Source organism: Elephas maximus, chromosome 3 (assembly GCF_024166365.1).
Source record: "Elephas maximus indicus isolate mEleMax1 chromosome 3, mEleMax1 primary haplotype, whole genome shotgun sequence".
NCBI lineage: Eukaryota > Metazoa > Chordata > Mammalia > Proboscidea > Elephantidae > Elephas > Elephas maximus.
This window is the reverse complement of record NC_064821.1, coordinates 4,179,062-4,467,419: the sequence shown is the minus strand read 5'-3', so window position 1 is coordinate 4,467,419 and position 288,358 is coordinate 4,179,062.

Here is a 288,358-nt window from a genome sequence, read left to right as displayed (position 1 = left end):
ATGTTCTTCTCCAGGGACTGGTCCCTCTAAATAACATGTCCAAAGTATGTTAAACAAAGTTTTGACACCCTCAACTTCTTTACCAGATCATCTACAGTGAAAACAAATTTTTTTTTTTTTTTTTTTTTTTACCGTATCAAAGACTCACCTTCTAGGTATGGCTCACATCTGTCTATCAACTCCACAGCACCATCCTACAGAATCAAAGCCTCTTTTCAAATATACAATCCCTGAAAGAAGAAGATGACCTTGTAATTAGCTAAGAACAGGCTCACTTGTGCTTACTTACTAATCTATAATGAACAATCCCACAAGTGAACTCGTTCACTACAGATGACCTGGTAAGCAAGGTAAGCATCTTGGTTACCTAGCCTACAGGATAACCCACCCCTCGTTAAAGCTCTTGGCCTCGTATTACAGCTCTTTTAGGAGGTTCCCCCCCTCCCCAGGATCCCAAGGTCCAAACTGCTGCAGTGCAGGCTCTTCTTGGTCCTAAGCTTCCCTCCTCCCCTCTTAAGCTTCTGTGAGGCTGTCCACTGATATAAGCAATCTCTGTCATTTTCAAGACATGGCCCTCCGAACAGTAAAGTCAATCACCCAATTTTGTCGGTGAGCTGCAAGTGGGTCCATCATGTTGGATGGTTTACTCGCCACCTTTCCAATTACTGAGCTGACCAAAACCCAAAAGGTAAGTAAAGTGCACTCATCCTACAGAAGGCTTCAGCCCAACCCATCCCTTCTGAGCAGAATTACAAACCCAGGGTCAGAAAGGCCATATATAAGAGGAAACCCACTGGGCTGCCCCAGTCATCAGTAGATGAGCGTTTGGGTGTTTGCAGTATTTGGCTGTCATGAGTAATGCTACTCTGAACAAGACAAGCCCACGTTTTGGCATGAAAGACTTCATGTATTTTATCGTGTTACTCCAATGTGTATCTAGGGAAATTGAGCATGAAATCAATATTTATATGAGCTTTAAACCCTTCCCCCCAAAATTGAAATCAGTTTAAAATAAGCTTACAAACTAAATTTATTAATGCATTCAACATTAGCTCATTGACACTGACCCTGTGGTCATTGTCCTGGGGACTACATGGACAAGACACAAACAGGCTCTGCCCTCTCCAGGCTGCATGGGGAGGGAGGGAGAGTGGGCAGCTGTGCCCACAGTGGCCCCAGTCACAGGGCATGTGAGCTCCCAACAAGAGCAGGCCTGAGCCAGAGACCTGATACCCCAGTCCAGTTCCTGGGCCACCAAGGACCCTCCACATGACACCTGCCCAAAGGAACGATTCTGCGGAAGCCGTGATTAATCCCAGAGCTCTTGTTCACAAAGCAGCTGACTCCACAGGGCCTGACCTCAGACCTAGCTGTCAGAGGGTCAGCCCACCTGCCGCCCTGCCAGCTACATGGACTGACAGGAGAGCCAGACAGGCTGTCTAGAACCCAGGCAGTCTCCCCAATGTGCACCGGTGAGGACAGGGCCCCCAGTGCTGTGTCAGGGAGACCCTAACGCTGTCAGGTCCCTGCACCCACCAGCCCTCACTCCTTGCTCCTATTTCCCTCCTGTCCCCTCAGGCCTCCAGCCTGCTATAGATGAATGCTGGGCTGCGATGTCTGCCCCTGCTCATTCTGTGCTTTCTGTGCCTCTTTTTTCTACTTTCTGAAGCCCAGTTCCTGGACCTCAGTCTTCCTTTTCTGTAGGATATGGTTGCCCCCCCGCCCTGCCCAACTCAGAAAATGGTGCAGGAAGATGAGACAGGGTTTACAGACCAGCTTCTGGGGCTCTGGGGCCATTCCTGACTGTCTGGGCTAGTGGCTGGGAGGGTGGTCAGCTCACCAAGGAGAAACAAAAGTGGTGATGATGTTTGTAGTTCGTCTTTATGGCACACACAGCACGCGCACCTAGATGAGTGTGTGCCTGCCCAGTGTGCGTGTGTGTGTGTGTGTACCAAGTCACTGATATTTTCTCTTCACTGTGGGGCTGAGGACACAGGCTCAGGGGCCTTGAGGAACGTGGCCCTGAATCTGTGCTTCTTCTTGATTCATTCCCTCTCCCGGTGTCCAGAGTACATCAGGGTGGGCTCCCACTGCCACCAAGGGATCCAGGACATGTTCTGGTTCTGGAATTCTGAGCTCACAGGCCCCAACGAGCGTGATGTCTCAGGCTCGGCAGTCCTGCCTTCTCGAGAGACGTGACTTCTGTCTTAGCATGAGCCCCCTCACCCCCTCATTACATTGCCCCAGACAAAAGCTCACCCTCTTGACCCTTCGGTGATGCTTCCTCTAAGCCTGGTGCCCACTCCAAGTCCATCTCGGAGAGGGCACAGGTGGGTGGGCAGTGGCCACTGTGGGGCAGTGGGGAAATGTGGTCTCCAGGGGTGCCAGGCATGTTGGCGAACACAGGGCCTCCCGCATCCTCGGGCACGTGTTCAGGGCCTGAGGACCTCAGGCCAGGGCTGGGGGTGTTCTGCAGGGGTTCATCCCCCACCATGGACCCCTGACTCCTCCCATGGCCCTCTGTCACCTCCAGACTCTAAGGTTACCTCCACCACCCTGTCCCTGTCCTGGCCTTGCAGAGCCCTAGCCTCAAGGGTCACCTGGGTGAGTGGTGGAGGGCAGGGACCAGGGGTCCCACCTACCTCCTCACTCACCACACCTGGCCATCTCCTGGTTGCTTCCACCTTTTACTCCACCCCTGAGCTTCTTTGGGTCCCAGCATCTCCTGCCAGGCTGACTCTTGACCAGGTCTTCAGATCCCTTTTTTCCACTTAAACCCCTGCTGAGAAGTTTCAGTTCCACCCCAGATATACTGAATCAGAATCTACCAATTAACAAGACCCCCAGGTGATTCTCATATAGAATAAATTTTGAGACCTAGTGCCCTACTACTGCTTTTCAGAATTGGTCCTTAACCAGCAGCATTAGGGTCTCCTGGGAACTTGTTAGCAATGCAAATTCTCAGCGGGGGTTCCAACCAGAACAAACCAGGCAGAAGCTCTGCTCCTAACCCCTCTAATGTCCTAATCACTTATATCTGGGGGTTCTTCTGCTGGTCCCCCTCCTCTCTTCCCACAAAGGGCTGTTTCCACCGTTTTACCTGCCGTGTACCCACACCTGGGCTGCTTCCTGACGCCTTGGACCTCCGCATTCTCCATACCTGGGCTACCTCCTGGGCCTTCCCATGTGTTCTTGGCCTCACCTGGGCCTTCTCCTGAGCCCTCCTACCTCATTCACAGAGCCTCTGCCTTCACCTGACCCATCTCACCTTCTCTCTCTAACACAGGTGGGGACCCTCATGACCCTGCCACACTCCTCAGCACCCACACCTGGGCTCTCCTGGCCACTACCTTCTCACTCCGCCCACCTCCTCATTCCTGAGCCCTGGGTATCCTCCAGGCCACTCCCATGTCCTCCCCATAAACCTGGGCTGAAACCTGGCCCCTCCCACATGCTCAGTTCCCCTTCTTGAGCAGCATCTGGACCCCTCAGACTTTCTCTCTTCACGTGCTTGGGCTTCTGACCCCACACACATCCTCACTGACCCAAACTGGGCTGCTCCCTAAGCCTTCCCACCCCTCATTACCCACACTTTTGTGATATCCTGGCCCCGCCCACAGGCTTACTCTTCTCTACTTTGCCTTCTCCTCACCCAGCCCAACTCCTTTCCTGACCCTCCTTCCTTCTCAGATCCTAACATTGGCCCCTGAATGCTCAAAATTGCCCAATTCTAGGCCTTCTCCAACACTCCCCACCATCTCACAGCCCGCACGGGAAAAACCTTCCCACGTCCTCACTTCCCAAATGCCATCGCCTTCTGATGCCTCCCACCTTCTCACTCCCAACACCTTGACCACCTCTTGACCCCTCCAACCTCTTCATTACCCACACCTGAGCTACTACTGCACCCTCCAGCCTCTTCACTTCCTGTACCTGGGCTGCCTCCTGACACCAACCATCTCCTCTATCCAATACCTGGAGTCCTCCTTGTCAGCATACCTGCTTCCTTGTCAACTCTGCCCTATCTTCTGCCCATCCTCTCATTCCCCACACTGGGCTTCCTCCTTACCCCTCCCTCTAACTCATTACCCTCACCTGGGCAAACACATGCACCCTCCCACCTCATTAGGCCCTGCACCTGTGCCTTTTGAGCCCGCCTTCCTACACACTACCCACACCTGAGCCTCCTCCTGGGCTCTCCCACTTACCTCACACATCCTCCTCACTTCCCAGGACTGAGTACCTCCTGACCCACCCACCTTATTACTCCAAGCTGGGTGTGTTTCTCCTCCATCTCACTCTTCACAACTGTGCGTCCACTTAACACCTGTGCCTCCCACCTCCTCATTTCTCACCCCTGAGGTTTATCATGGCGTTCTCCTATTTCCATACCTGGGCTGCCTCCTAGTCCTACCCACCTCCTCACTGGCCACACCTGGGCTGCCTCCTGGCCCCTCACACCTTCTCAGTCCTCACACCTGGCCTGCCTTCAGACCCCTCACACCTCCTCAGTCTCACACCTGGGATGCCTCCTGGCCCCTCATACGTCCCTGCTCCCCAAACCTGTGCTTCCTCCTAGCCCCTCACACCTCCTCTTTCCTCATACCTGTTCTGTCTCCTGGCCTTCCTGCCTCCTCACTCCCCACACCTGGGCTGCCTCATGGGCCTTCCCAATTCCTACCTGACCACACCTGTGACTTCTACTGACACTTTCTGCCTCCTTCCTCTGCAGACATTTGCTGCCTCCTCGATGCTTCCACCTCAGCAACCACACCTGGACTTGAACTCACCCTTCCCACCTCCTCACTCCCTACACCTATGCCTCCTACTGATCCACTTCCAACCTAAGTCCTGACACCACAGCTCCTTCCACATTGACACACCTGTGCACTCACTGACCCCTCACACCTCCTCATTACCACACCTGTGTCTTTTGTGGGCCATCCCTCCTCCTCCTACACCCTCCTCACCCACCATTACTTTACCACCTCCTGACCCCTCCCACCTCATTACCACACCTGCTGCTGATCTACTGGCCCCTCCCATCCTCTCACATCCCATACTGGGTCTGACCCCTTCCACCTCCTCACTCACCACACCAGTGCTGACCTGGACCCCTCCTGACTCCTTGGTAGCCACATCTGGGAGTTCTCCAGACCTCTTCCAGCTCCTCAGCCCCCACAGCTTGTCTGCCTCTTCATCCCTCCCACCTCTCACCCCCCACAACTGGACTGTGTCCTCACCGTTCCCACCTCCTCTTTTCCCACCCCAGAGGTTTCTCCTGTAGACGGGCACTCATACAAATGCCTGTCCACGAAAGGCCCACAGCAGCTCTACTTCTCCCATCAGTCCATAGTGGAACCAACCCATATGTCCATCAACAGAGGACTGGTGAAGAAAGCGTCGACCATCCACACAATGGAATACCACTGAGCCTTAGAAAGAATGAGAAACTGACATGTGCTGCAATGGGAACGGACCTGAAACACATGAAGCTAAGAAGCAAGGTACAAAAGGCCACGTGTTTCCATTTAGATAAAATTTTCAAGGCAGGGAAATCCATAGGCACTAAGAGCCAATCACTGATTGCCATGGGCACAGGGGAGGGCACAGGGAGGACTGCCTAACAGGTCCAGGGTTTCTGTTTGTGGTGATGACAGTGCTCTGAAGTAGGTACTGCTGATGGTTGAATAGGATTGTGGGGTACATAAAGCCACTATATCACACCCGCTAAAACTAGAAAAACAAAACTTTATTTCATGAGAAATCTACCAGTTCAAATAGTAAAAACTATAATGTATAATGTGAGCTGTAACACTACAACAAATAAACCACACAAACACCCACGCAGCTGAAGGTAAGAAAGGATCTCCTTGTGAAGCTGAAGCTCCCTGGCTGGGGCTGAGGAGCTGTTGTGGACTAGGTGTGGCGACTTGCTTGCACTCTGGTACCGGGGCCAGAGCAGTAGAAGGAGGACCCAGGGCTACAGTGAGCCCCAGTGTGGCTGCCGGAACAGGATCAATACGTGTAGGAGGTCCTACACTTGGTTCTGGGGGAGGCCCAGGATAAGGATTCCACTTTCCAGCAGACTCTTCCTCAGGAGCCTCAGCTAGAACTAGACATGGATGACCTAGAGCTGTATCAACGTCTGCTGTTTCTGAAGGAATAGAATCGACATCCACCGGTGGTCCGGGATTCAGTTCCGGAGGTGGCCCAGCAGAAGAATTGAGCTTTCCAATAGGCTCTTCATCTGGTGCATGGGACAGAGCTGTATGCGGAGGACCTGGGGCTACACGAGGCCCAGGTGGTGATGTAGCAGTAGGACCCACAACACCTGGTGGTCCGGGATCCAGGTCTACAGGTGGTTCAGGGTTAAAATCTGCTTTTGCAATAGGACCTTCGTCCAGGGCCTGGACCGGAGCTGGAGAAGGAGGATCTGTGGGTACACTGAGCTCCAATACTGATGCAGGCTTAATATCACAATCAGCTTGTGGTCCATGGCTGAGTTCAGGAGGTGGCCCAGGATAAGAATCCGAGTTTCCCACAGGCTCTTTGTCTGGAGCCTGGGCCACAGCTGGAGTCAGGGGACATGGGATGACATCTAGGTCTGCTGTTGCTGTCAGAATAGGACTGACATCACTTGGTGGTCTGGAAGCTTGTTCTGGAGGGGACCCAGGATAACAATGGAGCTTTCCAGCAGGCCCTTCATCTGGTGCCTGGGCCAGAGCTATAGATGGAGGACCTGGGGCTACACGGAGCCCAGGTGTGGCTGCGTGAACAGGCTCCATATCAGCGGGTGGCCCTGGCACCCGTTCTGGAGATGGCACGGGATAAGAGTCTGACATCCCAGCAGATTCTTCCTCTGGAGCCTGGGCCAGAGCTGAAGATGGAGAACTTGGGGCTTCATCGAAGTTTGCTCTTTCTGAAGGAATGGGATCGACATCGGCCGGTGTTCCGGGATCGAGTTCTGTAGGTGGACTAGAATAAGGATCGAGCTTTCTCATAGGCCCTTCCTCTGGTTCCTGGGACAGAGTTGTATATGGAGCACCTGGGACTACATGAGGACCCGGTGGTGATGAAGGAGTAGGACCCACAACACTTAGTGGTCGAGACTCAAGTTCCGGAGGAGGTTCTGGAATAGCATCTGGCTTTCCGGTAGGTTCTTCATCTGGTGCCTGGGCCAGAACCGGAGATGGAGGACATGGGGCTTCATCGAAGTTTGCTCTTTCTGAAGGAATGAGATGGACATCGGCCAGTGTTCTGGGATCGAGTTCTGTAGGTGGCCTAGAATAAGGATCGAGCTTTCTCATAGGCCCTTCCTCTGGTGCCTGGGACAGAGTTGTACATGGAGGATCTGGGGCTGCATGAGGACCCGGTGGTGATGAGGGAGTAGGCCCCACAACACCTAGTGGTCGAGAGTCAAGTTCCAGAGACGGTTCCGGATTAGTACCTGCCTTCCCCATAGGCTCTTCATCTGGTGCCTGGGCCAGAACTGGAGATTCAGGAGCTAGCACTGCATGGAGCCCTGGTACTGGTACAGAAGTAGGACCCACAACACTTGGTGTCCCAGGATCCGCTTCTGGAGGTGGTTCAGGAACAGAACCTGACGTTCCAATGGGCTCTTCATCTCGCATCTGGAACAGAGCTGGCGATGGAAGACCTGTACATACGCAGAGCTTTGGTATTCTTGCAGGTACAGTACCACCATCAGGCTGTGGTCCACGACCAAATTCTGGAGGTGGCTCAGGAGAAGCAGCCAACTTCTCAGCAGGCTCTTCATCTGGACCCAGGGCCAGAATCGGATCTGGAGGCCCTTGTTCTACTTTGAACCTCGGTGTTGGTGCACAATCAGGTGATCCTTGAGCCAATTTTCTAGATGGCCCAGGATAAGAAGATGGCTTTCCAACAAGCTCTTCACCTGGTGGCTGAGCCAGAGTTGGAGATGGCGGACCTGTGGCTACACTGAGCCCCGGTGTTGGTGCAGGAGCTGCTTCTGGAGTTGTCCCAGGAAGACGACTCAGCCGTCCAGAAGACTCTCCGTCTGGTGTGGGAGGTGGTGGTGGACGATCTGGTCTTCTGTGCACCTCCTGTGATGGTTCAGGAGTAGAATCTATCTCAGAAGATGGTTCTTGATTCTCTCCTAGAGGTGACCCAGGAAAACAACCCAGCCCTCCAACACGTTCTCTCTCTGCTGACAGATCTGGTGATGGAAGACCTGATGTTCTGTCGAGCTCCAGTGTTGGTGCTGGAGCAGAAGGTCGTCCTAGAGTAGATTCTGGATGAGGCCCTAGGTCCTGGGCTTCTTTTAGACCCAGTGCCGGCCCTGACGGGAGAGGTACAACAGGAGAAACATTCAACAACATGGCTGCCTTTCCTCCTGCCTTTCCCATGATAGAAAGCATCCCACAACCTTGAAGAGAAGACCAGGGTCCAGATTTCCACCCCAGAAACTCTTCCAAGACTGAGGTCCACCAGAGGAGGGTCTGAGACCACTCTGAACATAGGCCCAACCCTACCTCTGTGAGGCCACCCTGTGGGGCCAGCCCCATGTCCCCTCACAAGCTCACATGCAGGCATACCCAGCTTTCCTCACCCTCTGGCTCTGCATCACTGGGCTCCAGAGGATCCAGCTGGGCACAGAGAAGATGGGCATGGCGCTCCAGGTCTGAGCCCGGCATGTTCACCTGCACGTACTCCACCAGGAGCTTCAGGCAGGAGAAGTGTGGGGGCTGGTCAAAGTCTTCTGGGTATTCATCCATCCAGGTTTTCAGGATGAAAGAGATGGCGCTGGGGATGGATCGTGAAGAACAGGATCAGAGGCCTGGCCTTTCCCACTACACTGCCATCCCATGGCACCCATGTAAGAGTCTGGCTTCTTCTTTCTGTCCCTGTCCTTCCAAACCCCAGCCCCAGTCTGCACTGCTCCCTCTGGCTATACTGGTGGTGTCAGGCCTGGTCACTGAGCAGGGGGATAGCATAGAGCCTTGGTCACAGAGACATCCCTATGAATGGTGTGACCAACTCTCTCGCCTCTCGAAGCCTGAATTATGTCCTGTCCATTCCCTGGCTCCCTCCCCAATGGACAGTAAACCCCTGAGGGCAGGAAGCAGTGTGTCCCTGTGTTCTCCTCACAGCCTGGCACACTGTAGTGCTCCAGGAATCTCGGAGACTGAGGATACAGAGTCTGTCCCCTGTCCCAGCCTGCCCAGGTCCTGAGGCCCTCTCCTCCTGCACAGTGGACACCAGCCTTTTGCCTGGTCCTCTGCATGCACATGAGGGTCTCCTCGCCCACAGTCACTGTTCTCCCAGGGACAGGGATCCCACATGCACCTGAGCCCCGCTGACAGGCATACAGCATTGTGGGGCCGGTTTCTCCCCTACCTCCTGATCGGGCCCCAAACGGGGAGGGAACAACCAGAGCTGGAAGTGGATTATGGCAGGGGGAGGGGGAAGGGAGAGAGTCCCCCTAGGGCCCACACTGGGCCCCTTGCCTCCCCTCTGCTTTCCAGTGTGCCCAGGCTCCACCCCCAGCTCTGTGGGACTGATTTGCTCCTACACGTGGTGCCACTGAACTCATTTCTCCATAGGGATCAAGATGTGTGAGAATCAGGGCATTCCCAGCCCCAGTCTTGACACAGGTCTCTTAAAATCCCAGTCTTCCCTGGAGAACACAAGACCCTCTTTCTCCATGCGATGTCCACTTACTCTTTCTGCTGGTCCTGGGGTCCACCATCCCTGGCTGAATGGGGGCAATTGTATCCATACCTAGAGGAGGCACAAGGGTATCACATCTAATGCACTGTGAATACAACCTGCTTCCCATGTCTAGCGTTTCTGTCTGCCTCCTGACTAGGACAGAGGCCTAAGAGGGCACAGCCCCTCTTTGCTTTGTTCACTGAATGATGCTGAGTGTCTAGAACACTGTCTGCAAAAGTAGGGCTTCATAGATAATTGTTGAGTGAATGAACCTAAGCAGCACCTTCCCCAGTATCTGATTGTTCTGGGGCCCCTCTGTCAGACACCAGGGATTCTTGTTCAGGCTACACTAAAAAAAAACACCACTAGATGGAATCTCAATTCCCCCTTTTCAAATGGAAACAGGTTTGCTGAAGGGCCTGCACTCAGTAAGGGGTGAGGCAGACAGCTTCTTCTTAAAAGAGAAAAACAATAAATGTGAACATCCCAGCCCCTCCAGCAGCCTTTTCCCTAGAGCTGGGCTCCAGGGGTTGGTCTCTAGTGGCACACTGCTTAAAGAGCTTGGCTGCTAACCAAAAGCTGAACAGTTTGAATCCAGCTGCTCCTTGGAAACCCTATGGGGCAGGTCTACTCTGTTTTCTAATTTCGTAAGAGTCAGAATTGACTCCATGGCAATAAGTTTGGCTTTGGTGGGGCTCTGGGTACATAGTTGCCATGGCTTCTACCATGTGGTTCTGACAGTAAGGTCAAGCAGGCTGATCTTCTACCAGCCCACTTTTCAGAGGAGCACTCTGAGGCACAGAGACGTAAGTGACTTTCCCCAGACTCATAGCTGGTAGGGGTTGACTTCCCACGGGTCTGTGGAGGGAGGGGTGCTCACCCATGGAACAACAGATCCAGGACCTGCCGGGTGGTGGCGAAGGTTCTGTAATGTCCCAGAAAGAAGTTGATGTAGGACAAGTCACCCTCCATGAAGGCGGGCACCAGGTGCTCCCCCAGCTTCTCCAGCGAGCCAGCCTTGACGATTCTCACCACGCGGGTCTCATCCAGGTCCTGGTCCGACCCACAGGTACACTGGGGTGAGACAGATGAGGGGTATAATGTGAGAGGCACCCCATGAACCACCAGTTGGTTTGGAGTGCCACATCTCTGTGACTTGTGGCAGGAGGTGGGACACAAGTGTCCCCAACAGGAAACAGGAAGTAGGGATTATTACACATATTAGAAGCCTCAAGTAGTTTTCTTCATAACATTACCTCCCTCTAGTAAGAGTGGAGCCTTGGTGGCACATCAGCTCTTAAGAGCTTGGCTGCTAAGCAAAAGATCAGCAGTTTGACTCCACCAGCCACTCCTTGGAAACCCCAAGGGGTGCTTCTAGTATTTCGTATAGGGTCCCTATGAGTCAGCATGGACTCGATGGCAACAAGTTTGGTTGGGTCTGGTATCAAGAGCAGTATCCTTGTGAGTCCTCACTAAACACCCTGTTGTAGAGGTGAGAAAAAACAGCTTAGCGATGTCCAGTGTGTTCAAAGGCACAGGTAGGAGCCCAGAATCTTCTGACGCTAAGGCTCCGTGATGTTCCCCGTGTGCAGCATGAGGCCTGCTCTGCTCCTGACTCGGAGGGGAAGGTCTGGTACAAGCTCACTCCCTCCCCAGCTAGAGACAGTGCCCAGAGCAGACACACCCATGAGACCCCCACTGAATGCAAAGAAAGACAGGGGTTTTCCTTTCTGTACATTAAAGGGGGCTTTGAGGAGCTAAAGCTATGGTGGTCCCAGATCCAGCGAAAGGTGGATGCCTGGATATCTCTGGGGTGGGATTAAGGCCCCCACAGGACCGAGGATCTCAACAGACGCCTCAGGGAGGGCAAATGTGAATTAGCACGAAAGGGCTAAAAGCTGGCTCAGCTTCTCAGGGCCAACAGCCCCTCAAAGCCACCCCCCAGTTGCAGTGGCCAATGTGACAGCAGTTTGGCAAAAATGGAACAGGCTGGATGCAGGGACACAGGCAGGGTCATAGACTGCTGGACCACCTGACTGTCACAGCGTTTATGGGGAGTCTGCCTCTAGGGATCTCCAGTTGGAACGGGTACATCCTTGGCCCCAGCATGCCGCCCCTGGGAGTCTGTCCTGGGCAGGTCAGTGTATGAGGACACACGTGAGGTTCCTGGAGCCCTGCTGTGGGTCAGTGTATACCGACACACGTGAGGTTCCTGCAGCCCTGCTGTGGGTCAGTGTATAAAGAGACACGTGAGGTTCCTGCAGCCCTGCTGTGGGTCAGTGTATGATGACACACATGAGGTTCCTGCAGCCCTGCTAAAAGGGCAGCAGAGGGGATCAGTCCAGGGCCAGCAGCCATGAAAGTCTCAGTCACTGTGGGAACCAGCCTCCCTTCTGCAACATTCTGCAGCTGAGTCAGGACACAGCTGCTGACCTGGAGGGGTCATGGTGATGTGTTCCCTGAAATTGCAGGTTGCAGAAAAATGTGCATCACAGCCTAAGCCCCGTGCTTTTTGGTAAATGCAGCCTGCTAACCACGAGGATGTGTGAGACTGGGGGAAGTTGTGGAAGGACAGTCCAGGTGACTACTGCCGGGCCCTGGGGCTGACAGTGAAACCCTGAAACAGGAACAACATGCAAAAAGATGCCTGGCCTGATGTGCAGTGAAAACAGTAGAAAAGCCTCGCTTCTGACATTCCTACAAATAGGGAAAAAGTGACTGTACCTCGCCAGACAGAGAAGTCGGTGGCCGGAGGCGGAGGGATAAGGGAAGGAATTTGGTGGATTCATTTGGGAGGGAACCCTGGCCCTTGAGAGACAGCCCCAGGAGGGAGCTAGGGATCTGGAAGTAGTGTCTGGTCCCTGTGTCCTGTCTAGCCATCTCAGGCCACTGGGTGGGGACCCCGCCCCCAAACACACTCACCCAAAACCTGTGCCAGCCCTTCCTGCTCCCTTTCTTGAGGTAGATGGAGTAGACGAGGCCATCCTCCTTCTTCTCCTGGATCTCCTGTGGGGGCTTCTGCAGAGACAGTGCCCAGCAGTGGTCCAGCATGCATTCATGGCCTCTCCAAGCCTCCTCCTTCTCTCTCTGCTCCTTCAGGCCCTTCTAAGCCCTGGACCTTCAAAGAGCCCCTAGTTCCCTGTCCACACCACATACAGGAAGATCCAGCCGGAGGAAGGCCCAGGGAAGTGTGCCGACTCAGCCTGTGGAACCCCGACCAACCCTCCCCAAAGTCCTTCTGGGAACTATGACTCCTGTAGAGACATAGATCCCAGCGTCCAATGTGATCAGGCTGTTTGGGAGAGGGACATGAAGCAGGTCTCCACCTGTGCCACCCCCAGCCCCCCGTCTCCAAGGCACCCAACCTGATGGACTAGTCCCACCCACCACCCTATTCCCGGTCAGTGCAGGGCTCCCCAGGTGGGATCACAGTGGTGGCCTGGCCTGGATTGGCACCCTGGGCCACCCTGTGTTACCTTTGGCTTCTTTCTGGTAAATGGCCAGAGCCTTCGGGGATGGGGGATGAGACCATGTCTCAGCCTTCGTGAAAGGGTCGAACTCCTGGATTTCTCAAGGTTCGATACAAGGCAACATGAGCAACAATGAGAAAACATGTTCCTCATTCGAGTGTCTCCACTCAAGTGAGCTAGGGAGGGGCGGTCCCTAGAATGTGGGTGCCTGGTTACCAGGGTTCCAAATTCTGTGTAGTCCATCACCAAGGAAGTGAGGTCATATCCTGGGTCTCCTGACCAGGGCCCAAACTCAGATAAAAAAAAAAAAAAAAAAAGACCTTCCCAAAATTCCTTCTTGGATGCTGAATGCTCACCTCTCCCCATGCCATCTTCGTAACTGTACACAGTGACACCAACACAGCCCCCCACAGAACCTAGGGTAGGCCTGGGTGCACCCAGGACCCCAGCTGTGGGCAGATACAGCAGGATTCAGACACAGCTTGTCCCTCTTAACAAGTTTGTGACCCTGAACAAATCTTTGTGCTTCTCAGAACCTCCTCAGTCTCCCCATCCCACAATGGGGATCATTCTAGCATCTTCCTCCTAGGGAAGTCAGCAGGTGGAAATGAGATGACACCTATAAACCCGTGAGCTGGTGTCACGTGTAGCTAAGGCACAAACTCAGAGATGAGAGAATTCCAAGCAGGGCTGGGAAGCAGCATGGCGTACACCTCAAGACAGAGCTGGGTTCTGGTGGTGTGAGCCTGGGAAAGTCACTTCACCCCTTGGCCTGGTTTCCCTGTCTGTCCCAGCAGGGGTTGGAAATAAGCAAACATCAGATATTGCTACCCTGTGCATAAAAGCCTCCAATAACCTCCCTTATTTAGAATCTGACCTAGGATCTCATCATGGACTAGGAGGTAGGGAGACTGCATAATGGCCCCCAACAATCCCTGTTCCAGGTCTCAACATCTTGTGCCACCTTCCTCCCTAGTGTGGGCTAGACTCAGGGACTCACGTCTCAACAATATAGTTGTGGTTGTAAGGTGCCTTGGAGTCAACTTCAACTCATATTGACCCCATTAGGGGCAACGCCTCCTGGATCTCTCTTCTGCTTGCTGACTGTCTGCCATCTATCTCTTCTCTCTCTTTCTCACTCTCGGTCATAGCCCACTCTTTCCCCTGGAAAGCAGCTGTGATGTATGGACTGCCCTATAATGCCCCTGGGAAAATGACCCAAAGTGCCGTCATCAACAGAGAGGAACTGGGACCCCTGTCCTGCAGCTCACAAGAAAGACTCCTGTGCACAACACAGAGTGAGCAGGAAGCGGATCCTCCCCAGTCCAGCCTCAGCTGAGACCACAGCCCCAGCCTCCTGAGAGAATGTGGGGCAGAGTCACCAGCTAAGCCACGCTGCATACCTGGTCCACGAAACCCATTAGATCATCAGATGGTTTTTGTGAGCTGCCATGTTTTGTGGTGATGTTGTCACAGAGGAGGAGACAGCTCCTCCAGCCCACCAGGTCCTGGGACCTGGACCTGCCCTCTTCCTTCTTTCCTCTCCTCCCCAGCTCCCTCCAGCCACTATGGCAGCTTTCCAAACCCCTCTCTGGGCAAACTCAATCTGCCTCCCAGTCTCTGCACCAGCCGTGCCTTCTCCTTGGCACACTTTCCCGTGACTCCGGCAGGGCTGCCCCTCCTGTCATTTTGCTCACACATAAATGTCACCTCAGTGAGGCCTCCGGATCCCCACCCAGTGGCCCAGCCCTCTCTCTCTGGTTGTACCCTGCTTTATTTCCTCTATAGAATATGCTCTTTTCTCTCCATGTATCTGTCTTCATGCTCTTGTCCCTCTTCCCACCACTGTGCGCTAGCACTGCAGCCCCAGGCAAGAAACCTCACATCCCCCACCTGTGTTTAGGTGTCCTGGAGGCAGTAGCTCTCCTGGGCCCCAGGAGGCACCACTGGCAGGCCCTGGTGGCTGACATCAGCACTGTAGGCCCAAGCTGGTAACCTCATCACAGAACACCTTTGTTCAAGTGTCCTGAAGGCAGCAGCTCTCCTGTGTCCCAGGGGTGCAGGATCAAGACCTGCAGGTCCATGGGGAGTGTAGGGTAGCTCAGGAGACTCCCTACCCCCTCTTGGCCTCCACAGGCCCTGGGGTATCCAGCTCACTCAGGAGGCACCTTCCCCACATTCATGGCAAAGACCCCACTTCCTCAGGAGGACCCTGAAGTTCCACCAAGGACTGGACCTGGCCATATGGTCCATGGCTCTGCCCTGCCCTGCCCTGCCCTGCCCTGCCCTCCCCTGCCCTCCCCTGCCCTGCCCTGCCCCACTCCAGATTCCCAGTCCCCACACCCCAGTGCTCTTGCTGGGGGAATACTCAATTCCAGGAAGTAGAAAGCATTTTCCTACGACCTCAGAGCACAGTGGGTCCAGCAGACACTTCTCTGAGCCTTGGAATCCTGTGGCTCACCCACTCTAAGCACCCAAATGTGCAGAGAAGGAAACTGAGGCCTTCTGTCCTGTAGCCCCCACCACTCAGGAAGGAGCTCCTCCTAGGTAAGGTCCAGGGACCCAGAGCAGTGACTGCAGGACTAGGCCTTGTCCACTCTGTGTTGCCGTGGGGATGGGTGGCCCTGGCAGACCCCGGGGAACCGTGGCATCCCTCCCCTTCATCCGGCGACTTCCAAGCCCATCTTGTAGGCCGTGGGCATGTGGCTAGGAAACTGGTGGCCCCTGTCCCAAGACACACCTGTCTCCACCCTCTCTCTTCTTTCCAGGGGGTCACCTCCTCGATGTCCTCTTCTCTTCTGACCCCACCTGCATGGCCCCACCTGTAAAGTCAGTGTGTGCCGCTGTGTGCGTGTATACTCTCACGCCTATGTGCACAATGGGAGGGCGTACCCGGGGTTCCCCACATTTGGCAGGTCTCCTTCTCAAAGCCAACCCCATGAGAGGGGCTGAGTCCTGCCTAGGGGGACGGAACCTTCCTTATCCTGTGGACTCTGCCCACTTGTGTGCCCTGGGCCCTCCCTGCCTTTCTCTTGGACTCAGTTTCCCAATTGTGCACTGAGGGAGTGGACGGAGAAGTGCTTCAGTGATCACTCAGGGAGGACGCCGGCCAGGACTCCAAGCTCGGGTGGACGTGGGTGGCAGCTCGGGGTGAGCACAGCACGTAGCCTCCTTAGTGTGAGGGATGCATGTGGACACTGCCCGGGGCAGCCAGGCCGATGTGCAAGGTCCAGGGCTAATAGGGCCTGTGTGGCCTGTGACAGCATGTATAAGTGACCCTCCTCCCCTTCCTGCAGGCACGAGATGCTCTGTTCATTGGTTGGGGGCGGGGTGGGCTGCCACACAGTCCCACCCTCACCTCTACCACCTTTCTGTCCCTCCCTCCCCTCCGCCACATGGGAGCCTAGTGTCCTGGGATCACTGTACCCAGGAGTGTCACAGGACACTGGGCCAGGTGGATGTGGAGAGCATGCGGACTTGGGAGACACCGAGTATCCCCACCGACCAGGTCTGTTCTCTGGAGCAGCATCAGGAGCCCCGGCCCTGATATTACCCACCTCCTGCCTGGGCCTCACCTCTTAGTCCCCCTGAGCCCCTCCCTGGACCAGAAATAGGCACCGAAGTGCTCCTGGGGCCACGCTGTCATTGTCAAAGGCCGACTGGAGCAGCTCAATCTCAGGATTACCTCTAGTCCTGGGCCACAGGGAGGACAGGGTGCTGAGAGCTTGGGTGGGGTGCTGGGTGGGTCAGGGTCCAGGAGCTGGGTCTGGGCTCCTATGGGAGGATCCCCAGCACTCCCATATAGGGCCTGCCTGCTCTCAGAGCTGGGGGCAAACAGCTCCTCCTCCAGGAAGTTCTCCTGGATTCCACTCTCATCCCCACCTCCAATGAGGCAGGTCTCCCCTTCTCCGTGCATCAACCCTACCCAGGATTCGAAGAGGAAAGGTCCGTCCCTGGGATGGGGTCCTTTTTCCACCACACTCCCTCAAACAGCAGCAAAGCTGGGCACCTTCCTTCTCTTCTACAAGTTGATCATTCTCCCTGGAGGGCCGGCCCCATGTCCCTCAGAGAAGGTCCCCTGGGCCATAACAGCCCCCAGCCCTCTCATGCTGCACTACCACGGGGTCCCACCAGGGGGCAGCGCACAGACACACCTGGACTTAAACAGAGGTGGCTGGCTGGGTGTCAGGACAAAGGGACCCTGCTTCTTCACACGCTGCTGACATCTCTGAATTTAATAACTTCTATGGGATCGGGCACAAAATGACTGTCCTACAAATTGTAGGCAGCCTCCCAGGACCAGCTCCAGCTCCTCCTTCTACAGTGGCTTTCTCTGCTAAAGTCCTGTGTCACTGGTCCTTGGAGAAGAGTAACTTCACCTCTCATCCTGAGACAACTTCGTTTGTTTCTTTCTTTGTTTTAAATTACAAGGGTAGGAAACCTGCACCCGAGAATCTCTAAGGTTGCTTGCAGCTGTAAAATCCTGCATCTGTGGGATGAGGCACCTTTCAGACTGTCCTACCCTCATTTCTGCGGAACTAGCATAGAGGCTATAAGGAGCCCTGGTGGTGTAGTGGTTCAAGTGCTTGGCTGCTAACCAAAAGGTCAGAGGTTCAAACCCCCAGCCGCTCCGGGGCAGAAAGATGTGGAGGTCTGCTTCTTGGAAACCCTCTGGGGCACTTCTACTCCATCCTATACGGTCACGTTGAGTCAGAACTGACACAGCAGCAATGGGCTATGGGTACCACTGGCAACGGCTTCACTTCCAAAGGAAATGTTGAGCTTGTGGCCTCTCACTGCTTTTGGACGAGAACTCCCTCACCCTACGCTGTTCCCTGGTCCTTGGGTGGCACAATCTGCACTGACTTCTAACCAAAAGGTTGGCAGTTTGAACCCAACCAGTAGCACCTCAGAAGAAAGGGCTGGCGATCTCCTTCCGTCCAGATGGCAACCAAGAAAACCCCGTGGAGCACAGTTCTAATGTCCCCAAGTGTGAAGGAACGACCAGTATGGGGCTGTTGTTTGCTGTTCGCTGCTGCTGACTCAGCCCCCGGCTCATGATGACCCCATGCACACTGGAACGAAACGCTGCCTGATCCTGGGCCACTCCCATGGACAGTTTCAGATTGGTTTCTTTGATCCATAGGTTTTCATTGGACGATTTTCAGAAGTAGGTCGCCAGGCCTTTCTTCCTAGTCTGGCTTAGTCTGGAAGCTCTGCTGAAAGCTGTTCAGCATCACAGTAACGTGAGTCGTGGCTCCATGTGAGGTGGATTGGCTGAAAATTGAACCCGAGTCTCCTCATGGAAGACGAGAAGTCTACCACTGAACAGCCTCAACCCACAAGATGGGGTAGTTATAAGTATAAGAAAATGGAAATATGAAGCCTTAATTAAAATCAAAAAAATGCTCAAAGCTTCCCAGAGCCAAATGGTGCCCACTTTTTGCTTGAAATTCAGGAATCTCTGAGAAAGCAACCAAGATTACTGGTCACCATATGACCCAGAAATTCCACTCCTGGCTATAGACCCAGAGGACATGAAATCAGGGACTCAAACAGATACCTGTACATGAATGTTCATTGCAGTATTATTCACACGAGTCAAACGGTGGCAACAACCCAAGTGTCCACCAACAAATGAATGGATAGACAAAATATAGTCTATCCAGACAATGGAATATTACTTATCTATAAAGAGAAATGAATTCCTGATACATGCCACAATATGATGAACCTTGAAACATGCTAAGCAAAATAAGTCAGATTCAAAAGGATAAATACTATATCATCCCACTTATATGAAATATCTGAACTAGGCAAATGCATTGTTGTTGTCAACAGATGCCTTCGAGTTGATTCCAACTCATTCTGACCCCATGGGACACAGTAGACCTGCCCCACGTTTTCTAGGGTGTAATCTTTATGGGAGCATATCACCAGGTCGTTTCTCCAGCAGAACAGCTGGTGGGTTTGAAATGAAAACCTTTGGGTGAGCAGCCGAGCACAAACACTGTGCCGCCAGAGCTCCATAGGCAAACGCATAGAGATCAGAATGTGTGAGTGGTGGGCAGGGGCTGAGGGGAGGGAGAAATGAGGAGTGGTGTCTGAAGGGGCACTGGGTTCCATTTGCAGTGATAAAAAATTTCTGGAGATGGAGAGTGGTCATGGTCACAAAGCATAGTGAATATCAATGTCTCTGGATTGTACTAAAAATGTTAAATAAAGATAAGAACTCAAGAGGCAGGGCAAAGAGGGCAAGTTAGTCACAATGTTCCGCCGAACCCTCTTGCAAAAGAGATCCAGAAAAAACAAGCAAATCGATTATATATATGACAATCTACAAACCCTGAGCATCAAACGCAGATTAAGGAATCGGTTTGAGTGACGGGGGACAGTGAGATAGTGCAGAAGCAGTGACGAGCTGCCGAGTCCGCGCAGGGCCTCAGCTCCAATGCTTTGGCACCAAACTTGGGTGTGATGGTGGCGGGGCTGATTTTAGTTTCCTGAGACAGGGCAGCATCAGTGAAAGAAGGCAAAAAACGTGGCACACCCCTAACTCTTGGCGTGTCTACAACCGGGCTGGTCGCAGCGTTTAGGAAGTGGCTGCTTCAGTGAAAGAAGGCAAACAAAGTGCCGGTACCCTGACACCCTGGTGTGACAGCCACGGGACAGGCCATGGAGTTCAGGACTAAGCCAATTCAGCAAAAGAAGGCAAGCAAGGGACAAACCCTAACCCCCTGGGGCAACCTCTGTGGGGACCCAGCCAGAGCCCACAGGCTCCACATGCCTCTGGTATCTTACATAAAACAGTACTCTTGACACAACATAAGTGATTTTGTCTCATTTACCACTTGGATCTAATAGCTCTGTCTTTACAAAGTACTCTCTCTTGTCTACCTGATCCCTCCCCTATCTGCTCCAGCCAGCTTCATTAACAGTTGATTTCTCTGGACCAGAAATAGAACCTGCTGCACTCTCTCTGAGCCATTCTCCTGGACTGGGATCAGAAAGAAATGAACAAATGGTGGAAAAATACTTTCCCAACTCCCCTAATCTGGAAGTTCAGAGCAGGAGTGGCTCCAGTCCAGGCATGAGCGATTCACTGACTTTGGCTTTCACCCCTACATGGAAGGAGGTGACTATTATAATGCAAAGGCAAATCTGTTTGAGGTCTGACTGTAATTGTTTCATTTGTGTGGTCCAGAGGCAGGTTTTGAAGGTTTGATACCACTCTGCCTATTAAACAGGGCCCTCCCCTGCCCACAGTAGGGACCTGAGGGCTCGAGGCTCCATCCACACCACATAGTCACACACGAAAGTGGTCCGAGGTTAGTGGTGCCCACCAGTCTTTACAGGTATAAGCATTGGGTGCCTAAGGTACAGCTGCAGAGGCCACCCACCAGAGCGCTCTAGACAACAGAGACACTTCTTCCTCACTGACACTTGGGGGAAGGCTGTCAGCACCCTGCTCTCCTCAGAGTGTGACTTCGTGCCGCTACCAGAAACCAGTGCATACAACCATCACCACTACTCCTCTAAGATAGTAGGTGAGAGCCTAGAACACACCCTAGGTGACTGACAATCAGAACACCTGAGCTGTTTCCATTCAAGAATAGTGAATGGACTCCTAAGCTCATACACCTGGTAACACCTCTAACCATCTGGTAACAGGACATTAATGCTTCAAAGGCTCCAATAATCAAGTTAGTTCACTCTAGCAGCCTAAAACTCGAAACAAAACAAAGCAAAAAGCTAGGACACAGTGAGCAAACATAAAATAAATTATTATAATAACTTATAGATGGCTTGGGCACAGCAGTCGATATCAAATCACATAAAGAAGCAGACCATGACTGCTTCAATGAACTCCCAAAACAGAGAACCAAGGACTCTTCCAGATGGAGAAGTATTCCTGGAATTACCAGGTATAGAATACAGAAGACTAATACATAGACCCGTTCACGACATCAGGAACGAGATCAGGCCATACACAGAAAAAGCCAAGGAACACACAGATAAAGCAGTAGAGACAATTAAAGGTTATTCAAGAACATAATGAAAAATTTAGTAAGCTGCAAGAATCCAGAGAGAGAGAGCATTCAGAAATACAGAAGATTAACAATAAAATTACAGAATTAGACAAATCAATAAAAAGCCAGAGAAACAGAATAAAGGAAGTGGAATGCAGAATCAGGGAGATGGAGGATAGGACAATTGGCACCAATGTATTTAAAGAAAAATCAGGTAAAACAATTTTAAGAAATGAAGAAAACTTAGGAATCATGTGGGTCTCTACCAAAAACAATCACTTGAGAGTGATTGGAATACCAGAACAGGGAGAGATAACAGAAAATACAGAGAGAATTGTTGAAGCTTTGTTGCCAGAAAACTTCCCTGACATTGTGAAAGATGAAAGGATATCTATCCAAGATTCTCACTGAACCCCCTACAAGATAGATCCCAAAAGAAAGTCACCAAGACATATTCTCACCAAACTTACCAAAAACAAAGATAAAGAGAACATTTTAAGAGTATCCAGGGATAAACGAAAAGTCACCTACAAAGCAGAATCAATAAGAATCAGTTCGGACTACTCGGAAGGAACCATGCAGGCAAGAAGACAACGGGATGGCATATATAGAGCATTGAAGGAGAAAAACTGCAAGCCAAGGACCAGATATACAGCCAAACTGTCTCTCAAATATGAAGGTGAAATTGAGACATTTAGAGATTAACAGAAGCTTAGAGAATTTGCAAAAACCAAAACAAACCTACAAGAAATACTAAAGGGAATTCTCTGGTTAGAAAATCAATAATATCAGATATCAACACAATACTAGAACACAGAACAGAGAAACCAGATATCAACTAAGACTGGGAAATCAAAAACATAAAAGAAGATTTAAAAACATGCTCCAAAGAGGAAATCAGTGATGTCATTATGTAAAAGATGACAACAATCAATAAAGAGAGAATGAATAAAGCAGGCATAGATCCTCTGTATGGAGAGGAAATCAAGGCGAAATAGGGAGATTCAAGCTAGGTTTAAACTTAGAAAAACAGGTGTAAATATTAAGGTGACCACAAAAAAGACTCACAATCCCTCACTTCAAAATGAAAAACAACATAAACATAAAGATTCAGCAAAAACAAATTCAACTACAAGGAAAAAGAGGAATACACAATTTACAAAGAAAAACTCCTCAGCACGAAAAGTAAGTGGAAAAATGAAACTGTCAACAACACACACAAAAAGGCATCCAAATCACAGCACTAAACTCATACCTATCTAGAATCACGCTGAATATAAATGGACTCAATGCACCAATAAAGAGACAGATAGTTGCAGAATGGGTAAAAAAATGTGATCCAGGTGTATGCTGCCTATAAGAGACACACTTTAGACCTAGAGACAAGAACAAACAAAAACTCAAAGGATGGGAAAAATATATATATATCAAGGAAAAAACAATCAAGAAAGAGCAGGAGTGGCTATATTAATTTCTGACAAAATTGACTTTAAAGTTAAATCCACCACAAAAGATAAGGAAGGACACTACATAATGATTAAAGGGGCAATATACCAGGAGGTTATAACCATATTAAATATTTATGCACACCATGACAGGGCTGCAAGATACATAAATCAAACTCTAACAAAACTGAAAAGTGAGGTAGACAGCTCAGCAATCATAGGAGACTTCAACACACCACTTTCGGTGAAGGACAGGGCATCCAGAAAGAAACTCAATAAAGACACAAAAGATCTAAATGCCACAATCAACCAGCTTAACCTCATAGACATACACAGAACACTTTACCCAACAGCCAAGTATACTTTCTTTTCTAGTGCACATGGAACATTCTCTAGAATAGACCACATATTAGGTCATAAAGCAAGCCTTAACAGAAACCAAAACATTGTGATATTACAAAGCATCTTCTCTGACCATAAGGCCATAAAAGAAGAAATCAATAACAGAAAAAGCAGGGAAAAGAAACCAAACACTGGAAAACTGAACAATACACTACTCATAAAACACTGGCTTATACAAGACATTAAGGATGGAACAAACAAATTCATAGAATCCAATGACAATGAAAACACTTCCTATCAGAACCTTTGGGACAGAGTGAAAGCAGTGCTCGGAGGTCAATTTATATCAATACACTCACACATACAATAAGAAGGGGCCCAAATCAAAGAACTATCCCTGCAACTTGAACAAATACAAAGAGAGCAACAAAAGAAATCTTCAGGCGGAAGAAGAAAGCAAAGAATAAAAATTAGAGTAGAATTAAATGAAATAGAGAAAAGAAAAACAATTGAAAGATAACAGACCAAAAGCTCGTTCTTTGGTGAAAAAATTAACAGAATCGATGAACCATTGGCCAGGCTGACAAAAGAAAAGCAGGAGAGAAAGCAAATAAGCCAAATAAGAAAGCAGATGTGCAATATCACAACAGATCCAAATGAAAAGAGTCATATCAGACTACTATGAAAAATTGTACTCTAACAAATTTGAAAATCGAGAAGAAATGGATGAATTCCTAGAAACACACTACCTGCCTAAACTAACACAGACAGAGCCAGAACAACTAAACAGACCCATAACAAAAGAAGAGATTGAAAAGGTAGTCAAAAAACTCCCAACAAAAAAAGTCCTGACCCTGACGCCTTCACTGCAGAGTTCTACTAAACTTTCAAAGAACAGTTAACACCACGACTACTAAAGGTATTTCAGAGCATAGAAAAGGATGGAATACTCCCAAACTCATTCTATGAAGCCAGCATATCCCTGATACCAAAACCAGGTAAAGACATTAAGACAAAAGAAAATTACAGACCTATATCCCTCATGAACTTAGATGCAAAAATCCTCCACAAAATTCTAGCCAATAGACTTCAACAAGATATCAAAAAAACAATTCACCGTGACCAAGTGGGATTCGTACCAGGTATTCAGGGATGGTTCCATGTTAGAAAAACACTTAATGTAATCCATCAGACAAATAAAAGAGAAGAATCACAGGATTTTATCAATTGATGCAGAAAAGGCATTTGACGAAGTTCAACACCCATTCATGATAAAAACTCTCAGCAAAATAGGAATAGAAGAAAAATTCCTCAACATAATAGTGGGCATTTATACAAAGCCAACAGCCAACATCATCCTAAATGGAGACAGTCTGAAAGCATTCCACTTGAGAACAGGAACCAGACAAGGATGTCCTTTAGCACCACTCTTATTCAGCATTGTGCTGGAGGCCCTAGCCAGAGCAATTAGGTGAGATAAAGAAACAAAGGGCATCCAGATTGGTAAGGAAGAAGTAAAAGCATCTCTGTTTGCAGATGACATGATCTTATACACATAAAACCCTGAAGAACCCTCGAGGAAGCTACTGAAACTAATAGAGTATAAGGATACAAGGTAAACATACAAAAATCAGTTGGAACTACTGAAACTAATAGAAGAGTTTGGCAGAGTCTCAGGTTATAAAATAAACATACAAAAATCACTTGGATTCCTCTACATCAACAAAAAGAACACCGAAGAGGAAATAACCAAATCAATGCCATTCACAGTAGCCCCCAAGAAGATACTTAGGAATAAATCTTACCAAGGATGTAAAAGACGTATACAAAGAAAACTACAAAGCTCTACTACAAGAAATTCAAAAGGACATACTTAAGTGGAAAAACATACCCTGCTCATGGATAGGAAGACTTAACATAGTAAAAATGTCTATCCTACCAAAAGCCATCTATACATTTAACGCACTTCCGATCCAAATTCCAATGTCATATTTTAAGGGGATAGAGAAACAAATCACCAATTTCATATGGAAGGGAAAGAAGCCCTGGATAAGCAAAGCACTACTGAAAAAGAAGAAGAAAGTGGGAGGCCTCACTTTACCGGATTTCAGAACCTATTATACAGCCACAGTTGTCAAAACAGCCTGGTACTGGTACAACAACAGGCACATAGACCAATGGAACAGAATTGAGAACCCGGACATAGATCCATCCACGTACGAGCAGCTGATATTTGACAAAGGACCAGTGTCAATTAATTGGGGAAAAGAAAGCCTTTTTAACAAATGGTGCTGGCATAACTGGATATTCATTTGCAAAAAAATGAAACAGGACCCATACCTTACACCGTGCACAAAAACTAACTCCAAATGGATCAAAGACCTAAACATAAAGACTAAAATGATAAAGATCATGGAAGAAAAAATTGGGACAACCCTAGGAGCCCTAATACAAGGCATAAACAGAATACAAAACATTACCAAAAATGATGAAGAGAAACCCGATAACTGGGAGCTCCTAAAAATCAAACACCTATGCTCATCTAAAGACTTCACCAAAAGAGTAAAAAGACCACCTACAGATTGGGAAAGAATTTTCAGCTATGACATCTCCGACCAGCGCCTGATCTCTAAAATCTACATAATTCTGTCAAAACTCAACCACAAAAAGACAAACAACCCAATCAAAAAGTGGGCAAAGGATATGAACACACATTTCACTAAAGAAGATATTCAGGCAGCCAACAGATACATGAGAAAATGCTCCCGATCATTAGCCATTAGAGAAATGCAAATTAAAACTAAGATGAGATTCCATCTCACACCAACAAGGCTGGCTTTAATCCAAAAAACACAAAATAATAAATGTTGGAGAGGCTGCGGAGAGATTGGAACTCTCATACACTGCTGGTGGGAATGTAAAATGATACAACCACTTTGGAAATCCATCTGGCGTTATCTTAAACAGTTAGAAATAGAACTACCATACAACCCAGAAATCCCACTCCTGGGAATATACCCTAGAGATACAAGAGCCTTCATACAAACAGATATATGCACACCCATGTTTATTGCAGCTCTGTTTACAATAGCAAAAAGCTGGAAGCAACCAAGGTGTCCATCAACGGATGAATGGGTAAATAAATTGTGGTATATTCACACAATGGAATACTACGCATCGATAAAGAACAGTGACGAATCTCTGAAACATTTCATAACATGGAGGAACCTGGAAGGCATTATGCTGAGCGAAATTAGTCAGAGGCAAAAGGACAAATATTGTATAAGACCACTATTATAAGATCTTGAGTAATAGTAAACCTGAGAAGAACACATACTTTTGTGGTTACGAGGGGGGGAGGGAGGGGGGGTGGGAGAGGGGTTTTTATTGATTAATCAGTAGATAAGAAATGCTTTAGGTGAAGGGAAAGACAACACTCAGTACGTGGAAGGTCAGCTCAATTGGACTGGACCAAAAGCAAAGAAGTTTCCGGGATAAAATGAATGCTTCAAAGGTCAGCGGAGCAAGGGCGGGGGTCTGGGGAACATGGTTTGCGGGGACTTCTAAGTCAATTGGCAAAATAATTCTATTATGAAATCATTCTGCATCCCACTTTGAAATGTGGCGTCTGGGGTCTTAAATGCTAACAAGCGGCCATCTAAGATGCAGCAATTGGTCTCAACCCACCTGGAGCAAAGGAAAATGAAGAACACCAAGGTCACACGACAACTAAGAGCCCAAGAGACAGAAAGGGCCACATGAACCAGAGACCTACATCATCCTGAGACCAGAAGAACTAGTTGGTGCCCGGCCACAATCGATGACTGCCCTGACAGGGAGCACAGCAGAGGACCCCTGAGGGAGCAGGAGATCAGTGGGATACAGACCCCAAATTCTCATAAAAAGACCAAACTTAATGGTCTGACTGAGACTAGAGGAATCCTGGCGGCCATGCTCCCCAGACCTTCTGTCGGCACAGGACAGGAACCATCCCCGAAGACAACTCATCAGACATGAAAGGGACTGGTCAGCGGGTGGGAGAGAGACGCTGATGAAGAGTGAGCTAATTATATCAGGTGGACACTTGAGATTGTGTTGGCAACTCTTGTCTGGAGGGGGGATGGGAGGATAGAGAGAGAGAGAAGCCGGCAAAATTGTCACGAAAGGAGAGACTGAAAGGGCTGACTCAAGAAGGGGAGAGCAAGTGGGAGTAGGGAGTGAGATGTATGTAAACTTATATGTGGCAGACTGATCGGATTTGTAAACGTTCACTTGAAGCTTAATAAAAGTTAATAAAAAAAAATTAAATGAGATAACAGTGACTGTCACAAAATAATAATAGCTTACTTTGAGCTAGGTGCTGTTCTAAATGCTTTACTTGCAATAACTCATTTACAACCTCACAACAACCCTGTAATGTAAGTACTATTATTATCTCTATTTTAAGGATGAGGAAACTAAGACACAGAGGAGTAATTTACCTTAGACTTAGACAGCTATTAAATGGTGGAGCTGAGATCTGGGGTGGGAGTGGGAGGGAAGCAGCTTAGCTCTGGTTTTTAACTATTACTCTAAATTGCTCATAGTCTTATTAAGCATATAGTAGGTTCTTAATATTCAGTTGAAACTTATGAAATTGTCATTTTTGTAGGGCAAAAAACCAAACATATCAGCAATTTCATACAGCTCTACCCTGGTGGTGTAGTGGTTAAGAGTTTAGCTGCTAACAAAAAGGTCGGAAGTTTGAATCCACCAACTGCTCCTTGGAAACCCTGTGGGGCAGTTCTACTCTGTTCTGTAGGGTTGGTGTGAGTTGGAAATGACTTGATGGTAACGGGGTTTTTTTTTTAATAAATAGCAAATAAAAGCAAATACAGTTGAAAAAAAAAATCAGTTGGATACCTCTGTGCCAACAAAAAGGACATCAAGGAGGAAATCACCAATCAATACCATTTACAGTAGCCCTCAAAAATATAAAATACGTAGAAATAAACCTTAGCAGAGACATAAAAGACCTATATAAGGAAAACTACAAGAGACTACTGCAAGAAACTAAAAAAGAGACCTACACAAGTGGGAAAATGTACCTTGCTCATGGATACGAAGGCTTTACATTGTAAACACGTCTATTCTACCAATAGCGATGTATGGATACAATGCAATTCTGATCCAAATTCTAACGACGTTTTTTAATGAGATGGAGAAACAAATCACCAACTTCATATGGATAGGAATGAGGCCCCAGAGAAGTAAAGCATTACTGAAAAGAAGAACAAAGTGGGAGGCCTCACTCCACCTGATTTTAGATCCTATTATACCACCACAGTAGTCAAAACAGCCTGGTACTGGTACAACAACACATACATAGAACAATGGAACAGAATTGAGAATCCAGACATAAATCCATCCACATATGAGCAGCTGATATTTGACAAAGGCCCAAAATCACTACAATGGGGAAAAGACAGTCTTTTTAACAAATGGTGCTGCCATAACTGGATATCCATCTGCAAAAAAATGAAACAAGACCCATACCTCACACCATTCACAAAAAACAACTGAAAATGCATCCAAGACCTAAATATAAAATCTAAAGTGATAAAGATCATGAAAGAAAAAATAGGGACAATGCTAGGAGCCCTAATACAAGGCATAAACAGTATACGAAACATTACTAACAATGCGGAAGGAAAGTAGATAATTGGGAGACCCTAAAAATCAAACACCTATGCTCATCCAAGGACATCATCAAAGGGGTAAAAAGATTACATGGAGACTGGGAAAAGTTTTTAGCTATGACATTCCCGATCCACACCTGATCTCTAAAATCTACATGATAGTGCAAAAACTCAACTACAAAAAGACAAATAAACCAATTCTAAAATGGGCAAAAGATATGAACAGGCACTTCACTGAAGAAGACGTTCAGGTAGCTAACAGAAACATGAGGAAATCCTCATGATCATTAGACATTAGAGAAATGTAAATCAAAACTGCACTGAGATTCCATCTCACTCCAATAAGTCTGGCTTTAATCCAAAAAACAGAAACTAACAAATGTTGGAGGGGTTGTGGAGAGAATGGAAAACTTATACACTGCTGGTGGGAATGTCAAATGGTACAACCACTTTGGAAATCCATTTGGTGTTTCCTATAAAAACTAGAAATACAAGTACCATAAGATCCAGCAATCCCACTCCTTGGAATATATCCTAGAGAAATAAGAGCCTTCACACGAACAGATATACGCACAACCATGTTCATTGCAGCACTGTGTATAAGAGCAAAAAATAGCAGCAACCGAAGTGTCCATCAACAGATGAATGGATAAATGAATTATGGTATATTCACTCACTGGAATACTACACATCGATAAAGAACAGTGATGAATCTGTGAAACATTTCATAACATGGAGGTATCTGGAAGGCATTATGCTGAGTGAAATTAGTCAGTTGCAAGAGGACAAATATTGTATAAGACCACTGTTCTAAGAAGTTAAGAAATAGTTTAAACAGAGAAGAAAATATTCTTTGATGGTTACGACAGAGGAGGGAGGGAGACAGGGGTTTTCACTAATTAGATAAGTATTATTTTAGGTGAAGGGAAAGACAACACACAATATAGGAGAGGTCAGCACAACTGGACTGAACCAAAAGCAAAGAAGTTTCCTGAATAAAATGAATGCTTCCAAGGCCCGCGTAGGAGGGGTGGGGGTTTGGCGACCATGGTTTCAGGGGATATCTAAGTCAATTGGCATAATAAAATCTATAAAGAAAACATTCTGCATCCCACTTTACGGAGTGGTGTCTGGGGTCTTATATGCTAGGACACGGCCATCTAAGATGCATCAAAGTGGTCTCAGCCCACCTGGAGCGAATGAGAAAGAAGAACACCAAAGACACAAGGGTAATTATGAGCCCAAGAGACAGAAAGGGCCACATAAACCAGAGACTACATCAGCCTGTCCTGACGTCTGTGTCAGTTTGTCATACTGTGAAGGCTTGTGTGTTGCTGGAACCTAAGGTACCGATATTCAGATACCAGCAGGGTCCTCCTGACTAGGACAGAGGCCCAGGAGGGCACGGCTCCCTGTCTGCTTTGTTCACTGAATGATGCTGAGTGTCTAGAACAGTGTCTGCAACAGTAGGGCTTCATAGATAATTGTTGAGTGAATGAACCTCAGCAGCACCTTCCCCAATATCTGATTGTCCTTGGGCCCCTCTGTCAGCCACCAGGGATTCTTGTTCAGGCTACACCAAAAACAAAGCACCACTAGATGGAATCTCAATTCCCCCTTTTCAAATGGGAAACAGCTTTGCTGAAGGGCCTGCACTCAGTGAGGGGTGAGGCAGACAGCTTCTTCTTGAAGGAGAGGAAAACAATAAATGTGAACATCCCAGCCCCTCCAGCAGCCTTTTCCCTAGAGCTGGTCTCCTGGTGTTGGGCTGTAGTGGCACACTTATTAAACAGCACAGCTGGTAACCAAAAGCTCAACAGTTCAAATCCAGCTGCTCCTTGGAAACTCTATGGGGCGCATATACTTTGTTTTCTAAGGTCGGTATGAGTCAGAATTGACTCTATGGCAATAAGGTTGGCTTTGGTGGGGCTCTGGGTACATAGCTGCCATGGCTTGTCCCATGTGGTTCTGACAGTAAGATCAAGCAGGCTGATCCTCTACCAGCCCACTTTTCAGAGGAGCACTCTGAGGCACAGAGATGTGAGTGACTTTCCCGAGACTCATAGCTAATAGGGGTTGAGTTCCTATGGGGCTGGGGAGGGTGGGGTACTAACCTTTGGAAAAACAGATCCAGGACCTGCTGGGTGGTGGCGAAGGTTCTATAATTTCCCAGAAAGAAGTTGATATAGGACAAGTCAATCTCCATGAACGTGGGTACCAGATGCTCCCCCAGGTTCTCCAGCAAGCCAGCCTTGACGATTCTCACCATGAGGGTCTCAATCAGGTCCTGGTCTGACCAATAGGTACAGTAGGGTGAGACAGACGAGGAATATAATGTCAGAGGAACCCCGTGAACCACCAGTTGGTTTGGAGTTCCAGACCTCTGTGGCCTGTGGCAGGAGGTGGGACACGACTGTCCCCAACAGGAAACAGGAGGTAGGGATTATTACACATATTAGAAACCTCAAGTAATTTTCTTCATAACATTACCTCCCTCTAGTAAGAGTGTGGAGCCCTGGTGGCACATTGGCTCTTAATAGCTTGGCTGCTAACCAAAAGATTAGCACTTTGACTCCACGAGCCACTCCTTGGAAACCCCATGGGGCCGTTTTAGTATGTCCTATAGGGTCCGAATGAGTCAGCATGGACTTGATGGCAACAGGTTTGGTTTGGTTTGGTGTCAAGAGCAGTATGCTTGTGAGTCCTCACTAAACACCCTGTTGTAGAGGTGAGAAAACACAGCTTAGCCATGTCCAGTATCTGTTCAAAGTTACGGATAAGAGCCCAGAACCTTCCGATGCTAAGGCCCCATGATGTTCCCCATGTGCTGCATGAGGCCTGCTCTGCTCCTGACTCAGAGGGGAAGGTCTAGTGCAAGCTCACTCCCTCCCCAGCTAGAGACAGTGCCCAGACCAGGCACATCCATGAGACCCCCACTGAATGCAAAGCAAGACAGGGATTTTCCTTTCTGTACATTAAAGGGGGTTTTGAGGAGCTAAAGCTATGGTGGTCCCAGATCCAGCCAAAGTTGAATGCCTGGAGATCTCTGGGGTGGGATTAAGGCCCCCACAGGACCAAGGATCTGAACAGATGCCTCAGGGAGGGCAAATGAGAATGACCAGGAAAGGGCAGCAGAGGGCATCAGTCCAGGGCCACCAGCCGTGAGAGGCTCAGTCACTGTGGGGACCAGCCTCCCTTCTGGAACATTCTGCAACTGAGTCAGGACACAGCTCCTGACCTGGCATGGTGATATATTCCCTGAGGTTGCAGGTTGCACAAAAATGTGCATCACAGCCTGAGCCCCATGCTTTTGGGTAAAAGAAGCCTGCTAACCATGAGGATGTGTGAGGTTGGGAGAAGGTGTGGAAGGACAGTCCAGCTGACTACTGCCCGGCCCTAGGGCTGACAGTGAAACCCTGAAACAGGAACAACATGCAAAAAGATGCCTGGGCTGATGTGCAGTGAAAACAGTAGAAAAGCCTCGTTTCTGACATTCCTACACATAGGAAAAGAGTGACTGTACCTGGCCAGACAGTGCAGGGCAGTTGGGGGCAGGGTGGTTGGATAAGGGAAGGATTTTGGCAGATTCCTTTGGGAGGAAATGGTGGCCCATGAGAGAGACAGCCCTGGGAGGGAGCTAGGGATCTCGAAGTAGTGTCTGGTCCCTGTGTCCTCTCTGGCCTCTCGGGCCACTGGGTGGGGACCCCGCCCCCACACACACTCATCCAGAGCCTGCGACAGCCCTCCCTGCTCCCTTTCTTTAGGTAGACGGAGTAGACTAGGCCGTCCTCCTTCTCCTCCTGGATCTCCTGTGGGGGCTTCTGCAGAGACAGTGCCCAGGAGTGGTCCAGCATGCATTCATGGCCTCTCCAAGCCTCCTCCTTCTCTCTCTGCTCCTTCAGGCCCTTCTAAGCCCTGGACCTTCAAAGAGCCCCTAGTTCCCTGTCCACACCACATACAGGAAGGTCCAGCTGGAGGTTACACCTTGCAGCCCCAGCCACTTCCACTGACCAGGGCCGCTCCATGCTCTGGAGCTACTCTCCACCTCCCACCTTCCAGGGAGGAGAAGAGATTGCAGGGGGAGGAGGGAGCTCAGGGCAGGGGTACAGATAGGGACCTCTGAGTAGTACACCAGGATCTGGGAAGAGCTGAGCCAGCATAAGGTCAGCAATGGGCTGTCAGTGCCTGCAGGTAGGACCGTGCGGTGACTGCGCCACATTGGGTGAGCTGGAGCTCAAAGAAGGCCCTGGGCTTGTCCACTCTGTGTTTCCTTGAGGATGGGTGGCCCTGGCAGACCCCTGGGAACCTTGGGGTCCCTCTCCCTTTATCCGGCAACTGCCCCCGCCCATCTTGTGGACCTTGGGCATGTGGCTAGGAGACTGGAGGACCCTGTCCCAAGGCAGAGCTGCCTCCGCCCTCTCTCTTCTTTCCAGTGTGTCACTTACTTTGTGTCCTCTTCTGACCCTACCCAGATGGCCCCTCACATGAAGTCAGTGTGTGCCGTTGTGTGTGTGTGTGTATGCTCGCGCCTATGTGCACAATGGGAGGGCGTATGCAGAGTTCCCCACATCTTGGCAGCTCTCATTCTCAAAGCCAACCCCATGAGAGGGGCTGAGCCCTGCCTAGGGGGACGGAATCTTCTTCATCCTTTGGACTGTGCCCACTTGTGTGTCCTGGGCTATCCCTGGCTTTCTCTTGGACTCAGTTTCCCAATTGTGCACTGAGGGTTTGGATGGGGAAGTGCTTCAGTGCTCACTCAGAAAGGACGCTGGCAAGGAGCCCACATTGGGGTGGATGTGGGCGGCAGCTTGGGGTGAGCACAGCACGCAGCCTCCTTAGTGTGAGGGATGCAGGTGGACACTGCCCAGGGCAGCCAGGCTGATGTACAAGGCCCAGTGCTAATGGGGCCTCTGAGTCCAGGGATTCTTCTACCCAGGAGGGACCACAGGAAACTGGGCCAGGTGGACATGGAGAGCCTGTGGACTCGGGAGACCCCGAGTATCCCCACCACCCAGATCTGCTCTCTGGACCAGCATCAGGAGCCCTGCCCTGGATATTCCCCACCTCCTGCCTGGGCCTCACCTCTCAGTCCCCCTGAGCCTCTCCCTGGACCAGATCTAGGCCCCAAAGTGCTCCTGAGGCCACGCTGTCATTGTCACAGTCTGACTGGAGCCGCTGAAACTCAGGATCATGTCTAGTCCTGGGCCACAGGGAGGCAAGGGTGCTGAGAGCGAGAGTGGGGTGCTGGGTGAGTCAGGGTCCAGGAGCTGGGTCTGGGCTCCTGTGGGAGACACTCCCCCTACTCTCAGGCAGTCACTGCATGTCCTCAGAGCTGGGAGCAAACCGTCCCTCCTCAAGGAAGTTCTCCTGGATTCCACTCTCATCACCACCTCCAGTGAGGTCGTTCTCCCCCTCTCTGTGCATCAACCTTCCCCAGGAATCCAAGAGGACGGGTCTTTCCCTGGGAGGGGGTCCCTTTCCCTCCCCACTCACTTAAACAGCTCCAAAGCTGGGCTCCTTTCTTCCCTTCTGGAAGTTGATCATTCTCCCTGGGGGGCCCACACCATGTTCCTCAGAGAAGGTCCCCTGGGCCATCACAGCCCCCACTCCTCTCATGCTGCACTACCATGGGGCCCCACCATGGAACAGAGCATGTGTGCAAACCTGGACTTCAACAGAGGTGGGGGTCTGGGTGTCAGGACAGGGGGACCTGCTTCTTCACATGCTGCCGACACCTCCGAATTTAATTACATCCTGCGGGATTAGGCACAAAATGACTGTCCTCCTCCGAATCGGAGGCAGCCTCCCAGGACCAGCTCCAGCTCCTCCTTCCTCAGTGCCTCTCTTTGTTAAAGTCCTGAGTCACTGGTCCTTGGGGAAGACTAATTTCACCTCTCATCCTGAGACAAGTTTCTTCCGTTCTTTGTTTGTTTTAAACTACGAGGATAGGAAATCTGGACTCGAGAACCTCTGAGGTTGGTCCCGGACGTAAAATCCCGTATCCGGGTAATTAGGCACCTTTCAGACTGTCCTGCCCTGATTTCTGTGAAACTAGCATAGAGGCTATAAGGAGCCGTGGTGGTGCAGTGGTTAAAACTCTCGGCTGCTAACCAAAACGTCAGAAGTTCAAACCCACCAGCCGCTCTGCAGGAGAAAGATGTGGCAGTATACTTCTTGGAAACTGTCTGGGGCACTTCTACCCTGTGCTATACGGTCACGTTGACTCAGAATTGACACAGCAGCAATGGGCTGTGGGTAGCACTGGCAACGGCTTCAGTTGCAAAGGAAATGTTGAGCTTGTGGCCTCTCACTGCTTTTGGACGAGAACTCCCTCACCCTACACTGCCCCTGGTCCTTGGGTGGACAAACAATCTGCACTGACTGCTAACAAAGGTTTGCAGTTTGAACACATCCAGCAGCACCTCAGAGGAAGGCCTGGCGATGAACTTCCGTCCAGATGACAACCAAGAAAACCCCGTGGAGCACAGTTCTTCTCTGTACACATGCACTTGCCATGAGTCTGAATCGATTCCATGGCAACAGGTTTGGGTTTTTTGTTTTTATTTCTATAAACCAGTGCCCGAGCCTTGTGAAGTAACACCAAATATGGGGTTGTTGTTGTTTGCTGTTCGCTGCTGCTGACTCAGCCCCTGGCTCATGATGACCCCGTGCACACTGGAACGAAATGCTGCCTGATCCTGAGCCACTCCCATGAACAGTTCCAGATTGGATTGTTTAATCCTTAGGTTTTCATTGGCCGATTTTCAGAAGCAGGTCACCAGGCCTTTCTTCCTAGTCTGGCTTAGTCTGGAAGCTCTGCTGAAAGTTGTTCAGCATCACAGCAACATGAGTCGTGGCTCCATGTGAGGTGGATTGGCTGAAAATTGAACCCGAGTCTCCTCATGGAAGACGAGAAGTCTACCACTGAATAACCTCAACCCCCAAGATAGGGTAGTTATAAATATAAGAAAATGCAAATATAGAGCCTTAATTAAAAACAAAAAAATGCTCAAAGCTTCCCAGAGCCAAATGGTGCCTACTTTTTATCTTGAAATTCAGGAAACTCTGAGAAAGCAACCAAGATTGCTGGTCACCATATGACCCAGAAATTCCACTCCTGGCTATAGACCCAGAGGACATGAAATCAGGGACTCAAACAGATATCTGTACGTGAATGTTCACTACAATATTATTCACAAGAGTCGAACGGTGGCAACAACCTGCCTTTGGAAACCAACAAATGAATGGATAGACAAAATATAGTCTATCCAGACAATGGAATATTACTTATCTATAAAGAGAAATGAATTCCTGATACATGCCAGAATACGATGAACCTTGAAAACATGCTAAGTGAAATAAGTCAGATTCAAAAGGACAAATACTATATCATCCCACTTATATGGCATGTCTGAACGAGGGAAATGCATTGTTGTTGTCACTAGATGCCTTCAAGTTGATTCCAATTCATTCTGACCCCATGTGACACAGTAGACCTGCCCCCAGGTTTTCCAGGGAGTAATCTTATGGGAGCACATCCCCAGGCCATTTCTCCAGCAGAACAGCTGGTGGGTTTGAAGTGACAACCCTTCGGTGATCAGCCGAGCACTTAACCACTGTGCCACCAGGGCTCCTTAGGGAAATCCAAAGAGATCAGAATGTATGAGTAGTGGCCAGGGGCTGACGGGAGGGAGAAATGAGGAGTGGTGCCTGAAGGGGCACTGGGTTCCATTTGCGGTGATAAAAATTTTCTGGAGATGGAGAGTGGTCATGGTCACACAGCATAGTGAATGTCATTAATGTCTCTGGATTGTACTAAAAATGTTAACTAAAGATAAGAACTAAAGAGGCAGGGCCCAGGGGGCAAGCTAGTCACAATGTTCCGCTGAATTCTCTTGCAACAGAGACCCAGAAAAACAAGTGAACGAATTATATACATGACAATCTACAAACTCTGAGCATCAAACGCAGATTAAGGAATGGGTATGAGCAATGTTTACCATTGCAGAATGTAAAAGTAATAATAAGAACCAAAGCATATGATCTTAATATACTCCTTAGTTTAAAAAAAAAAAACTGGAGGTGACCTGAGCTTAGGGTTGGGGAAGTTAGAAAAGCAACCTCTGGCATTTGGATGTCCAGTCCATGGCTCTGAAAAGGGGGCCTTGGCTCGCTGGGTTGGGAAGCCCACTTTGGTTTTGCTCCCATTCAGACACCCCCTGGGGATTATCCAGCCTCCACAAAGTGCCCTGGGGCCTCAGAAAAGGCTTCTTGGTTCATTGGCAGACTGCTTTGGGTTGGCTATTTTCCTTCATTTTCCTCTGGGTGTTTTAAGTCATTTTAAGATTTGGACCATATGTTGATGGAATTGTCACAGGTTGAGTTAGCTAGCTCAGACTTTAAATGTTCACCATGTTTGGTGAAGTGTTTGCTGGGTGTATTTTTACAGCCAGACCTTGGGATGTACTATTTGGAAATGACCATGCTGAAGTTGGTCTGATTGGCTCCCGGCCTGGTATCCCAGAGCTCACCAGCCCCTGTGCACTTGGAGAGCGTGAGTGTGTCTCAGCCAGCGCTGCTTCCCTCCAAGTCCTAGCTCAATGCTGAGAGGTAGGAGGGACTGGATAGGCATCGGTGTAATTACCATGCAGTGGTTCCATGTTAGAAGAGTCCCTGCTGGTGCAAATGGTTAAACCAAGACTACTAACAGAAAGATTGGTGGCTCAAACCCACCCAGAGGCACCTCGGAAGACAGGCCTGGCGACCTGCTTCTGAAACATCACAGCCTTGAAAACCCTAAGGATCGCGGTTCTGCTCTGCACCTGGGGACCCCAGGACATGGAATTGACTTGATAGCAACTGGTAACTAGATCCACCTGAAAATCATTGCAGAAGAATCCTCAGCCTAATTAACCCTACTTCTACCTGCACTTTCCCAAGACACCGGTTATGGAGAGAAATCGTGAGCTCATGTTCTACTTATGGGGCAGAGTTCTAAGTCAATGCCAAAACCCAGTCTCACCATTGCGTTTTATCTTTGTCTTCTCCCCCAGTAAATGAACATGGTGACCACCTAAGCAGATAGTGTGGGAGAGAAGTGTCTCCACTCCAGAAACCCCACAGGAACTTGGCCCAGGGCACCACCCACAGGGTCCTACTTGCTGGAGTGACAGGTCTGTGAGACGTCAGGGGATCCATGGCCCAGGGAACGGTCAGCAGATGGGACATGTAAAGACCACACAGCTTTCTGTTGCCTGCTGACCGTGAAGAATTGCATGGACTGTACCTAAGCTGCTTTCTATACCATTGCCAAGTATGTGTTTTTCAACGTGGAAGTAGTATTTTCTTATCGACTCTTGCATTATTTCATTTTGCATGTAGCCAGTGATTATATAGAAGCACCATAGATAAACTGCTTATTTATGGAAAAAATCCATGCATGTAAAATGGTGAATAAAGTGTAGATTCTGCTCATTTTCTACAGAATACAGTCATCACCCATGCCATTGCAAGTTTCCATTGGTTTCCTATAAAGATCAGTGTCATGGCTCTGCATATATTTTATAGGAAGCTAGCTTCTATAAAGATATTTTCAGGGTTTTCTAGTGAAATGAGCAAAGTAAGCTTGTTTACAAAGGCCTTATGTCGTCTACATATATTGTCTTTAAAATATTTGCGATTTAGTTTATTGCCTATAAAAGAGAAATTCTATAATTTACTCAGTAAATACTACTGTAAACGATAGTTTTACTGAGAAAAATCAAATATTTTGTTCTCAATTGTGGTATCATATTGATTCCAACGGTTTCTGGTCTTTTTTTTTAAGTTTTTTTTTCGGGTATTTGGTGAAGGTTTATACATCAGTGTAGATTCCCGTTCAACAATTTCTACACAAATGTTCAGTGACGTTGGTTACATTCTTCACAATGCGGGATCATTCTCATTATTTCTGTTCTGGTTCTGTTTCCATTAACCTAGTTTCCCTGCCCCCTTATGTTCTTATCTTTTTGGCTCTTGTACTTCATCATTTCTTCCTTTCACTTTAGCTACTCTACATTCAAGAGAATTTTCAGAGTCTCTTCTAACATGCATTTTAGTCTTTTCAATGACCTCTTGCTTTCTTCATGGAAGATGTCCTTGACGTGATTCCACAGCTCTCTGGTCTTTGATCATTAGTGTTTGATGCATGAAATCTATTCCTGGGATGGTCTCTAACTTCAGGTGGGATATACTCAAGGTCCTATTTTGGCTCTCATGGATTTCTTCTACTTTTCTTCAGCTTCAACTTCAACTTGCATATAAGCAATTCGTGGTCTGTTCCGCAGTCTGTCCTTGGCCTTCTTCTGATTGATAATATTGAGCTTTTCTATTGTCTTTTTCCACTGATGTAGTTGATTTGATTCCTGCGTATTCCACCTGGTGAGGTCCATGTGTATAATCGCCGTTTATGTTGTTGAAAAGAGGTATTTGCAATGAAGAAGTCGTTGGCCTTTCAAAATTCTATCATGAGATCGACAGCACTGTTTCTGTGACCAAGGCCACATATTCCAATTAATGTTCCTTCCTTTTTGTTTCCATTTTTCACTTTCGAATCACCAGTAATTATCGATGCCTCTCGATTGCATGTCTGATCCATTTCAGATTGCAAAAGTTGGTCAAAACCTTCAATTTCTTCATCTTTGGCTTTAGTGGTTGGTGCGTAGATTTGAGTAACAGTCGTATTAACTGCTCTTCCTTGTAGCCGTATGGATATCGTTTTACCACTGACAGCGTGGTACTTCAGGGTGGATCTTGAAATGTTCTTTTTGAGGATGAATGCATCGTCACTTCTCTTCAATTTGTCATTCCTGGCGTAGTAGACCATATGATCGTCCCATTCAAAATGGCTAATACCAGTCCATCTCAGCTCACTAATGCCTAGGATATCTATGTTTATGCATTCCACTTCTTTTATTTTAACAATTTCCAATTTTCCTAGATTTGTACTTTGCACATTCCACATAGTGATGATTAACGGATGTCTGCAGCTTGAAGCTTGACTCCATCCATGTCATTTAGGTTAACTCTACTTTGAGGAGGCAGCTCTTACTCAGTGTTCTTTGGAGTGCCTTCCAACCTGAGGCACTATATCAACCAATGCTCCATTGCTATTCATAAGGTTATCACTGGCTGCTTTTTCAGAACTAAACTGTCAAGTCCTTCTTCCTAGTCTGTCTTAGTCTGGAAGCTCCACTGAAACCTGTCCACCATGAATGACCCTGCCGGCATATGAAGTGCTGGTGGCCCAGGTCCCTGTATCACAGCCACACACAATCCACCACAGTATGACAAACTGACAGAATCATGGGGGAGCCGCCTGGACTACAACCCAGCACTACTTCCCCTCTTGGCCTCGTATCGTGGTTGGCACCAGGAAGGCCTTGGAATTAAATCAACATCAGATATCACTACCCTCTGCATAAAAGCCTCCAATAACTTCCATTATATTTAGAAGCCAACCCAGGGCCTCATCGCAGACTAGGGGTGCACAGCCTGTACAATGGCCCCCAACAATCCTGCCTCCTGGCCTCCACACCCTGTGTGACCCCCTCACTGAGTGTGGACTGGCTCAGGAACCTGCTTCTAAAGAACCAGAGAGGACAATTAGCTCTCTGTTTCTTCCTCTCTTTCCTCCATCTCTCTGTCATGTCTCTCCCTCTGGGAATCAGCTGCCATGTATGACTTGTCCTATGAGGCCCACATGACAAAGACCCGAGTTAGGGCCGTGATCAACAGACAGAGAAGGGCTAGACTCCCAGTCCAACAGCTCACAAGGTCCTGCTCATAACAGAGAGTTAGCAGGGAGTGGATCCTCCCCAGTCCAGCCTCGCTTGAGACCACAGCCCCAGGCTCTTGAGAGAACTTGAGGCAGAGTCACCAGCTAAGCTGTGCCACCTTCCTGCCCCACAGAGACTGTGAGGTTATCAGTCCGTCCTGTTGTGAGTTGTCAGTTTTGGGGTGATGTTGTCACAGAGGAGGAGACAGCTCCTCCAGCCCACCAGGTCCTGAGACCTGGACCTGCCCCCGTCCTCTCTCCCTCCTCTCCTTCCCGGCTCCCTCCAGCCACACTGGTAGCTTTCCGACCTCTCTCTGGACAAACTCACACCTGCCTCCCAGTCTCTGCACCAGCTGTGCCTTCTCCCTCGGACACTGCACCCAGACTCGTGCAGGGCTGGCCCCACCTGTCATTTTGGCCACGAATAAATGTTACCTCCATGCGGCCTCTGGACCCCCACTCAGTGGCCCCAGCCCTCTCTCACTGGCTGCACCCTACTTTATTGTCTCTATGGAATATGCTCTTTTCTTTCCCATGTATTTGTCTTCAAGCCCTTGTCCCTCTCCCCTCTACTGTGAGATCCTGGGGCAAGGACCATGTGGGTCCGTTTCAGGTCCCACCCAGGACCTAACGCAGACCAGGCCCAGGGCAAGAGCTTGAGGCACCATTGCTGAATGAATAAATGAGAGGATCTGATTCACTTCCTGCCTCTGACCAGCTCTGATTGTGGGCATGGATGGTAATACTAGGAGGTGCACCTCCTAGACAGGGTGACACCCTGAATGACCTTGGGGTGACTGTCTCCTAGTCCAGCTGCTCCAGCCAAGCCCAGGGGCCACCACTGACAGGGTGTCTGCTGCCCTCTGGTGGCCAGCGCTAGCACTGCACCTGCAGGCAAGAAACCTCATATCCCACACCTGCATTAAGGTGTCCTCAAGTCAGCACCTCACCTGAGCCCCGAGATTGATGGATCAGGGCCTGCAGGTCCCCGGGCAGTGTGGGGGACCTCGGGAGACTCCCGTGCCCCCTCTTTGCCTCCACAGGGCCTAGGTGCCCAGCTCACTCACCAGGCATCCTCCCCACACTCGGCAAAGGCCTCACTTCTTCAGGGGGACCCCCAGACACCACCACCTACTGTTCCTGACCCTGGGCCTGGTCTCGTGATCCATAGCTCTGACTTGCCCTTCCCGACCCCAAGTTCCCAGTACCCGCACTCCAATGCTCTTCCTCTTGGAATATTCTATTCCTAGAAGGAGAAATCATTTTCCCAGGACCTCAGAGCACAGCAGGTCATTGACACAGAATCAAGGCCAGCGAGACTTCTCTGAGCCTTGGAACACTGAGGGTCACCCGCTCCAAACACCCCAATGGGCAGAGGAGGAAACTGAGGCTGGTTGGGGCAGGGCGAAAAGCTGTGTCTGGGTTCCTGTGGGGCGCCCTCCCCCGACTCCCATAGGCTCTTGCCTGCTCTCCGAGCTGGGGAGCAACAGCCCCTCCTCCAGGGAGTTGTCCTGGATTCCACTCCCATCCCCACATTCACTGAGGCAGGTCTCCCCTTCTCTGGGCATCAACTCTCCCTAGGATTCTAGGAGGAGGGGTCCTACCCAGGGGAGGTTCCGATTCCTCCCTACACCCTCGAACAGCACAAAAGCTGAGCACCTTCCTTCTCTTGTAGAATTTGATCACCCTCCTGGGGGGCTGGCCCCACGTTTCTCAGAAAATGTCCCCTGGGCCATGACTAGGCCCCACCCCTCCCATGCTGCACTACTGCAAGGTCCCACCGGGCTGCAGAGCACATGTGCACAACTGGACTTGAACAGAGGTCGGAATCTGGGTGCCAGGACAGGGGGATCTAGGACAGAGACTCAGAAAGCTTGTAGACCAACCCTCCCTGCCGTCCCAGGAAGGGACTGAGGCCTAAGGAAGGAAGGCCCTGAAGGCCACTCACGTGGTCCCTGACATTTACTCCTCACTAGACAAACATGTCCAAACAGTACACATGGTGTTCTCTCTCTCTCTGTTTCTCTGTGTCTCCCTGTCTCATTCTCTCTCTGTCCCTCTACTTCTCTCTTTCTCTCTCTCGTCTGACTAAACACAAATGCAAACACACACACACTTCTCCATCCATCGTCCACCTTCCAAGCCCAAACCACTGCATCATCCTTAACGTCTCCTTTTCCCTCGTCCCTAATGGTCACAGCAGTATCCATCTTGGCTTTGCCTCTACAGTGGATCCCAGACCAATCCCTTCTCCCCATCTCCACTCTTCACTTTCCACTCTTGTCCTGGTCACCTTCTAACGCCTGGACCACGGAGCACAGCAGTCTCTGGGCTGTTCCTCGTAATTGTTCTCTACAAAAACAAAAACAAAACCTATTGCTGTGGAGTTGATTCCGACGCATAGCGATCGTATAGGAAAGAGGAGAACTGCCCGAAAGAGTTTCCAAGGAACGCCTGGCTGGCTCGAACTGCTGACCTTTTAGTTAGCACCCGTAGCTCTTAACCACTACTAGGGCTCTGATGCTGGGCTCTGGACTATTCCACCTTTAACCCTGTGTAATCCATTCTTCAAACAGTAGTTGGAATCAGCTTTTTAAACTGAAATCATATCAAGACACGCTTCCATCTAAAACAGTCCAGCGGCTTCAGTTGTATCCTGACTACAGTCAGCAGAGAGAAGTTCCTCTCTAACCTACAGCTGGGTCTCTGAGCGTCCCAGGAAAGTCCCTCTGTTCTCTGGGTCTTGTTTTACCTTCTGTGAAGTGAAGGCTGTTGTGTGGGAGTGGGATGAGGTCAAGTATCTTCCACCCACTTCACCTGCTTTTCCTGGATGCACAGATCGAAGCCACATCCAAGAATCCGAGACTTCCTTTGTGGTGTCCTGCCTGTGAAGAAGGCAGTGAATACATATCTCTACAGGGTTCCCTCTGCAGCTTCACCCTGGAATCCTTTTTCTTTTTTAACTCTAGACCAAGGAGCCACTCCATCAGTGGTGATTAGTGTCCTGAAATCGTGTGTGTGTGTGTGTGTGTGTGTGCAAGAATCCTTGAATCCTTAAGAGAGGCTTCTAAAATCACATTTAAAGGTAGAAAAACTGTTAAAATCCTGGATGGAGAGAATGTGAACATGAACATATCTTTGAAAACAGAGATATTTGTGAACACGTTCTGGTCACTAATGGTGATGGTTCCGTCTCCTAGGCTAACATAACATCCAAGGTAAAACAACTTTTGCCAGAACGTGGATGATGAATAACAGTGGATACAAATCCATATTTCAAAAGTCTTCTGTTAGCAGGCTTCTCGTACATTTCAGCCAGGACTCCTCAGGGGTGTGCTCCTTTACTTTGTCACCTGTGGGCCAAAAGCCCAAGGAAGGACCAGGACCAGCCTAGCCCTGCCATTTTCTTTGTGTTCACTGGAGCCGGGATGGTCTGGAGTGTCTGCCCTGTGTGGTTTCCTGCAAGAATGTTTCACCCTTCTTTCTAGGTAAACTAGAGAGAGGGATCTGTCTGTCTGCAGAGCTAGGCCCCCAGGAACCACCCAGCAAGCAGTGCCCAGGGTGGACTCCACAGGCTTGGGGAGGAGTCCCTGCTGACCCTTTTGAGAGGAGGGACCCCCTTGCCCTCTGGGCTCCTCAGTAGCACCACACGTGACACGTGATCATCAAATATGACTGAGGGAGGAATCACATTGACACATTTTACAGATGTTCTAATAGTTTCTTCCTTCACCTCAGTGGACTGTCTTGGCGTCCAGGCACAGACCCCACTATGGAGACCCCTCATCCACCTCCAACCAGGGTTCGGCTGCTTTCCTTCCTCCTGCCCATGGGAAGCTCCTCTCCTAAGTTTGCCTCCCTCCCTGCCCGAGCCACACAGGGCCTCTCCTTGCCCTTCTCCTGGGAACTATCATCTACCTCCCTGAGTGGGAGATGGGGTGGACTGACTAGGAAAAGACGCACCCCTTTAGTCTGCAGAGGGCCTGAAGGAATGTGTGTTAATGGTCTTGTCCCTCTCACCCAAGGCCCCCTGTCTTGGTTGGATTACCAGGTTCCAAGCCAGCCAATTGACAGCCTCTTACTGTGGACACTATGGTCCACTCATTCTCCAGGTCTGACAAAGACCTCGAATAGCTTTTCCCCTTTCACATGGGACAGAAGAATGGGCTTTAAGGAAGAAGACCACATGAAGTCACCTGGGGCCTCATCATACCCATGTACCTGGTAGCAACACTCTCCTGGTTCTACCTAGGAGCGCTACATGCCCAAGTCCCAGAACCAGCTCCTCACCCATCAGCTGTCTGACCTTGGCACCTCACTGAAGCTCCCCATCTCAGACTCTTTATCTGCAAAATGGGAATGAAAACCTATACTGGGGTTGTCTGGACTGTTGTGCAGGGTTTTTCAGAAGCACCTGGTAAAGGGTTACTTGTCAAATTGAAGAGGGTCCCACATATTTATTCCCAGGATTGTTCGGGTAAAATGAGAGAGGTATTGTTAAGTGCCATCCAGTGGGTCCGACTCATACAGAACCCACATAGAGCAGAACAGAACTCTACTCAGTCCTCAGTGTCCTCACAATCCTTGTTATGCTTCAGCCCATTGTTGCAGCCACTGTGTCAATCCATCTCGATAAGAGTTTTCTTCTTTTTCGCTGACCCTCTATCAAGTATGACATCTTCCTCCAGGAACTAGTTCCTCTACACAACGAGTCCAAAGTGTGTTAGACAAAGTTTTGACACCCTGAACTTCTTTACCAGATCATCTACAGTGGAAAAAAAAAAAAAAATTTTTTTTTTTTTTTTTTTACCGTGTCAAAGACTCAGCTTCTAGGTATGGCTCACATCTGTCTCTCTATCAGCTCCACAGCATCGTCCTACAGAATCAAAGCCTCTTTTCAAATATACAATCCCTGAGAGAAGTAGATGACCTTGTAACGAGCTAAGAACAGGCTCACTTGTGCTTACTTACTAATCTATACTGAACAATCCCACAAGGGAACTCGTTCACTACAGATGACCTGGTAAGCAAGGTAAGCATCGTGCTTACCTTGTCTACGGGATAATCCACCCCTCGTTAGAGCTCTTGGCCTCATATTACACCTCTTTTAGGAGGTTCCTGCTGCAGGAATCCTGAGTCCAAACCACTGTACTGCAGGCTCTTCTTGGTCCTGAGCTTCCCTCCTCCCCTCCTAAGCTTCTGTGAGGTTGTCCACTGATATAAGCAATCTCTGTCATTTTCAAGACATGGCCCTCCGAGCAGTAAAGTCAATCACCCGATTTTGTCGGTGAGCTGCCACTGGGTCCATCATGTTCGGTGGTTTACTCACCACCTTTCCAATTACTGAGCTCACCAAATCCCAAAAGGTAAGTAAAGTGCACTCATCCTAGAGTAGGCTTTAGCCCAACCCATGCTTTCTGGGCAGAATTACAAACCCAGGGTCAGAAAGGCCATATATAAGGGGAAAAACACTGGGCTGCCCCAGTCATCAGTAGATGAGCGTTTGGGTGTTTGCACTATTTGGCTGTCATGAGTAATGCTGCTCTGAACAAGACAAGCCCACGTTTTGGCATAAAGATTTCACGTGTTTTATCGTGTTACTCCAATGTGTACCTAGGGACATTGAGCATGAACTCATTATTTGTATGAGCCTTAAGAACCTGCCCCCCAAAATTAAAATCAGTTTAAAATAAGCTTACAGACTAAATTTATTATCACATTCAACATGCACTCATTGACACTGACGCTGTGGCCAATGTCCTGGGGACGGCGTGGACAAGACACAAACAGGCTCTGCCCTCTCCAGGCTGCATGCGGAGGGAGGGAGGGTGGGCAGCTGTGCCCACAGTGGCCCCAGTCACAGGGCACGTGAGCTCTGAAAAGGGAAGGCCTGAGCCAGAGACCTGATACCCCAGTCCAGTTCCTGGGCCACCAAGGACCCTCCACATGACACCTGCCCAAAGGTACGATTCTGCAGGAGCCCTGATTCAATCCCAGAGCTCTTGTTCACAAAGCAGCTGACTCCAAAGCTCCTGACCTCAGACCTAGCTGTCAGAGGGTCAGCCCACCTGCCGCCCTGCCATCTACATGGACTGACAGGAGAGCCAGACAGGCTGTCTAGAACCCACACAGTCTCCCCAATGTGCACCGGTGAGGACAGGGCCCCCAGTGCTGTGTCAGGGAGACCCTCATGCCGTCGGGTCCCTCTACCCACCAGCCCTCATTCCTTGCTCCTATTTCCCTCCTGTCCCCTCAGGCCTACAGCCTGCTATAGATGAATGCTAGGCTGCGATGCCTGCCCTAGCTCATCCTCTGCCTCTTTTTTCTGCTTTCTAAAGCCCAGTTCCTGGACCTCATTCTTCCTTTTCTGTAGGATGTGGATGCCCCCCGACCTGCCCAACTCAGAAAATGGTGCAGGAAGATGAGACAGGGTTATAGACCAGCTTCTAGGGCCCTGGGGCCATTCCTGACTGTCTGGGCTAGTGGCTGGGAGGGTGGTCAGCTCACCAAGGAGAAACAAAAGTGGTGATGATGTTTGTAGATCGTCTTTATGGCACACACAGCACGCGCACCTAGATGAGTGTGTGCCTGCCCTGTGTGTGTGTGTGTCTGTGTGTGTCGTGTGTGTGTGTGTGTGTGTCTGTGTGTGTCTGTGTGTGTCTGTGTGTGTCTGTGTGTGTCTGTGTGTGTGTGTGTGTGTGTCTGTGTGTGTCTGTGTGTGTCTGAGTGTGTCTGAGTGTGTCTGTGTGTGTCTGTGTGTGTATACTGAGCCACTGATATTTTCTCTCCACAGTGGGGCTGAGGACACAGGAACGTGGTTCTGAATCTGTGCTCATTCTTGATTCATTCCCTCTCCCGGTGTCCAGAGTACATCAGGGCTGGCTCCCAGGGCCACCAAGGGATCCAGGACATGTTCTGGTTCTGGAATTCTGGGCCCACAGGCCCCAATGAGTGTGATGTCTCAGGCCCGGCAGTCCTGCCTTCTAGAGAGACGTGACTCCCGTCTTAGCGTGAGCCCCCTCCCCCCCGCATTACCTTGCCCCGGAGAAAACCTCGCCCTCTTGGCCCCTCGGTGATGCTCACTCTAAGCCTGGTGCCCACTCCAAGTCCATCTCGGAGAGGGCACACGTGGGAGGGCAGTGGCCTCTGAGGGGCAGTGGGGAAATGTGGTCTCCAGGGGTGCCAGGCAGGTTGGGGTACACATGGCTTCCCCCATCCTTGGGCACGTGTTCAGGGCCTGAGGACCTCAGGCCAGGGCTGGGGGCGTGCTGCAGGCGTTCATCCCCCACCTTGGCCCCCTGACTCCTCCCATGGCCCTCTGTCACCTCCAGCCCCTGAGGTCACCTCTTCTACCCTGTCCCTGTCCTGGCCTTGCAGAACCCTAGCCTCAAGGGTCACTTGGGTGAGTGGTGGAGGGCAGGGACCAGGGGTCCCACCCACCTCCTCACTCTCCACACCTGGCCATTTCCTGGCTGTTTCCAACTTTTACTCCACCCCTGGGCTTGCTTGGGTCCCAGCATCTCCTGCCACGCTGACTCTTCACCAGGTCTTCAGATCCCTTTATTCTGCTTAAACCCCTGCTGAGAAGTTTCAGTTCCACCCCAGATATACTGAATCAGAATCTACCATTTAACAAGACCCCAAGGTGATTCTCACAAAGAATAAATTTTGAGACCCACTGCTCTACCAGTGCTTCTCAGAATTGGTCCCTAACAAGCAGCATTAGGGTCACCTGGGAACTTGTTAGAAATGCAAATTCTCAGCAGGGGTTCTAACCAGAACAAACCAGGCAGAAGCCCTGCTCCTAACCCCTCTAATGTCCTAATCACCCATATCTGGGGGTTCTTCTGCTGGTCCCCCTCCTCACTTCCCACAAAGGGCTGTTTCCACCGTTTCACCTGCCTTGTACCCACACCTGGGCTGCCTCCTGATGCCTTGGGCCTCCTCATTCTCCATACCTGGGCTACCTCCTGGGCCTTCCCATGTGTTCTTGGCCTCACCTGGGCCTTCTCCTGAGCTCTCCTACCTCATTCACACTGAGGCTCTGCATTCACCTGACCCGTCTCACCTCCTCTCTCTAACACAGGTGGGGACCCTCGTGACCCTGCCACACTCCTCAGCACCCACACATGGGCTCTCCTGGCCACTACCTTCTCACCCCGCCCACCTCCTCATTCCAGAGCCCTGGGCATCCTCCAGGCCACTCCCATGTCCTCCCCATACCTGGGCTGAATCCTGGCCCCTCCCACATGCTCAGTTCCCCTTCTTGAGCAGTATCTTAACCCTTCAGACTTTCTCTCTTCACATACATGGGCTTCTGACTCCATCCACATCCTCATTTACCCAAACTGGGCTGCTCCTGAAGCCCTCCCACCCCTCATTACCCACACTTTTGTGATATCCTGGCCCCACCCACAGGCTTAGTCTTCACAACTGTGCCTTCTCCTCACCCAGCCCAACTCCTTACCTGACCCTCCTTCTTCTTCAGTTCCTAACATTGGCCATTCCATGGCCCCTCAAGGCTCACAATTGCCCAATTCTAGGTCTTCTCCAACACTGCCCACGATCTCACAGCCCACACAGGAAAAACCTTCCCACGTCTTCACTTCCCAAGTGCCATCGCCTTCTGATGCCTCCCACCTTCTCACTCCCAAAATCTTGGCCACCTGTTGACCCCTTCAACCTCTTCATTACCCACACCTGGGCTACTACTACACCCTCCAGCCTCTTTACTTCTTGTACCTGGGCTGCCTCCTGACACCAGCCATCTCCTCTATCCAACACCTGGGTGTCCTCCTTGTCACCATACCTGCTTCCTTGTCAACTCTGCCCAATCTTCTGCCCATCCTCTCATTCCCCACACTGGGCTTCCTCCTTATCCCTCCCTCTACCTCATTACCCTCACCTGGGCAAACACATGCACCCTCCCACCTCATTATGCCCCGCACCTGTGCCTCTTGAGCCCTCTTTCCTACACACTCCCCACACCTGAGCCTCCTCCTGGGCTCTCCCACTTACCTCACACACCCTCCTCACTTCCCAGGACTGAGTACCTCCTGACCCACCCACCTTATTACTCAAAGCTGGGTGTGTTTCTCGTCCACCTCACCCTTCACAACTGTGCGTCCGCCTAACACCTGTGCCTCCCACCTCCTCATTTCTCACCCCTGAGGTTTATCATGGTGTCTCCCTATTTCCATACCTGGGCTGCCTCCTAGTCCTACCCACCTCCTCACTGGCCACACCTGGGCTGCCTCCTGGTCCCTCACACCTCCTCACTCCATACACCTGGGCATCTCCGGGCCTCGCACACCTCCTCATTCCCCACACCTGTGCTTCCTCCTGGCACCTCACACCTTCTCAGTCCTCACACCTGGCCTGCCTTCAGACCCCTCACACCCCCTCAGTCTGACACCTGGGATGCCTCCTGGCCCCTCATACGTCCCTGCTCCCCAAACCTGTGCTTCCTCCTAGCCCCTCACACCTCCCCTTTCCTCACAGCTGTGCTGTCTCCTGGCCCTCACACCTCCTCAGTCCCCACACCTGGGCTACCTCATGGGCCTTCCCACTTCCTACCTGGCCACACCTGTGACTTCTACTGACACTTTCTGCCTCCTTCCTCTGCAGACATTTGCTGCCTCCTCAACGCTTCAAGCTCAGCAACCACACCTGGTCTTCAACTCACCCTTCCCACCTCCTCACTCCCTACACCTGTGCCTTCTACTGACCCACTTCCAACCTTAGTCCTGACACTCCAGCTTCTTCCACATTGACACGCCTGTGCACTCACTGACCCCTCACGCCCCATCATTACCACACTTGTGTCTTTTGTGGGCCATCCCTCCTCCTCCTATACCCTCCTCACCCACCATTACTTTACCACCTCCTGACCCCTCCCACCTCATTACCACACCTGCTGCTGATCTACTGGCCCCTCCCATTTTCTCACACCCCGTACTGGGTCTGACCCCTCCCACCTGCTGACTCACCACACCAGTGCTGATCTGGACCCCTCCTGACTCCTTGGTAGCCACATCTGGGAGTTCTCCAGACTTCTTCCAGCTCCTCAGCCCCCACGGCTTGTCTGCCTCTTCATCCCTCCCACCTCTCACCCCCCACAACCGGACTGTGTCCTCACCCTTCCCACCTCCTCTTTTTCCACCCCAGGGGTTTCTCCTGTAGACAGGCACTCACACAAATGTCTGTCCATGAAGGCCCATAGCAGCTCTACTGCTCCCATCAGTCCATAATGGACCCAACCCATATGTCCATCAACAGAGGACTGGTGAACAAAGCGTGGACCATCCACACAATGGAATACCACTGAGCCTTAGAGAGAATGAGAAACTGACACGTGCTACAATGGGAATGGACCTCAAAAACATGAAGCTAAGAAGCAAGGTACATAAGGTCACTTGTTTCCATTTAGATAAGAAATTCAGGGCAGGGAAGTCCATAGGCACTGAGAGCCAGTCACTGATTGTCATGGGCACAGGGGAGGGTACAGGGAGGACTGCCTAACAGGTCCAGGGTTTCTGTTTGTGGTGATGACAGTGCTCTGAAGTAGGTACTGCTGATGGTTGAATAGGATTGTGGGGTACATTAAGCCACTATATCACACCCGCTAAAACTAAAAAAACAAAACTTTATTTCATGAGAGATCTACCAGTTCAAATAGTAAAAACTATAATGTATAATGTGAGCTGTAACAGTACAACAAATAAACCACACAAACACCCACGCAGCTGAAGGAAAGAAAGGATCTCCTTGTGAAGCTGAAGCTCCCTGGCTGGGGCTGAGGAGCTGTTGTGGAGTAGGTGTGGCGACTTGCTCGAACTCTGGTACCGGGGCCAGAGCAGTAGAAGGAGGACACAGGGCTACGCTGAGCCCCAGTGTGGCTGCCGGAGCAGGATCAATACGTGCAGGAGGTCCTGCAGCTGGTTCTGGGGGAGGCCCAGGATAAAGATTCCACTTTCCAGCAGACTGTTCCTCAGGAGCCTCAGCTAGAACTAGACATGGATGACCTAGAGCTGTATCAACGTCTGCTGTTTCTGAAGGAACAGAATCGACATCCACCGGTGGTCCGGGATTCAGTTCCAGAGGTGGCCCAGCAGAAGAACTGAACTTTCCAATAGGCTCTTCATCTGGTGCCTGGGACAGAGCTGTATGCAGAGGACCTGGGGATACACGAGGACCAGGTGCTGATGTAGGAGTAGGACCCATAACACCTGGTCGTCCGGGATCCAGGTCTACATGTGGTTCAGGGTTAGAATGTGGTTTTCCAATAGGGTCTTCATCCAGGGTCTGGACCGGAGCTGGAGATGGAGGTTCTGTGGGTACACTGAGCTCCAATACTGCTGCAGGCTTAGTATCGAAATCAGCTTCTGGTCCAGGACCGAGTTTTGGAGGTGGCCCAGGATAAGAATCCGAATTTGCCTCAGGCTCCTTGTCTGGGTCCTGGGCCACAGCTGGAGTCAGAGGACAGGAGACCACATCTAGGTCTGCTGTTGCTGTCGGAATAGGACTGACATCACTTGGTGGTCTGGAAGCTTGTTCTCGAGGGGATGCAGGATAACAATCGAGCTTTCCAGCAGGCTCTTTATCTGATGCCTGGGCCAGAGGTGCGGATGGAGGACCTGGGGCTACACGGAGCCCAGGTGTGGCTGCGCGAACAGGCTCCACATCAGCGGGTGGCCCTGGCACCGGTTCTGGAGATGGCACGGGATAAGAGTCTGACATTCCAGTAGACTCTTCCTCTGGAGCCTGAGCCAGAGCTGAAGATGGAGGACATGGGGCTTCATCGAAGTTTGCTCTTTCTGAAGGAACGGGATTGACATCGGCCAGTGTCCTGGGATCGAGTTCTGTAGGTGGCCTAGAATAAGGATCGAAGTTTCTCATAGGCCCTTCCTCTGGCTCCTGGGACAGAGTTGTACATGGAGGACCCGGGACTACATGCAGACTCACTGGTGATGAAGGAGTAGGACTCACAACACCTAGTGGTCGAGACTCAAGTTCCGGAGGTGGTTCCGGATTAGCACCTGGCTTACCAGTAGGCTCTTCATCTGGTACCTGGGCCAGAACTGGAGTTGGAGGACCTGGCACTACATGGAGCCCTGGTGCTGGTAAAGAAGTAGTACCCACAACACTTGGTGTCCCAGGATCCGGTTCTGGAGTTGGTTCAGGAACAGAACCTGACTTTCAAATGGGCTCTTCATCTAGCATCTGGACCAGAGCTGGCGATGGAGGACCTGTAGATACGCTGAGCTCTGGTATTGTTGCAGGTGCAGTACCACTATCAGCCTGTGGTCCACAACCAAATTCTGGAGGTGGCTCAGGAGAAGAAGCCAACTTCCCAGCAGGCTCTTCATCTGGAGCCGGAGCCAGACTCGGATCTAGAAAACCTTGTTCTACTTTGAACCTCGGTGTTGGTGCACAATCAGGTGATCCTTGAGCCAATTTTCTAGATGGCCCAGGATAAGCACCCGACTTTCCAACAAGCTCTTCACCTAGTGGCTGGGCCAGAGTTGGAGATGGCGGACCTGTGGCTACACTGAGCCCCGGTGTTGGCGCAGGAGTAGGACCATCATCATTCAGTGGTCCGGGAGCCAGTTTTGGAGGTGGCCCAGGATCAGGATCCAGCCCTCCATCATGATCTCCATTCAGTGCCAGGGCGGGAACTGGTGATGGAAGAGATGGTGCTCTATGGCGCTCCGGTGTGGATGCAGGAGCAGGAGCAACATCTGCACAGGGTAAAGGAGCTGCTTCTGGAGGTGACCCAGGAAGACGATTCAGCCGTCCAGCAGGATCTCCGTCTGGTGTGGGAGGTGGTGGTGGAGGATCTGGTGTTCTATGCAGCTCCCGTGACGTTTCAGGAGTAGGATCTATCTCAGAAGATAGTTCTCGATTCTCTCCTAGAGGTGACCCAGGAAAACAACCCAGCCCTCCAACAGGTTCTCTGTCTGCTGACAGATCTGGTGATGGAGCACCTGATGTTCTGTCGAGCTCCAGTGTTGGTGTTGGAGAAGGAGGTCGTCCTAGCGTAGCTTCTGGATGTGGCCCTAGGTCCTGAGCTGCTTTTAGACCCAGTGCCGGCCCTGACGGGACAGGTACAAGAGGAGAAATATTCAACAACATGGCTGCCATTCCTCCTGCCTTTCCAATGATAGAAAACATCCCACAGCCTTGAAGAGAAGACCAGGGTCCAGATTTCCACCCCAGAAAGACTTCCCAGACTGAGGTCCACCAGAGGAGGGTCTGAGGCTAATCTGAGCACAAGCCCAACCCTGCCCCTGTGGGTCCTCCCTGTGGGACCAACCCCATGTCCCCTCACAAGCTCACATGCAGGCATACTCAGTTTTCCTCACCCTCTGGTTCTGCCTCACTGGGCTCCAGAGGATTCAGCTGGGCACAGAGAAGATGGGCATGGCGCTCCAGGTCTGAGCCCGGCATGTTCACCTGCACGTACTCCACCAGGAGCTTCAGGCAGGAGAAGTGTGGGGGCTGGTCAAAGTCTTCGGGGTATTCATCCATCCAGGTTTTCAGGATGAAAGAGATGGCGCTGGGGATGGATCGTGAAGAACAGGTCAGAGGCCTGGCCTTTCCCACTACACTGCCATCCCATGGCATCCATGTAAGGGGCTGGCTTCCTCTGTCTGTCCCTGTCCTTCCAAACCCCACCCCAAGCCTGCACCGTGCCCTCTGGCTATCCTGGCAGTGTCTGGCCTGGTCACTGAGCAGGGGAATAGTGCAGAGCCTTGGTCACAGAGACATCCCTATGAATGGTGTGACCAACTCTCTCTCCTCTGGAAGCCTGAATTATGTCCCTGTCTGTTCCCTGGCTCCCTCCCCAATGGACAGTAAATCCCTGAGGGCAGTAAGGGGTGTGTCTGCATGTTCATCTCACAGCCTGGCCCACACACAGGAATCTCTGAGCCTGAGGACACAGAGTCTGTCCCCTGTCCCAGCCTGCCTAGGCCCTGAGGCCCCTCCACGTGGAACGGGGGCACCAGCCTGCTGCCTGGTCCTCTGCATGCACATGAGGGTCTCCTCGCCCACGTTCACTGTTCTCCCAGGGACAGACAACCCACATGCAACTGAGCCCCCATGACAAGGTTACAGCGTTGGGCGGCTGGTTTTTCCCCCTCCGTCTGATCGGGCTCAAAATTGGGAGGGAACAACCAGAGCTGGAAGGGGATTATGGCAGGGGCAGGGAGAGGGTCTTCTCAAGGGCCACAGTGAGCCCCTTGCCTCATCTATGCTTCCCAGTGTGCCCGGGGTCCACCCCCAGCTCTGTCGGACTGCTTTGCTCCTACAGGCGATGCCCCTGAACTCATTCCTCCATAGGGATCAAGGTGTGTGGGTCCCAGGGCGTGCCCAGCCCCAGTCCTGACACAAGCCCCCTAAAATCCCCAGGCTTCCTTGGAGACACAAAACCCTCTTTCTCCACGCAATGTCCACTCACTCTTTCTGCTGGTCCTGGGGTCCGCCGGCCCCGGCTGAATGGGGGCAGTTGTATTCATACCTAGAGAAGGCACGAGGGCATCACATCTAATGCACGGTGGACACTATCTGCTTCTCATGTCTTTCTATGTCTTCCCCTGTCTGCCTCCTGACTGTGACGGAGGCCCAGGAGGGCCCGGCTCCCTGTCCGCTTTGTTCACTGAATGATGCTGAGTGTCTAGAACAGTGTCTGCAACAGTAGGGCCTTCATAGATAATTGTTGAGTGAATGAACTTTAGGAGCACCTTCCCCAATATCTGAGTATCCTGGGCCCCTCTGTCAGCCACCAGGGATTCTTGTTCTGGCTACACCAAGGACAAGGCACCACTAGATGGAATCTCAACTCCCCCTTTTCAAGTGGGGAACAGGTTTGCTGAAGGGCCTGCACTCAGTGACGGGTGAGGCAGACAGCTTCTTCTTGAAAGAGAAAAACAATAAATGTGAACGTCCCAGCCCCTCCAGCAGCCTTTTCCCTAGAGCTGGGCTCCAGGGGTTGGTCTCTAGTGGCACACTGTTTAAAAAGCTTGGCTGCTAACCAAAAGCACAACAGTTCGAATCCAGCTGCTCCTTGGAAACCCTATGGGGCAGATCTACTCTGTCTTCTAAGGTCGGTATGAGTCAGAATTGACTCCATGGCAAGAAGTTTGGCTTTGGTGGGGCTCTGGGTACATAGTTGTCATGGCTTGTCCCATGTGGTACTGACAGTAAGGTCAAGCAGGCTGATCCTCTACCAGCCCACTTTTCAGAGGAGCACTCTCAGGCATAGAGATGTGAGTGACTTTCCCCAGACTCATAGCTGGTAGGGGTTGACTTCCCACGCGTCTGTGGAGGGAGGGGTGCTCACCTTTGGAACAACAGATCCAGGACCTGCTGGGTGGTGGCAAAGGTTCTGTAATGTCCCAGAAAGAAGTTGATGTAGGACAAGTCACCATCCACGAAGGCGGGCACCAGGTGCTCCCCCAGCTTCTCCAGTGAGCCAGCCTTGACGATTCTCACCACGCCGGTCTCATCCAGGTCCTGGTCCGGCCCACAGGTACACTGGGGTGAGACAAAGGAGTGACATAATGTCAGAGGCACTCCGTGAACCACCAGTAGGTTTGGAGTCCCAGACCTCTGTGGCCTGTGGCAGGAGGTGGGACACGAGTGTCCCCAACAGGAAACAGGAGATAGGGATTATTACACATATTAGAAACCTCAAGTCATTTTCTTCATAACATTACCTCCCTCTAGTAAGAGTGGAGCCATGGTGGCACATTAGCTGTAGAGACCGTGGCTGCTAGCCAAAACATTAGCAGTTTGACTCCACCAGCCACTCCTTGGAAACCCCATGGGGCAGGTCTAGGATGTCCTATAGGGTCCCTATGAATCAGCATGGACTCGATGACAAGTTTGGTTGGGTTGGGTTGGATATCAAGATTAGTATCCTGTGAGTCCTCACAAATCACCCTGTTGTAGAGGTAAGAAAACACAGCTTAGCCACGTCCAGTGTCTGTTCAAAGTCACGGATAGGAGCCCAGAACCTTCTGACGCTAAGGCTCCGTGATGTTCCCCGTGTGCAGCATGAGGCCTGCTCTGCTCCTGACTCGGAGGGGAAGGTCTGGTGCAAGCTCACTCCCTCCCCAGCTAGAGACAGTGCCCAGGGCAGGCACATCCATGAGACCCCCACTGAATGCAAAGAAAGACAGGGATTTTCCTTTCTGTACATAAAAGGGGGTTTTGAGGAGCTAAAGCTTTGGTGGTCCTAGATCCAGCCAAAGATGAATGCCTGGATATCTCTGGGGTGGGATTAAGGCCCCCAACGACCAAGGATCTGAACAGACGCCTCCGGGGGGCAAATGCAAATGACCAGGAGAGAGCTAAGAGGTGGCTCAGCTTCTAAGGGCCAACAGCCCCTCAAAGCCACCCTGGGGTTCCAGTGGCCAATGTGACAATAGATTGGCAATAATGGAACAGGCTGGATGCAGGGACACAGGCATGGTCATAGACTGCTGGGCCACCTGACTGTCACAGTGGTTTTGGGGAGTCTGGCTCTAGGGATCTCAAGTTGGAATGGGCACATCCTTGGCCCCAGCATACCACCCCAGGAGTCTGTCCTGGGCGGCTCAGTGTATGAGGACACACGTGAGGTTCCTGAAGCCCCGCTGTGGGTAGTGTGTGAGGACACTCGTGAGGTTCCCGCAGCTCTGCTGTGGGTCAGTGTGAGGACACACGTGAGGTTCCCACAGCCCTGCGGTGGGGCAGTGTATGAGGACACACGTGAGGTTCCTGCAGCCGTGCTGAAAGGACAGAAGGAGGTATCAGTCAAGGACCAGCACCCATGAGAGGCTCAGTCACTGTGGGAATCGCCCTCCCTTCTGGAACGGTCTTCAGCCGAGTAAGCACACAGCTCCTGACCTGGAGGGGTCATGGTGATGTGTTCCCTGAGACTGCAGGTTGCAGAAAAATGTGCATCACAGCCTGAGCCCTGTGCTTTTCGGTAAAAGTAGCCTGGCCACCGTGAGGATGTGTGAGGTTGGGAGAAGGTGTGGAAGGACAGTCCAGCCAACTACTGCCCGGCCCTGGGGCTGAGAGTGAAACACGGAAACACGAACAACATGCAAAAAGATGCCTGGCCTGATGTGCAGTTGAAAACAGTAGAAAAGCCTCGTTTCTGACATTCCTGCAAATAGGGAAACAGTGGCTGTACCTGGCCAGACTGGGCAGGGCAGTTGGGGGAGGAGGTATAAAAGAAGGGTTTTGGCGGATTTCTTTGGGAGGGTGCCCTGGCCCTTGAGAGAGACAGCCCTGGGAGGGAGCTAGGGATCTTGAAGTAGTGTCTTGTCCCTGTGTCCTCTCTGGCCATCTCAGGGTCCTGGGTGGGGATGCTGCCCCTGCACACACTCACCCAGAGCCTGCGCCAGCCCTTCCAGGCCCCTTTCTTGAGGTAGACGGAGTAGACCAGGCCGTCCTCCTTCTCCTCCCGGGTCTCCTCTGGGGGCTTCTGCAGAGACAGTGCCCGGCAGCGGCCCAGGAGGCATTAAGGGCTGCTCCAAGCCTCCTCCTTCTCTCTCTGCTCCTTCAGACCCTTCTACCCCCTGGAGCTTCGAGGAACCCCTAGTTCCTCCACCACACCACATATAGGAAGGTCCAGCTAGAGGCTACACCATGCAGCCCCAGCCACGTCCACTGACCAGGGCCGCCCTGTGCTCTGCAGCTCCTCTCCACCTCCCACCTTCCAGGGAGGAGGAGAGATTTCAGGGGCAGGAGGGGGCTCAGGGCAGGGGTACAGATAGGGACCTCTGAGTAGTACACCAGGATCTGGGAAGAGCTGAGCCAGCACAAGGTCAGCAATGGGCAGTCAATGCCTACAGGTAGGACTGTGGGGTGACTGCCCCACACAGGGTGAGCTGGAGCTCAGAGAAGGCCCAGGTGAGTGTGCTGACTCAGCCTGTGGCCCCCTGACCATCCCTCCCTAAAGCCCTGGTGGGAACTATGACCCCTGGTAGACACATAGATCCCAACGTCCTATGTGATCAGGCTGTTTGGGACAGGGACATGAAGCAGGTCTCCACCTCAGCCACCCTCAGCCCCCCGTCTCCAAGGCACCCAGCCTGATGGACTATTCCCACCCACCACCCTATTCCCGGTCAGTATGGGGCTCCGCAGTGGGATCACAGTGGTGGCCTGGCCTGGATTGGCACCCTGGGCCACCCTGTGTTACCTTTGGCTTCTTTCTGGTAAATGGCCAGAGCCTTCGGGGATGGGGGATGAGACCATGTCTCAGCCTCCGTGAAAGGGTCGAACTCCTGGATTTCTCAAGGTTCGATACAAGGCAACAGGAGCGACAACAAGAAAACATGTTCCTCATACAAGTGTCTCCACTCAAGTGAGCTAGGGAGGGGCTGTCTCTAGAATGTGGGTCCCTGGTTACCAGGGTTTCAAGTTCTATGTAGTCCATCACCAAGGAAGTGAGGTCATATCCTGGGTCCCCTGACCTGGGCCCAACCTCACATAAGATCTCCCCAAAATTCCTTCCGGGATGCTGAATGCTCACCTCTCCCCATGCCATCTCCATAACTGTTCACAGAGACACCAACACAGCCCCCCACAGAACCTAGGGTAGGCCTGGGTGCAGCCAGGGCCCCAGCTGTGAGCAGACACAGCTCGTCCCTCTTAACAAGTTTGTGACCCTGCACAAATCTTTCTGCTTCTCAGAGCCTCCCCAGTCTCCCCATCACACAATGGGGATCATTCTAGCATCTTCTTCCTAGGGAAGTCAGCAGGTAGATGTGAGATACCACCTATAAACCCGTGAGCTGGTGTCACGTGTAGCTAATGAACAAACTCAGAGACGGGAGAATTCCAAGCAAGGGTGGGAAGCAGCATGGCGCACACCTCAAGACAGAGCTGGGTTCTGCTGGTGTGAGCCTGGGAAAGTCACTTCACCCCTTGGCCTGGTTTCCCTGTCTGCCCCAGCAGGGGTTGGAACTCAACAAACATCAGATATTGCTACCCTGTGCATAAAAGCCTCCAATAACCTCCCTTATTTAGAATCTGACCCAGGACCTCATCATGGACTAGGGGGTGGGGAGCCTGCATAATGGCCCCCAACAATCCCTCTTCCAGGTCTCAACATCTTGTGCGACCTTCCTCCCTAGTGTGGGCTGGACTCAGGGACTCACGTCTCAACAATATAGTTGTGGTTCTAAGGTGCCTTGGAGTCAATTTCAACTCATATTGACCCCATTAGGGACAACGCCTCTTGGATCTCTCTTCTGCTTGCTGACTGTCTGCCATCTATCTCTTCTCTCTCTTTCTCACTCTCGGTCATAGCCCACTCTTTCCCCTGGAAAGCAGCTGTGATATATGGACTGCCCTATGATGCCCATGGGAAAATGACCCAAAGTGCCCTCATCAACAGAGAGGAACTGGGACCCCAGTCCTGCAGCTCACAAGAAAGCCTTCTGCCCACAACACAGAGTGAGCAGGGAACGGATCCTCCCCAGTCCAGCCTCAGCTGAGACCACAGCCCCTGCCTCCTGAGAGAACGTGGGGCAGAGTGGCCAGCTAAGCCGCGCTGCATTCCTGGTCCACGGAACCTGTTAGATCATCAGATGGTTTTTGTGAGCTGCTATGTTTTGTGGTGATGTTGTCACAGAGGAGGAGACAGCTCCTCCAGCCCACCAGGTCCTGGGACCTGGACATGCCCTCTTCCTTCTTTCCTCTCCTCCCCAGCTCCCTCCAGCCACTATGACAGCTTTCCAACCCCCTCTCTGGGCAAACTCACATCTGCCTCCCAGTCTCTGCACCAGCTGTGCCTTCTCCTTGGCACACTTTCTCCTGACTCGGGCAGGGCTGACCCTCCTGTCATTTTGCTCACACATAAATATCACCTCAGTGAGGCCTCTGGACCCCCACCCAGTGGCCCAGCCCTCTCTCACTGGCTGTACCCTGCCTTATTTTCTCTATGGAATATGCTCTTTTCTCTCCATGTATCTGTCTTCATGCTCTTGTCCCTTTCCCCTCCACTGTGCGCTAGCACTGCAGCCCCAGGCAAAAAACCTCACATCCCCCACCTGTGTTCAGGTGTCCTGGAGGCAGTAGCTCTCCTGGGCCCCAGAAGGCACCACTGGCAGGAGAAGCTGTCACCCCGTGGTGGCCGACACCAGCACTGTATCCCCAAGCTGGTAACCTCATCACAAAACACCTTTGTTCAAGTGTCCTGGAGGCAGCAGCTCTCCTGGGTGCCAGGGGTGCAGGATCAGGACCTGCAGGTCCACAGGGAGTGTGGGGTAGCTCAGGAGACTCCCTACCCCCTCTTGGCCTCCACAGGCCCTGGGGTATCCAGCTCACTCAGGAGGCACCTTCCCCACATTCATGGCAAAGACCCCACTTCCTCAGGAGGACCCTGAGGTTCCACCAAGGACTGGACCTGGCCACATGGTCCATGGCTCTGCCCTGCCGTACCCTTCCCTGCCCGACTCCAGATTCCCAGTCCCCACACCCCAATGCTCTTGCAGGGGAAATTCTCAATTCCAGGAAGTAGAAAGCATTTTCCTAGGACCTCAGAGCACAGTGGGTCCAGCAGACACTTCTCTGAGCCTTGGAATCCTTGGGCTCACCCACTCTAAGCACCCAAATGTGCAGAGAAGGAAACTGAGGCCTTCTGTCCTGCAGCCCCCACCACTCAGGAAGGGGCTCATCCTAGGTAAGGTCCAGGGACCCAGAGCAGTGACTGCAGGAGCAGGCCTTGTCCACTCTGTGCTGCCGTGGAGATGGGTGGCCCTGGCAGACCCCGGGGAACCGGGGCATCCCTCCCCTTCATCCGGCGACTTCCAAGCCCATCTTGTAGGCCGTGGGCATGTGGCTAGGAAACTGGTGGCCCCTGTCCCAAGACACACCTGTCTCCACCCTCTCTCTTCTTTCCAGGGGGTCACCTCCTTGATGTCCTCTTCTCTTCTGACCCCACCTGCATGGCCCCACCTGTAAAGTCAGTGTGTGCCGCTGTGTGCGTGTATACTCTCGCGCCTATGTGCACAATAGGAGGGCATACTCGGGGTTTCCCACATTTGGCAGGTCTCCTTCTCAAAGCCAACCCCATGAGAGGGGCTGAGTCCTGCCTAGGGGGACGGAACCTTCCTCATCCTGTGGACTCTGCCTACTTGTGTGTCCTGGGCCGTCCCTGCCTTTCTCTTGGACTCAGTATCCCCATTGTGCACTGAGGGATTGGACGGGGACGTGCTTCAGTGCTCACTCAGGGAGGACGCCGGCCAGGACTGACGCTCAGGTGGACGTGGGTGGCAGCTCGGGGTGAGCACAGCACGCAGCCTCCTTAGTGTGAGAGATGCGGGTGGACACTGCCCAGGGCAGCCAGGCCGATGTGCAAGGCCCAGGGCTAATAGGGCCTGTGTGGCCTGTGGCAGCATGTATAAGTGACCCTCCTCCCCTTCCTGCAGGCACGAGATGCTGTGTTCATTGGTTGGGGGGGGTGGGCTGCCACACAGTCCCACCCTCACCTCTACCAGCTTTCTGTCCCCTCCCCCCTGCTCCCACCTCATGGGAGCCTAGTATCCTGGGATTAGTGTACCCAGGAGTGTCAGGACACTGGGCCAGGTGCATGTGGAGAGGGTGCGGACTTGGGAGACACCGAGTATCCCCACTGCCCATGTCTGCTCTCCAGAGCAGCATCAGGAGCCCCGCCCCTGATATTCCCCACCTCCTGCCTGGGCCTCACCTTTCAGTCCCCTTGAGCCCCTCCCTGGACCAGAAATAGGCACAGAAGTGCTCCTGGGGCCATGCTGTCATTGTCAAAGGCCGACTGGAGCAGCTCAATCTCAGGATTACCTCTAGTCCTGGGCCACAGGGAGGACAGGGTGCTGAGAGCCTGGGTGGGGTGCTGGGTGGGTCAGGGTCCAGGAGCTGGGTCTGGGCTCCTATGGGAAGACCCCCACCACTCCCATATAGGGCCTGCCTGCTCTCAGAGCTGGGGGCAAACAGCCCCTCCTCCAGGAAGCTCTTCTGGATTCCACTCTCTTCCCCACCTCTAGTGAGGCAGGTCTCTCCTTCTCCGTGCATCAACCCTCCCCAGGATTCTAAGAAGAAAGGTCCGTCCCTGGGATGGGGTCCTTTTCCCACCACACTCCCTCAAACAGCAGCAAAGCTGGGCACCTTCCTTCTCTTCTGCAAGTTGATCATTCTCCCTGGAGGGCCGGCCCCATGTCCCTCAGAGAAGGTCCCCTGGGCCATAACAGCCCCCACCCCTCTCATGCTGCACTACCACGGGGTCCCACGAGGGGGCAGCGCACATACACACCTGGACTTAAACAGAGGTGGCTGGCTGGGTTTCAGGACAAAGGGACCTGCCTCTTCACACACTGCCGACATCTCTGAATTTAATAACCTCCTATGGGATCTGGCACAAAGTGACTGTCCTACAAATCATAGGCAGCCTCCCAGGACCAGCTCCAGCTCCTCCTTCTACAGTGGCTTTGTCTGCTAAAGTCCTGTGTCACTGGTCCTTGGAGAAGAGTAACTTCACCTCTCATCCTGAGACAACTTCGTTTCTTTCTTTGTTTTAAATTACAAGGGTAGGAAACCGGGACCCAAGAATCTCTAAGGCTGCTTCCAGCTGTAAAATCCTGTATCTGTGGGATGAGGCACCTTTCAGACTGTCCTAACCTGATTTCTGCGGAACTAGCGTAGAGGCTATAAGGAGCCCTGGTGGTGTAGTGGTTCAAGTGCTCGGCTGCTAACCAAAAAGTCAGAGGTTTAAACCCCCAGCCACTCCAGGACAGAAAGATGTGGAGGTCTGCTTCTTGGAAACCCTCTGGGGCACTTCTACTCTGTCCTATACGGTCACGTTGAGTCAGAATTGACACAGCAGCAATGGGCTATGGGTAGCATCGGCAACGGCTTCACTTCCAAAGGAAATGTTGAGCTTGTAGCCTCTCACTGCTTTTGGACGAGAACTCCCTCACCCTACACTGCCCCTGATCCTTGGGTGGCACAAACAATCTGCACTGACTACTAACAAAGGTTTGCAGTTTGAACACATCCAGCAGCATCTCAGAGGAAGGCCTGGCGATCTACTTCCGTCCAGATGACAACCAAGAAAACCCCGTGGAGCACAGTTCTTCTCTGTACACATGCACTTGCCATGAGTCAGAATCGATTCCATGGCAACAGGTTTGGGTTTTTTGTTTTTATTTCTATACACCAGTGCCTGAGCCTTGTGAAGTAACACCCAATATGGGGTTGTTGTTGTTTGCTGTTCGCTGCTGCTGACTCAGCCCCTGGCTCATGATGACCCCATGCACACTGGAACGAAACGCTGCCTAATCCTGAGCCATTCCCATGAACAGTTTCAGATTGGATTCTTTGATCCATAGGTTTTCATTTGCTGATTTTCAGAAGCAGGTCGCCAGGCCTTTCTTCCTGGTCTGGCTTAGTCTGGAAGCTCTGCTGAAAGCTGTTCAGCATCACAGCAACATGAGTCATGGCTCCATGTGAGGTGGATTGGCTGAAAATTGAACCCAAGTCTCCTCATGGAAGACGAGAACTCTACCACTGAACAATCTCAACCCCCAAGATGGGGTAGTTATAAATATAAGAAAATGCAAATATAGAGCCTTAATTAAAAACAAAAAATGCTCAAAGCTTCCCAGAGCCAAATGGTGCCTAATTTTTGCTTGAAATTCAGGAATCTCTGAGAAAGCAACCAAGATTGCTGGTCACCAAATGACCCAGAAATTCCACTCCTGGCTATAGAACCAGAGAACATGAAATCAGGGACTCAAACAGATATCTGTACATGAATGTTCACTGCAGTATTATTCACAAGAGTCCAACGGTGGCAACAACCCACCGTTGGAAACGAACAAATGAATGGATAGACAAAATATAGTCTATCCAGACAATGGACTATTACTTATCTATAAAGAGATATGAATTCCTGATACATGCCACAATATGATGAACCCTTGAAAACATGCTAAGCGAAATAAGTCAGATTCAAAAAGACGAATACTATATCATCCCACTTATATGAAATGTCTGAACTAGGCAAATGCATTGTTGTAGTCACTAGATGCCTTCGAGTTGATTCCAACTCATTCTGACCCCATGTGACACAGTAGACCTGCCCCACGTTTTCTAGGGTGTAATCTTTATGGGAGCATATCACCAGATCATTTCTCCAGCAGGACAGCTGGTGGGTTTGAAATGAGAACCCTTCGGTGATCAGCCGAGCACTTAACCACTGTGCCACCAGAGCTCCACAGGCAAATGCATAGAGATCAGAATGTATGAGTGGTGGGCAGGGGCTGAGGGGAGGGAGAAATGAGGAGTGGTGCCTGAAGGGGCACTGGGTTCCATTTGCAGTGATAAAAAATTTCTGGAGACAGAGACTGGTCATGTTTGCACAGCATGGTGAATGTCATTAATGTCTCCGGATTGTACTAAAAATGTTAACTAAAGATAAGAAATAAAGAGGCAGGGCCAAGTGGGCAAGCTAGTCACAATGTTCCACCGAACCCTCTTGCAACAGAGACCCAGAAAAACAAGTGAACGAATTATATACATGACAATCTACAAACCCTGAACATCAAACGCAGATTAAGGAATAGGTATGAGCAACGGGGGACAGTGAGACAGTTCAGAAGCAGCGACGAGCTACCCAGCCAGCACAGGGCCTCAGCTCCAATTCTTTGGCACCAAACTTGGGTGTGATGGTGGCGGGGCTGATTTTAGTTTCCTGAGACAGGGCAGCATCAGTGAAAGAAGACAAGCAAAGTGGAATACCCCAGCTCTGTGGTATGTCTAAGGAGGGGCTGGTTGCAGTGTTTAGAAAGTGACTGCTTCAGTGAAAGAAGGGAAACAAAGTGCCGGTACCCTCACACCCTGGTGTGACAGCCACGGGACAGGCTGTGGAGTTCAGGACTAAGACAATTCAGCAAAAGAAGGCAAGCCCGGGACACAGCCCTAACCCCCTGGGGCAATCTCTGTGGGGACCCACCCAGACCACACAGGCTACATATACCTCTGGAATCGGAGATAAAACAGCACTCTCGACACAAGATAAGTGATTTTTGTCTAATTTACCATGTGGATCTAATAGCTCCGTCTTTTCAAAGTACTCTCTCTTGTCTATCTGATCCCTCCCCTATCTGCCCCAGCCAGCTTCTTTAACAGTTGATTTCCCTGGACCAGAAATAGAACCTGCTGCACTCTCTCTGAGCCATTCTCCTCTCCTGGGAGAAGAAAGAAATGAACAAATGGGGAAAAAATACTTTCCCAACTCCCCTAATCTAGAAGCTCAGAGCAGGAGTGGCTCCAGTACAGCCATGAGCAATCCACAGACTTTGGCTTTCACCCCTACATGGAAGCAGGTGGCTATTATAATGCAAAGGCAAATCTGTTTGAGGTCTGACTGTATTTGTTTCAGCTGTGAGGTGGAGAGGCAGGTTTTGAAGGTTTGATACCACTCTGCCTATTAAACAGGGCCCTCACCTGCCCACAGGAGGAACCTGAGGGTTCAAGGCTCCATCTACACTGCATAGTCAACCACGAAAGTGGTCCGAGGGTAGTGGTGCCCACCAGCTTTTACAGGTATAAGCATTGAGTGCCTAAGATACAGCTGCAGAGCCCACCCACCAGAGCACTCTAGAGAACAGAGACACCTCTTCCTCACTGACACTTGGGGGAAGGCTGGCAGTACCCTGCCTTCCTCACAGTGTGACTCCCTGCCACTACCACAAACCAGTGCATACAACCATCACCACTACTCCTCTAAGATAGTAGGTGAGAGCCTATAACACACCCTAGGTGACTGGCTATCAGAACACCTGAGCTGATTCCATTCAAGAATAGTGAATGGACTCCTAAGCTCATACACCTGGTAACACCTCTAACCATCTGGTAAGAGGACATTAGTGCTTCAAAGGCTCCAATAATCAAGTTAGTTCACTCTAGTAACCTAAAACTCAAAACAAAACAAAGCAAGAAGCTAGGACACAGTGAGCAAACATAAAATAAATTATTACAATAACTTATAGATGGTTTGGGGACAGCAGTCGATATCAAATCACATAAACAAGCAGACCATGACTGCTTCAATGAATTCCCAAAACAGAAACAAGGACTCTTCCGGATGAAGAAGCATTCCTGGAATTGCCAGGTGTTGAACACAGAAGACTAATATACAGAACCCTTCATGACATCAGGAACGAGATCAGGCCATACACAGAAAAAGCCAAGGAACACACAGATAAAGCAGTTGAGAAAATTAAAGGTTATTCAAGAACATAATGAAACATTTAGTAAGCTGCAAGAATCCATAGAGAGACAGCATTCAGAAATACAGAAGATTAACAATAAAATTACAGAATTAGACAACTCAATAAAAAGCCAGAGAAACAGAATAAAGGAAGTGGAATGCAGAATCGGGGAGATGGAGGATAAGACACTTGGCACCAATGTATTTGAAGAAAAATCAGATAAAAGAATCTTAAAAAATGAAGAAAACGTAAGAATCATGTGGGACTCTACCAAAAAGCATAACTTGGGAGTGATTGGAATACCAGAACAGGGAGGGATAACAGAAAATACAGGGAGAATTGTTTAAGCTTTGTTGCCAGAAAACTTCCCTGACATTGTGAAAGATGAAAGTGTATCTATCCAAGATGCTCACTGAACCCCCTAAAGGCAGAACCCAAAAGAAAGTCACCAAGACATATTCTCATCAATCTTGCCGAAAACAAAGATAAAGAGAACATTTTAAGAGCAGCCCAGGATAAACGAAAAGTCACCTACAAAGCAGAATCAATAAGAATCAGTTCGGACTACTCGGAAGGAACCATGCAGGCAAGAAGAGAATGGGATGGCATATATAGAGCATTGAAGGAGAAAAACTGCCAGCCAAGAACCAGATATACAGCCAAACTGTCTCTCAAATATGAAGGTGAAATAAGACATTTAGAGATAAACACAAGCTTAGAGAATTTGCAAAAACCAAACCTACAGGAAATACTAAAGGGAACTCTCTGGTTAGAAAACCAATAATATCAGATATCAACACAATACTAGAACACAGAATAGAGAAACCAGATATCAACTCAGATTGGGAAATCAAAAAAATAAAAGAAGATTTAAAAAAATGCTCCAAACAGGAAATCAGTGATGTCATTATGTAAAAGATGATGATAATCAATAAAGAGAGAATGAATAAAGTAGGCATAGATCCTCCATATGGAGAGGAAATCAAGGCGAAATAGGGAGATTCAAGCTAGGTTTAAACTTAGAAAAACAGGTGTAAATATTAAGGTGACCCAAAAAAAGACTAACAATCCCTCTCTTCAAAATGAAAAACAACATAAACATAACGACTCACCAAAAACAAATTCAAGTACAATGAAAAAAGGAACACACAATTTACAAAGAAAAATTCCTCAGCAGGAAAAGTAAGTGGAAAAATGAAACTGTCAACAACACACACAAAAAGGCATCCAAATCACACCACTAAACTCACACCTATCTAGAATCACGCTGAATATAAATGGACTCAATGCACCAATAAAGAGTCAGATAGTTGCAGAATGGGTAAAAAAATGTGATCCGGGTATATGCTGCCTACAAGAGACACACTTTAGACCTAGAGACAAGAACAAACGAAAACTCAAAGGATGAGAAAAATATGTATATATCAAGCAAACAACAATCAAAAAAGAGCAGGAGTGGCAATATTAATTTCTGACAAAATTAAAGTTAAATCCACCACAAAGGATAAGGAAGGACATTACATAATGATTAAAGGGGCAATATACCAGGAGGTTATAACCATATTAAATATTTATGCACGCAATGACACGGCTGCAATATACATAAAACAAACTCTAACAAAACTGAAAAGTGAGGTAGACAGCTCAACAATTAAAGGAGACTTCAACACACCACTTTCGGTGAAGGACAGGGCATCCAGAAAGAAGCTCAATAAAGACACGGAAGATCTAAATGCCACAATCAACCAGCTTGACCTCATAGACATATACAGAACACTTTACCCAACAGCCAAGTATACTTTCTTTTCTAGTGCACATGGAACATTCTCTAGAGTAGACCACATATTAGGTCATAAAGCAAGCCTTAACAGAAACCAAAACATCGTAATATTATAAAACATCTTCTCTGACCATAAGGCCATAAAAGAAGAAATCAATAACAGAAAAAGCAGGGAAAAGAAATCAAACACTGGAAAACTGAACAATACACTACTCAAAAAACACTGGGTTATAAAAGACATTAAGGATGGAACAAACAAATTCATAGAATCCAATGACCATGAAAACACTTCCCATCAGAACCTTTGAGACAGAGCGAAAGCAGTGCTCGGAGGTCAATTTATATCAATAACACACACATACAATAAGAAGGGGCCCAAATCAAAGAACTATCCCTGCAACTTGAACAAATACAAAGAGAGCAACAAAAGAAACCTTCAGGCACTGGAAGAAAGCAAAGAATAAATATTAGAGTAGAATTAAATGAAATAGAGAAAAGAAAAACAATTGAAAGATAACAGACCAAAAGCTCGTTCTTTGGTGAAGAAATTAACAGAATTTTTATGAACCATTGGACACAAAAAAGAAAAACAGGAGAGAAACCAACTAACCCAAATAAGAAAGGAGATGTGCAATATCACAACAGATCCAAATGAAAAGAATCATATCAGACTACTATGAAAAATTGTACTCTAACAAATTGGAAAATGGAGAAGAAATGGATAAATTCCTAGAAACACACTGCCTGCCTAAACTAACACAGACAGAGGCAGAACAAATAAACAGACCCATAACAAAAGAAGAGATTGAAAAGGTAGTCAAAAAACTCCCAACAAAAAAAGTCCTGGCCCTGACACCTTCACTGCAGAGTTCTTCCAAACTTTCAGAGAAGAGTTAACACCACTACTACTAAAGGTATTTCAGAGCATAGAAAAGGACGGAATACTCCCAAACTCATTCTGTGAAGCCAGCATATCCCTGACACCAAAACCTGGTAAAGACATCACGACAAAAGAAAATTACAGACCTATATCCCTCATGAGCTTAGATGCAAAAATCCTCCACAAAATTCTAGCCAATAGAATTCAACAAGATATCAAAAAAATAATTCACCGTGACCAAGTGGGATTCGAACCAGGTATGCAGGGATGATTCCATGTTAGAAAAACACTTAATGTAATCCATCAGACAAATAAAAGACAAGAATCACATGATTTTATCAATTGATGCAGAAAAGGCATTTGACGAAGTTCAACACCCATTCATGATAAAAACTCTCAGCAAAACAGGAATAGAAAACAAATTCCTCAACATAATAATGGGCATTTATACAAAGCCAAAAGCCAGCATCATCCTAAACGGAGAGAGTCTGAAAGCATTCCACTTGAGAACGGGAACCAGACAAGGATGCCCTTTATCACCACTCTTATTCAGCATTGTGCTGGAGGCCCTAGCCAGAGCAATTATGTTAGATAAAGAAACAAAGGGCATCCAGATTGGTAAGGAAGAAGTAAAAGCATCTCTGTTTGCAGATGACATGATCTTATACACAGAAAACCCTGAAGAATCCTCGAGGAAGCTACTGAAACTAATAGAAGAGTTCTGCGGAGTATAAGGATACAAGGTAAACATACAAAAATCAGCCGGATTCCTCTATGCCAACAAAAAGGACATTGAGGAGGAAATCACCAAATCGATGCCATTTATAATTACCCACAAAAAGATAAAATACGTAGAAATAAACCTTAGCAGAGACGTAAAAGACCTATACGAAGAAAACTACAAGAGACTACTGCAAGAAACTAAAAAAGAGACCTGCATAAAGTGGAAAAATACACCTTGCTCATGGATAGGAAGACTTTACATTGTAAACACGTCTATTCTACCAATAGCCATGTATGGATACAATGCGATTCTGATCCAAATTCTAACGACGTTTTTTAATGAGATGGAGAAACAAATCATCAGCTTCATATGGATGGGAATGAGGCCCCGGAGAAGTAAGGCATTACTGAAAAAGAAAAACAAAGTGGGAGGCCTCACTCTACCGGATTTTAGATCCTATTGTACCACCACAGTAGTCAAAACAGCCTGGTACTGGTACAACAACACATACATAGAACAATGGAACAGAACTGAGATTCCAGACATAAATCCATCCACATATGAGAAGCTGATATTTGACAAAGGCCCAAAATCACTACAATGGGGGAAAAGACAGTCTTTTTAACAAATGGTGCTGCCATAACTGGATATCCATCTGCAAAAAAATGAAACAAGACCCATATCTCACACCATTCACAAAAAACAACTGAAAATGCATCCAAGACCTAAATATAAAATCTAAAATGATAAAGATCACGAAAGAAAAAATAGGGACAATGCTAGGAGCCCTAATACATGGCATAAACAGTATACGAAACATTACTAACAATGCGGAAGGGAAAGTAGATAACTGGGAGACCCTAAAAATCAAACACCTATGCTCATCCAAAGACATCATCAAAGGGGTAAAAAGATTACATGCAGACTGGAAAAGTTTTTAGCTATGACATTCCCGATCCGCACCTGATCTCTAAAATCTACATGATAGCGCAAAAACTCAACTACACAAAGACAAATAACCCAATTTTAAAATGGGCAAAAGATATGAACAGACACTACACTGAAGAAGATGTTCAGGTAGCTAACAGAAACATGAGGAAATCCTCATGATCATTAGCCATTAGAGAAATGTAAATCAAAACTACAATGAGATTCCATCTCACTCCAACAAGGCTGGCTTTAATCCAAAAAACAGAAACTAATAAATGTTGCAGAGGTTGTGGAGGGACTGGAACACTTACACACTGCTGGTGGGAATGTCAAATGGTAAAACCACTTTGGAAAGCGATTTGGCGTTTCCTATAAAAACTAGAAATACAAGTACCATAAGATCCAGCAATCCCACTCCTTGGAATATATCCTGGAGAAATAAGAGCTTTCACACTAACAGATATATGCACAACCATGTTCATTGCAGCACTGTGTATAAGAGCAAAAAATAGAAGCAACCAAAGTATCCATCAACAGATGAATGGATAAATGCATTATGGTATATTCACACAGTGGAATACTACACATCGATAAAGAACAGTGATGAATCTGTGAAACATTTCATAACATGGAGGTATCTGGAAGACATTATGCTGAGTGAAATTAGTAAGTTGCAAAAGGACAAATATTGTATAAGACCACTATTATAAGAACTTAATAGTTTAAACAGAGAATAAAATATTCTTTGATGGTTACAAGAGAGGAAAGGGAGGGAGAGAGGGAGACAGGGGTTTTCACTAATTAGATAATTAGATAAGTATTATTTTAGGTGAAGGGAAAGATGACACACAATATAGGAGAGGTCAGCACAGCTGGACTGAACCAAAAGCAAAGAAGTCTCCTGAATGAAATGAACGCTTCCAAGGCCAGCATAAGAGGGGTGGGGGTTTGGCGACCATGGTTTCAGGGGTGATCTAAGTCAATTGGCATAATAAAATCTATAAAGAAAACATTCTGCATCCCACTTTACGGAGTGGTGTCTGGGGTCTTACATGCTAGCACGCGGCCATCTAAGATGCATCAAAGTGGTCTCAGCCCACCTGGAGCGAATGAGAAAGAAGAACACCAAAGACACAAGGGTAATTGTGAGCCCAAGAGACAGAAAGGGCCACATAAACCAGAGACTACATCAGCCTGCCCCTACGTATGTGTCAGTTTGTCATACTGTGGGGGCTTGTGTGTTGCTGGAAGCTAAGCTACAGATATTCAGATACCAGCAGGGTCACCCATGGAGGGCAGCTTTCAGCTGAGCTTCCAGACTAAGACAGACTAGGAAAAAGGATCTGGCAGTCTACTTCTGAAAAGCATGAGCCAGTGAAAACCTTATGAATAGCAGCGGAACATTGTCTGATATAGTGCTGGAAGATGAGCCCACCAGGTTGGAAGGCACTCAGAAGATGACTGGGGAAGAGCTGCCTCCTCAAAGTAGAGTCGACCTTAATGACGTGGATGGAGTAAAGCTTTCGGGACCTTCATTTGCTGATGTGGCACGACTCAAAACGTGAAGAAACAGCTGCAGACATCCATTAATAATCGGAAACTGGAATGTATGAATTATGAATCTAGGAAAATTGGAAATCATCAAAAATGAAAAGGGATGCATAAACATCGATATCCTAGCCTTAGTGAGCTGAAATGGACTGGTATTGGCCGTTTTGAATCGGACAATCATATAGTCTACTATGCTGGGAATGACAACTCGAAGAGGAATGGTGTTGCAGTCATCATCAAAAAGAACCTTTCAAGGTCTATCCTGAAGTACAACACTGTCAGTGATAGGATAATATCCATACGCCTACAAGGAAGACCAGTTAATTCAACTATTATTCAAATTTACGCTCCAACCAGTAGGGCCAAAGATGAAGAAATAGAAGATTTGTATCAGGTGCTGCAGTCTGAAATTGATTGAACATGCTATCAAGATGCATTGATAATTACTGACGATTGGAATGTGAAAGTTGGAAACAAAGAAGAAGGATCAGTAGTTGGAAACTATGGCCCTGGTAATAGAAACAATGCCAGAGATCAAATGATAGAATTTTGCAAGACCAACGACTTGTTTATTACAAATACCTTCTTTTAGCCACATAAACGGCAACTATACACATGGATCTTGCCAGATGGAACACACAGAAATCAAATTGACTACATCTCTGGAAAGAGAAGATGGAAAAGCTCAATATCATCAGTCAGAAGAAGGCCAGGGGCCAACTGTGGAACAGACCATCAGTTGCTCCTATGCGAGCTCAAGCTGAAACTGAAGACAATCAGAGCAAGTCCACGAGAGCCAAAATATGACCTCGAATATATCCCACATGAATTTAGAGACCATCTCAAGAATAGATTTGACGCATTGAACACTAGTGATCGAAGACCAGACGAGTTGTGGAATGACATCAAGGACATCAATCATGAAGAAAGCAAGAGGTCACTGAAAAGACAGGAAAGAAAGAAAAGACCATGGTGGATGTCAGAGGAGACTCTGAAACTTGCTCTTGAGCGTCGAGCAGCTAAAGCAAAAGGAAGAATTCATGAAGTAAGAGAACTGAACAGAAGATTTCAAAGGGCCTCTCGAGAAGACAAAGTGAAGTATTATAGTGACATGTGCAAAGAGCTGGAGACGGAAAACCAAAAGGGAAGAACACGCTCGGCGTTTCTCAAGCTGAAAGAACTGAAGAAAAAATTCAAGCCTCCAGTTGCAATAGTGAAGGATTCCGTGGGGAAAATGTTACACAATGCAGGAAGCATCAAAAGAAGATGGAAGGAATACACAGAGTCATTATACCAAAAAGAATTGGTCAATATTCAACCGTTTCAAGAGGTGGCATATGAGCAGGAACCGATGGTACTGAAGGAAGAAGTCCAAGCTGCTCTGAAGGCATTGGCGAAAAACAAGGCTCCAGGAATTGGTGGAATATCAATTGAGATGTTTCGCCAAACAGATGCAGCGCTGGAGGTGCTCACTCATCTATGCCAAGAAATATGGAAGACAGCTTCCTGGTCAACTGAGTGGAAGAGATCCATATTTATGCCTATTCTCAAGAAAGGTGATCCAACCAAATGTGGAAGTTATAGGACAATATCACTAATATCACACGCAAGCAAAATTTTGCTGAAGATCATTCAAAAACGGCTGCAACAGTACATCGACAGGGAACTGCCAGAAATTCAGGCCGGTTTCAGAAGAGAACGTGGAAGCAGGGATATCATTGCTGATGTCAGATGGATCCTGGCTGAAAGCAGCAAATACCAGAACGATGTTTACCTGTGTTTTATTGATTATGCAAAGGCATTTGACTGTGTGGATCATAACAAACTATGGATAACACTGCGAAGAATGGGAATTCCAGAACACTTCATTGTGCTCATGAGGAACCTTTACATGGATCAAGAGGCAGTTGTTCGGACAGAACAAGGGGATACTGATTGGTTTAAAGACAGGAAAGGTGTGCGTCAGGGTTGTATTCTTTCACCATACCTGTTTAACCTGTATGCTGAACAAATAATACAAGAAGCTGGAGTATAAGAAGAAGAAGAGGGCATCAGGATTGGAGGAGGACTCATTAACAACCTGCGTTCTGCAGATGACGCAACCTTGCTTGCTGAAAGTGAAGAGGAATTGAAGCACTTACTAATGAAGATCAAAGACCACAGCCTTCAGTATGGATTACACCTCAACATAAACAAAACAAAAATCCTCACAACTGGACCAATGAGCAACATCATGATCAACAGAGAAAAGGTTGAAGTTGTCAAGGATTTCATTTTACTTGGATCCGCAATCAACAGCCATGGAAGCAGCAATCAAGAAATCTAAAGACGTGTGGCATTGCATAAATCTGCTGCAAAGAACCTCTTTAAAGTTTTGAAGAGCAAAGATGTCATCCTGAAGATTAAGGTGCACCTGACCCAAGCCATGGTATTTTCAATCACATTATATGCGTGTGAAAGCTGGACAATGAATAAGGAAGACCGAAGAAGAGTTGACGCCTTTGAATTGTGACGTTGGCAAAGAATATTGAATATACCGTGGACTGCCAAAAGAATGAACAAATCTGTCTTAGAACAAGTACAACCAGAATGCTCCTTAGAAGCAAGGATGGCGAGACTCCATCTTACATACTTTGGACATGTTGTCAGGACGGATCAGTCCCTGGAGAAGGACATCATGCTTGGCAAAGTACAGGGTCAGTGGAAAAGAGGAAGACTCTCAACGAGGTGGATTCATACAGTGGCTGCAACAATGAGCTCAAGCATAACAATGATCATAAGGATGGCACAGGACCAGGCAGTGTTTCGTTCTGTTGTGCGTAGGGTCGCTATGAGTCAGAACTGACTCCACGGCACCTAAGAACAACAACAACACTTCAGCCTGAGACCAGAAGAACTAGATGGTGCCCAGCTATAACCAATGACTGCCCTGACTGGGAACACAAGAGAAAAGCCCTGAGGGAGCAGAGGAGCAGTGGGATGCGGACCCCAAATTCTCCTAAAAAGACCAGACTTAGTGGTGTGAGTGAGACTAGAAGGACTGCGGAGGTCATGGTCCCTAGACCTTCTGTCAGCCCAAGACAGGAACCATTCCCATAGCCAAGTGTTCAGACGGGGATGGCCTGGACGATGGGATGGAAGATGATACTGGTGAAGAATGAGCTTCTTGGATCAAGTAGACACATAAGACTATGTTGGCATCTCCCATCTGGAGGGGAGATGAGAGGGCAGAGGGGGCCAGAAGCTGACTGAATGAACTCGAAAATGGAGAGTGCAGGGAAGGAGTATGTTGTCTCATTCTGGGGAGAGCAATTAGAGGTATATAGCAAGGTGTATATAAATTTTCGTATGACAGGCTGACTTGATTTGTAAACTTTCACTTAAAGCACAATAAAAATGAATTAAAAAAAGAATAAAGACACTTGTGTTTACAATTGCAGAATGTAAAAATAATAAGAAGAAGAGAATATGATCTTAATATTCTGCTTAGTTTAAAAAAAAAAAAAAAGTGGAGGTGACCTGAGCTTAGAGTTGGAAGTTAGAAAAGCAACCTCTGGCATTAGGATGTCCAGTCCATGGCCCTGAAAAGGGGGCCTTGGCTCGCTGGATTGGGAAGCCCACCTAGGTCTGGCTCCCATTCGGACACCCCTGGGTGTTATTCAGCCTTGACAAAGTGCCCTGAGGCCTCAGGAAAGGCCTCTTGGTTCATTGGCAGACTGCTTTCGGTTTGCTATTTTCTTTGATTTTCCTCTGTGTGTTTTAAGTCAGTTTAACATTTGGACCGTATATTGATGGAATTGTCACAGGTTGAGTTAGCTGGCTCTGACTTTAAATTTTCACCATGTTAAGTGAACTATTTGCTGGGTGTATTTTTACAGTCAGACCCTGGGATGTATTATCTGGAAATGACCATGCTGAAGTTGGTCTGACTGGCTCCCGGCCTGGTATCCCAGAGCTCACCAGCCCCTGTGCACTTGGAGAGCGTGAGTGTGTCTCAGCCAGCACTGCTTCCCTCCGAGTCCTAGCCCAGTGCTGAGAGGTAGGAGGGACTGGATAGGCATTGGTGTAATTACCATGCAGTGCTTCCATGTTAGAAGAGTCCCTGCTGGTGCAAATGGTTAAACCAAGACTACTAACAGAAAGATTGCTGGCTCAAACCCACCCAGAGGCACCTCAGAAGACAGGCCTGGCGATCTGCTTCTGAAAGATCACAGCATTGAAAACCCTAAGGATCGCAGTTCTGCTCTGCACATGGGGACCCCATGACATGGAATTGACTTGATGGCAACCGGTAACTAGATCCACCTGAAAATCATTGTAGAAGAATCCTCAGCCTGATTAACCCTACTTCTACCTGCACTTTCCCAAGACACCGGTTATGGAGAGAAATCGTGAGCTCATGTTCTACTTATGGGGCAGAGTTCTAAGTCGATGCCAAAACCTAGTCTCACCATTGCGTTTTATCTTTGTCTTCTCCCCCAGTAAACGAACATGGTGACCACCTAAGCACACAGTGTGGGAGAGAAGTGTCTCCACTCCGGAATCCCCACAGGAACTTGGCCCAGCGCACCACCCACAGGGTCCTACTCCGCTTGAGTGATGAGTCTGTGAGACGTCAGGGGATCCATGGCCCAGGGAACGGTCAGCAGATGGGACATGTAAAGACCACACAGCTTGCTGTTACCTGCTGACCGTGAAGAACTGCATGGACTGTACCTAAGCTGCTTTCTATACCATTGCCAAGTACGTGTTTTTCAACGTGGAAGTAGGATTTTCTTATTGGCTCTTGCATTATTTCATTTTGCATGTAGCCAGTGATTATATATAAGCACCATAGGTAATCTGCTTATTTTTGGAAAAAATCTATCCATGCAAAATGGTGAATAAGGTGCAGATTCTGCTCATTTTCTACAGATTATAGTCATAACCCATGCCATTGCACGTTTACATTGGTTTCCTATAAAGGTCAGTGTCATAGCTCTGCATATACTTTATAGGAAGGTAGCTTCCTTAAAGATATTTTCAGTGTTTTCTAGTGAAATGAGCAAAGCAAGCTTGTTTACAAAGGCCTTATATCGTCTACATATTCTGTCTTTAAATTATTTGTGATTTAGTTTATTTCCTGTAAAAGAGAAATTCTATAATTTACTCCGTAGATACTACTGTAAACAATAGTTTTACTGAGAGAAATAAAATATTTTGTTCTCAATTGTGGTAGTATATTGATTCCAATGGTTCCTGGTCTTTTATTTTTTTCAGTTATTTTTTGGGGGGGTTTTCAGTGAAGGTTTATACATCAGTGTAGGTTCCCATTCAACAATTTCTACACAAATGTTCAGTGACATTGGTTACGTTCTTCTTAATGGGTGAACATTCTCATTTTTTCTGTTCTGGTTCTGTTTCCATTAATCTAGTTTCCCTGCCCCCTTATGTTCCTATCTTTTTGGCTCTTGTACTTCATCATTTTTTCCTTTCACTTTAGCTACTCCACGTTCAAGAGAATTTTCAGAGTCTCTTCTAACATGCATTTTAGTCTTTTCAATGACCTCTTGCTTTCTTCATGGAAGATGTCCTTGACGTGATTCCACAGCTCTCTGGTCTTTGATCATCAGTGCTTGATGCATCAGATCTATTCCTGGGATGGTCTCTAACTTCAGGTGGGATATACTCAAGGTCCTATTTTGGCTCTCGTGGATTCGCTCTACTTTTCTTCAGCTTCAACTTCAACTTGCATATAAGCAATTCGTGGTCTGTTCCGCAGTCTGTCCATGGCCTTGTTCTGACTGATAATATTGAGCTTTTCTATTGTCTCTTTCCACTGATGTAGTTGATTTGATTCCTGTGTATTCCACCTGGTGAGGTCCATGTGTATAATCGCCGTTTATGTTGTTGACAAAAGGTATTTGCAATGAAGAAGTCGTTGCCTTTCAAAATTCTGTTATGAGATCGACAGCATTGTTTCTGTGACTAAGGCCACATATTCCAATTATAGTTCCTTCTTTTTTTTTTTTCCCATTTTTCACTTTCGAATCACCAGTAATTATCGATGCCTCTCGATTGCATGTTTGATCCAGTTCAGAGTGCAGAAGTTGATCAAAACCTTCAATTTCTTCATCTTTGGCTTCAGTGGTTGGTGAGTAGATTTGAGTAACAGTCGTATTAACTGCTCTTCCTTGTAGCCATATGGATATCATTCTATCACTGACAGCGTGGTACTTCAGGGTGGATCTTGAAATGTTCTTTTTGAGGATGAATTCATCGCCATTCCTCTTCAGTCTGTCAATCCCGGTATAGCAGACCATATGATTGTCCCATTCAAAATGCCAACACCAGTCCATCTCAGCTCACTAATGCCTAGGATATCTATGTTTATGCATTCCATTTCTTTTTTTTTTTTTTACACTTTCCAGTTTTCCTAGATTTGTCCTTTGCACATTCCACATTGTGATTATTAACGGATGTCTGCAGCTTGAATATTGACTCCATCCATGTCATTTAGGTTAACTCTACTTTGAGGAGGCAGCTCTTACTCAGTGTTCTTTGGAGTGCCTTCCAACCTGAGGCACTATATCAGGCAATGTTCCATTCCTATTCATAAGGTTATCACTGGCTGATTTTTCAGAGCTAGACTGTCAAGTCCTTCTTCCAAGTCTGTCTTAGTCTGGAAGCGCCACTGAAACCTGTCCACCATGAATGACCCTGCCGGCATATGAAGTGCTGGTGGCACAGGTCCCCGTATCACAGCCACACACAATCCACCACAGTATGACAAACGGACAGACCCATGGGGGAGCCGCCTGGAGCACAGGGCTGGGCTGCGGTGCTGTCAGCTTGGGAAAGTCAGTTCCCCTCTTGGCCTCGTATCTTTGTTGGTGCCAGGAGGGCCTTGGAATTAAATCAACATCCGATATCACTACCCTCTGCATAAAACCCTCCAATAACTTCCATTATATTTAGAAGCCAACCCAGGACCTCATCTCAGACTAGGGGTGCACAGCCGACACAATGGCCCCTAACGATGCTGCCTCCTGGCCTCCACACCCTGTGTGACCCCCTCGCTGAGTGTGGACTGGGCTCAGGGACCCGCTTCTAAAGAACTGGAGAGGACAATTAGCTCTCTGTTTCTTGCTCTCTTTCCTCCATCTCTCAGTCATGTCTCTGCCCCTGGGAAGTAGCTGCGATGTATGACCTGTCCTATGAGGCCCACATGACAAAGACCCAAGTTAGGGCTGTGATCAACAGACAGAGAAGGACTAGGCCCCCAGTCCAACAGCTCACAAGGTCCTGCTCATAACACAGAGTTAGCAGGGAGCAGATCCTCCCCAGTCCAGCCTCACTTGAGACCACAGCCCCAGGCTCCTGAGAGAACTTGAGGCAGAGTCACCAGCTAAGCCATGCCACCTTCCTGCCCCACAGAGACTGTGAGGTTATCAGTGCGTCCTGTTATGAGTTGTCAGTTTTGGGGCGAAGTTGTCACAGAGGAGGAGACAGCTCCTCCAGCCCACCAGGTCCTGAGACCTGGACCTGCCCCCCTCCTCTCTCCCTCCTCTCCTTCCCAGCTCCCTCCAGCCACACTGGTAGCTTTCTGACCTCTCTCTGGACAAACTCACACCTGCCTCCCAGTCTCTGCACCAGCTGTGCCTCCTCCCTGGGACACTGTACCCAGACTCGTGCAGGGTTGGCCCCACCTGTCATTTTGGCCACGAATAAATGTCACCTCTCTGAGGCTTCTGGACCCCCACTCAGTGGCCCCAGCCCTCTCTCGCAGGCTGCACCCTGCTTTAGTTTCTCTATGGAATATGCTCTTTTCTTTCCCATGTATTTGTCTTCAAGCCCTTGTCCCTCTCCCCTCCACTGTGAGACCCTGGGGCGGGGACCACATGGGCCCTTTTCAGCTCCCACCCAGGACATAACGCAGACCAGGCCCAGGGCAAGAGCTTGAGACACCTTTGCTGAATGAATAAATGAGAGGATCTGATTCACCTCCTGCCTCTGACCAGCTCTGACTGTGGGCATGGATGGTAATATTAGGAGGTGCACCTCCTAGACAGGGTGACACCCTGAATGACCTTGAGGTGACTGTCCCCTAGTCCAGCTGCTACTGAAAAGTCCAGGGGCCACCATTGACAGGGGAGTCTTCTGCCCTCTGGTGGCCAGAGCTAGCACTGCAACTCCAGGAAAGAAACCTCATATCCCACACCTGCGTTCAGGTGTCCTCAAGTCAGCAGCTCTCCTGGGCCCCGAGATTGATGGATCAGGACCTGGAGGTCCGCGGGCAGTGTGAGGGACCTCAGGAGACTCCCATGCCCCCTCTTTGCCTCCACAGGTCCTGGTTGTCCAGCTCACTTACGAGGCATCCTCCCCACACTCAGCGAAGGCCTCACTTCTTCAGGGGGACCCCCAGACACCACCACCTACTGGTCCTGACCCTGGACCAGGCCTCATGATCCATGGCTCTGACTTGCCCTTCCAGACCCCAAGTACCCAGTCCCCACATTCCAATGCTTTTCCTGTTGGAATATTCTATTCCAAGAAGGAGAAATCATTTTCCTAGGACCTCAGAGCACAGTGTGTCATCAACACAGAACCAAGGTCAGCGATACTTCTCTGAGCCTTGGAACACTGGGGGTCACCCGCTCCAAACACCGCAATGGGCAGAGGAGGAAACTGAGGCTGGGTGGGGCAGGGCCAAGAGCTGGGTCTGGGCTCCTGTGGGCCGTACTCCCCCCACTCCCATAGGCTCTTGCCTCCTCTCCGAGCTGGGGGCCAAAAGCCCCTCCTCCAGGGAGTTGTCCTGGATTCCACTCCCATCCCCACCTCCAGTGAGTCAGGTCTCCCCTTCTCTGGGCATCAACTCTCCCCAGGATTCTAAGAGGAGGGTTCCTACCCAAGGGAGGTTCTGACTGCTCCCCGCCCCTCAAACAGCACAAAAGCTGTGCATCTTCCTTCTCTTGTAGAAGTTGATCACCCTCCTTGGGGGGCTGAGCCCACGATCCTCAGAGAAGGTCCCCTGGGCCATGACCAGCCCCCACCTCTCTCATGCTGCACTGCTGCAGGCTCCCACCAAGCTTCAGAACACATGTGTACAACTGGACTAGAAGAAAAGTCAGGATCTGGGTGCCAGGGCAGGGGGATCTGGGGCAGAGACTCAGGAAGCTTGTAGACCAACCCTCCCTGCCATCCCAGGGAGGGACTGAGGCCTCAGGAAGGAAGGCCCTGAAGGCCATTCACGTGGTCCCTGAGGTTTACTCCTCAGTAGACAAACATGTCCAAACAGTACACAGGGTGTTCTCTCTGTCTCTCTCTCTATGCCTCACTCTCTCTCTGTTTCTCTTTCTCCCCGTCTCATTCCCTCTCTGTCCCTCTGTCCCTCTGCTTCTCTCTCATCTGACTAAACACAAACGCAAACACACACACACTTCTCCATCCGTCGTCCACTTTCCAAGCCCAAACCACAGCATCATCCTTAACGTCTCCTTTTCCCTCGTCCCTAACGCTCACAGCACTACCCATCTTGGCTTTGCCTCTACAGTGGATCCCAGACCGATCCCTTCTCCCCATCTCCACTCTCCACTCTTCTCCTGGTCACCATCTACTGCCTGGACCACGTAGCACAGCAGCCTCTGGGCTGTTCCTCATAATGGTTCTCTACGTTAAAAAAAAAAAAAAAAAAAAACACCTCTTGGTGTAGACTCGATTTCGATTCATAGCGACCCTATAGGACAGAGGAGAACGGCCCCATACAGTTTCCAAGGAATGCCTAGTGGGATGGAGCTGCCGACCATTTGATTTGCACCTGTAGCTCTTAACCACTACTAGGGCTCTGTTGCTGGGCTCTGGACTATTCCACCTTTATCCCTCTGTAATCCATTCTTCAAACAGTGGCTAGAATCAGCTTTTTAAACTGAAATCAAATCTAGACACGCTTCCATCTAAAACAGTGCAGGGGCTTCAGTTGCCCTCTGACTACAGTCAGCAGAGAGAGGTTCCTCTCTAACCTACAGCTGGGTCTCTGTGTGTCCCAGGAAAGTCCTTCTGTTCTCTGGGTCTTGTTTTACCTTCTGTGAAATGAACCAGGCTGCAGGGCTGTTGTGTGGGGGTGGGATGAGGTCAAGTATCTTCCACCCACTTCACCTGCTTTTCCTGGATGCATAGCTCGAAGCCACATCCAAGAATCTGAGACTTGTGTTGCCCTGTCTTGCCTGTGAAGAAGGCGCTGAATACATTTCCTGCAAGGGGTTCCCTCTGCAGCTTCACCCTGGAATCCTTTTTCTTTTATAACTCCAGCCCAAGTAGCCACTCCATCAGTGATCACTTAGTGCCCTGAAAACATGTGTGTGTGCGTGTGTGTGTGTGTGTGTGTGTGTGTGCAAGAATCCTTGAATCCTTAAGAGAGGCTTCTAAAATTATATTTAAAGGTAGAAAAACTGTTCAAATCCTGGATGGAAAGAGTGTGAACATAAACACGTCTTTCAAAACATACAGATTTGTGAACACGTTCAGGTCACTAACGGTGAAAGTTCCGTCTCCTAGGATAACATCCAAGGTAAAACAACTCTTGCCACAACGTGGATGATGAATAATACTGGATACAAATCCATATTTCAAAAGCCTTCTGTTTAGCAGGCTTCTCATACATTTCAGCCAGGACTCCTCAGGGGTGTGCTCTTTCACTTTGTCACCTGTGGGCCAAAAGCCCAAGGAAGGACCAGGAGCAGCCTAGCCCTGCCATTTTCTTTGTGTTCATTGGAGCCGGGATGGTCTGGAGTGTCTGCCCTGTGTGGTTTCCTGCAAGAATGTCTCACCCTTCTTTCTAGGTAAACTAGAGAGAGGGATCTGTCTGTCTGCAGAGCTGGGCCCCCAGGAACCACCCAGCAAGCAGTGCCCAGGGCAGACTCCACAGGCTTGGGGAGGAGTCCCTGCTGACCCTTTTGAGAGGAGGGACCCCCTTGCCCTCTGGGCTCCTCAGTAGCACCACACGTGACACGTGATCATCAAATATGACCAAGGGAGGAATCACATTGACACATTTTACAGATGTTCTAATAGTTTCTTCCTTCACCTCAGTGGACTGTCTGGGCGTCCAGGCACAGACCCCACTATGGAGACCCCTCATCCACCTCCAACCAGGGTACGGCTGCTTTTCCTTCCTCCTGCCCATGGGAAGCTCCTCTCCTAAGTTTGCCTCCCTCCCTGCCCGAGCCACACAGGGCCTCTCCTTGCCCTTCTCCAGGGAACTATCATCTACCTCCCTGAGTGGGAGATGGGATGGACTGACTAGGAAAAGACACATCCCTTAGTCTGCAGAGGGCCTTAAGGTATGTGTGTTAATGGTCTTGTCCCTCTCATCCAAGGCCCCCTATCTTGGTTGGATTACCAGTTTCCAAGCCAGTCAGTCGACAACCTCTTACTGTGGACACTATGGTCCACTCATTCTCCAGGCCCCACAAAGACCTGGAATAGCTTTTCCCCTTTCACATGGGAGAGCAGAATGGGCTTTAAAGAAGAAGACCACATAAAGTCACCTGGGGCCTCATCATACCCATGTGCCTGGTAGCAACACTCTCCTGGTTCTACCTAGGAGCCCTACAAGCCCAAGTCCCAGAACCAGCTCCTCACGCATCAGCTGTCTGACCTGGGCACCTCACTGAAGCTCCCCATCTCAGCCTCTTTATCTGCAAAATGGGAATGAAAACCTATACTGGGGTTGTCTGGACTGTTGTGCAGGGTTTTTCAGAAGCACCTGGTAAAGGGTTACTTGTCAAATTGAAGAGGGTCCCACATTTTTATTCACAAGGCTGTTCAGGTAAAATGAGAGAGGTATTGTTAAATGGCATCCAGTGGGTCCGACTCATACAGAACCCACATAGAGCAGAACAGAACCCTACTCAGTCCCCAGTGTCCTCACAATCCTTGTTATGCTTCAGCCCATTGTTGCAGCCACTGTGACAATCCATCTCATTGAGAGTTTTCTTCTTTTTTGCTGACCCTCTATCAAGCATGATGTTCTTCTCCAGGGACTGGTCCCTCCAGGTAACATGTCCAAAGTATGTTAGACAAAGTTTTGACACCCTCAACTTCTTTACCAGATCATCTACAGTGAAAACAAATTTTTTTTTTTTTTTTTTTTTTTACCGTATCAAAGACTCAGCTTCTAGGTATGGCTCACATCTGTCTATCAACTCCACAGCACCGTCCTACAGAATCAAAGCCTCTTTTCAAATATACAATCCCTGAAAGAAGAAGATGACCTTGTAATTAGCTAAGAACAGGCTCACTTGTGCTTACTTACTAATCTATAATGAACAGTCCCACAAGGGAACTCGTTCACTACAGATGACCTGGTAAGCAAGGTAAGCATCTTGGTTACCTAGCCTACAGGATAATCCACCCCTCGTTAAAGCTCTTGGCCTCGTATTACAGCTCTTTTAGGAGGTTCCCCCCCTCCCCAGGATCCCAAGGTCCAAACTGCTGCAGTGCAGGCTCTTCTTGGTCCTAAGCTTCCCTCCTCCCCTCCTAAGCTTCTGTGAGGTTGTCCACTGATATAAGCAATCTCTGTCATTTTCAAGACATGGCCCTCCGAGCAGTAAAGTCAATCACCCAATTTTGTCAGGGAGCTGCAAGTGGGTCCATCATGTTGGATGGTTTACTCGCCACCTTTCCAATTACTGAGCTGACCAAAACCCAAAAGGTAAGTAAAGTGCACTCATCCTACAGAAGGCTTCAGCCCAACCCATCCCTTCTGGGCAGAATTACAAACCCAGGGTCAGAAAGGCCATATATAAGAGGAAACCCACTGGGCTGCCCCAGTCATTAGTAGATGAGCGTTTGGGTGTTTGCACTACTTGGCTGTCATGAGTAATGCTACTCTGAACAAGACAAGCCCACGTTTTGGCATGAAAGACGTCACGTATTTTATCGTGTTACTCCAATGTGTATCTAGGGAAATTGAGCATGAAATCAATATTTATGAGCCTTAAACCCCCCCCAAAATTAAAATCAGTTTAAAATAAGCTTACAGACTAAATTTATTAATGCATTCAACATATGCTCATTGACACTGACCCTGTGGTCATTGTCCTGGGGACTACATGGACAAGACACAAACAGGCTCTGCCCTCTCCAGGCTGCATGGGGAGGGAGGGAGAGTGGGCAGCTGTGCCCACAGTGGCCCCAGTCACAGGGCACCTGAGCTCCCAAAAAGGGCAGGCCTGAGCCAGAGACCTGATACCCCAGTCCAGTTCCTGGGCCACCAAGGACGCTCCAGATGACACCTGCCCAAAGGAACGATTCTGCGGAAGCCCTGATTAATCCCAGAGCTCTTGTTCACAAAGCAGCTGACTCCACAGGGCCTGACCTCACACCTAGCTGTCAGAGGGTCAGCCCACCTGCCGCCCTGCCATCTACATGGACTGACAGGAGAGCCAGACAGGCTGTCTAGAACCCAGGCAGTCTCCCGAATACGCACCAGTGAGGACAGGGCCCCCAGTGCTGTGTCAGGGAGACCCTAACGCTGTCAGGTCCCTGCACCCACCAGCCCTCACTCCTTGCTCCTATTTCCCTCCTGTCCCCTCAGGCCTCCAGCCTGCTATAGAAGAATGCTGGGCTTTGATCCCTGCCCCTGCTCATTCTGTGCTTTCTGTGCCTCTTTTTTCTACTTTCTGAAGCCCAGTTCCTGGACCTCAGTCTTCCTTTTCTGTAGGATATGGATGCCCCCCACCCTGCCCAACTCAGAAAATGGTGCAGGAAGATGAGACAGGGTTTACAGACCAGCTTCTGGGGCCCTGGGGCCATTCCTGACTGTCTGGGCTAGTGGCTGGGAGGGTGGTCAGCTCACCAAGGAGAAACAAAAGTGGTGATGATGTTTGTAGTTCGTCTTTATGGCACACACAGCGCGCGCACCTAGATGAGTGTGTGCCTGCCCAGTGTGCGTGTGTGTGTGTGTGTGTACCAAGTCACTGATATTTTCTCTTCACTGTGGGGCTGAGGACACAGGCTCAGGGGCCTTGAGGAACGTGGCCCTGAATCTGTGCTTGTTCTTGATTCATTCCCTCTCCCGGTGTCCAGAGTACATCAGGGCTGGCTCCCACTGCCACCAAGGGATCCAGGACATGTTCTGGTTCTGGAATTCTGAGCTCACAGGCCCCAAGGAGTGTGATGTCTCAGGCTCGGCAGTCCTGCCTTCTCGAGAGACGTGACTTCTGTCTTAGCATGAGCCCCCTCACCCCCTCATTACATTGCCCCAGAGAAAAGCTCACCCTCTTGACCCTTCGGTGATGCTTCCTCTAAGCCTGGTGCCCACTCCAAGTCCATCTCGGAGAGGGCACAGGTGGGTGGGCAGCGGCCACTGTGGGGCAGTCGGGAAATGTGGTCTCCAGGGTTGCCAGGCAGGTCGGCGAACAAAGGGCCTCCCGCATCCTCGGGCACGTGTTCAGGGCCTGAGGACCTCAGGCCAGGGCTGGGGGTGTGCTGCAGGGGTTCACCCCCCACCATGGCCCCCTGACTCCTCCCATGACCCTCTGTCACCTCCAGACTTTAAGGTCACCTCCTCCACCCTGTCCCTGTCCTGGCCTTGCAGAGCCCTAGCCTCAAGGGTCACCTGGGTGAGTGGTGGAGGGCAAGGACCAGGGGTCCCACCCACCTCCTCACTCTCCACACCTGGCCATCTCCTGGTTGCTTCCACCTTTTACTCCGCCCCTGAGCTTCCCTGGGTTCCCAGCATCTCTTGCCAGGCTGACTCTTGACCAGGTCTTCAAATCCCTTTTTTCCACTTAAACCCCTGCTGAGAAGTTTCAGTTCCACCCCAGATATACTGAATCAGAATCTACCAATTAACAAGACTCCCAGGTGATTCTCATATAGAAATTTTGAGACCCACTGCCCTACTACTGCTTTTCAGAATTGGTCCCTAACCAGCAGCATTAGGGTCACCTGGGAATTTGTTAGCAATGCAAATTCTCAGCGGGGGTTCCAAGCAGAACAAACCAGGCAGAAGCTCTGCTCCTAACCCCTCTAATGTCCTAATCACTTATATCTGGGGGTTCTTCTGCTGGTCCCCCTCCTCACTTCCCACAAAGGGCTGTTTCCACCATTTTACCTGCTGTGTACCCACACCTGGGCTGCCTCCTGACGCCTTGGACCTCCCCATTCTCCATACCTGGGCTACCTCCTGGGCCTTCCCATGTGTTCTTGGCCTCACCTGGGCCTTCTCCTGAGCCCTCCTACCTCATTCACAGAGCCTCTGCCTTCACCTGACCCGTCTCACCTCCTCTCTCTAACACAGGTGGGGACCCTCGTGACCCTGCCACACTCCTCAGCACCCACACCTGGGCTCTCCTGGCCACTACCTTCTCACCCCGCCCACCTCCTCATTCCTGAGCCCTGGGTATCCTCCAGGCCACTCCCATGTCCTCCCCATAAACCTGGGCTGAAACCTTGCCCCTCCCACATGCTCAGTTCCCCTTCTTGAGCAGCATCTGGACCCTTCAGACTTTCTCTCTTCACGTGCTTGGGCTTCTGACCCCACACACATCCTCACTGACCCAAACTGGGCTGCTCCCTAAGCCTTCCCACCCCTCATTACCCACACTTTTGTGATACCCTGGCCCCGCCCACAGGCTTACTCTTCTCTACTGTGCCTTCTCACCCAGCCCAACTCCTTTCCTGACCTTCCTTCTTCCTCAGTTCCTAACATTGGCCCCTGAATGCTCAAAATTGCCCAATTCTAGGCCTTCTCCAACACTCCCCACCATCTCACAGCCCGCACGGGAAAAACCTTCCCACGTCCTCACTTCCCAAGTGCCATCGCCTTCTGATGCCTCCCACCTTCTCACTCCCAACACCTTGGCCAACTCTTCACCCCTCCAACCTCTTCATTACCCACACCTGGGCTACTACTGCACCCTCCAGCCTCTTCACTTCCTGTACCTGGGCTGCCTCCTGACACCAACCATCTCCTCTATCCAATACCTGGAGTCCTCCTTCTCACCATACCTGCTTCCTTGTCAACTCTGCCCAATCTGCTGCCCATCCTCTCATTCCCCACACTGGGCTTCCTCCTTATCCCTCCCTCTAACTCATTACCCTCACCTGGGCAAACACATGCACCCTCCCACCTCATTAGGCCCTGCACCTGTGCCTTTTGAGCCCGCCTTCCTACACACTCCCCACACCTGAGCCTCCTCCTGGGCTCTCCCACTTACCTCACACATCCTCCTCACTTCCCAGGACTGAGTACCTCCTGACCCACCCACCTTTTTACTCCAAGCTGGGTGTGTTTCTCCTCCACCTCACTCTTCACAACTGTGCGTCCACTTAACACCTGTGCCTCCCACCTCCTCATTTCTCACCCCTGAGGTTTCTCATGGCGTCTCCCTATTTCCATACCTGGGCTGCCTCCTAGTCCTACCCACCTCCTCACTGGCCACACCTGGGCTGCCTCCTGGCACCTCACACCTTCTCAGTCCTCACACCTGGCCTGCCTTCAGACCCCTCACACCTCCTCAATCTCACACCTGGGATGTCTCCTGGCCCCTCATACGTCCCTGCTCCCCAAACCTGTGCTTCCTCCTAGCCCCTCACACCTCCTCTTTCCTCATACCTGTTCTGTCTCCTGGCCTTCCTGCCTCCTCACTCCCCACACCTGGGCTGCCTCATGGGCCTTCCCAATTCCTACCTGACCACACCTGTGACTTCTACTGACACTTTCTGCCTCCTTCCTCTGCAGACATTTGCTGCCTCCTCAATGCTTCCACCTCAGCAACCACACCTGGACTTGAACTCACCCTTCCCACCTCCTCACTCCCTACACCTATGCCTTCTACTGACCCACTTCCAACCTCAGTCCTGACACCACAGCTCCTTCCACATTGACACACCTGTGCACTCACTGACCCCTCACACCTCCTCATTACCACACCTGTGTCTTTGTGGGCCATCCCTCCTCCTCCTCCACCCTCCTCACCCACCATTACTTTACCACCTCCTGACCCCTCCCACCTCATTACCACACCTGCTGCTGATCTACTGGCCCCTCCCATCCTCTCACATCCCATACTGGGTCTGACCCCTTCCACCTCCTCACTCACCACACCAGTGCTGACCTGGACCCCTCCTGACTCCTTGGTAGCCACATCTGGGAGTTCTCCAGACCTCTTCTAGCTCCTCAGCCCCCACAGCTTGTCTGCCTCTTCATCCCTCCCACCTCTCACCCCCCACAACTGGACTGTGTCCTCACCCTTCCCACCTCCTCTTTTCCCACCCCAGAGGTTTCTCCTGTAGACGGGCACTCATACAAATGCCTGTCCACGAAGGCCCATAGCAGCTCTACTGCTCCCATCAGTCCATAGTGGAACCAACCCATATGTCCATCAACAGAGGACTGGTGAACAAAGTGTGGTCCATCCACACATTGGAATACCACTGAGCCTTAGAAAGAATGAGAAACTGACATGTGCTGCAATGGGAATGGACCTGAAACACATGAAGCTAAGAAGCAAGGTACAAAAGGCCACGTGTTTCCATTTAGATAAAAAATTCAAGGCAGGGAAATCCATAGGCACTGAGAGCCAATCACTGATTGCCATGGGCACAGGGGAGGGTACAGGGAGGACTGCCTAACAGGTCCAGGGTATCTGTTTGTGGTGATGACAGTGCTCTGAAGTAGGTACTGTTGATGGTTGAATAGGATTGTGGGGTACATAAAGCCACTATATCACACCCGCTAAAACTAGAAAGACAAAACTTTATTTCATGAGAAATCTACCAGTTCAAATAGTAAAAACTATAATGTATAATGTGAGCTGTAACAGTACAACAAATAAACCACACAAACACCCACGCAGCTGAAGGTAAGAAAGGATCTCCTTGTGAAGCTGAAGCTCCCTGGCTGGGGCTGAGGAGCTGTTGTGGAGTAGGTGTGGCAACTTGCTTGCACTCTGGTACTGGGGCCAGAGCAGTAGAAGGAGGACCCAGGGCTACAGTGAGCCCCAGTGTGGCTGCCGGAACAGGATCAATACGTGTAGGAGGTCCTACACTTGGTTCTGGGGGAGGCCCAGGATAAGGATTCCACTTTCCAGCAGACTCTTCCTCAGGAGCCTCAGCTAGAACTAGACATGGATGACCTAGAGCTGTATCAACGTCTGCTGTTTCTGAAGGAATAGAATCGACATCCACCGGTGGTCCAGGATTCAGTTCTGGAGGTGGCCCAGCAGAAGAATTCAGCTTTCCAATAGGCTCTTCCTCTGGTGCATGGGACAGAGCTGTATGCGGAGGACCTGGGGCTACACGAGGCCCAGGTGCTGATGTAGGAGTAGGACCCACAACACCTGGTGGTCCGGGATCCAGGTCTAAACGTGGTTCAGGGTTAAAATCTGCTTTTGCAATACGACCTTCGTCCAGGGCCTGGACCGGAGCTGGAGAAGGAGGATCTGTGGGTACACTGAGCTCCAATACTGCTGCAGGCTTAATATCGCAATCAGCTTTTGGTCCACGGCTGAGTTCAGGAGGTGGCCCAGGATAAGAATCCGAGTTTCCCACAGGCTCTTTGTCTGGAGCCTGGGCCACAGCTGGAGTCAAGGGACATGGGATGACATCTAGGTCTGCTGTTGCTGTCGGAATAGAACTGACATCACTTGGTGGTCTGGAAGCTTGTTCTGGAGGGGACTCAGGATAGCAATGGAGCTTTCCAGCAGGCCCTTCATCTGGTGCCTGGGCCAGAGCTGTAGATGGAGGACCTGGGGCTACACAGAGCCCAGGTGTGGCTGCGTGAACAGGCTCCATATCAGCGGGTGGCCCTGGCACACGTTCTGGAGATGGCACGGGATAAGAGTCTGACATCCCAGCAGATTCTTCCTCTGGAGCCTGAGCCAGAGCTGAAGATGGAGAACTTGGGGCTTCATCGAAGTTTGCTCTTTCTGAAGGAATGGGATCGACATCGGCTGGTGTCCCGGGATCGAGTTCTGTAGGTGGACTAGAATAAGGATCGAGCTTTGTCATAGGCCCTTCCTCTGGTTCCTGGGACAGAGTTGTATATGGAGCACCTGGGACTACATGAGGACCCGGTGGTGATGAAGGAGTAGGACCCACAACACTTAGTGGTCGAGACTCAAGTTCCAGAGGAGGTTCTGGAATAGCATCTGGCTTCCCGGTAGGTTCTTCATCTGGTGCCTGGGCCAGAACCGGAGATGGAGGACATGGGGCTTCATCGAGGTTTGCTCTTTCTGAAGGAATGGGATGGACATCGGCCAGTGTTCTGGGATCGAGTTCTGTAGGTGGCCTAGAATAAGGATCGAGCTTTCTCATAGGCCCTTCCTCTGGTGCCTGGGACAGAGTTGTACATGGAGGACCTGGGGCTGCATGAGGACCCGGTGGTGATGAGGGAGTAGGCCCCACAACACCTAGTGGTTGAGACTCAAGTTCCAGAGGCAGTTCTGGATTAGTACCTGCCTTCCCCATAGGCTCTTCATCTGGTGCCTGGGCCAGAACTGGAGATGGAGGAGCTAGCACTACATGGAGCCCTGGTGCTGGTACAGAAGGAGGACCCACAACACTTGGTGTCCCAGGATCCGCTTCTGGAGGTGGTTCAGGAACAGAACCTGACGTTCCAATGGGCTCTTCATCTAGCATCTGAAACAGAGCTGGCGATGGAAGACCTGTACATACGCAGAGCTTTGGTATTGTTGCAGGTGCAGTACCACCATCAGCCTGTGGTCCACGACCAAATTCTGGAGGTGGCTCAGGAGAAGCAGCCAACTTCCCAGCAGGCTCTCCATCTGGACCCAGAGCCAGAATCGGATCTGGAGGCCCTTGTTCTACTTTGAACCTCGGCGTTGGTGCACAATCAGGTGATCCTTGAGCCAATTTTCTAGATGGCCCAGGATAAGAAGATGGCTTTCCAACAAGCTCTTCACCTGGTGGCTGAGCCAGAGTTGGAGATGGCGGACCTGTGGCTACACTGAGCCCCGGTGTTGGTGCAGGAGCTGCTTCTGGAGTTGTCCCAGGAAGACGACTCAGCCGTCCACAAGACTCTCCGTCTGGTGTGGGAGGTGGTGGTGGACGATCTGGTCTTCTGTGCACCTCCTGTGATGGTTCAGGAGTAGAATCTATCTCAGAAGATGGTTCTCGATTCTCTCCTAGAGGTGACCCAGGAAAACAACCCAGCCCTCCAACACGTTCTCTCTCTGCTGACAGATCTGGTGATGGAAGACCTGATGTTCTGTCGAACTCCAGTGTTGGTGTTGGAGCAGAAGGTCGTCCTAGAGTAGATTCTGGATGAGGCCCTAGGTCCTGAGCTGCTTTTAGACCCAGTGCCGGCCCTGACGGGAGAGGTACAACAGGAGAAACATTCAACAACATGGCTCCCTTTCCTCCTGCCTTTCCCATGATAGAAAGCATCCCACAACCTTGAAGAGAAGACCAGGGTCCAGATTTCCACCCCAGAAACTCTTCCAAGACTGAGGTCCACCAGAGGAGGGTCTGAGATCACTCTGAACATAGGTCCAACCCTACCTCTGTGAGGCCACCCTGTGGGGCCAGCCCCATGTCCCCTCACAAGCTCACATGCAGGCATACCCAGCTTTCCTCACCCTCTGGCTCTGCATCACTGGGCTCCAGAGGATCCAGCTGGGCACAGAGAAGATGGGCATGGCGCTCCAGGTCTGAGCCCGGCATGTTCACCTGCACGTACTCCACCAGGAGCTTCAGGCAGGAGAAGTGTGGGGGCTGGTCAAAGTCTTCTGGGTATTCATCCATCCAGGTTTTCAGGATGAAAGAGATGGCGCTGGGGATGGATGGTGAAGAACAGGATCAGAGGCCTGGCCTTTCCCACTACACTGCCATCCCATGGCACCCATGTAAGAGTCTGGCTTCTTCTGTCTGTCCCTGTCCTTCCAAACCCCAGCCCCAGTCTGCACCACGCCCTCTGGCTATCCTGGCAGTGTCAGGCCTGGTCACTGAGCAGGGGGATAGCGTAGAGCCTTGGTCACAGAGACATCCCTATGAATGGTGTGACCAACTCTCTCACCTCTCGAAGCCTGAATTATCTCCCTGTCCTTTCCCTGGCTCCCTCCCCAATGGACAGTAACCCCTGAGGGCAGGAAGCAGTGTGTCCCTGTGTTCTCCTCACAGCCTGGCACACTGTAGTGCTCCAGGAATCTCAGAGACTGAGGATACAGAGTCTGTCCCCTGTCCCAGCCTCCCCAGATCCTGAGGCCCTCTCCTCCTGGACAGTGGACACCAGCCTTTTGCCTGGTCCTCTGTATGCACATGAGGGTCTCCTCGCCCACAGTCACTGTTCTCCCAGGGACAGGGATCCCACATGCATCTGAGCCCCTCTGACAGGCATACAGCATTGTGGGGCCGGTTTCTCCCCTACCTCCTGATCAGGCTCCAAACGGGGAGGGAACAACCAGAGCTGGAAGTAGATTATGGTGAGGGGGAGGGAGAAGGAAAAGGGTCTCCCTAGGGCCCACACTGGGCCCCTTGCCTCCCCTCTGCTTTCCAGTGTGCCCAGGCTCCACCCCCAGCTCTGTGGGACTGATTTGCTCCTACACGTGGTGCCACTGAACTCATTTCTCCATAGGGATCAAGATGTGTGAGAATCAGGGCATTCCCAGCCCCAGTCTTGACACAGGTCTCTTAAAATCCCAGTCTTCCCTGGAGACACAAGACCCTCTTTCTCCATGCAATGTCCACTTACTCTTTCTGCTGGTCCTGGGGTCCACCATCCCTGGCTGAATGGGGGCAATTGTATCCATACCTAGAGGAGGCACAAGGGTATCACATCTAATGCACTGTGAATACAACCTGCTTCCCATGTCTAGTGTTTCTGTCTGCCTCCTGACTAGGACAGAGGCCTAAGAGGGCACAGTCCCTCTCTGCTTTGTTCACTGAATGATGCTGAGTGTCTAGAACACTGTCTGCAAAAGTAGGGCTTCATAGATAATTGTTGAGTGAATGAACCTAAGCAGGACCTTAACCAGCATCTGATTGTCCTGGGGCCCCTCTGTCAGACACCAGGGATTCTTGTTCAGGCTACACCAAAAAGAAACACCACTAGATGGAATCTCAATTCCCCCTTTTCTAATGGAAACAGGTTTGCTGAAGGGCCTGCACTCAGTGAGGGGTGAGGCAGACAGCTTCTTCTTAAATGAGAAAAACAATAAATGTGAACATCCCAGCCCCTCCAGCAGCCTTTTCCCTAGAGCTGGGCTCCAGGGGTTGGTCTCTAGTGGCACACTGCTTAAAGAGCTTGGCTGCTAACCAAAAGCTCAACAGTTTGAATCCAGCTGCTCCTTGGAAACCCTAAGGGGCAGGTCTACTCTGTTTTCTAAGTTTGGTAAGAGTCAGAATTGACTCCATGGCAATAAGTTTGGCTTTGGTGGGGCTCTGGGTACATAGTTGCCATGGCTTCTACCATGTGGTTCTGACAGTAAGGTCAAGCAGGCTGATGTTCTACCAGCACACTTTTCAGAGGAGCACTCTGAGGCACAGAGACGTGAGTGACTTTCCCCAGACTCATAGCTGGTAGGGGTTGACTTCCCACGGGTCTGTGGAGGGAGGGGTGCTCACCCATGGAACAACAGATCCAGGACCTGCTGGGTGGTGGCGAAGGTTCTGTAATGTCCCAGAAAGAAGTTGATGTAGGACAAGTCACCCTCCATGAAGGCGGGCACCAGGTGCTCCCCCAGCTTCTCCAGCGAGCCAGCCTTGACGATTCTCACCACGCGGGTCTCAGTCAGGTCCTGGTCCGACCCACAGGTACACTGGGGTGAGACAGACGAGGGGTATAATGTGAGAGGCACCCCGTGAACCACCAGTTGGTTTGGAGTCCCACATCTCTGTGACTTCTGGCAGGAGGTGGGACACAAGTGTCCCCAACAGGAAAAAGGAAGTAGGGATTATTACACATATTAGAAGCCTCAAGTCATTTTCTTCATAACATTACCTCCCTCTAGTAAGAGTGGAGCCCTGGTGGCACATCAGCTCTTAAGAGCTTGGCTGCTAAGCAAAAGATCAGCAGTTTGACTCCACCAGCCACTCCTTGGAAACCCCATGGGGTGCTTCTAGTATTTCGTATAGGGTCCCTGTGAGTCAGCATGGACTCGATGGCAACAAGTTTGGTTGGGTCTGGTATCAAGAGCAGTATCCTTGTGAGTCCTCACTAAACACCCTGTTGTAGAGGTGAGAAAAAACAGCTTAGCGATGTCCAGTGTGTTCAAAGGCACAGGTAGGAGCCCAGAATCTTCTGACGCTAAGGCTCCGTGATGTTCCCCGTGTGCAGCATGAGGCCTGCTCTGCTCCTGACTCGGAGGGGAAGGTCTGGTACAAGCTCACTCCCTCCCCAGCTGGAGACAGTGCCCAGAGCAGACACACCCATGAGACCCCCACTGAATGCAAAGAAAGACAGGGATTTTCCTTTCTGTACATTAAAGGGGGCTTTGAGGAGCTAAAGCTATGGTGGTCCCAGATCCAGCGAAAGGTGGATGCCTGGATATCTCTGGGGTGGGATTAAGGCCCCCACAGGACCGAGGATCTCAACAGACGCCTCAGGGAGGGCAAATGTGAATGACCACGAAAGGGCTAAAAGCTGGCTCAGCTTCTCAGGGCCAACAGCCCCTCAAAGCCACCCCCCAGTTGCAGTGGCCAATGTGACAGCAGATTGGCAATAATGGAACAGGCTGGATGCAGGGACACAGGCAGGGTCATAGACTGCTGGGCCACCTGACTGTCACAGCGTTTATGGGGAGCCTGGCTCTAGGGATCTCCAGTTGGAACGGGTACATCCTTGGCCCCAGCATGCCGCCCCTGGGAGTCTGTCCTGGGCAGGTCAGTGTATGAGGACACAGGTGAGGTTCCTGCAGCCCTGCTGTGGGTCAGTGTATAAAGAGACATGTGAGGTTCCTGCAGCCCTGCTGTGGGTCAGCGTGTGAGGACACACGTGAGGTTCCTGCAGCCCTGCTGTGGGTCAGTGTATGATGACACACATGAGGTTCCTGCAGCCCTGCTGAAAGGACAGCAGAGGGGATCAGTCCAGGGCCAGCAGCCATGAAAGTCTCAGTCACTGTGGGAACCAGCCTCCCTTCTGCAACATTCTGCAGCTGAGTCAGGACACAGCTGCTGACCTGGAGGGGTCATGGTGATGCGTTCCCTGAAATTGCAGGTTGCAGAAAAATGTGCATCACAGCCTGAGCCCCGTGCTTTTCGGTAAATGCAGCCTGCTAACCACGAGGATGTGTGAGGCTGGGAGAAGTTGTGGAAGGACAGTCCAGGCGACTACTGCCAGGCCCTGGGGCTGAGAGTGAAACCCTGAAACAGGAACAACATGCAAAAAGATGCCTGGGCTCATGTGCAGTGAAAACAGTAGAAAAGCCTCGATTCTGACATTCCTACAAATAGGGAAAAAGTGACTATACTTCGCCAGACAGAGAAGTTGGTGGCCGGAGGCGGAGGGATAAGGGAAGGAATTTGGCGGATTCATTTGGGAGGGAACCCTGGCCCTTGAGAGACAGCCCCAGGAGAGAGCTAGGGATCTGGAAGTAGTGTCTGGTCCCTGTGTCCTCTCTGGCCATCTCAGGCCACTGGGTGGGGACCCCGCCCCCAAACACACTCACCCAAAACCTGCGCCAGCCCTTCCTGCTCCCTTTCTTGAGGTCGATGGAGTAGACGAGGCCACCCTCCTTCTCCTCCTGGATCTCCTGTGGGGGCTCCTGCAGAGACAGTGCCCAGCAGTGGTCCAGCATGCATTCATGGCCTCTCCAAGCCTCCTCCTTCTCTCTCTGTTCCTTCAGGCCCTTCTAAGCCCTGGACCTTCAAAGAGCCTCTAGTTCCCTGTCCACACCACATACAGGAAGATCCAGCCGGAGGAAGGCCCAGGGAAGTGTGCCGACTCAGCCTGTGGAACCCCGACCAACCCTCCCCAATGTCCTTCTGGGAACTATGACCCCTGTAGAGACATAGATCCAAGCGTCCAATGTGATCAGGCTGTTTGGGAGAGGGACATGAAGCAGGTCTCCACCTGTGCCACCCCCAGCCCCCCGTCTCTAAGGCACCCAACCTGATGGACAATTCCCACCCACCACCTTATTCCCGGTCAGTGCAGGGTTCCCCAGGTGGGATCACAGTGGTGTTCTGGCCTGGATTGGCACCCTGGGCCACCCTGTGTTACCTTTGGCTTCTTTCTGGTAAACGGCCAGAGCCTTCGGGGATGGGGGATGAGACCATGTCTCAGCCTTCGTGAAAGGGTCGAACTCCTGGATTTCTCAAGGTTCGATACAAGGCAACGCAAGCAACAACGAGAAAACATGTTCTTCATTCGAGTGTCTCCACTCAAGTGAGCTAGGGAGGGGCGGTCCCTAGAATGTGGGTGCCTGGTTACCAGGGTTCCAAATTCTGTGTAGTCCATCACCAAGGAAGTGAGGTCATATCCTGGATCTCCTGACCAGGGCCCAAACTCAGATATATAAAAAAAAAAAAGACCTTCCCAAAATTCCTTCTGGGATGCTGAATGCTCACCTCTCCCCATGCCATCTTCGTAACTGTACACAGTGACACCAACACAGCCCCCTACAGAACCTAGGGTAGGCCTGGTTGCACCCAGGACCCCAGCTGTGAGCAGATACAGCAGGGTTCAGACACAGCTTGTCCCTCTTAACAAGGTTGTGACCCTGAACAAATCTTTGTGCTTCTCAGAGCCTCCTCAGTCTCCCCATCCCACAATGGGGATCATTCTAGCATCTTCTTCCTAGGGAAGTCAGCAGGTGGAAATGAGATGACACCTATAAACCCGTGAGCTGGTATCACGTGTAGCTAAGGCACAAACTCTGAGATGGGAGAATTCCAAGCAGGGCTGGGAAGAAGCATGGCGTACACCTCAAGACAGAGCTGGGTTCTGGTGGTGTGAGCCTGGGAAAGGCACTTCGCCTCCTGGCCTGGTTTCCCTGTCTGCCCCGGCAGGGGTTGGAATTAAGCAAACATCACACATTGCTACCCTCTGCATAAAAGCCTCCAATAACTTCCATTATTTAGAATCTGACCCAGTGCCTCCTCACGGACTAGGGGGTGAGCAGCCAGCACAATGGCCCCCAACAATCCCTCTTCCAGGTCCCAACATCCTGTGCGACTCCCTTCCCTAGTGTAGGCTGGACTCAGGGACTCACTTCTTCAGAATGTAGTTGTGGCTGTAAGGTGTCTTGGTACAATTTCAACTCCTAGTGACCCCATTAGGGACAACGCCTCCTAGCTCTCTGCTGCTTGATGGCTTTCTGCCATCTCGCTCTCTCTTCTCTCTCTTTCTCACTCTCTGTCATAGCCCACTCTTTCCCCTGGAAAGCAGCTGTGAGGTAGGGATGGCCCTATGATGCCCATGGGACAATGACCCAAAGTGCCCTCATCAACAGAGAGGAACTGGGACCCCAGTCCTGCAGTTCACAGGAAAGACTCCTGCCCACAACACAGAGTGAGCAGGGAGCGGATCCTCCCCAGTCCAGCCTCAGCTAAGACCACAGCCCCAGCCTCCTGAGAGAACGTGGGGCAGAGTCGCCAGCTAAGCCGCGCTGTATTCCTAGTCCACAGAACCTGCTAGATTATCAGATGGTTTTTGTGAGCTGCTAAGATTTGGGGTGATGTTGTCACAGAGGAGGAGACACTCCTCCAGCCCACCAGGTCCTGGGACCTGGACCTGCCCTCCTCCTTCTTTCCTCTCCTCCCCAGCTCCCTCCAGCCACTATGGCAGCTTTCCAACCCCCTCTCTGGGCAAACTCACATCTGCCTCCCAGTCTCTACACCAGCTGTGCCTTCTCCTTGGCACACTTTCCCCTGACTCGTGCAGGGCTGCCCCTCCTGTCATTTTGCTCACACATAAATGTCACCTCAGTGAGGCCTCTGGACCCACATCCAGTGGCCCAGCCCTCTCTCACTGGTTGTACCCTGCTTTATTTTCTCTATGGAATATGCTCTTTTCTCTCCATGTATCTGTCTTCATGCTCTTGTCCCTCTCCCCTCCACCATGTGCTAGTGCTGCAGCCCCAGGAAAGAAACCTCAGATCCCCCACCTGTGTTCAGCTGTCCTGGAGGCAGTAGATCTCCTGGGCCCCAGGAAGCACCACTGGCTTGAGAGGCTGCCACCCCCTGGTGGCCGACAGTAGCACTGTATCCCTAGGCTTGTAACCTGATCACAAAACACTCACTTGTGTTCAGGTGTCCTGGAGGCAGCAGCTCTCCTGGGTCCCAGGGATGAAGGATCAGGACCTGCAGGTCCATGGGGAGTGTGGGGTATCTCAGGGGACTTCCTACCCCCTCTTTGCCTCCACAGGCCCTGGGCTGTCCAGCTCACTTACGAGGCATCCTGCCTACATTCATGCCAAAGGCCCCATTTCCTCAGAAGGACCCTGAGGTTCCACCAAGAAATGGACTTGGCCTCATGGTCCACGGCTCTTCCCTGCCCTGCCCTGAACTACCCTTCCCTCTCTTGCCCTTCCCTTCCCTCCCCTCCCCTGCCCTGCCTGACTCCAGATTCCCAGTCTCCACACGCCAGTGCTCTTCCTGGGGGAATATTCAATTCCAGGAAGTAGAAAGCATATTCTTAGGACCTCAGAGCACAGTGGGTCCAGCAGACACTTCTCTGAGCCTTGGAATCCTGGGGCTCACCCACTCTATGCACCCCAATGAACAGAGGAGGCAACTGAGGCCTTCTGTCCTCTAGCCCCCTCCCCTGTGGGAGAACTCATCCTAGGTCCAGGGACCCAGAACACACACTGCAGGACAAGGCCTTGTCCACTCTGTGTTGCCATGGAGATGGGTGGCCCTGGGAGACCCCTGGAAACCTTGGGGTCCCTCTCCCTTCATCCGGAAACTCCTCCTGCCCATGTTGTGAGTCGTGGGCATGTGGCTAGGAGAACAGAGGCCCCTGTCCCAAGGCGGACCTGCCTCCACCCTCTCTCTTCTTTCCACTGGGTCACTTACTTGGTGTCCTCTTCTCTTCTGACCCGACCTGCATGGCCCCTCACGTGAAGTCAGTGCGTGCCGCTGTGTGTGTGTGTTCGTGTATGCTCGAGCCTATATGTACAACGAGAGGGGGTACGCAGAGTTCCCCACATCTTGGCAGCTCTCATTCTCAAAGCCAACCACATGAGAGGGGCTGAGCCCTGGCCTAGGGGGACCGAGCCTTCCTCATCCCTTGGACTGTGCTCACTTTTGTGTCCTGGGCTATCCATGGCTTTCTCTTCGACTCAGTTTCCCAATTGTGCACTGAGGGTTTGGCCGGGGAATTGCTTCAGGGCTCACTCAGGGAAATGCTGGCCAGGACCCCACGCTGGAGTAGACGTGGATGGCAGCTTGGAGTGAGCACAGCACACAGCCTTCTTAGTGTGAGGGATGTGGGTGGACACTGCCCAGGGCAGCCAGGCCGATGTGCAAGGCCCAGTGCTAATGGGACCTGTGGATCCTGGGATCCCTCTACCCAAGAGGGGACACAGGACCCTGGGTCAGGTGGACATGGAGAGCCTGTGCACTTGGGAGACACTGAGTAACCCCACCACTCAGGTCTGCTCTCTGGACCAGCAGCAGGAGGCCCGCCACGGATATTCCCCACCTCCTGCCCGGGCCTCACCTCTCAGTCTCCCTGAGACTCTCCCTGGACCGGCACGATGCCCCAAAGTGCTCCTGGGGCCACGCTGTCATTGTCACAGTCTGACTGGAGCTGCTGAAACTCAGGATCACGTCTATTCCTGGGCCACAGGGAGGGAAGGGTTCTGAGAGCCAGAGTGGGGTGCTGGGTGAGCCAGCGTCCAGGAGCTGGGTTTGAGCTCCTGTGGGAGGCCCTCCCCCCACTCCCATGCAGGCCTTGCCTGTCCTCACAGCTGAGAACAAACAGTCCCTCCTCAAGGAAGTTCTCCTGGATTCCACTCTCATCACCACCTCCAGTGAGGCAGTTCTCCCCCTCTCTGTGCATCAACCTTCCCCAGGAATCCAAGAGGACGGGTCCTACCCTGGAACCGGGTACCTTTACCTCCCCACTCCCTCAAACAGTTCCAAAGCTGGGCTTCTTTCTTCCCTTCTGCAAGTTGATCATTCTCCCTGGGGGACCCACACCATGTTCCTCAGAGAAGGTCCCACTCCTCTCAGGCAGCACTAACATGAGGCCCCACCATGGAACAGAGCGTGTGTGCAAACCTGGACTTGAAAAGAGGTAGGGGTTTGGGTGTCAGGACAGGGGGACCTGCTTCTTCACATGCTGCCGACACCTCCGAATTTAATTACATCCTACGGGATTAGGCACAAAATGGCTGTCCTCCTCCGAATCAGAGGCAGCCTCCCAGGACTAGCTGCAGCTCCTCCTTCCTCAGTGCCTCTCTTTGTTAAAGTCCTGAGTCACTGGTCCTTGGGGAAGACAAATTTCACCTCTCATCCTGAGACAAGTTTCTTTCGTTCTTTGTTTGTTTTAAATTACAAGGATAGGAAATCTGGACCCGAGAACCTCTGAGGTTGCTCCCAGCTGTAAAATCCCGTATCTGGGTAATTAGGCACCTTTCAGACTGTCCTGCCCTGATTTCAGTGAAACTAGCATAGAGGCTATAAGGAGCCCTGGTGGTGCAGTGGTTAAAACTCTCAGCTGCTAACCAAAACGTCAGAAGTTCAAACCCACCAGCCCCTCCGCGGGATAAACATGTGGCAGTATACTTCTTGGAAACTCTCTGGGGCACTTCTACTCTGTCCTATACTGTCACGTTGAGTCAGAATTGACACAGCAGCAATGGGCTATGGGTAGCATCAGCAACGGCTTCATGTTCAAAGGAAATGTTGAGCTTGTGGCCTCTCACTGCTTTTGGATGAGAACTCCCTCACCCTACACTGCCCCTGATCCTTGGGTGGCACAAACAATCTGCACTGACTACTAACAAAGGTTTGCAGTTTGAACACATCCAGCAGCACCTCAGAGGAAGGCCTGGCGATCTACTTCCGTCCAGGTGACAACCAAGAAAATCCCGTGGAGCACAGTTCTTCTCTGTACATATGCAGTTGCCATGAGTTAGAATCGATTCCATGGCAACAGGTTTGGGTTTTTTGTTTTTATTTCTATACACCAGTGCCTGAGCCTTGTGAAGCAACACCCAATATGGGGTTGTTGTTGTTTGCTGTTCGCTGCTGCTGACTCAGCCCCTGGCTCATGATGACCCCATGCACACTGGAACGAAACGCTGCCTGATCCTGGGCCACTCCCATGAACAGTTTCAGATTGGATTCTTTGATCCATAGGTTTTCATTGGCCGATTTTCGGAAGTAGGTTGCCAGGCCTTTCTTCCTAGTCTAGCTTAGTCTGGAAGCTCTGCTGAAAGCTGTTCAGCATCACAGCAACGTGAGTCGTGGCTCCATGTGAGGTGGATTGGCTGAAAATTGAACCCGAGTCTCCTCATGGAAGACGAGAAGTCTACCACTGAACAACCACAACCCGCAAGATGGGGTAGTTATAAATACAATAAAATTCAAATATAGAGCCTTAATTAAAAACAAAAAAAAAAATGCTCAAAGCTTCCCAGAGCCAAATGGTGCCTACTTTTTGCTTGAAATTCAGGAATCTCTGAGAAAGCAACCAAGATTGCTGGTCACCATATGACCCAGAAATTCCACCCCTGGCTAAAGACCTAGAGAACATGAAATCAGGGACTCAAACAGATATCTGTACATGAATGTTCATTACAATATTATTCACAAGAGTCCAACGGTGGCAACAACCCACCGTTAGAAACCAACAAATGAACGGATAGACAAAATATAGTCTATCCAGACAATGGAATATTACTCATCTATAAAGAGAAATGAATTCCTGATACATGCCACAATATGATGAACCCTTGAAAACATGCTAAGCGAAATAAGTCAGACTCAAAAGGACAAATACTATAGCATTCCACTTATATGAAATGTCTGAACTAGGCAAATGCATTTTTGTAGCCACTAGATGCCTTCGAGTTGTTTCCAACTCATTCTGACCCCATGGGACACAGTAGACCTGCCCCACGTTCTCTAGGGTGTGATCTTTATGGCAGCATCTCGCCAGGTCATTTCTCCAGCAGAACAGCTGGTGGGTTTGAAATGAAAACCTTTGGGCAAGCAGCCAAGCACTTAAACACTGTGCCACCAGAGCTCCACAGGCAAATGCATAGAGATCAGAATGTATGAGTGGTGGGCAGGGGCTGAGGGAAGGGAGAAATGAGGAGTGGTGCCTGAAGGGGCACTGGGTTCCATTTGCGGTGATAAAAAATTTCTGGAGACAGAGACTGGTCATGTTCGCACAGCATAGTGAATGTCATTAATGTCTCTGGATTGTAATAAAAATGTTAACTAAAGATAAGGACTAAAGAGGCAGGGCCAAGTGGGCAAGCTAGTCACAATGTTCCGCCAAACCCTCTTGCAACAGAGACCCAGAAAAACAAGCGAATCGATTATACATATGACAATCTACAAACCCTGAACATCAAACACAGATTAAGGAATCGGAATGAGCGACGGGGGATAGTGAGACAGCGCAGAAGCAGTGATGAGCTGCCGAGTCCGCGCAGGGCCTCAGCTCACAATTCTTTGGCACCAAACTTGGGTGTGATGGTGGCGGGGCTGATTTTAGTTTCCTGACACAGGGCAGCATCAGTGAAAGAAGGCAAGCAAAGTGGCACACCCCTAACTCTATGGTATGTCTAAGGTGGAGCTGGTCACAGCATTTAGGAAGTGGCTGCTTCAATGAAAGAAGGCAAACAAAGTGCCGGAACCATGACACCCTGGTGTGACAGCCACAGGACAGGCTGTGGAGTTCAGGACTAAGCCAATTCAGCAAAAGAAGGCAAGCCCGGGACACAGCCCTAACTCCCTGGGGCAATCTCTGTGGGGAACCACCTAGACCACACAGGCTACACATACCTCTGGTATCGGAGATAAAACAGCACTCTCGACACAAGATAAGTGATTTTGTCTAATTTACCATGTGGATCTAATAGCTCCGTCTTTTCAAAGTACTCTCTCGTCTATCTGATCCCTCCCCTATCTGTCCCAGCCAGCTTCTTTAACAGTTGATTTCCCTGGACCTGAAATAGAACCTGCTGCACTCTCTCTGAGCCATTCTCCTGGCCTGGGAGAAGAAAGAAATGAACAAATAGGGGAATAACACTTTCCCAACTCCCCGAATCTGGAAGCTCAGAGCAGGAGTGGCTCCAGTCCAGGCATGAGCGATCCACTGACTTTGGCTTTCACCCCTACATGGAAGCAGATGGCTATTATAATGCAAAGGCAAATCTGTTTGAGGTCTGACTGTATTTGTTTCAGCTGTGTGGTGGAGAGGCAGGTTTTGTAGATTTGATACCACTCTGCCTATTAAACAGGGCCGTCACCTGCCCACAGGAGGAACCTGAGGGTTCGAGGCTCCATCCACACCACATACTCAACCATGAAATTGGTCCGAGGGTAGTGGTGCCCACCAGCCTTTACAGGTATAAGCATTGGGTGCCTAAGGTACAGCTGCAGAGCCCACCCACCAGAGCACTCTAGACAACAGAGACACTTCTTCCTCACTGACACTTGGGGGAAGGCTGTCAGCACCCTGCCTTCCTCAGAGTGTGACTCCCTGCCACTACCAGAAACCAGTGCATACAACCATCACCACTACTCCTCAAAGACAATAGGTGAGAGCCTATAACACACCCTAGGGGACTGAGAATCAGAACACCTGAGCTGTTTCTACTCAAGAATAGTGAATGGACTCCTAAGCTCATACACCTGGTAACACCTCTAACCATCTGGTAAGAGGACATCAATGCTTCAAAGGCTCCAATAATCAAGTTACTTCACTCTAGTAGCCTAAAACTCGAAACAAAACAAAGCAAGAAGCTAGGACACAGTGAGCAAACAAAAAATAAATTATTATAATAACTTATTGATGGCTTCGGCACAGCACTCGATATCAAATCACATAAAGAAGCAGACCATGACTGCTTCAATGAACTCCCAAAACAGAGAACCAAGGACTCTTCCAGATGGAGAAGTATTCCTGGAATTACCAGGTATAGAATACAGAAGACTAATACATAGAACCGTTCACGACATCAGGAACGAGATCAGGCCATACACAGAAAAAGCCAAGGAACACACAGATAAAGCAGTTGAGAAAATTCAAGGTTATTCAAGAACATAATGAAAAATTTAGTAAGCTGCAAGAAACCAGAGAGAGAGAGCATTCAGAAATACAGAAGATTAACAATAAAATTACAGAATCAGACAAATCAATAAAAAGCCAGAGAAACAGAATAAAGGAAGTGGAATGCAGAATCGGGGAGATGGAGGATAGGACAATTGGCACCAATGTATTTAAAGAAAAATCAGGTAAAACAACTTTAAGAAATGAAGAAAACTTAGGAATCATGTGGGTCTCTACCAAAAACAATAACTTGAGAGTGATTGGAATACCAGAACAGGGAGAGATAACAGAAAATACAGAGAGAATTGTTGAAGCTTTGTTGCCAGAAAACTTCCCTGACATTGTGAAAGATGAAAGGATATCTATCCAAGATTCTCATTGAACCCCCTACAAGATAGATCCCAAAAGAAAGTCACCAAGACGTATTCTCACCAAACTTGCCAAAAACAAAGATAAAGAGAACATTTTAAGAGTATCCAGGGATAAACGAAAAGTCACCTACAAAGCAGAATCAATAAGAATCAGTTCGGACTACTCGGAAGGAACCATGCAGGCAAGAAGACAACGGGATGGCATATATAGAGCATTGAAGGAGAAAAACTGCCAGCCGAGACCCGGATATACAGCCAAACTGTCTCTCAAATATGAAGGTGAAATTGAGACATTTAGAGATAAACACAAGCTTAGAGAATTTGCAAAAACCAAAACAAACCTACAAGAAATACTAAAGGGAATTCTCTGGTTAGAAAATCAATAATATCAGATATCAACACAATACTAGAACACAGAACAGAGAAACCAGATATCAACTCAGATTGGGAAATCAAAAACATAAAAGAAGATTTAAAAAAATGCTCCAAGGAGGAAATCAGTGATGTCATTATGTAAAAGATGACAAAAATCAATAGAGAATGAATAAAGCAGGCATAGATCCTCCGTATGGAGAGGAAATCAAGGCAAAACAGGGAGATTCAAGCTAGGTTTAAACTTAGAAAAACAGGTGTAAATATTAAGGTGACCACAAAAAAGACTAACAATCCCTCACTTCAAAATGAAAAACAACATAAACATAAAGATTCAGCAAAAACAAATTCAACTACAAGGAAAAAGAGGAATACACAATTTACAAAGAAAAACTCCTCAGCACGAAAAGTAAGTGGAAAAATGAAACTGTCAACAACACACACAAAAAGGCATCCAAATCACAGCACTAAACTCATACCTATCTAGAATCACGCTGAATATAAATGGACTCAATGCACCAATAAAGAGACAGATAGTTGCAGAATGGGTAAAAAAATGTGATCCAGGTGTATGCTGCCTACAAGAGACACACTTTAGACCTAGAGACGAGAACAAACAAAAACTCAAAGGATGGGAAAAATATATATATATCAAGCAAAAAACAATCAAGAAAGAGCAGGAGTGGCTATATTAATTTCTGACAAAATTGACTTTAAAGTTAAATCCACCACAAACGATAAGGAAGGACACTACATAATGATTAAAGGGGCAATATACCAGGAGGTTATAACCATGTTAAATATTTATGCACACAATGACAGGGCTGCAAGATACATAAATCAAACTCTAACAAAACTGAAAAGTGAGGTAGACAGCTCAGCAATCATAGGAGACTTCAACACACCACTTTCGGTGAAGGACAGGGCATCCAGAAAGAAACTCAATAAAGACACAAAAGATCTAAATGCCACAATCAACCAGCTTAACCTCATAGACATATACAGAACACTTTACCCAACAGCCAAGTATACTTTCTTTTCTAGTGCACATGGAACATTCTCTAGAATAGACCACATATTAGGTCATAAAGCAAGCCTTAAGAGAAACCAAAACATTGTGATATTACAAAGCATCTTCTCTGACCATAAGGCCATAAAAGAAGAAATCAATAACAGAAAAAGCAGGGAAAAGAAACCAAACACTGGAAAACTGAACAATACACTACTCATAAAACACTGGCTTATACAAGACATTAAGGATGGAACAAACAAATTCATAGAATCCAATGACAATGAAAACACTTCCTATCAGAACCTTTGGGACAGAGTGTAAGCAGTGCTTGGAGGTCAATTTATATCAATAAACACACACATACAATAAGAAGGGGCCCAAATCAAAGAACTATCCCTGCAACTTGAACAAATACAAAGAGAGCAACAAAAGAAACCTTCAGGCACAAGAAGAAAGCAATGAATAAAAATTAGAGTAGAATTAAATGAAATAGAGAAAACAAAAACAATTGAAAAATAACAGACCAAAAGCTCGTTCTTTGGTGAAAAAATTAACAGAATCGATGAACCATTGGCCAGGCTGACAAAAGAAAAACAGGAGAGAAAGCAAATAACCCAAATAAGAAAGGAGATGTGCAATATCACAACAGATCCAAATGAAAAGAATCATATCAGACTACTAGGAAAAATTGTACTCTAAGGAATTTGAAAATCGAGAAGAAATGGATGAATTCCTAGAAACACACTACCTGCCTAAACTAACACAGACAGAGCCAGAAGAAATAAACAGACCCATAACAAAAGAAGAGATTGAAAAGGTAGTCAAAAAACTCCCAACAAAAAAAGTCCTGGCCCTGACACCTTCACTGCACAGTTCTACTAAACTTTCAAAGAACAGTTAACACCACGACTACTAAACGTATTTCAGAGCATAGAAAAGGACGGAATACTCCCAAACTCATTCTATGAAGCCAGCATATCCCTGACACCAAAACCAGGTAAAGACATTAAGACAAAAGAAAATTACAGACCTATATCCCTCATGAACTTAGATGCAAAAATCCTCCACAAAATTCTAGCTAATAGACTTCAACAAGATATCAAAAAAATAATTCACCATAACCAAGTGGGATTCGTACCAGGTATGCAGGGATGGTTCCATGTTAGAAAAACACTTAATGTAATCCATCAGACAAATAAAAGACAAGAATCACATGATTTTATCAATTGATGCAGAAAAGGCATTTGACGAAGTTCAACACCCATTCATGATAAAAACTCTCAGCAAAATAGGAATAGAAGAAAAATTCCTCAACATAATAGTGGGCATTTATACAAAGCCAAAAGCCAGCATCATCCTAAATGGAGACAGTCTGAAAGCATTCCACTTGAGAACGGGAACCAGACAAGGATGCCCTTTATCACCACTCTTATTCAGCATTGTGCTGGAGGGCTTAGCCAGAGCAATTAGGTGAGATAAAGAAACAAAGGACATCCAGATTGGTAAGGAAGAAGTAAGAGCATTTCTGTTTGCAGATGACATGATCTTCTACACAGAAAACCCTGAAGAATCCTCGAGGAAGCTACTGAAACTAATAGCAGAGTTCTGCAGAGTATAAGGATACAAGGTAAACATACAAAAATCAGCTGGATACCTCTATGCCAACAAAAAGGACATCGAGGAGGAAATCACCAATCAATACCATTTACAGTAGCCCTCAAAAAGATAAAATACACAGAAATAAACCTTAGCAGAGACGTAAAAGACCTATACGAAGAAAACTACAAGAGACTACTGCAAGAAACTAAAAAAGAGTCCTACACAAGCGGGAAAATGTACCTTGCTCATGGATACGAAGGCTTTACATTGTAAACACGTCTATTCTACCAATAGCCATGTATGGATACAATGCAATTCTGATCCAAATTCTAACGACATTTTTTAATGAGATGGAGAAACAAATCACCAACTTCATATGGATGGCAATGACGCCCCAGAGAAGTAAAGCATTACTGAAAAAGAAGAACAAAGTGGGAGGCCTCACTCTACCTGATTTTAGATCTTATCATACCACCACAGTAGTCAAAACAGCCTGGTACTGGTACAACAACACATACATAGAACAATGGAACAGAGTTGAGAATCCAGACACAAATCCATCCACATATGAGCAGCTGATATTTGACAAAGGCCCAAAATCAGTACAATGGGGAAAAGACAGTCTTTTTAACAAATGGTGCTGCCATAACTGGATATCCATCTGCAAAAAAATGAAACAAGACCCATATCTCACACCATTCACAACAACCAACTGAAAATGCATCCAAGGCCTAAATATAAAACCTAAAGTGATAAAGATCATGAAAGAAAAAATAGGGACAATGCTAGGAGCCCTAATACAAGGCATAAACAGTATACGAAACATTACTAACAATGCGGAAGGGAAAGTAGATAACTGGGAGACCCTAAAAATCAAACACCTATGCTCATCCAAGGACATCATCAAAGGGGTAAAAAGATTACATGTAGACTGGGAAAAGTTCTTAGCTATGACATTCCTGATCCACACCTGATCTCTAAAATCTACATGATAGTGCAAAAACTCAACTACAAAAAGACAAATAACCCAATTAAGAAACAGGCAAAAGATATGAACAGACACTTCACTGAAGAAGACGTTCAGGTAGCTAACAGAAACATGAGGAAATCCTCAGGATCATTAGCCATTAGAGAAATGTAAATCAAAACTACAGTGAGATTCCATCTCACTCCAATAAGGCTGGCTTTAATCCAAAAAACAGAAACTAACAAATGTTGGAGAGGTTGTGGAGAGAATGGAAAACTTATACACTGCTGGTGGGAATGTCAAATGGTACAACCACTTTGGAAATCCATTTGGTGTTTCCTATAAAAACTAGAAATACAAGTACCATAAGATCCAGCAATCCCACTCCTTGGAATATATCCTAGAGAAATAAGAGCCTTCACACGAACAGATATACGCACAACCATGTTCATTGCAGCACTGTGTATAAGAGCAAAAAATAGAAGCTACCGAAGTGTCCATCAACAGATGAATGGATAAATGAATTGTGGTATATTCACTCACTGGAATACTACACATCGATAAAAAACAGTGATGAATCTGTGAAACATTTCAGAACATGGAGGTATCTGGAAGGCATTATGCTGGGTGAAATTAGTCAGTTGCAAAAGGACAAATATTCTATAAGACCACTATTATAAGAACTTAAGAAATAGTTTAAGCAGAGAAGAAAATATTCTTTGATGGTTACGACAGAGGAGGGAGGGAGACAGGGGTTTTCACTAATTAGATAATTAGATAAGTATTATTTTAGGTGAAGGGAAAGACAACACACAATATAGGAGAGGTCAGCACAGCTGAACTGAACCAAAAGCAAAGAAGTTTCCTGAATGAAATGAACGCTTCCAAGGCCCGCGTAGGAGGGGCGGGGATTTGGCGACCATGGTTTCAGGGGTTATCTAAGTCAATTGGCATAATAAAATCTATAAAGAAAACAGTTTGCATCCCACTTTACGGAGTGGTATCTGGGGTCTTATATGCTACGACACGGCCATCTAAGATGCATCGAAGTGGTCTCAGCCAACCTGGAGTGAATGAGAAAGAAGAACACCAAAGACACAAGAGTAATTATGAGCCCAAGAGACAGAAAGGGCCACATAAACCAGAGACTACATCAGCCTGTCCTGACGTCTGTGTCAGTTTGTCATTCTGTGGGGGCTTGTGTGTTGCTGGAAGCTAAGGTACCGATATTCAGATACGAGCAGGGTCCTCCTGACTAGGACGGAGGCCCAGGAGGGCACGGCTCCCTGTCTGCTTTGTTCACTGAATGATGCTGAGTGTCTAGAACAGTGTCTGCAACAGTAGGGCTTCATAGATAATTGTTGAGTGTATGAACCTCAGCAGCACCTTCCCCAATATCTGATTGTCCTGGGGCCCATCTGTCAGTCACCAGGGATTCTTGTTCAGGCTACACCAAGGACAAGGCACCACTAGATGGAATCTCAAATCCCCCTTTTCAAATGGGTAACAGGTTTGCTGAAGGGTCTGCACTCAGTGAGGGGTGAGGCAGACAGCTTCTTCTTGAAGGAGACGAAAACAATAAATGTGAACATCTCAGCCCCTCCAGCAGCCTTTTCCCTAGAGCTGCTCTCCTGGTGTTGGGCTATAGTGCCACACTTATTAAAGAGCGCAGCTGCTAACCAAAAGCTCAACAGTTCGAATCCAGCTGCTCCTTGCAAACTCTATGGGGCACATATACTCTGTTTTTTAAGGTCGGTATGAGTCAGAATTGACTCCATGGCAATAAGGTTGGTTTTGGTGGGGCTCTGGGTACATAGCTGCCATAGCTTCTCCCATGTGGTTCTGATAGTAAGATCAAGCAGGCTGATCCTCTACCAGCCCACTTTTCAGAGGAGCACTCTGAGGCACAGAGATGTGAGTGAGTTTCCCCAGACTCATAGCTAATAGGTGTTGAGTTCCTATGGGGCTGGGGAGGGTGGAGTACTAACCTTTGGAACAACAGGTCCAGGACCTGCTGGGTGGTGGCGAAGGTTCTACAATTTCCCAGAAAGAAGTTGATGTAGGACAAGTCACCCTCCATGAAGGCGGGTACCAGATGCTCCCCCAGCTTCTCCAGCAAGTCAGCCTTGACAATTCTGACCACGAGGGTCTCAGTCAGGTCCTGGTCCGACCCACAGGTACGCTAGGGTGAGACAGACGAGGAATATAATGTCAGAGGAACCCCGTGAACCACCAGTTGGTTTGGAGTTCCAGACCTCTGTGGCCTGTGGCAGGAGGTGGGACGCGAGTCTCCCCAACAGGAAACGGGAGGTAGGGATTATTACACATATTAGAAACCTCAAGTAATTTTCTTCATAACATTACCTCCTTCTAGTAAAAGTGGAGCCCTGGTGGCACATTGGCTCTTAATAGCTTGGCTGCTAACCAAGAGATTAGCACTTTGACTCCACCAGCCACTCCTTGGAAACCCCATGGGGCCATTTTAGTATGTCCTATAGGGTCCCTATGAGTCAGCATGGACTCGATGGCAACAAGTTTGGTTTGGTTTGGTGTCAAGAGCAGTATGCTTGTGAGTCCTCACTAAACACCCTGTTGTAGAGGTGAGAAAACACAGCTTAGCCATGTCCAGTATCTGTTCAAAGTTACGGATAAGAGCCCAGAACCTTCCGAAGCTAAGGCCCCATGATGTTCCCCATGTGCTGCATGGGGCCTGCTCTGCTCCTGACTCAGAGGGGAAGGTCTAGTGCAAGCTCACTCCCTCCCCAGCTAGAGACAGTGCCCAGACCAGGCACATCCATGAGAACCCCACTGAATGCAAAGCAAGACAGGGATTTTCCTTTCTGTACATTAAAGGGGTTTTGAGGAGCTAAAGCTATGGTGGTCTTAGATCCAGCCAAAGGTGAATGCCTGGATATCTCTGGGGTGGGATTAAGGCCCCCACAGGACCAAGGATCTGAACAGATGCCTCAGGGAGGGCAAATGAGAATGACCAGGAAAGGGCAGCAGAGGGCATCAGTCCAGGGCCACCAGCCGTGAGAGGCTCAGTCACTTTGGGGACCAGCCTCCCTTCTGGAACATTCTGCAACTGAGTCAGGACACAGCTCCTGACCTGGCATGGTGATATATTCCCTGAGGTTGCAGGTTGCAGAAAAATGTGCATCACAGCCTGAGCCCCATGCTTTTGGGTAAAAGAAGCCTGCTAACCATGAGGATGTGTGAGGCTGGGAGGTGTGGAAGGACAATCCAGCTGACTACTGCCCGGCCTTGGGGCTGAGAGTGAAACCCTGAAACAGGAAAAACATGCAAAAAGATGCCTGGGCTGATGTGCAGTGAAAACAGTAGAAAAGCCTTGTTTCTGACATTCCTACAAAGAGGAAAAGAGTGACTGTACCTGGCCAGACAGTGCAGGGCAGTTGATGGTCGGGCGGGTTGGATAAGGGGAGGATGTGGGCAGATTCCTTTGGGAGGGAAAGGTGGCCCTTGAGAGAGACAGCCCTGGGAGGGAGCTAGGGATCTCCAAGTAGTGTCTGGTCCCTGTATCCTCTCTGGCCATCTCAGGCCACTGGGTGGGGACCCCGCCCCCACACACACTCACCCAGAGCCTGCGCCAGCCCTTCCTGTTCCCTTTCTTTAGGTAGACTGAGTAGACTAGGCTGTCCTCCTTCTTCTCCTGGATCTCCTGTGGGGGCTTCTGCAGAGACAGTGCCCAGGAGTGGTCCAGTATGCATTCATGGCTGCTCCAAGCCTCCTCCTTCTCTCTCTGCTCCTTCAGGCCCTTCTAACCCTGGACCTTCAAAGAGCCCCTAGTTCCCTGTCCACACCACATACAGGAAGATCCAGCCAGAGGTTACACCATGCAGCCCCAGCCACTTCCACTGACCAGGGCCGCCCCTTGCTCTGCAGCTCATCTCTAACTCCCACCTTCCAGGGAGGAGGAGAGATTGCAGGGGGAGGAGGGGGCTCAGGGCAGGGGTACAGATAGGGACCTCTGAGTAGTACACCAGGATCTGGGAAGAGCTGAGCCAGCATAAGGTCAGCAATGGGCTGTCAGTGCCTGCAGGTAGGACCGTGCGGTGACTGCCCCACATTGGGTGAGCTGGAGCTCAAAGGCGGCCCTGGCCTTGTCCACTCTGTGTTTCCTTGAGGATGGGTGGCCCTGGCAGACCCCTGGGAAACTTGGGGTCCCTCTCCCTTTATCCGGCAACTGCCCCCGCCCATCTTGGGGGCCTTGGGCATGTGGCTAGGAGACTGGAGGACCCTGTCCCAAGGCAGAGCTGCCTCCACCCTCTCTCTTCTTTCCAGTGTGTCACTTACTTTGTGTCCTCTTCTCTTCTGACCCTACCCAGATGGCCCCTCACATGAAGTCAGTGTGTGCCGCTGTGTGTGTGTGTGTATGCATGCGCCTATGTGCACAATGTGAGGACGTACACAGAGTTCCCCACATCTTGGCAGCTCTCATTCTCAAAGTCAACCCCATGAGAGGGGCTGAGCCCTGCCTAGGGGGACGGAATCTTCCTCATCCTTTGGACTGTGCCCACTTGTGTGTACTAGGCTATCACTGGCTTTCTCTTCGACTCAGTTTCCCAATTGTGCACTGAGGGTTTGGATGGGGAAGTGCTTCAGTGCTCACTCAGGAAGGACGCTGGCCAGGACCCCACATAGGGGTGGATGTGGGTGGCAGCTTGGGGTGAGCACAGCACGCAGCCTCCTTAGTGTGAGGGATGCAGGTGGACACTGCCCAGGGCAGCCAGGCTGATGCGCAAGGCCCAGTGCTAATGGGGCCTCTGAGTCCTGGGATCCTTCTACCCAGGAGGGACCACAGGACACCGGGCCAGGTGGACATGGAGAGCCTGTGGACTCGGGAGACTCCGAGGATCCCCACCACCCAGATCTGCTCTCTGGACCAGCATCAGGAGCCCCGCCCCGGATATTCCCCACCTCCTGCCTGGGCCTCACCTCTCAGTCCCCCTGAGCCTCTCCCTGGACCAGATCTAGGCCCCAAAGTGCTCCTGGGGCCACGCTGTCATTGTCACAGTCTGACTGGTTGCTGCTGAAACTCAGGATCACGTCTCGTCCTGGGCCACAGGGATGGAAGGGTGCTGAGAGCCAGAGTGGGTGCTGGGTGAGTCAGGGTCCAGGAGCTGGGTCTGGGCTCCTGTGGGGGGCCCTCATCCCCACTCCCTTGTAGGCTCTGCCTATCCTCAGAGCTGGGGGCAAACAGTCCCTCCTCCAGGAAGGTCTCCTGGATTCCGGTCTCATCACCCCCTCCAGTGTGGCAGTTCTCCCCTTCTCTGCGCATCAACCTTCCCCAGGAATCCAAGAGTAAGAGTCCTTCCCTGGGAGGGGGTCCCTTTCCCTCCCCACTCCCTCAAACAGCACCAAAGCTGGGCTTCTTTCTTCCCTCCTGGAAGTTGATCATTCTTTCTGGGGAGCCCATACCATGTTCCTCAGAGATAGTCCCCTGGGCCATAACAGCCCCCACCCCTCTCATGCTGCACTACCATGGGATCACACCAGGGGGCAGAGCACATGTGGAAACCTGGACTTGAACAGAGGTGGGGGTCTGGGTACTAGGACAGGGGGACCTGCTTCTTCACACGCTGCCGACAGCTCTGAATTTAATAACATCCTATGGGATTGGACACAAAATCGCTGTCCTCCTCCAAATTGTAGGCAGCCTCCCAGGACCAGCTCCACCTCCTCCTTCTGCAGTGCCTCTCTTTGTTAAAGTCCTGAGTCACTGGTCCTTGGGGAAGACTAATTTCACCTCTCATCCTGAGACAAGTTTCTTTCTTTCTTTCTTTTAAATTACAAGGGTAGGAAATCTGGACCCAAGAATCTCTAAGGATGTTTCCAGCTGTAAAGACCCGTATCTGGGTAATTAGGCATCTTTCAGACTGTCCTGCCCTGATTTCTGTAGAATTAACATAGAGGCTCTGAGGAGCCCTGGTGGTGCAGTGGTTAAAGCTCTCAGCTGCTAACCAAAAGGTCAGAGGTTCAAACCCACCAGCCACTCCACGGGAGAAAGATGTGGCAGCCTGCTTCTTGGAAACCCACTGAGGCAGTTCTAATCTGTCCTATAGGGTCACGTTGAGTCAGAATTGACACAGCAGCAATGGGCTATGGGTAGCATAGGGAACGGCTTCACTTCCAAAGGAAATGTTGAGCTTGTGGCCTCTCACTGCTTTTCGACAAGAACTCCCTCACCCTACACTGCCCCTGGTCCTTGGGTGGCACAAACAATCTGCACTGACTACTAACAAAGGTTTGCAGTTTGAACACATCCAGCAGCATCTCAGAGGAAGGCCTGGCGATCTACTTCCGTGCAGATGACAACCAAGAAAACCCTGTGGAGCACAGTTCTTCTCTGTCCACATGCACTTGCCATGAGTCAGAATCGATTCCATGGCAACAGGTTTGGGTTTTTTGTTTTTATTTCTATACACCAGTGCCTGAGCCTTGTGAAGTAACACTCAGTATGGGGTTGTTGTTGTTTGCTGTTCGCTGCTGCTGAATCAGGCCCTGGCTCATGATGACCCCGTGCACACTGGAACGAAACGCTGCCTGATCCTGGGCCACTCCCATGAACAGTTTCAGATTGGATTCTTTGATCCATAGGTTTTCATTGGCCGATTTTCAGAAGTAGGTCGCCAGGCCTTTCTTCCTGGTCTGGCTTAGTCCGGAAGCTCTGCTGAAAGCTGTTCAGCATCACAGCAATGTGAGTCGTGGCTCCATGTGAGGTGGATTGGCTGAAAATTGAACCCGAGTCTCCTCATGGAAGACGAGAAGTCTACCACTGAACAACCTCAACCCCCAAGATGGGGTAGTTATAAATATAAGAAAATGAAAATATAGAGCCTTAATTAGAAACAAAAAAATGCTCAAAGCTTCCCAGAGCCAAATGGTGCCTACTTTTTATCTTGAAATTCAGGAAACTCTGAGAAAACAACCAAGATTGCTGGTCACCATATGACCCAGAAATTCCACCCCTGGCTATAGACCCAGAGGACATGAAATCAGGGACTCAAACAGATATCTGTACATGAATGTTCACTATAATATCATTCACAAGAGTCAAACGGTGGCAACAACCTGCCTTTGGAAACCGACAAATGAATGGATAGACAAAATATAGTCTATCCAGACAATGGAATATTACTTGTCTATGAAGAGAAATGAATTCCTGATACATGCCAGAATATGATGAACCTTGAAAACATGCTAAGCGAAATAAGTCAGATTCAAAAGGACAAATACTATATCATCCCACTTATACGGCATGCCTGAACGAGGCAAATGCATTGTTGTTGTCATTAGATGCCTTCAAGTTGATTCCAATTCATTCTGACCCCATGTGACACAGTAGACCTGCCCCAGGTTTTCCAGGGAGTAATCTTATGGGAGCACATCCCCAGGCCATTTCTCCAGCAGAACAGCTGGTGGGTTTGAAATGACAACCCTTCGGTGATCAGCCGAGCACTTAACCACTGTGCCACAAGGGCTCCTTAGGGAAATCCAAAGAGATCAGAATGTCTGAGTAGTGGCCAGGGGCTGAGGGGAGGGAGAAATGAGGAGTGGTGCCCGAAGGGGCACTGGGTTCCATTTGCGGTGATAAAAATTTTCTGGAGATGGAGAGTGGTCATGGTCACACAGCATAGTGAATGTCATTAATGTCGTTGGATTGTACTAAAAATGTTAACTAAAGATAAGAACTAAAGAGGCAGGGCCCAGGGGGCAAGCTAGTCACAATGTTCCGCCAAACCCTCTTGCAACAGAGACCCAGAAAAACAAGTGAACGAATTATATACATGACAATCTACAAACCCTGAGCATCAAACGCAGATTAAGGAATGGGTATGAGCAATGTTTACCATTGCAGAATGTAAAAGTAATAATAAGAACCAAAGCATATGATCTTAATATACTCCTTAGTTTAAAAAAAAAAAAGTGGAGGTGACCTGAGTTTAGGGTTGGGGAAGTTAGAAAAGCAACCTCTGGCATTTGGATGTCCAGTCCATGGCTCTGAACAGGGGGCCTTGGCTCGCTGGGTTGGGAAGCCCACCTTGGTTTGGCTCCCATTCAGACACCCCCTGGGGGTTATCCAGCCTCCACAAAGTGCCCTGGGGCCTCAGGAAAGGCTTCTTGGCTCATTGGCAGACTGCTTTGGGTTCGCTATTTTCCTTCATTTTCCTCTGTGTGTTTTAGGTCAGTTTAAGATTTGAACCATATATTGGTGGAATTGTCACAGGTTGAGTTAGCTGGTTCTGACTTTAAATGTTCACCATGTTAGGTGAAGTATTTGCTGGGTGTATTTTTACAGCCAGACCTTGGGATGTATTATTTGGAAATGACCATGCTGAAGTTGGTCTGATTGGCTCCCGGCCTGGTACCCCAGAGCTCACCAGCCCCCGTGCACTTGGAGAGCGTGAGTGTGTCTCAGCCAGCGCTGCTTCCCTCCGAGTCCTAGCCCAGTGCTGAGAGGTAGAAGGGACTCGATAGGCACTGGTGTAATTAACATGCAGTGGTTCCATGTTAGAAGAGTCCCTGCTGGTGCAAATGGTTAAACCAAGACTACTAACAGAAAGATTGGTGCCTCAAACCCACCCAGAGGCACCTCGGAAGACAGGGCTGGTGATCTGCTTGTGAAAGATCACAGCCTTGAAAACCCTAAGGATCACGGTTCTGCTCTGCACATGGGGACCCCAGGACATGGAATTGACTTGATGGCAACTGGTAAGTAGATCCACCTGAAAATCATTGCAGAAGAATCCTCAGCCTAATTAACCCTACTTCTACCTGCACTTTCCCAAGACACCGGTTATGGAGAGAAATCACGAGCTCATGTTCTACTTATGGGAGAGAGTCCTAAGTGGATGCCAAAACCTAGTCTCACCATTGTGTTTTTTCTTTGTCTTCTCCCCCAGTAAACGAACATGGTGACCACCTAAGCACATAGTGTGGGAGAGAAGTGTCTCCACTCCAGAAACCCCCCAGGAACTTGGCCCAGCGCACCACCCACAGGGTCCTACTCCGCTGGAGTGACGAGTCTGTGAGACACCAGGGGATCCATGGCCCAGGGACCAGTCAGCAGATGGGACATGTAAAGACCACACAGCTTGCTGTTGCCTGCTGACCGTGAAGAACTGCATGGACCGTACCTAAGCTGCTTTCTATACCATTGCCAAGTACGTGTTTTTCAACGTGGAAGTAGTATTTTCTCATTGACTCTTGCATTATTTCATTTTGCATGTAGCCAGTGATTACATATAAGCACCATAGAGAAACTGCTTATTTTTGGAAAAAATCCATGCGTGCAAAATGGTGAATAAAGTGTAGATTCTGTGCATTTTCTACAGAATACAGTCATCACCCATGCCATTGCAAGTTTCCATTGGTTTCATATAAAGATCAGTGTCATAGCTCTGCATATACTTTATACGAAGCTAGCTTCTATAAAGATATTTTCAGGGTTTTCTAGGGAAATGAGCAAAGCAAGCTTGTTTACAAAGGCCTTATGTCGTCTACATATACTGTCTTTAAAATATTTGTGATTTAGTTTATTGCCTGTAAAAGAGAAATTCTATAATTTACTCAGTAAATACTACTGTAAACAATAGTTTTACTGAGAACAATAAAATATTTTGTTCTCAATTGTGGTATCATAATGATTCCAACGGTTTCTGGTCTTTTTTTTTAAGTTTTTTTTTCGGGTATTTGGTGAAGGTTTATACATCAGTGTAGGTTCCCATTCAACAATTTCTACACAAATGTTCAGTGACATTGGTTACGTTCTTCTTAATGGGTGAACATTCTCATTTTTTCTGTTCTGGTTCTGTTTCCATTAATCTAGTTTCCCTGCCCCCTTATGTTCTTATCTTTTTGGCTCTTGTACTTCATTATTTCTTCCTTTCACTTTAGCTAATCTACATTCAAGAGAATTTTCAGAGTCTCTTCTAACATGCATTTTAGTCTTTTCGATGACCTCTTGCTTTCTTCATGGAAGATGTCCTTGACGTGATTCCACAGCTCTCTGGTCTTTGATCATTAGTGTTTGATGCATCAAATCTATTCCTGGGATGGTCTCTAACTTCAGGTGGGATATACTCAAGGTCCTATTTTGGCTCTCATGGATTTCTTCTACTTTTCTTCAGCTTCAACTTCAACTTGCATATAAGCAATTCGTGGTCTGTTCCACAGTCTGTCCTTGGCCTTCTTCTAATTGATAATATTGAGCTTTTCTATTGTCTTTTTCCACTGATGTAGTTGATTTGATTCCTGTGTATTCCACCTGGTGAGGTCCATGTGTATAATCGCCGTTTATGTTGTTGAAAAGAGGTATTTGCAATGAAGAAGTCGTTGGCCTTTCAAAATTCTATCATGAGATCGACAGCATTGTTTCTGCGACCAAGGCCACATATTCCAATTATTGTTCCTTCCTTTTTGTTTCCATTTTTCACTTTCAAATCACCAGTAATTATTGATGCCTCTTGATTGCGTGTCTGATCCATTTCAGATTGCAAAAGTTGGTCAAAACCTTCAATTTCTTCATCTTTGGCTTTAGTGGTTGGTGAGTAGATTTGAGTAACAGTCATATTAACTGTTCTTCCTTGTAGCCATATGGATATCGTTCTACCACTGACAGCGTGGTACTTCACGGTGGATCTTGAAATGTTCTTTTTGAGGATGAATGCATCGTCACTCCTCTTCAATTTGTCATTCCCGGCATAGTAGACCATATGATTGTCCCATTCAAAATGGCCAATAGCAGTCCATCTCAGGTCACTAATGCCTAGGATATCTATGTTTATGCATTCCACTTCTTTTTTTTTTTTTAACAATTTCCAATTTACTTGATTTGTACTTTGCACATTCCACATAGTGATGATTAACGGATGTCTGCAGCTTGAAGCTTGACTCCATCCATGTCATTTAGGTTAACTCTACTTTTAGGAGGCAGCTCTTACTCAGCCTTCTTTGGAGTGCCTTCCAACCTGAGGCACTATATCAACCAATGCTCCATTGCTATTCATAAGGTTATCACTGGCTGCTTTTTCAGAACTAAACAGTCAAGTCCTTCTTCCTAGTCTGTCTTAGTCTGGAAGCGCCACTGAAACCTGTCCACCATGAATGACCCTGCCGGCATATGAAGTGCTGGTGGCACAGGTCCCTGTATCACAGCCACACACAATCCACCACAGTATGACAAACTGACAGACCCATGGGGGAGCCACCTGGACTACAACCCAGCACAGGGCTGGGCTGTGGTGGTGTGAATTTGGGAAAGTCACTTCCCCTTTTGACCTCGTATTGTGGTTGGCACCAGGAAGGCCTTGGAATTAAATCAACATCAGATATCACTACCCTCTGCATAAAAGCCTCCAATAACTTCCATTATATTTGGAAGCCAACCCAGGGCCTCATCTCAGACTAGGGGGCTGCACAGCCTGTACAATGGCCCCCAACAATCCTGCCTCCTGGCCCCCACACCCTGTGTGATCCCCTCACTGAGTGTGGACTGGGCTCAGGAACCAGCTTCTAAAGAACCAGAGAGGACAATTAGCTCTCTGTTTCCTGCTCTCTTTCCTCCATCTCTCTGTCATGTCTCTCCTCCTGGGAAGCAGCTGCCATGTATGACTTGTCCTATGAGGCCCACATGACAAAGACCCGAGTTAGGGCCGTGATCAACAGACAGAGAAGGGCTAGGCTCCCAGTCCAACAGCTCACAAGGTCCTGCTCATAACACAGAGATAGCAGGGAGTGGATCCTCCCCAGTCCAGCCTCACTTGAGACCACAGCCCCCGGCTCCTGAGGGAACTTGAGGCAGAGTCACCAGCTAAGCTGTGCCACCTTCCTGCCCCACAGAGACTGTGAGGTTATCAGTGCGTCCTGTTGTGAGATGTCAGTTTTGGGGTGATGTTGTCACAGAGGAGGAGACAGCTCCTCCAGCACACCAGGTCCTGAGACCTGGACCTGCCCCCCTACTCTCTCCCTCCTCTCCTTCCAAGCTCCCTCCAGCCACACTGGTAGCTTTCCGACCTCTCTCTGGGCAAACTCACACCTGCCTCCCAGTCTCTGCACCAGCTGTGCCTTCTCCCTCGGACACTGCACCCAGACTCGTGCAGGGCTGGCCCCACCTGTCATTTTGGCCACGAATAAATGTTACCTCCATGAGGCTTCTGGACCCCCACTCAGTGGCCCCAGCCCTCTCTCGCTGGCTGCACCCTACTTTATTTTCTCTATGGAATATGATCTTTTCTTTCCCATGTATTTGTCTTCAAGCCCTTGTCCCTCTCCCCTCTACTGTGAGATCCTGGGGCAAGGACCATGTGGGTCCGTTTCAGGTCCCACCCAGGACCTAACGCAGACCAGGCCCAGGGCAAGAGCTTGAGGCACCATTGCTGAATGAATAAATGAGAGGATCTGATTCACTTCCTGCCTCTGACCAGCTCTGACTGTGGGCATGGATGGTAATACTAGGAGGTGCACCTCCTAGACAGGGTGACACCTTGAGTGACCTTGGGGTGAATGTCTCCTAGTCCAGCTGCTCCAGCCAAGCCCAGGGGCCACCACTGACAGGGTGTCTGCTGCTCTCTGGTGGCCAGCACTAGCACTGCAACTCCAGGCAAGAAACCTCCTATCCCACACCTGCATTAAGGTGTCCTCAAGTCAGCACCTCACCTGAGCCCCGAGATTGATGGATCAGGGCCTGCAGGTCCCCGGGCAGTGTGGGGGACCTCAGGAGACTCCCGTACCCCCTCTTTGCCTCCACAGGGCCTAGGTGCCCAGCTCACTCACCAGGCATCCTCCCCACACTCGGCAAAGCCCTCACTTCTTCAGGGGGACCCCCAGACACCACCACCTACTGGTCCTGACCCTGGGCCTGGTCTCATGATCCATGGCTCTGACTTGCCCTTCCCGACCCCAAGTTCCCAGTACCCGCACTCCAATGCTCTTGCTCTTGGAATATTCTATTCCTAGAAGGAGAAATCATTTTCCCAGGACCTCAGAGCACAGCAGGTCATTGACACAGAACCAAGGCCAGCGATACTTCTCTGAGCCTTGGAACACTGAGGGGCTCCCGCTCCAAACACCCGAATGGGTAGAGGAGGAAACTGAGGCTGGGTGGGGCAGGGCGAAAAGCTGTGTCTGGGCTCCTGTGGGGCGCCCTCCCCCTACTCCCATAGGCTCTTGCCTGCCCTCCGAGCTGGGGAGCAACAGCCCCTCCTCCAGGGAGTTGTCCTGGATTCCACTCCCATCCCCACATCCACTGAGGCAGGTCTCCCCTTCTCTCGGCATCAACTCTCCCTAGGATTCTAGGAGGAGGGGTCCTACCCAGGGGAGGTTCCGATTCCTCCCCACCCCCTCGAACAGCACAAAAGCTGAGCACCTTCCTTCTCTTGTAGAATTTGATCACCCTCCTTGTGGGGCTGGCCCCACGTTCCTCAGAAAATGTCCCCTGGGCCATGACTAGGCCCCACCCCTCCCATGCTGCACTACTGCAAGGTCCCACCGGGCCGTAGAGCACATGTGCACAACTGGACTTGAACAGAGGTTGGAATCTGGGTGCCAGGACAGGGGGATCTAGGACAGAGACTCAGGAATCTTGTAGACCAACCCTCCCTGCCGTCCCAGGAAGGGACTGAGGCCTCAGGAAGGAAGGCCCTGAAGGCCACTCACGTGGTCCCTGACATTTACTCCTCACTAGACAAACATGTCCAAACAGTACACATGGTGTTCTCTCTCTCTCTGTTTCTCTGTGTCTCCCTGTCTCATTCTCTCTCTGTCCCTCTACTTCTCTCTCTCTGTCTGACTAAACACAAATGCAAACACACACACACTTCTCCATCCATCGTCCACCTTCCAAGCCCAAACCACTGCATCATCCTTAACGTCTCCTTTTCCCTCGTCCCTAATGCTCACAGCAGTACCCATCTTGGCTTTGCCTCTACAGTGGATCCCAGACCGATCCCTTCTCCCCATCTCCACTCTCCACTCTTGTCCTGGTCACCATCTACCACCTGGACCACGGAGCACAGCAGTCTCTGGGTTGTTCCTCGTAATTGTTCTCTACAAAAAAAAAAAAAAAAAGCCTATTGCTGTGGAGTTGATTCCGACGCATAGCGATCGTATAGGAAAGAGGAGAACTGCCCCATAGAGTTTCCAAGGAACGCCTAGCTGGCTCGAACTGCCGACCTTTTAGTTAGCACCCGTAGCTCTTAACCACTACTAGGGCTCTGATGCTGGGCTCTGGACTATTCCACCTTTAACCCTGTGTAATCCATTCTTCAAACAGTAGTTGGAATCAGCTTTTTAAACTGAAATCATATCAAGACACGCTTCCATCTAAAACAGTCCAGCGGCTTCAGTTGTATCCTGACTACAGTCAGCAGAGAGAAGTTCCTCTCTAACCTACAGCTAGGTCTCTGAGCGTCCCAGGAAAGTCCTTCTGTTCTCTGGGTCTTGTTTTATCTTCTGTGAAATGAAGGCTGTTGTGTGGGAGTGGGATGAGGTCAAGTATCTTCCACCCACTTCACCTGCTTTTCCTGGATGCACAGATCGAAGCCGCATCCAAGAATCCGAGACTTCTTTTGTGGTGTCCTGCCTGTGAAGAAGGCAGTGAATACATATCTCTACGGGGTTCCCTCTGCAGCTTCACCCTGGAATCCTTTTTCTTTTTTAACTCTAGACCAAGGAGCCACTCCATCAGTGGTGATTAGTTAGTGTCCTGAAATCGTGTGTGTGTGTGTGTGCAAGAATCCTTGAATCCTTAAGAGAGGCTTCTAAAATCACATTTAAAGGTAGAAAAACTGTTAAAACCTGGATGGAGAGAGTGTGAACATGAACACATCTTTGAAAACAGAGAGATTTGTGAACAAGTTCTGGTCACTAATGGTGATGGTTCCGTCTCCTAGGCTAACATAACATCCAAGGTAAAACAACTTTTGCCAGAACGTGGATGATGAATAACACTGGATACAAATCCATATTTCAAAAGTCTTCTGTTAGCAGGCTTCTCGTACATTTCAGCCAGGACTCCTCAGGGATCTGCTCTTTTACTTTGTCACCTGTGGGCCAAAAGCCCATAGAAGGACCAGGAGCAGCCTAGCCCTGCCATTTTCTTTGTGTTCACTGGAGCCGGGATGGTCTGGAGTGTCTTCCCTGTGTGGTTTCCCGCAAGAATGTCTCACCCTTCTTTCTAGGTGAACTAGAGAGAGGGATCTGTCTGTCTGCAGAGCTAGGCCCACAGGAACCACCCAGCACTGCAGTGCCCACGGCGGACTCCACAGGCTTGGGGAGGAGTCCCTGCTGACCCTTTTGAGAGGAGGGACCCCCTTGCCCTCTGGGCTCCTCAGTAGCACCACACGTGACACGTGATCATCAAATATGACCGAGGGAGGAATCACATTGACACATTTTACAGATGTTCTAAGACTTTCTTCCTTCACCTCAGTGGACTGTCTGGGCGTCCAGGCACAGACCCCACTATGGAGACCCCTCATCCACCTCCAACCAGGGTACAGCTGCTTTTCCTTCCTCCTGCCCATGGGAAGCTCCTCTCCTAAGTTTGCCTCCCTCCCTGCCCGAGCCACACAGGGCCTCTCCTTGCCCTTCTCCTGGGAACTATCATCTACCTCCCTGAGTGGGAGATGGGATGGACTGACTAGGAAAAGACACATCCCTTAGTCTGCAGAGGGCCTGAAGGAATGTGTGTTAATGGTCTTGTCCCTCTCATCCAAGGCCCCCTGTCTTGGTTGGATTACCAGGTTCCAAGCCAGTCAATCGACAACCTCTTACTGTGGACACTATGGTCCACTCATTCTCCAGGTCCCACAAAGACCTGGAATAGCTTTTCCCCTTTCACATGGGAGAGCAGAATGGGCTTTAAGGAAGAAGACCACATAAATTCACCTGGGGCCTCATCATACCCATGTACCTGGTAGCAACACTCTCCTGGTTCTACCTAGGAGCCCTACAAGCCCAAGTCCCAGAACCAGCTCCTCACCCATCAGCTGTCTGACCTTGGCACCTCACTGAAGCTCCCCATCTCAGCCTCTTTATCTGCAAAATGGGAATGAAAACCTATACTGGGGTTGTCTGGACTGTTGTGCAGGGTTTTTCAGAAGCACCTGGTAAAGGGCTACTTGTCAAATTGAAGAGGGTCCCACATATTTATTCCCAGGGTTGTTCGGGTAAATGAGAGAGGTGTTGTTAAGTGCCATCCAGTGGGTCCGACTCATACAGAACCCACATAGAGCAGAACAGAACTCTACTCCGTCCTCAGTGTCCTCACAATCCTTGTTATGCTTCAGCCCATTGTTGCAGCCACTGTGAGAATCCATCTCGCTGAGAGTTTTCTTCTTTTTCGCTGACCCTCTATCAAGCATGACATCCTCCTCCAGGAACTAGTTCCTCTACACAACGTGTCCAAGGTGTGTTGGACAAAGTTTTCACACCCTGAACTTCTTTACCAGATCATCTACAGTGAAAAAAAATTTTTTTTTTTTTTTTTTTACTGTGTCGAAGACTCAGCTTCTAGGTATGGCTCACATCTGTCTCTCTATCAGCTCCACAGCATCGTCCTACAGAATCAAAGCCTCTTTTCAAATATACAATCCCTGAGAAAAGTAGATGACCTTGTAACGAGCTAAGAACAGCCTCACTTGTGCTTACTTACTAATCTATACTGAACAATCCCACAAGGGAGCTCGTTCACTACAGATGACCTGGTAAGCAAGGTAAGCATTGTGCTTACCTTGTCTACGGGATAATCCACCCCTTGTTAGAGCTCTTGGCCTCATATTACACCTCTTTTAGGAGGTTCCCGCTGCAGGAACCCTGAGCCCAAACCACTGTACTGCAGGCTCTTCTTGGTCCTGAGCTTCCCTCCTCCCCTCCTAAGCTTCTGTGAGGTTGTCCACTGATATAACCAATCTCTGTCATTTTCAAGACATGGCCCTCCGAGCAGTAAAGTCAATCACCCGATTTTGTCGGTGAGCTGAAATTGGCTGAATCATGTTCGATGGTTTACTCACCACCTTTCCAATTACTGAGCTGACCAAATCCCAAAAGGTAAGTAAAGTGCACTCATCCTAGAGTAGGCTTTAGCCCAACCCATCCCTTCTGGGCAGAATTACAAACTCAGGGTCAGAAAGGCCATATATAAGAGGAAACCCACTGGGCTGCCCCAGTCATCAGTAGATGAGCACTTGGGTGTTTGCACTATTTGGCTGTCATGAGTAATGCTACTCTGAACAAGACAAGCCCACATTTTGGCATAAAGACATCATGTGTTTTATCGTGTTACTCCCATGTGTACCTAGGGACATTGAGCATGAACTCATTATTTGTATGAGCCTTAAAAACCTGCCCCCCAAAATTAAAATCAGTTTAAAATAAGCTTACAGACTAAATTTATTATCGCATTCAACATGCACTCATTGACACTGACGCTGTGGCCAATGTCCTGGGGATGGCGTGGACAAGACACAAACAGGCTCTGCCCTCTCCAGGCTGCATGCGGAGGGTGGGAGGGTGGGCAGCTGTGCCCACAGTGGCCCCAGTCACAGGGCACGTGAGCTCCAAAAAGGGAAGGCCTGAGCCAGAGACCTGATACCCCAGTCCAGTTCCTGGGCCACCAAGGACCCTCCACATGACACCTGCCCAAAGGTACGATTCTGCAGGAGGCCCGATTCAATCCCAGAGCTCTTGTTCACAAAGCAGCTGACTCCACAGAGCCTGACCTCAGACCTGGATGTCAGAGGGTCAGCCCACCTGTGACCCTGCCATCTACGTGGACTGACAGGAGAGCCAGACAGGCTGTCTAGAACCCACACAGTCTCCCCATCATGCACCAGTGAGGACAGGGCCCCCAGTGCTGTGTAAGGGAGACCCTCACACTGTCGAGTCCCTGTACCCACCAGCCCTCATTCCTTGCTCCTATTTCCCTCCTGTCCCCTCAGGCCTACAGCCTGCTATAGATGAATGCTAGGCTGCGATGTCTGCCCCTGCTCATCCTCTGCCTCTTTTTTCTGATTTCTGAAGCCCAGTTCCTGGACCTCAGTCTTCCTTTTCTGTAGGATATGGTTGCCCCCCGCCCTGCCCAACTCAGAAAATGGTGCAGGAAGATGAGACAGGGTTATAGACCAGCTTCTAGGGCCCTGGGGCCATTCCTGACTGTCTGGGCTAGTGGCTGGGAGGGTGGTCAGCTCACCAAGGTGAAACAAAAGTGGTGATGATGTTTGTAGATCGTCTTTATGGCACACACAGCACACGCACCTAGATGAGTGTGTGCCTGCCCTGTGTCTGTGTGTGTCTGTGTGTGTCTGTGTGTGTCTGTGTGTGTCTGTGTGTGTCTGTGTGTGTCTGTGTGTGTCTGTGTGTGTCTGTGTGTGTCTGTGTGTGTGTACTGAGCCACTGATATTTTCTCTCCACTGTGGGGCTGAGGACACAGGAACGTGGTTCTGAATCTGTGCTCATTCTTGATTCATTCCCTCTCCCGGTGTCCAGAGTACATCAGGGCTGGCTCCCACGGCCACCAAGGGATCCAGGACATGTTCTGGTTCTGGAATTCTGGGCCCACAGGCCCCAATGAGTGTGATGTCTCAGGCCCGGCAGTCCTGCCTTCTAGAGAGACGTGACTCCCGTCTTAGCATGAACCCCCTCACCCCCGCATTACCTTTCCCCGGAGAAAAGCTCGCCCTCTTGACCCCTCGGTGATGCTCCCTCTAAGCCTGGTGCCCACTCCAAGTCCATCTCGGAGAGGGCACACATGGGAGGGCAGTGGCCTCTGAGGGGCAGTGGGGAAATGTGGTCTCCAGGGGTGCCAGGCAGGTTGGGGTACACAGGGCTTCCCCCATCCTTGGGCACGTGTTCAGGGCCTGAGGATCTCAGGCCAGGGCTGGCGGCGTGCTGCAGGCGTTCATCCCCCACCATGGCCCCCTGACTGCTCCCCTGGCCCTCTGTCACCTCCAGCCCCTGAGGTCACCTCTTCTACCCTGTCCCTGTCCTGGCCTTGCAGAACCCTAGCCTCAAGGGTCACCTGGGTGAGTGGTGGAGGGCAGGGACCAGGGGTCCCACCCACCTCCTCACTCTCCACACCTGGCCATCTCCTGGCTGCTTCCAACTTTTACTCCACCCCTGGGCTTTCTTGGGTCCCAGCATCTCCTGCCAGGCTGACTCTTCACCAGGTCTTCAGATCCCTTTATTCTGCTTAAACCTCTGCTGAGAAGTTTTAGTTCCACCCCAGATACACTGAATCAGAATCTACCAATTAACAAGACCCCCAGGTGATTCTCACGTAGAATAAATTTTGAGACACACTGCTCTACCAGTGCTTCTCAGAATTGGTCCCTAACCAGCAGCATTAGGGTCACCTGGGAACTTGTTAGAAATGCAAATTCTCCGCAGGGGTTCTAACCAGAACAAACCAGGCAGAAGCTCTGCTCCTAACCCCTCTAATGTCCTAATCACCCATATCTGGGGGTTCTTCTGCTGGTCCCCCTCCTCACTTCCCACAAAGGGCTGTTTCCACCGTTTCACCTGCCGTGTACCCACACCTGGGCTGCCTCCTGACACCTTGGGCCTCCTCATTCTCCATACCTGGGCTACCTCCTGGGCCTTCCCATGTGTTCTTGGCCTCACCTGGGCCTTCTCCTGAGCCCTCCTACCTCATTCACAGAGCCTCTGCCTTCACCTGACCCGTCTCACCTCCTCTCTCTAACACAGGTGGGGACCCTCGTGACCCTGCCACACTCCTCAGCACCCACACCTGGGCTCTCCTGGCCACTACCTTCTTACCCCGCCCACCTCCTCATTCCTGAGCCCTGGGTATCCTCCAGGCCACTCCCATGTCCTCCCCATAAACCTGGGCTGAAACCTTGCCCCTCCCACATGCTCAGTTCCCCTTCTTGAGCAGCATCTGGATCCTTCAGACTTTCTCTCTTCACATACATGGGCTTCTGACTCCCTCCACATCCTCATTTACCCAAACTGGGCTGCTTCCTAAGCCCTCCCACCCCTCATTACCCACACTTTTGTGATATCCTGGCACCACCCACAGGCTTAGTCTTCACAACTGTGCCTTCTCCTCACCCAGCCCAACTCCTTACCTGACCCTCCTTCTTCTTCAGTTCCTAACATTGGCCATTCCATGGCCCCTCAAGGCTCACATTTGCCCAATTCTAGTCCTTCTCCAACACTGCCCACGATCTCACAGCCCACTCAGGAAAAACCTTCCCACGTCCTCACTTCCCAAGTGCCATCGCCTTCTGATGCCTCCCACCTTCTCACTCCCAACATCTTGGCCACCTGTTGACCCCTCCAACCTCTTCGTTACCCACACCTGGGCTACTACTACACCCTCCAGCCTCTTCACTTCTTGTACCTGGGCTGCCTCCTGACACCAACCATCTCCTCTATCCAACACCTGGGAGTCCTCCTTGTCACCATACCTGCTTCCTTGTCAACTCTGCCCAATCTTCTGCCCATTTTCTCATTCCCCACCCTGGGCTTCCTCCTTTTCCCTTCTTCTACCTCATTACCCTCACCTGGGCAAACACATGCACCCTCCCACCTCATTATGCCCCGCACCTGTGCCTTTTGAGCCCCCCTTCCTACACACTCCCCACACCTGAGCCTCCTCCTGGGCTCTCCCACTTACCTCACACACCCTCCTCACTTCCCAGGACTGAGTACCTCCTCACCCACCCACCTTATTACTCTAAGCTGGGTGTGTTTCTTGTCCACCTCACTCTTCACAACTGTGCGTCCACCTAACACCTGTGCCTCCCACCTCCTCATTTCTCACCCCTGAGGTTTATCATGGCGTCTCCATATTTCCATACCTGGGCTGCATGCTAGTCCTACCCACCTCCTCACTGGCCACACCTGGGCTGCCTCCTGGCCCCTCACACCTCCTCACTCCATACACCTGGGCATCTCCGGGCCTGTCACACCTTCTCATTCCCCACACCTGTTCTTCCTCCTGGCACCTCACACCTTCTCAGTCCTCACACCTGGCACCCCCTCAGTCTGACACCTGGGATGCCTCCTGGCCCCTCATACCTCCCCGCTCCCCAAACCTGTGCTTCCTCCTAGCCCCTCACACCTCTTCTTTCCTCACAGCTGTGCTGTCTCCTGGCCCTCACACCTCCTCAGTCCCCACACCTGGGCTGCCTCATGGGCCTTCCCACTTCCTACCTGGCCACACCTGTGACTTCTACTGGCACTTTCTGCCTCCTTCCTCTGCAGACTTTTGCTGCCTCCTCAACGCTTCCAGCTCAGCAACCACACCTGGTCTTCAACTCACCCTTCCCACCTCCTCACTCCCTACACCTGTGCCTTCTACTGACCCACTTCCCACCTTAGTTCTGACACTCCAGCTTCTTCCACATTGACACGCCTGTGCACTCACTGACCCCTCACGCCCCGTCATTACCACACCTGTGTCTTTTGTGGGCCATCCCTCCTCCTCCTACACCCTCCTCACCCACCATTACTTTACCACCTCCTGACCCCTCACACCTCATTACCACACCTGCTGCTGATCTACTGGCCCCTCCCATTCTCTCACATCCCGTACTGGGTCTGACCCCTCCCACCTTCTCACTCACTACACCAGTGCTGATCTGGACCACTCCTGACTCCTTGGTAGCCACATCTGGGAGTTCTCCAGACCTCTTCCAGCTCCTCAGCCCCCACAGCTTGTCTGCCTCTTCATCCCTCCCACCTCTCACCCCCCACAACTGGACTGTGTCCTCACCCTTCCCACCTCCTCTTTTTCCACCCCAGGGGTTTCTCCTGTAGACAGGCACTCACACAAATGTCTGTCCATGAAGGCCCATAGCAGCTCTACTGCTCCCATCAGTCCATAATGGACCCAACCCATATGTCCATCAACAGAGGATTGGTGAACAAAGCGTGGACCATCCACACAATGGAATACCACTGAGCCTTAGAAAGAATGAGAAACTGACACGTGCTACAATGGTAATGGACCTCAAACACATGAAGCTAAGAAGCAAGGTACAAAAGGTCACATGTTTCCATTTAGATAAGAAATTCAGGGCAGGGAAGTCCATAGGCACTGAGAGCCAGTCACTGATTGTCATGGGCACAGGGGAGGGTAAAGGGAAGACTGCTTAACAGGTCCAGGGTTTCTGTTTGTGGTGATGACAGTGCTCTGAAGTAGGTACTGCTGATGGTTGAATAGGATTGTGGGGTACATAAAGCCACTATATCACACCCATTAAAACTAGAAAAACAAAACTTTATTTCATGAGAAATCTACCAGTTAAAATAGTAAAAACTATAACGTATAATGTGAGCTGTAACAACACAACAAATAAACCACACAAACACCCACGCAGCTGAAGGAAAGAAAGGATCTCCTTGTGAAGCTGAAGCTCCCTGGCTGGGGCTGAGGAGCTGTTGAGGACTAGGTGTGGCGACTTGCTCGAACTCTGGTACCGGGGCCAGCGCAGGAGAAGGAGGACACAGGGCTACGCTGAGCCCCAGTGTGCCTGCCGGCGCAGGATCAATACGTGGAGGAGGTCGTGCAGCTGGTTCTGGGGGAGGCCCAGGATAAAGATTCCACTTTCCAGCAGACTCTTCCTCAGGAGCCTGAGCTAGAAGTAGACATGGACGACCTAGAGCTATATCAACATATGCTGTTTCTGAAGGAACAGAATCGACATCCGCCGGTGGTCCGGGATTCAGTTCCGGAGGTGGCCCAGAAGAAGAATTCAGCTTTCCAATAGGCTCTTCCTCTGGTGCCTGGGACAGAGCTGTACACGGAGGACCTGGGGCTACACGAGGCCCAGGTGCTGACGTAGGAGTAGGACCCACAACACCTGGTTGCCTGGGATCCAGTTGTACAGGTGGTTCAGGGTTAGAATGCGGTTTTCCAATACGGTCTTCATCCAGGGCCTGGACCGGAGCTGGAGATGGAGGATCTGTGGGTACACTGAGCTCCAATACTGCTACAGGCTTAGTATCGCAATCCGCTTGTGGTCCAGGACCGAGTTTTGGAGGTGGGCCAGGATAAGAATCCGAATTTCCCTCAGGCTCTTTCTCTGGATTCTGGGCCACAGCTGGAGTCAGAGGACAGGACACCACATCTAAGTCTGCTGTTGCTGTCGGAATAGGACTGACATCACTTGGTGGTCTGGAAACTTGTTCTGGAGGGGACCCAGGATAACAATCGAGCTTCCCAGTAGTCTCTTCATCTGGTGTCTGGGCCAGAACTGGAGATGGAGGACCTGACACTACATGGAGCCCTGGTGCTGGTACAGAAGTAGGACCGACAACACTTGGTGTCCGAGGATCCGGTTCTGGAGGTGGTTCAGGAACAGAACCTGACTTTCCAGTGGGCTCTTCATCTAGCATCTGGACCGGAGCTGGCGATGAAGGACCTGTAGATACGCTGAGCTCTGCTATTGTTGCAGGTGCAGTACCACCATCAGCCTGTGGTCCACGACCAAATTCTGGAGGTGGCTCAGGAGAAGAAGCCAACTTCCCAGCAGGCTCTTCATCTGGAGCCAGAGCCAGACTCGGATCTAGAAAACCTTGTTCTACTTTGAACCTCTGTGTTGGTGCACAGTCAGGTGATCCTTGAGCCAATTTTCTAGATGGTCCAGGATAAGCACCCGACTTTCCAACAAGCTCTTCACCTAGTGGCTGGGCCAGAGTTGGAGACGGCAGACCTGTGGCTACACTGAGCCCTGGTGTTGGTGCAGGAGCAGGACCAACATCATTCAGTGGTCCGGGAGCCAGTTTTGGAGGTGGCCCAGGGTCAGGATCCAGCCCTCCATCATGATCTCCATTCACTGCCAGGGCTAGAACTGGTGATGGGAGAGATGGTGCTCTATGGCGCTCTGGTGTGGGTGCAGGAGCAGGAGTGACATCTGCAGGGGGTCCAGGAGCTGCTTCTGGAGGTGACCCAGGAAGACGATTCAGTCCTCCAGCAAGCTCTCCGTCTGGTGTGGGAGGTGGTGGTGGAAGATCTGGTGTTCTATGCAGCTCCTGTGATGCTTCAGGAGTAGGATCTATCTCAGAAGATAGTTCTCGATTCTCTCTTAGAGGTGACCCAGGAAAACAACCCAGCTCTCCAGCACGTTCTCTGTCTGCTGACAGATCTGGTGATGGAGGACCTGATGTTCTGTCGAGCTCCAGTGTTGGTGTTGGAGGAGGAGGTCGCTCTAGAGTAGCTTCTGGACGTGGCCCTAGGTCCTGAGCTGCTTTTAGACTCAGTGCTGGCCCTGACGGGAGAGGTACAAGAGGAGAAACATTCAACAACATGGCTGCCTTTCCTCCTGCCTTTCCAATGACAGAAAACATCCCACAGCCTTGAAGAGAAGACCAGGGTCCAGATTTCCACCCCAGGAAGACTTCCCAGACTGAGGTCCACCAGAGGAGGGTCTGAGGCTAATCTAAGCACAAGCCCAACCCTACCTCTGTGGGTCCTCCCTGTGGGACCAGCCCCATGTCCCCTCACAAGCTCACATGCAGGCATACTCAGTTTTCCTCACCCTCTGGTTCTACCTCACTGGACTCCAGAGGATCCAGCTGGGCACAGAGAAGATGGGCGTGGCGCTCCAGGACTGAGCCCGGCATGTTCACCTGCACGTACTCCACCAGGAGCTTCAGGCAGGAGAAGTGTGGGGGCTGGTCAAAGTCTTCGGGGTATTCATCCATCCAGGTTTTAAGGATGAAAGAGATGGCGCTGGGGATAGATGGTGAAGAACAGGTCAGAGGCCTGGCCTTTCCCACTACACTGCCGTCCCATGGCACCCATGTAAGGGGATGGCTTCCTCTGTCTGTCCCTGTCCTTCCAAACCCCAGCCCCAGCCTGCACCGTGCCCTCTGGCTATCCTGGCAGTGTCAGGCCTGGTCACTGAGCAGGGGAATAGTGCAGAGCCTTGGTCACAGAGACATCCCTATGAATGGTGTGACCAACTCTCCTCTGGAAGCCTGAATTATGTCCCTGTCTGTTCCCTGGCTCCCTTCCCAATGGACAGTAAATCCCTGAGGGCAGGAAGGGGTGTGTCTGCATGTTCATCTCACAGCCTGGCACACACAGGAATCTCTGAGCCTGAGGACACAGAGTCTGTCCCCTGTCCCAGCCTGCCTAGGTCCTGAGGCCCCTCCACGTGGAGAATGGGTACCAGCCTGCTGCCTGGGCCTCTGCATGCACATGAGGGTCTCCTCGCCCACGTTTACTGTTCTCCCAGGGACAGACACCCCACATGCAACTGAGCCCCCATGACAAGGTTACAGCATTGGGGGGCCGTTTTTCCCCCTCCGTCTGATCGGGCTCAAAATTGTGAGGGAACAACCACAGCTGGAAGGGGATTATGGCAGGGGCGGGGAGAGGGTCTTCTCAAGGGGCACAGTGAGCCCCTTGCCTCATCTCTGCTTCCCAGTGTGCCCGGAGTGCACCCCCAGCTGTGTGGGACTGCTTTGCTCCTACAGGCGGTGCCCCTGAACTCATTTCTCCATAGGGATCAAGGTGTGTGGGTCCCAGGGCATGCCCAGCCCCAGTCCTGACACAAGCCCTCCAAAATCCCCAGGCTTCCTTGGAGACACAAAACCCTCTTTCTCCACCCAGTGTCCACTCACTCTTTCTGCTGGTCCTGGGGTCCGCCGGCCCCGGCTGAATGGGGGCAGTTGTATTCATACCTAGAGAAGGCACGAGGGCATCACATCTAATGCACGGTGGACACTACCTGCTTCTCATGTCTTCCCATGTCTTCCCCTGTCTGACTCCTGACTGTGAGGGAGGCCCAGAAGGGCACGGCTCCCTGTCTGCTTTGTTCACTCAATGATGCTGAGTGTCTAGAACAGTGTCTGAAACAGTAGGGCCTTCATAGATAATTGTTGAGTGAATGAACTTTAGGAGCACCTTCCCCAATATCTGAGTATCCTGGGCCCCTCTGTCAGCCACCAGGGATTCTTGTTCTGGCTACACCAAAAACAAAGCACCACTAGATGGAATCTCAACTCCCCCTTTTCAAATGGGGAACAGGTTTGCTGAAGGGCCTGCATTCAGTGACGGATGAGGCAGACAGCTTCTTCTTGAAAGAGAAAAACAATAAATGTGAACATCCCAGCCCCTCCAGCAGCCTTAACCCTAGAGCTGGGCTCCAGGGGTTGGTCTCTAGTGGCACACTGTTTAAAGAGCTTGGCTGCTAACCAAAAGCTCAACAGTTTGAATCCAGCTGCTCCTTGGAAACCCTATGGGGCAGATCTACTCTGTCTTCCAAGGTCGGTAAGAGTCAGAATTGACTCCATGGCAATAAGATTGGCTTTGTTGGGTCTCTGGGTACATAGTTGCCATGGCTTGTCCCAGGTGATACTGACAGTAAGGTCAAGCACGCTGATCCTCTACCAGCCCACTTTTCAGAGGAGCACTCTGAGGCACAGAGATGTGAGTGACTTTCCCCAGACTCATAGCTGGTAGGGGTTGACTTCCCACGGGTCTGTGGAGGGAGGGGTGCTCACCTTTGGAACAACAGATCCAGGACCTGCTGGGTGGTGGCAAAGGTTCTGTAATGTCCCAGAAAGAAGTTGATATAGGACAAGTCACCATCCACAAAGGCGGGTACCAGGTGCTCCCCCAGCTTCTCCAGTGAGCCAGCCTTGACGATTCTCACCACGCGGGTCTCATCCAGGTCCTGGTCCGGCCCACAGGTACACTGGGGTGAGACAAAGATGAGACATAATGTCAGAGGCACCCCGTGAACCACCAGTAGGGTTGGAGTCCCAGACCTCTGTGGTCTGTGGCAGGAGGTGGGACACGAGTGTCCCCAACAGGAAACGGGAGATAAGGATTATTACACATATTAGAAAGCTCAAGTTATTTTCTTCATAACATTACCTCCCTCTAGTAAGAGTGGAGCCATGGTGGCACATTAGCTGTAGAGATCGTGGCTGCTAAGCAAAAGATTAGCAGTTTGACTCCACCAGCCACTCCTTTGAAACCCCATGGGGCAGGTCTAGTATGTTCTATAGGGTCCCTATGAGTCAGCATGGTCTCGATGACAAGTTTGGTTTGGTTGGGTTGGATATCAAGATTAGTATCCTGTGAGTCCTCACAAATCACCCTGTTGTAGAGGTAAGAAAACACAGCTTAGCCATGTCCAGTGTCTGTTCAAAGTCACGGATAGAAGCCCAGAACCTTCTGACGCTAAGGCTCCGTGATGTTCCGCATGTGCAGCATGAGGCCTGATCTACTCCTGACTCGGAGGGGAAGGTCTGGTGCGAGCTCACTCCGTCCCCAGCTGGAGACAGTGCCCAGAGCAGACACATCCATGAGACCCCCACTGAATGCAAAGAAAGACAGGGATTTTCCTTTCTGTACATAAAAGGGGGTTTTGAGGAGCTAAAGCTATGGTGGTCCTAGATCCAGCCAAAGGTGATTGCCTGGATATCTCTGGGGTGGGATTAAGGCCCCCATAGGAACATGGATCTGAACAGATGCCTTGGAGGGGGGGCAAATGCAAATGACCAGGAGAAGGCTAAGAGGTGGCTCAGCTTCTCAGGGCCAACAGCCCCTCAAAGTCACCCTGGGGTTCCAGTCGCCAATGTGACAGCAGATTGGCAAAAATGGAACAGGATGGATGCAGGGACACAGGCAGGGTCATAGACTGCTGGGCCACCGGACTGTCACAGTGGTTTTGGGAAGTCTGGCTCTAGGGATCTCAAGTGGAATGGGCACATCCTTGGCCCCAGCATACCACCCCGGGAGTCTGTCCTGGGCGGCTCAGTGTATGAGGACACACGTGAGGTTCCTGTAGCCCCACTGTGGGTCAGTGTGTGAGGCCACACTTGAGGTTCCCACAGCCCTGTTGTGGGTCAGTGAGTGAGGACACTCCTGAGGTTCCCACTGCTCTTCTGTGGGTCAGTGTGTGAGGACACACATGAGGTTCCCGCAGCCCTGCTGTGGGTCAGTGTGTGAGGACACACTTGAGGTTCCCACAGCCCTGTTGTTGGTCAGTGCGTGAGGACACTCCTGAGGTTCCCACTGCTCTTCTGTGGGTCAGTGTGTGAGGACACACATGAGGTTCCCGCAGCCCAGCGGTGGGTCAGTGTGTGAGGACACATGTGAGGTTCTTGCAGCCCTGCGGTGGGTCAGTGTATGAGGACACACGTGAGATTCCTGCAGCCCTGCTGAAAGGACAGCAGGAGGTATCAGTCAAGGACCAACAGCCATGAGAGGCTCAGTCACTGTGGGAATCGCCCTCCCTTCTAGAACGGTCTTCAGCCGAGTCAGCACACAGCTCCTAAGCTGGAAGGGTCATGGTGATGTGTTCCCTGAGATTGCAGGTTGCAGAAAAATGTGCATCACAGCCTGAGCCCTGTGCTTTTGGGTAAAAGTAGCCTGGCCACCGTGAGGATGTGTGAGGTTGGGAGAAGGTGTGGAAGGACAGTCCAGGCAACTACTGCCCGGCCCTGGGGCTGAGAGTGAAACACGGAAACAGGAACAACATGCAAAAAGATGCCTGGCCTGATGATGTGCAGTGAAAAGAGTAGAAAAGCCTCGTTTCTGACATTCCTGCAAATAGGGAAAGAGTGGCTGTACCTGGCCAAACTGGGCAGGGCAGTTGCGGGAGGAGGTATAAAAGGAGAATTTTGGCGGATTTCTTTGGGAGGGAGCCCTGGCCCTTGAGAGAGACAGCCCTGGGAGGGAGCTAGGGATCTCGAAGTAGTGTCTGGTCCCTGTGTTCTCTCTGGCCAGCTCAGGGCCCTGGGTGGGGACGCTGCCCCTGCACACACTCACCCAGAGCCTGCGCCAGCCCTTCCTGGGCCCTTTCTTGAGGTAGATGGGGTAGACCAGGCCGTCCTCCTTCTCCTCCCGGATCTCCTCTGGGGGCTTCTGCAGAGAAAGTGCCCGGCAGCGGCCCAGGAGGCATTAAGGGCTGTTCCAAGCCTCCTCCTTCTCTCTCTGCTCCTTCAGACCCTTCTACCCCTGGACCTCCGAGGAACCCGTAGTTCCTCGTCCACACCACATATAGGAAGGTCCAGCTAGAGGCTACACCATGCAGCCCCAGCCACGTCCACTGACCAGGGCCGCCCTGTGCTCTGCAGCTCCTCTCCACCTCCCACCTTCCAGGGAGGAGCAGAGCTTGCAGGGGCAGGAGGGGGCTCAGGGCAGGGGTACAGTTAGGGACCTCTGAGTAGTACAGAAGGATCTAGGAAGAGCTGAGCCAGCACAAGGTCAGCAATGGGCAGTCAATGCCTACAGGTAGGACTGTGGGGTGACTGCCCCACACAGGGTGAGCTGGAGCTCAGAGAAGGCCCAAGTGAGTGTGCTGACTCAGACTGTGGCCCCCTGACCATCCCTTCCTAAAGCCCTGGTGGGAACTATGACCCCTGGGAGAGACATAGATCCCAACGTCCTATGTGATCAGGCTGTTGGGGACAGGGACATGAAGCAGGTCTCCACCTAAGCCGCCCTCAGCCCCCCGTCTCCAAGGCACCCAACCTGATGGACTATTCCCACCCACCACCCTATTCCCGGTCAGTGCGGGGCTCCGCAGTGGGATCACAGTGGTGGCCTGGCCTGGATTGGCACCCTGGGCCACCCTGTGTTACCGTTGGCTTCTTTCTGGTAAATGGCCAGAGCCTTCGGGGATGAGGGATGAGACCATGTCTCAGCCTCCGTGAAAGGGTCGAACTCCTGGATTTCTCAAGGTTCGATACAAGGCAACATGAGCGACAACAAGAAAACATGTTTCTCATTTGAGTGTCTCCACTCAAGTGAGCTAGGGAGGGGCTGTCTCTAGAATGTGGGTCCCTGGTTACCAGGGTTCCAAGTTCTATGTAGTCCATCACCAAGGAAGTGAGATCATATCCTGGGTCCCCTGACCTGGGCCCAACCTCAGATAAGATCTCCCCAAAATTCCTTCTGGGTTGCTCAGTGCTCACCTCTCCCCATGCCATCTCCATAACTGTTCACAGAGACACCAACACAGCCCCCCACAGAACCTAGGGTAGGCCTGGGTGCAGCCAGGGCCCCAGCTGTGAGCAGACACAGCTCGTCCCTCTTAACAAGTTTGTGACCCTGCACAAATCTTTCTGCTTCTCAAAGCCTCCTCAGTCTCCCCATCCCACAATGGGGATCATTCTAGCATTTTCTTCCTAGGGAAGTCAGCAGGTGGATGTGAGATACCACCTATAAACCCGTGAGCTGGTGTCACGTGTAGCTAATGCACAAACTCAGAGACGGGAGAATTCCAAGCAGGGGTGGGAAGCGGCATGGTGTACGCCTCAAGACAGAGCTGGGTTCTGGTGGTGTGAGCCTGGGAAAGTCACTTCACCCCTTGGCCTGGTTTCCCTGTCTGCCCCAGCAGGGGTTGCAATTAAGCAAACATCAGATATTGCTACCCTGTGCATAAAAGCCTCCAATAACCTCCCTTATTTAGAATCTGACCCAGGACCTCATCATGGACTAGGGGGTGGGGAGCCTGCGTAATGACCACCAACAATCCCTTTTCCAGGTCTCAACATCTTGTGCGACCCTCCTCCCTAGTGTGGGCTGGACTCAGGGACTCACGTCTCAACAATATAGTTGTGGTTGTAAGGTGCCTTGGAGTCAATTTCAACTCATATTGACCCCATTAGGGGCAACGCCTCCCGGATCTCTCTTCTGCTTGCTGTCTGCCATCTATCTCTTCTCTCTCTTTCTCACTCTCGGTCATAGCTCACTCTTTCCCCTGGAAAGCAGCTGTGATGTATGGACTGCCCTATGATGCCCATGGGAAAATGACCCAAAGTGCCCTCATCAACAGAGAGGAACTGGGACCCCAGTCCTGCAGCTCACAAGAAAGAGTCCTGTGCACAACACAGAGTGAGCACGGAGTGGATCCTCCCCAGTCCAGCCTCAGCTGAGACCACAGCCCCAGCCTCCTGAGAGAATGTGGGGCAGAGTGGCCAGCTAAGCTGCACTGCATTCCTGGTCCACAGAACCCATTAGATCATCAGATGGTTTTTGTGAGCTGCTATGTTTTGTGGTAATGTTGTCACAGAGGAGGAGACAGCTCCTCCAGCCCACCAGATCCTGGGACCTGGACCTGCCCTCTTTCTTCTTTCCTCTCCTCCCCAGCTCCCTCCAGCCACTATGGCAGCTTTCCAACCCCCTCTCTGGGCAAACTCACATCTGCCTCCCAGTCTCTGCACCAGCCGTGCCTTCTCCTTCGCACACTTTCCCCTGACTCCGGCAGGGCAGCCCCTCCTAACATTTTGCTCACACATAAATGTCACCTCAGTGAGGCCTCTGGACCCCCACCCAGTGGCCCAGCCCTCTCTCACTGGCTGTACCCTGCTTTATTTCCTCTATGGAATATGCTCTTTTCTCTCCATGTATCTGTCTTCATGCTCTTGTCCCTCTCCCCTCCACTGTGCGCTAGCACTGCAGCCCCAGGCAAGAAACCTCACATCCCCCACCTGTGTTCAGGTGTCCTGGAGGCAGTAGCTCTCCTGGGCCCCAGGAGGCACCACTGGCAGGCCCTGGTGGCCGACATCAGCACTGTATCCCCAAGCTGGTAACCTCATCACAGAACACCTTTGTTCAAGTGTCCTGGAGGCAGCAGCTCTCCTGTGTCCCAGGGGTGCAGGATCAGGACCTGCAGGTCCACAGGAAGTGTGGGGTAGCTCAGGAGACTCCCTACCCCCTCTTGGCCTCCACAGGCCCTGGGGTATCCAGCTCACTCAGGAGGCACCTTCCCCACATTCATGGCAAAGACCCCACTTCCTCAGGAGGACCCTGAGGTTCCACCAAGGACTGGACCTGGCCACATGGTCCATGGCTCTGCCTTGCCCTGCCCTGCCCGGCCCTGCCCTGCCCTGCCCTGCCCTGCCCTGCCCTTCCCTTCCCTTCCCTGCCCTCCCCTGCCCTGCCCTGCCCCACTCCAGATTCCCAGTCCCCACACCCCAGTGCTCTTGCTGGGGGAATACTCAATTCCAGGAAGTAGAAAGCATTTTCTTAGGACCTCAGAGCACAGTGGGTCCAGCAGACACTTCTCTGAGCCTTGGAATCCTGGGGCTCACCCACTCTAAGCACCTGAATGTGCAGAGAAGGAAACTGAGACCTTCCGTCCTGTATCCCCCACCACTCAGGAAGGGGCTCATCCTAGGTAAGGTCCAGGGACCCAGAGAGTGACCGCAGGACCAGGCCTTGTCCACTCTGTGTTGCCGTGGGGATGGGTGGCCCTGGCAGACCCCGGGGAACCGTGGCATCCCTCCCCTTCATCCGGCGACTTCCAAGCCTATCTTGTAGGCCGTGGGCATGTTGCTAGGAGACTGGTGGCCCCTGTCCCAAGACACACCTGTCTCCACCCTCTCTCTTCTTTCCAGGGGGTCACCTCCTTGATGTCCTCTTCTCTTCTGACCCCACTTGCATGGCCCCACCTGTAAAGTCAGTGTGTGCCGCTGTGTGCCTGTATACTCTCACGCCTATGTGCACAATGGGAGGGCGTACCCAGGGTTCCCCACATTTGGCAGGTCTCCTTCTCAAAGCCAACCCCATGAGAGGGGCTGAGTCCTGACTAGGGGGACGGAACCTTCCTTATCCTGTGGACTCTGCCCACTTGTGTGTCCTGGGCCGTCCCTGCCTTTCTCTTGGACTCAGTTTCCCAATTGTGCACTGAGGGATTGGACGGAGAAGTGCTTCAGTGATCACTCAGGGAGGACGCCGGCCAGGACTCCAAGCTTGGGTGGACGTGGGTGACAGCTCAGGGTGAGCACAGCACGCAGCCTCCTTAGTGTGAGGGATGCATGTGGACACTGCCGAGGGCAGCCGGGCCGACGTGCAAGGCCCAGGGCTAATAGGGCCTGTGTGGCCTGTGGCAGCATGTATATGTGACCCTCCTCCCCTTCCTGCAGGTACGAGATGCTCTGTTCATTGGTGGGGGGGGTGCCACACAGTCCCACCCTCACCTCTACCCCCTTTCTGTCCCTCCCTCCCCCCGCCACATGGGAGCCTAGTGTCCTGGGATCATTGTACCCAGGAGTGTCACAGGACACTGGGCCAGGTGGATGTGGAGAGCGTGCGGACCTGTGAGACACCGAGTATCCCCACTGCCCAGGTCTGCTGTCTGGAGCAGCATCAGGAGCCCCGCCCCTGATATTCCCCACCTCCTGCCTGGGCCTCACCTCTCAGTCCCCCTGAGCCCCTCCCTGGACCAGAAATAGGCACAGAAGTGCTCCTGGGGCCATGCTGTCATTGTCAAAGGCCGACTGGAGCAGCTCAATCTCAGGATTACCTCTAGTCCTGGGCCACAGGGAGGACAGGGTGCTGAGAGCTTGGGTGGGGTGCTGGGTGGGTCAGGGTCCAGGAGCTGGGTCTGGGCTCCTATGGGAGGACCCCCACCACTCCCATATAGGGCCTGCCTGCTCTCAGAGCTGGGGGCAAACAGCCCCTCCTCCAGGAAGTTCTCCTGGATTCCACTCTCATCCCCACCTCCAGTGAGGCAGGTCTCCCCTTCTCCGTGCATCAACCCTCCCCAGGATTCTAAGAGGAAAGAAAGGTCCGTCCCTGGGATGGGGTCCTTTTCCCACCACACTCCCTCAAACAGCAGCAAAGCTGGGCACCTTCCTTCTCTTCTATAAGTTGATCATTCTCCCTGGAGGACCGGCCCCATGTCCCTCAGAGAAGGTCCCCTGGGCCATAACAGCCCCCACCCCTCTCATGCTGCAATACCACGGGGTCCCACTAGGGGGCCGCGCACATACACACCTGGACTTAAACAGAGGTGGCTGGCTGGGTGTCAGGACAAAGGGACCTGCTTCTTCACACGCTGCCGACATCTCTGAATTTAATAACCTCCTATGGGATCGGGCACAAAATGACTGTCCTACAAATCATAGGCAGCCTCCCAGGACCAGCTCCAGCTCCTCTTTCTACAGTGGCTTTCTCTGCTAAAGTCCTGTGTCACTGGTCCTTGGAGAAGAGTAACTTCACCTCTCATCCTGAGACAACTTCGTTTGTTTCTTTCTTTGTTTTGAATTACAAGGGTAGGAAATCTGGACCCGAGAATCTCTAAGGTTGCTTGCAGCTGTAAAATCCTGTATCTGTGGGATGAGGCACCTTTCAGAATGTCCTACCCTGATTTCTGCGGAACTAGCATAGAGGCTATAAGGAGCCCTGGTGGTGTAGTGGTTCAAGTGCTCGGCTGCTAACCAAAAGGTCAGAGGTTCAAACCCCCAGCCGCTCCGGGGCAGAAAGATGTGGAGGTCTGCTTCTTGGAAACCCTCTGGGGCACTTCTACTCTGTCCTATACGGTCACGTTGAGTCAGAATTGACACAGCAGCAATGGGCTATGGGTAGCATCGGCAACGGCCTCACTTCCAAAGGAAATGTTGCGCTGGTGGTCTCTCACTGCTTTTGGACGAGAACTCCCTCACCCCACGCTGTTCCCTGATCCTTGGGTGGCACAATCTGCACTGACTTCTAACCAAAAGGTTGGCAGTTTGAACCCAACCAGTAACACCTCAGAAGAAACGGCTGGCGATCTCCTTCCGTCCAGATGGCAACCAAGAAAACCCCGTGGAGCACAGTTCTAATGTCCCCAAGTGTGAAGGAACGACCAGTATGGAGCTGTTGTTGTTTGCTGTTCGCTGCTGCTGACTCAGCCCCCGGCTCATGATGACCCCATGCACACTGGAACGAAACGCTGCCTGATCCTGGGCCACTCCCATGGACAGTTTCAGATTGGATTCTTTGATCCATAGGTTTTCATTGGCCGATTTTCAGAAGTAGGTCGCCAGTCCTTTCTTCCTAGTCTGGCTTAGTCTGGAAGCTCTGCTGAAAGCTGTTCAGCATCACAGCAACGTGAGTCGTGGCTCCATGTGAGGTGGATTGGCTGAAAATTGAACCCGAGTCTCCTCATGGAAGATGAGAAGTCTACCACTGAACAACCTCAACCCCCAAGATGGGGTAGTTATAAATGTAAGAAAATGCAAATATAGAGCCTTAACTAAAAACAAAAAAATGCCCAAAGCTTCCCAGAGCCAAATGGTGCCTACTTTTTGCTTGAAATTCAGGAATCTCTGAGAAAGCAACCAAGATTGCTTGTCACCATATGACCCAGAAATTCCACTCCTGGTTATAGACCCAGAGAACATGAAATCAGGGACTCAAACAGATATTTGTACATGAATGTTCACTGCAGTATTATTCACAAGAGTCCAGCGGTGGCAACAACCCACCGTTGGAAACCAACAAATGAATGGATAGACAAAATATAGTCTATCCAATCAATGGAATATTACTTATCTATAAAGAGAAAGGAATTCCTGATACATGCCACAATATGATGAACCTTGATACATGCTAAGCGAAATAAGTCAGATTCAAAAGGACAAATACTATATCATCCCACTTATATGACATGTCTGAACGAGGCAAATGCATTGTTGTTGTCACCAGACGCCTTCGAGTTGATTCCAACTCATTCTGACCCCATGTGACACAGTAGACCTGCCCCAGGTTTTTTAGGGTGTAATCTTTATGGGAGCATATCACCAGGTTGTTTCTGCAGCAGAACAGCTGGTGGGTTTGAATTGACAACCCCTGGGTGAACAGCCGAGCACTGAACCACTGTGCCACCAGAGCTCCCTAGGCAAATGCATAGAGATCAGAATGTATGACTGGTGGCCAGGGGCTGAGGGGAGGGAGAAATGAGGAGTAGTGCCTGAAGGGGCACTGGGTTCCATTTGCAGTGATAAAAAATTTCTAGAGATGGAGAGTGGTCATGGTCACAAAGCATAGTGAATGTCATTAATGTCTCTGGATTGTACTAAAAATGTTAAATAAAGATAAGAATTCAAGAGGCAGGGTGAAGTAGCAAGTTAGTCACAATGTTCCACCGAACCCTCTTGCAACAGAGACCCAGAAAAACAAGCGAATCGATTATATATATGCCAATCTACAAACCCTGAGCATCAAACGCAGATTAAGGAATCAGTATGAGCGAGGAGGGACAGTGAGACAGTGCAGAAGCAGTGACGAGCTGCCGAGTCCGCGCAGGGCCTCAGCTCCAATTCTTTGGCACCAAACTTGGGTGTGATGGTGGTGGGGCTGATTTTCATTTCCTGAGACAGGGCAGCATCAGTGAAAGAAGGCAAGCAAAGTGGCACGCCCCTAACTCTTGGCGTGTCTACAACCAGACTGGTCGCAGCGTTTAGGAAGTGGCTGCTTCAGTGAAAGAAGGCAAACAAAGTGCCGGTACCCTGACACCCTGGTGTGACAGCCACGGGACAGGCTGTGGAGTTCAGGACTAAGCCAATTCAGCAAAAGAAGGCAAGCAAGGGACAAACCCTAACACCCTGGGGCAATCTCTGTGGGGACCCAACCAGAGCCCACAGGCTACACATGCCTCTGGTATCTTAGATAAAACAGTACTCTCGACACAACATAAGTGATTTTGTCTCATTTACTACTTGGATCTAGTAGCTCCATCTTTACAAAGTACTCTCTCTTGTCTACCTGATCCCTCCCCTATCTGCTCCAGCCAGCTTCATTAACAGTTGATTTCTCTGGACCAGAAATAGAACCTGCTGCACTCTCTCTGAGCCATTCTCCTGTCCTGGGAGAAGAAAGAAATGAACAAATGGGGGAAAAATACTTTCCCAACTCCCCTAGTCTGGAAGTTCAGAGCAGGAGTGGCTCCAGTCCAGGCATGAGCGATCCACTGACTTTGGCTTTCACCCCTACATGGAAGCAGGTGGCTATTATAATGCAAAGGCAAATCTGTTTGAGGTCTGACTGTAATTGTTTCATTTGTGTGGTCCAGAGGCAGGTTTTGAAGGTTTGATACCACTCTGCCTATTAAACAGGGCCCTCACCTGCCCACAGTAGGGACCTGAGGGCTCGAGGCTCCATCCACACCACATAGTCACACACGAAAGTGGTCTGAGATTAGTGGTGCCCATCAGTCTTCACAGGTATCAGCATTGGGTGCCTAAGGTACAGGTTCAGAGCCCACCCACCAGATTGCTCTAGACAACAGAGACACTTCTTCCTCACTGACACTGGGAGAAGGCTGTCAGCACGCTGCCTTCCACAGAGTGTGACTCCTGGCCGCTACCAGAAACCAGTGCATACAACCATCACCACTACTCCTCTAAGATAGTAGGTGAGAGCCTATAACACACCCTCGGTGACTGACTATCAGAACACCTAAGCTGATTCCATTCAAGAATAGTGAATGGACTCCTAGGCTCATACACCTGGTAACAGCTCTAACCATCTGGTAAGAGGACATTAATGCTTCAAAGGCTCCAATAATCAAGTCAGCTCACTCTAGTAGCCTAAAATTCAAAACAAAACAAAGCAAGAAGCTAGGACTCAGTGAGAAAACATAAAATAAATTATTACAACAACTTATAGATGGCTAGGAGACAGCAGTTGATATCAAATCACATAGAGAAGCAGACCATGACTGCTTCAATGAACTCCCAAAACAGAGAAGCAAGGACTCTTCTGGATGAAGAAGCATTCCTGGAATTGCCAGGTGTAGAATACAAAAGACTAATACACAGAGCCCTTCACGACATCAGGAACGAGATCAGGCCATACACAGAAAAAGCCAAGGAACACACAGATAAAGCAGTTGATGAAATGAAAGATTATTCAAGAACATAATGAAGAATTTAGTAAGCTGCAAGAATCCAAAGAAAGACAGCATTCAGAAATGCAGAAGATTAACAATAAAATTACAGAATAAGACAATTCAATAAAAAGTCAGAGGAACAGAATAAAGGAACTGAAATACACAATCAGGGAGATGGAGGATAAGACACTTGGCATCAATATATTTGAAGAAAAATCAGGTAAAAGAATTTTAAAAAATGAAGAAAACTTAAGAATCATGTGGGACTCAACCAAAAACAATAACATGTGAGTGATTGGAATGCCAGAACAGGGAGGGATAACAGAAAATACAGAGAGAATTGTTGAAGCTTTGTTGCCAGAAAACTTCCCTGACATTGTGAAAGATGAAAGGATATCTATCTAAGATGCTCATTGAACCCCCTACAAGGTAGATCCCAAAAGAAAGTCACCAAGACATATTCTCATCAAACTTGCCAAAAAGTAAGAGAAAGACGACATTTTAAGAGCAACCAGGGATAAACAAAAAGTCACCTACAAAGCAGAATCAATAAGAATCACTTTGGATTCTAGTCGGAAGGAACCATGCAGGCAGGAAGACAACGGGATGGCATGTATAGAGCATTAAAGGAAAAAACTGCCAGCCAAGAACCAGATATACAACCAAACTGTCTCTCAAATATGAAGGGTAAATTAAGACATTTAGAGATAATCAGAAGCTTAGAGAATTTCCCAAAACCAAAACAAACCTACAAGAAATACTAAAGGGAATTCTCTGGTTAGGAAATCAATAATATCAGATGTCAACACAAAGCTAGAACACAGAACAGAGAAACCAGATATCAACTCAGAATGGGAAATGACAAAAATAAAAGAAAATTAAAAAAAATGCTCCAAACAGGAAGTCAATGATGTCATTATGTAAAAGATGACTATAATCAATGAAGATGGAAGGAATAAAGGAGGCATAGATCCTCCATATGGAGAGGAAATCAGGGCGAAATAGGGAGATACAAGCTAGGTTTAAACTTAGAAAAATAGGGGTAAATATTAAGGTAACAACAAAAAAAGACAAACAATCCCTCACTTCAAAATGAAAAACAACATAAAGACTCAGCAAAAACAAATTCAACTACAATGAAAAAGAGGAAGACACAATTTACAAAGAAAAACTCCTCCGCACAAATATTAAGTGGAAAAATAAAACTGTCAACAACACACACAAAAAGGCATTCAAATGACAGCACTAAACTCATACCTAACTAGAATTGTGCTGTATATAAACGGACTCAATGCACCAATAAAGAGACAGAGAGTTGCAGAATGGGTAAAAAAAATGTGATCCGGGTATATGCTGCCTACAAGAGACACACTTTAGACCTAGAGACAAGAACAAACGAAAACTCAAAGGATGGGAAATATATATATATATATATGTATATATGTGTATATATATATATATCAAGCAAACAACAATCAAAAAAGAGCAGGAGTGGCAATTTTAATTTCTGACAAAATTGACTTTAAAGTTAAATCCACCATAAAGGATAAGGAAGGACACTACATAACGATTAAAGGAGCAATATACCAGGAGGTTATAACCATGTTAAATATTTATGCACACAATGACAGGGCTGCAAGATACATAAAACAAACTCTAACAACACTGAAAAGTGAGATAGACAGCTCCACAATTATAGTAGGAGACTTCAACACACCACTTTCGGTGAAGGACAGGGCATCCAGAAAGAAGCTCAATAAAGACACGGAAGATCTAAATGCCACAATCCATCAGCTTAACCTCAGAGACATATACAGAACACTTTACCCAACAAGCAAGTATCCTTTCTTTTCTAGTGCACATGGAACATTCTCTAGAATAGACCACATATTAGGTCATAAAGCAAGCCTTAACAGAAACCAAAACATCGTGATATTACAAAGCATCTTCTCTGAGCATAAGGCCATAAAAGAAGAAATCAATAACAGGAAAAGAAATCAAACACTCGAAAACTGAACAATACACTACTCAAAAAACACTGGGTTATAGAAGACATTAAGGATGGAACAAACAAATTCATAGAATCCAATGACCATGAAAACACTTCCTATCCGAACCTTTAGGTCAGAGTGAAAGCAGTGCTTGGGGGTCAATTTATATCAATAAACATACACATACAATAAGAAGAAAGGGCCCAAATCAAAGAACTATCCCTCCAACTTAAACAAATACAAAGAGAGCAACAAAAGAAACCTTCAGGCACAAGAAGAAAGCAAAGAATAAATATTAGAGTAGAATTAAATGAAATAGAGAAAACAAAAACAGTTGAAAGATAACAGACTGAAAGCTCATTCTGTGGTGAAAAAATTAACAGAATCGATGAACCATTGGCCAGAAAAAAGAAAAACAGGAGAGGAAGCAAATAACCCAAAGAAGAAAGGAGATGTGCAATATCACAACAGATCCAAATGAAATGAAAAGGATCATATCAGACTACTATGAAAAATTGTATTCTAACAAATTTGAAAAGTGAGAAGAAATGGATGAATTCCTAGAAACACACTACCTACCTAAAGTAACACAGACAGAGCCAGAACAACGAAACAGACCCATAACAAAAGAAGAGATTGAAAAGGTAGTCAAAAAACTCCCAACAAAAAAAGTCCTGGCCCTGACAGCTTCACTGCAGAGTTCTACCAAACTTTCAGAGAAGAGTTAACACCACTAGTACTAAAGGTATTTCAGAGCGTAGAGAAGGACGGAATACTCCCAAACTCATTCTATGAAGCCACCATATTCCTGACACCGAAACCAGGTAAAGACATCACGACAAAAGAAAATTACAGACCTATATACCTCATGAACTTAGATGCAAAAATCCTCCACAAAATTCTAGCCAATAGAATTCAAAAAGATATCAAAAAAATAATTCACCATAACCAAGTGGTTTTCATACCAGGTATGCAGGGATGGTTCCATGTTAGAAAAACACTTAATGTAATCCATCAGGCAAGTAAAAGACAAGAATCACATGATTTTATCAATTGATACAGAAAAGGCATTTGATGAAGTTCTACACCCATTCATGATAAAAACTCTCAGCAAAATAGGAATAGAAGAAAAATTCCTCAACATAATAATGGGCATTTATACAAAGCCAACAGCCAACACCCAACACCATCCTAAATGGAGACAGTCTGAAAGCATTCCACTTCAGAACAGGAAGCAGACAAAGATTCCCTGTATTACCAGTCTTATTGAGCATTGTGCTGGAGGCCCTAGCCAGAGCAATTATGTTAGATAAAGAAACAAGGGGCATCCAGATTGGTAAGGAAGAAGTAAAAGTATCTCTATTTTCAGATGACACGATCTATACACAGAAAACGCTGAAGAATCCTCGAGGAAGCTACTGAAATTAATAGAAGAATTCTTCAGAGTATAAGGATACAAGATAAACATACAAAAATCAGCCGGATTTCTCTATGCCAACAAAAAGGACATCGAGGAGGAAATCACCAAATCAATGCCATTTATAATAACCCTCAAAAAGATAAAATACCTAGAAATAAACCTTAGCAGAGACATAAAAGACCTATACAAAGAAAACTACGAGACTACTGCAAGAAACCAAAAAAGAGACCTACATAAGTGGGAAAATATACCTCGCTCATGGATAGGAAGACTTTACATTGTAAACACGTCTATTCTACCAATAGCCATGTATGGATACAATGCGATTCTGGTCCAAATTCTAACGACATTTTTTAATGAGATGGAGAAACAAATCACCAACTTCATATGGATGGCAATGAGGCCCCAGAGAAGTAAAGCATTACTGAAAAAGAAGAACAAAGTGCGATGCCTCACTCTACCTGATTTTAGATCCTATTATACCACCACAGTAGTCAAAACAGCCTGGTACTGGTACAACAACAGATATATAGACTGATGGAACAGATGCGAGAATCCAGGCATAAATCCATCCACATATGAGCAGCTGATATTAGACAAAGGCCCAAAATCACTACAATGGGGGAAAAGACAGTCTTTTTAACAAATGGTGCTGCCATAACTGGATATCCATCTGCAAAAAAATGAAAGAAGACCCATATCTCACACCATTCACAAAAACCAACTGAAAATGCATCTGAGACCTAAATATAAAATCTAAAACGATAACGATCATGAAAGAAAAAATAGGGACAACGCTAGGAGCCCTAATACATGGCATAAACAGTATACGAAACATTACTACCAATGCGGAAGGGAAAGTAGATAACTGGAAGACCCTAAAAATCAAACACCTATGCTCATCCAAGGACATCATCAAAGGGGTAAAAAGATTACATGCAGACTGGGAAAAGTTTTTAGCTATGACATTCCCGATCCGCACCTCATCTCTAAAATCTACATGATAGTGCAAAAACTCAACTACAAAAAGACAAATAATCCAGTTTTAAAATGGGTAGAAGATATGAACAGACACTTCACTAAAAAGGCATTCAGGTAGCTAACAGATACATGAGGAAATGCTCATGATCATTAGCCATTAAAATGCAAATCAAAACTATAATGAGGTTCCCTCTCACTCCAACAAGGCTGGCTTTAATCCAAAAAACAGAAAGTAATAAACGTTGGTGAGGTTGTGGAGAGAATGGAACACTTATACACTGCTGGTGGGAATGTCAAATGGTACAACCACTTTGGAAATCCATTTGGTGTTTCCTATAAAAACTAGAAATAGAAGTACCATAAGATCTAGCAATCCCACTCCTTGGAATATATCCTAGAGAAATAAGAGCCTTCACACAAACAGATATATGCACACCCATGTTCATTGCAGCACTGTGTATAAGAGCAAAAAATAGAAGCAACCAAAGTGTCCATCAACAGATGAATGGATAAATGAATTATGGTATATTCACAGAATGGAATAATACACATCGGTAAAGAACAATGACGAATCTGTGAAACATTTCATAACATGGAGGTATCTGGAAGGCATTATGCTGAGTGAAATTAGTCAGTTGCAAAAGGACAAATATTCTATAAGACCACTATTATAAGAACTCAAGAAATAGTTTAAACAGAGAAGAAAATATTCTTTGATGATTACGAGAGAGGAGAGGGAGGGAGAGAGGGAGACAGAGGGGTTTTCACTAATTAGATAGTAGATAAGTATTATTTTCGGTGAAGGGAAAGACAACACACAATATAGGAGAGGTCAGCACAACTGGACTGAACCAAAAGCAAAGAAGTTTCCTGAATAAAATGAATGCTTCCAAGGCCAGCGTAAGAGGGACGGGGGTTTGGGGACCATGGTTTCAGGGGATATCTAAGTTAATTGGCATAATAAAACCTATAAAGAAAACATTCCACATCCCACTTTACAGAGTGGTGTCTGGGGTCTTAAACGCTAGGAAGCGGCCATCTCAGATGCATCAATGTGGTCTCAACCCACCTGGAGCGAATGAGAAAGAAGAACACCAAAGACACAAGGGTTATTACGAGCCTAACAGACAGAAAGGGCCACATAAACCAGAGACTACATCAGCCTGCCCCCACGTGTGTCAGTTCGCCATACTGTGGGGGCTTGTGTGTTGCTGAAAGCTATGTTACTGGTATTCAGATACCAGCAGGGTTACCCATGGAGGGCAGGTTTCAGCTGAGCTTCCAGACTAAGACAGATTAGGAAAAAGGACCTGGCAGTCCACTTCTGAAAAGCATTAGCCAGTAAAAACCTGTGAATAGGAGCAGAACATTGTCTGATATAGTGCTGGAAGATGAGCTCACCAGCTTGGGAGGCACTCAAAAGACAACTGGGGAAGAGCTGCCTCTTCAAAGTAGAGTCGACCTTAATGATGTGAATGGAGTAAAGCTTTCAGGACCTTCATCTGCTGACGTGGCACGACTCAAAATGAGAAGAAACAGCTGCAGACATCCATTAATAATCGGAACCTGGAATGTATGAATTATGAATCTAGGAAAATTCGAAATCGTCAAAAATGAAATGGAACGCATAAACATTGATATTCTAGGCATTAGTGAGCTGAAATGGACTGGTATTGGCCATTTTGAATGGGAAAATCATATAGTCTACTATGCTAGGAATGACAGCTCGAAGAGGAATGGTGTTGCAGCCATTGTCAAAAAGAACCTTTCAAGATCTATCCTGAAGTACAACGCTGTCAGTGATAGGATAATATTCATACGCCTACAAAGAAGACCAGTTAATACAACTATTATTCAAATTTACGCTCCAACCACTAGGGCCAAAGACGAAGAAATAGAAGTTTTTTATCAGCTGCTGCAGTCTGAAATTGATCAAACGTGCAATCAAGATGCATTGATAATTATTGGCGATTGGAATGCGAAAGTTGGAAACAGAAGAAGGATCAGTAGTTGGAAACTATGGCCCTGGTGATAGAAACAATGCCGGAAATGGAATGATAGAATTTTGCAAGACCAACGACTTCTTCATTGCAAATACTTTCTTTCACCAACATAAACGGCGACTATACCCGTGGACCTCACCAGATGGAACACGCAGAAATCAAATTGACTACATCTCTGGAAAGAGAAGATGGAAAAGCTCAATATCATCAGTCAGAACAAGGCCAGGGGCCGACTGTGGAACAGACCATCAATTGCTCCTATGCAAGCTCAAGCTGAAACTGAAGAAAATCAGAGCAAGTCCACGAGAGCCAAAATATGACCTTGAATATATCCCACATGAATTTAGACACCATCTCAAGAATAGATTTGACGCATTGAACACTAGTGATCGAAGACCAGACGAGTTGTGGAATGACATCAAGGACATCAACCATGAAGAAAGCAAGAGGTCACTGAAAAAACAGGAAAGAAAGAAAAGACTATGGTGGATGTCAGAGGAGACTCTGAAACTTGCTCTTGAGCGTCGAGCAGCTAAAGCAAAGGGAAGAATCCATGAAGTAAAAGAACTGAACAGAAGATTTCAAAGGGCCTCTCGAGAAGACAAAGTAAAGTATTATAATGACATGTGCAGAGAGCTGGCAATGAAAAACCAAAAGGGAAGAACACGCTCGGCGTTTCTCAAGCTGAAAGAACTGAAGAAAAACTTCAAGCATCAAGTTGCAATAGTGAAGGATTCCATGGGGAAAATACTAAACAACGCAGGAAGCATCAAAAATAGGTGGAAGAGGTCGGCGGAGCCAAGATGGCAGACTAGGCAGACGCTACCTCGGATCCCTCTCACAACAAAGACACGGAAAAACAAGTGAATCGATCACATACATAACAATCTACGAACCCTGAACAACAAACACAGATTTAGAGACGGAGAACGAACTAATATGGGGAAGCAGCGATTGTTTCCAGAGCCTGGAGCCAGCGTACCAGTCAGGTACGGCACAAGCACAGAGAGCTGCTCCACCCCCCTGAACTAACCCCGGGAGGGGGACCAGCTGGTTCCACGGGCGGCGTGGGACGCAGCCGGTAGGAGAAGTCCCCGGGAGGCAGTGACTGGTCTTGGAGCAGAAAGAGCAACGTCCGAGCCAGGGAACCATCCGGCAGGGATTTGGACTGGACGCAAAAAAAAAAAAAAAACGCAGGTACGGCATAAACACGGAGAGTTGCTCCACCCCCCTGAACTAACCCCGGGAAGGGGCCCAGCCGGGTCGCGCGGGCGGCGTGGGACGCAGCCGGTAGGAGAAGTCCCTGGGAGGCAGCGACTGGTATTGGAGCGGGGAGAACAGCGTCCCAGCCGGGACACTTGGTCACGGCACAAGCACGGGGAGCTGCTCCACCCATCTGAACTAACCCCGGGAGGAGGCCCAACTAGTTCTCGGGGGCAGCACGGCCACGCGGCTGGAGGGACGAGAAGTCCCCAGGAGGCAGCGACTGATTTTGGAGTCGAGAGTGCACCATCCCAGTAGGGGAGCCTTGACGCTGGGCGTGGGGCTGGAAGCGGAGGATCTGACCGTGACTCCAGCGGGCCAGACCCCCCGGGGGCAATCTCCACACAGCCAGCACACATAGGCGACGCGCCCGCGGGAATCTCAGATATAATAGTCATTCCAAGCAAGACAAGCAACTCTGGCTATATTCTGAGGTGCCACTCTCCTATCTCTCTGTTCCCTCCCCCACCCTCCCCAGGCGGCTTCATTAACATCTGAATAGCCTGAGCCAGAGGGAGAACTCTGATAAGGATCTGACTGCATTTTTTTTTTAGCGGATTTTCTGGAAAAACTAGTTTCCCAGTGATGGCTCGGAGACAGCAGTCCATATCAAACCACTTAAAGAAGCAGACCATGACAGCTTCTCCAACCCCCCAAACAAAAGAATCAAAATCTTTCCCAAATGAAGATACAATCTTGGAATTATCAGATACAGAATATAAAAAACTAATTTACAGAATGCTTAATGATATCACAAATGAAATTAGGATAACTGCAGAAAAAGCCAAGGAACACACTGATAAAACTGTTGAAGAACTCAAAAAGATTATTCAAGAACATACTGGAAAAATTAATAAGTTGCAAGAATCCATAGAGAGACAACATGTAGAAATCCAAAAGATTAACAATAAAATAACAGAATTAGACAACGCAATAGGAAGTCAGAGGAGCAGACTCGAGCAATTAGAATGCAGACTGGGACATCTGGAGGACCAGGGAATCAACACCAACATAGCTGAAAAAAAATCAGATAAAAGAATTTAAAAAAATGAAGAAACCCTAAGAATTATGTGGGACTCTATCAAGAAGGATAACCTGCGGGTGATTGGAGTCCCAGAACAGGGAGGGGGGACAGAAAACACAGAGAAAATAGTTGAAGAACTCCTGACAGAAAACTTCCCTGACATCATGAAAGACGAAAGGATATCTATCCAAGATGCTCATCGAACCCCATTTAAGATTGATCCAAAAAGAAAAACACCAAGACATATTATCATCAAACTTGCCAAAACCAAAGATAAACAGAAAATTTTAAAAGCAGCCAGGGAGAAAAGAAAGGTTTCCTTCAAGGGAGAATCAATAAGAATATGTTCTGACTACTCAGCAGAAACCATGCAGGCAAGAAGGGAATGGGACGACATATACAGAACACTGAAGGAGAAAAACTGCCAGCCAAGGATCATATATCCAGCAAAACTCTCTCTGAAATATGAAGGTGAAATTAAGATATTTACAGACAAACACAAGTTTAGAGAATTTGCAAAAACCAAACCAAAGCTACAAGAAATACTAAAGGATATTGTTTGGTCAGAGAACCAATAATATCAGTTATCAGCACAACACAAAGTCACAAAACAGAACGTCCTGATATCAACTCAAATAGGGAAATCACAAAAACAAACAAATTAAGATTAATTAAAAAAAAATACACATAACAGGGAATCATGGAAGTCAATAGGTAAAAGATCACAATAATCAAAAAGAGGGACTAAATACAGGAGGCATTGAACTGCCATATGGAGAGTGATACAAGGCGATATAGAGCAATACAAGTTAGGTTTTTACTTTAGAAAAATAGGGGTAAATAATAAGGTAACCACAAAAAGGTATAACAACTCTATAACTCAAGATAAAAACCAAGAAAAACGTAACGACTCAACTAACATAAAGTCAAGCACTATGAAAATGAGGATCTCACAATTTACTAAGAAAAACGCCTCAGCACAAAAAAGTATGTGGAAAAATGAAATTGTCAACAACACACATAAAAAGGCATCAAAATGACAGCACTAAAAACTTATTTATCTATAATTACCCTGAATGTAAATGGACTAAATGCACCAATAAAGAGACAGAGAGTCACAGACTGGATAAAGAAACACGATCCATCTATATGCTGCCTACAAGAGACACACCTTAGACTTAGAGACACAAACAAACTAAAGCTCAAAGGATGGAAAAAAGTATATCAAGCAAACAATAAGCAAAAGAGAAGAGGAGTAGCAATATTAATTTCTGATAAAATAGACTTTAGACTTAAATCCACCACAAAGGATAAAGAAGGACACTATATAATGATAAAAGGGACAATTGATCAGGAAGACATAACCATATTAAATATTTATGCACCCAATGACAGGGCTGCAAGATACATAAATCAAATTTTAACAGAATTGAAAAGCGAGATAGACACCTCCACAATTATAGTAGGAGACTTCAACACACCACTTTCGGAGAAGGACAGGACATCCAGTAAGAAGCTCAACAGAGACACGGAAGATCTAATTACAACAATCAACCAACTTGACCTCATTGACTTATACAGAACTCTCCACCCAACTGCTGCAAAATATACTTTTTTTTCTAGCGCACATGGAACATTCTCTAGAATAGACCACGTATTAGGTCATAAAACAAACCTTTGCAGAGTCCAAAACATCGAAATATTACAAAGCATCTTCTCAGACCACAAGGCAATAAAACTAGAGGTCAATAACAGAAAAACTAGGGAAAAAAAATCAAATACTTGGAAAATGAACAATACCCTCCTGAAAAAAGACTGGGTTATAGAAGACATCAAGGAGGGAATAAGGAAATTCATAGAAAGCAACAAGAATGAAAATACTTCCTATCAAAACCTCTGGGACACAGCAAAAGCAGTGCTCAGAGGCCAATTTACATCAATAAATGCACACATACAAAAAGAAGAAAGAGCCAAAATCAGAGAACTGTCCCGACAACTTGAACAAATAGAAAGTGAGCAACAAAAGAATCCATCAGGCACCAGAAGAAAACAAATAATAAAAATTAGAGCTGAACTAAATGAATTAGAGAACAGAAAAACAATCGAAAGAATTAACAAAGCCAAAAGCTGGTTCTTTGAAAAAATTAACAAAATTGATAAACCATTGGCTAGACTGACTAAAGAAATACAGGAAAGGAAACAAATAACCCGAATAAGAAATGAGAAGGACCACATCACAACAGAACCAAATGAAATTAAAAGAATCATTTCAGATTATTATGAAAAATTGTACTCTAACAAATTTGCAAACCTAGAAGAAATGGATGAATTCCTGGAAAAACACTACCTACCTAAACTAACACATTCAGAAGTAGAACAACTAAATAGACCCATAACAAAAAAAGAGATTGAAACGGTAATCAAAAAACTCCCAACAAAAAAAAGCCCTGGCCCGGACGGCTTCACTGCAGAGTTCTACCAAACTTTCAGAGAAGAGTTAACACCACTACTACTAAAGGTATTCCAAAGCATAGAAAATGACGGAATACTACCTAACTCATTCTATGAAGCCACCATCTCCCTGATACGAAAACCAGGTAAAGACATTACAAAAAAAGAAAATTTTAGACCTATATCCCTCATGAACATTGATGCAAAAATCCTCAGCAAAATTCTAGCCAATAGAATCCAACAACACATCAAAAAAATAATTCACCCTGATCAAGTGGGATTTATACCAGGTATGCAAGGCTGGTTTAATATCAGAAAAACCATTAATGTAATCCATCACATAAATAAAACAAAAGACAAAAACCACATGATCTTATCAATTGATGCAGAAAAGGCATTTGACAAAGTCCAACACCCATTCATGATAAAAACTCTTACCAAAATAGGAATTGAAGGAAAATTCCTCAACATAATAAAGGGCATCTATGCAAAGCCAACAGCCAATATCACTCTAAATGGAGAGAACCTGAAAGCATTTCCCTTGAGAACGGGAACCAGACAAGGATGCCCTTTATCACCGCTCTTATTCAACATCGTGTTGGAAGTCTTAGCCAGGGCAATTAGGCTAGACAAAGAAATAAAAGGTATCCGGATTGGCAAGGAAGAAGTAAAGTTATCACTATTTGCAGATGACATAATTATATACACAGAAAACCCTAAGGAATCCTCCAGAAAACTACTGAAACTAATAGAAGAGTTTGGCAGAGTCTCAGGTTATAAAATAAACATACAAAAATCACTTGGATTCCTCTACATCAACAAAAAGAACACTGAAGAGGAAATAACCAAATCAATACCATTCACAGTAGCCCCCAAGAAGATAAGATACTTAGGAATAAATCTTACCAAGGATGTAAAAGACCTATACAAACAAAACTACAAAGCTCTACTACAAGAAATTCAAAAGGACATACTTAAGTGGAAAAACATACCCTGCTCATGGATAGGAAGACTTAACATAGTAAAAATGTCTATTCTACCAAAAGCCATCTATACATTTAACGCACTTCCGATCCAAATTCCAATGTCATATTTTAAGGGGATAGAGAAACAAATCACCAATTTCATATGGAAGGGAAAGAAGCCCCGGATAAGCAAAGCACTACTGAAAAAGAAGAAGAAAGTGGGAGGCCTCACCTTACCTGACTTCAGAACCTATTATACAGCCACAGTAGTCAAAACAGCCTGGTATTGGTACAACAACAGACACATAGACCAATGGAACAGAATTGAAAACCCAGACATAGATCCATCCACGTATGAGCAGCTGATATTTGACAAAGGACCAGTGTCAATTAACTGGGGAAAAGATAGCCTTTTTAACAAATGGTGCTGGCATAACTGGATATCCATTTGCAAAAAAATGAAACAGGACCCATACCTCACACCATGCACATAAACTAACTCCAAGTGGATCAAAGACCTAAACATTAAGACTAAAACGATAAAGATCATGGAAGAAAAAATTGGGACAACCCTAGGAGCCCTAATACAAGGTATAAACAGAATACAAAACATTACCAAAAATGATGAAGAGAAACCCGATAACTGGGAGCTCCTAAAAATCAAACACCTATGCTCATCTAAAGACTTCTCCAAAAGAGTAAAAAGACCACCTACAGACTGGGAAAGAATTTTCAGCTATGACATCTCCGACCAGCGCCTGATCTCTAAAATCTACATGATTCTGTCAAAACTCAACCACAAAAAGACAAACAACCCAATCAAGAAGTGGGCAAAGGATATGAACACACATTTCACTAAAGAAGATATTCAGGCAGCCAACAGATACATGAGAAAATGCTCTCGATCATCAGCCATTAGAGAAATGCAAATTAAAACTACAATGAGATTCCATCTCACACCAGCAAGGCTGGCATTAATCCAAAAAACACAAAATAATAAATGTTGGAGAGGCTGCGGAGAGATTGGAACTCTCATACACTGCTGGTGGGAATGTAAAATGGTACAACCACTTTGGAAATCTATCTGGCGTTATCTTAAACAGTTAGAAATAGAACTACCATACAACCCAGAAATCCCACTCCTGGGAATATACCCTAGAGATACAAGAGCCTTCATACAAACAGATATATGCACACCCATGTTTATTGCAGCTCTGTTTACAATAGCAAAAAGTTGGAAGCAACCAAGGTGTCCATCAACGGATGAATGGGTAAATAAATTGTGGTATATTCACACAATGGAATACTACGCATCGATAAAGAACAGTGACGAATCTCTGAAACATTTCATAACATGGAGGAACCTGGAAGGCATTATGCTGAGCAAAATTAGTCAGAGGCAAAAGGACAAATATTGTATAAGACCACTATTATAAGATCTTGAGAAATAGTAATCCTGAGAAGAACACATACTTTTGTGGTTACGAGGGGGGGAGGGAGGGAGGGTGGGAGAGGGTTTTTTATTGATTAATCAGTAGATAAGAACTGCTTTAGGTGAAGGGAAAGACAACACTCAATACATGGAAGGTCAGCTCAATTGGACTGGACCAAAAGCAAAGAAGTTTCCGGGATAAAATGAATGCTTCAAAGGTCAGTGGAGCAAGGGCGGGGGTCTGGGGAACATGGTTTGCGGGGACTTCTAAGTCAATTGGCAAAATAATTCTATTATGAAATCATTCTGCATCCCACTTTGAAATGTGGTGTCTGGGGTCTTAAATGCTAACAAGCGGCCATCTAAGATGCATCAATTGGTCTCAACCCACCTGGAGCAAAGGAAAAGGAAGAACACCAAGGCCACACGACAACTAAGAGCCCAAGAGACAGAAAGGGCCACATGAACCAGAGACCTACATCATCCTGAGACCAGAAGAACTAGTTGGTGCCCGGCCACAATCGATGACTGCCCTGACAGGGAGCACAGCAGAGGACCCCTGAGGGAGCAGGAGATCAGTGGGATACAGACCCCAAATTCTCATAAAAAGACCAAACTTAATGGTCTGACTGAGACTGGAGGAATCCCAGCGGCCATGCTTCCCAGACCTTCAGTTGACACAGGACAGGAACCATCCCCGAAGACAACTCATCAGAAATGAAAGGGACTGGTCAGCTGGTGGGAGAGAGACGCTGATGAAGAGTGAGCTAATTATATCAGGTGGACACTCGAGATTGTGTTGGCAACTCTTGTCTGGAGGGGGGATGGGAGGATAGAGAGAGAGGGAAGCCGGCAAAATTGTCAAGAAAGGAGAGACTGAAAGGGCTGACTCAAGAGGGGGAGAGCAAGTGGGAGTAGGGAGTGAGATGTATGTAAACTTATATGTGACAGACTGATTGGATTTGTAAACGTTCACTTGAAGCTTAATAAAAGTTATTAAAAAAAAAAAAGAATGTAATCAATGTCACTGAATTGTGTACATAGAATTCCACGTCTACAAACTGGTGAACTGGTATATGTTTTGCTGTGTATATTCTGAACAAAATAAAATCATTAAGAACAACAACAACAACAAAAAAAATAGGTGGAAGGAATACACAGAGTCATTATACCAAAAAGAATTAGTTGACATTCAACCATTTCAAGAGGTGGCATATGAGCAGGAACCGATGGTACTGAAGGAAGATGTCCAAGCTGCTCTGAAGGCATTGGAGAAAAACAAGGCTCCAGGAATTGATGGAATATCAATTGAGATGTTTCAACAAACAGATGAAGCGCTGCAGGTGCTCACTCGTCTATGCCAAGACATATGGAAGACAGCTTCCTGGCCAACTGATTGGAAGACATCTATATTTAGGCCTATTCCCAAGAAAGGTGATCCAACCAAATGTGCAAATTATAGAACAATATCACTAATATCACGCACAAGCAAAATTCTGCTGCAGATCATTCAAAAATGGCTGCAGCACTATATTGACAGGAAACTGCCAGAAATTCAGGCCGGTTTCAGAAGAGGACGTGGAACCAGGGATATCATTGCTGATGTCAGATGGATCCTGGCTGAAAGCAGAGAATACAAGAAGGGTGTTTACCTGTGTTTTATTAATTATGCAAAGGCATTTGACTGTGTGGATCATAACAAACTATGGATAATACTGCGAAGAACGGGAATTCCAGAACACTTGATTATGCTCATGAGGAACCTTTATATAGATCAAGAGGCAGTTCTTCGGACAGAACAAGGGGATACTGATTGGTTAAAAGTCAGGAGTGGTGTGCGTCAGGGTTGTATTCTTTCACCATACCTATTTAATATGTATGCTGAGCAAATAATGCGAGAAACTGGACTATATGAAGAAGAATTGGGCATCAAGATTGGAAGAAGACTCATTAATAACCTGCGTTATGCAGATGACACAACCTTGCTTGCTGAAAGTGAAGAGGACTTGAAGCACTTACTAATGAAGATCAAAGACCACAGCCTTCAGTATGGATTACACCTCAACATAAAGAAAACAAAAATCCTCACAACTGGACCAATGAGCAACATCATGATAAACGGAGAAAAGACTGAAGTTCTCAAGGATTTCATTTTACTTGGATCCACAATCAACAGCTGTGGAAGCAACAGTCAAGAAATCAAAAGACGTGTTGCATTGGGCAAATCTGCTGCAAAGGACCTCTTTAAAGTGTTGAAGAGCAAAGATGTCAACCTGAAGACTAAGGTGCCCCTGACCCAAGCCATGGTATTTTCAATCGCATCATACGTGTGTGAAAGCTGGACAATGAATAAGGAAGACCGAAGAAGAGTTGATACCTTTAAATTGTGGTGTTGGCGAAGAATATTGAATATACCGTGGACTGCCAAAAGAATGAACAAAACTGTCTTAGAAGAAGTACAACCAGAATACTCCTTAGAAAGAAGGATGGCGAGACTGCTCTTACATACTTTGGACATGTTGTCAGGAGGGTTCAGTCCCTGGAGAAGGACATCATGCTTGGCAAATACAGGGTCAGTGGAAAAGAGGAAGGCCCTCAACGACATGGATTCATACAGTGGCTGCAACAATGAGCTCAAGCATGACCATGAGTGTAAGGATGGCACAGGACCAGGCAGTTTTTCGTTCTGTTGTGCATAGTGTTGCTATGAGTCAGAACCGACTTGAAGGCACCTAAGAACAACAACAACACCACATCAGCCTGAGACCAGAAGAACTAGATGGTGCCCAGCTCTAACCGATGACTGCCCTGACAGGGAACACAAGAGAAAAGCCACGAGGGAGCAGAGGAGCAGTGGGATGCAGACCCCAAATTCTCATAAAAAGACCAGACTTAACGGTCTGAGTGAGACTAGAACGACCGCAGAGGTCATGGTCCCTAGACCTTCTGTCAGCCCAAGACAGGAACCATTCCCATAGCCAAGTGTTCAGACGGGGATTGGCCTGGACGATGGGATAGAAGATGATACTGGTGAAGAATGAGCTTCTTGGATCAAGTAGACACATAAGACTATGTTGGCATCTCCCATCTGGAGGGGAGATGAGAGGGCAGAGGGGGCCAGAAGCTGACTGAATGAACTCGAAAATGGAGAGTGGAGGGAAGGAGTATGTTGTCTCATTGTGGGGAGAGCAATTAAGAGTATATAGCAAGGTGTATATAAATTTTTGTATGACAGGCTGACTTGATTTGTAAACTTTCACTGAAAGCACAATAAAAATTAATTAAAAAAAGAATAAAGACACTTGTGTTTACCGTTGCAAAAAAAAAAAAAAAAACCATTGCACAATGTAAAAATAAGAAGAACCAGAACATATGATCTTAATATTCTGCTTAGTCTAAAAAAAAAAAAAGTGGAGGAGACCTGAGCTTAGGGTTGGAGAAGTTAGAAAAGCAACCTCTGGCATTTGGATGTCCAGTCCGTGGCTCTCGAAAGGTGGCCTTGGCTCCTTGGATTGGGAAGCCCACTGGTTTGGCTCCGATTCAGACACCCCCTGGGGGTTATTCAGCCTCCAAAAAGTGCCCTGGAGCCTCAGGAAAGGCTTCTTGATTAATTGGCAGACTGCTTTGGGTTCGCTATTTTCCTTCATTTTCCTCTGACTGTTTTAAGTCATTTTAAGATTTGGACCATATATTGATGGAATTGTCACAGGTTGAGTTAGCTGGTTCTGACTTTAAATGTTCACCATGTTAGGTGAAGTATTTGCTGGGTGTATTTTTACAGCCAGACCTTGGGATGTATTATTTGGAAATGACCATGCTGAAGTTGGTCTGATTGGCTCCCAGCCTGGTATCCCAGAGCTCACCCTAAGCCCCTGTGCACTTGGAGAGCGTGAGTGTGTCTCAGCCTGCGCTGCTTCCCTCCGAGTCCTAGCCCAGTGCTGAGAGGTAGGAGGGACTTGATAGGCATCGGTGTAATTACCATGCAGTGGTTCCATGCTAGAAGAGTCCCTGCTGGTACAAATGGTTAAACCAAGATTACTAACAGAAAGATTGGTGGTTCAAACCCACCCAGAGGCACCTCAGAAGACAGGCCTGGCGATCTTCTTCTGAAAGATCACAGCCTTGAAAACCCTGAGGATCGCAGTTCTGCTCTGCGTATGGGGACCCCATGACATGGAATTCACTTGATGGCAACCGGTAACTAGATCCACCTGAAAATCATTGCAGAAGAATCCTCAGCCTAATTAACCCTACTTCTATCTGCACTTTCCCAAGACACCGGTTATGGAGAGAAATCACGAGCTCATGTTCTACTTATGGGGCAGAGTTCTAAGTCGATGCCAAAACCTAGTCTCACCATTGCGTTTTATCTTTGTCTTCTCCTCCAGTAAACGAACATGGTGACCACCTAAGCAGATAGTGTGGGAGAGAAGTGTCTCCACTCCAGAAACCCCACAGGAACTTGGCCCAGCGCACCACCCACAGGGTCCTACTCCGCTGGAGTGACAAGTCTGTGAGACGTCAGGGGATCCATGGCCCAGGGAACGGTCAGCAGATGGGACATGTAAAGACCACACAGCTTGCTGTTGCCTGCTGACCGTGAAGAACTGCATGGACTATACCTAAGCTGCTTTCTATACCATTGCCAAGTACGTGTTTTCAACTTGGAAGTAGTATTTTCTTATGGACTCTTGCATTATTTCATTTTGCACGTAGCCAGTGATTATACATAAGCACCATAGGTAATCTGCTTATTTGTGGAAAAAATCCATCCATGCAAAATGGTGAATAAGGTGTAGATTCTGTGCATTTTCTACAGATTACAGTCATCACCCATGCCATTGCAAGTTTACATTGGTTTCCTATGAAGATCAGTGTCATAGCTCTGCATATATTTTGTAGGAAGCTAGCTTCTATAAAGATATTTTCAGTGTTTTCTAGTGAAATGAGCAAAGCAAGCTTGTTTACAAAGGCCTTATGTCGTCTACATATATTGTCTTTAAAATATTTGTGATTTAGTTTATTGCCTGGAAAAGAGAAATTCTATAATTTACTCCGTAAATACTACTGTAAACAATAGTTTTACTGAGAGGAATCAAATATTTTGTTCTCAATTGTGGTATCAGATTGATTCCAATGTTTTCTGGTCTTTTTTTTTTAAGTTATATTTTTTGTGTTTTAAGTGAAGGTTTATACATCAGTGTAGGTTCCCATTCAACAATTTCTACACAAATGTTCAGTGACATTGGTTACATTCTTCACAATGCGTGAACATTCTCGTTATTTCTGTTCTGGTTCTGTTTCCATTAACCTAGTTTCCCTGCCGCCTTACATTGTTATCTTCTTGGCTCTTCTACTTCATCATTTCTTCCTTTCACTTCAGCTACTCTACTTTCAAAAGAATTTTCACAGTCTCTTCTGACCATCCATTTTAGTCTTTTCTCACTTTGCTGCCTTTTCAATGACCTCTTGCTTTCTTCATGGAAGATGTCCTTGACGTGATTCCAGAGCTCTCTGGTCTTGGATCTTCAGTGTTTGATGCATCAAATCTATCCCGGGGATGGTCTCTAACTTCAGGTGGGATGTACTCAATGTCCTATTTTGGCTCTCGTGGATTTGTTCTACTTTTCTTCAGCTTCAGCTTCAACTTGCGTATAAGCAATTCGTGGTCTGTTCCGCAGTCTGTCCTTGGCCTTCTTCTGATTGATAATATTGAGCTTTTCTATGGTCTCTTTCCACTGCTGTAGTTGATTTGATTCCTGTGTATTCCACCTGGTGAGGTCCATGTGTATAATCGCCGTTTATGTTGTTGAAAAAAGTTATTTGCAATGAAGAAGTCATTGGCCTTTCAAAATTCTGTCATGAGATCGCCAGCATTGTTTCTGTGACCAAGGCCACATATTCCGATTATTGTTCCTTCTTTTGTGTTTCCATTTTTCACTTTCAAATGACCAGTAATTATCAATGCCTCTCAATTGCATGTTTGATCCATTTCAGATTGCAGAAGTTGGTAAAAACCTTGAATTTCTTTGTCTTTGACTTTAGTGCTTGGTGAGTAGATTTGAGTAACAGTCGTATTAACTGTTCTTCCTTGTAGCCGTATGGATATCGTTCTACCACTGACAGCGTGGTACTTCAGGGTGGATCTTGAAACGTTCCTTTTGAGGATGAATGCATCTTCATTCCTCTTCAGTTCGTCATTCCCAGCAGAGTAGACCATATGATTGACCCATCCAAAATGGCCAATACCAGTTCATTTCAGCTCATTAATGCCTAAGATATCTATGTTTATGCATTCCATTTCTTTCTTTTTTCTTTTTTTACACTTTTTTGTTTTCCTAGATTTCTACTTTGTGCATTCTGTATTGTGATTATTAACAGATGTTTGCAGTTGGAAGCTTGATTCCATCCATGTCATTTAGGTTAACTCTACTTTGAGGAGGCAGCTCCTACTCACTCTCCTCTGGAGTGCCTTGCAACCTGAGGCACTATATCAGGCAATGTTTCATTGCTATTCATAAGGTTATCACTGGCTGATTTTTCAGAACTAGACTGTCAGGTCCTTCTTCCTAGTCTGTCTTAGTCTGGAAGCTCCACTGAAACCTGTCCACCGTGAATGACCCTGCCGGCATATGAAGTGCTGGTGGCAGAGGTCCCCGTATCACAGCCACACACAATCCACCACAGTATGACAAACTGACAGACCCATGGGGGAGCCACCTGGAGCACAGGGCTGGGCTGTGGTGGTGTCAGCTTGGGAAAGTCACTTCCCTTCTTGGCCTCATTTCTTGGTTGGCACCAGGAGGGCCTTGGAATTAAATCAACATCAGATATCACTACCCTCTGCATAAAACCCTCCAGTAACTTCCATTATATTTAGAAGCCAACCCAGGGCCTCATCTCAGACTAGGGGGCTGCACAGCCTGTACAATGGCCCCCAACGATCCTGCTTCCTGGCCCCCACATCCTGTGTGACCCCCTTGCTGAGTGTGGAGTGGGCTCAGGGACCCACTTCTAAAGAACTGGAGAGGACAATTAGCTCTCTGTTTCTTGCTCTCTTTCCTCCATCTCTCTGTCATGTCTCTCCCCCTGCGAAGCAGCTACAATGTGTGACCTGTCCTATGAGGTCCACATGACAAAGACCCGAGTTAGGGCCATGATCAACAGACAGAGAAGGGCTAGGCCCCCAGTCGAACAGCTCACAAGGTCCTGCTCATAACACAGAGTTAGCAGGGAGCGGATCCTCCCCAGTCCAGCCTCACTTGAGACCACAGCCCCAGGCTCCTGAGAGAACTTGAGGCAGAGTCACCAGCTAAGCCGTGCCACCTTCCTGCCCCACAGAGACTGTGAGCTTATCAGTGCGTCCTGTTGTGAGTTGTCAGTTTTGGAGTGATGTTGTCACAGAGGAGGAGACAGCTCCTCCAGCACACCAGGTCCTGAGACCTGGACCTGCCCCCCTCCTCTCTCCCTCCTCTCCTTCCCAGCTCCCTCCAGCCACACTGGTAGCTTCCCGACCTCTCTCTGGGCAAACTCACACCTGCCTCCCAGTCTCTGCACCAGCTGTGCCTTCTCCCTCGGACACTGCACCCAGACTCGTGCAGGGCTGGCCCCACTTGTTATTTGGCCACGAATAAATGCCAACTCCGTGAGGCTTCTGGACCCATCCTCAGTGGCCCCAGCCCTCTCTCGCTGGCTGCACCCTACTTTATTTTCTCTATGGAATATGCTCTTTTCTTTCCCATGTATTTGTCTTCAAGCCCTTGTCCCTCTCCCCTCTACTGTGAGATCCTGGGGCAGGGACCACATGGGTCCTTTTTAGCTCCTACCCAGGACCTTATGCAGACCAGGCCCAGGGCTACAGCTTAAGGCACTATTGCTAAATGAATAAATGAGAGGATCTGATTCACTTCCTGCCTCGGAGAAGCTCTGATTGTGGGTATGGATGGTAATATTAGGAGGTGCAACTCTCAGACAGGGTGACACCCTGAATGACCTTGGGGTGACTGTCTCCTAGTCCAGCTGCTCCAGCAAAGCCCAGGGGCCACCACTGATGGGGGAGTCTGCTGCCCTCTCGTGGCCAACGCTAGAACCGCAGTTCCAGGCAAGAAACATCATATAGGACACCTGTGTTCAGGGCATCCTCCAGGCCACTCCCAAGTCTTTCCAATACCTGGGCTGAAACCTGACCCCTCCCACATGCTCAGTTCCCCTTCTTGAGCAGCATCTTGACCCTTCAGAGTTTCTCTATTCACATACACGGGCTTCTGGACCCACCCACATCCTCATATACCTAAACTGGGCTGCTTCGTAAGCCCTCCCACCCCTCATTTAAAAAAAAAAAAAAAAATCAACAAATGACTGGTGAACAAAGTGTGGTCCATGCACACACTGGAATACCGCTGAGCCTTAGAAAGAATGAGAAACTTACACGTGCTACAATGGGAATGCACCTCAAACACATGAAGCTAAGAAGCAAGATAGAAAAGGCCACGTTTCTATTTAGATAAGAAATTCAGGGCAGTGAAATCCATAGACACTGAGAGCCACTCACTGATTGCCATGGGCACAGGGGAGGGCACAGGAAGGACAGCTTAACAGGTCCAGGGTTTCTGTTTGTGGTGATGACAGTGCTCTGAAGTAGGTACTGCTGATGGTTGAATAGGATTGTGGGGTACATAAAGCCACTATATCACACCCGTTAAAACTAGAAAAACAAAACTTTATTTCATGAGAAATCTACCAGTTAAAATAGTAAAAACTATAACGTACAATGTGAGCTGTAACAGTACCACAAATAAACAACGCAAACACCCACGCAGCTGAAGGTAAGAAAGGATCTCCTTGTGAAGCTGAAGCTCCCTGGCTGGGGCTGAGGAGCTGTTGTGGAGTAGGTGTGGCGACTTGCTGGGACTCTGGTACCGGGGCCAGAGCAGGAGAAGGAGGGCACAGGGCTACGCTGAGCCCCAGTGTGGCTGCCGGAACAGGATCAATACGTGCAGGAGGTCCTGCAGCTGGTTCTGGGGGAGGCCGAGGATAAGGATTCCACTTTCCAGCAGACTGTTCATCAGGAGCCTGAGCTAGAACTAGACATGGAGGACCTAGAGCTATATCAACATCTGCTGTTTCTGAAGGAACAGAACCGCCACCAGCCGGTGGTCCGGGATTCAGTTCCGGAGGTGGCCCAGCAGAAGAACTGAGCTTTCCAATAGGCTCTTCCTCTGGTGCCTGGGACAGAGCTGTACGCGGAAGACCTGGGGCTACATGAGGACCAGGTGCTGATGTAGGAGTAGGACCCACAACACCTGGTGGTCCGGGATCCAGGTCTGCACGTAGTTCAGGGTTAGAATCTGGCTTTCCAATAGGATCTTCATCCAGGGCCTGGACCAGAGCTGGAGATAGAGGATCTGTGGGTACACTGAGCTCCAATACTGCTACAGGCTTAGTATCGCAATCAGCTTGTGGTCCAGGACCGAGTTCTGGAGGTGGCCCAGGATAAGAATCCGAGTTTCCCACAGGCTCTTTTTCTGGAGCCTGGGCCACACCTGGAGTCGGGGAATGAGGGACCACATCTAAGTCTGCTGTTGTTGTCGGAATAGGACCGACATCACTTGGTGGTCTGGAAGCTTGTTCTAAAGGGGACCCAGGATGACAATCGAGCTTTCCAGTAAGCTCTTCATTTGGTGCCTGGGCCAGAGCTGTAGATGCAGGACCTGGGGTTACACGGAGCCCAGGTGTGGCTGCGTGAACAGACTCCATGTCAGTGGGTGGCCCTGGTACCAGCTCTGGAGATGGCATGGGATAAGAGTCTGACATCCCAGCAGACTTCCTCTGGAGCCTGAGCCAGAGCTGAGGATGGAGGACATGGGGCTTCATCGAAGTTTGCTCTTTCTGAAGGAATGGGATTGACATCGGCCGGTGTTCCGGGATCGAGTTCTGCAGGTGGCCTACAATAAGAATTGAGCTTTCTCGCAGGATCTTCCTCTGGTGCCTGGGACAGAGTTGTACATGGAGGACCTGGGACTACATGAGGACCCGGCGGTGATGAAGGAGTAGGACTCACAACACCTAGTGGTCGAGACTCACGTGCCAGAGGTGGTTCAGGATTAGCATCTGGCTTTCCAGTAGGCTCTTCATCTGGTGCCTGGGCCAGAACTGGAGATGGAGGACATTGCACTACATGGAGCCCCGGTGCTAGTACAGAAGTAGGACCCACAACACTTGGTGTCCCAGGATCCAGTTCTGGAGGCGGTTCAGGGACAGAACCTGACTTTCCAATGGGCTCTTCATCTATCATTTGGACTGGAGCTGGCGATGGAGGACCTGTAGATACGCTGAGCTCTGGTATTGTTGCAGGTGCAGTACCACCATCAGCCTGTGGTCCACGACCAAATTCTGGAGGTGGCTCAGGAGAAGAAGCCAACTTCCCAGCAGGCTCTTCATCTGGAGCTGGAGCCAGAGCCGGATCTGGAGGCCCTTGTTCTACTTTGAACCTGGGTGTTGGTGCACAATCAGGTGATCCTTGTGCAAGTTCTCTAGATGGACCAGGATAAGCACCCGGCTTTCCAACAAGCTCTTCACCTAGTGGCTGGGCCAGAGTTGGAGATGGCAGACCTGTGGCTACACTGAGCCCCGGTTTTGGGGCAGGAGCAGGACCAACATCATTCAGGGGTCTGGGAGCCAGTTTTGGAGGTGGCCCAGGGTCAGGATCCAACCCTCCATCATGATCTACATTCAGTGCCAGTGCGGGAACTGGTGATGGAAAAGACGGTGCTCTATGGCGCTCCGGTGTGGGTGCAGGAGCAAGAGCGACATCAGCAGGGGGTACAGGAGCTGCTTCTGGAGGTGACCCAGGAAGACGACTCAGCCGTCCAGCAAGCTCTCCGTCTGGTGTGGGAGGTGGTGGTAGACGATCTGGTGTTCTATGCAACTCCTGTGATGCTTCAGGAGTAGGATCTATCTCAGAAGATGGTTCTCGATTCTCTCCTAGAGGTGACCCAGGAAAACAACCCAGCCCTCCAGCACGTTCTCTGTCTGCTGAAGGATCTGGTGATGGAGGACCTGATGTTCTACCGAGCTCCAGTGTTGGTGTTGGAGGAGGAGGTCGTCCTAGAGTAGCTTCTGGACGTGGCCCTAGGTCCTGGGCTTCTTTTAGACCCAGTGCTGGCCCTGACGGGAGAGGTACAAGAGGAGAAATATTCAACAACATGGCTGCCTTTTCTCCTGCCTTTCCCATGACAGAAAACATCCCACAGCCTTGAAGACAAGACCAGGGTCCAGATTTCCACCTGAGGAAGACTTCCCAGACTGAGGTCCACCAGAGGAGGGTCTGAGAACACTCTGAACATAGGCCCAACCCTACATCTGTGGGTCCTCCCTGGGGACCAGCCCCATGTCCCCTCACAAGTTCACACACAGGCATACCCAGACTTCCTCACCCTCTGGCTCTGCCTCACTGGGCTCCAGGAGACCCAACTGGGCACAGAGAAGATGGGCACAGCGCTCCAGGTCTGAGCCCGGCATATTCACCTGCACATACTCCACCAGGAGCTTCAGGCAGGAGAAGTGTGGGGGCTGGTCAAAATCTTCTGGGTATTCAACCATCCAGCTTTTCAGGATGAAAGAGATGGTGCTGGGGATGGATGGTGAAGAACAGGGACACAGGCCTGGCCTTTGCCACTACACTGCCATCCCATGGCACCCGTGTAAGGGGCTGGCTTCCTCTGTCTGTCCCGGTCCTTCCAAAGCCCAGCCCCAGCCTGCACTGCGCCCTCTGGCTATCCTGGCAGTGTCAGGCCTGGTCACTGAGCAGGGGATAGTGCAGAGCCTTGGTCACAGAGACATTGCTATCAATGGTATGACCAACTCGCTCTCCTCTGGAAGCCTGAATTATGTGCCTGTCCATTCCCTGGCTCCCTCCCCAATGGACAGTAAACCCCTGAGGGCAGGAAGGGGTGTGTCTGCGTGTTCACTTCACAGCCTGGCACACAGTAGTGCTCCAGGAATCTCTGAGCCTGAGGATATAGAGTCTGTCCCCTGTCCCAGTCTGCCAAGGCCGAGGCTCCGTCCTCTTGGCGCGTGGGCACCAGCCTGCTGCCTGGTCCTCTGCATGCACATGCGGGTCTCCTCGCCCATGGTCACTGTTCTCCCAGGGACAGGATCCCCACATGCAACTGAGCTCCCATGACAGGAGTACAGCATTGGGCGGCCGGTTTCTCCCCACCTCCTGATCAGGCTCCAGACGGGGAGGGAACAACCAGAGCTGGAAGGAGATTATGGCGGGGGCGGAGAGTGGGTCTCCCTAGGGCCCACACTGCGCCCCTTGCCTCCCCTCTGCTTTCCAGTGCACCCGAGCTCCACCCCCAGCTCTGTGGGACTGCTTTGCTCCTACAGGTGATGCCACTGAACTCATTCCTCCATAGGGATCAAGATGTGTGGGACCCAGGGCATGCCCAGCCCCACTCCTGACACAGGCCTGCTAAAACCCCCAGTCTTCCCTGGAGACACAAGACCCTCTTTCTCCATGCAATGTCCACTTACTCTTTCTGCTAGTCCTGGGGTGCACCATCCCTGGCTGAATGGGGGCAATTGTATCCACACCTAGAGGAGGCACGAGGGCATCACATCTAATGCACTGTGAATACTACCTGCCTCCCTTGTCTAGTGTTCCTCTCTGCCTCCTGACTAGGACGGAGGCCCAGGAGGGCACGGCTCCCTGTCTGCTTTGTTCACTGAATGATGCTGAGTGTCTAGAACAGTGTCTGCAACAGTAGGGCTTCATAGATAATTGTTGAGTGAATAAACCTAAGCAGCACCTTCCCCAATATCTGATTGTCCTGGAGCCCCTCTGTCAGACACCAGGGATGCTTGTTCAGGCTACACCAAAAACAAAGCACCACTAGTTGGAACCTCAATTCCCCCTTTTCAAATGGGGAACAGGTTTGCTGAAGGGCCTGCACTCAGTGAGGGGTGAGGCAGACAGCTTCTTCTTGAAGGAGACGAAAACAATAAATGTGAACATCCCAGCCCCTCCAGCAGCCTTTTCCCTAGAGCTGGTCTCCTGGTGTTGGGCTGTAGTGGCACACTTATTAAAGAGCGCGGCTGCTAACCAAAAGCTCAACAGTTCGAATCCAGCTGCTCCTTGGAAACTCCATGGGGCAGATATACTTTGTTTTCTAAGGTTGGTATGAGTCAGAATTGACTCCATGGCAATAAGGTTGGTTTTGGTGGGGCTCTGGGTACATAGCTGCCATGGCTTCTCCCATGTGGTTCTGACAGTAAGATCAAGCAGGCTGATCCTCTACCAGCCCACTTTTCAGAGGAGCACTCTGAGGCACAGAGATGTGAGTGACTTTCCCCAGACTCATAGCTAATAGGGGTTGAGTTCCTATGGGGCTGTGGAGGGTGGGGTGCTAACCTTTGGAACAACAGATCCAGGACCTGCTGGGTGGTGGCGAAGGTTCTACAATTTCCCAGAAAGAAGTCGATGTAGGACAAGTCACCCTCCATGACGGCGGCTACCAGGTGCTCCCCCAGCTTCTCCAGCAAGCCAGCCTTGACGATTCTCACCATGAGGGTCTCAATCAGGTCCTGCTCCGACCAAAAGGTACGCTAGAGTGAGACAGACGAGGGGTATAATGTCAGAGGAACCCCGTGAACCACCAGTTGGTTTGGAGTTCCAGACGTCTGTGGCCTGTGGCAGGAGGTGGGACACGAGTGTCCCCAACAGGAAACAGGAGGTAGGGATTATTACACATATTAGAAACCTCAAGTCATTTTCTTCATAACATTACCTCCCTCTGGTAAGACTGGAGCCCTGGTGGCACCTTGGCTCTTAATAGCTTGGCTGCTAATCAAACGATTAGCACTTTGACTCCACCAGCCACTCCTTGGAAACCCCATGGGGCCGTTTTAGTATGTCCTATAGGGTCTCTGTGAGTCAGCATGGACTCGATGGCAACAAGTTTGGTTTGGTTTGGTGTCAAGAGCAGTATGCTTGTGAGTCCTCACTAAACACCCTGTTGTAGAGGTGAGAAAACACAGCTTAGCCATGTCCAGTATCTGTTCAAAGTTACGGATAAGAGCCCAGAACCTTCCGACGCTAAGGCTCCGTGATGTTCCCCGTGTGCAGCATGGGACCTGCTTTGCTTCTGACTCAGAGGGGAAAGTCTAGTGCAAGCTCACTCCCTCCCCAGCTAGAGACAGTGCCCAGACCAGGCACATCCATGAGACCCCCACTGAATGCAAAGCAAGACAGGGATTTTCCTTTCTGTACATTAAAGGGGTTTTGAGGAGCTAAAGCTATGGTGGTCTTAGATCCAGCCAAAGGTGAGTGCCTGGATATCTCTGGGGTGGGATTAAGGCCCCCACAGGACCAAGGATCTGAACAGATGCCTCAAGGAGGGCAAATGAGAATGACCAGGAAAGGGCAGCAGAGGGCATCAGTCCAGGGCCACCAGCCGTGAGAGGCTCAGTCACTGTGGGGACCAGCCTCCCTTCTGGAACATTCTGCAACTGAGTCAGGACACAGCTCCTGACCTGGCATGGTGATATATCCCCTGAGGTTGCAGGTTGCACAAAAATGTGCATCACAGCCTGAGCCCCATGCTTTTGGGTAAAAGAAGCCTGCTAACCATGAGGATGTGTGAGTTTGGGAGAAGGTGTGGAAGGACAATCCAGCTGACTACTGCCCGGCCCTGGGGCTGACAGTGAAACCCTGAAACAGGAAAAACATGCAAAAAGATGCCTGGGCTGATGTGCAGTGAAAACAGGAGAAAAGCCTCGTTTCTGACATTCCTACAAATAGGAAAAGAGTGACTGTACCTGGCCAGACAGTGCAGGGCAGTTGGGGGGGGGGGTTGGATAAGGGGAGGATTTTGGCAGATTCCTTTGGGAGGGAACGGTGGCCCTTGAGAGAGAGCCCTGAGAGGGAGCTAGGGATCTCGAAGTAGTATCTGGTCCCTGTGTCCTCTCTGGCCATCTTAGGCCACTGGGTGGGGACCCCGCCCCCACACACACTCATCCAGAGCCTGCGCCAGCCCTCCCTGCTCCCTTTCTTTAGGTAGACAGAGTAGACTAGGCCGTTCTCCTCGTCCTCCTGGATCTCCTGTGGGGGCTTCTGCAGAGACAGTGCCCAGCAGCGGTCCAGTATGAATTCATGGCTGCTCCAAGCCTCTTCCTTCTCTCTCTGTTCCTTCAGGCCCTTCTATCCCCGGACCTTCAAAGAGCCCCTAGTTCCCTGTCCACACCACATACAGGAAGATCCGGCTGGAGGTTACACCATGCAGCCCCAGCCACTTCCACTGACCACGGCCGCCCCTTGCTCTGCAGCTCATCTCTAACTCCCACCTTCCAGGGAGGAGGAGAGATTGCAGGGGCAGGAGGGGGCTCAGGGCAGGGGTACAGATAGGGACCTCTGAGTAGTACACCAGGATCTGGGAAGAGCTGAGCCAGCATAAGGTCAGCAATGGGCTGTCAGTGCCTGCAGGTAGGACTGTGAGGTGACTGCCCCACATTGGGTGAGCTGGAGCTCAAAAAAGGCCCAGGCCTTGTCCACTCTGTGTTTCCTTGAGGATGGGTGGCCCTGGCAGACCCCTGGGAACCTTGGGGTCCCTCTCCCTTTACCTGGCAACTGCCCCCGCCCATCTTGTGGGCCTTGGGCATGTGGCTAGGAGACTGGAGGACCCTGTCCCAAGGCAGAGCTGCCTCCACCCTCTCTCTTCCTTCCAGTGTGTCACTTACTTTGTGTCCTCTTCTCTTCTGTCCCTACCCAGATGGCCCCTCACATGAAGTCAGTGTGTGCCGCTGTGTGTGTGTGTGTGTGTGTATGCTCGTGCCTATGTGCACAATGGGAGGGTGTATGCAGAGTTCCCCACATCTTGGCAGCTCTCATTCTCAAAGCCAACCCCATGAGAGGGGCTGAGCCCTGCCTAGGGGGACGGAATCTTCCTCATCCCTTGGACTGTGCCCACTTGTGCATCCTGGGCTATCACTGGCTTTGTCTTCGACTCAGTTTCCCAATTGTGCACTGAGGTTTTGGATGGGGAAGTGCTTCAGTGCTCACTCAGGAAGGACGCTGGCAAGGACCCCACATTGGGGTGGATGTGGGCGGCAGCTTGGGGTGAGCACAGCACGCAGCCTCCTTAGTGTGAGGGATGCAGGTGGACACTGCCCAGGGCAGCCACGCTGATGTGCAAAGGCCCAGTGCTAATGGGGCCTGTGAGTCCAGGGATCCTTCTACCCAGAAGGGACCACAGGACACTGGGCCAGGTGAACATGGAGAGCCCGTGGACTTGGGAGACTCCGAGGATCCCCACCACCCAGATCTGCTCTCTGGACCAGCATCAGGAACCCTGCCCCAGATATTCCCCACCTCCTGCCCAGGCCTCACCTCTCAGTCCCCCTGAGCCTCTCCCTGGACCAGATCTAGGCCCCAAAGTGCTTCTGGGGCCACACTCTCATTGTCACAGTCTGACTGGAGCCACTGAAACTCAGGATCATGTCTAGTCCTGGGCCACAGGGAGGGAAGGGTGCTGAGAGCCAGAGTGGGGTGCTGGGTGAGTCAGGGTCCAGGAGTTGGGTCTGGGCTCCTGTGGGGAGCCCTCACCCCCACTCCCTTGTAGGCTCTGCCTGTCCTCAGAGCTGGGGGCAAACAGTCCCTCCTCAAGGATCATCTCCTGGATTCCGGTCTCATCACTCCCTCCAGTGTGGCAGTTCTCCCCCTCTCTGTGCATCAACCTTCCCCAGGGATCCAAGAGGAAGGGTCCTTCCCTGGGAGGGGGTCCCTTTCCCTCCCACTCCCTCAAACAGCACCAAAGCTGGACTTCTTTATTCCCTCCTGGAAGTTGATCATTCTTTCTGGGGAGCCCATACCATGTTCCTCAGAGAAGGTCCCCTGGGCCACAACAGCCCCCGCCACTCTCATGCTGCACTACCATGGGGTCACACCAGGGGGCAGAGCACATGTGGAAACCTGGACTAGAACAGAGGTGGGGGTCTGGGTACTAGGACAGGGGGACCTGCTTCTTCACATGCTGCCGACAGCTCTGAATTTAATAATATCCTATGGGATTGGACACAAAATCGCTGTCCTCCTCCAAATTGTAGGCAGCCTCCCAGGACCAGCTCCAGCTCCTCCTTCTGCAGTGCCTCTCTTTGTTAAAGTCCTGAGTCACTGGTCTTTGGGGAAGACTAATTTCACCTCTCATCCTGACACTAGTTTCTTTCTTTCTTTCTTTTAAATTACAAGGGTAGGAAATCTGGACCCAAGAATCTCTAAGGATGCTTCCAGCTATAAAGTCCCGTATCGCAGTAAATAGGCATCTTTCAGACTGTCCTGCCCTGATTTCTGTAGAATTAGCATAGCGGCTCTGAGGAGCCCTGGTGGTGCAGTGGTTAAAGCTCTCAGCTGCTAACCAAAAGGTCAGAGGTTCAAACCCACCAGCCACTCCATGGGAGAAAGATGGGGCAGCCTGCTTCTTGGAAACCCACTGAGGCAGTTCTAATCTATCCTATAGGGTCACGTTGAGTCAGAATTGACACAGCAGCAATGGGCTATGGGTAGCATAGGTAACGGCTTCACTTGCAAAGGAAATGTTGAGCTTGTGGCCTCTCACTGCTTTTGGACAAGAACTCCCTCACCCTACACTGCCCCTGGTCCTTCGGTGGCACAATCTGCACTGATTACTAACCCAAAGGTTCGCAGTTTGAACCCATCCAGCAGCATCTCAGAGGAAGGCCTGGTGATCTACTTCCGTCCAGATGACAACCAAGAAAACCCCGTGGAGCACAGTTCTTCTCTGTCCACATGCACTTGCCATGAGTCAGAATCGATTCCATGGCAACAGGTTTGGGTTTTTTGTTTTTATTTCTATACACCAGTGCCTGAGCCTTGTGAAGTAACACCCAATATGGGGTTGTTGTTGTTTGCTGTTCGCTGCTGCTGAATCAGCCCCTGGCTCATGATGACCCCACGCACACTGGAACGAAACGCTGCCTGATCCTGGGCCACTCCCATGAACAGTTTCAGATTGGATTCTTTGATCCATAGGTTTTCATTGGCCGATTTTCAGAAGTAGGTCGCCAGGCCTTTCTTCCTGGTCTGGCTTAGTCCGGAAGCTCTGCTGAAAGCTGTACAGCATCACAGCAACGTGAGTCGTGGCTCCATGTGAGGTGGATTGGCTGAAAATTGAACCCGAGTCTCCTCATGGAAGACGAGAAGTCTACCACTGAACAACCTCAACCCCCAAGATGGGGTAGTTATAATAAAATGCAAATACAGAGCCTTAATTAAAAACAAAAAAATGCTCAAAGCTTCCCAAAGCCAAATGGTGCCTGCTTTTTATCTTGAAATCCAGGAAACTCTGAGAAAGCAACCAAGATTGCTGGTCACCATATGACCCAGAAATTCCACTCCTGGCTATAGACCCAGAGGACATAAAATCAGGAACTCAAACAGATATCTGTACACGAATGTTCACTACAATATTATTCACAAGAGTCAAACGGTGGCAACAACCTGTCTTTGGAAACCAACAAATGAATGGGTAGACAAAATATAGTCTATTTAGACAATGGAATATTACTTATCTATAAAGAGGAATGAATTCCTGATATATGCCACAATATGATGAACCTTGAAAACATGCTAAGCGAAATAAGTCAGATTCAAAAGGACAAATACTATATAATCCCACTTATATGGCATGTCTAAACTAGGCAAATGCATTGTTGTTGTCACTAGATGCCTTCAAGTTGATTCCAATTCATTCTGACCCCATGTGACACAGTAGACCTGCCCCAGGTTTTCCAGGGAGTAATCTTTATGGGAACACATCCCCAAGCCATTTCTCCAGCAGAACAGCTGATGGGTTTAAAATGACAACCCTTCGGTGATCAGCCGAGCACTTAACCACTGTGCCACCAGGGCTTCTTAGGCAAATTCAAAGAGATCAGAATGTATGAGTAGTGGCCAGGGGCTGAGGGGAGGGAGAAATGAGGAGTGGTGCCTGAAGGGGCACTGGGTTCCATTTGCAGTGATAAAAATTTTCTGGAGATGGAGAGTGGTCATGGTCACACAGCATAGTGAATGTCATTAATGTCTCTGGATTGTACTAAAAATGTTAAATAAAGATAAGAACTAAAGAGGCAGGGCCAAGTGGGCAAGCTAGTCACAATGTTCCGCTGAACCCTCTTGCAACAGAGACCCAGAAAAACGAGTGAACGAATTATATACGTGACAATCTACAAACTCTGAGCATCAAACACAGATTAAGGAATGGGTATGAGCAATGTTTACCATTGCAGAATGTAAAAGTAATAAGAATCAAATCATATGATCTTAATATACTCCTTAGCTTAAAAAAAAAAAAAAAAAGTGGAGGTGACCTGAGCTTAGGGTTGGGGAAGTTAGAAAAGCAACCTCTGGCATTTGGATGTCCAGTCCATGGCTCTGAAAAGGGGGCCTTGGCTCGCTGGGTTGGGAAGCCCACCTTGGTTGGGCTCCCATTCAGACACCCCCTGGGGGTTATCCAGCCTCCACAAAGTGCCCTGGGGCCTCAGGAAAGGCTTCTTGGTTCATTGACAGACTGTTTTGGGTTCGCTATTTTCCTTCATTTTCCTCTGACTGTTTTAAGTCATTTTAAGATTTGGACCATATATTGATGGAATTGTCACAGGTTGAGTTAGCTGGTTCTGACTTTAAATGTTCACCATGTTAGGTGAAGTATTTGCTGGGTGTATTTTTACAGCCAGACCTTGGGATGTAGTATTTGGAAATGACCATGCTGAAGTTGGTCTGATTGGCTCCCGGCCTGGTATCCCAGGGCACACCAGCCCCTGTGCACTTGGAGAGCGTGAGTGTGTCTCAGCCAGCACTGCTTCCCTCCGAGTCCTAGCCCAGTGCTGAGAGATAGGAGGGACTGGATAGGCATTGGTGTCATTAACGTGCTGTGGTTCCATGTTAGAAGAGTCCCTGCTGGTGCAAGTGGTCAAACCAAGACTACTAACAGAAAGATTGGTGGTTCAAACCCACCCAGAGGCACCTCAGAAGACAGGCCTGGTGACCTGCTTCTGAAAGATCACAGCCTTGAAAGCCCTAAGGATCGCGGTTCTGCTCTGCACCTGGGGACCCCAGGACATGGAATTGACTTGATGGCAACTGGTAAGTAGATCCACCTGAAAATCATTGCGGAAGAATCCTCAGCCTAATTAACCCTACTTCTATCTGCACTTTCCCAAGACACCGGTTATGGAGAGAAATCACGAGCTCATGTTCTACTTATGGGGCAGAGTTCTAAGTCGATGCCAAAACCTAGTTTCACCATTGCGTTTTATCTTTGTCTTCTCCCCCAGTAAATGAACATGGTGACCACCTAAGCACATAGTGTGGGAGAGAAGTGTCTCCACTCCAGACACCCCGCAGGAACTTGGCCCAGCGCACCACCCACAGGGTCCTACTCCGCTGGAGTGACGAGTCTGTGAGACGTCAGGGGATCCATGGCCCAGGGAATGGTCAGCAGATGGGACATGTAAAGACCACACAGCTTGCTGTTGCCTGCTCACTGTGCATGGACCGTACCTAAGCTGCTTTCTATACCATTGCCAAGTACGTGTTTTTTGACTTGGGAGTAGTGTTTTCTTATTGACTCTTACACGATGTCATTTTGCACATAGCCGGTGATTGTACATAAGCACAATAGGTAATCCGCTTATTTTTGGAAAAAATCCATCCATGCAAAATGGTGAATAAGGTGTAGATTCTGTGCATTTTCTACAGATTACAGTCATCACCCATGCCATTGCAAGTTTACATTGGTTTCCTACGAAGATCAGTGTCATAGCTCTGCATATATTTTGTAGGAAGCTAGCCTCTATAAAGATATTTTCAGTGTTTTCTAGTGAAATGAGCAAAGCAAGCTTGTTTACAAAGGCCTTATGTCGTCTACATATATTGTCTTTAAAATATTTGTGATTTAGTTTATTGCCTGGAAAAGAGAAATTCTATAATTTACTCGGTAAATACTACTGTAAACGATAGTTTTACTGAGAAACATAAAATATTTTGTTCTCAATTGTGGTATCAGATTGATTCCAACAGTTTCTGGCCTTTTTTTTTAAGTTTTTTTTAGGGGGGAGGTTTTGGTGAAAGTCCAGCCTCACTTGAGACCACAGCCCCAGGCTCCTGAGAGAACTCGAGGCAGAGTCACCAGCTAAGCCGTGCCACCTTCCTGCCCCACAGAGACTGTGAGCTTATCAGTCCGTCCTGTTGTGAGTTGTCAGTTTTGGGGTGATGTTGTCACAGAGGAGGAGACAGCTCCTCCAGCCCACCAGGTCCCAAGACCTGGACCTGCCCCCCTCCTCTCTCCCTCCTCTCCTTCCCAGCTCCCTCCAGCCACACTGGTAGCTTTCCGACCTCTCTCTGGGCAAACTCACACCTGCCTCCCAGTCTCTGCACCAGCTGTGCCTTCTCCCTCGGACACTGCACCCAGACTCGTGCAGGGCTGGCCCCACCTGTCATTTTGGCCACGAATAAATGTCTCCTCCGTGAGGCTTCTGGACCCCCACCCAGTGGCCCCAGGCCTCTCTCACTGGCTGCACCCTACTTTAGTTTCTCTATGGAATATGCTCTTTTCTTTCCCATGTATTTGTCTTCAATCCCTTGTCCCTCTCCCCTCTACTGTGAGATCCTGGGGCAGGGGCCACATGGGTCATTTTCAGCTCCCACCCAGGACCTAACACAGACCAGGCCCAGGATGAGAGCTTGAGGCACCATTGCTGAATGAATAAATGAGAGGATCTGATTCACTTCCTGCCTCTGATCAGCTCTGATTGTGGGCATGGATGGTAATATTAGGAGGTGCAACTCCTAGACAGGGTGACACCCTGAATGACCTGGGGGTGGCTGTCTCCTAGTCCAGCTGCTCCAGCAAAGCTCAGGGACCACCACTGACGGGGGAGTCTGCTGCCCTCTGGTGGCCAGCGCTAGCACTGCACCTGCAGGCAAGAAACCTCATATCCCACACCTGTGTTCAGGTGTCCTCACGTCAGCAGCTCCCCTGGGCCCCGGTGTCGAAGGAGCAGAACCTGCAGGTCGGCGCGCGGTGTTGGGGACCTCAGGAGACTCCCGTGCCCCCTCTTTGCCTCCGCAGGCCCTGGGTGACCAGCTCACTCACCAGGCATCCTCCCCACATTCGGCAAAGCCCTCACTTCTTCAGGGGGACCCCCAGACTCCACCAACTACTGGTCCTGACCCTGGACCGGGCCTCATGATCCATGGCTCTGACTTGCCCTTCCCGACCCCAAGTTCCCAGTCCCCACACTCCAATGCTCTTCCTGTTGGAATATTATATTCCAAGAAGGGGAAATCATTTTTCCAGGACCTCAGAGCACAGTGGGTCATCGACACAGAACCAAGGCCAGCGATGCTTCTCTGAGACGTGGAACACTGGAGGTCACCCGCTCCAAACACGCCAATGTGCACAAGAGGAAACTGAGGCTGGGTGGGGCAGGGCCAAGAGCTGGGTCTGGGCTCCTGCGGGACGCCTTCCCCCCACTCCCATAGGCTCTTGCCTGCTCTCCGAGCTTGGGGCCAACAGCCCCTCCTCCAGGGAGTGGTCTTGGATTCCACTCCCATCCCCACCTCCAGTGAATCATGTCGCTCCTTCTCTGGGCATCAACTTTCCCTAGGATTCTAAGAGGAGGGGTCCTGCCCAGGGAAGGTTCCGATTCCTCTCCACCCTCTCGAGCAGCACCAAAGCTGCGCACCTTCCTTCTCTTGTAGAAGTTGATCATTCTCCTTGGAGTTCTGAACCCATGTCCTTCAAAGAAGGTCGCCAGGACCATGACCAGGCCCCACCCTCCCATGCTGCACTACTGCGGGGTCCCACCAGGTGGCAGAGCACATGTGCACAACTGGACTTGAATAGAGGTCGGGATCTGGGTGCCAGGGCTGGGGGATCTGGGGCAGAGACTCAGGAAGCTTGTAGACCAACCCTCCCTGCCGTCCCAGGGAGGGCCTGAGGCCTCAGGAAGGAAGGTCCTGAAGGCCACTCACGTGGTCCCTGACATTTACTCCTCAGTAGGCAAACATAAAAAAACAAAAATTTTTTTTTCTTTTTTAGACAAACATGTCCAAACAGTACACATGGTGTTCTCCCTCTCTCTGTTTCTCTGTGTCTCCCTGTCTCATTCTCTCTCTGTCCCTCTGCTTCTCTGTTTCTCTCCTTCTCTCTCATCTCACTAAACACAAATGCAAACACACACACTTTTCTCCATCCATCCTCCACCTTCCAAGCCCAAACCACTGCATCACCCTTAACGTCTCCTTTTCCCTCATCCCTAACGCTCACAGCACTACCCTTCTTGGCTTTGCCTCTACAGTGGATCCCAGACCGATCCCTTCTCCCCATCTCCACTCTCCACACTTCTCCTGGTCACCAACTACCGCCTGGACCACGGAGCACAGCAGTCTCTGGGCTGTTCCTCGTAATTGTTCTCTACCAAAAAAAAAAAAAAAAAACCTATTGCTATGGAGTCGATTCCGACCCATAGCGACCATATAGTAAAGAGGAGAACTGCCCCATAGAGTTTCCAATGAACGCCTAGGGGGCTCGAACTGCCGAACTTTTGGTTAGTAGCCGTAGCTCTTAATCACTACTAGGGCTCTGTTGCTGGACTCTGGACTATTCCACCTTTAACCCTCTGTAATCCATTCTTCAAACAGTAGCGGGAATCAGCTTTTTAAACTGAAATCAAATCAAGACACGCTTCCATCTAAAACAGTCCAGCGGCTTCAGTTGCCCTCTGACTACAGTCAGCAGAGAGAAGTTCCTCTCTAACCTACAGCTGGGTCTCTGTGTGTCCCAGGAAAGTCCCTCTGTTCTCTGGGTCTTGTTTTACCTTCTGTGAAATGAACCAGGCTGCAGGGAGGTTGTGTGGGGGTGGGATGAGGTCAAGTATCTTCCACCCACTTCACCTGCTTTTCCTGGCTGCATAGATCGAAGCCACATCCAAGAATCTGAGACTTGTGTTGCCGTGTCTTGCCTGTGAAGAAGGCAGTGAATACATTTCTGGACATGGTTCCCTCTGCAGCTTCACCCTGGAATCATTTTTCTTTTATGACTCCAGCCCAAGGGGCCACTCCATCGGTGGTGATTAGTTAGTGTCCTGAAACCAGCTGTGTGTGTGTGTGTGTGTTTGTGCGCAAGAACCATTGAATCCTTAAGAGAGGCTTCTAAAATCATATTTAAAGGTAGAAAAACTGTTAAAATCCTGGATGCAGAGACCGTGAACATAAACACGTCTTTGAAAACAGATTTGTGAACACGTTCTGGTCACTAACGGTGATGGTTCCGTCTCCCTGGCTAACATCCAAGGTGAAACAACTCTTTCCACAATGTGGATGAAGAATAACAGTGGATACAAATCCATGTTTCAAAAGTCTTCTGTTTAGCAGGCTTCTCGTACATTTCAGCCAGGACTCCTCAGGGGTGTGCTCCTTTACTTTGTCACCTGTGGGCCAAAAGCCCAAGGAAGGACCAGGAGCAGCCTAGCCCTGCCATTTTCTTTGTGTTCACTGGAGCCGGGATGGTCTAGAGTGTCTGCCCTGTGTGGTTTCCTGCAAGAATGTTTCACCCTTCTTTCTAGGTGAACTAGAGAGAGGGATCTGTCCGTCTGCAGAGTCAGGCCCCCAGGAACCACCCAGCAAGCAGTGCCCAGGGTGGACTCCACAGGCTTGGGGAGGAGTCCCTGCTGACCCTTTTGAGAGGAGGGCCCCCTTGCCCTCTGGGCTCCTCAGTAGCAGCACACGTGACACGTGATCATCAAATATGACCGAGGGAGGAATCACATTGACACATTTTACAGATGTTCTAATACTTTCTTCCTTCACCTCAGTGGACTGTCTTGGCGTCCAGGCACAGACCCCACTATGGAGACCCCTCATCCACCTCCAACCAGGGTACGGCTGCTTTTCCTTCCTCCTGCCCATGGGAAGCTCCTCTCCTAAGTTTGCCTCCCTCACTGCCCGAGCCACACAGGGCCTCTCCTTGCCCTTCTCCAGGGAACTATCATCTTCCTCCCTGAGTGGGAGATGGGATGGACTGACTAGGAAAAAACACATCCCTTAGTCTACAGAGGGCCTGAAGGCATGTGTGTTAACGGTCTTGTCCCTCGCACCCAAGGCCCCCTATCTTGGTTGGATTACCAGTTTCCAAGCCAGTCAATCGACAACCTCTTACTCTGGACACTACGGTCCACTCATTCTCCAGGCCCCACAAAGACCTGGAATAGCTTTTCCCCTTTCACATGGGAGAGCAGAATGGGCTTTAAAGAAGAAGGCCACATAAAGTCACCTGGGGCCTCATCATACCCATGTGCCTGGTAGCAACACTCTCCTGGTTCTACCTAGGAGCCCTACAAGCCCAAGTCCCAGAACCAGCTCCTCACCCATCAGCTGTCTGACCTTGGCACCTCACTGAAGCTCCCCATCTCAGCCTCTTTATCTGCAAAATGGGAATGAAAACCTATACTGGGGTTGTCTGGACTGTTGTGCAGGGTTTTTCAGAAGCACCTGGTAAAGGGTTACTTGTCAAATTGAAGAGGGTCTGACATATTTATTCATAGGGCTGTTCAGGTAAAATGAGAGAGGTGTTGTTAAGTGCCATCCAGTGAGTCCGACTCATACAGAACCCACATAGAGCAGAACAGAACTCTACTTAGTCCTCAGTGTCCTCACAAGCCCTGTTATGCTTCAGCCCATTGTTGCAGCCACTGTGACAATCCATCTCACTGAGAGTTTTCTTCTTTTTTGCTGACCCTCTATCAAGCATGATGTTCTTCTCCAGGGACTGGTCCCTCTAAATAACATGTCCAAAGTATGTTAGACAAAGTTTTGACACCCTCAACTTCTTTACCAGATCATCTACAGTGAAAACAAATTTTTTTTTTTTTTTACCGTATCAAAGACTCAGTTTCTAGGTATGGCTCACATCTGTCTATCAACTCCACAGCACCGTCCTACAGAATCAAAGTCTCTTTTCAAATATACAATCCCTGAAAGAAGAAGATGACCTTGTAATTAGCTAAGAACAGGCTTACTTGTGCTTACTTACTAATCTATAATGAACAATCCCACAAGGGAACTCGTTCACTACAGATGACCTGGTAAGCAAGGTAAGCATCTTGGTTACCTAGCCTACAGGATACTCCACCCCTCGTTAAAGCTCTTAGCCTCGTATTACAGCTCTTTTAGGAGGCTCCCCCCTCCCCAGGATCCCAAGGTCCAAACTGCTGCAGTGCAGGCTCTTTTTGGTCCTAAGCTTCCCTCCTCCCCTCCTAAGCTTCTGTGAGGCTGTCCACTGATATAAGCAATCTCTGTCATTTTCAAGACATGGCCCTCCGAGCAGTAAAGTCAATCACCCAATTTTCTCAGTGAGCTGCAAGTGGGTCCATCATGTTGGGTGGTTTACTCGCCAGCTTTCCAATTACTGAGCTGACCAAAACCCAAAAGGTAAGTAAAGTGCACTCATCCTACAGAAGGCTTCAGCCCAACCCATCCCTTCTGGGCAGAATTACAAACCCAGGGTCAGAAAGGCCATATATAAGAGGAAACCCACTGGGCTGCCCCAGTCATCAGGAGATGAGCGTTTGGGTGTTTGCACTATTTGGCTGTCATGAGTAATGCTACTCTGAACAAGACAAGCCCACGTTTTGGCATGAAAGACGTCACGTATTTTATCGTGTTACTCCAATGTGTATCTAGGGAAATTGAGCATGAAATCAATATTTATATGAGCCTTAAACCCCCCCCCAAAAAATTAAAATCAGTTTAAAATAAGCTTACAGACTAAATTTATTAATGCATTCAACATTAGCTCATTGACACTGACCCTGTGGTCATTGTCCTGGGGACTACATGGACAAGACACAAACAGGCTCTGCCCTCTCCAGGCTGCATGGGGAGGGAGGGAGAGTGGGCAGCTGTGCCCACAGTGGCCCCAGTCACAGGGCATGTGAGCTCCCAACAAGGGCAGGCCTGAGCCAGAGACCTGATACCCCAGTCCAGTTCCTGGGCCACCAAGGACCCTCCACATGACACCTGCCCAAAGGAACGATTCTGCGGAAGCCCTGATTAATCCCAGAGCTCTTGTTCACAAAGCAGCTGACTCCACAGGGCCTGACCTCAGACCTAGCTGTCAGAGGGTCAGCCCACCTGCCGCCCTGCCATCTACATGGACTGACAGGAGAGCCAGACAGGCTGTCTAGAACCCAGGCAGTCTCCCCAGTGTGCACCGGTGAGGACAGGGCCCCCAGTGCTGTATCAGGGAGACCCTCACACTGTCAGGTCCCTGCACCCACCAGCCCTCACTCCTTGCTCCTATTTCCCTCCTGTCCCCTCAGGCCTCCAGCCTGCTATAGATGAATGCTGGGCTTTGATCCCTGCCCCTGCTCATTCTGTGCTTTCTGTGCCTCTTTTCTCTACTTTCTGAAGCCCAGTTCCTGGACCTCAGTCTTCCTTTTCTGTAGGATGTGGTTGCCCCCCGCCCTGCCCAACTCAGAAAGTGGTGCAGGAAGATGAGACAGGGTTTACAGACCAGCTTCTGGGGCCCTGGGGCCATTCCTGACTGTCTGGGCTAGTGGCTGGGAGGGTGGTGAGCTCACCAAGGAGAAACAAAAGTGGTGATGATGTTTGTAGTTCGTCTTTATGGCACACACAGCACGCGCACCTAGATGAGTGTGTGCCTGCCCAGTGTGCGTGTGTGTGTGTGTGTACCAAGTCACTGATATTTTCTCTTCACTGTGGGGCTGAGGACACAGGCTCAGGGGCCTTGAGGAACGTGGCCCTGAATCTGTGCTTCTTCTTGATTCATTCCCTCTCCCGGTGTCCAGAGTACATCAGGGCTGGCTCCCACTGCCACCAAGGGATCCAGGACATGTTCTGGTTCTGGAATTCTGAGCTCACAGGCCCCAACGAGTGTGATGTCTCAGGCTCGGCAGTCCTGCCTTCTCGAGAGACGTGACTTCTGTCTTAGCATGAGCCCCCTCACCCCCTCATTACATTGCCCCAGAGAAAAGCTCACCCTCTTGACCCTTCGGTGATGCTTCCTCTAAGCCTGGTGCCCACTCCAACTCCATCTCGGAGAGGGCACAGGTGGGTGGGCAGCGGCCACTGTGGGGCAGTGGGGAAATGTGGTCTCCAGGGGTGCCAGGCAGGTCGGCGAACACAGGGCCTCCCGCATCCTCGGGTACGTGTTCAGGGCCTGAGGACCTCAGGCCAGGGCTCGGGGTGTGCTGCAGGGGTTCACCCACCACCATGGCCCCCTGACTCCTCCCATGGCCCTCTGTCACCTCCAGACTTTAAGGTCACCTCCTCCACCCTGTCCCTGTCCTGGCCTTGCAGAGCCCTAGCCTCAAGGGTCACCTGGGTGAGTGGTGGAGGGCAGGGACCAGGGGTCCCACCCACCTCCTCACTCTCCACATCTGGCCATCTCCTGGTTGCTTCCACCTTTTACTCCACCCCTGAGCTTCCTTGGGTCCCAGCATCTCCTGCCAGGCTGACTCTTGACCAGGTCTTCAGATCCCTTTTTTCCACTTAAACCTCTGCTGAGAAGTTTCAGTTCCACCCCAGATATACTGAATCAGAATCTACCAATTAACAAGACCCCCAGGTGATTCTCATATAGAATAAATTTTGAGACCCAGTGCCCTACTACTGCTTTTCAGAATTGGTCCCTAACCAGCAGCATTAGGGTCACTTGGGAACTTGTTAGCAATGCAAATTCTCAGCGGGGGTTCCAACCAAAACAAACCAGGCAGAAGCTCTGCTCCTAACCCCTCTAATGTCCTAATCACTTATATCTGGGGGTTCTTCTGCTGGTCCCCCTCCTCTCTTCCCACAAAGGGCTGTTTCCACCGTTTTACCTGCTGTGTACCCACACCTGGGCTGCTTCCTGACGCCTTGGACCTCCGCATTCTCCATACCTGGGCTACCTCCTGGGCCTTCCCATGTGTTCTTGGCCTCACCTGGGCCTTCTCCTGAGCCCTCCTACCTCATTCACAGAGGCTCTGCCTTCACCTGACCCGTCTCACCTCCTCTCTCTAACACAGGTGGGGACCCTCGTGACCCTGCCACACTCCTCAGCACCCACACCTGGGCTCTCCTAGCCACTACCTTGTCACCCCGCCCACCTCCTCATTCCTGAGCCCCGGGTATCCTTCAGGCCACTCCCATGTCCTCCCCATAAACCTGGGCTGAAACCTGGCCCCTCCCACATGCTCAGTTCCCCTTCTTGAGCAGCATCTGGACCCTTCAGACTTTCTTTACGTGCTTGGGCTTCTGACCCCACACACATCCTCACTGACCCAAACTGGACTGCTCCCTAAGCCTTCCCACCCCTCATTACCCACACTTTTGTGATATCCTGGTCCCGCCCACAGGCTTACTCTTCTCTACTGTGCCTTCTCCTCACCCAGCCCAACTCCTTTCCTGACCCTCCTTCTTCCTCAGTTCCTAACATTGGCCTCTGAATGCTCAAAATTGCCCAATTCTAGGCCTTCTCCAACACTCCCCACCATCTCACAGCCCGCACAGGAAAAACCTTCCCACGTCCTCACTTCCCAAGTGCCATCGCCTTCTCATGCCTCACACCTTCTCACTCCCAACACCTTGACCACCTCTTGACCCCTCCAACCTCTTCATTACCCACACCTGGGCTACTACTGCACTCTCCAGCCTCTTCACTTCCTGTACCTGGGCTGCCTCCTGACACCAACCATCTCCTCTATCCAATACCTGGAGTCCTCCTTGTCAGCATACCTGCTTCCTTGTCAACTCTGCCCAATATTCTGCCCATCCTCTCATTCCCCACACTGGGCTTCCTCCTTATCCCTCCCTCTACCTCATTACCCTCACCTGGGCAAACACATGCACCCTCCCACCTCATTAGGCCCTGCACCTGTGCCTTTTGAGCCCCCCTTCCTACACACTACCCACACCTGAGCCTCCTCCTGGGCTCTCCCACTTACCTCACACATCCTCCTCACTTCCCAGGACTGAGTACCTCCTGACCCACCCACCTTATTACTCAAAGCTGGGTGTGTTTCTCCTCCATCTCACTCTTCACAACTGTGCGTCCACTTAACACCTGTGCCTCCCACCTCCTCATTTCTCACCCCTGAGGTTTATCATGGCATCTCCCTATTTCCATACCTGGGTTGCCTCCTAGTCCTACCCACCTCCTCACTGGCCACACCTGGGCTGCCTCCTGGACCCTCACACCTTCTCAGTCCTCACACCTGGCCTGCCTTCAGACCCCTCACACCTCCTCAGTCTGACACCTGGGTTGCCTCGTGGCCCCTCATACATCCCTGCTCCCCAAACCTGTGCTTCCTCCTAGCCCCTCACACCTGTTCTTTCCTCATACCTGTTCTGTCTCCTGGCCCTCATGCTTCTCACTCCCCACACCTGGGCTGCCTCATGGGTCTTCCCAATTCCTACCTGACCACACCTGTGACTTCTACTGACACTTTCTGCCTCCTTCCTCTGCAGACATTTGCTGCCTCCTCAATGCTTCCACCTCAGCAACCACACCTGGACTTGAACTCACCCTTCCCACCTCCTCACTCCCTACACGTATGCCTTCTACTGACCCACTTCCAACCTCAGTCCTGACACCACAGCTCCTTCCACATTGACACACCTGTGCACTCACTGACCCCTCACACCTCCTCATTACCACACCTGTCTTTTGTGGGCCATCCCTCCTCCTCCTACACCCTCCTCACCCACCATTACTTTACCACCTCCTGACCCCTCCCACCTCATTACCACACCTGCTGCTGATCTACTGGCCCCTCCCATCCTCTCACATCCCATACTGGGTCTGACCCTTCCACCTCCTCACTCACCACACCAGTGCTCACCTGGACCCCTCCTGACTCCTTGGTAGCCACATCTGGGAGTTCTCCAGACCTCTTCCAGCTCCTCTGCCCCCACAGCTTGTCTGCCTCTTCATCCCTCCCACCTCTCACCCCCCACAACTGGACTGTGTCCTCACCCTTCCCACCTCCTCTTTTCCCACCCCAGAGGTTTCTCCTGTAGACGGGCACTCATAGAAATGCCTGTCCACGAAAGGCCCACAGCAGCTCTACTTCTCCCATCAGTCCATAGTGGAACCAACCCATATGTCCATCAACAGAGGACTGGTGAACAAAGTGTGGTCCATCCACACAATGGAATACCACTGAGCCTTAGAAAGAATGAGAAACTGACACGTGCTGCAATGGGAACGGACCTGAAACACATGAAGCTAAGAAGCAAGGTACAAAAGGCCACGTGTTTCCATTTAGATAAAAAATTCAAGGCAGGGAAATCCATAGACACTGAGAGCCAATCACTGATTGCCATGGGCGCAGGGGAGGGTACAGGGAGGACTGCCTAACAGGTCCAGGGTTTCTGTTTGTGGTGATGACAGTGCTCTGAAGTAGGTACTGCTGATGGTTGAATAGGATTGTGGGGTACATAAAGCCACTATATCACACCCGTTAAAACTAGAAAAACAAAACTTTATTTCATGAGAAATCTACCAGTTAAAATAGTAAAAACTATAATGTATAATGTGAGCTGTAACAGTACAACAAATAAACCACACAAACACCCACGCAGCTGAAGGTAAGAAAGGATCTCCTTGTGAAGCTGAAGCTCCCTGGCTGGGGCTGAGGAGCTGTTGTAGACTAGGTGTGGCGACTTGCTTGCACTCTGGTACCGGGGCCAGAGCAGTAGAAGGAGGACCCAGGGCTATAGTGAGCCCCAGTGTGGCTGCCGGAACAGGATCAATACGTGTAGGAGGTCCTACAGTTGGTTCTGCAGGAGGCCCAGGATAAGGATTCCACTTTCCAGCAGACTCTTCCTCAGGAGCCTCAGCTAGAACTAGACATGGATGACCTAGAGCTGTATCAACGTCTGCTGTTTCTGAAGGAATAGAATCGACATCCACCGGTGGTCCGGGATTCAGTTCCGGAGGTGGCCCAGAAGAAGAATTCAGCTTTCCAATAGGCTCTTCATCTGGTGCATGGGACAGAGCTGTATGCGGAGGACCTGGGGCTACACGAGGCCCAGGTGGTGATGTAGGAGTAGGACCCACAACACCTGGTGGTCCGGGATCCAGGTCTACACGTGGTTCAGGGTTAAAATCTGCTTTTGCAATAGGACCTTCGTCCAGGGCCTGGACCAGAGCTGGAGAAGGAGGATCTGTGGGTACACTAAGCTCCAATACTGCTGCAGGCTTAATATCCCAATCAGCTTTTGGTCCACGGCTGAGTTCAGGAGGTGGCCCAGGATAAGAATCCGAGTTTCCCACAGGCTCTTTGTCTGGAGCCTGGGCCACAGCTGGAGTCAGGGGACATGGGATGACATCTAGGTCTGCTGTTGCTGTCGGAATAGGACTGACATCACTTGGTGGTCTGGAAGCTTGTTCTGGAGGGGACCCAGGATAACAATGGAGCTTTCCAGCAAGCCCTTCATCTGGTGCCTGGGCCAGAGCTGTAGATGGAGGACCTGGGGCTACACGGAGCCCAGGTGTGGCTGCATGAACAGGCTCCACATCAGCGGGTGGCCCTGGCACCCGTTCTGGAGATGGCACGGGATAAGAGTCTGACATCCCAGCAGATTCTTCCTCTGGAGCCTGGGCCAGAGCTGAAGATGGAGTACATGGGGCTTCATCGAAGTTTGGTCTTTCTGAAAGAATGGGATCAACATCGGCCGGTGTTCCGGGATCGAGTTCTGTAGGTGGCCTAGAATAAGGATCGAGCTTTCTCATAGGCCCTTCCTCTGGTTCCTGGGACAGAGTTGTATATGGAGCACCTGGGACTACATGAGGACCCGGTGGTGATGAAGGAGTAGGACCCACAACACTTAGTGGTCGAGACTCAAGTTCCAGAGGAGGTTCCGGAATAGCATCTGGCTTCCTGGTAGGTTCTTCATCTGGTGCCTGGGCCAGAACTGGAGATGGAGGACATGGGGCTTCATCGAAGTTTGCTCTTTCTGAAGGAATGGGATGGACATCGGCCAGTGTTCTGGGGTCGAGTTCTGTAGGTGGACTAGAAAAAGGATCGAGCTTTCTCATAGGCCCTTCCTCTGGTGCCTGGGACAGAGTTGTACATGGAGGACCTGGGGCTGCATGAGGACCCGGTGGTGATGAAGGAGTAGGACCCACAACACCTAGTGGTTGAGACTCAAGTTCCAGAGGCGGTTCCGGATTAGTACCTGCCTTCCCCATAGGCTCTTCATCTGGTGCCTGGGCCAGAACTGGAGATGGAGGAGCTAGCACTACATGGAGCCCTGGTGCTGGTACAGAAGAAGGACCCACAACACTTGGTGTCCCAGGATCCGCTTCTGCAGGTGGTTCAGGAACAGAACCTGACGTTCCAATGGGCTCTTCATCTAGCATCTGGACCAGAGCTGGCGATGGAAGACCTGTAGATATGCAGAGCTCTGGTATTGTTGCAGGTGCAGTACCACCATCAGCCTGTGGTCCATGACCAAATTCTGGAGGTGGCTCAGGAGAAGCAGCCAACTTCCCAGCAGGCTCTTCATCTGTACCCAGAGCCAGAATCAGATCTGGAGACCTTTGTTCTGCTTTGAACCTCGGTGTTGGTGCACAATCAGGTGATCCTTGAGCCAATTTTCTAGATGGCCCAGGACAAGAAGATGCCTTTCCAACAAGCTCTTCACCTGGTGGCTGAGCCAGAGTTGGAGATGGCGGACCTGTGGCTACACTGAGCCCCAGTGTTGGTGCAGGAGCTGCTTCTGGAGTTGTCCCAGGAAGACGACTCAGCCGTCCAGCAGACTCTCCGTCTGGTGTGGGAGGTGGTGGTGGACGATCTGGTCTTCTGTGCAGCCTCTGTGATGGTTCAGGAGTAGAATCTATCTCAGAAGATGGTTCCTGATTCTCTCCTAGAGGTGACCCAGGAAAACAACCCAGCCCTCCAACACGTTCTCTGTCTGCTGACAGATCTGGTGATGGAAGACCTGATGTTCTGTCGAGCTCCAGTGTTGGTGTTGGAGCAGGAGGTCGTCCTAGAGTAGCTTCTGGATGAGGCCCTAGGTTCTGAGCTGCTTTTAGACCTAGTGCCGGCCCTGACGGGAGAGGTACAAGAGGAGAAACATTCAACAACATGGCTGCCTTTCTTCCTGCCTTTCCCATGATAGAAAACATCCCACAACCTTGAAGAGAAGGCCAGGGTCCAGATTTCCACCCCAGAAACTCTTCCAAGACTGAGGTCCACCAGAGGAGGGTCTGAGATCACTCTGAACATAGGCCGAACCCTACCTCTGTGAGTTCACCCTGTGGGACCAGCCCCATGTCCCCTCAGAAGCTCACATGCAGGCACACTGAGTTTTCCTCACCCTCTGGCTCTGCATCAGTGGGCTCCAGAGGATCCAGCTGGGCACAGAGAAGATGGGCATGGCGCTCCAGGTCTGAGCCCGGCATGTTCACCTGCACGTACTCCACCAGGAGCTTCAGGCAGGAGAAGTGTGGAGGCTGGCCAAAGTCTTCTGGGTATTCATCCATCCAGGTTTTCAGGATGAAAGAGATGGCGCTGGGGATGGATCGTGAAGAACAGGATCAGAGGCCTGGCCTTTCCCACTACACTGCCATCCCATGGCACCCATGTAAGAGTCTGGCTTCTTCTGTCTGTCCCTGTCCTTCCAAACCCCAGCCCCACTCTGCACTGCACACTCTGGCTATCCTGGCAGTGTCATGCCTGGTCACTGAGCAGGGGGATAGCGTAGAACCTTGGTCACAGAGACATCCCTATGAATGGTGTGACCAACTCTCTCACCTCTCGAAGCCTGAATTATGTCCTGTCCTTTCCCTGGCTCCCTTCCCAATGGACAGTAGACCCCTGAGGGCAGGAAGTGGTATGTGTGTGTGTTCACCTCACAGCTGGCACACTGTAGTGCTCCAGGAATCTCGGAGACTGAGGATACAGACTCTGTCCCGTCCCAGCCTGCCCAGGCCCTGAGGCCCCCTCCTCCTGCACAGTGGGCACCAGCCTTTTGCCTGGTCCTGTGCATGCACACGAGAGTCTCCTCGCCCACAGTCACTGTTTTCCCAGGGACAGGGATCCCACATGCATCTGAGCCCCTCAGACAGGCATACAGCATTGTGGGGCCGGTTTCTCCCCTACCTCCTGATCGGGCTCCAAACGGGGAGGGAACAACCAGAGCTGGAAGTGGATTATGGCGGGGGGAGGGGGAAGGGAGAGGGTCTCCCTAGGGCCCACACTGGGCCCCTTGCCTCCCCTCTGCTTTCCAGTGTGCCCAGGCTCCACCCCCAGCTCTGTGGGACTGCTTTGCTCCTACACATGGTGCCACTGAACTCATTCCTCCATAGGGATCAAGATGTGTGAGAACCTGGGCATTCCCAGCCCCAGTCTTGACACAGGTCTCTTAAAACCCCAGTCTTCCCTGGAGACACAAGACTCTCTTTCTCCATGCAATGTCCACTTACTCTTTCTGCTGGTCCTGGGGTCCAGCATCCCTGGCTGAATGGGGGCAGTTGTATCCATACCTAGAGGAGGCACAAGGGTATCACATCTAATGCACTGTGAATACAACCTGGTTCCCATGTCTAGTGTTTCTGTCTGCCTCCTGACTAGGACAGAGGCCTAAGAGGGCACAGCTCCCTGTCTGCTTTGTTCACTGAATAATGCTGAGTGTCTAGAACAGTGTCTGCAACAGTAGGGCCTTCATAGATAATTTTTGAGTGAATGAACTTTAGGAGCACCTTCCCCAATATCTGAGTATCCTGGGCCCCTCTGTCAGCCACCACGGACTCTTGTTCAGGCTACACCAAGGAAAAGGCACCACTACATGGAATCTCAACTCCGCCTTTGCAAATGGGGAACAGGTTTGCTGAAGGGCCTGCACTCAGTGAGGGGTGAGGCAGACAGCTTCTTCTTGAAAGAGGAAAACAATAAATGTGAACATCCCAGCCCCTCCAGCAGCCTTTTCTCTAGAGCTGGGCTCCAGGTGTTGGTCTCTAGTGGCACACTGCTTAAAGAGCTTGGCTGCTAACCAAAAGCACAACAGTTCGAATCCAGCTGCTCCTTGGAAACCCTATGGGGCAGATCTAATCTGTTTTCTAAGTTCGGTAAGAGTCAGAATTGACTCCATGGCAATAAGTGTGGCTTTGGTGGGGCTCTGGGTACATAGTTGCCATGGCTTGTCCCATGTGGTTCTGACAGTAAGGTCAAGGAGGCTGATCCTCTACCAGCCCACTTTTCAGAGGAGCACTCTGAGGCACAGAGACGTGAGTGACTTTCCCCAGACTCATAGCTAATGGGGGTTGAGTTCCCATGGGGCTGTGGTGGGTGGGGTCCTCACCCATGGAACAACAGATCCAGGACCTGCTGGGTGGTGGCGAAGGTTCTGTAATGTCCCAGAAAGAAGTTGATGTAGGACAAGTCACCCTCCATGAAGGCGGGCACCAGGTGCTCCCCCAGCTTCTCCAGCGAGCCAGCCTTGACGATTCTCACCACGCGGGTCTCAGTCAGGTCCTGGTCCGACCCACAGGTACACTGGGGTGAGACAGACGAGGGGTATAATGTGAGAGGCACCCCATGAACCACCAGTTGGTTTGGAGTCCCACACCTCTGTGACTTGTGGCAGGAGGTAGGACACAAGTGTCCCCAACAGGAAACAGGAGGTAGGGATTATTACACATATTAGAAACCTCAAGTCATTTTCTTCATAACATTACCTCCCTCTAGTAAGAGTGGAGCCCTGGTGGCACATCAGCTCTTAAGAGCTTGGCTGCTAAGCAAAAGATCAGCAGTTTGACTCCACCAGCCACTCCTTGGAAACCCCATGGGGTGCTTCTAGTATTTCGTATAGGGTCCCTATGAGTCAGCATGGACTCGATGGCAACAAGTTTGGTTGGGTCTGGTATCAAGAGCAGTATCCTTGTGAGTCCTCACTAAACACCCTGTTGTAGAGGTGAGAAAAAACAGCTTAGCGATGTCCAGTGTGTTCAAAGGCACAGGTAGGAGCCCAGAATCTTCTGACGCTAAGGCTCCGTGATGTTCCCCGTGTGCAGCATGAGGCCTGCTCTGCTCCTGACTCGGAGGGGAAGGTGTGGTGCAAGCTCACTCCCTCCCCAGCTGAAGACAGTGCCCAGAGCAGACACACCCATGAGACCCCCACTGAATGCAAAGCAAGACAGGGATTTTCCTTTCTGTACATTAAAGGGAGTTTTGAGGAGCTAAAGCTATGGTGGTCCCAGATCCAGCGAAAGGTGAATGCCTGGATATCTCTGGGGTGGGATTAAGGCCCCCACAGGACCGAGGATCTCAACAGACACCTCAGGGAGGGCAAATGTCAATGACCACGAAAGGGCTAAAAGTTGGCTCAGCTTCTCAGGGCCAACAGCCCCTCAAAGCCACCCCCCAGTTGCAGTGGCCAATGTGACAGCAGATTGGCAAAAATGGAACAGGCTGGATGCAGGGACACAGGCAGGGTCATAGACTGCTGGGCCACCTGACTGTCACAGCGTTTATGGGGAGTCTGGCTCTAGGGATCTCCAGTTGGAACGGTACATCCTTGGCCCCAGCATGCCGCCCCTGGGAGTCTGTCCTGGGCAGGTCAGTGTATGAGGACACACGTGAGGTTCCTGCAGCCCCGCTGTGGGTCAGTGTATAAAGAGACACGTGAGGTTCCTGCACCCTGCTGTGGGTTAGTGTATGACGACACACGTGAGGTTCCTGCAGCCCTGCTGTGGGTCAGTGTATGATGACACACATGAGGTTCCTGCAGCCCTGCGGTGGGTTAGTGTATGATGACACACATGAGGTTCCTGCAGCCCTGCGGTGGGTTAGTGTATGACGACACACGTGAGGTTCCTGCAGCCCTGCTGTGGGTCAGTGTATACCGACACACATGAGGTTCCTGCAGCCCTGCTGAAAGGGCAGGAGAAGGGATCAGTCCAGGGCCAGCAGCCATGAAAGTCTCAGTCACTGTGGGAACTGGCCTCCCTTCTGGAACATTCTGCAGCTGAGTCAGGACACAGCTCCTGACCTGGAGGGGTCATGGTGATGTGTTCCCTGAAATTGCAGGTTGCAGAAAAATGTGCATCACAGCCTGAGCCCCGTGCTTTTTGGTAAATGCAGCTTGCTAATTTTTTTTTTTTTTTTTTAACCATGAGGATGTGTGAGGCTGGGAGAAGTTGTGGAAGGACAGTCCAGGTGACTACTGCCGGGCCCTGGGGCTGACAGTGAAACCCTGAAACAGGAACAACATGCAAAAAGATGCCTGGCCTCATGTGCAGTGAAAACAGTAGAAAAGCCTCGATTCTGACATTCCTACAAATAGGGAAAAAGTGACTGTACTTCGCCAGACAGAGAAGTCGGTGGCCAGAGGTGGGGGGATAAGGGAAGGAATTTGGCGGATTCATTTGGGAGGGAACCCTGGCCCTTGAGAGACAGCCCCAGGAGGGAGCTAGGGATCTGGAAGTAGTGTCTGGTCCCTGTGTCCTCTCTGGCCATCTCAGGCCACTGGGTGGGGACCCCGCCCCCAAACACACTCACCCAAAACCTGCGCCAGCCCTTCCTGCTCCCTTTCTTGAGGTCGATGGAGTAGACGAGGCCATCCTCCTTCTCCTCCTGGATCTCCTGTGGGGGCTCCTGCAGAGACAGTGCCCAGCAGTGGTCCAGCATGCATTCATGGCCTCTCCAAGCCTCCTCCTTCTCTCTCTGCTCCTTCAGGCCCTTCTACCCCCTGGACCTTCAAAGAGCCCCTAGTTCCCTGTCCACACCACATACAGGAAGATCCAGCCAGAGGAAGGCCCAGGGAAGTGTGCCGACTCAGCCTGTGGAACCCCGACCACCCCTCCCCAAAGTCCTTCTGGGAACTATGACCCCTGTAGAGACATAGATCCCAACATCCTATGGGATCAGGCTGTTTGGGACAGGGACATGAAGCAGGTCTCCACCTGTGCCACCCCCAGCCCCCCGTCCCCAAGGCACCCAACCTGATGGACTAGTCCCACCCACCACCATATTCCCGGTCAGTGCAGGGCTCCCCAGGTGGGATCACAGTGGTGGTCTGGCCTGGATTGGCACCCTGGGCCACCCTGTGTTACCTTTGGCTTTTTTCTGGTAAATGGCCAGAGCCTTCGGGGATGGGGGATGAGACCATGTCTCAGCCTTCGTGAAAGGGTCGAACTCCTGGATTTCTCAAGGTTCGATACAAGGCAACACGAGCAACAACGAGAAAACATGTTCCTCATTCGAGTGTCTCCACTCACGTGAGCTAGGGAGGGGCGGTCCCTAGAATGTGGGTGCCTGGTTACCAGGGTTCCAAATTCTGTGTAGTCCATCACCAAGGAAGTGAGGTCATATCCTGGGTCTCCTGTCCAGGGCCCAAACTCAGAGAAAAAAAAAAAAAAAAAAAAAGACCTTCCCAAAATTCCTTCTGGGATGCTGAATGCTCACCTCTCCCCATGCCATCTTCGTAACTGTACACAGTGACACCAACACAGCCCCCCACAGAACCTAGGGTAGGCCTGGTTGCACCCAGGACCCCAGCTGTGAGCAGATGCAGCAGGGTTCAGACATAGCTTGTCCCTCTTAACAAGTTTGTGACCCTGAACAAATCTTTGTGCTTCTCAGAGCCTCCTCAGTCTCCCCATCCCACAGTGGGGATCATTCTAGCATCTTCTTCCTAGGGAAGTCAGCAGGTGGAAATGAGATGACACCTATAAACCCGTGAGCTGGTATCACGTGTAGATAAGGCACAAACTCAGAGACAGGAGAATTCCAAGCAGGGCTGGGCAGCAGCATGGCGTACACCTCAAGACAGAGCTGGGTTCTGGTGGTGTGAGCCTGGGAAAGTCACTTCGCCTCCTGGCCTGGTTTCCCTGTCCGCCCCAGCAGGGGTTGGAATTAAGCAAACATCACACATTGCTACCCTCTGCATAAAAGCCTCCAATAACTTCCATTATTTAGAATCTGAGCCAGTGCCTTCTCACGGACTAGGGGGTGAGCAGCCGGCACAATGGCCCCCAACAATCCCTCTTCCAGGTCCCAACATCCTGTGCGACCCCCTTCCCTAGTCTAGGCTGGACTCAGGGACTCACTTCTTCAGAATGTAGTTGTGGCTGTAAGGTGTCTTGGTACAATTTCAGCTCCTAGTGACCCCATTAGGGACAACGCCTCCTAGCTCTCTCTGCTGCTTGCTGGCTTTCTGCCATCTTGCTATCTCTTCTCTCTCTTTCTCACTCTCTGTCATAGCCCACTCTTTCCTCTGGAAAGCGGCTGTGAGGTAGGGACTTCCCTATGATGCCCATGGGACCATGACCCAAAGTGCCCTCATCAACAGAGAGGAACTGGGACCCCAGTCCTGCAGTTCACAGGAAAGACTCCTGCCCACAACACAGAGTGAGCAGGGAGCAGATCCTCCCCAGTCCAGCCTCAGCTGAGACCACAGCCCCAGCCTCCTGAGAGAACGTGGGGCAGAGTCGCCAGCTAAGCCGCACTGTATTCCTGGTCCACAGAACCTGCTAGATTATCAGATGGTTTTTGTGAGCTGCTAAGCTTTGGGGTGATGTTGTCACAGAGGAGGAGACAGCTCCTCCAGCCCACCAGGTCCTGGGACCTGGACCTGCCCTCTTCCTTCTTTCCTCTCCTCCCCAGCTCCCTCCAGCCACTATGGCAGCTTTCCAACCCCCTCTCTGGGCAAACTCAATCTGCCTCCCAGTCTCTGCACCAGCCGTGCCTTCTCCTTGGCACACTTTCCCCTGACTCGTGCAGAGATGCCCCTCCTGTCCTTTTGCTCACACATAAATATCACCTCAGTGAGGCCTCTGGACCCACATCCTGTGGCCCAGTCCTCTCTCTCTGGCTGTACCCTGCTTTATTTTCTCTATGGAATATGCTCTTTTCTCTCCATGTATCTGTCTTCATGCTCTTGTCCCTCTCCCCTCCACCATGTGCTAGTGCTGCAGCCCCAGGAAAGAAACCTCACATCCCCCACCTGTGTTCAGCTGTCCTGGAGGCAGTAGATCTCCTGGGCCCCAGGAAGCACCACTGGCTTGAGAGGCTGCCACCCCCTGGTGGTTGAAAGTAGAACTGTATTCCCAGGCTGGTAACCTGATCACAAAACACTCACTTGTGTTCAGGTGTCCTGGAGGCAGCAGCTCTCCTGGGTCCCAGGGATGAAGGATCAGGACCTGCAGGTCCGTGGGGAGTGTGGGGTATCTCAGGGGACTTCCTACCCCCTCTTTGCCTCCACAGGCCCTGGGCTGTCCAGCTCACTTACGAGGCATTCTGCCCACATTCATGCCAAAGGCCCCATTTCCTCAGAAGGACCCTGAGGTTCCACCAAGTAATGGACTTGGCCTCATGGTCCACGGCTCTTCCCTGCCCTGCCCTGCACTACCCTTCCCTCTCCTGCCCTTCCCTTCCCTCCCCTCCCCTGCCCTGCCTGACTCCAGATTCTCAGTCCCCACACCCCAGTGCTCTTCCTGGGGGAATATTCAATTCCAGGAAGTAGAAAGCATATTCTTAGGACTTCAGAGCACAGTGGGTCCAGCAGACACTTCTCTGAGCCTTGGAATCTTGGGGCTCACCCACTCTATGCACCCCAATGAACAGAGGAGGCAACTGAGGCCTTCTGTCCTCTAGCCCCCTCCCCTGTGGGAGAACTCATCCTAGGTCCAGGGACCCAGAACACACACTGCAGGACAAGGCCTTGTCCACTCTGTGTTGCCAGGGAGATGGGCGGCCCTGGGAGACCCCTGGGAACCTTGGGGTCCCTCTCCCTTCATCCGGAAACTCCTCCCGCCCATGTTGTGAGTCGTGGGCATGTGGCTAGGAAACAGAGGCCCCTGTCCCAAGGCGGACCTACCTCCACCCTCTCTCTTCTTTCCACTGGGTCACTTACTTGGTGTCCTCTTCTCTTCTGACCCGACCTGCATGGCCCCTCACGTGAAGTCAGTGTGTGCCGCTGTGTGTGTGTTCGTGTATCCTCGAGCCTATATGTACAACGAGAGGGGGTACGCAGAGTTCCCCACATCTTGGCAGCTCTCATTCTCAAAGCCAACCACATGAGAGGGGCTGAGCCCTGGCCTAGGGGGACCGAGCCTTCCTCATCCTTTGGACTGTGCTCACTTGTGTGTCCTGGGCTATCCGTGGCTTTCTCTTGGACTCAGTTTCCCAATTGTGCACTGAGGGTTTGGCCGGGGAAGTGCTTCAGGGCTCACTCAGGGAAATGCTGGCCAGGACCCCACGCTGGAGTAGACGTGGATGGCAGGTTGTGGTGAGCACAGCACACAGCCTTCTTAGTGTGAGGGATGTGGGTGGACACTGCCCAGGGCAGCCAGGCCGATGTGCAAGGCCCAGTGCTAATGGGACCTGTGGGTCCTGGGATCCCTCTACCCAAGAGGGGCCACAGGACCCTGGGTCAGGTGGACATGGAGAGCTTGTGGACTTGGGAGACACTGAGTAACCCCACCACCCAGGTCTGCTCTCTGGACCAGCAGCAGGAGGCCCGCCACGGATATTCCCCACCTCCTGTCTGATGCTCACCTCTCAGTCTCCCTGAGCCTCTCCCTGGAACGGCACGATGCCCGAAAGTGCTCCTGGGGCCACGCTGTCATTGTCACAGTCTGACTGGAGCTGCTGAAACTCAGGATCACGTCTAGTTCTGGGCCACAGGGAGGGAAGGGTTCTGAGAGCCAGAGTGGGGTGCTGGGTGAGTCAGCGTCCAGGAGCTGGGTTTGAGCTCCTGTGGGAGGCCCTCCCCCCACTCCCATGCAGGCCTTGCCTGTCCTCAGAGCTGGGAACAAACAGTCCCTCCTCAAGGAAGTTTTCCTAGATTCCACTCTCATCACCACCTCCAGTGAGGCAGTTCGCCCCCTCTCTGTGCATCAACCTTCCCCAGGAATCCAAGAGGACGGGTCCTACGCTGGAACGGGGTACCTTTACCTCCCCACTCCCTCAAACAGTTCCAAAGCTGGGCTTCTTTCTTCCCTTCTGCAAGTTGATCATTCTCCCTGGGGGACCCACACCACATTCCTCAGAGAAGGTCCCCTGGGCCATCAGAGCCCCCACTCCTCTCAGGCAGCACTAACATGGGGCCCCACCATGGAACAGAGCATGTGTGCAAACCTGGACTTGAACAGAGGTGGGGGTCTGGGTGTCAGGACAGGGGGACCTGCTTCTTCACATGCTGCCGACACCTCCGAATTTAATTACATCCTACGGGATTAGGCACAAAATGGCTGTCGTCCTCCGAATCGGAGGCAGCCTCCCAGGACTAGCTGCAGCTCCTCCTTCCTCAGTGCCTCTCTTTGTTAAAGTCCTGAGTCACTGGTCCTTGGGGAAGACTAATTTCACGTCTCATCCTGAGACAAGTTTCTTTCGTTGTTTGTTTGTTTTAAATTACAAGGATAGGAAATCTGGACCCGAGAACCTCTGAGGTTGCTCCCACCTGTAAAATCCCGTATCCGGGTAATTAGGCACCTTTCAGACTGTCCTGCCCTGATTTCAGTGAAACTAGCATAGAGGCTATAAGGAGCCCTGGTGGTGCAGTGGTTAAAACTCTGGGCTGCTAACCAAAACATCAGAAGTTCAAAGCCACCAGCCCCTCCGCGGGATAAACATGTGGCAGTCTACTTCTTGGAAACCCTCTGGGGCACTTCTACTCCGTCCTATACTGTCACGTTGAGTCAGAATTGACACAGCAGCAATGGGCTATGGGTAGCATAGGTAACGGCTTCACTTCCAAAGGAAATGCTGAGCTTGTGGCCTCTCACTGCTTTTGGACGAGAACTCCCTCACCCTACACTGCCCCTGGTCCTTGGGTGGCACAAACAATCTGCACTGACTACTAACAAAGGTTTGCAGTTTGAACACATCCAGCAGCACCTCAGAGGAAGGCCTGGCGATCTACTTCCGTCCAGGTGACAACCAAGAAAACCCCGTGGAGCACAGTTCTTCTGTGTACACATGCACTTGCCATGAGTCAGAATCGATTCCATGGCAACAGGTTTGGGTTTTTTGTTTTTATTTCTATACACCAGTGCCTGAGCCTTGTGAAGTAACACCCAATATGGGGTTGTTGTTGTTTGCTGTTCGCTGCTGCTGAGTCAGCCCCTGGCTCATGATGACCCCATGCACACTGGAACAAAACGCTGCCTAATCCTGAGCCACTCCTATGAACAGTTTCAGATTGGATTCTTTGATCCATAGGTTTTCATTGGCCGATTTTCGGAAGTACGTTGCCAGGCCTTTCTTCCTAGTCTGGCTTAGTCTGGAAGCTCTGCTGAAAGTTGTTCAGCATCACAGCAACGTGAGTCGTGGCTCCATGTGAGGTGGATTGGCTGAAAATTGAACACGAGTCTCCTCACGGAAGACGAGAAGTCTACCACTGAACAACCACAACCCCCAAGATGGGGTAGTTATAAATACAATAAAATTCAAATATAGAGCCTTAATTAAAAACAAAAAAAATGCTCAAAGCTTCCCAGAGCCAAATGATGCCTACTTTTTGCTTGAAATTCAGGAATCTCTGAGAAAGCAACCAAGATTGCTGCTCACCATATGACCTAGAAATTCCACCCCTGGCTAAAGACCTAGAGAACATGAAATCAGGGATTCAAACAGATATCTGTACATGAATGTTCACTGAAGTATTATTCACAAGAGTCCAACGGTGGCAACAACCCACCGTTAGAAACCAACAAATGAATGGATAGACAAAATATAGTCTATCCAGACAATGGAATATTACTTATCTATAAAGAGAAATGAATTCCTGATACATGCTACAATATGATGAACCTTGAAAACATGCTAAGCGAAATAAGTCAGACTCAAAAGGACAAATATTATATCATCCCACTTATATGAAATGTCTGAACTAGGCAAATGCATTGTTGTAGTCACTAGATGCCTTCGAGTTGTTTCCAACTCATTCTGACCCCATGGGACACAGTAGACCTGCCCCATGTTCTCTAGGGTGTGATCTTTATGGGAGCATATCGGCAGGTCATTTCTCCAGCAGAACAGCTGGTGGGTTTGAAATGAAAACCTTTGGGCAAGCAGCCGAGCACTTAACCACTGTGCCACCAGAGCTCCATAGGCAAATGCATAGAGATCAGAATGTATGAGTGGTGGGCAGGGGCTGAGGGGAGGGAGAAATGAGGAGTGGTGTCTGAAGGGGCACTGGGTTCCATTTGCGGTGATAAAAAATTTCTGGAGACAGAGACTGGTCATGTTCGCACAGCATAGTGAATGTCATTAATGTCTCTGGATTGTAATAAAAATGTTAACTAAAGATAAGGACTAAAGAGGCAGGGCCAAGTGGGCAAGCTAGTCACAATGTTCCGCCAAACCCTCTTGCAACAGAGACCCAGAAAAACAATCGAATCAATTATACATATGACAATCTACAAACCCTGAACATCAAACACAGATTAAGGAATCGGAATCAGCGACGGGGGATAGTGAGACAGCGCAGAAGCAGTGATGAGCTGCCGAGTCCACGCAGGGCCTCAGCTCACAATTCTTTGGCACCAAACTTGGGTGTGATGGTGGCGGGGCTGATTTTAGTTTCCTGAGACAGGGCAGCATCAGTGAAAGAAGGCAAGCAAAGTGGCACACCCCTAACTCTGTGGTATGTCTAAGGTGGAGCTGGTCACAGCATTTAGGAAGTGGCTGCTTCAGTGAAAGAAGGCAAACAAAGTGCCGGTACCCTGACACCCTGGTCTGACAGTCACGGAACAGGCTGTGGAGTTCAGGACTAAGCCAATTCAGCAAAAGAAGGCAAGCCCGGGACACAGCCCTAACCCCCGGGGGCAATCTCTGTGGGGAACCACCCAGACCACACAGGTTACACATACCTCTGGTATCGGAGATAAAACAGCACTCTCGACACAAGATAAGTGATTTTGTCTAATTTACCATGTGGATCTAATAGCTCCATCTTTTCAAAGTACTCTCTCTTGTCTCTCTGATCCCTCCCCTATCTGTCCCAGCCAGCTTCTTTAACAGTTGATTTCCCTGGACCTGAAATAGAACCTGCTGCACTCTCTCTGAGCCATTCTCCTGGCCTGGGAGAAGAAAGAAAGGAACAAATAGGGGAAAAACACTTTCCCAACTCCCCGAATCTGGAGTCTCAGAACAGGAGTGGCTCCAGTGCAGGCATGAGCGATCCACTGACTTTGGCTTTCACCCCTACATGGAAGCAGATGGCTATTATAATGCAAAGGCAAATCTGTTTGAGGTCTGACTGTATTTGTTTCAGCTGTGCAGTGGAGAGGCAGGTTTTGTAGATTTGATACCACTCTGCCTATTAAACAGGGCCCTCACCTGTCTACAGGAGGAACCTGAGGGTTCGAGGCTCCATTCACACCACATACTCAACCATGAAATTGGTCCGAGGGTAGTGGTGCCCACCAGCCTTTACAGGTATAAGCATTGGGTGCCGAAGGTACAGCTGCAGAGACCACCCACCAGAGCACTCTAGAGAACAGAGACACTTCTTCCTCACTGACACTTGGGGGAAGGCTGTCAGCACTCTGCCTTCCTCAGAGTGTGACTCCCTGCCGCTACCAGAAACCAGTGCATACAACCATCACCACTACTTCTCAAAGACAATAGGTGAGAGCCTATAACACACCCTAGGTGACTGACAATCAGAACACCTGAGCTGTTTCCATTCAAGAATAGTGAATGGACTCCTAAGCTCATACACCTGGTAACACCTCTAACCATCTGGTAACAGGACATTAATGCTTCAAAGGCTGCAATAATCAAGTTAGTTCACTCTAGTAGCCTAAAACTTGAAACAAAACAAAGCAAGAAGCTAGGACGCAGTGAGCAAACATAAAATAAATTATTATAATAACTTAGAGATAGCTTGGGGACAGCAGTCGATATCAAATCACATAAAGAAGCAGACCATGACTGCTTCAATGAACTCCCAAAACAGAGAACCAAGGACTCTTCCAGATGGAGAAGTATTCCTGGAATTACCAGGTATAGAATACAGAAGACTAATACATAGAACCGTTCACGACATCAGGAACGAGATCAGGCCATACACAGAAAAAGCCAAGGAACACACAGATAAAGCAGTAGAGACAATTAAAGGTTATTCAAGAACATAATGAAAAATTTAGTAAGCTGCAAGAATCCAGAGAGAGAGAGCATTCAGAAATACAGAAGATTAACAATAAAATTACAGAATCAGACAAATCAATAAAAAGCCAGAGAAACAGAATAAAGGAAGTGGAATGCAGAATCGGGGAGATGGAGGATAGGACAATTGGCACCAATGTATTTAAAGAAAAATCAGGTAAAACAATTTTAAGAAATGAAGAAAACTTAGGAATCATGTGGGTCTCTACCAAAAACAATCACTTGAGAGTAATTGGAATACCAGAACAGGGAGAGATAACAGAAAATACAGAGAGAATTGTTGAAGCTTTGTTGCCAGAAAACTTCCCTGACATTGTGAAAGATGAAAGGATATCTATCCAAGATTCTCATTGAACCCCCTACAAGATAGATCCCAAAAGAAAGTCACCAAGACATATTCTCACCAAACTTGCCAAAAACAAAGATAAAGAGAACATTTTAAGAGTATCCAGGGAGAAACGAAAAGTCACCTACAAAGCAGAATCAATAAGAATCAGTTCGGACTACTCGGAAGGACCACGCAGGCAAGAAGACAACAGGATGGCATATATAGAGCATTGAAGGAGAAAAACTGCCAGCCAAGAACCAGATATACAGCCAAACTGTCTCTCAAATATAAAGGTGAAATTGAGATATTTGGAGATAAACACAAGCTTAGAGAATTTGCAAAAACCAAAACAAACCTACAAGAAATACTAAAGGGAATTCTACCTCTGGTTAGAAAATGAATAATATCAGATATCAACACAATACTAGAACACAGAACAGAGACACCAGATATCAACTCAGATTGGGAAATCAAAAACATAAAAGAAGATTTAAAAAAATGCTCCAAAGAGGAAATCAGTGATGTCATTATGTAAAAGATGACAAAAATCAATAAAGAGAGAATGAATAAAGCAGGCATAGATCCTCCGTATGGAGAGGAAATCAAGGCGAAATAGGGAGATTCAAGCTAGGTTTAAACTTAGAAAAACAGGTGTAAATATTAAGGTGACCACAAAAAAGACTAACAATCCCTCACTTCAAAATGAAAAAGAACATAAACATAAAGATTCAGCAAAAACAAATTCAACCACAAGGAAAAAGAGGAATACCCAATTTACAAAGAAAAACTCCTCAGCACGAAAAGTAAGTGGAAAAATGAAACTGTCAACAACACACACAAAAAGGCATCCAAATCACAGCACTAAACTCATACCTATCTAGAATCACGCTGAATATAAATGGACTCAATGCACCAATAAAGAGACAGATAGTTGCAGAATGGGTAAAAAAAATGTGATCCAGGTATATGCTGCCTACAAGAGACACACTTTAGACCTAGAGACGAGAACAAACAAAAACTCAAAGGATGGGAAAAATATATATATATCAAGCAAAAAACAATCAAAAAAGAGCAGGAGTGGCTATATTAATTTCTGACAAAATTGACCTTAAAGTTAAATCCACCACAAAGGATAAGGAAGGACACTACATAATGATTAAAGGGGCAATATACCAGGAGGTTATAACCATATTAAATATTTATGCACACAATGACAGGGCTGCAAGATACATAAAACAAACTCTAACAAAACTGGAAAGTGAGGTAGACAGCTCAGCAATCATAGGAGACTTCAACACACCACTTTCGGTGAAGGACAGGGCATCCAGAAAGAAACTCAATAAAGACACAAAAGATCTAAATGCCACGATCAACCAGCTTAACCTCATAGACATATACAGAACACTTTACCCAACAGCAAGTATACTTTCTTTTCTAGTGCACATGGAACATTCTCTAGAATAGACCACGTATTAGGTCATAAAGCAAGCCTTAACAGAAACCAAAACATCGTGATATTACAAAGCATCTTGTCTGACCATAAGGCCATAAAAGAAGAAATCAATAACAGAAAAAGCAGGGAAAAGAAACCAAACACTGGAAAACTGAACAATACACTACTCATAAAACACTGGCTTATAGAAGACATTAAGGATGGAACAAACAAATTCATAGAATCCAATGACAATGAAAACACTTCCTATGAGAACCTTTGGGACAGAGTGAAAGCAGTGCTTGGAGGTCAATTTATATCAATAAACACACACATACAATAAGAAAGGGCCCAAATCAAAGAACTATCCCTGCAACTTGAACAAATACAAAGAGAGCAACAAAAGAAACCTTCAGGCAGAAGAAGAAAGCAAACAATAAAAATTAGAGTAGAATTAAATGAAATAGAGAAAAGAAAAACAATTGAAAGATAACAGACCAAAAGCTCGTTCTTTGGTGAAAAAATTAACAGAATCGATGAACCATTGGCCAGGCTGACAAAAGAAAAACAGGAGAGAAAGCAAATAACTCAAATAAGAAAGGAGATGTGCAATATCACAAAAGATCCAAATGAAAAGAATCATATCAGACTACTAGGAAAAATTATACTCTAACAAATTTGAAAATCGAGAAGAAATAGAAACACACTACCTGCCTAAACTAACACAGACAGAGCCAGAACAAATAAACAGACCCATAACAAAAGAAGAGATTGAAAAGGGAGTCAAAAAACTCCCAGCAAAAAAAGTCCTGGCCCTGACACCTTCACTGCAGAGTTCTACCAAACTTTCAAAGAACAGTTAACACCACGACTACTACAGGTATTTCAGAGCATAGAAAAGGATGGAATACTCCCAAAGTCATTCTATGAAGCCAGCATATCCCTGACACCAAAACCAGGTAAACACATTAAGACAAAAGAAAATTACAGACCTATATCCCTCATGAACTTAGATGCAAAAATCCTCCACAAAATTCTAGCCAATAGACTTCAACAAGATATCAAAAAAATAATTCACCGTGACCAAGTGGGATTCGTACCAGGTATGCAGGGATGGTTCCATGTTAGAAAAACACTTAATGTAATCCATCAGACAAATAAAAGACAAGAATCACAGGATTTTATCAATTGATGCAGAAAAGGCATTTGATGAAGTTCAACACCCATTCATGATAAAAACTCTCAGCAAAATAGGAATAGAAGAAAAATTCCTCAACATAATCATGGGCATTTATACAGAGCCAACAGCCAACATCATCCTAAATGGAGAGAGTCTGAAAGCATTCCACTTGAGAACGGGAACCAGACAAGGATGCCCTTTAGCACCACTCTTATTCAGCACTGTGCTGGAGGCCCTAGCCAGAGCAATTAGGTGAGATAAAGAAACAAAGGGCGTCCAGATTGGTAAGGAAGAAGTAAAAGCATCTCTGTTTGCAGATGACACGATCTTATACACAGAAAACCCTGAAGAATCCTCGAGGAAGCTACTGAAACTAATAGAGTATAAGGATACAAGGTAAACATACAAAAATCATTTGGATACCTCTATGCCAACAAAAAGGACATCGAGGAGGAAATCACCAATCAATACCATTTACAGTAGCCCTCAAAAAGATAAAATACGTAGAAATAAACCTTAGCAGAGACATAAAAGACCTATATAAGGAAAACTACAAGAGACTACTGCAAGAAACTAAAAAAGAGACCTACACAAGTGGGAAAATGTACCTTGCTCATGGATACGAAGGCTTTACATTGTAAACACATCTATTCTACCAATAGCGATGTATGGATAGAATGCAATTCTGATCCAAATTCTAACGACGTTTTTTAATGAGATGGAGAAACAAATCACCAACTTCATATGGATAGGAATGAGGCCCCAGAGAAGTAAAGCATTACTGAAAAAGAAGAACAAAGTGGGAGGCCTCACTCCACCTGATTTTAGATCCTATTATACCACCACAGTAGTCAAAACAGCCTGGTACTGGTACAACAACAGATACATAGAACAATGGAACAGAATTGAGAATCCAGACATAAATCCATCCACATATGAGCAGCTGATATTTGACAAAGGCCCAAAATGAGTACAATGGGGAAAAGACAGTCTTTTTAACAAATGGTGCTGCCATAACTGGATATCCATCTGCAAAAAAATGAAACAAGACCCATATCTCACACCATTCACAACAACCAACTGAAAATGCATCCAAGAGCTAAATATAAAATCTAAAGTGATAAAGATCATGAAAGGAAAAATAGGAACAATGCTAGGAGCCCTAATACATGGCATAAACAGTATACAAAACATTACTAACAATGCAGAAGGAAAAGTAGATAGCTGGGAGACCCTAAAAATCAAACACCTATGCTCATCCAAGGACATCATCAAAGGGGTAAAAAGATTACATGCCGACTGGGAAAAGTTTTTGGCTATGACATTCCCGATCCACACCTGATCTCTAAAATCTACATGATAGTGCAAAAACTCAACTACAAAAAGACAAATAACCCAATTCTAAAATGGGCAAAAGATATGAACAGACACTTCACTGAAGAAGACGTTCAGGTAGCTAACAGAAACATGAGGAAATCCTCATGATCATTAACCATTAGAGAAATGTAAATCAAAACTACAATGAGATTCCATCTCACTACAATAAGGCTGGCTTTAATCCAAAAAACAGAAAGTAATAAATGTTGGAGAGGTTGTGGAGAGACTGGAACACTTATACACTGCTGGTGGGAATGTCAAATGGTACAACCACTTTGGAAATCCATTTGGCGTTTCCTATAAAAACTAGAAATACAAGTACCATAAGATCCAGCAATCCCACTCCTTGCAATATATCCTAGAGAAATAAGAGCCTTCACACGAACAGATATATGCACAACCATGTTCATTGCAGCACTGTGTATAAGAGCAAAAAATAGAAGCAACCGAAGTGTCCATCAACAGATGAATGGATAAATGAATTGTGGTATAGTCACACAATGGAATACTACACATCGATAAAGAACAGTGATGAATCTGTGAAACATTTCAGAACATGGAGGTATCTGGAAGGCATTATGCTGAGTGAAATTAGTCAGTTGCAAAAGGACAAATATTCTATAAGACCACTGTTATAAGAAGTTAAGAAATAGTTTAAACAGAGAAGAAAATATTCTTTGATGGTTATGACAGAGGATAGGGAGGGAGACAGGGGTTTTCACTAATTAGATAATTAGATAAGTATTATTTTAGGTGAAGGGAAAGACAACACACAATATAGGAGAGGTCAGCACAACTGGACTGAACCAAAAACAAAGAAGTTTCCTGAATGAAATGAACGCTTCCAAGGCCAGCGTAGGAGGGGCGGGAGTTTGGCGACCATGGTTTCAGGGGATATCTAAGTCAATTGGCATAATAAAATCTATAAAGAAAACATTCTGCATCCCACTTTACAGAGTGGTGTCTGGGGTCTTATATGCCAGGACACGGCCATCTAAGATGCATCAAAGTGGTCTCAGCCCACCTGGAGCGAATGAGAAAGAAGAAGACCAAAGACACAAGGGTAATTATGAGCCCAAGAGACAGAAAGGGCCACATAAACCAGAAACTACATCAGCCTGTCCCGACGTGTGTGTCAGTTTGTCATACTGTGGGGGCTTGTGTGTTGCTGGAAGCTAAGGTACCGATATTCAGATACCAGCAGGGTCCCCTGACTAGGACAGAGGCCCAGGAGGGCACGGCTCCCTGTCTGCTTTGTTCACTGAATGATGCTGAGTGTCTAGAACACTGTCTGCAACAGTAGGGCTTCATAGATAATTGTTGAGTGAATGAACCTCAGCAGCACCTTCCCCAATATCTGATTGTCCTTGGGCCCCTCTGTCAGCCACCAGGGATTCTTGTTCAGGCTACACCAAAAACAAAGCACCACTAGACGGAATCTCAATTCCCCCTTTTCAAATGGGGAACAGGTTTGCTGAAGGGCCTGCACTCAGTGAGGGGTGAGGCAGACAGCTTCTTCTTGAAGGAGAGGAAAACAATAAATGTGAACATCCCAGCCCCTCCAGCAGCCTTTTCCCTAGAGCTGGTCTCCTGGTGTTGGGCTGTAGTGGCACACTTATTAAACAGCACAGCTGGTAACCAAAAGCTCAACAGTTCAAATCCAGCTGCTCCTTGGAAACTCTATGGGGCACATATACTTTGTTTTCTAAGGTCGGTATGAGTCAGAATTGACTCCATGGCAATAAGGTTGGTTTTGGTGGGGCTCTGGGTACATAGTTGCCATGGCTTGTCCCATGTGGTTCTGACAGTAAGATCAAGCAGGCTGATCCTCTACCAGCCCACTTTTCAGAGGAGCACTCTGAGGCACAGAGATGTGAGTGACTTTCCCCAGACTCATAGCTAATAGGGGTTGAGTTCCTATGGGGCTGTGGAGGGTGGGGTACTAACCTTTGGAACAACAGATCCAGGACCTGCTGGGTGGTCGCGAAGGTTCTATAATTTCCCAGAAAGAAGTTGATATAGGACAAGTCACCCTCCGTGAAGGCGGGTACCAGATGCTCCCCCAGCTTCTCCAGCAAGCCAGCCTTGACAATTCTCACCATTAGGGTCTCAATCAGGTCCTGGTCCGACCAACAGGTACGCTAGGGTGAGACAGACGAGGGGTATGATGTCAGAGGAACCCCGTGAACCACCAGTTGGTTTGGAGTTCCAGACCTCTGTGGCCTGTGGCAGGAGGTGGGACACGAGTGTCCCCAACAGGAAACAGGAGGTAGGGATTATTACACATATTAGAAACCTCAAGTGATTTTCTTCATAACATTACCTCCCTCTAGTAAGAGTGGAGCCCTGGTGGCACATTGGCTCTTAATAGCTTGGCTGCTAACCAAAAGATTAGCACTTTGACTCCACCAGCCAATCCTTGGAAACCCCATGGGGCCGTTTTAGTATGTCCTATAGAGTCCCTATGAGTCAGCATGGACTCGATGGCAACAAGTTTGGTTTGGTTTGGTGTCAAGAGCAGTATGCTTGTGAGTCCTCACTAAACACCCTGTTGTAGAGGTGAGAAAACACAGCTTAGCCATGTCCAGTATCTGTTCAAAGTTACGGATAAGAGCCCAGAACCTTCCGACGCTAAGGCCCCATGATGTTCCCCGTGTGCCGCATGGGGCCTGCTCTGCTCCTGACTCAGAGGGGAAGGTCTAGTGCAAGCTCACTCCCTCCCCAGCTAGAGACAGTGCCCAGACCAGGCACATCCGTGAGACCCCCACTGAATGCAAAAAAAGACAGGGATTTTCCTTTCTGCACATTAAGAGGGTTTTGAGGAGCTAAAGCTATGGTGGTCTTAGATCCAGCCAAAGGTGAATGCCTGGATATCCCCGGGGTGGGATTAAGGCCCCCACAGGACCAAGGATCTGAACAGATGCCTCAGGGAGGGCAAATGAGAATGACCAGGAAAGAGCAGCAGAGGGCATCAGTCCAGGGCCACCAGCCATGAGAGGCTCAGTCACTGTGGGGACCAGCCTCCCTTCTGGAACATTCTGCAACTGAGTCAGGACACAGCTCCTGACCTGGCATGGTGATATATTCCCTGAGGTTGCAGGTTGCAGAAAAATGTGCATCACAGCCTGAGCCCCATGCTTTTGGGTAAAAGGAGCCTGCTAACTATGAGGATGTGTGAGGCTGGGAGGTGTGGAAGGACAATCCAGCTGACTACTGCCCGGCCCTGGGGCTGAAAGTGAAACCCTGAAACAGGAAAAACATGCAAAAAGATGCCTGGGCTGATGTGCAGTGAAAACAGTAGAAAAGCCTCGTTTCTGACATTCCTACAAATAGGAAAAGAGTGACTGTACCTGGCCAGACATTGCAGGGCAGTTGACGGTTGGGGGGGTGGGGGTTGGATAAGGGGAAGATTTGGGCAGATTCCTTTGGGAGGGAATGGTGGCGCTTGAGAGAGACAGCCCTGGGAGGGAGCTAGGGACCTCGAAGTAGTGTCTGGTCCCTGTGTCCTCTCTGGCCTCTCAGGCCACTGGGTGGGGACCCTGCCCCCACACACACTCACCCAGAACCTGCGCCAGCCCTCCCTGCTCCCTTTCTTCAGGTAGATGGAGTAGATGAGGCCATCCTCCTTCTCCTCCTGGATCTCCTGTGGGGGCTTCTGCAGAGACAGTGCCCAGGAGTGGTCCAGTATGCATTCATGGCTGCTCCAAGCCTCCTCCTTCTCTCTCTGCTCCTTCAGGCCCTTCTAAGCCCTGGACCTTCAAAGAGCCCCTAGTTCTCTGTCCACACCACATACAGGAAGGTCCAGCCGGAGGTTACACCATGCAGCCCCAGCCACTTCCACTGACCAGGGCCGCCCCTTGCTCTGCAGCTCATCTCTAACTCCCACCTTCCAGGGAGGAGGAGATATTGCAGGGGGAGGAGGGGGCTCAGGGCAGGGGTACAGGTAGGGACCTCTGAGTAGTACACCAGGATCTGGGAAGAGCTGAGCCAGCATAAGGTCAGCAATGGGCTGTCAGTGCCTGCAGGTAGCACTGTGAGGTGACTGCCCCACACAGGGTGAGCTGTAGCTCAAAGAAGGCCCAGGCCTTGTCCACTCTGTGTTTCCTTGAGGATGGGTGGCCCTGGCAGACCCCTGGGAACCTTGGGGTCCCTCTGCCTTTATCTGGCAACTGCCCCCGCCCATCTTGTGGGCCTTGGGCATGTGGCTAGGAGACTGGAGGACCCTGTCCCAAGGCAGAGCTGCCTCCACCCTCTCTCTTCTTCCCAGTGTGTCACTTCCTTTGTGTCCTCTTCTCTTCTGACCCTACCCAGATGGCCCCTCACATGAAGTCAGTGTGTGCCGCTATGTGTGTGTGTGTATGCACGCGCCTATGTGCACAATGGGAGGACGTACGCAGAGTTCCCCACATCTTGGCAGCTTTCATTCTCAAAGCCAACCCCATGAGAGGGCCTGAGCCCTGCCTAGGGGGACGGAATCTTCCTCATCCTTTGGACTGTGCTCACTTGTGTGTCCTGGGCTATCACTGGCTTTCTCTTCGACTCAGTTTCCCAATTGTGCACTGAGGTTTTGGATGGGGAAGTGCTTCAGTGCTCACTCAGGAAGGACGCTGGCAAGGACCCCACATTGGGGTGGATGTGGGCGGCAGCTTGGGGTGAGCACAGCACGCAGCCTCCTTAGTGTGAGGGATACAGGTGGACACTGCCCAGGGCAGCCAGGCTGATGTGTAAGGCCCAGTGCTAATGGGGCCTGTGAGTCCTGGGATCCTTCTACCCAGGAGGGGCCACAGGACACTGGGCCAGGTGGACATGGAGAGCCTATGGACTCGGGAGACTCCGAGTATCCCCACCACCCAGATCTGCTCTCTGGACCAGCATCAGGAGCCCCGCCCCGGATATTCCCCGCCTCCTGCCTGGGCCTCACCTCTCAGTCCCCCTGAGCCTCTCCCTGGACCAGATCTAGGACCCAAAGTGCTCCTGGGGCCACGCTGTCATTGTCACAGTCTGACTGGAGCCACTGAAACTCAGGATCACGTCTCGTCCTGGGCCACAGGGAGGGAAGGGTGCTGAGAGCCAGAGTGGGGTGCTGGGTGAGTCAGGGTCCAGGAGCTGAGTCTGGGCTCCTGTGGGGGGCCCTCATCCCCATTCCCTTATAGGCTCTGCCTGTCCTCAGAGCTGGGGGCAAACAGTCCCTCCTCCAGGATGGTCTCCTGGATTCCAGTCTCATCACCCCCTCCAGTGTGGCAGTTCTCCCCCTCTCTGTGGATCAACCTTCCCCAGGAATCCAAGAGGAAGGGTCCTTCCCTGGGAGGGGGTCCCTTTCCCTCCCCACTCCCTCAAACAGCATCAAAGCTGGGCTTCTTTCTTCCCTCCTGGAAGTTGATCATTCTTTCTGGGGGGCCCATACCATGTTCCTCAGAGAAAGTCCCCTGGGCTGTAACAGCCCCCACCCCTCTCATGCTGCACTACTGTGGTATCACACCAGGGGGCAGAGCACATGTGGAAACCTGGACTTAAACAGAGGTGGGGGTCTGGGTACTAGGACAGGGGGACCTGCTTCTTCACACGCTGCCGACAGCTCTGAATTTAATAACATCCTATGGGATTGGACACAAAATCGCTGTCCTCCTCCAAATTGTAGGCAGCCTCCCAGGACCAGCTCCAGCTCCTCCTTCTGCAGTGCCTCTCTTTGTTAAAGTCCTGACTCACTGGTCCTTGGGGAAGACTAATTTCACCTGTCACCCTGACACAAGTGTCTTTCTTTCTTTCTTTCTTTTAAATTACAAGGGTAGGAAATCTGGACCCAAGAATCTCTAAGGATGCTTCCAGCTGTAAAGACCCGTATCGGGGTAATTAGGCATCTTTCAGACTGTCCTGCCCTGATTTCTGTAGAATTAGCATAGAGGCCCTGAGGAGCCCTGGTGGTGCAGTGGTTAAAGCTCTCAGCTGCTAACCAAAAGGTCAGAGGTTCAAACCCACCAGCCACTCCATGGGAGAAAGATGTGGCAGCCTGCTTCTTGGAAACCCACTGAGGCAGTTCTAATCTGTCCTATAGAGTTACGTTGAGTCAGAATTGACACAGCAGCAATGGGCTATGGGTAGCATAGGTAACGGCTTCACTTCCAAAGGAAATGTTGAGCTTGTGGCCTCTCACTGCTTATGGACGAGAACTCCCTCACCTTACGCTGCCCCTGGTCCTTGGGTGGACAAACAATCTGCACTGACTACTAACAAAGGTTTGCAGTTTGAATACATCCAGCAGCATCTCAGAGGAAGGCCTGGCGATCTACTTCCATCCAGATGACAACCAAGAAAACCCTGTGGAGCACAGTTCTTCTCTGTCCACATGCACTTGCCATGAGTCAGAATCGATTCCATGAAAACAGGTTTGGGTCATCTGTTTGCCTTTGTTTTTAATTCTATACCCCAAGTGCCTGTGCGTTGTGAAGTAACCCCCAGTATGGGTTTGTTGTTGTTTGCTGTTCGCTGCTGCTGAGTCAGCCCCTGGCTCATGATGACCCCATGCACACTGGAACGAAACGCTGCCTGATCCTGAGCCACTCCCATGAACAGTTTCAGACTGGATTCTTTGATCCATAGGTTTTCACTGGCCGATTTTCAGAAGTAGGTTGCCAGGCCTTTCTTCCTAGTCTGGCTTAGTCTGGAAGCTCTGCTGAAAGCTGTTCAGCATCACAGCAACATGAGTCGTGGCTCCATGTGAGGTGGATTGGCTGAAAATTGAACCCGAGTCTCCTCATGGAAGACGAGAAGTCTACCACTGAACAACCTCAACTCCCAAGATGGGGTAGTTATAAATATAAGAAAATGCAAATATACAGCCTTAACTAAAAACAAAAAAATGCTCAAAGCTTCCCAGAGCCAAATGGTGCCTACTTTTTGCTTGAAATTCAGGAATCTCTGAGAAAGCAACCAAGATGGCTGGTCACCATATGACCCAGAAATTCCACTCCTGGCTATAGACCCAGAGGACATGAAATCAGGGACTCAAACAGATATCTGTACATGAATGTTCACTGCAGTATTATTCACAGGAGTCCAACGGTGGCAACAACCCACCGTTAGAAACCGAAAAATGAATGGATAGACAAAATATAGTCTATCCAGACAATGGAATATTACTTCAAGAGAAATGAATTCCTGATACATGCCACAATATGATGAACCTTGAAAACATGCTAAGCGAAATAAGTCAGATTCAAAAGGACAAATACTATATCATCCCACTTATATGAAATGTCTGAACTAGGCAAATGCATTGTTGTTGTCACCAAATGCCTTCGAGTTGATTCCAACTCATTCTGACCCCATGGGACACAGTAGACCTGCCCCACGTTTTCTAGGGTGTAATCTTCATGGGAGCAAATCACCAGGTCATTTCTCCAGCAGAACAGCTGGTGGGTTTGAAATGAAAACCTTTGGGCAAGCAGCCGAGCACTTAAACACTCTGCCACCAGAGCTCCATAGGCAAATGCATAGAGATCAGAATGTATGAGTGGTGGGCACGGGCTGAGGGGAGGGAGAAATGAGGAGTGGTGCCTGAAGGGGCACTGGGCTCCATTTGCGGTGATAAAAAATTTCTGGAGATAGAGACTGATCATGTTCGTACAGCATAGTGAATGTCATTAATGTCTCTGGATTGTACTAAAAATGTTAAATAAAGATAAGAACTCAAGAGGCAGGGCCAAGTGGGCAAGCTAGTCACAATGTTCCGCCGAACCCTCTTGCAACAGAGACCCATAAAAACAAGCGAATCGATTATATATACGACAATCTACAAACCCTGAAAATCAAACTCAGATTAAGGAATCGGTATGAGCGACGGGGGACACTGAGACGGTGCAGAAGCAGTGACGAGCTGCCGAGTCCGCGCAGGGCCTCAGCTCCAATCCTTTGGCACCAAACTTGGGTGTGATGGTGGCGGGGCTTATTTTAGTTTCCTGAGACAGGGCAGCATCAGTGAAAGAAGGCGAGCAAACTGACACACCCCTAACTCTGTGGTATGTCTAAGGCGGGGCTGGTCACGGCGTTTAGGAAGTGGCTGCTTCAGTGAAAGAAGACAAACAAAGTGCCGGTACCCTGACACCCTGGTCTGACAGTCACGGAACAGGCTGTGGAGTTCAGGACTAAGCCAATTCAGCAAAAGAAGGCAAGCCCGGGAAACTGCCCTAACCCCCTGGGGCAATCTCTGTGGGGACTCACCTAGACCACACAGGCTACACATACCTCTGGTATCGGAGATAAAACAGCACTCTCGACACAAGATAAGTGATTTTGTCTAATTTACCATGTGGATCTAATAGCTCCGTCTTTTCAAAGTACTCTCTCTTGTCTACCTGATCCCTCCCCTATCTGCCCCAGCCAGATTCTTTAACAGTTGATTTCCCTGGACCAGAAATAGAACCTGCTGCACTCTCTCTGAGCCATTCTCCTGGCCTGGGAGAAGAAACAAAGTAACAAATGAGGGAAAAATGTTTTCCCAACTCCCCGAATCTGGAAGCTCAGAGCAGGAGTGGCTCCAGTCCAGGCATGAGCGATCCACTGACTTTGGCTTTCACCCCTACATGGAAAAAAAAAAAAAAAAAAACATGGAAAGAGGTGGCTATTATAATGCAAAGGCAAATCCCTTTGAGGTCTGACTGTATTTGTTTCAGCTGTGTGGTGGAGAGGCGGGTTTTGTAGGCTTGATACCACTCTGCCTATTAAACAGGGCCCTCACCTGCCCACAGCAGGGACCTGAAGGCTCGAGGCTCCATTCACACCCCATAGTCACACACGAAAGTAGTCCGAGAATAGTGGTGTCCACCAGTCTTTACAGGTAAAAACATTGGGTGCCTAAGGTACAGCTGCAGAGCCCACCCACCAGATCGCTCTAGAGAACAGAGACACTTCTTCCTCACTGACACTTGGGGGAAGGCTGTCAGCACCCTGCCTTCCTCAGAATGTGACTCCCTGCCACTACCAGAAACCAGTGCATACAACCATCACCACTACTTCTCTAAGATAGGAGGTGAGAGCCTATAACACACCCTAGGTGACTGACAATCAGAACACCTGAGCTGATTCCATTCAAGAATAGTGAATGGACTCCTAAGCTCATACACCTGGTAACACCTCTAACCATCTGGTAACCATCTGGTAAGAGGACATTAATGCTTCGAAGGCTGCAATAATCAAGTTAGTTCACTCTAGTAGCCTAAAACTTGAAACAAAACAAAGCAAGAAGCTAGGACACAGTGAGCAAACATAAAATAAATTATTATAATAACTTATAGATGGCTTGGGGACAGCAGTTGATATCAAATCACATAAACAACCAGACCATGACTGCTTCAATGAACTCCCAAAACAGAGAAGCAAGAACTGTTCTGGATGAAGAAGCATTCCTGGAATTGCCAGGTGTAGAATACAGAAGACTAATACACAGGACCCTTCATGACATCAGGAACAAGATCAGGCCATACACAGAAAAAGCCAAGGAGCACACAGATAAAGCAGTTGAGAAAAGTAAAGGTTATTCAAGAACATAATGAAACATTTAGTAAGCTGCAAGAATCCAGAGAGAGACAGCATTCAGAAATACAGAAGATTAACAATAAAATTACAGAATTAGACAAATCAATAAAAAGCCAGAGAAACAGAATAAAGGAACTGGAATGGAGAATCGGGCAGGTGGAGGATAGGACACTTGGCACGGATGTATTTGAAGAAAAATCAGGTAAAAGAATTTAAAAAAATGAAGAAAACTTAAGAATCATGTGGGACTCTACCAAAAACAGTAACTTGTGAGTGATTGGAATACCGGAAAAGGGAAGGATAACAGAAAATACAGGGAGAATTGTTGAAGCTTTGTTGCCAGAAAACTTCCCTGACATTGTGAAAGATGAAAGAGTATCTGTCTATCCAAGATTCTCATTGAACCCCCTACAAGGTAGATCCCAAAAGAAAGTCGCCAAGACACGTTCTCATCAACTTGCCAAAAAGAAAGAGAAAGAGAACATTTTAAGAGCATACAGGGATAAACAAAAAGTCACCTACAAAGCAGAATCAATAAGAATCAGTTCGGACTACTCGGAGGGAAACATGCAGGCAAGAAGACAACGGGATGGCATATATAGAGCATTGAAGGAGAAAAACTGCCAGCCAAGAACCAGATATACAGCCAAACTGTCTCTCAAATATGAAGGGTAAATTAAGACATTTAGAGATAAACAGAAGCTTAGAGAATTTCCCAAAACCAAAACAAACCTATAAGAAATCCTAAAGGGAATTCTCTGGTTAGAAAATCAATAATATCAGATATCAACACAATACTAGAACACAGAACAGAGAAACCAGATATCAACTCAGATTGGGAAATCAAAAAAATAAGATTTAAAAAAATGCTCCAAACAGAAAATCAGTGACGTCATTATGTAAAAGATGACGAAAATCAATAAAGAGAGAATGAATAAAGTAGGCATAGATCCTCCGTATGGAGAGGAAATCAAGACAAAACAGGGAGATTCAAGCTAGGTTTAAACTTAGAAAAACAGGTGTAAATATTAAGGTGACCACAAAAAAGACTATCCCTCACTTCAAAATAAAAACAACATAAACATAAAGATTCAGCAAAAACAAATTCAACTACAAGGAAAAAGAGGAATACACAATTTACAAAGAAAAACTCCTCAGCACGAAAAGTAAGTGGAAAAATGAAACTGTCAACAACACACACAAAAAGGCATCCAAATCACAGCACTAAACTCATACCTATCTAGAATCACGCTGGATATAAACGGACTCAATGCACCAATAAAGAGACAGATAGTTGCAGAATGGGTAAAAAAAATGTGCTCTGGGTATATGCTGCCTACAAGAGACACACTTTAGACCTAGAGACAAGAACAAATGAAAACTCAAAGGATAGGAAAATATATATATATATATATATATATATCAAGCAAAGGACAAAAAAGAGCAGGAGTGGCAATATTAATTTCTGACAAAATTGACTTTAAAGTTAAATCCACCACAAAGGATAAGGAAGGATACTACATAATGATGAAAGGGGCAATATACCAGGAGGTTATAACCATATTAAATATTCATGCACACAATGACAGGGCTGCAAGATACATAAATCAAACTCTAACAAAACTGAAAAGTGAGGTAGACAGCTCAGCAATCATAGGAGACTTCAACACACCACTTTCGGTGAAGGACAGGGCATCCAGAAAGAAGCTCAGTAAAGACACAAAAGATCTAAATGCCACAATCAACCAGTTTGACCTCATAGACATATACAGAACACTTTACCCAAAAGCCAAGTATACTTTCTTTTCTAGTGCACATGGAACATTCTCTAGAATAGACCACATATTAGGTCATAAAGCAAGCCTTAACAGAAACCAAAACATCGTGATATTACAAAGCATCTTCTCTGACCATAAGGCCATAAAAGAAGAAATCAATAACAGAAAAAGCAGGGAAAAGAAATCAAACACTGGAAAACTGAACAATACACTACTCAAAAAACACTGGCTTATAAAAGACATTAAGGATGGAACAAACAAATTCATAGAATCCAATGACCATGAAAACACTTCCCATGAGAACCTTTTGGACAGAGCGAAAACAGTGCTCGGAGGTCAATTTATATCAATAACGCACACATACAATAAGAAGGGGCCCAAATCAAAGAACTATCCCTGCAACTTGAACAAACACAAAGAGAGCAACAAAAGAAACCTTCAGGCACAGGAAGAAAGCAAAGAATAAATATTAGAGTAGAATTAAATGAAATACAGAAAAAGAAAAACAATTGAAATATAACACTACCAAAAGCTCGTTCTTTGGTGAAAAAATTAACAGAATTCATGAACCATTGGACAGAAAAAAGAAAAACAGGAGAGAAAGCAAATAACCCAAATAAGAAAGGAGATGTGCAATATCACAACAGATCCAAATGAAAAGAATCATATCAGACTACTAGGAAAAATTGTACTCTGATAAATTTGAAAATCGAGAAGAAATGGATGAATTCCTAGAAACACACTACCTGCCTAAACTAACACAGACAGAGCCAGAACAACTAAACAGACCCATAACAAAAGAAGAGATTGAAAAGGTAGTCAAAAAACTCCCAACAAAAAAAGTCCTGGCCCTGACAGCTTCACTGCAGAGTTCTACCAAACTTTCAGAGAACAGTTAACACCACTACTACTAAAGGTATTTCAGACCATAGAAAAGGATGGAATACGCCCAAAGTCATTCTATGAAGCCAGCACATCCTTGCCACCAAAACCAGGTAAAGACATCAAAACAAAAGAAAATTACAGACCTACATCCCTCATGAACTTAGATGCAAAAATCCTCCACAAAATTCTAGCCAATAGAATTCAACAAGATATCAAAAAAATAATTCACCATGACCAAGTGGGATTCGAACCAAGTATGCAGGGATGGTTCCATGTTAGAAAAACATTTAATGCAATCCATCAGACAAATAAAAGAGAAGAATCACAGGATTTTATCAATTGATGCAGAAAAGGCATTTGACGAAGTTCAACATCCATTCATGATAAAAACTCTCAGCAAAATAGGAACAGAAGAAAAATTCCTCAACGTAATAATGGGCATTTACACAAAGCCAAAAGCCGGCATCATCCTAAACGGAGAGGGTCTGAAAGCATTCCACTTGAGAACGGGAACCAGACAAGGATGCCCTTTAGCACCACTCTTATTCAGCATTGTGCTGGAGGCCTTAGCCAGAGTAATTATGTTAGATAAAGAAACAAAGGGCATCCAAATTGGTAAGGAAGAAGTAAAAGCATCTCTGTTTGCAGATGACATGATCTTATACACAGAAAACCCTGAAGAATCCTCGAGGAAGCTACTGAAACTAATAGAAGAGTTCTGAAGAGTATAAGGATACAAGGTAAACATACAAAAATCATTTGGATACCTCTATGCCAACAAAAAGGACATCGAGGAGGAAATCACCAAATCAATACCATTTACAGTAGCCCTCAAAAAGATAAAATACATAGAAATAAACTCTAGCAGAGACATAAAAGACCTATACAAAGAAAACTACAAGAGACTACTGCAAGAAACTAAAAAAGAGACCTACATAAGTGGGAAAATATACCTTGCTCATGGATAGGAAGACTTTACATTGTAAACACGTCTATTCTACCAATAGCCATGTATGGATACAATGCGATTCTGATCCAAATTCTAATGACATTTTTTAACGAGATGGAGAAACAAATCACCAACTTCATATGGACGGGAAAGAGGCCCCGGAGAAGTAAAGCATTACTGAAAAAGAAGAACAAAGTGGGAGGCCTCACTCTACCTGATTTTAGATCCTATTATACCACCACAGTAGTCTAAACAGCCTGGTACTGGTACAACAACAGAGACATAGACCAATGGAACAGAATTGAGAATCCAGACATAAATCTATCCACATATGAGCAGCTGATATTTGACAAAGGCCCAAAAACACTACAATGGGGGAAAAGACACTCTCTTTATCTAATGGTGCTGCCATAACTGGATATCCATCTGCAAAAAAATGAAACAAGACCCATATCTCACACCATTCCCAAAAACCAACTAAAAATGCATCCAAGATCTAAATATAAAATCTAAAATGATAAAGATCATGAAAGAAAAAATAGGGACAATGCTAGGAGCCCAAATACATGGCATAAACAGTATACGAAACATTACTAACAAAGTGGAAGGGAAAGTAGATAACTGGGAGACCCTAAAAATCAAACACCTATGCTCATCCAAGGACATCATCAAAGGGGTAAAAAGATTACATACAGACTGGGAAAAGTTTTTAGCTATGACACTCCCGATCCGCACCTGATCTCTAAAATCTGCATGATAGTGCAAAAACTCAACTACAAAAAGACAAATAACCCAATTCTAAAATGGGCAAAAGATATGAACAGACACTTCACTGAAGAAGACGTTCAGGTAGCTAACAGAAACATGAGGAAATCCTCATGATCATTAGACATTAGAGAAATGTAAATCAAAACTACAATGAGATTCCATCTCACTCCAACAAGGCTGGCTTTAATCCAAAAAACAGAAACCAATAAATGTTGGAGAGGTTGTGGAGAGACTGGAACACTTATACACTGCTGGTGGGAATGTCAGATAGTACAACCACTTTGGAAATCCATTTGGCGTTTCCTATAAAAACTAGAAATAGAAGTACCATAAGATCCAGCAATCCCACTCCTTGCAATATATCCTAGAGAAATAAGAGTCTTCACACAAACAGATACATGCACAAGCATGTTCATTGCAGCACTGTGTATAAGAGCAAAAAATAGGAGTAACCAAAGTGTCCATCAACAGATGAATGGATAAATGAATTATGGGATAGACACACAATGGAACACTACACATCCATAAATAACAGTGCTGAATCTGTGAGACATTTCATAACATGGAGGTACCTGGAAGGCATTATGCTGAGTGAAATTAGTCAGTTGCAAAAGGACAAATATTGTATAAGACCACTATTATAAGAACTTGAGAAATAGTTTAAACAGAGAAGAAAATATTCTTTGATGGTTACGAGAGAGGAAAGGGAGGGAGAGAGGGAGACAGGGTTTTTCACTAATTAGATAATTTAAAAAATTAGATAAGTATTATTTTAGGTGAAGGGAAAGACAACACACAATATAGGAGAGGTCAGCACAGCTGGACTGAACCAAAAGCAAAGAAGTTTCCTGAATAAAATGAAAGCTTCCAAGGCCAGAGTAAGAGGGGTAGGGGTTTGGCGACCATGGTTTCAGGGGATATCTAAGTCAATTGGCATAATAAAATCTATAAAGAAAACATTCTGCATCCCACTTTACCGAGGGGTGTCTGGGGTCTTATATGCTAGCACGCGTCCATCTAAGATGCATCAAAGTGGTCTCAGTCCACCTGGAGCGAATGAGAAAGAAGAACATGAAAGACACAAGGGTAATTGTGAGCCCAAGAGACAGAAAGGGCCACATAAACCAGAGACTACATCAGTCTGCCCCTACGTATGTGTCAGTTTGTCATACTGTGGGGGCTTGTGTGTTGCTGGAAGCTAAGCTACCGATATTCAGATACCAGCAGGGTCACCCATGGAGGGCAGGTTTCAGCTGAGCTTCCAGACTAAGACAGACTAGGAAAAAGGATCTGGCAGTCGCCAGTGAAAACCTTATGAATAGGAGCGGAACATTGTCTGCTATAGTGCTGGAAGATGAGCCCACCAGGTTGGAAGGCACTCAGAAGATGACTGGGGAAGAGCTGCCTCCTCAAAGTAGAGTCGACCTTAATGACGTGGATGGAGTAAAGCTTTCGGGACCTTCATTTGCTGATGTGGCACGACTCAAAACGTGAAGAAACAGCTGCAGACATGCATTAATAATCGGAACCTGGAATGTACGAATTATGAACTAGGAAAATCGGAAATCATCAAAAATGAAAAGGGATGCATAAACATCGATATCCTAGCATTAGTGAGCTGAAATGGACTGGTATTGGCCGTTTTGAATCGGACAATCATATAGTCTACTATGCTGGGAATGACAACTCGAAGAGGAATGGTGTTGCAGTCATCGTCAAAAAGAACCTTTCAAAGTCTATCCTGAAGTACAACGCTGTCAGTGATAGGATAATATCCATACGCCTACAAGGAAGACCAGTTAATACGACTATTATTCAAATTTACGCTCCAAACACTTGAGCCAAAGATGAAGAAATAGAAGATTTGTATCAGCTGCCGCGGTCTGAAATTGATTGAACATGCAATCAAGATGCATTGAGAATTACTGGCGATTGGAATGCGAAAGTTGGAAAAAGAAGAAGGTTCAGTAGTTGGAAAATACGGCCCTGGTGATAGAAACAATGCCGGAGATTGAATGATAGAATTTTGCAAGACCAACGACTTCTTCATTGGAAATACTTTCTTTCACCAACATAAATGGCGACTATACACATGGACCTCACCAGATAGAACACACAGAAATCAAATTGGCTACATCTGTGGGAAGAGAAGATGGGAAAGATCAACATCATCAGTCAGAACAAGGCCAGGGGCCGACTGTGGAACAGATCATCAATTGCTCCTATGCAAGCTCAAGCTGAAACTGAAGACAATCAGAGCAAGTCCACGAGAGCCAAAATATGACCTCGAATATATCCCACATGAATTTAGACACCATCTCAAGAATAGATTTGACACATTGAACACTAGTCATCGAAGACCAGACGAGTTGTGGAATGACATCAAGGACATCATCTGTGAAGAAAGCAAGAGGTCACTGAAAAGACAGGAAAGAAAGAAGAGACCATGGTGGATGTCAGAGGAGACTCTGAAACTTGCTCTTGAGTGTCGAGCAGCTAAAGTAAAAGAAAGAATTGATGAAGTAAAAGAACTGAACAGAAGATTTCAAAGGGCCTCTCAAGAAGACAAAGTATTATAATGACATGTGCAAAGTGTCGGAGATGGAAAACCAAAAGGGAAGAACACGCTCGGCGTTTCTGAAGCTGAAAGAACTGAAGAAAAAATTCAAACCTCGAGTTGTAATAGTGAAGGATTCCATGGGGAAAATATTAAATGATGCAGGAAGCATCAAAAGAAGGTGGAAGGAATACACAGAGTCATTATACCAAAAAGAATCAGTCGATATTCAACCATTTCAAGAGGTGGCATATGATCAGGAACCAATGGTACTGAAGGAAGAAGTCCAAGCTGCTTTGAAGGCGTTGGCAAAAAACAAGGCTCCAGGAATTGATGGAATATCAACTGAGATGTTTCAACAAACAGAAGCAGCGCTGGAGGTGCTCACTCATCTATGCCAAGAAATATGGAAGACAGTTTCCTGGCCAACTGATTGGAAGAGATCCATATTTATGCCTATTCCCAAGAAAGGTGATCCAACCGAATGTGGAAATTATTAAAAAAAAAAATTGTATTTATTATTTATTTATTTATTTTATCACACAGAACCAAAATTTTGCTGAAGATCATTCAAAACGGCTGCAGCAGTACATCGACAGGGAACTGCCAGAAATTCAGGCTGGTTTCAGAAGAGGATGTGGAACCAGGGATATCATTGCTGATGTCAGATGGATCCTGGCTGAAAGCAGAGAATACCAGAAGGATGTCTACCTGTGTTTTATTGGTTATGCAAAGGCATTTGACTGTGTGGATCATAACAAACTATGGATAACACTGCAAAGACTTGGAATTCCAGAACACTTCATTGTGCTCATGAGGAACCTTTACATAGATCAAGAGGTGGTTGTTCGGACAGAACAGGGGGATACTGATTGGTTTAAAGTCAGGAAAGGTGTGCGTCAGGGTTGTATTCTTTCACCATACCTATTTAAACTGTATGCTGAACAAATAGTACGAGAAGCTGGTCTATATGAAGAAGAATTGGGCATCAAGATTGGAGGAAGACTCGTTTACAACCTGCGTTATGCAGATGACACAACCTTGCTTGCTGAAAGTGAAGAGGACTTGAAGCACTTCCTAATGAAGATCAAAGACCACAGCCTTCAGTATGGATTACACCTCAACACAAAGAAAACAAAAATCCTCACAACTGGACCAATGAGCAACATCATGATCAACGGAGAAAAGATTGAAGTTGTCAAGGATTTCATTTTACTTGGATACACAATCAACAGCCATGGAAGCAGCAGTCAAGAAATCAAAAGACGCATTGCGTTGGGCAAATCTGCTACAAAGGACCTCTTTAAAGTGTTGAAGAGCAAAGACGTCACCCTGAAGACTAAGGTGTTCCTGACCCAAGCCATGGTATGTTCAGTCGCAGCATATGCGTGTGAAAGCTGGACAATGAATAAGGATGACCAAAGTAGAGTCGACACCTTTGAATTGTGGTGTTGGCAGGGAGTACTGAATATACCGTGGACTGCAAAAAGAACGAACAAATCTGTCTTAGAAGAAGTACAACCAGAATGCTCCTTAGAAGCAAGGATGGCAAGACTGCGTCTTACATACTTTGGACATGTTGTCAGGAGGGATCAGTCCCTGGAGAAGGACATCATGCTTGGCAAAGTACAGGGTCAGTGGAAAAGAGGAAGACCCTCAACGAGGTGGATTCATATACTGGTTGCAACAATGAGCTCAAGCATAACAATGATTGTAAGGATGGCACAGGGCCAGGCAGTGTTTCGTTCTGTTGTGTATAGGGTCCCTATGAGTCGGAACCGACTCGACGGCACCTAAGAACAACAACAACACATCAGCCTGAGACCACAAGAACTAGATGGTGCCCAGCTAAAATCGATGACTGCACTGACAGGGAACATAAAAGCCCTGAGGGAGCACGAGGAGCAGTGGGACGCAGACCCCAAATTCTCGTAAAAAGACCAGACTAAATGGTCTGAGTGAGGCTAGAAGGACCATGGAGGTCATGGTCCCTAGACCTTCTGTCAGCCCAAGACAGGAACCATTCCCATAGCCAAGTGTTCAGACAGGGATTGGCCTGGACTATGGGATAGAAGATGATACTGGTGAAGAATGAGCTTCTTGGGTCAATTAGACACATAAGACTATGTTGGCATCTCCCATCGGGAGGGGAGATGAGAGGGCAGAGGGGTCCAGAAGCTGACTGAATGAACTCGAAAATGGAGAGTGGAGGGAAGGACTATGTTGTCTCATTGTGGGAAGAACATTTAGGAGTATATAGCAAAAAAATATAGCAAGGTGTATATAAATTTTTGGATGACAGGCTGATTTGATTTGTGAACTGTCACATAAAGCACAATAAAAATTAACTAACAAAAGAATAAAGACACTTGTGTTTACCATTGCAGAATGTAAAAATAATAATAAGAACCAGAGCATATGATCTTAATATTCTGCTTAGTTTAAAAAAAAAAAAAAAAAGTGGAGGTGACCTGAGCTTAGGGTTGGAAGTTAGAAAAGCAACCTCTGGCATTTGGATGTCCAGTCCATGCCTCTGAAAAGGGGGCCTTGGCTCGCTGGATTGGGAAGCCCACCTTGGTTTGGCTCCCATTCAGACACCCCCTGGGGGTTATTCAACCTCCACAAAGTGCCCTGGGGCCTCAGGAAATGCTTCTTGGTTCATTGGCAGACTGCTTTGGGTTCGCTATTTTCCTTCATTTTCCTCTGAGTGTTTTAAGTCATTTTAAGATTTGGACCATATATTGATGGAATTGTCACAGGTTGAGTTAGCTGCTTCTGACTTTAAATGTTCACCATGTTAGGTGAAGTATTTGCTGGGTGTATTTTTACAGCCAGACCCTGGGATGTTCTATTTGGAAATAACCATGCTGAAGTTGGTCTGACTGGCTCCCGGCCTGGTATCCCAGAGCTCACCAGCCCCTGTGCACTTGGAGAGCGTGAGTGTGTCTCAGCCAGCGCTGCTTCCCTCCGAGTCCTAGCCCAGTGCTGAGAGGTAGGAGGGACTGGATAGGCATCGGTGTAATTACCATGCAGTGGTTCCATGTTAGAAGAGTCCCTACTGGTGCAAATGGTTAAACCAAGACTACTAACAGAAAGATTGGTGCCTCAAACCCACCCAGAGGCACCTCAGAAGACAGGCCTGGCGATCTGCTTCTGAAAGATCACAGCCTTGAAAACCCTAAGGATCGCGGTTCTGCTCTGCACATGGGGACCCCATGACATGGGATTGACTTGATGGCAACCGGTAACTAGATCCACCTGAAAGTCATTGCAGAAGAATCCTCAGCCTAATTAACCTTACTTCTACCTGCACTTTCCCAAGACACCGGTTATGGAGAGAAATCACGAGCTCATGTTCTACTTATGGGGCAGAGTTCTAAGTCGATGCCAAAACCTAGTCTCACCATTGCGTTTTATCTTTGTCTTCTCCCCCAGTAAACGAACATGGTGACCACCTAAGCACATAGTGTGGGAGAGAAGTGTCTCCACTCCAGAATCCCCACAGGAACTTGGCCCAGCGCACCACCCACAGGGTCCTACTCCGCTGGAGTGACAAGTCTGTGAGACATCAGGGGATCCATGGCCCAGGGAACGGTCAGCAGATGGGACATGTAAAGACCACACAGCTTGCTGTTGCCTGCTGACCGTGAAGAACTGCATGGACTGTACCTAAGCTGCTTTCTGTACCATTGCCAAGTACGTGTTTTTCAACGAGGAAGTAGTATGTTCTTATTGACTCTTGCATTATTTCATTTTGCACGTAGCCAGTGATTATATATAAGCATAGGTAATCTGCTTATTTTTGGAAAAAATCCATCCATGCAAAATGGTGCATAAGGTGTAGATTCTGCTCATTTTCTACAGATTACAGTCATATAACATGCCATGGCAAGTTTACATTCGTTTCCTATAAAGATCAGTGTCATAAGCTCTGCATATACTTTATAGGAAGCTAGCTTCTTTAAAGATATTTTCAGTGTTTTCTAGTGAAATGAGCAAAGCAAACTTGTTTACAAAGGCCTTATGTCGTCTACATATATTGTATTTAAAATATTTGTGATTTAGTTTATTGCCTGTAAAAGAGAAATTCTATAATTTACTCAGTAAATACTACAGTAAACAACAGTTTTACTGAGAGAAATAAAATATTTTGTTCTCATTTGTGGTAGTATATTTTTTTTATTGATTCCAATGGTTTCCGGTCTTTTTTTTTTTTAAGTTATATTTTTTGTGTTTTCAGTGAAGGTTTATACATCAGTGTAGGTTCCCATTCAACAATTTCTACACAAATGTTCAGTGACATTGGTTACATTCTTCACAATGCGTGAACATTCTCATTATTTCTGTTCTGGTTCTATTTCCATTAACCTAGTTTCCCTGCTCCCTTACATTGTTATCTTTTTGGCTCTTCTACTTCATCTTTTCTTCCTTTCACTTTAGCTACTCTACATTAAAGAGAATTTTCACAGTCTCTTCTGACCATCCATTTTAGTCTTTTCTCACTTTGTTGCCTTTTCAATAACGTCTTGCTTTCTTCATGGAAGATGACCTTGACGTGATTCCACAGCTCTCTGGTCTTGGATCATCAGTGTTTGATGCATCAAATCTATTCCCGGGATGGTCTCTAACTTCAGGTGGGATATACTCAAGGTCCTATTTTGGCTCTCGTGGATTTCTTCTACTTTTCTTCAGCTCCAACTTGCATATAAACAATTCGTGGTCTGTTCCGCAGCCTGCCCTTGGCCTTCTTCTGATCGATAATATTGAGCTTTTCTATTGTCTTTTTCCACTGATGTAGTTGATTTGATTCCTGTGTATTCCACCTGGTGAGGTCCATGTGTATAGTCGCCATTTAAGTTGTTGAAAAGAGGTATTTGCAATGAAGAAGTCGTTGGCCTTTCAAAATTCTATCATGAGATCGACAGCATTGTTTCTCTGACCAAGGCCACATATTCCAATTATTGTTCCTTCCTTTTTGTTTCCATTTTTCACTTTCAAATCACCAGTAATTATCGATGCCTCTCGATTGCATGTTTCATCCATTTCAGATTGCAGAAGTTGGTCAAAACCTTCAATTTCTTCACCTTTGGCTCTAGTGGCTGGTGAGTAGATTTGAGTAACAGTCGTATTAACTGTTCTTCCTTGTACCCGTATGGATATCATTCTACCACTGACAGCGTGGTACTTCAGGTTGGATCTTGAACTGTTCTTTTTGAGGATGAATGCATCGTCACTCCTCTTCAATTTGTCGTTCCCGGCATAGTAGACCATGTGATTGTCCCATTCAAAATGGCCAATAGCAGTCCATCTCAGCTCACTAATGCCTAGGATATCTATGTTTATGCATTCCACTTCTTTTTTTTTTTTTTTTAACAACTTCCAATTTTCCTAGATTTGTGCTTTGCACATTCCACATAGTGATTATTAACGGATGTCTGCAGCTTGAAGCTTGACTCCATCCATGTCGTTTAGGTTAACTCTACTTTGAGGAGGCAGCTCTTACTCGGTCTTCTTTGGAGTGCCTTCCAACCTGAGGCACTATATCAACCAATGCTCCACTGCTATTCATAAGGTTATCACTGGCTAATTTTTCAGAACTAGACTGTCAAGTCCTTCTTCCTAGTCTGTCCTAGTCTGGAAGCTCCACTGAAACCTGTCCACCATGAATGACCCTGCCAACATACGAAATGTTGGTGGCACAGGTCCCCGTATCACAGCCACACACAATCTACCACAGTATGTCAAACTGACACACCCATAGTTTTAGCCGCCTGGACTAAAACCCAGCACAGGGCTGGGATGTGGTGGTGTGAATTTGGGAAAGTCAGTTCCCCTCTTGGCCTCGTATCTTGGTTGGCACCAGGAGGGCCTTGGAATTAAATCTACAGCAGATACCACTACCCTCTGCATAAAAGCCTCCAGTAACTACCATTATATTTAGAAGCCAACCCAGGGCCTCATCTCAGACTAGGGGGCTGCACAACCTGTACAATGGCCCCCAACGATCCTGCCTCCTGTCCCCCACATCCTGTGTGACCCCCTCACTGAGTGTGGACTGGGCTCAGGGACCCACTTCTAAATAACCAGAGAGGACAATTAGCTCTCTGTTTCTTGCTCTCTTTCCTCCATCTCTCTGTCATGTCTCTCCCCCTGCGAAGCAGCTACAATGTGTGACCTGTCCTATGAGGCCCACATGACAAAGACCCGAGTTAGGGCCGTGATCAACAGACAGAGAAGGGCTAGGCCCCCAGTCCAACAGCTCACAAGGTCCTGCTCATAACACAGAGTTAGCAGGGAGCGGATCCTCCCCAGTCCAGCCTCACTTGAGACCACAGCCCCAGGCTCCTGAGAGAACGTGAGGCAGAGTCACCAGCTAAGCCATGCCACCTTCCTGCCCCACAGAGACTGTGAGGTCATCAGTGCATCCTGTTGTGAGTTGTCAGTTTTGCCGTGATGTTGTCACAGAGAAGGAGACAGTTCCTCCAGCGCACCAGGTCCTGAGACCTGGACCTGCCCCCTCCTCCCTCCCTCGTCTCCTTCCCAGCTCCCTCCAGCCACACTGGTAGCTTTCTGACCTCTCTCTGGGCAAACTCACACCGGCCTCCCAGTCTCTGCACCAGCTGTGCCTTCTCCCTCGGACACTGCACCCAGACTCGTGCAGGGCTGGCCCCACCTGTCATTTTGGCCACGAATAAATGTCAACTCCGGGAGACTTCTGGACCCCCACCCAGTGGCCCCAGCCCTATCTTGCTGTCTGCACCCTACTTTATTTTCTCTATGGAATATGCTCTTTTCTTTCCCATGTATTTATCTTCAAGCCCTTGTCCCTCTCCCCTCTACTGTGAGATCCTGGGGCAGGGGCCACATGGGTCCTTTTCAGCTCCCACCGAGGACCTAACACAGACCAGGCCCAGGGCAAGAGCTTGAGGCACCATTGCTGAATGAATAAATGAGAGGATCTCATTCACTTCCTGCCTCGGACCAGCTCTGACTGTGGGCATGGATGGTAATATTAGGAGGTGCAATTCCCAGACTGGGTGACACCCTGAATGACCTTGGGGTGACTGTCTCCTAGTCCAGCTGCTCCAGCAAAGCCCAGGGGTCATCACTGACAAGGGAGTCTGCTGCCCTCTGCTGGCCAGCGCTAGCACTGCAACTCCAGGAAAGAAACCTCATATCCCACACCTGTGTTCAGGTGTCCTCAAGTCAGCAGGTCTCCTGGTGTGGAAGGGGCAGCTCTCCTGTAGGTCCGCAGGCAGTTTGGGGAACCTCAGGAGTCTCCCATGCCCCTCTTTACTTCCACAGGGCCTGGGTGCCCAGCTCACTCACCAGGCATCCTCTCCACACTCGGCAAAGGCCTCACTTCTTCAGGGGGACCCCCAGACACCACCACCTATTGCTCCTGACCCTGGGCCTGGTCTCATGATCCATGGCTCTGACTTGCCCTTCCCGACCCCAAGTTCCCAGTACCCACACTCCAATGCTCTTGCTCTTGGAATATTCTATTCCTAGAAGGAGAAATCATTTTCCCAGGACCTCAGAGCACAGCAGGTCATCGACACGGAACCAAGGCCAGCGATACTTCTCTGAGCCTTGGAACACTGGGGGTCACCCGCTCCAAACACCACAATGGGCAGAGGAGGAAACTGAGGCTGGTTGGGGCAGGGCCAAAAGCTCTGTCTGGGCTCCTGTGGGGTGCCCTCCCCCTACTCCCATAGGCTCTTGCCTGGTCTCCGAGCTCTGGGCCAACAGCCCCTCCTCCAGGGAGTTGTCCTGGATTCCACTCCCATCCCCACCTCCACTGAGGCAGGTCTCCCCTTCTCTGGGCATCAGCTCTCTCCAGGATTCTAGGAGGAGGGGTCCTACAAAGGGGAGGTTCCGATTCCTCCCCACCCCCTCGAACAGCACCAAAGCTGAGCACCTTCCTTCTCTTGTAAAAGTTGATCACCCTCCTTGGGAGGCTGGCCCCATGTTCCTCAGAGAAGGTCCCCTGGGCCATGACCAGGCCGCACCCCTCCCATGCTGCACTACTGCAAGGTCCCACCGGGCTGCGGAGCACATGTGCACAACTGGACTTGGATAGAGGTCAGGATCTGGGTGTCAGGGCAGCGGGATCTAGGACAGAGATTCAGGAAGCTTGTAGACCAACCCTCCCTGCCGTCCCAGGAAGGGACTGAGGCCTAAGGAAGGAAGGCCCTGAAGGGCACTCACATGGTCCCTGACATTTACTCCTCACTAGACAAACATGTCCAAACAGTACACATGGTGTTCTCTCTCTCTCTCTGTTTCTCTGTGTCTCCCTGTCTCATTCTCTCTCTGTCCCTCTGCTTCTCTGTTTCTCTCTCTCGTCTGACTAAACACAAATGCAAACACACACACACTTCCCCATCCATCGTCCACCTTCCAAGCCCAAACCGCTGCATCATCCTTAACGTCTCCTTTTCCCTCGTCCCTAACGCTCACAGCAGTATCCACCTTGGCTTTGCCTCTACAGTGGATCCCAGACCCATCCCTTCTCCCCATCTCCACTCTCCACTCTTGTCCTGGTCACCATCTACCGCCTGGACCACGGAGCACAGCAGTCTCTGGGCTGTCCCTTGGAATGGTTCTCTAACTAAAAAAAAAAAAAAAAAACCTGTTGCTGTGGAGTCGATTCCGACCCATAGTGACCCTATAGGACAGAGGAGAACTGCCCCCATAGAGTTTCCAAGGAACACGTAGCGGGCTTGAACTGCCGACCTGTAGAACCCGTAGCTCTTAACCACTACTAGGGCTCTGTTGCTGAACTCTGGACTATTCCACCTTTAACCCTCTGTAATCCATTCTTCACACAGTAGCTACAATCAGCTTTTGAAACTGAAATCAAATCAAGACACGCTTCCATCTAAAACAGTCCAGGGACTTCAGTTGTACTCTGACTACAGTCAGCAGAGAGGAGTTCCTCTCTAACCTACAGCTGGGTCTCTGTGTGTCCCAGGAAAGTCCTTCTGTTCTCTGGGTCTTGTTTTACCTTCTGTGAAATGAACCAGGCCGCAGGGCTGTTGTGTGGGGGTGGGATGAGGTCAAGTATCTTCCACCCACTCCACCTGCTTTTCCTGGATGCATAGATCGAAGCCACATCCAAGAATCTGAGACTTGTGTTGCCGTGTCTTGCCTGTGAAGAAGGCAGTGAATACATTTCTGTACACGGTTTCCTCTGCAGCTTCACCCTGGAATCATTTTTCTTTTATGACTCCAACCCAAGGGGCCACTGCATCGGTGGTGATTAGTGTCCTGAAACCGGGTGTGTGCGTGTGTTTGTGTGTGTGTGTGTGCAAGAATCCTTGAATCCTTAAGAGAGGCTTCTAAAATCATATTTAAAGGTAGAAAAACTGTTAAAATCCTGGATGCAGAGACCGTGAACATAAACACGTCTTTGAAAACAGAGAGATTTGTGAACACGTTCTGGTCACTAACGGTGATGGTTCCGTCTCCCTGGCTAACATCCAAGGTGAAACAACTCTTTCCACAATGTGGATGATGAATAACACTGGATACAAATCCATATTTCAAAAGTCTTCTGTTTAACAGGCTTCTCGTACATTTCAGCCAGGACTCCTCAGGGGTGTGCTCCTTTACTTTGTCACCTGTGGGCCAAAAGCCCAAGGAAGGACCAGGAGCAGCCTAGCCCTGCCATTTTCTTTGTGTTCACTGGAGCCGGGATGGTCTGGAGGGTCTGCCCTGTGTGGTTTCCTGCAAGAATGTTTCACCCTCGTTTCTAGGCAAACTAGAGAGAGGGATCTGTCCGTCTGCAGAGCTAGGCCCCCAGGAACCACCCAGCACTGCAGTGCCCAGGGCGGACTCCACAGGCTTGGGGAGGAGTCCTTGCTGACCCTTTTGAGAGGAGGGACCCCCTTGCCCTCTGGGCTCCTCAGTAGCACCACACGTGACATGTGATCATCAAATATGACTGAGGGAAGAATCACATTGACACATTTTACAGATGTTCTAATAGTTTGTTCCTTCACCTCAGTGGACTGTCTTGGCGTCCAGGCACAGACCCCACTGTGGAGACCCCTCATCAACCTCCAACCAGGGCACAGCTGCTTTTCCTTCCTCCTGCCCATGGGAAGCTCCTCTCCTAAGTTTGCCTCCCTCCCTGCCCGAGCCACACGGGACCTCTCCTAGCCCTTCTCAACCGAACTATCACTTACTTCCCTGAGTGAGAGATGGGGTGGACTGACTAGGAAAACCCACATCACTTAGTCTACAGAGGACGTGAAGGAATGTGTGTTAATGATCTTCTCCCTCCCACCCAAGGCCCCCTGTCTTGGTTGGATTACCAGGTTCCAAGCCAGTCAATCGACAACCTCTTATTTTTTTTAATGTGGACACTACGGTCCACTCATTCTCCAGGCCCCACAATGACCTGGAATAGATTTTCCCCTTTCACATGGGAGAGCAGAATGGGCTTTAAGGAAGAAGACCACATAAATTCACCTGGGGCTTCATCATACCCATGTGCCTGGTAGCAACACTCTCCTGGTTTTACCTAGGAGCCCTACAAGCCCAAGTCCCAGAACCAGCTCCTCACCCATCAGCTGTCTGACCTTGGCACCTCACTGAAGCTCCCCCCTCAGCCTCTTTATCTGCAAAATGGAAATGAAAACCTATACTGGGGTTGTGTGGACTGTTGTGCAGGGTTTTTCAGAAGCACCTGGTAAAGGGCTACTTGTCAAATTGAAGAGGATCCCACATATTTATTCACAGGGCTGTTCAGGTAAAATGAGAGAGGTGTTGTTAAGTGCCATCCAGTGGGTCCGACTCATACAGAACCCACATAGAGCAGAACAGAACTCTACTCAGTCCTCAGTGTCCTCACAATCCTTGTTATGCTTCAGCCCATTGTTGCAGCCACTGTGACAATCCATCTTGTTGAGAGTTTTCTTCTTTTTTGTTGACCCTCTATCAAGCATGATGTTCTTCTCCAGGGACTGGTCCCTCTAAATAACATGTCCAAAGTATGTTAGACAAAGTTGTGACACCCTCAACTTCTTTACCAGATCATCTACACTGAAAAAAAAAATTTTTTTGTTTACCATATCAAAGATTCAGCTTCTAGGTATGGCTCACATCTGTCTCTCTATCAGCTGCACAGCACCATCCTACAGAATCAAAGCCTCTTTTCAAATATACAATCCCTGAAAGAAGAAGATGACCTTGTAACGAGCTAAGAACAGGCTTACCTGTGCTTACTTACTAGGCTATAATGAACAATCCCACAAGGGAACTCGTTCACTACAGATGACCTGGTAAGCAAGGTAAGCATCGTGCTTCCCTAGCCTACAGGATAATCCACCCCTCGTTAAAGCTCTTAGCCTCGAATTACAGCTCTTTTAGGAGGTTCCCCCCTCCCCAGGATCCCAGGGTCCAAACTGCTTCAGTGCAGGCTCTTCTTGGTCCTAAGCTTCCCTCCTCCCCTCCTAAGCTTCTGTGAGGTTGTCCACTGATATAAGCAATCTCTGTCATTTTCAAGACATGGCCCTCCGAGCAGTAAAGTCAATCACCCGATTTTCTCAGTGAGCTGCAAGTGGGTCCATCATGTTGGGTGGTTTACTCACCACCTTTCCAATTACTGAGCTCACCAAATCCCAAAAGGTAAGAAAAGTGCACTCATCCTACAGTAGACTTCAGCCCAAACCATCCCTTCTGGGCAGAATTACAAACCCAGGGTCAGAAAGGCCATATAGAAGAGGAAACCCACTGGGCTGCCCCAGTCATCAGTAGATGAGCGTTTGGGTGTTTGCACTATTTGGCTGTCATGACTAATGCTACTCTGAACAAGACAAGCCCACGTTTTGGCATGAAAGACTTCATGTATTTTATCGTGTTACTCCAATGTGTATCTAGGGAAATTGAGCATGAAATCAATATTTATATGAGCCTTAAACCCCCCCAAAAGTTAAAATCAGTTTAAAATAAGCTTACAGACTAAATTTATTAATGCATTCAACATTAGCTCATTGACACTGACCCTGTGGTCATTGTCCTGGGGACTACATGGACAAGACACAAGCAGGCTCTGCCCTCTCCAGGCTGCATGGGGAGGGAGGGAGAGTGGGCAGCTGTGCCCACAGTGGCCCAGTCACAGGGCACGTGAGCTCCCAACAAGGGCAGGCCTGAGCCAGAGACCTGATACCCCAGTCCAGTTCCTGGGCCACCAAGGACCCTCCACATGACACCTGCCCAAAGGAACGATTCTGCGGAAGCCCTGATTAATCCCAGAGCTCTTGTTCACAAAGCAGCTGACTCCAAAGCTCCTGACCTCACACCTGGCTGTCAGAGGGTCAGCCCACCTGCCACCGTGCCATCTACATGGACTGACAGGAGAGCCAGACAGGCTGTCTAGAACCCAGGCAGTCTCCCCAGTGTGCACCGGTGAGGACAGGGCCCCCAGTGCTGTGTCAGGGAGACCCTCACACTGTCAGGTCCCTGCACCCGCCAGCCCTCACTCCTTGCTCCTATTTCCCTCCTGTCCCCTCAGGCCTACAGCCTGCTATAGATGAATGCTGGGCTTTGATCCCTGCCCCTGCTCATTCTGTGCTTTCTGTGCCTCTTTTTTCTACTTTCTGAAGCCCAGTTCCTGGACCTCAGTCTTCCTTTTCTGTAGGATATGGTTGCCCCCCGCCCTGCCCAACTCAGAAAGTGGTGCAGGAAGATGAGACAGGGTTTACAGAACAGCTTCTGGGGCCCTGGGGCCATTCCTGAGTGTCTGGGCTAGTGGCTGGGAGGGTGGTCAGCTCACCAAGGAGAAACAAAAGTGGTGATGATGTTTGTAGTTCGTCTTTATGGCACACACAGCGCGCGCACCTAGATGAGTGTGTGCCTGCTCTGTGTGTGTGTGTGTGTGTGTGTGTGTGTGTGTGTGTGTGTACCAAGTCACTGATATTTTCTCTTCACTGTGGGGCTGAGGACACAGGCTCAGGGGCCTTGAGGAACGTGGCCCTGAATCTGAGCTTGTTCTTGATTCATTCCCTCTCCCGGTGTCCAGAGTACATCAGGGCTGGCTCCCACTGCCACCAAGGGATCCAGGACATGTTCTGGTTCTGGAATTCTGAGCTCACAGGCCCCAACGAGTGTGATGTCTCAGGCTCGGCAGTCCTGCCTTCTCGAGAGACGTGACTTCTGTCTTAGCATGAGCCCCCTCACCCCCTCATTACATTGCCCCAGAGAAAAGCTCACCCTCTTGACCCTTCGGTGATTCTTCCTCTAAGCCTGATGCGCACTCCAAGTCCATCTTGGAGAGGGCACAGGTGGGTGGGCAGCGGCCACTGTGGGGCAGTGGGGAAATGTGGTCTCCAGGGGTGCCAGGCAGGTCGGCAAACACAGGGCCTCCCGCATCCTCGGGCACGTGTTCAGGGCCTGAGGACCTCAGGCCAGGGCTGGGGGTGTGCTGCAGGGGTTCATCCCCCACCATGGCCCCCTGACTCCTCCCATGGCCCTCGGTCACCTCCAGACTCTAAGGTCACCTCCTCCACCCTGTCCCTGTCCTGGCCTTGCAGAGCCCTAGCCTCAACGGTCACCTGGGTGAGTGGTGGAGGGCAGGGACCAGGGGTCCCACCTACCTCCTCACTCACCACACCTGGCCATCTCCTGGTTGCTTCCACCTTTTACTCCACCCCTGAGCTTCCTTGGGTTCCAGCATCTCCTGCCAGGCTGACTCTTGACCAGGTCTTCAGATCCCTTTTTTCCACTTAAACCCCTGCTGAGAAGTTTCAGTTCCACCCCAGATATACTGAATCAGAATCTACCAATTAACAAGACCCCCAGGTGATTCTCATATAGAATAAATTTTGAGACCCACTGCCCTACTACTGCTTTTCAGAATTGGTCCCTAACCAGCAACATTAGGGTCTCCTGGGAACTTGTTAGCAATGCAAATTCTCAGCGGGGATTCCAACCAGAACAAACCAGGCAGAAGCTCTGCTCCTAACCCCTCTAATGTCCTAATCACTTATATCTGGGGGTTCTTCTGCTGGTCCCCCTCCTCTCTTCCCACAAAGGGCTGTTTCCACCGTTTCACCTGCCGTGTACCCACACCAGGGCTGCTTCCTGACGCCTTGGACCTCTGCATTCTCCATACCTGGGCTACCTCCTGGGCCTTCCCATGTGTTCTTGGCCTCACCTGGGCCTTCTCCTGAGCCCTCCTACCTCATTCACAGAGGCTCTGCCTTCACCTGACCCGTCTCACCTCCTCTCTCTAACACAGGTGGGGACCCTCATGACCCTGCCACACTCCTCAGCACCCACACCTGGGCTCTCCTGGCCACTACCTTCTCACCCCGCCCACCTCCTCATTCCTGAGCCCTGGGCATCCTCCAGGCCACTCCCATTTCCTCCCCATAAACCTGGGCTGAAACCTGGCCGCTCCCACATGCTCAGTTCCCCTTCTTGAGCAGCATCTGGACCCTTCAGACTTTCTCTCTTCACGTGCTTGGGCTTCTGACCCCACACACATCCTCACTGACCCAAACTGGGCTGCTCCCTAAGCCTTCCCACCCCTCATTACCCACACTTTGTGATATCCTGGCCCCGCCCACAGGCTTACTCTTCTCTACTGTGCCTTCTCCTCACCCAGCCCAACTCCTTTCCTGACCCTCCTTCTTCCTCAGTTCCTAACATTGGCCCCTGAATGCTCAAAATTGCCCAATTCTAGGCCTTCTCCAACACTCCCCACCATCTCACAGCCCGCACAGGAAAAACCTTCCCATGTCCTCACTTCCCAAGTGCCATCGCCTTCTCATGCCTCCCACCTTCTCACTCCCAACACCCTGACCACCTCTTGACCCCTCCAACCTCTTCATTACCCTTACCTGGGCAAACACATGCACCCTCCCACCTCATTAGGCCCTGCACCTGTGCCTCTTGAGCCCGTCTTCCTACACACTACCCACACCTGAGCCTCCTCCTGGGCTCTCCCACTTAACTCACACATCCTCCTCACTTCCCAGGACTGAGTACCTCCTGACCCACCCACCTTATTACTCAAAGCTGGGTGTGTTTCTCCTCCATCTCACTCTTCACAACTGTGCGTCCACTTAACACCTGTGCCTCCCACCTCCTCATTTCTCACCCCTGAGGTTTATCATGGCGTCTCCCTATTTCCATACCTGGGGTGCCTCCTAGTCCTACCCACCTCCTCACTGGCCACACCTGGGCTGCCTCCTGGCCCCTCACACCTTCTCAGTCCTCACACCTGGCCTGCCTTCAGACCCCTCACACCTCCTCAGTCTCACACCTGGGATGCCTCCTGTCCCCTCATACGTCCCTGCTCCCCAAACCTGTGCTTCCTCCTAGCCCCTCACACCTCTTCTTTCCTCATACCTGTTCTGGCTCCTGGCCTTCATGCCTCTCACTCCCCACACCTGGGCTGCCTCATGGGCCTTCCCAATTTCTACCTGACCACACCTGTGACTTCTACTGACACTTTCTGCCTCCTTCCTCTGCAGACATTTGCTGCCTCCTCAATGCTTCCACCTCAGCAACCACACCTGGACTTGAACTCACCCTTCCCACCTCCTCACTCCCTACACCTATGCCTTCTACTGACCCACTTCCAACCTTAGTCCTGACACTCTACTTCTTCCGCATTGACACGCCTGTGCACTCACTGACCCCTCACACCTCATTACCACACCTGTGTCTTTTGTGGGCCATCCCTCCTCCTCCTACACCCTCTTCACCCATCATTACTTTACCACATCCTGACCCCTCACACCTCATTACCACACCTGCTGCTGATCTACTGGCCCCTCCCATTCTCTCACATCCCATACAGGGTCTGACCCCTCCCACCTCCTCACTCACCACACCACTGCTCACCTGGACCCCTCCTGACTCCTTGGTAGCCACATCTGGGAGTTCTCCAGACCTCTTCTAGCTCCTCAGCCCCCACAGCTTGTCTGCCTCTTCATCCCTCCCACCTCTCACCCCCCACAACTGGACTGTGTCCTCACTGTTCCCACCTCCTCTTTTCCCACCCCAGAGGTTTCTCCTGTAGACGGGCACTCATACAAATGCCTGTCCACGAAAGGCCCACAGCAGCTCTACTGCTCCCATCAGTCCATAGTGGAACCAACCCATATGTCCATCAACAGAGGACTGGTGAAAAAAGTGTGGTCCATCCACACAATGGAATACCACTGAGCCTTAGAAAGAGTGAGAAACTGACGTGTGCTGCAATGGGAATGGACCTCAAACACATGAAGCTAAGAAGCAAGGTACAAAAGGCCACGTGTTTCCATTTAGATAAAAAATTCAAGGCAGGGAAATCCATAGGCACTGAGAGCCAATCACTGACTGCCATGGGCACAGGGCAGGGTACAAGGAGGACTGCCTAACAGGTCCAGGGTTTCTGTTTGTGGTGATGACAGTGCTCTGAAGTAGGTACTGTTGATGGTTGAATAGGATTGTGGGGTACATAAAGCCACTATATCACACCCGCTAAAACTAGAAAAACGAAACTTTATTTCATGAGAAATCTACCAGTTAAAATAGTAAAAACTATAATGTATAATGTGAGTTGTAACAGTACAACAAATAAACCACACAAACACCCACGCAGCTGAAGGTAAGAAAGGATCTCCTTGTGAAGCTGAAGCTCCCTGGCTGGGGCCGAGGAGCTGTTGTGGAGTAGGTGTGGCGACTTGCTTGCACTCTGGTACCGGGGCCAGAGCAGTAGAAGGAGGACCCAGGGCTACAGTGAGCCCCAGGGTGGCTGCCGGAACAGGATCAATACGTGCAGGAGGTCCTGCAGCTGGTTCTGGGGGAGGCCCAGGATAAGGATTCCACTTTCCAGCAGACTCTTCCTCAGGAGCCTGAGCTAGAACTAGACATGGACAACCTAGAGCTGTATCAACGTCTGCTGTTCCTGAAGGAATAGAATCGACATCCACCGGTGGTCCGGGATTCAGTTCCGGAGGTGGCCCAGCAGAAGAATTCAGCTTTCCAATAGGCTCTTCCTCTGGTGCATGGGACAGAGCTGTATGCGGAGGACCTGGGGCTACACGAGGCCCAGGTGGTGATGTAGGAGTAGAACCCACAACACCTGGTGGTCCGGGATCCAGGTCTACACGTGGTTCAGGGTTAAAATCTGCTTTTGCAATAGGACCTTCGTCCAGGGCCTGGACCGGAGCTGGAGAAGAAGGACCTGTGGGTACACTGAGCTCCAATACTGCTGCAGGCTTAATATCCCAATCAGCTTGTGGTCCATGGCTGAGTTCAGGAGGTGGCCCAGGATAAGAATCCGAGTTTCCCACAGGCTCTGTGTCTGGAGCCTGGGCCACAGCTGGAGTCAGGGGACATGGGATGACATCTAGGTCTGCTGTTGCTGTCGGAATAGAACTGACATCACTTGGTGGTCTGGAAGATTGTTCTGGAGGGGACCCAGGATAACAATCGAGCTTTCCAGCAGGCCCTTCATCTGGTGCCTGGGCCAGAGCTGTAGATGGAGGACCTGGGGCTACATGGAGCCCAGGTGTGGCTGCGTGAACAGGCTCCATATCAGCGGGTGGCCCTGGCACCCGTTCTGGAGATGGCACGGGATAAGAGTCTGACATCCCAGCAGATTCTTCCTCTGGAGCCTGGGCCAGAGCTGAAGATGGAGAACTTGGGGCTTCATCGAAGTTTGCTCTTTCTGAAGGAATGGGATCGACATCGGCTGGTGTTCCGGGATCGAGTTCTGTAGGTGGACTAGAATAAGGATCAAGTTTTCTCATAGGCCCTTCCTCTGGTTCCTGGGACAGAGTTGTATATGGAGCACCTGGGACTACATGAGCACCCTGTGGTGATGAAGGAGTAGGACCCACAACACTTAGTGGTCGAGACTCAAGTTCCGGAGGAGGTTCCGGAATAGCATCTGGCTTCCCGGTAGGTTCTTCATCTGGTGCCTGGGCCAGAACTGGAGATGGAGGACATGGGGCTTCATCGAAGTTTGCTCTTTCTGAAGGAATGAGATGGACATCGGCCAGTGTTCCGGGATCGAGTTCTGTAGGTGGACTAGAATAAGGATCGAGCTTTCTTATAGGCCCTTCCTCTGGTGCCTGAGACAGAGTTGTACATGGAGGACCTGGGGCTGCATGACGACCCGGTGGTGATGAGGGAGTAGGCCCCACAACACCTAGTGGTCGAGACTCAAGTTCCAGAGGCAGTTCCGGATTAGTACCTGCCTTCCCCATAGGCTCTTCATCTGGTGCCTGGGCCAGAACTGGAGATGCAGGAGCTAGCACTACATGGAGCCCTGGTGCTGGTACAGAAGTAGGACCCACAACACTTGGTGTCCCAGGATCCGCTTCTGGAGGTGGTTCAGGAACAGAACCTGACGTTCCAATGGGCTCTTCATCTAGCATCTGGAACAGAGCTGGCGATGGAAGACCTGTACATACGCAGAGCTTTGGTATTCTTGCAGGTACAGTACCACCATCAGCCTGTGGTCCACGACCAAATTCTGGAGGTGGCTCAGGAGAAGCAGCCAACTTCTCAGCAGGCTCTTCATCTGGACCCAGGGCCAGAATCGGATCTGGAGGCCCTTGTTCTACTTTGAACCTCGGTGTTGGTGCACAATCAGGTGATCCTTGAGCCAATTTTCTAGATGGCCCAGGATAAGAAGATGGCTTTCCAACAAGCTCTTCACCTGGTGGCTGAGCCAGAGTTGGAGATGGCGGACCTGTGGCTACACTGAGCCCCGGTGTTGGTGCAGGAGCTGCTTCTGGAGTTGTCCCAGGAAGACGACTCAGCCGTCCAGAAGACTCTCCGTCTGGTGTGGGAGGTGGTGGTGGACGATCTGGTCTTCTGTGCACCTCCTGTGATGGTTCAGGAGTAGAATCTATCTCAGAAGATGGTTCTTGATTCTCTCCTAGAGGTGACCCAGGAAAACAACCCAGCTCTCCAACACGTTCTCTCTCTGCTGACAGATCTGGTGATGGAAGACCTGATGTTCTGTCGAACTCCAGTGTTGGTGTTGGAGCAGAAGGTCGTCCTAGAGTAGATTCTGGATGAGGCCCTAGGTCCTGGGCTTCTTTTAGACCCAGTGCCGGCCCTGACGGGAGAGGTACAACAGGAGAAACATTCAACAACATGGCTGCCTTTCCTCCTGCCTTTCCCATGATAGAAAGCATCCCACAACCTTGAAGAGAAGACCAGGGTCCAGATTTCCACCCCAGAAACTCTTCCAAGACTGAGGTCCACCAGAGGAGGGTCTGAGATCACTCTGAACATAGGCCCAACCCTACCTCTGTGAGGCCACCCTGTGGGGCCAGCCCCATGTCCCCTCACAAGCTCACATGCAGGCATACCCAGTCTTCCTCACCCTCTGGCTCTGCATCACTGGGCTCCAGAGGATCCAGCTGGGCACAGAGAAGATGGGCATGGCGCTCCAGGTCTGAGCCCGGCATGTTCACCTGCACGTACTCCACCAGGAGCTTCAGGCAGGAGAAGTGTGGGGGCTGGTCAAAGTCTTCTGGGTATTCATCCATCCAGGTTTTCAGGATGAAAGAGATGGCGCTGGGGATGGATGGTGAAGAACAGGATCAGAGGCCTGGCCTTTCCCACTACACTGCCATCCCATGGCACCCATGTAAGAGTCTGGCTTCTTCTTTCTGTCCCTGTCCTTCCAAACCCCAGCCCCAGTCTGCACTGCTCCCTCTGGCTATACTGGTGGTGTCAGGCCTGGTCACTGAGCAGGGGGATAGCATAGAGCCTTGGTCACAGAGACATCCCTATGAATGGTGTGACCAACTCTCTCGCCTCTCGAAGCCTGAATTATGTCCTGTCCATTCCCTGGCTCCCTCCCCAATGGACAGTAAACCCCTGAGGGCAGGAAGCAGTGTGTCCCTGTGTTCTCCTCACAGCCTGGCACACTGTAGTGCTCCAGGAATCTCGGAGACTGAGGATACAGAGTCTGTCCCCTGTCCCAGCCTGCCCAGGTCCTGAGGCCCTCTCCTCCTGGACAGTGGACACCAGCCTTTTGCCTGGTCCTCTGCATGCACATGAGGGTCTCCTCGCCCACAGTCACTGTTCTCCCAGGGACAGGGATCCCACATGCACCTGAGCCCCGCTGACAGGCATACAGCATTGTGGGGCCGGTTTCTCCCCTACCTCCTGATCGGGCTCCAAACGGGGAGGGAACAACCAGAGCTGGAAGTGGATTATGGCAGGGGGAGGGGGAAGGGAGAGAGTCTCCCTAGGGCCCACACTGGGCCCCTTGCCTCCCCTCTGCTTTCCAGTGTGCCCAGGCTCCACCCCCAGCTCTGTGGGACTGATTTGCTCCTACACGTGGTGCCACTGAACTCATTTCTCCATAGGGATCAAGATGTGTGAGAATCAGGGCATTCCCAGCCCCAGTCTTGACACAGGTCTCTTAAAATCCCAGTCTTCCCTGGAGACACAAGACCCTCTTTCTCCATGCAATGTCCACTTACTCTTTCTGCTGGTCCTGGGGTCCACCATCCCTGGCTGAATGGGGGCAATTGTATCCATACCTAGAGGAGGCACAAGGGTATCACATCTAATGCACTGTGAATACAACCTGCTTCCCATGTCTAGTGTTTCTGTCTGCCTCCTGACTAGGACAGAGGCCTAAGAGGGCACAGCCCCTCTTTGCTTTGTTCACTGAATGATGCTGAGTGTCTAGAACACTGTCTGCAAAAGTAGGGCTTCATAGATAATTGTTGAGTGAATGAACCTAAGCAGCACCTTCCCCAGTATCTGATTGTTCTGGGGCCCCTCTGTCAGACACCAGGGATTCTTGTTCAGGCTACACCAAAAACAAACACCACTAGATGGAATCTCAATTCCCCCTTTTCAAATGGAAACAGGTTTGCTGAAGAGCCTGCACTCAGAGAGGGGTGAGGCAGACAGCTTCTTCTTAAAAGAGAAAAACAATAAATGTGAACATCCCAGCCCCTCCAGCAGCCTTTTCCTAGAGTTGGGCTCCAGGGGTTGGTCTCTAGTGGCACACTGCTTAAAGAGCTTGGCTGCTAACCAAAAGCTCAACAGTTTGAATCCAGCTGCTCCTTGGAAACCCTATGGGGCAGGTCTACTCTGTTTTCTAAGTTCGGTAAGAGTCAGAATTGACTCCATGGCAATAAGTTTGGCTTTGGTGGGGTTCTGGGTACATAGTTGCCATGGCTTGTCCCATGTGATTCTGACAGTAAGGTCAAGCAGGCTGATCCTCTACCAGCCCACTTTTCAGAGGAGCACTCTGAGGCACAGAGACGTGAGTGACTTTCCCCAGACTCATAGCTGGTAGGGGTTGACTTCCCACGGGTCTGTGGAGGGAGGGGTGCTCACCCATGGAACAACAGATCCAGGACCTGCTGGGTGGTGGCGAAGGTTCTGTAATGTCCCAGAAAGAAGTTGATGTAGGACAAGTCACCCTCCATGAAGGCGGGCACCAGGTGCTCCCCCAGCTTCTCCAGCGAGCCAGCCTTGACGATTCTCACCACGCGGGTCTCATCCAGGTCCTGGTCCGACCCACAGGTACACTGGGGTGAGACAGATGAGGGGTATAATGTGAGAGGCACCCCATGAACCACCAGTTGGTTTGGAGTGCCACATCTCTGTGACTTGTGGCAGGAGGTGGGACACAAGTGTCCCCAACAGGAAACAGGAAGTAGGGATTATTACACATATTAGAAGCCTCAAGTAGTTTTCTTCATAACATTACCTCCCTCTAGTAAGAGTGGAGCCTTGGTGGCACATCAGCTCTTAAGAGCTTGGCTGCTAAGCAAAAGATCAGCAGTTTGACTCCACCAGCCACTCCTTGGAAACCCCATGGGGTGCTTCTAATATTTCGTATAGGGTCCCTATGAGTCAGCATGGACTCGATGGCAACAAGTTTGGTTGGGTCTGGTATCAAGAGCAGTATCCTTGTGAGTCCTCACTAAACACCCTGTTGTAGAGGTGAGAAAAAACAGCTTAGCGATGTCCAGTGTGTTCAAAGGCACAGGTAGGAGCCCAGAATCTTCTGACGCTAAGGCTCCGTGATGTTCCCCGTGTGCAGCACGAGGCCTGCTCTGCTCCTGACTCGGAGGGGAAGGTCTGGTACAAGCTCACTCCCTCCCCAGCTAGAGACAGTGCCCAGAGCAGACACACCCATGAGACCCCCACTGAATGCAAAGAAAGACAGGGATTTTCCTTTCTGTACATTAAAGGGGGCTTTGAGGAGCTAAAGCTATGGTGGTCCCAGATCCAGCGAAAGGTGGATGCCTGGATATCTCTGGGGTGGGATTAAGGCCCCCACAGGACCGAGGATCTCAACAGACGCCTCAGGGAGGGCAAATGTGAATGAGCATGAAAGGGCTAAAAGCTGTCTCAGCTTCTCAGGGCCAACAGCCCCTCAAAGCCACCCCCCAGTTGCAGTGGCCAATGTGACAGCAGTTTGGCAAAAATGGAACAGGCTGGATGCAGGGACACAGGCAGGGTCATAGACTGCTGGACCACCTGACTGTCACAGCGTTTATGGGGAGCCTGGCTCTAGGGATCTCCAGTTGGAACGGGTACATCCTTGGCCCCAGCATGCCGCCCCTGGGAGTCTGTCCTTTGCGGGTCAGTGTATGAGGACACACGTGAGGTTCCTGCAGCCCTGCTGTGGGTCAGTGTATAAAGAGACACGTGAGGTTCCTGCAGCCCTGCTGTGGGTCAGCGTGTGAGGACACACGTGAGGTTCCTGCAGCCCTGCTGTGGGTCAGTGTGTGACGACACACGTGAGGTTCCTGCAGCCTCGCTGTGGGTCAGTGTATGAGGACACACGTGAGGTTCCTGCAGCCGTGCTGTGGGTTAGTGTGTGAGAACACACGTGAGGTTCCTGCAGCCGTGCTGTGGGTCAGTGTGTGAGGACACACGTGAGGTTCCTGCAGCCCTGCTGTGGGTCAGCGTGTGAGGACACACGTGAGGTTCCTGCAGCCCTGCTGTGGGTCAGTGTATACCGACACACATGAGGTTCCTGCAGCCCTGCTGAAAGGGCAGCAGAAGGGATCAGTCCAGGGCCAGCAGCCATGAAATTCTCAGTCACTGTGGAAACCGGCCTCCCTTCTGGAACATTCTGCATCTGAGTCAGGACACAGCTGCTGACCTGGAGGGGTCATGGTGATGTGTTCCCTGAAATTGCAGGTTGCAGAAAAATGTGCATCACAGCCTGAGCCCCGTGGTTTTCGGTAAATACAGCCTGCTAATTATTTTTTTCTTTAACCATGAGGATGTGTGAGGCTGGGAGAAGTTGTGGAAGGACATTCCAGGTGACTACTGCCGGGCCCTGGGGCTGAGAGTGAAGCCCTGAAACAGGAACAACATGCAAAAAGATGCCTGGCCTGATGTGCAGTGAAAACAGTAGAAAAGCCTCGATTCTGACATTCCTACAAATAGGGAAAAAGTGACTGTACTTTGCCAGACAGAGCAGTCGGTGGCTGGAGGCGGGGGGATAAGGGAAGGAATCTGGCGGATTCATTTGGGAGGGAACCCTGGCCCTTGAGAGACAGCCCCAGGAGGGAGCTAGGGATCTGGAAGTAGTGTCTGGTCCCTGTATCCTCTCTGGTCATCTCAGGCCACTGGGTGGGGACCCCGCCCCCAAACACACTCACCCAAAATCTGCGCCAGCCCTTCCTGCTCCCTTTCTTCAGGTCGATGGAGTAGACGAGGCCATCCTCCTTCTCCTCCTGGATCTCCTGTGGGGGCTCCTGCAGAGACAGTGCCCAGCAGTGGTCCAGCATGCATTCATGGCCTCTCCAAGCCTCCTCCTTCTCTCTCTGCTCCTTCAGGCCCTTCTACCCCCTGGACCTTCAAAGAGCCCCTAGTTCCCTGTCCACACCACATACAGGAAGATCCAGCTGGAGGAAGGCCCAGGGAAGTGTGCCCACTCAGCCTGTGGCCCCCCGACCACCCCTCCCCAAAGTCCTTCTAGGAACTATGACCCCTGTAGAGACATAGATCCCAACATCCTATGGGATCAGGCTGTTTGGGACAGGGACATGAAGCAGTTCTCCACCTGCTTCTTCACATGCTGCCGACACCTCCGAATTTAATTACATCCTAGGGGATTAGGCACAAAATGGCTGTCGTCCTCCGAATCGGAGGCAGCCTCCCAGGACCAGCTCCAGCTCCTCCTTCTGCAGTGCCTCTCTTTGTTAAAGTCCTGAGTCACTGGTCCTTGGGGAAGACTAATTTCAACTCTCATCCTCACACAAGTTTCTTCCGTCCTTTGCTTTAAATTACAAGAATAGGAAATCTGGACCCAAGAACCTCTGAGGTTGCTCCCAGCTGTAAAATCCCATATCTGGGTAATTAGGCACCTTTCAGACTGTCCTGCCCTGATTTCTGTGAAACTAGCTTAGAGGTTATAAGGAGCCCTGGTGATGCAGTGGTTAAAACTCTCGGTTGCTAACCAAAACGTCAGAAGTTCAAACCCACCAGCCCCTTCGCGGGATAAACATGTGGCAGTCTACTTCTTGGAAACTCTCTGGGGCACTTCTACTCTGTCCTTATACTGTCACGTTGAGTCAGAATTGACACAGCAGCAATGGGCTATGGGTAGCATAGGTAACGGCTTCACTTGCAAAGGAAATGTTGAGCTTGTGGCCTCTCACTGCTTTTGGACGAGAACTCCCTCACCCTACACTGCCCCTGGTCCTTGGGTGGCACAAACAATCTGCACTGACTACTAACCCAAAGGTTCGCAGTTTGAACACATCCAGCAGCACCTCAGAGGAAGGCCTGGCAATCTACTTCTGTCCAGATGACAACCAAGAAAGCCCTGTGGAGCACAGTTCTTCTCTGTCCACATGCAGTTGCCATGAGTCCGAATCGATTCCACGGGAACAGGTTTGGGTTTTTTGTTTTTATTTCTATACACCAGTGCCTGAGCCTTGTGAAGTAACACTCAGTATGGGGTTGTTGTTCTTTGCTGTTCGCTGCTGCTGAGTCAGCCCCTGGCTCATGATGACCCCATGCACACTGGAACGAAACGCTGCCTGATCCTGAGCCACTCCCACGAACAGTTTCAGATTGGATTCTTTGATCCATAGGTTTTCATTGGCCGATTTTCAGAAGTAGGTCGCCAGGCCTTTCTTCCTAGTCTGGCTTAGTCTGGAAGCTCTGCTGAAAACTGTTCAGCATCACAGCAACGTGAGTCATGGCTCCATGTGAGGTGGATTGGCTGAAAATTGAACCCGAGTCTCCTCATGGAAGACGATAATTCTACCACTGAACAACCTCAACCCCCAAGATGGGGTAGTTATAATAAAATGCAAATATAGAGCCTTAATTAAAAACAAAAAAATGCTCAAAGCTTCCCAGAGCCAAATGATGCCTACTTTTTATCTTGAAATTCAGGAATCTCTGAGAAAGCAACCAAGATTGCTGGTCACCATATGACCCAGAAATTCCACTCCTGGCTATAGATCCAGAGAACATGAAATCAGGGACTCAAACAGATATCTGTACATGAATGTTCACTGCAGTATTATTCACAAGAGTCAAACGGTGGCAACAACCTGCCTTTGGAAACCAACAAATGAATGGATAGACAAAATATAGTCTATCCAGACAATGGAATATTACTTATCTATAAAGAGAAATGAATTCCTGATACATGCCACAATATGAGGAACCTTGAAACATGCTAAGCGAAATAAGTCAGATTCAAAAGGACAAATACTATATAATCCCACTTATATGAAATGCCTAAACCAGGCAAATGCATTGTTGTTGTCACTAGATGCCTTCGAGTTGATTCCAACTCATTCTGACCCCATGGGACACAGTAGACCTGCCCCACGTTTTCTAGGGTGTAATCTTCATGGGAGCAAATCACCAGGTCGTTTCTCCAGCAGAACAGCTGGTGGGTTTGACATGAAAACCTTTGGGCAAACAGCCGAGCACTTAACCACTGTGCCACCAGAGCTCCATAGGCAAATTCAAAGAGATCAGAATGTATGAGTGGTGGCCAGGGGCTGAGGGGAGGGAGAAATGAAGAGTGGTGCCTGAAGGGGCACTGGGTTCCATTTGCGGTGATAAAAAATTTCTGGAGATAGAGACTGATCATGTTCGCACAGCATAGTGAATGTCATTAATATCTCTGGATTGTACCAAAAATGTTAAATAAAGATAAGAACTAAAGAGGCAGGGCCAAGTGGGCAAGCTAGTCACAATGTTCCGCCGAACCCTCTTGCAACAGAGACCCAGAAAAACAAGCGAATCGATTATATATACGACAATCTACAAACCCTGAACATCAAACTCAGATTAAGGAATTGGTATGAGCGACGGGGGACAGTGAGACGGTGCAGAAGCAGTGACGAGCTGCCGAGTCCGCGCAGGGCCTCAGCTCCAATCCTTTGGCACCAAACTTGGGTGTGATGGTGGTGGGGCTGATTTTAGTTTCCTGAGACAGGGCAGCATCAGTGAAAGAAGGCAACCAAAGTGGCACACCCCTAACTCTGTGGTATGTCTAAGGCGGGGCTGGTCACGGCGTTTAGGAAGTGGCTGCTTCAGTGAAAGAAGGCAAACAAAGTGCTGGTACCCTGACACCCTGCTCTGACAGCCACGGGACAGGCTGTGGAGTTCAGGACTAAGCCAATTCAGGAAAAGAAGGCAAGCTCGGGACACAGCCCTAACCCCCTGGGGCAATCTCTGTGGGGAACCACCTAGACCACACAGGCTACACATACCTCTGGTATCAGAGATAAAACAGCATTCTCGACACAAGATAAGTGATTTTGTCTAATTTACCATGTGGATCTAATAGCTCCGTCTTTTCAAAGTACTCTCTCTTGTCTATCTGATCCCTCCCCTATCTGTCCCAGCCAGCTTCTTTAACAGTTGATTTCCCTGGACCAGAAATAGAACCTGCTGCACTCTCTCTGAGCCATTCTCCTGGCCTGGGAGAGGAAACAAAGTAACAAATGAGGGAAAAATGTTTTCCCAACTCCCCGAATCTGGAAGCTCAGAGCAGGAGTGGCTCCAGTCCAGGCATGAGCGATCCACTGACTTTGGCTGTCACCCCTACATGGAAGCAGATGGCTATTATAATGCAAAGGCAAATCCTTTGAGGTCTGACTGTATTTGTTTTAGCTGTGCAGTGGAGAGGCAGGTTTTGTAGGTTTGATACCACTCTGCCTGTTAAACAGGGCCCTCACCTGCCCACAGGAGGAACCTGAGGGCTCGAGGCTCCATTCACACCACATAGTCACACATGAAAGTGGTCCGAGGTTAGTGGTGCCCACCAGTCTTTACAGGTATAAGCATTGGGTGCTTAAGTTACAGCTGCAGAGCCCACCCACCAGAGCACTCTAGAGAACAGAGACACTTCTTCCTCACTGACACTTGGGGGAAGGCTGTCAGCACCCTGCCCTCCTCAGAGTGTGACTCCCTGCCACTACCAGAAACCAGTGCATACAACCATCACCACTACTCCTCTAAGATAGTAGGTGAGAGCCTATAACACACCCTAGGTGACTGACAATCAGAACACCTGAGCTGTTTCCATTCAAGAATAGTGAATGGACTCCTAAGCTCATACACCTGGTAACACCTCTAACCATCTGGTAACAGGACATTAATGCTTCAAAGGCTCCAATAATCAAGTTAGTTCACTCTAGCAGCCTAAAACTCGAAACAAAACAAAGCAAGAAGCTAGGACACAGTGAGCAAACATAAAATAAATTATTATAATAACTTATAGATGGCTTGGGCACAGCAGTCGATATCAAATCACATAAAGAAGCAGACCATGACTGCTTCAATGAACTCTCAAAACAGAGAACCAAGGACTCTTCCAGATGGAGAAGTATTCCTGGAATTACCAGGTATAGAATACAGAAGACTAATACATAGAACCGTTCACGACATCAGGAACGAGATCAGGCCATACACAGAAAAAGCCAAGGAACACACAGATAAAGCAGTAGAGACAATTAAAGGTTATTCAAGAACATAATGAAAAATTTAGTAAGCTGCAAGAATCCAGAGAGAGAGAGCATTCAGAAATACAGAAGATTAACAATAAAATTACAGAATTAGACAAATCAATAAAAAGCCAGAGAAACAGAATAAAGGAAGTGGAATACAGAATCAGGGAGATGGAGGATAGGACAATTGGCACCAATGTATTTAAAGAAAAATCAGGTAAGACAATTTTAAGAAATGAAGAAAACTTAGGAATCATGTGGGTCTCTACCAAAAACAATCACTTGAGAGTAATTGGAATACCAGAACAGGGAGAGATAACAGAAAATACAGAGAGAATTGTTGAAGCTTTGTTGCCAGAAAACTTCCCTGACATTGTGAAAGATGAAAGGATATCTATCCAAGATTCTCATTGAACCCCCTACAAGATAGATCCCAAAAGAAAGTCACCAAGACATGTTCTCATCAACTTGCCAAAAAGAAAGAGAAAGAGAACTTTTTAAGAGCATCCAGGGATAAACAAAAAGTCACCTACAAAGCAGAATCAATAAGAATCAGTTCGGACTACTCGGAAGGAAACATGCAGGCAAGAAGAGAACGGGATGGCATATATAGGACATTGAACGAGAAAAACTGCCAGCCAAGAACCAGATATACAGCCAAACTGTCTCTCAAATATGAAGGGTAAATTAAGACATTTAGAGATAAACAGAAGCTTCGAGAATTTCCCAAAACCAAAACAAACCTACAAGAAATACTAAAGGGAATTCTCTGGTTAGAAAATCAATAATATCAGATATCAACACAATACTAGAACACAGAACAGAGAAACCAGATATCAACTCAGATTGGGAAATCAAAAAAAAAGAGATTTAAAAAAATGCTGCAAACAGAAAATCAGTGGCGTCATTATGTAAAAGATGACGAAAATCAATAAAGAGAGAATGAATAAGGTATGCATAGATCCTCCGTATGGAGAGGAAATCAAGGCAAAACAGGGAGATTCAAGCTAGGTTTAAACTTAGAAAAACAGGTGTAAATATTAAGGTGACCACAAAAAAGACTAACTATCCCTCACTTCAAAATGAAAAACAATATAAACATAAAGATTCAGGAAAAACAAATTCAACTACAAGGAAAAAGAGGAATACACAATTTACAAAGAAAAACTCCTCAGCACGAAAAGTAAGTGGAAAAATGAAACTGTCAACAACACACACAAAAAGGCATCCAAATCACAGCACTAAACTCATACCTATCTAGAATCACGCTGGATATAAACGGACGCAATGCACCAATAAAGAGACAGATAGTTGCAGAATGGGTAAAAAAATTGTGATCTGGGTATATGCTGCCTACAAGAGACACACTTTAGACCTAGAGACAAGAACAAACGAAAACTCAAAGGATGGGGAAAAAAAAAAATATATATATATATATACATATATATATATATAACAAGCAAATGACAAAAAAGAGCAGGAGTGGCAATATTAATTTCTGACAAAATTGTCTTTAAAGTTAAATCCACCACAAAGGATAAGGAAGGATACTACATAATGATGAAAGGGGCAATATACCAGGAGGTTATAACCATATTAAATATTTATGCACGCAATGACAGGGCTGCAAGATACATAAAACAAACTCTAACAAAACTGAAAAGTGAGGTAGACAGCTCAACAATTATAGGAGATTTCAACACACCACTTTCGGTGAAGGACAGGGCATCCAGAAAGAAGCTCAGTAAAGACACAAAAGATCTAAATGCCACAATCAACCAGCTTGACCTCATAGACTTATACAGAACACTTTACCCAAAAGCCAAGTATACTTTCTTTTCTAGTGCACATGGAACATTCTCTAGAATAGACCACATATTAGGTCATAAAGCAAGCCTTAACAGAAACCAAAACATCGTGATATTACAAAGCATCTTCTCTGACCATAAGGCCATAAAAAAAGAAATCAATTACAGGAAAAGCAGGGAAAAGAAATCAAACATTGGAAAACTGAACAATACACTACTCAAAAAACACTGGCTTATAAAAGACAATAAGGATGGAACAAACAAATTCATAGAATCCAATGACCATGAAAACACTTCCCATCAGAACCTTCGAGACAGAGCGAAAACAGTGTTCGGAGGTCAATTTATATCAATAACGCACACATACAATAAGAAGGGGCCCAAATCAAAGAACTATCCCTGCAACTTCAACAAATACAAAGAGAGCAACAAAAGAAACCTTCAGGCACAGGAAGAAAGCAAAGAATAAATATTAGAGTAGAATTAAATGAAATAGAGAAAAAGAAAAACAATTGAAATATAACAATACCAAAAGCTCGTTCTTTGGTGAAAAAATTAACAGAATTCATGAACCATTGGACAGAAAAAAGAAAAACAGGAGAGAAAGCAAATAACCCAAATAAGAAAGGAGATGTGCAATATCACAACAGATCCAAATGAAAAGAATCATATCAGAATACTAGGAAAAATTGTACTCTAACAAATTTCAAAATGGAGAAGAAATGGATAAATTCCTAGAAATACACTACCTGACTAAACTAACACAGACAGAGCTAGAACAAATAAACAGACCCATACCAAAAGAAGAGATTGAAAAGTAGTCAAAAAACTCCCAACAAAAAAAGTCCTGGCCCTGACACCTTCACTGCAGAGTTCTACCAAACTTTCAGAGAACAGTTAACACCACTACTACTAAAGGTATTTCAGAGCATAGAAAAGGACGGAATACTCCCAAACTCATTGTATGAAGCCAGCACATCCTTGACACCAAAACCAGGTAAAGACATCAAAACAAAAGAAAATTACAGATCTACATCCCTCATGAACTTAGATGCAAAAATCTCCACAAAATTCTACCCAATAGAATTCAACAAGATATCAAAAAAATAATTCACCATGACCAAGTGGGATTCGAACTAGGTATGCAGGGATGATTCCATGTTAGAAAAACACTTAATGTAATCCATCAGACAAATAAAAGACAAGAATCACATGATTTTATGACTTGATGCAGAAAGGCATTTGACGAAGTTCAACACCCATTCATGATAAAAACTCTCAGCAAAATAGGAATAGAAGAAAAATTCCTCAACATAATAATGGGCATTTATACAAAGCCAAAAGCCAGCATCATCCTAAACGGAGAGAGTCTGAAAGCATTCCACTTGAGAACGGGAACCAGACAAGGATGCCCTTTATCACCACTCTTATTCAGCACTGTGCTGGAGGCCCTAGCCAGAGCAATTGTGTTAGATAAAGAAACAAAGGGCATCCAGATTGGTAAGGAAGAAGTAAAAGCATCTCTGTTTGCAGATGACATGATCTTATACACAGAAAACCCTGAAGAATCCTCGAGGAAGCTACTGAAACTAATAGAAGAGTTCTGAAGAGTATAAGGATACAAGGTAAACATACAAAAATCATTTGGATACCTCTATGCCAACAAAAAGGATATCGAGGAGGAAATCACCAAATCAATACCATTTACAGTAGCCCTCAAAAAGATAAAATACGTAGAAATAAACTCTAGCAGAGACATAAAAGACCTATACAAAGAAAACTACAAGAGACTACTGCAAGAAACTAAAAAAGAGACCTGCATAAGTGGGAAAATATACCTTGCTCATGGATAGGAAGACTTTACATTGTAAACACGTCTATTCTACCAAGAGCCATGTATGGATACAATGCGATTCTGATCCAAATTCTAACGAAGTTTTTTAACGAGATGGAGAAACAAATCACCAACTTCATATGGACGGGGAAGAGGCCCCGGAGAAGTAAAGCATTACTGAAAAAGAAGAACAAAGTGGGAGGCCTCACTCCACCTGATTTTAGATCCTATTATACCACCACAGTAGTCTAAACAGCCTGGTACTGGTACAACAACAGAGACATAGACCAATGGAACAGAATTGAGAATCCAGACATAAATCCATCCACATATGAGCAGCTGATATTTGACAAAGGCCCAAAAACACTACAATGGGGGAAAAGACACTCTCTTTAACTAATGGTGCTGCCATAACTGCATATCCGTCTGCAAAAAAGTGAAACAAGACCCATATCTCACACCATTCACAACAACCAACTTAAAATGCATCCAAGATCTAAATATAAAATCTAAAATGATAAAGATCATGAAAGAAAAAATAGGGACAATGCTAGGAGCCCTAATACAAGGCATAAACGGTATACGAAACATTACTAACAAAGCGGAAGGGAAAGTAGATAACTGGGAGACCCTAAAAATCAAACACCTATGCTCATCCAAGGACATCATCAAAGGGGTAAAAAGATTACATGCAGACTGGGAAAAGTTTTTAGCTATGACACTCCCGATCCGCACCTGATCTCTAAAATCTACATGATAGTGCAAAAACTCAACTACAAAAAGACAAATAACCCAATTTTAAAATGGGCAAAAGATATGAACAGACACTTCACTGAAGAAGACGTTCAGGTAGCTAACAGAAACATGAGGAAATCCTCATGATCATTAGCCATTAGAGAAATGTAAATCAAAACTACAATGAGATTCCATCTCACTCCAACAAGGCTGGCTTTAATCCAAAAAACAGAAACCAATAAATGTTGGAGAGGTTGTGGAGAGACTGGAACACTTATACACTGCTGGTGGGAATGTCAAATGGTAAAACCACTTTGGAAATCCATTTGGCGTTTCCTATAAAAACTAGAAATAGAAGTACCATAAGATCCAGCAATCCCACTCCTTGGAATATATCCTAGAGAAATAAGAGCCTTCACACAAACAGATACATGCACAACCATGTTCATTGCAGCACTGTGTATAAGAGCAAAAAATAGGAGTAACCGAAGTGTCCATCAACAGATGAATGGATAAATGAATTATGGGATAGACACACAATGGAACACTACACATCCATAAATAACAGTGCTGAATCTGTGAGACATTTCATAACATGGAGGTACCTGGAAGGCATTATGCTGTGTGAAATTAGTCAGTTGCAAAAGGACAAATATTCTATAAGACCACTATTATAAGAACTCGAGAAATAGTTTAAACAGAGAAGAAAATATTCTTTGATGGTTACGAGAGAGGAGAGGGAGGGAGAGAGGGAGACAGGGTTTTTCACTAATTAGATAATTTAAAAAATTAGATAAGTATTATTTTAGGTGAAGGGAAAGACAACACACAATATAGGAGAGGTCAGCACAGCTGGACGGAACCAAAAGCAAAGAAGTTTCCTGAATAAAATGAAAGCTTCCAAGGCCAGAGTAAGAGGGGTAGGGGTTTGGCGACCATGGTTTCAGGGGATATCTAAGTCAATTGGCATAATAAAATCTATAAAGAAAACATTCTGCATCCCACTTTACGGAGTGGTGTCTGGGGTCTTATATGCTAGCACGCGGCCATCTAAGATGCATCAAAGTGGTCTCAGTCCACCTGGAGCGAATGAGAAAGAAGAACACCAAAGACACAAGGGTAATTGTGAGCCCAAGAGACAGAAAGGGCCACATAAACCAGAGACTACATCAGTCTGCCCCTACGTATGTGTCAGTTTGTCATACTGTGGGGGCTTGTGTGTTGCTGGAAGCTAAGCTACCGATATTCAGATACCAGCAGGGTCACCCATGGAGGGCAGGTTTCAGCTGAGCTTCCAGACTAAGACAGACTAGGAAAAAGGATCTGGCAGTCTACTTCTGAAAAGTATTAGCCAGTGAAAACCTTATGAATAGGAGCGGAACATTGTCTGATATAGTTCTGGAAGATGAGCCCACCAGGTTGGAAGGCACTCAGAAGATGACTGGGGAAGAGCTGCCTCCTCAAAGTAGAGTCGACCTTAATGACGTGGATGGAGTAAAGCTTTCGGGACCTTCATTTGCTGATGTGGCACGACTCAAAACGTGAAGAAACAGCTGCAGACATCCATTAATAATCGGAACCTGGAATGTACGAATTATGAATCTAGGAAAATTGGAAATCATCAAAAATGAAAAGGGATGCATAAACATCGATATCCTAGCATTAGTGAGCTGAAATGGACTGGTATTGGCCTTTTGAATCGGACAATCATATAGTCTACTATGCTGGCAATGACAACTCGAAGAGGAATGGTGTTGCAGTCATCGTCAAAAAGAACCTTTCAAAGTCTATCCTGAAGTACAACGCTGTCAGTGATAGGATAATATCCATACGCCTACAAGGAAGACCAGTTAATACGACTATTATTCAAATTTACGCTCCAAACACTTGAGCCAAAGATGAAGAAATAGAAGATTTGTATCAGCTGCCGCGGTCTGAAATTGATTGAACATGCAATCAAGATGCATTGATAATTACTGGCGATTGGAATGCGAAAGTTGGAAAAAGAAGAAGGTTCAGTAGTTGGAAAATATGGCCCTGGTGATAGAAACAATGCCGGAGATTGAATGATAGAATTTTGCAAGACCAACGACTTCTCCATTGGAAATACTTTCTTTCACCAACATAAATGGCGACTATACACATGGACCTCACCAGATAGAACACACAGAAATCAAATTGGCTACATCTGTGGGAAGAGAAGATGGGAAAGATCAACATCATCAGTGAGAACAAGGCCAGGGGCCGACTGTGGAACAGACCATCAATTGCTCCTATGCAAGCTCAAGATGAAACTGAAGACAATCAGAGCAAGTCCACGAGAGCCAAAATATGACCTCGAATGTATCCCACATGAATTTAGAGACCATCTCAAGAATAGACTTGACGCATTGAACACTAGTGATCGAAGACCGGACGAGTTGTGGAATGACATCAAGGACATCATCCGTGAAGAAAGCAAGAGGTCACTGAAAAGACAGGAAAGAAAGAAAAGACCACGGTGGATGTCAGAGGAGACTCTGAAACTTGCTCTTGAGCGTCGAGCAGCTAAAGTAAAAGAAAGAATTGATGAAGTAAAAGAACTGAACAGAAGATTTCAAAGGGCCTCTCAAGAAGACAAAGTAAAGTATTATAATGACATGTGCAAAGTGTCGGAGATGGAAAACCAAAAGGGAAGAAGACGCTCGGCGTTTCTGAAGCTGAAAGAACTGAAGAAAAATGTCAAGCCTCGAGTTGTAATAGTGAAGGATTCCATGGGGAAAATATTAAATGATGCAGGAAGCATGAAAAGAAGGTGGAAGGAATACTCAGAGTCATTATACCAAAAAGAATCAGTCGATATTCAACCATTTCAAGAGGTGGCATATGATCAGGAACCGATGGCACTGAAGGAAAAAGTCCAAGCTGCTTTGAAAGCATTGGCAAAAAACAAGGCTCCAGGAATTGATGGAATATCAGTTGAGATGTTTCAACAAACAGAAGCAGCGCTGGAGGTGCTCACTCATCTATGCCAAGAAATATGGAAGACAGCTTCCTGGCCAACTGATTGGAAGAGATTCATATTTATGCCTATTCCCAAGAAAGGTGATCCAACCGAATGTGGAAAGTATAAAAAAAAAAAAAAAAAAGTATTTATTATTTATTTATTTATTTAATCACACAGAATCAAAATTTTGCTGAAGATCATTCAAAATGGCTGCAGCAGTGCATCGACAGGGAACTGCCAGAAATTCAGGCTGGTTTCAGAAGAGGATGTGGAACCAGGGATATCATTGCTGATGTCAGATGGATTCTGGCTGAAAGCAGAGAATACCAGAAGGATATTTACCTGTGTTTTATTGGTTATGCAAAGGCATTTGACTGTGTGGATCATAACAAACTATGGATAACACTGCAAAGACTTGGAATTCCAGAACACTTCATTGTGCTCATGAGGAACCTTTACATAGATCAAGAGGCAGTTGTTCAGACAGAACAAGGGGATACTGATTGGTTTAAAGTCAGGAAAGGTGTGCGTCAGGGTTGTATTCTTTCACCATACCTATTTAAACTGTATGCTGAACAAATAACACGAGAAGCTGGTCTATATGAAGAAGAATTGGGCATCAAGATTGGAGGAAGACTCGTTTACAACCTGCGTTATGCAGATGACACAACCTTGCTTGCTGAAAGTGAAGAGGACTTGAAGCACTTACTAATGAAGATCAAAGACCACAGCCTTCAGTATGGATTACACCTCAACACAAAGAAAACAAAAATCCTCACAACTGGACCAATGAGGAACATCATGATCAACAGAGAAAAGATTGAAGTTGTCAAGGATTTCATTTTACTTGGATACACAATCAACAGCCATGCAAGCAGCAGTCAAGAAATCAAAAGACGCATTTCGTTGGGCAAATCTGCTACAAAGGACCTCTTTAAAGTGTTGAAGAGCAAAGATGTCACCCTGAAGACTAAGGTGTTCCTGACCCAAGCCATGGTATGTTCAGTCGCAGCATATGCGTGTGAAAGCTGGACAATGAATAAGGATGACCAAAGTAGAGTCGACGCCTTTGAATTGTGGTATTGGCAGGGAGTACTGAATATACCGTGGACTGCAAAAAGAATGAACAAATCTGTCTTAGAAGAAGTACAACCAGAATGCTCCTTAGAAGCAAGGATGGCAAGATTGCGTCTTACATACTTTGGACATGTTGTCAGGAGGGATCAGCCCCTGGAGAAGGACATCATGCTTGGCAAAGTACAGGGTCAGTGGAAAAGAGGAAGACCCTCAACGAGGTGGATTCATATACTGGTTGCAACAATGAGCTCAAGCATAACAATGATTGTAAGGATGGCGCAGGGCCAGGCAGTGTTTCGTTCTGTTGTGTATAGGCTCGCAATGAGTCCGAACCGACTCGACAGCACCTAAGAACAACAACAACACATCAGCCTGAGACCAGAAGAACTAGATGGTGCCCAGCTGAAACCAATGACTGCCCTGACAGGGAACATAAAAGCCCTGAGGCAGCACGAGGAGCAGTGGGATGCAGACCCCAAATTCTCCTAAAAAGACCAGATTAAATGGTCTGAGTGAGGCTAGAAGGACCGTGGAGGTCATTGTCCCTAGACCTTCTGTCAGCCCAAGACAGGAACCATTCCCATAGCCAAGTGTTCAGACAGGGATTGGCCTGGACTATGGGATAGAAGATGATACTGGTGAAGAATGAGCTTCTTGGATCAATTAGACACATAAGACTATGTTGGCATCTCCCATCTGGAGGGGAGATGAGAGGGCAGAGGGGTCCATAAGCTGACTGAATGAACTCGAAAATGGAGAGTGGAGGGAAGGACTATGTTGTCTCATTGTGGGAAGAACATTTAGGAGTATATAGCAAGGTGTATATAAATTTTTGGATGACAGGCTGATTTGATTTGTGAACTGTTACTTAAAGCACAATAAAAATTAACTAACAAAAGAATAAAGACACTTGTGTTTACCATTGCAGAATGTAAAAATAATAAGAAGAAACAGAGCATATGATCTTAATATTCTGCTTAGTTTAAAAAAAAAAAAAAGTGGAGGTGACCTGAGCTTAGGGTTGGAAGTTAGAAAAGCAACCTCTGGCATTTGGATGTCCAGTCCATGCCTCTGAAAAGGTGGCCTTGGCTCCCTGGATTGGGAAGCCCACCTTGGTTTGGCTCCCATTCAGACACCCCCCGGGGGGTTATTCAACCTCCACAAAGTGCCCTGGGGCCTCAGGAAAGGCTTCTTGGTTCATTGGCAGACTGCTTTGGGTTCGCTTTTTTCCTTGATTTTCCTCTGAGTGTTTTAATATGTTGATGGAACTGTCACAGGCTGAGTTAGCTGGCTCAGACTTTAAATGTTCACCATGTTAGATGAAGTATTTCCTGGGTGTATTTTTACAGCCAGACCCTGGGATGTACTATTTGGAAATGACCATGCTGAAGTTGGTCTGACTGGCTCCCGGCCTGGTATCCCAGAGCTCACCAGCCCCTGTGCACTTGGAGAGCGTGAGTGTGTCTCAGCCAGCGCTGCTTCCCTCCGAGTCCTAGCCCAGTGCTGAGAGGTAGGAGGGACTGGATAGGCATTGGTGTAATTAACATGCAGTGGTTCCATGTTAGAAGAGTCCCTGCTGGTGCAAATGGTTAAACTAAGACTACTAACAGAAAAGTTGGTGGCTCAAACCCACCCAGAGGCACCTCAGAAGTCAGGGCTGGCGATCTGCTTCTGAAAGATCACAGCCTTGAAAACCGTAAGGATCACGGTTCTGCTCTGCACATGGGGACCCCATGACGTGGAATTGACTTGATGGCAACCGGTAACTAGATCCACCTGAAAGTCATTGCAGAAGAATCCTCAGCCTGATTAACCCTACTTCTTCCTGCACTTTCCCAAGACACCGGTTATGGAGAGAAATCATGAGCTCATGTTCTACTTATGGGGCAGAGTTCTAAGTTGATGCCAAAACCTAGTCTCACCATTGCGTTTTATCTTTGTCTTCTCCCCCAGTAAACGAACATGGTGACCACCTAAGCACATAGTGTGGGAGAGAAGTGTCTCCACTCCGGAATCCCCACAGGAACTTGGCCCAGCGCACCACCCACAGGGTCCTACTCCGCTGGAGTGACAAGTCTGTGAGACATCGGGAGATCCATGGCCCAGGGAATGGTCAGCAGATGGGACATGTAAAGACCACACAGCTTGCTGTTGCCTGCTGACCGTGAAGAACTGCATGGACCGTACCTAAGCTGCTTTCTATACCATTGCCAAGTACGTGTTTTTCAACGAGGAAGTAGTATGTTCTTATTGACTCTTGCATTATTTCATTTTGCACGCAGCCAGTGATTATATATAAGCATAGGTAATCTGCTTATTTTTGGAAAAAATCCATCCATGCAAAATCGTGCATAAGGTGTAGATTCTGCTCATTTTCTACAGATTATAGTCATATCCCATGCCATGGCAGTTTTACATTCGTTTCCTATAAAGATCAGTGTCATAAGCTCTGCATATACTTTATAGGAAGCTAGCTTCTTTAAAGATATTTTCAGTGTTTTCTAGTGAAATGAGCAAAGCAAACTTGTTTACAAAGGCCTTATGTCGTCTACATATATTGTCTTTAAAATATTTGTGATTTAGTTTATTGCCTGTAGAAGAGAAATTCTATAATTTACTCCGTAAATACTACAGTAAACAACAGTTTTACTGAGAGAAATAAAATATTTTGTTCTCATTTGTGGTAGTATATTTTTTTTAATGATTCCAATGGTTTCCGGTTTTTTTTTTTAAGTTATATTTTTTGTGTTTTCAGTGAAGGTTTATACATGAGTGTAGGTTCCCATTCAACAATTTCTACACAAATGTTCAGTGACATTGGTTACATTCTTCACAATGCGTGAACATTCTCATTATTTCTGTTCTGGTTCTATTTCCATTAACCTAGTTTCCCTGCTCCCTTACATTGTTATCTTTTTGGCTTTTCTACTTCATCTTTTCTTCCTTTCACTTTAGCTACTCTACATTGAAGAGAATTTTCACAGTCTCTTCTGACCATCCATTTTAGTCTTTTCTCACTTTGCTGCCTTTTCAATAACGTCTTGCTTTCTTCATGGAAGATGTCCTTGACGTGATTCCACAGCTCTCTGGTCTTTGATCATCAGTGTTTGATGCATCAAATCTATTCCTGGGATGGTCTCTAACTTCAGGTGGGATATACTCAAGGTCCTATTTTGGCTCTCGTGGATTTCTTCTACTTTTCTTCAGCTTCAACTTCAACTTGCATATAAACAATTCGTGGTCTGTTCTGCAGTCTGTCCTTGGCCTTATTCTGATAGATAATATTGAGCTTTTCTATTGTCTTTTTCCACTGATGTAGTTGATTTGATTCCTGTGTATTCCACCTGGTGAGGTCCATGTGTATAGTCGCCATTTATGTTGTTGAAAAGAGGTATTTGCAATGAAGAAGTCGTTGGCCTTTCAAAATTCTATCATGAGATCGACAGCATTGTTTCTGTGACCAAGGCCACATATTCCAATTATTGTTCCTTCCTTTTTGTTTCCATTTTTCACTTTTGAATCACCAGTAATTATCGATGCCTCTCGATTGCATGTTTCATCCATTTCAGATTGCAGAAGTTGGTCAAAACCTTCAATTTCTTCATCTTTGGCTTTAGTGGTTGGTGCGTAGATTTGAGTAACAGTCGTATTAACTGCTCTTCCTTGTAGCCGTATGGACATCGTTCTACCACTGACAGCGTGGTACTTCAGGTTGGATCTTGAAATGTTCTTTTTGAGGATGAATGCATCGTCACTCCTCTTCAATTTGTCGTTCCCGGCATAGTAGACCACATGATTGTCCCATTCAAAATGGCCAGTAGCAGTCCATCTCAGCTCACTAATGCCTAGGATATCTATGTTTATGCATTCCACTTCTTTTTTTGTTTGTTTTTAACAACTTCCAATTTTCCTTGATTTGTACTTTGCACATTCCACATAGTGATTATTAACGGATGTCTGCAGCTTGAAGCTTGACTCCATCCATGTCATTTAGGTTAACTCTACTTTGAGGAGGCAGTTCTTACTCAGTCTTCTTTGGAGTGCCTTCCAACCTGAGGCACTATATCAACCAATACTCCATTGCTATTCATAAGGTTATCACTGGCTAATTTTTCAGAACTAGACTGTCAAGTCCTTCTTCCTAGTCTGTCCTAGTCTGGAAGCTCCACTGAAACCTGTCCACCATGAATGACCCTGCCAACATACGAATGTTGGTGGCACAGGTCCCCATATCACAGCCACACACAATCTACCACAGTATGTCAAACTGACACACCCATGGTTTTAGCCGCCTGGACTAAAACCCAGCACAGGGCTGGGCTGCGGTGGTGTGAATTTGGGAAAGTCACTTCCCCTCTTGGCCTCGTTTCTTGGTTGGCACCAGGAGGGCCTTGGAATTAAATCAACAGCAGATATCACTACCCTCTGCATAAAAGCCTCCAGTAACTACCATTATATTTAGAAGCCAACCCAGGGCCTCATCTCAGACTAGGGGGCTGCACAACCTGTACAATGGCCCCCAACGATCCTGCCTCCTGTCCCCCACACCCTGTGTGACTCCGTCACTGAGTGTGGACTGGGCTCAGGGACCCACTTCTAAAGAACCGGAGAGGACAATTAGCTCTCTGTTTCTTGCTGTCTTTCCTCCATCTCTCTGTCATGTCTCTCCCCCTGCGAAGCAGCTACAATGTGTGACCTGTCCTATGAGGCCCACATGACAAAGACCCGAGTTAGGGCCGTGATCAACAGACAGAGAAGGGCTAGGCCCCCAGTCCAACAGCTCACAAAGGCCTGCTCATAACACAGAGTTAGCAGGGAGCGGATCCTCCCCAGTCCAGCCTCACTTGAGACCACAGCCCCAGGCTCCTGAGAGAACTCGAGGCAGAGTCACCAGCTAAGCCATGCCACCTTCCTGCCCCACAGAGACTGTGAGGTTATCAGTGCATCCTGTTGTGAGTTGTCAGGTTTGGGGTGATGTTGTCATAGAGGAGGAGACAGCTCCTCCAGCCCACCAGGTCCTGAGACCTGGACCTGCCCCCCGTCCTCTCTCTCTCCTCTCCTTCCCAGCTCCCTCCAGCCACACTGGTAGCTTTCCGACCTCTCTCTGGGCAAACTCAGATCTGCCTCGCAGTCTCTGCACCAGCTGTGCCTTCTCCCTGGGACACTGCACCCAGACTCGTGCAGGGCTGGCCCCACCTGTCATTTTGGCCACGAATAAATGTCACCTCCGGGAGGCTTCTGGACCCCCACCCAGTGGCCCCAGCCCTCTCTTGCTGGCTGCACCCTACTTTATTTTCTCTATGGAATATGATCTTTTCTTTCCCATGTATTTGTCTTCAAGCCCTTGTCCCTCTCCCCTCTACTGTGAGATCCTGGGGCAGGGGCCACATGGGTCATTTTCAGCTCCCACCCAGGACCTAACACAGACCAGGCCCAGGACGAGAGCTTGAGGCACCATTGCTGAATGAATAAATGAGAGGATCTGATTCACTTCCTGCCTCTGACCAGCTCTGATTGTGGGCATGGATGGTAATACTAGGAGGTGCACCTCCTAGACAGGGTGACACCCTGAATGACCTTGGGGTGACTGTCTCCTAGTCCAGCTGCTCCAGCAAAGCCCAGGGTCCAACACTGACGGGGGAGTCTGCCTCCCTCTGGTGGCCAGTGCTAGCACTGCACCTGCAGGCAAGAAACCTCATATCCCACACCTGTGTTCAGGTGTCCTCAAGCCAGCAGGTCTCCTGGGCCCCGGTGTCCAAGGAGCAGAATCTGCAGGTCCGCGCGCGGTGTTGGGGACCTCAGGAGACTCCCGTGCCACCTCTTTGCCTCCGCAGGCCCTGGGTGCCCAGCTCACTCACCAGGCATCCTCCCCACATTCGGCAAAGCCCTCACTTCTTCAGGGGGACCCCCAGACACCACCAACTACTGGTCCTGACCCTGGACCGGGCCTCATGATCCATGACTCTGACTTGCCCTTCCCGACCCCAAGTTCCCAGTCCCCACACTCCAATGCTCTTCCTGTTGGAATATTATATTCCAAGAAGGAGAAATCATTTTCCCAGGACCTCAGAGCACAGTGGGTCATGGACACAGAACCAAGGCCAGCGATGCTTCTCTGAGCCTTGGAACACTGGAGGTCACCCGCTCCAAACACGCCAATGTGCACAAGAGGAAACTGAGGCTGGGTGGGGCAGGGCCAAGAGCTGGGTCTGGGCTCCTGCGGGACGCCTTCCCCCCACTCTCATAGACTCTTGCCTGCTCTCCGAGCTTGGGGCCAACAGCCCCTCCTCCAGGGAGTTGTCCTGGATTCCACTCCCATCCCCACCTCCTGTGAGGCAGGTCTCCCCTTCTCTGGACATCAACTCTCCCTAGGATTCTAAGAGGAGGGGTCCTGCCCAGGGGAGGTTCCGATTCCTCTCCACCCCCTCGAACAGCACCAAAGCTGCGCACCTTCCTTCTCTTGTAGACGTTGATCATTCTCCTTGGGGTTCTGAACCCATGTCCTTCAAAGAAGGTCGCCAGGGCCATGACCAGGCCCCACCCTCCCATGCTGCACTACTGCGGGGTCCCACCAGGTGGCAGAGCACATGTGCACAACTGGACTTGAATAGAGGTCAGGATCTGGGTGCCAGGGCAGGGGGATCTGGGGCAGAGACTCAGGAAGCTTGTAGACCAACCCTCCCTGCCGTCCCAGGGAGGGACTGAGGCCTCAGGAAGGAAGGTCCTGAAGGTCCTGAAGGCCACTCACGTGGTCCCTGACATTTACTCCTCAGTAGAAAAACATAAAAAAAAAAAAATTTTTTCTTTTTTAGACAAACATGTCCAAACAGTACACATGGTGTTCTCCCTCTCTCTGTTTCTCTGTGTCTCCCTGTCTCATTCTCTCTCTGTCCCTCTACTTCTCTCTCTCTCTCATCTGACTAAACTCAAACGCAAACACACACACACACTTCTCCATCCATCCCCCACCTTCCGAGCCCAAACCACAGCATCACCCTTAACGTCTCCTTTTCCCTCCTCCCTAACGCTCACAGCACTACCCATCTTGGCTTTGCCTCTACAGTGGATCCCAGACCGATCCCTTTTCCCCATCTCCACTCTCCACTCTTCTCCTGGTCACCATCTACCGCCTGGACCACAGAGCACAGCAGCCTCTGGGCTGTTCCTCATAATGGTTCTCTACGTTAAAAAAAAAAAAAAACCTCTTGGTGTAGACTCGATTTCGATTCATAACGACCCTATAGGACAGAGGAGAACGGCCCCATACAGTTTCCAAGGAATGCCTAGTGGGATGGAGCTGCCGACCATTTGATTTGCACCTGTAGCTCTTAACCACTACTAGGGCTCTGTGGCTGGGCTCTGGACTATTCCACCTTTATCCCTCTGTAATCCATTCTTCAAACAGTAGCTAGAATCAGCTTTTTAAACTGAAATCAAATCAAGACACCCTTCCATCTAAAACAGTCCAGGGGCTTCACTTGTACTCTGACTACAGTCAGCAGAGAGAAGTTCCTCTCTAACCTACAGCTGGGTCTCTGTGTGTCCCAGGAAAGTCCTTCTGTTCTCTGGGTCTTGTTTTACCTTCTGTGAAATGAACCAGGCTGCAGGGTTGTTGTGTGGAGGTGGGATGAGGTCAAGTATCTTCCACCCACTTCACCTGCTTTTCCTGGCTGCATAGATCGAAGCCACATCCAAGAATCTGAGACTTGTGTTGCCCTGTCTTGCCTGTGAAGAAGGCAGCGAAGACATTTCTGTACACGGTTTCCTCTGCAGCTTCACCCTGGAATCATTTTTCTTTTATGACTCCAGCCCAAGGGGCCACTCCATCGGTGGTGATTAGTTAGTGTCCTGAAACTCTCATCTGACTAAACTCAAACGCAAACACACACACACCTCCATCTGTCGTCCACTTTCCAAGCGCAAACCACAGCATCATCCTTAACGTGTGTGTGTGTGTGTGTGTGTGTGTGTGTGCAAGAACCCTTGAATCCTTAAGAGAGGCTTCTAAAATCATATTTAAAGGTAGAAAAACTGTTAAAATCCTGGATGCAGAGACCGTGAACATAAACACGTCTTTGAAAACAGAGAGATTTGTGAACACGTTCTGGTCACTAACGGTGATGGTTCCGTCTCCCTGGCTAACATCCAAGGTGAAACAACTCTTTCCACAACGTGGATGAAGAATAACGGTGGATACAAATCCATATTTCAAAAGTCTTCTGTTAGCAGGCTTCTCGTACATTTCAGCCAGGACTCCTCAGGGGTCTGCTCTTTTACTTTGTCACCTGTGGGCCAAAAGCCCAAGGAAGGACCAGGAGCAGCCTAGCCCTGCCATTTTCTTTGTGTTCACTGGAGCCGGGATGGTCTGGGGTGTCTGCCCTGTGTGGTTTCCTGCAAGAATGTCTCACCCTTCTTTCTAGGTGAACTAGAGAGAGGGATCTGTCTGTCTGCAGAGCTAGGCCCCCAGGAACCACCCAGCAAGCAGTGCCCACGGCGGACTCCACAGGCTTGGGGAGGAGTCCCTGCTGACCCTTTTGAGAGGAGGGACCCCCTTGCCCTCTGGGCTCCTCAGTAGCACCACACGTGACACGTGATCATCAAATATGACTGATGGACGAATCACATTGACACATTTTACAGAGGTTCTAATAGTTTCTTCCTTCACCTCAGTGGACTGTCTTGGCGTCCAGGCACAGACCCCACTATGGAGACCCCTCATCCACCTCCAACCAGGGTACGGCTGCTTTTCCTTCCTCCTGCCCATGGGAAGCTCCTCTCCTAAGTTTGCCTCCCTCCCTGCCCGAGCCACACAGGGCCTCTCCTTGCCCTTCTCCAGGGAACTATCATCTACCTCCCTGAGTGGGAGATGGGATGGACTGACTAGGAAAAGACACATCCCCTAGTCTGCAGAGGGCCTGAAGGCATGTGTGTTAATAGTCTTGTCCCTCGCACCCAAGGCCCCCTATCTTGGTTGGATTACCAGGTTCCAAGCCAGTCAATTGACAACCTCTTACTGTGGACACTACGGTCCACTCATTCTCCAGGCCCCACAAAGACCTGGAATAGCTTTTCCCCTTTCACATGGGAGAGCAGAATGGGCTTTAAAGAAGAAGACCACATAAAGTCACCTGGGGCCTCATCATACCCATGTGCCTGGTAACAACACTCTCCTGGTTCTACCTAGGAGCCCTACAAGCCCAAGTCCCAGAACCAGCTCCTCACCCATCAGCTGTCTGACCTTGGCACCTCACTGAAGCTCCCCTTCTCAGCCTCTTTATCTGCAAAATGGGAATGAAAACCTATACTGGGGTTGTCTGGACTGTTGTGCAGGGTTTTTCGGAAGCACCTGGTAAAGGGTTACTTGTCAAATTGAAGAGGGTCCCACATTTTTATTCACAAGGCTGTTCAGGTAAAATGAGAGAGGCATTGTTAAATGGCATCCAGTGGGTCCGACTCATACAGAACCCACATAGAGCAGAACAGAACTCTACTCAGTCCTCAGTGTCCTCACAATCCTTGTTATGCTTCAGCCCATTGTTGCAGCCACTGTGACAATCCATCTCGTTGAGAGTTTTCTTCTTTTTTCCTGACCCTCTATCAAGCATGATGTTCTTCTCCAGGGACTGGTCCCTCTAAATAACATGTCCAAAGTATGTTAGACAAAGTTTTGACACCCTCAACTTCTTTACCAGATCATCTACAGTGAAAACAAATTTTTTTTTTTTTTTTTACCGTATCAAAGACTCAGCTTCTAGGTATGGCTCACATCTGTCTATCAACTCCACAGCACCGTCCTACAGAATCAAAGCCTCTTTTCAAATATACAATCCCTGAAAGAAGAAGATGACCTTGTAATTAGCTAAGAACAGGCTCACTTGTGCTTACTTACTAATCTATAATGAACAATCCCACAAGTGAACTCGTTCACTACAGACGACCTGGTAAGCAAGGTAAGCATCTTGGTTACCTAGCCTACAGGATAACCCATCCCTCGTTAAAGCTCTTGGCCTCGTATTACAGCTCTTTTAGGAGGCTACCCCCCTCCCCAGGATCCCAAGGTCCAAACTGCTGCAGTGCAGGCTCTTCTTGGTCCTAAGCCTCCCTCCTCCCCTCTTAAGCTTCTGTGAGGCTGTCCACTGATATAAGCAATCTCTGTCATTTTCAAGACATGGCCCTCCGAGCAGTAAAGTCAATCACCCAATTTTGTCGGTGAGCTGCAAGTGGGTCCATCATGTTGGATGGTTTACTCGCCACCTTTCCAATTACTGAGCTGACCAAAACCCAAAAGGTAAGTAAAGTGCACTCATCCTACAGAAGGCTTCAGCCCAACCCATCCCTTCTGAGCAGAATTACAAACCCAGGGTCAGAAAGGCCATATATAAGAGGAAACCCACTGGGCTGCCCCAGCCATCAGTAGATGAGCATTTGGGTGTTTGCACTATTTGGCTGTCATGAGTAATGCTACTCTGAACAAGACAAGCCCACGTTTTGGCATGAAAGATGTCACGTATTTTATCGTGTTACTCCAATGTGTATCTAGGGAAATTGAGCATGAAATCAATATTTATATGAGCCTTAAACCCTTCCCCCCAAAATTAAAATCAGTTTAAAATAAGCTTACAAACTAAATTTATTAATGCATTCCACATTAGCTCATTGACACTGACCCTGTGGTCATTGTCCTGGGGACTACATGGACAAGACACAAACAGGCTCTGCCCTCTCCAGGCTGCATGGGGAGGGAGGGAGAGTGGGCAGCTGTGCCCACAGTGGCCCCAGTCACAGGGCACGTGAGCTCCCAAAAAGGGCAGGCCTGAGCCAGAGACCTGATACCCCAGTCCAGTTCCTGGGCCACCAAGGACCCTCCACATGACACCTGCCCAAAGGAACGATTCTGCAGAAGCCCTGATTAATCCCAGAGCTCTTGTTCACAAAGCAGCTGACTCCACAGGGCCTGACCTCACACCTAGCTGTCAGAGGGTCAGCCCACCTGCCGCCCTGCCATCTACGTGGACTGACAGGAGAGCCAGACAGGCTGTCTAGAACCCAGGCAGTCTCCCCAGTGTGCACCGGTGAGGACAGGGCCCCCAGTGCTGTGTCAGGGAGACCCTCACACTGTCAGGTCCCTGCACCCGCCAGCCCTCACTCCTTGCTCCTATTTCCCTCCTGTCCCCTCAGGCCTACAGCCTGCTATAGATGAATGATGGGCTTTGATCCCTGCCCCTGCTCATTCTGTGCTTTCTGTGCCTCTTTTTTCTACTTTCTGAAGCCCAGTTCCTGGACCTCAGTCTTCCTTTTCTGTAGGATATGGTTGCCCCCCGCCCTGCCCAACTCAGAAAGTGGTGCAGGAAGATGAGACAGGGTTTACAGAACAGCTTCTGGGGCCCTGGGGCCATTCCTGAGTGTCTGGGCTAGTGGCTGGGAGGGTGGTCAGCTCACCAAGGAGAAACAAAAGTGGTGATGATGTTTGTAGTTCGTCTTTATGGCACACACAGCGCGCGCACCTAGATGAGTGTGTGCCTGCTCTGTGTGTGTGTGTGTGTGTGTGTGTGTGTACCAAGTCACTGATATTTTCTCTTCACTGTGGGGCTGAGGACACAGGCTCAGGGGCCTTGAGGAACGTGGCCCTGAATCTAAGCTTGTTCTTGATTCATTCCCTCTCCCGGTGTCCAGAGTACATCAGGGCTGGCTCCCACTGCCACCAAGGGATCCAGGACATGTTCTGGTTCTGGAATTCTGAGCTCACAGGCCCCAACGAGTGTGATGTCTCAGGCTCGGCAGTCCTGCCTTCTCGAGAGACGTGACTTCTGTCTTAGCATGAGCCCCCTCACCCCCTCATTACATTGCCCCAGAGAAAAGCTCACCCTCTTGACCCTTCAGTGATTCTTCCTCTAAGCCTGATGCGCACTCCAAGTCCATCTTGGAGAGGGCACAGGTGGGTGGGCAGCGGCCACTGTGGGGCAGTGGGGAAATGTGGTCTCCAGGGGTGCCAGGCAGGTCGGCAAACACAGGGCCTCCCGCATCCTCGGGCACGTGTTCAGGGCCTGAGGACCTCAGGCCAGGGCTGGGGGTGTGCTGCAGGGGTTCATCCCCCACCATGGCCCCCTGACTCCTCCCATGGCCCTCGGTCACCTCCAGACTCTAAGGTCACCTCCTCCACCCTGTCCCTGTCCTGGCCTTGCAGAGCCCTAGCCTCAACAGTCACCTGGGTGAGTGGTGGAGGGCAGGGACCAGGGGTCCCACCTACCTCCTCACTCACCACACCTGGCCATCTCCTGGTTGCTTCCACCTTTTACTCCACCCCTGAGCTTCCTTGGGTTCCAGCATCTCCTGCCAGGCTGACTCTTGACCAGGTCTTCAGATCCCTTTTTTCCACTTAAACCCCTGCTGAGAAGTTTCAGTTCCACCCCAGATATACTGAATCAGAATCTACCAATTAACAAGACCCCCAGGTGATTCTCATATAGAATAAATTTTGAGACCCACTGCCCTACTACTGCTTTTCAGAATTGGTCCCTAACCAGCAACATTAGGGTCTCCTGGGAACTTGTTAGCAATGCAAATTCTCAGCGGGGATTCCAACCAGAACAAACCAGGCAGAAGCTCTGCTCCTAACCCCTCTAATGTCCTAATCACTTATATCTGGGGGTTCTTCTGCTGGTCCCCCTCCTCTCTTCCCACAAAGGGCTGTTTCCACCGTTTTACCTGCCGTGTACCCACACCAGGGCTGCTTCCTGACGCCTTGGACCTCTGCATTCTCCATACCTGGGCTACCTCCTGGGCCTTCCCATGTGTTCTTGGCCTCACCTGGGCCTTCTCCTGAGCCCTCCTACCTCATTCACAGAGGCTCTGCCTTCACCTGGCCCGTCTCACCTCCTCTCTCTAACACAGGTGGGGACCCTCATGACCCTGCCACACTCCTCAGCACCCACACCTGGGCTCTCCTGGCCACTACCTTCTCACCCCGCCCACCTCCTCATTCCTGAGCCCTGGGCATCCTCCAGGCCACTCCCATTTCCTCCCCATAAACCTGGGCTGAAACCTGGCCGCTCCCACATGCTCAGTTCCCCTTCTTGAGCAGCATCTGGACCCTTCAGACTTTCTCTCTTCACGTGCTTGGGCTTCTGACCCCACACACATCCTCACTGACCCAAACTGGGCTGCTCCCTAAGCCTTCCCACCCCTCATTACCCACACTTTGTGATATCCTGGCCCCGCCCACAGGCTTACTCTTCTCTACTGTGCCTTCTCCTCACCCAGCCCAACTCCTTTCCTGACCCTCCTTCTTCCTCAGTTCCTAACATTGGCCCCTGAATGCTCAAAATTGCCCAATTCTAGGCCTTCTCCAACACTCCCCACCATCTCACAGCCCGCACAGGAAAAACCTTCCCACGTCCTCACTTCCCAAGTGCCATCGCCTTCTCATGCCTCCCACCTTCTCACTCCCAACACCCTGACCACCTCTTGACCCCTCCAACCTCTTCATTACCCTTACCTGGGCAAACACATGCACCCTCCCACCTCATTAGGCCCTGCACCTGTGCCTCTTGAGCCCGTCTTCCTACACACTACCCACACCTGAGCCTCCTCCTGGGCTCTCCCACTTAACTCACACATCCTCCTCACTTCCCAGGACTGAGTACCTCCTGACCCACCCACCTTATTACTCAAAGCTGGGTGTGTTTCTCCTCCATCTCACTCTTCACAACTGTGCGTCCACTTAACACCTGTGCCTCCCACCTCCTCATTTCTCACCCCTGAGGTTTATCATGGCGTCTCCCTATTTCCATACCTGGGGTGCCTCCTAGTCCTACCCACCTCCTCACTGGCCACACCTGGGCTGCCTCCTGGCCCCTCACACCTTCTCAGTCCTCACACCTGGCCTGCCTTCAGACCCCTCACACCTCCTCAGTCTCACACCTGGGATGCCTCCTGTCCCCTCATACGTCCCTGCTCCCCAAACCTGTGCTTCCTCCTAGCCCCTCACACCTCTTCTTTCCTCATACCTGTTCTGGCTCCTGGCCTTCATGCCTCTCACTCCCCACACCTGGGCTGCCTCATGGGCCTTCCCAATTCCTACCTGACCACACCTGTGACTTCTACTGACACTTTCTGCCTCCTTCCTCTGCAGACATTTGCTGCCTCCTCAATGCTTCCACCTCAGCAACCACACCTGGACTTGAACTCACCCTTCCCACCTCCTCACTCCCTACACCTATGCCTTCTACTGACCCACTTCCAACCTTAGTCCTGACACTCTACTTCTTCCGCATTGACACGCCTGTGCACTCACTGACCCCTCACACCTCATTACCACACCTGTGTCTTTTGTGGGCCATCCCTCCTCCTCCTACACCCTCTTCACCCATCATTACTTTACCACATCCTGACCCCTCACACCTCATTACCACACCTGCTGCTGATCTACTGGCCCCTCCCATTCTCTCACATCCCATACAGGGTCTGACCCCTCCCACCTCCTCACTCACCACACCACTGCTCACCTGGACCCCTCCTGACTCCTTGGTAGCCACATCTGGGAGTTCTCCAGACCTCTTCTAGCTCCTCAGCCCCCACAGCTTGTCTGCCTCTTCATCCCTCCCACCTCTCACCCCCCACAACTGGACTGTGTCCTCACTGTTCCCACCTCCTCTTTTCCCACCCCAGAGGTTTCTCCTGTAGACGGGCACTCATACAAATGCCTGTCCACGAAAGGCCCACAGCAGCTCTACTGCTCCCATCAGTCCATAGTGGAACCAACCCATATGTCCATCAACAGAGGACTGGTGAAAAAAGTGTGGTCCATCCACACAATGGAATACCACTGAGCCTTAGAAAGAGTGAGAAACTGACGTGTGCTGCAATGGGAATGGACCTCAAACACATGAAGCTAAGAAGCAAGGTACAAAAGGCCACGTGTTTCCATTTAGATAAAAAATTCAAGGCAGGGAAATCCATAGGCACTGAGAGCCAATCACTGACTGCCATGGGCACAGGGCAGGGTACAAGGAGGACTGCCTAACAGGTCCAGGGTTTCTGTTTGTGGTGATGACAGTGCTCTGAAGTAGGTACTGTTGATGGTTGAATAGGATTGTGGGGTACATAAAGCCACTATATCACACCCGCTAAAACTAGAAAAACGAAACTTTATTTCATGAGAAATCTACCAGTTAAAATAGTAAAAACTATAATGTATAATGTGAGTTGTAACAGTACAACAAATAAACCACACAAACACCCACGCAGCTGAAGGTAAGAAAGGATCTCCTTGTGAAGCTGAAGCTCCCTGGCTGGGGCTGAGGAGCTGTTGTGGAGTAGGTGTGGCGACTTGCTTGCACTCTGGTACCGGGGCCAGAGCAGTAGAAGGAGGACCCAGGGCTACAGTGAGCCCCAGTGTGGCTGCCGGAGCAGGATCAATACGTGCAGGAGGTCCTGCAGCTGGTTCTGGGGGAGGCCCAGGATAAGGATTCCACTTTCCAGCAGACTCTTCCTCAGGAGCCTGAGCTAGAACTAGACATGGACAACCTAGAGCTGTATCAACGTCTGCTGTTCCTGAAGGAATAGAATCGACATCCACCGGTGGTCCGGGATTCAGTTCCGGAGGTGGCCCAGCAGAAGAATTCAGCTTTCCAATAGGCTCTTCCTCTGGTGCATGGGACAGAGCTGTATGCGGAGGACCTGGGGCTACACGAGGCCCAGGTGGTGATGTAGGAGTAGAACCCACAACACCTGGTGGTCCGGGATCCAGGTCTACACGTGGTTCAGGGTTAAAATCTGCTTTTGCAATAGGACCTTCGTCCAGGGCCTGGACCGGAGCTGGAGAAGAAGGACCTGTGGGTACACTGAGCTCCAATACTGCTGCAGGCTTAATATCCCAATCAGCTTGTGGTCCATGGCTGAGTTCAGGAGGTGGCCCAGGATAAGAATCCGAGTTTCCCACAGGCTCTGTGTCTGGAGCCTGGGCCACAGCTGGAGTCAGGGGACATGGGATGACATCTAGGTCTGCTGTTGCTGTCGGAATAGAACTGACATCACTTGGTGGTCTGGAAGATTGTTCTGGAGGGGACCCAGGATAACAATCGAGCTTTCCAGCAGGCCCTTCATCTGGTGCCTGGGCCAGAGCTGTAGATGGAGGACCTGGGGCTACATGGAGCCCAGGTGTGGCTGCGTGAACAGGCTCCATATCAGCGGGTGGCCCTGGCACCCGTTCTGGAGATGGCACGGGATAAGAGTCTGACATCCCAGCAGATTCTTCCTCTGGAGCCTGGGCCAGAGCTGAAGATGGAGAACTTGGGGCTTCATCGAAGTTTGCTCTTTCTGAAGGAATGGGATCGACATCGGCTGGTGTTCCGGGATCGAGTTCTGTAGGTGGACTAGAATAAGGATCAAGTTTTCTCATAGGCCCTTCCTCTGGTTCCTGGGACAGAGTTGTATATGGAGCACCTGGGACTACATGAGCACCCTGTGGTGATGAAGGAGTAGGACCCACAACACTTAGTGGTCGAGACTCAAGTTCCGGAGGAGGTTCCGGAATAGCATCTGGCTTCCCGGTAGGTTCTTCATCTGGTGCCTGGGCCAGAACTGGAGATGCAGGAGCTAGCACTACATGGAGCCCTGGTACTGGTACAGAAGTAGGACCCACAACACTTGGTGTCCCAGGATCCGCTTCTGGAGGTGTTTCAGGAACAGAACCTGACGTTCCAATGGGCTCTTCATCTAGCATCTGGAACAGAGCTGGCGATGGAAGACCTGTACATACGCAGAGCTTTGGTATTCTTGCAGGTACAGTACCACCATCAGCCTGTGGTCCACGACCAAATTCTGGAGGTGGCTCAGGAGAAGCAGCCAACTTCTCAGCAGGCTCTTCATCTTGACCCAGGGCCAGAATCGGATCTGGAGGCCCTTGTTCTACTTTGAACCTCGGTGTTGGTGCACAATCAGGTGATCCTTGAGCCAATTTTCTAGATGGCCCAGGATAAGAAGATGGCTTTCCAACAAGCTCTTCACCTGGTGGCTGAGCCAGAGTTGGAGATGGCGGACCTGTGGCTACACTGAGCCCCGGTGTTGGTGCAGGAGCTGCTTCTGGAGTTGTCCCAGGAAGACGACTCAGCCGTCCAGAAGACTCTCCGTCTGGTGTGGGAGGTGGTGGTGGACGATCTGGTCTTCTGTGCACCTCCTGTGATGGTTCAGGAGTAGAATCTATCTCAGAAGATGGTTCTTGATTCTCTCCTAGAGGTGACCCAGGAAAACAACCCAGCCCTCCAACACGTTCTCTGTCTGCTGACAGATCTGGTGATGGAAGACCTGATGTTCTGTCGAACTCCAGTGTTGGTGTTGGAGCAGAAGGTCGTCCTAGAGTAGATTCTGGATGAGGCCCTAGGTCCTGGGCTTCTTTTAGACCCAGTGCCGGCCCTGACGGGAGAGGTACAACAGGAGAAACATTCAACAACATGGCTGCCTTTCCTCCTGCCTTTCCCATGATAGAAAGCATCCCACAACTTTGAAGAGAAGACCAGGGTCCAGATTTCCACCCCAGAAACTCTTCCAAGACGGAGGTCCACCAGAGGAGGGTCTGAGATCACTCTGAACATAGGCCCAACCCTACCTCTGTGAGGCCACCCTGTGGGGCCAGCCCCATGTCCCCTCACAAGCTCACATGCAGGCATACCCAGTCTTCCTCACCCTCTGGCTCTGCATCACTGGGCTCCAGAGGATCCAGCTGGGCACAGAGAAGATGGGCATGGCGCTCCAGGTCTGAGCCCGGCATGTTCACCTGCACGTACTCCACCAGGAGCTTCAGGCAGGAGAAGTGTGGGGGCTGGTCAAAGTCTTCTGGGTATTCATCCATCCAGGTTTTCAGGATGAAAGAGATGGCGCTGGGGATGGATGGTGAAGAACAGGATCAGAGGCCTGGCCTTTCCCACTACACTGCCATCCCATGGCACCCATGTAAGAGTCTGGCTTCTTCTTTCTGTCCCTGTCCTTCCAAACCCCAGCCCCAGTCTGCACTGCTCCCTCTGGCTATACTGGTGGTGTCAGGCCTGGTCACTGAGCAGGGGGATAGCATAGAGCCTTGGTCACAGAGACATCCCTATGAATGGTGTGACCAACTCTCTCGCCTCTCAAAGCCTGAATTATGTCCTGTCCATTCCCTGGCTCCCTCCCCAATGGACAGTAAACCCCTGAGGGCAGGAAGCAGTGTGTCCCTGTGTTCTCCTCACAGCCTGGCACACTGTAGTGCTCCAGGAATCTCGGAGACTGAGGATACAGAGTCTGTCCCCTGTCCCAGCCTGCCCAGGTCCTGAGGCCCTCTCCTCCTGGACAGTGGACACCAGCCTTTTGCCTGGTCCTCTGCATGCACATGAGGGTCTCCTCGCCCACAGTCACTGTTCTCCCAGGGACAGGGATCCCACATGCACCTGAGCCCCGCTGACAGGCATACAGCATTGTGGGGCCGGTTTCTCCCCTACCTCCTGATCGGGCTCCAAACGGGGAGGGAACAACCAGAGCTGGAAGTGGATTATGGCAGGGGGAGGGGGAAGGGAGAGGGTCTCCCTAGGGCCCACACTGGGCCCCTTGCCTCCCCTCTGCTTTCCAGTGTGCCCAGGCTCCACCCCCAGCTCTGTGGGACTGATTTGCTCCTACACGTGGTGCCACTGAACTCATTTCTCCATAGGGATCAAGATATGTGAGAATCAGGGCATTCTCAGCCCCAGTCTTGACACAGGTCTCTTAAAATCCCAGTCTTCCCTGGAGACACAAGACCCTCTTTCTCCATGCGATGTCCACTTACTCTTTCTGCTGGTCCTGGGGTCCACCATCCCTGGCTGAATGGGGGCAATTGTATCCATACCTAGAGGAGGCACAAGGGTATCACATCTAATGCACTGTGAATACAACCTGCTTCCCATGTCTAGTGTTTCTGTCTGCCTCCTGACTAGGACAGAGGCCTAAGAGGGCACAGCCCCTCTTTGCTTTGTTCACTGAATGATGCTGAGTGTCTAGAACACTGTCTGCAAAAGTAGGGCCTCATAGATAATTGTTGAGTGAATGAACATAAGCAGCACCTTCCCCAGGATCTGATTGTCCTGGGGCCCCTCTGTCAGACACCAGGGATTCTTGTTCAGGCTACACCAAAAACAAACACCACTAGATGGAATCTCAATTCCCCCTTTTCAAATGGAAACAGGTTTGCTGAAGAGCCTGCACTCAGAGAGGGGTGAGGCAGACAGCTTCTTCTTAAAAGAGAAAAACAATAAATGTGAACATCCCAGCCCCTCCAGCAGCCTTTTCCTAGAGTTGGGCTCCAGGGGTTGGTCTCTAGTGGCACACTGCTTAAAGAGCTTGGCTGCTAACCAAAAGCTCAACAGTTTGAATCCAGCTGCTCCTTGGAAACCCTATGGGGCAGGTCTACTCTGTTTTCTAAGTTCGGTAAGAGTCAGAATTGACTCCATGGCAATAAGTTTGGCTTTGGTGGGGTTCTGGGTACATAGTTGCCATGGCTTGTCCCATGTGATTCTGACAGTAAGGTCAAGCAGGCTGATCCTCTACCAGCCCACTTTTCAGAGGAGCACTCTGAGGCACAGAGACGTGAGTGACTTTTCCCAGACTCATAGCTGGTAGGGGTTGACTTCCCACGGGTCTGTGGAGGGAGGGGTGCTCACCCATGGAACAACAACAGATCCAGGACCTGCTGGGTGGTGGCGAAGGTTCTGTAATGTCCCAGAAAGAAGTTGATGTAGGACAAGTCACCCTCCATGAAGGCGGGCACCAGGTGCTCCCCCAGCTTCTCCAGCGAGCCAGCCTTGACGATTCTCACCACGCGGGTCTCATCCAGGTCCTGGTCCGACCCACAGGTACACTGGGGTGAGACAGATGAGGGGTATAATGTGAGAGGCACCCCATGAACCACCAGTTGGTTTGGAGTGCCACATCTCTGTGACTTGTGGCAGGAGGTGGGACACAAGTGTCCCCAACAGGAAACAGGAAGTAGGGATTATTACACATATTAGAAGCCTCAAGTAGTTTTCTTCATAACATTACCTCCCTCTAGTAAGAGTGGAGCCTTGGTGGCACATCAGCTCTTAAGAGCTTGGCTGCTAAGCAAAAGATCAGCAGTTTGACTCCACCAGCCACTCCTTGGAAAGCCCATGGGGTGCTTCTAATATTTCGTATAGGGTCCCTATGAGTCAGCATGGACTCGATGGCAACAAGTTTGGTTGGGTCTGATATCAAGAGCAGTATCCTTGTGAGTCCTCACTAAACACCCTGTTGTAGAGGTGAGAAAAAACAGCTTAGCGATGTCCAGTGTGTTCAAAGGCACAGGTAGGAGCCCAGAATCTTCTGACGCTAAGGCTCCGTGATGTTCCCCGTGTGCAGCACGAGGCCTGCTCTGCTCCTGACTCGGAGGGGAAGGTCTGGTACAAGCTCACTCCCTCCCCAGCTAGAGACAGTGCCCAGAGCAGACACACCCATGAGACCCCCACTGAATGCAAAGAAAGACAGGGATTTTCCTTTCTGTACATTAAAGGGGGCTTTGAGGAGCTAAAGCTATGGTGGTCCCAGATCCAGCGAAAGGTGGATGCCTGGATATCTCTGGGGTGGGATTAAGGCCCCCACAGGACCGAGGATCTCAACAGACGCCTCAGGGAGGGCAAATGTGAATTAGCACGAAAGGGCTAAAAGCTGGCTCAGCTTCTCAGGGCCAACAGCCCCTCAAAGCCACCCCCCAGTTGCAGTGGCCAATGTGACAGCAGTTTGGCAAAAATGGAACAGGCTGGATGCAGGGACACAGGCAGGGTCATAGACTGCTGGACCACCTGACTGTCACAGCGTTTATGGGGAGCCTGGCTCTAGGGATCTCCAGTTGGAACGGGTACATCCTTGGCCCCAGCATGCCGCCCCTGGGAGTCTGTCCTGGGCGGGTCAGTGTATGAGGACACACGTGAGGTTCCTGCAGCCCTGCTGTGGGTCAGTGTATACCGACACACGTGAGGTTCCTGCAGCCCTGCTGTGGGTCAGTGTATAAAGAGACACGTGAGGTTCCTGCAGCCCTGCTGTGGGTCAGCGTGTGAGGACACACGTGAGGTTCTTGCAGCCCTGCTGTGGGTCAGTGTATGATGACACACATGAGGTTCCTGCAGCCCTGCTAAAAGGGCAGCAGAGGGGATCAGTCCAGGGCCAGCAGCCATGAAAGTCTCAGTCACTGTGGGAACCGGCCTCCCTTCTGGAACATTCTACAGCTGAGTCAGGACACAGCTGCTGACCTGGAGGGGTCATGGTGATGTGTTCCCTGAAATTGCAGGTTGCAGAAAAATGTGCATCACAGCCTGAGCCCCGTGCTTTTTGGTAAATGCAGCCTGCTAACCACGAGGATGTGTGAGACTGGGGGAAGATGTGGAAGGACAGTCCAGGTGACTACTGCCGGGCCCTGGGGCTGACAGTGAAACCCTGAAACAGGAACAACATGCAAAAAGATGCCTGGCCTCATGTGCAGTGAAACCAGTAGAAAAGCCTCGATTCTGACATTCCTACTAATAGGGAAAAAGTGACTGTACCTCGCCAGACAGAGAAGTCGGTGGCCGGAGGCGGAGGGATAAAGGAAGGAATTTGGCGGGTTCATTTGGGAGGGAACCCTGGCCCTTGAGAGACAGCCCCAGGAGGGAGCTAGGGATCTGGAAGTAGTGTCTGGTCCCTGTGTCCTCTCTGGCCATCTCAGGCCACTGGGTGGGGACCCCGCCCCCAAACACACTCACCCAAAACCTGCGCCAGCCCTTCCTGCTCCCTTTCTTGAGGTCGATGGAGTAGACGAGGCCATCCTCCTTCTCCTCCTGGATCTCCTGTGGGGGCTCCTGCAGAGACAGTGCCCAGCAGTGGTCCAGCATGCATTCATGGCCTCTCCAAGCCTCCTCCTTCTCTCTCTGCTCCTTCAGGCCCTTCTAAGCCCTGGACCTTCAAAGAGCCCCTAGTTCCCTGTCCACACCACATACAGGAAGATCCAGCCAGAGGAAGGCCCAGGGAAGTGTGCCGACTCAACCTGTGGAACCCCGACCAACTCTCCCCAAAGTCCTTCTGGGAACTATGACTCCTGTAGAGACATAGATCCCAGCGTCCAATGTAATCAGGCTGTTTGGGAGAGGGACATGAAGCAGGTCTCCACCTGTGCCACCCCCAGCCCCCCGTCTCCAAGGCACCCAACCTGGTGGACTAGTCCCACCCACCACCCTATTCCCGGTCAGTGCAGGGCTCCCCAGGTGGGATCACAGTGGTGGATTGGCCTGGATTGGCACCCTGGGCCACCCTGTGTTACCTTTGGCTTCTTTCTGGTAAATGGCCAGAGCCTTCGGGGATGGGGGATGAGACCATGTCTCAGCCTTCGTGAAAGGGTCGAACTCCTGGATTTCTCAAGGTTCGATACAAGGCAACATGAGCAACAATGAGAAAACATGTTCCTCATTCGAGTGTCTCCACTCAAGTGAGCTAGGGAGGGGCGGTCCCTAGAATGTGGGTGCCTGGTTACCAGGGTTCCAAATTCTGTGTAGTCCATCACCAAGGAAGTGAGGTCATATCCTGGGTCTCCTGACCAGGGCCCAAACTCAGATAAAAAAAAAAAAAAAAAGACCTTCCCAAAATTCCTTCTTGGATGCTGAATGCTCACCTCTCCCCATGCCATCTTCGTAACTGTACACAGTGACACCAACACAGCCCCCCACACAACCTAGGGTAGGCCTGGGTGCACCCAGGACCCCAGCTGTGAGCAGATAC